Raw genomic sequence first — 288,358 nt, 5'->3', positions numbered from 1 at the left:
AATTTAGCCAACACTCCAAAGAGCTGAGAAAGTTGCCCTGATTACTGCTTTCATAGCCCTATAGCCTCATTATCCCACACCCTATTGGAAGAGCCCCATGGAAGAAACGTGAGCACAGACTCATCTCTGGCCAGTCCTGAGACCGCTCTGCTCTACGGGCCTGGAACAGGGCCTTCCCGGTGCAAAGCCCTGAAAAATAATTATTCCATAAACAGAGGCTCTGTGGCAGGCCTGAAGGCATTTCCTCCTCCCTCTACTCACTCAATCTCAGTTCATCTTCCTGGGAGTTTTGCATGTTACTTCTTTGTTTTTTGGCATAATATGTAGAGAAATTTGTTACATTTTAGAAGAGCAAGCTTGACATCAGCCACCTGTTGATCTGGGCTTATGGGCACCCCCCCCCCCCCCCCCGCCCCACACACACACACATCACTGCTCCTGGCCTGGCCCACAAACCCATAGGGAAGCTGCATGAACAGTCCATTCACAGCCCTCTGGAGGACTGAACACCCCCAAAGACGCTCCCAATGAAAATCACCAAAAGGCCAGGTTGAACATTCAACAGGTGTTTCCAAATGCATGTCTGAGAGGTCTGGCAAGATCACACTTGTGTGCCGGGTTTCTGGTGTGACAGGTGCACAGGGCTTGGGGACAGGCTCGGGACATGCTCAGGTAGAGTCTATCACAAGAACTGGCCCCTCCCCCTCCCCAGCTCAGGGCTCTCCAACCAAGGGCAGATCTCCAGAGTAAGAGGAAGGAGAGAGGAGCACAATACATATAAAATAAGGCAACAGAACTTGCTTATCTTGACCTTGGCCCCGTGTGGAGGGGGGTGGGGGGGAGCAGAATCTGTCTTTAGAAATTGTTACCAGAAACCAGACTTCAGTCACGGTTTGCATCGGAATCGCAAGTGACCTGTGACTTGAAATGGCTCATTTTGATATTTATATTTAAAGTGGTCAAGGTTGACAGCACTCCCAGACAACTGGCAGGAGCAGATAGTCTCTAGAGAAACGCACTTCAACCCAGGCCTCAAAAAACTCCCACAGCTAAAGTAACCCAGGAGAATCAGCCGCTCTCAATAAAAGGATGATGGAACACACAAAAAAAGCAAAGCGGCACGTAGAAGGAAGCAAAAACGACAAGCAGCAGAATCAGACGTGCCAGTATGTCCGAGATACGACAATTAACTGACACGGAATACTTTTTGCAATTATGTTTGCGATCCTTACATAAACCGACGGAAGCTTGAAAGGAAAATCAAGGAACAAGAGACAGTAGGGAATGGCCACGCATATTTGAGTGGACGCAGATTCCATCAATGTAAGAACGTGTAATACTGAACGCTAACATTTCTGAGCGGTGAGGGAGCACCTTAGATACCATCAGAATCTGACTGTTGCAATGTGTGAAGAGGGTGAGTGTCCCGGAACAGAGGCCTGAAGAAGTGACAGGGACTCAGCACAGAGGCGAGCTAACTACGGTAACACCTTGGCCCCAAATGCGTAATGACCCGGACTTAACACAGGTTTACTTCTGTTTGTGACACTGATCAAAGCAAGTGCTGTTTGTTCACAACTACTCCACGGGGCAATTCAGGGACCCAGGATCCTTTCGTCTTGTGTTTCTACGGGGCTCTGGACCCTCCTTCTCCCTCGAACGCGGCCAGCAGCAGAGCGAGATGCTGTGTGTCTTCCAAGGTTCACCCAGAAGTGAGCATTTCACTTCTGTCGCTGTTCCACTGGCTCGACCTCACTATAATCACTTATTTCTCATTTTCCAGGTTTTTATCTTGGAATCGAGAGTAAATAAATGCTATTTTGGTATATATTGAAGTCATGAGCTTAGTTTGTATTAGACCCACCTATGTGACATTTAAATTTATAAAACCTTTTCTATTAAAACATCAGTGCTTTCTTTTCATCGAACCCTCATTGTATGGTGGGATATTGCTATCTTATACCATTTACCTGTATTTTTACTAGACTTTCCACTTCTCTGGAAGGGAAACCAGTCTCTTTTTATTTTCCTTTTTCTTCTTTGTATTAGGTTTCTTCTAGTTTTGTAAATGATTGTATTGCCTACACAATATATAACATACTTATTACTCTCATAAGATTACAGTGGCCCACAAATGCTTAAAGACTTTAAGCTGGATTTTTAAAGGGAGAAGGAGTAAATAATGTTGAAAAACAAATTATTTGTGCTTTACAAGGCCTTTCATATGCTCGTTTCATCAGCGAGTGCCAGACCAGCTATTAGAGGACTGATCCTCGCCTCTGCCCTGTTCCACTGTCACCTGGGGCCTGTCACAATGCCACATCACCGGGAGCTTCATTTTTAGCCGTACAGAGGGTACTGGATAGATGTGATAGCCAAGATTTCTCCCAACAGCCCAAGGATTTTTTTCTGAATTCCACAGATGACTTCTTCAGAAGCTAAGAAAGATCACTTTAAAACCAATATTTTTTTTTTCTTTTTTTTGCTTTGGCCTCCTACCTAAAAGGAAGACAGCTGTGGAAAAATCACAAATATGTTATCTTTGTGTAAGTAATAAAATCAGCACATTTCTCCATCCCTGTCCCATGAGGACGTGGAAGAAGCAAAGTCACATTCCAGTCACTAAAAGTCTCCAGGAGGAACCTGTCAGGAATCAGTCACTAATCATTTACCAGAGCAGATAGCAGGTGCCACCCTCCACCCAGATTTCTGCATGGAGATATTGTGGGCTCCCCTTTCCTGGAAGTTACATAACAGAAGGAGTGAAATGCAGTGTGGCCTCCCTTGTCAGGATAGAGTGATGATGGTGCATTTGAACCCCATTTCCACTGTGGCTTGAGGCCATTAGCACAATTCTGACACAAGACCTTTGAACTGAGCTGCTATTTAAGGCAAACGTGTGCCACTAAGTCGACACTCAGGCTTATATCAACCAGTGCTTTTCAAAAAAGGGGTACGGGGAGCTCTCATTAATCTGTTATCGCATCAAGTATCCGGAAATCCAAATTAGCACAACTCTATTTCAACAAGAATTCCTGACTTTAAGAAATGACGTGCTTCCCTAGGATGTTTAGAACAATTCAATTCCAAGAGAAAACCTTTTGATCAGCACTCAATAGTTTTTAAGGATGTATCTCAAACGATCGGAAACTAGACGTTGACCATTACCTACAGTAAGGGTGAAGGAAAGTAATCTTGGTCAAGTCCCTTAAACATCCAGGAACTGCTAGACGTCTTACATATGTGCTAGGAATAAATCTTAGTCCTGCAATCTAGATATGCGTGAATCATCACGTTACTTTATGTCCTTAAATCAAAGTCAACTCCAAGTCACCGAAAGAGTGCGGAGTCCAATTGCGGCTGCTTCTTCCCATTCAACACCTTCTCCAAAGTTAAAAAGAGCAACACGGAGCAAAATATTCATTTCCTGTTCACACCTACATGGCCCACTGGGATCTGGAAGCCTGTGGCTTCCATGCCAAGTGTAGGCAGACGAATCTGCAGCAAGATTGTAGATTCGGTCGTAGGGCCCAGCCTCCATGGTGCACCACATGGCCATGCCTTTCAGGGTCTTCTCACCTTTCCTGACGTTGCCAAAGAGAGAAGAACAGGATCCCCCTATTCATGGGACCCACAGATCCCTGTCCCCTTCCCAGTCTGGGCACTACACTTCTCTTAAGGGCAATAGCTTCTCTGTACTACCTATGGCATAATCTCCCTCAAGAAGCCAGGTTTCCAGAACTTAAATCCAGGAGGAAATCACATCCCATTATACACAACTCCTGACTTCCTCTCTGCATCACAAGACTGACCTTGCTGAAGCATGGGCTCTGGGTAGCAGTTAATGATAAAACAGCAGGAAAGCGTGCTTTGGGGTGTGATACTTAGTTTCCTTTTCATTTCAGAGCTGTTCTGGCCCCAGGAGAGTACAGGTGAGTTGCCTTCGGGAAATGACAGGTCTGACGTTTCAGGTTAGCACATGCTGATAAGCATCTGATAGGTATTGAGAAAGAGTGCTGCCTGGCAAACCTGGGCAGCACTTGGCCGGTAAAGCTGATCTTGAAATGAGCTCACCATATCTCTAGAATCTACTACTTGGTCCGTAAGTACAAATATTCCTTGCATACCTATTACGTGCCGGGCACTATGTCAAATGATACAGGAAGTAAGGTGCATGAGACACGGTCTCACCTTTGAGGAGTTCAGTCTTGTGGACAAAGATGGAAAAATCCACCATGCAGTTTGTGCACACGAAAGGAGGCATCAAGGGATGCAAAAGAAGCATAAGAGATAGATGCTGCCCTAGAGCATCCTGCCTGAAGAGGTGAGAGAGAATGAGAGCCATTATCGCCAAACCATGAGGACTAACCCCAACTGCAACAGGAATTCTGGAAAGGGAGGACATCTTAACGGTGCTCTTACTGCAGCATTGGGAGGACTCAAATTAAATTTTACATCGCTCTCTCTTCCTAGAAAAGCTTGAGAGCCTATTGTGAACAGGCCCTGTGCTAGGCTCTGGGAATACAAGCGCGAAGATGTTAAAATCTATGCCTTAACATGCTCTGCGAAGAGTGAAGGAGGAGGCCAACGAAACGGAGTTACCAGACAATGTGATAATGTAAGCAGCAAGAGTGAGGGGCCCCCAGAAGAAGACAGACAGACATAGCTTTCTTAACATAAGGAAAGTCATTTTCGGCCCCTGGCCACTGTCAGGGCAGGACATAACCTAATCACCTGATTGCACACTCGAGTTATCTTCAGGGGTTCCTGGGAGGCTCAGTTGGTCGGACGTTTGACTCTTGATTTCAGTTCAGGTCACGATCTCATGCCCGAAGATGAAGGATGGACTGAACAAATAAGTGGACTATGACTTCTCTGTTCTCCCTCCTTTCTCCATCCAGCTTCCACGGGGATCACCCAAGGACATTCTGTAATGGTTGCCCTGGAAGGCGCAGCGCGGATCCCATGGAGCCAAAATATAGACACATAGATCTGGGTTTGGTGAGTCCCCAGGCTGGGTCACAGCATGCGCCCCACCTTTTCTTTTGGCTTTTATTCAGGCTGATTTGCAAGATAAATAGACTGCTAGCCAAGAAGGCTCTTTCTTTTCTTCTTCTTCTTTTTGTTTTGATAAGTTCCTTAACTAAATAGAACATAGGGACTTATGGTACCAGCCCAATTATTAAGAGCCACTTCAGTTTGAAAATGCAATTTATATGTTCGTTCATCCACATTCTTGACAGATGAACGGACTGAGGCCCCTAGAAATTTGTCAGCAGAGGGAAGAAAGCCTGGTCTTTCAGGACACCTGTGACTCAGGTGCTCAACAAAAATGAAGGTACAGGAGTTAGAGTCAGAAATACCCACACACGTGAAAGAGGACCCTACACCATCATCAAGGGAGTCCCCATCCACATAACAAGCCTCCTGCTCAAATGCGAAGGCCCTGAGCAAGTCCCCATGCGCAGAAACAGGTCTGCTCGGACTCCACCCTCCACACACCCCTCATGGCGGCATCTTGCCAGAGTTCCTACAGCAGAAAATATTTTGCTGCCTCCAATGGTCCCACCACACCCCACCCAAGGGCACCGCATCCACACGTCTTCAAACAACATGGATGACCCCTCGCTGACAACTCTATTCCTGATTCTGAGTTGTACTTTGCCACCTGGGCCCTAGAGCAGCCCTGCTCCTGTCCTCGATTCACACAAAGGCAGCCTTTATATCTTTTACCTACTCTCTTTAGGGTTCAGACATCATCCCCGTATCCTATCTTGGGAACAAGTGGTATATACCATTTTCTCCCCAGAAATCTGCACAAAATAATGTTTCCCATGAAAGGCTCTTCCTTCATGCATGTCAACCATTGCAAACGCATAGCAGGCAGGGGGACACTGGGCCGCTATTTTAGCACTCAGCCTAACTTCTACTCTCAGCGTATGCTCTAGCGGAACACAAAAGGATGTCCTCAGACACACCCCCCCCAAAATTCCCAGTTATAGCCAGGGAAGCCTGGTCAGGGAGAGGAGACCCAAGTTCCATCTCAAGATTGTGTTGCTGGTTCCCTACACCTTTGCCATGTAGATGTAAGGTCCAGTCCATCATCCCTTTGCCTCAGGTTCCTATAAACTAGGTCTGGGGAGTCCCTCTCATGAATTGAATAGTTGCCATGGAGTTTCAGACAATACTTGCAGCCGTCAGTCTACAGTGGGTGCAAATCTCAGTCCTCAAACTAAGATGTACTGAAAAAGGCTAACTTCTTGTTTCCGGTCTAACGTGTAAAGAAGTTAGAAATCATCGCTACCATGCTCACAACAAGAAAACAAAAGCTGAGCGAACTAAAGATCAACACGTCTTGTTAGATCCATCAGAAAATTGAAGTCACAAAGCAAACAGCTGTCCCCAGAACCGGAGGGACAGACAGGCAAATACAAAAACTCACACAGCTCATGCAGAGCAGAGGCCCAAAAGCAGAAGCCTGGGGCTGCAGCCAATATTTGTAGGAACACTTTAAGCTGTAATTGACTAGTTGCTAGAGGCTCAGTGTAGACAGGCTTGAGAATCAGACACAACTCTAATGGGACCCAGTCTTAGGAGTTTGCTCACACTTTTGTGAGTTTTACCTCCAAGAGTCCTGCCAGGTTCTCACTGTAGAGTTCAGAGCAAAATCTCCTATTGCTTCCAAAAGGAGGAAGGGAAAACATTCTATTCTCATTAATGAGGCCTGCCCTTCAAGAGCAATTATTTACCAAAGTCTTACCAGTTGAGGCTTTACCAAAGCCCAGAGGGAGAGAAACATCCAACCCAGGCTCACGGAAAGACTGAGGCCTCAACGAAGGACTACAGGATGCTTGCTATCCCTCATACCTCGCCACCACGTCAGTAGGGTTCTTGTATAATAACAGGAGAGTACAGCTTAAAAAAAAAAAAAGAAAAGCAAACTTCATGCCCTATTTAAATGTCTTTAGGAAAATCCAAGACAGCGGGGGACATTAAAACAGGAATCTTAGAGGAAGTTTTAGCCCCTGACACCACAGCTATAGTAAAGAGTAAACACAGCCAACTAGACCTAAAACTCACATCAAAGGCCTACCTGCCTCAGCTCCTCTCACCTGATACATCATATCTGACTTCCAATAAAAAATTACAAGGCATGATGTAAGGCAAAAAAACACAATCGGAAGAGACCAAGCAAGTATCATAACCAGACTCAGATATGGTAGCAATTTGGGGATTATGAGACTGAGAATTTTTTTTTTAATGTTTATTTATTTTTGAGACAGAGGGAGACCGAGCATGAGTTGGGGAGGGGCAGAGAGAGAGGGAGACACAGAATCTGAAACAGGCTCCAGGCTCCAAGCTGTCAGCACAGAGCCCGACGCGGGGCTCGAACTCACAGACCATGAGATCATGACCTGAGCCGAACTCGGATGCTTAACCGACTGAGCCACCCAGGCACCCCTAGAGAGACTGAGAATTTAAAAGAACTATGATTCATATGCTAAGGGTTCTAACCAGAGATCCTCAGAGAAACTCCAAGAACACCAAACAGATATACGTGGATACAGTGTTATTTGAAATCGGACTTGAATTTTTTGTAAATGCAGACTGCATACCTTAGGACAACCACTAAAAAAGGTTAAAAAAAAAAGTATAATTGATATGTTAAGAGAAGAGAAAAAAATCGTACAAAATGTTCAATTAAAACCAGAGAAGGCATTCAAAAAGATACATGCCTCCCGGGGCACCTGAGTGACTCAGTTGGTTAAGCATCTAACTTCAGCTCAGGTCATGATCTCACAGTTCGTTGGCTCAAGCCCTACGCCAGGCTCTGTGTTGACAGCTCAGAGCCTGGAGCCTGCTTCGGATTCTGTGTCTCCCTCTCTGCCCCTCCTCCGCTCATATTCTGTCTCTCTCTCAGAAAATAAATAAATATTCTTAAAAATGTTTTAAAGATATACGCATCCCTATGTTCATTGCACCATTATCTGCGAGAGCCGAGATATGGCAGCAATCTAAGTATCTACCAATAGATGCGTGTATAAATAAAATGTGATGTGCGTAATGGAATACTACTTACCCATAAAAAGGAATGAAATCTTGCCATTTGTGACAACACAGATGGACCTGGAGGATATTATGCTAAGTGAAATAAGGCAGACAGAGAAAGACAAATACCAATTGCACATATATGCAGAATCTAAAAAACAAAATAAATGAACAAAACAAAACAGAAACAGACCATTAATACAGAAAACAAATTGGCGCTTGCCAAAGGGGACAAGGGTAGAGGGATAGGTGAAACAGGTCAAAGGGATTAAGAGGTAAAAACTTCCAGTTATAAAAAATATGACTGGGGGATACAAAGTGCAGCATACAGAATATAGTCAATAATATTATAATAATGCTGTATGGTGACAGGTGGTAGCTATACTTGTGGTGATCAATTCATAATGTATATAAATGTTGAATCACTATTTTGTACACCTGAAATAATATAATATTGTATCTCAACTATACTTCAATTCAAAAAATAAAAAATAAAACAGACAAAACAGAAAAAGGGCAGAAGTGGGGAAAAAAGAAAAAAGAAAGAACCAAGGGTGATGAGGCATTGAATAGAAAACAGTTAAAAACATGGTCAATACTAAAGCAACTATAATAATAACTTTAAGTGTGAATGGTCTAAATATACCAATGAAAAGACAGAGAGTGACAGAGTGAATAAAAAAAAAAAAAAGACCCACCCAATTACATGCTGTCTACAAGAAACCCACTTGAAATACACCAATACAGATACATAAAAAGTAAATAGATGGAGAAGAAATTGGAACCCTTCTATACTTCTGGTATAAATACAAAATAACGCAGCTGCTATGGAAAACAGTTGCCAGTTCCTAAAAACTTGAGCATAAATTACCATATGATCCAGCAATCCCACCTCAAGGTTTATACCCAAAAGAATTGAAAGCAGGGACCCAAACAGATACCTGTATATCCATGTTCATAGCAGCATTTTTCCCAAGAGCCAAAAGGTAGAAACAACCCAGATGTTCATTAATGGATATATGGATAAACAAAATGTGGTATATTCATACAATGAAATATTATTCATCCTTAAAAGTGGAATGAAATTCTGATACATTACAACATGGATAAAACTTGAAAACGTTATAAGTAAAAAAAAAGAAGTCAGACAAAAGGACAAACATTGTACAATTCCATTTACATGTGGTACTCAGAATAGGCAAATTCATATAGACAGAAAGTAGGATAGAGGGCTACCAGCAGGGGGGGGAAGTTATCATTAAATGGTCAGAGTTTCTGTTCCCAGGTTCTGGACATGAATAGGAGCGATAGTTACACAATAATGCGAATGTACTTAATGCCATTGAATTATACATATAAAAACGGTTAAAATGGCAAAATTTGTGTTGTATATTTTTTACCACAGTAAAAAAAAATTAAGAAAAGGAATACAAAGACATATCATGCTACCACTTATCAAAAAGAAAACTGGAGTAGCTATTTTATTTTCAGAATTGAGAGCAAGAAAAATTATCAGGGATAAAGAGGAGAATTATGTAATGATAAAAGGGTCAATTCTCCAAGAAGACATAACAGTTCTTAATGTGTATGTGTATGTGCCTAACGCAAAGCATCAAAATACATGAAGCAAAAACTGATAGAACTACAAAGTGACAGAGAAAAATCCACTATTATAGATGGAGACTTTGACGCTCCTCTGTCAAGAAATGTTCAGATCCAACAGGCAGAAAATCAGTAAAGATACAGTTGACTGAAAATCACCATCAATCAACTTTATGTAATTGACATTCATAGAGTAACTTCATCCAACAACAGCAGGGTATGCATTCTTCTCAAGCTCACATGGAACATTCACCAAGAGACCATGTTCTGGGTGAAGAAAATGTCAAAATATGCTCTCAGACCACAGTGGAATTATACTAGAGATCAACAAAGATAACTGGAAAAACACAAAATACATGGAGATTAAACAACACAGTCCAGAATAACACAAGTCAAAGAAGAAGACAAAAGAAAAATTTTTTAATGTTTTGAAGAAAATGAAAATACAACCCACAAAATTTGTATGCACAGTGAGAGCAGTGCCTATAAGGAAATTTTTAGTATGAATGCATACATATATATACATATATATGTATGCATTTATATATATATAAGTGATCTAAGCTTCTACTTAAGAAAACTAGAAAAGGTAGAGCAAATCAAATCCAAAAGTAAGCAGAGGAACAGAAATAATAAAAATTAGGGGAGAAATCAGTGAAATTGGGAACAGAAAAACAAGAGATAAAATCATTCAGACCAAAAGGTAGTTCTTTGAAAAGATCAATAAAATTGGTAAACTCCTAGTCATGCTAATCAAGAAAAAAAGAGAGAAGACACAAATTACTAATATAAGAAATGAAAGAAAGAGTGGATATCATCACCAAAGATCCCATGGACATTAAAAAGATAATAAAGGAATATGAAACACTACCATATACCCACAAATTTGATAACTTAGATGAAATGGACCAATTCCCTAAAAGACACAGTCTACCACAACTCACACGAGAAGAAATAGACAATCTGAATAGGCTTCTATTAAAAAATGATTCAATAATTAATTATCTTCCAAAACAGAAAGCACCAGGCCCAGATAGTTTCACTGGTGAATTTTACTACACTTTCAAGGAGCAAATCATACTCACTATCTGCCATCTGTTCTAGAAAATAGGAGAAGGAACACTTCCTAACTATTCTATGAGATTCACCTAACACCAAAACCAGACAAAAACATTACAAGAAAATTACAGACCATTATCTCTCAAGAACATAGATGCAAAAATCTTCAACAAAATATTAGCAAATCGAATCCAACAGTGTGTGAAAAGAATTATATACCACAACATAACCCAAGTGAAATTTATTCCAGGTATGCAAGGCTGGATCAACATTCAAAAATCAATTAATATATTCTGTCTCATCAATAGGCTAAAGATATTACAGATAGATAGATAGATAGATATAGATATTATATATATATTATAAATAGCTTTTATGCTTAATTACATAAATATAATAAAGGACTGTCACCACAGAGGAAAAAACCAACTGATCCTGTCCAATAGAGTCAAGGAATGCATCATAGAGGAAGTGACAGTGTAACCAGGTCTTGAGAAATGAGTAGAATTTCTCCAGGGAAAGGTGGTTTAGGGAAAAGGGGCACTTGAGCAAAGATAGCATGGCAGGAAGGTAGTCAGGTATGGCTAGTGTGTGATGTGGACAGTGTGGAAAATCTCTGGAATCCTTTGTCTCTCATACCTAGCTACTCTGCCCACCTGCAAATCCCAGATTTCTCCAAGAGGTATTTCTTAACAACCTTTCCTACTCTGCATCCTGCCAGGGTCAAGCGCAATGACAAAATAATCTTTATAAACCCGACATTGCCTTGACATGTCAAAGCCAATTGACTCTAGCTCCATTTATGTAATGGTAAATATCACTGGTCTTTATCTGTCAAATAGCTGGAAATTTCAGTCACCTCCTCCTGCCCCTGTAGCTAGTTAATGGTTAGTTTCTAATTGCTGCCTTATGTTGTCTGGCAGGAGGTTCCGTATGACTCAGGGCTTTACTGAGCATGACATTCCAAGAGGTCACTGGAGAGACACTCCCCCTGAACGTGACCCCGGGCACACATGCTGTGAGCACAAGCAGACAAGAGGAGAGATCCTCTCCCTTCTAAGTATTCAGGCAGCAATGAAATTTCCGAAAAAGAAAAGATGGAACCAAGACACATGTTGCTTATATGTATGGAAAGGGAAAAATAAAATCTGTTCACCCACTTTTATATGAGCAGATGCCATTTTCGAAGGTGGCTAGAAACCCCTCCACAGCTGCACAGAGAAGAACATTCCCATCTTTACAAATGTCTAAAAATGTGCATAGGCGGTTTGGTATTTGGCCATTAATGTTCCTAAGATAATACTATACATGATAGGGTTAAGCAAGAGTTGTCATTTCAAAAAGAAGACACAAGAGGGGCACCTGGGTGGCTCAGTCAGTTAAGCATCTGACTGCGCCTCAGGTCATGATCTCACAGCTTGTGAGTTCAAGCCCCGCATCGGGCTCTGTGCTGACAGCTCGGAGACTGGAGCCTGCTTCGGAGTCTGTGTCTCCCTCTCTCTGCCCCTTCCCCACTCACACTCTATCTCTCTCTCTCTCAAAAAATAAACATTAAAAAAATTAAAAAAAAAAAGAAGATACAAGATATTTTGAATGTTCATGTATAGCTACACACAGAATTTAAATTTGTGTAAATATCATGTATATCATGGCACATCTTCAGTCAAATGGAAAAGCTTTACAGAATAAAAGCAGTAAAAAGATATGGCTTTTGCATTATTATGATCTTATGTAGGTCCATGACCAGCTTACGAATGATAGCAATAACAACCGAACTTGATTAAGCAATTAGTGAATAACAGACTGTGCTTAGAGTTTCATGCATTTCTTCACAACAGCCCTACGACAGTAGTCGTGCTATTATCCCATTTTACAGATGAGGAACAGAGGTCTGCATTCGATCAACCAGGAGGTGATAAAGTCAGGCCCCAAATTCTAGTCTGGATTTAAATCTTTATTTTAACCACCCCCCTACTGTCTCCTTGAAATGGCTCCTTTACATCTATTCAGTCACTAACCAAGCTTTATCAAGTATGCATACATGAACACTGTGCTAAACACAGTGGATAAAAATGTGTCTAAAACACCATCTGCCCTCAGCAAACTGTTGGTCTAGTACTCAGTATAATTTTTTACCTTGAACATTACTATGCAGAAAGCAGCTTTATTCATAAGAGGAAAAAAAAACAGGAAATAAATGTCCTTCAGTGTACAAATGGATAAAATAAACCGTGGTGCACCCGTATCATGGAATACCATCCAGCAATAAAAAGAATACCTAACATGCAACATCATGGACGGATCTCAAAGGAATGAGGCCAAGAGAAAAAAGTCAACCAAAAGCTTAAACACTGTGCAATTCCATTTACGTAACAATATTGAAATAACAAAATTACAGAGCTGGAGAACAGGCTAGTAGTTGCCTGGGGTTAGGAATGGGAGGTGGGGGAGGAGGGGCAGCATGAGGTGGCTATGTTGATGGAACTGATGGACATGAGTAAGTTATAAGAATCCACACACGTGATAATATTGCATAGAACGATTCACACACACACGAATACATATAAAACAGGGGGAGTCTGGATAAGCTCGGCAGACCTATGTCAACACCCTGGTGGTGATACTGTACTGTAGTCATGTAGGATGCTACCATTAGGGGAAGCTGGGTGAGGAACACAAGGACCCTCCCCTCACCACCACCACCCCCCCCCCCGCCCCCGGGTATTTTGTTCTGCAACTCCCTTGAATCTACAATGATTGCAAAATTTTTTTAAAAATTTAACTAACGTGCAAGTATTTCTCCCTTTTTAGAGACTATTTAACTCCAGCAGTAGCTGCAACATCTCTGCCCTTGCCTTGAAGCCATTGCCCTAAGAAAGCAAAGATTTTGTGGGTCCTTGGCAGAATTCAAATTGAGATCATTATAGTCAATGGTTAAATCAGCCATTAACATGCAATGAAACTGCCAGCAGGTACGTGGCAATCCCATAGACAGAGATTTTTGTTTGTTTGTTTGTTTGTTTGTTAAACAGATCCACAACCCCATTTTGGACTTTTATACATTTTCTAAAGTATGATCTAAAACACATCATGACTCATACATACAAATAAGTAACAAGTCCCTCTATTCCTCTGTCCTTCTTTTTGAAGAATTATCCTCTTTGCTATCTATATACAAAACATGCCCCCCGAATCTGATTCAAAGGACAAAAATCCCACAAAATTAAGGTAGCATTTGGCTGACTATCTACTCTGAGTGACCAAAGGCTTTTCTTGGGTGGGCAGAAGTCTTGGCCCTCTTTTTTATCAAAATCTTCTAGTTCCCTAATAGCCTGTATTTTTATGCACCCCATTTTGTCAAATACAAGATGCCAGGAATTTTAAGGGACACCCTGATTTTGGAAATATTCAAGCATAAACAAGGTGTGTTAGCATCAGTGGAACACTGTTAATAGTCCACCCAAAGGCCTCCAAAATTCCATCCGTAGATCTCCACATGTGACCTCTGTGTTTATTTCAAGAACAGGACCCTTCCTTATGCCATAAAGAAAATGTTTCTGTTTGTGGTGATGTAATCCCTCCATTCAAACTACAAGGTCCAAATAGAGGCTTCCTTTCTGGAAGATAAGAACCTGTAAGGGAAGGGGAGAGTGTGGTTATTTGCACGGATGAGATGAGCTCATGTGAAACTGCCCGGCGACACCAGTGCCTGGGATCAGCCGTGTGTGAGTGAAGACCAGCTGACTGGAGGCCCATGATTCATCCACCACTGTCTCCATCACAAGGGCAAGGATGCAGTTCCTGAGATAGATAATCAGCTACTTCCTGCCTATGTGGGTCCGCAGGAAGGCTCGGCTGAGTCACACAACAATGACTGGGGTAGCTCTGCTGAGTCACAGGCCAGCCATGCAGAGAAGTCTTCTGGAGTAAGCACTGTGGTGCTTACGACTGAGAGGGGACCACTTCCACGAACAACATGGGCCCTACCACCATGACAACGGAGAGGAGGAGGGTGTGGCATGACCACCAGTCCCTGACACCCAGTCCCCAAGGCCCACCTGGACGGTTAGTGGGAGCAGGCAAGAAGCCACAGACTTCAGCCTCCAAGAGGAATTAATCCAGAGTCACCCAATCACAGATCTCCAAAGGTCCCAGGCATTGGCCAGTCCGGGAATATGTACACTTGGATGAAAATAAAATCCTTGCTCCGCTAACAAGCAACGGATATCTAGCATCTTAACTATGAGTGTAGGCATCATGCCACATCACCAGCACCTGTGTCTGCCACCAATAAAAACCATAACCTGGTCACATCCCATTATGGTTGTTGCAAATATCTTGAAATAGCATTCACCCTCCATCTCTACTTAGAATTTATGATTCTTTTAGACTTGCTGTTCTCTCTTGGTATTGAATCCATTATTAAAGTAGCACCTACATTCCTCTTCGCAAATGTTTGGTATTTTGATAACTGTATTTCAGTAAACATTCTTATAGCTTGATGTATTATTTTTTACACGTAAGCATTATTGTGAGAAGGGATCCAGGGTTAACCTTAGACCACCGAAGAGGTCTATGGGAGGAAAAAGCATAAAGACATCATAGAAGCTTGCTGGGGTTGCTGTGGGAAAGGACCACAGACTGGTGGCTTACACAACAGAACTTTGTCCCATCACCTGGAGACTGAAAGTCCAAGATCAAGGTTTCGGCTGGGTTGGTTCCTTCTGAGGCCTCTCTTCTTGGCCTATGGACAATGCGTTTGTTCACATCACCTTCCTTCTATGTGGGTCCCTATGTCCAAATTTCTCCCCTCTCTCAGGACACCAGGCATGTTGAATTAGAGCCCACCCTAATCACCTCATTTTAACCTCATCACCTCTGCAGAGACCCTGTCTCCAACTAAGGTCATATGCTGGGGTCCTGGGGATTAGGACTCCAACACATGGTTTTGGGGGGGACACAATTCAACCCTTAAGAGACACATACTGTCATGCAATCTCCATGCTTTCTTCGTGAGGAGCCTCAGGCCAGAACAGTGGAGAAACTGACAAAATTGCCAGCAGAACACAGACTCCCCAGTGCCTCGTTCAGGACTTACAGTGCTCTGTAAACCAGAAAGGACTGCAGTTGTAGGTTCAACGGCGATCTCTCCCTGGCAGACACTCTCAGAAGCATGTGAGGTCCATCCAAATGCAAAACTTTTCATCTACTAGGCAGCCAGCTCTTTGGCCCCAGAGAAGGAACAGGGGCTGCTGGTGATACAATTTCATTACTTTCCGCTGGAAGCTGCTTCCAGTCTCATCTTTAATTTTTGTAGCAATTGGATCGCCTGTATCAGGCATATACAGTGGTGGGCAACGGGGCCCAGGGGGTCCACTTGCGGTCTCTAAGAAAATGCCTACAGCCTTGATGGCACTTACTTACTGCACAGAAGACATTTGAAGACTGTAGGAAAATGGGAAATTTCACCATTTCTTTCTAAGAGACTCTCTGATAAATCTTGACCTCAGACCTAGTAACCAAATCTGAAATCCCGTCCGCCCCGACATCTGACCCTGTTCTCAAGAGAGCTGAAATGGACTCGTTCCACCTAGCTGTGGATATGCACAAATCCAAGATATGGAACCAGTCCAATGGAAACCAGTCAAAGCAGAGAGCTGCTGGGGTCCACACAGACATATTTCAACACACCGGCTAGAATCCATAAATCTGATTGTCATTCAGGGTTTACTTAAGAAACCAGCAGGAGCACCTGGGTGGCTCAGTTGGTTGAGCATCTGACTTTGGCTCAGGTCATGATCTCATGGTTCATGGGTTTGAGTCCCAGGTCAGGCTGTGTGCTGACAGCTCAGACTCTGGAGACTGCTTCAGATTCTGTGTCTCCCTCTCTCTCTGCTCCTCCCCTGCACATGCACTCGCTCATGCTCTCTCTCTCTCTCTCTGTCAAAAATAAATGACATTTTAAAAGAAAGAAAGAAAGAATGAATGAAAGAAAGAAAGAAAAGAAGGAAGAAAGGAAGAAGAAAGGAAGAAAGAAAGAAAGAAACCAGCACACCCATGTCTCACTGAGGCATTCAGAACGATCATCTCCACTTGGCAGCTTGAAGTCAAGGCAGGGAACAGGGGATCTTATTGCCTGCAGGTCCTAAAGTGACATCTGGGACACTAACCATCTCTGAACAATGCCCCCATCAGCCGTTTACCAAAGCGTACCAGGCTGGTTACAGCCCCCACATTGCATGAACTTGGCACTTAGCATTTCTTCATCACATACTAAATACAAACACAGCAGTAATGAAGCATATAACAGCCGCGTCCCTCCCTGTCCTCCCTGCTAGAGGCCAGGGGCCACTGTGCGTCTTTCCCACCACCATATTCTCGGTGCTAAGCACGGATTCCCACACGTGGCCAACACCGATCAATATTTGTTCAGCAGACAAACAAATGCCTCTCCCACTTTCACACCCACCTCTCTGATAGCCTGTGCCCTTTTGTGGCACTCTCTGCCCTTCAGGGTGACCCAAGTTCATTTAAATTCAGCTTTAAAAATATGCCCAGAGTATGGGAGCAAAAAGGCCACTACAACCTGCCTCACAGACCCACCCATTGGACGGGGCCCTGTGGTGGTGTGGGGTGACCGGATCCCGACTGCTCTACTGAACACTCCCTGTCTGTCAAGGGTCGAATGTAGACTGCCTCATTCATTCTGCACAGTGACTTTATTTGAAGGACTCACAGGCTAAGGGTTGAACATCTTAGGTGAGGTCACACGGCTGGAGGGTATTTGTGGCATAATAAGAAATACATTTGGTCTCTGTCCCCTATTCCCGGGGCAGAACTCCTAAAACCCTTGGAATTTCCTGAGTAATAGGAATGTCCTTTGTTTCTCACAAGGAGCCCCTTTGGACCTCACCTGAGTTTATGCCAATGAGGTGACACATTAGCATAAACCCACACATAGGTGGGGCCCCTAGATGGCCTCAGGATGGGGCTTTCAGGGTGGGGAGATTCCAGCCCTACCCCCTGAGCCCTCCATAGGGCGCTGGGGGCTACAGAACAACAAGACCACCTTCTGGGTTGGTGATGGCGAAGAGGTGCGGGGAGAGGGGCACCGCCAGGGAGCAGGGGAGCTCCACACCCCGTCCCATAGGCCCTGCGCATCTCCTCCCTCTGACTCTTCCTGACCTGGCATCCTTTATGATGAGCCCGTAACAGCACCTGAGTTCTGTGAGCCACTTCAGCCAATTACCAAACCAGGGGAGGCCGACTCCCCCCACAGTATCGCCAGAGGGTCAGAAGTACAGGTAACAAGCTGGTAGCCTGCGACTGGTGTCTGAAGGAGGGCGACAGTCGTGTGGGACTGAGCCCTTACCCCGTGGGGTCTGCGCTAACCCCAGGCATATAGCGTCAGAAGTTAACTGAATCAGCAGACACCTAGGGGGTGTGAGACAAGAGGTTGTTGGCCGGGACAAAAGCCCACACGTGGGGTCAGATGTGTTCCGTTCAGTCGGTATCAAACCAGGACTGGAGCTCAGATATGGCTGATTCAAACACTGCGTTCATCGGTGAGGCGTGCACCCTACGTGGAGGTGGCTTTGTGATTTCCAAAGACCGATTGGCTTCCCAGCCCCTCTCTAAGCACCGCGACCATGCCCTTCACCCTGCCATCCCACAGCCATGTCTACATTTGACTTCTTGCCCCTTGGCTCCCAAGCTCCTAGCAGGCTGCCTTCAGAGTCCCTCGGTGACCAGAGGACTTCCCCAGACTATCACACAGGCACCAGGAAATCAACGAAAAGATGACACTTTTTTTTTGCAGTCTTCAGCCCTGTCTTATCTAGGTGCCACAGACAGTGCTGACATGTAGAGCCCCAAAACCAGACGCAGCAGCAATCACGACCAGACCCTCTGTTCCCTTGGCTGATCGGCAAGTGGCCAGAGAGGTCTCCCATTTCCTGAAAATCCCCGTGCCCCCTATCAACCACACAGCCTCCTTGGCTACCTTAGCAATTGCATCGCACGGGTGTTTCCAGGAGAATTTGTTTAAATTCTAAACACGTGCTCCCTTCGCACTGGAAACCAGGTTCCAGATGGTGGACGTGGCTGAATACTAATTACTTGTAGCCAAGGACACTCAAAGACCAATCTTTCCCTTTTTTCCTAATTTGAATTGTCTGTTCCTAATGCTTCTTGCCCAACCCACTTCTCAGAAAACAAGTTAATAAACAGGCAAAACCGACAGTTGGGATGAAATTAATGAAATTAACAAGCTTTCTCTCCTTCCTTCGTTTATGTGACAAATATTTATTGGGTGCTTCCTCTCCCCAGGCAGTGGGCTAAGAGTGATGAGCAAACACAGGCACCGTGCCTGCCCCGGGTGCTGACTTCTAGCAAGAGAGCAGACATGAAGGAAATAATCACACCAATAAATGTAGAACTGCAACTTTGGGAGCCCCATGGGAGAGAGAGGTGCGGTCTAATGAGGGCATGTCACAGGGATTTGAGCTGGTCCTCAGGCTGGGAAGATGGCCCTGAGGACATGACAGCAGATGCATCAGGAGTTGGCCAGCAGGGGGAAGAGGGACACTTATGAGGCAGATGGAAACAGCAAGTGCAAGGGAAGTTCCAAGGGAAAGGATCATGGCCAGGTCAAGGGAGCTTCAGAAAGTCAGTATGACCGGAGGAGTAAGTGGTCTAAGATGAGGCCAAGGAGGCGGCCAAGGGCCAGGCCACCTGATGAACAGTGAGCTGTGCTGAGCAAGGTTGTCACCAAGCCCAAGAGCCACAGGAACCATGGAAGGACTTTGATTACTGGGATGACACATTCAAACCGTCACTTCAAAAATGTTACTTTCGTGGTGGCATCATAAGTAATATCAGCTGTACTGTACTTTTATGAAATAGGAAAAAGTAGGAATTGTTATCTCCTCTGGAGATGACAGTCCTGACACACAGAGAAGGAAAGCAACTTGCCTGGTCATAGCGTATGAGGGGCTAAACCATGGGACCCTTGTCCCATGTTCCCAAATCTCTAAACATCCATTCTTTTTTAAAAGTAGGCCAGGAGCACTTGGGTGGCTCAGTTGGCTGAGCATCCTACTCTAGATTTTGGCTTAGGTCTTGATTCCAGCATCATGGACTTGAGCTCCATGTTGGGCTCTGCGATGAAGGTGCAGCCGGCTTGAGATTCTCTCTCTCCTTCTGCCCCTCCCCTATTCTCTCTCTCTCTCTTGCTCTCAAATAAAAAATAAAGTAGATTAAAAATCTGTCAATAGTCACATTCGGTGACCCTCTCAACTTATGCATCTGACATGCTGATTTCTGAAGTTGTGTGGGTGTAAAGGACTCAGCCAGTGGCCAGAAATACAAGCCACCTGATGTCGACTTCTAAGAGTGGTTAAGCTTTACTTCCTCTTCTCTCCACACACTGGATCTATTTCTCCACTCTAAGTCACCCCCAACTTCTTAAATGCAATGCCTCGCTCCTAGCACAGGCCATGTTCCCTGCACTGCCAGCATGGCCTTGTCACCACAGATAAAACAGACCTGGAGTCTTCGAAACGAAAAGGAAATGTCATGTGTTATTCCCTAAGACAAGTCTAAATCGTTCTGGACCATTGAGTAATAAACAGTGAGAGAAAGACCCAGGGGCTCCAGTGAACAAGCACGAACAGTTAAATGCTTCATATGCTCAAGGAGATAAAATACAAGACTGAACAATTCAGCAGAGAAATGGAAATTATTTCTTTTAAAAAGAACCAGCAAACGTGGCAGTTCTTTAGGGTCCACTGGGACCTTTGCCTGTGGAGAGGCCGTGTAGCCTCTACCAAATACCCTCCAAGCAGGGGAACTGCTTCTCCCCGTGTGGCCCACGGACCCCTCACACCTCACTGCCTGTTCCTGGGGATTTGCCCTTCCTCCCCACCAGAGCACCACCAGGTACTGGTCTCTGGAATTTCTGACTCTGCAGTCCACTGTTTATAGAATCCTAATGGTATTGAAACCCTCTCCTTTCTCCCCATTAATGGTTTTGGGGAACAGATTTCTTGTTCAGTCCCTTGTGTTTCCACTCTTTCTCTTTCTCTCCAGCTACTTTTGGGGGGAGTGCTTTGCCTGCACTCTCCCCCCTTTCTCTGTCCTCTCTCCATAAAAACAGCTGCTTACCCTCCATGGCCTCTCTCTCCCCCAGTTCACCTCTCCACGCCACTTACCTGCCAAGTTCTGTGGCCCAAGTTATGCACATTGTTGTGTCAATCCTCAGATCAGTTTCCTAGGTGTGTAAGATGGTTTGGTGCTGATCTAGCTGTATTTCAGGGACGGGAAAAGCCAAGGATTTCCATGCTGCTCCGCCATCTTGGCCCCCAAATTAAAAAGATCCAATGGAAGTTCTAGAACTGAAAATACGGTATCCAAAATTAAGAGTGCTATGGACAAGTTCAAGAGAAAATTAGAAAACTAAAATACAGGGGGAAGATAAAGCATAATAATAAGGCACCGAGCAGCAAAAACATGGAAAGCACAACAGAGCAGCTAACAGCAATAGAGTACACGCTGAGAATGTCTAGGGTATGTGCTTATGAGAGTCTAGAAGGATAGAAGAGAATGAGGGGAAAGGGATATGAAAGAAATAATGGCTGAGCAATTTCCAAAAATGGTGAAGATCAAATCGCAAAGTCAGAAAACCCTAAGAATTCCAGCAGGATAAACAAACAAAAGAAACCCACCCCCAGGCACATCATAATAAAACTATTGAAAGTCAAAGACAAAAGGGATATCTTGAACACAGCAAGAGGAAAAAAGGCGTATTATCTTAAAAAGACCTAAAATAAAATGTCCACAGACTTCTCAACAGAAGACAACAGAATGGTACCTTTAAAGTGCTTAGGGAAAGCACGTATATACAAAGTCAGGAATAAAAACGCAATAGCACTGCCAATCCTACATGTATTAAAAATATACTACAAATCGCTCCTTGGCCTTTTGGCTAAGATCAAGTGTAAAATACCCTATGAAGGTATTATAAACAACCCTATGAAAGGTTAGATGGATGGTCAGATTACCAGAGAAATAAAACTTAACTCAAACTGTCACAATAAAGTAGAAAATATAGTCATGTTACTATGAAAGCAATTGAATCCATAACTTAACCCCCCCCCCCCCCAAAAAAAAGAAAGTCCTGGTCCGGATGAATTCACTGGGCATTCCAATAAACACTCAAAACAGAAATAATATAACTCTTACACAAACTCTTTCCAAGAAGGAAAAAAAGCAATCTAAAATGTGTGGGGTCTTAAATTTTTTATTTATTTATTTATTTAGAGACAGAGACAGCATGAGTAGGGGAGGGGCAGAGAGAGAGGGAGAGAGAGAAAGAATCCCAAGCAGGCTCCACACTGTCAGCGCACAGCCCAACACGGGGCTCGAACTCACGAAACTGTGAGATCATGACCTTAGCCGAAACCGAGAGTCAGACACTTAACCGACTGAGCCACCAGGTGCCCCTCAAACTTGGTTTTTTGATGATGATCCCAAACCTCTTAAGAATATTACAAGAATGGAAACTTTCAGACCATTCTTACTCATGAACACAGACATAAAAGTGTAAACAAAAGAAGGGTAAACCAAATCGAACAATATAGAGAGAAATTAATACATTATAGCCAAGTTAGGCTCATCCCAGGAATGCTGGGTGTGTGTAACATTCAAAAACCAGTCAGTCAGAATCATGTGACATCTCAATAAACACAGAAAAGGCATGAAACTCAACATACATTCGTCAATTAAAAACCTAAGAATAGAAGCTAACTCTTTGTTTTTATGTTTAAAAAGCGACTACAAAAAAACAGTATTGGTTAAACAACAAAAAAAAGTACACACTTTCCTTCTGACCTGAGGAATGATGAAAATTCCCACTGTCATCACTTCTAGTCAATGCTGTACCGGAGGGCCTAACAGCAGTAAATCAAGAAAAATGGAGAAAGGATAAAATTGGAAAGAAAGAAGGAAAACGGTCATCATTCTCTGAGTACGTAATTGGTTTATGTAAAATGCCAAAACAAAACAAAATTGCAGATGAGTTATTAAGAGCTGGTAAGTGGATTTAAAAAGGTCTGGAGGTACATAGATAGGTTTTTAAAAAGCAATTATTATCTCTACATAACCACAGTAAATAATTAGAAAATCAAATTTTGAATATACCTTTTATATTTGATCTTTCTGAATGTGTCATCCAGTCCAAAAATAATAATAATAATGGTTTTGATTAAACAGTCCTTTGTCGTGGAAAGAGAAAATTTTCACAATAGCATCAAACACACACACATCCTAATCTGTACTATAAGAGCAGCCACTTGAGTTTAAAACTCTCCATACGACCTCCCCAAAACAAGATCATCAAGGAGTGAAAATAAACCACACATGCCTTCAGCATTACCAGAATCTGGAGGAACTCCAAGTTATGGAGAGAATTACGCACTTAATGGCAACAAAGATATCACTGGAGCTCTGCTGGGGCTTCAAGACCTTGGGGGTAAAGAGTGGGGAGGGGAGTCTTAAGGAAATCCTTGAAGAATAGGAGTCCTATAAACTGTGCGTCACCCAGGGCTCTGTGCTCAGAAGGACCTGCCCTTGGTTTAAAGCTCTGTTGTCGCCATCTTGAAATTCTCACAATTTTATCTTCCAACCGATGCCATCGCACATGGGAGTTCAGGGAGGCTCAGCGAGTGCACAGAATGTGTGTTATGCCTGCAGCTGGGTAAGTGAGAGAAGAGCCCCAGGAGACCATGCTGTGTTTGACCTTGAACTACTTTGACTGCACACAGAAGGCTGTGCATCCTAGAAAAGGGCAACGACCAAGGAGCTTGAACATCATCTTTCTTCCCTCCAGTTGCCACATATGCTAAAAATAATGACATAGAAGGAAGGGGAAAGACCAACAGCTCAGAGTGTCTTTTCTTCTCAGTCCTTCTTCCCTCATCAGTAACCCAAAGGGAGCAAGTGTTGGTAGAATGTGGGCATATCAAGAAGTAAAATAGGGGTGCCTGGCTGGCTCAGTTGGTTGGGTGTGGGACTCTTGATTTCAGCTCAGGTCATGATTTCAGAGTCCCACATCCTGCTCCATGCTGATAGCATACAGCCTGCTTGGGATTCTCTCTCCCTCTCTCTCTACCCCTCCCCCCCTCAAAAATATATAAACTTTATTTTTTTTAAGTTTATTTATTTTGAGAGAGAGACAGTGCAAGTGGGGGAGGGGAAGAGAGAGAGGGAGACAATGAATCCCAAGTGGGGCTCAAACCGATGAAACCATGAGATCATGACCTGAGCTGCAACCAAGAGTCAGACACTTAATCGACTGAGCCCACCAGGTGCCCCCCAAAATAAATAAATTTAAAAAAAAATTAAGTTGCCATTCTGCAATATAAAGATGGACAACAGAATTTGTGCTGATAACTTACATTTAATTTTTCTTTATTTGGAATGACAGGAAGTAGCAAATAAAAAACACCATGACAAATCAAGAGGCAGCAAAAAGAAGATGCTTCATGTTTTAGTACCTTTAATGACATTTTCCCCTTTTGAACAAAGGGTTTAGCATCTTCGTTTCACACATGGTTCCCAAATGCTATAGAAAGTCTTGAACAAATGTGTCAATACTGCCCGTGAGCATTCTCACTATGGAAAAAGGGAGACGATACAAATATGGAATGATGAAGACAGAGCCTGCTGTGTGTGCGTGAGATGCAGGCAGTCACAGAGGGCTTGGTTCAGTGCTCTTTGCTGCTGAAATTCTGGACAAATTTTGAACCAGAGGTCCCACATTTCATCTTGCACTGGACTCCACAGATTATGGAGACAGTCCTGGGTGATTTTCCAGGTTGGAACTGAAGCTACCAGTGGGAACTTATATGTCTAATAATATAAATACATATAATTTTAATATAAATTGAATATAATATATATTAATAATATATTAATATAAATATATTCAGATATATTCTACTTAATGTTAATTCTACTTAGTTTTATTTACACACACACACACGTATATTTATCCTAGCTCTGGCCACTGAAAGAGCACGACAGCCCTCCATCCAGATCCAGGAACAAGAGTTCAGGGGAGACATGGCTGGTTCCAGCGCTGAAACAGGGAAGGCAGGGATGAGCATGGGCTCTTGGGCCAGAAAGTAAGGACATGCTCAAAGAGGGTAGTCATGCCAAAGGACATAGGAGCCAGCTCGAAGATGTTCTCACTCCCAAATCTGGGACAATTTGAGAAGAAAAGAGAAGAAAGAAAGAAAGAAAGAAAGAAAGAAAGAAAGAGAGAGACACTAATGGATTATAATCCATTGACTATAATAGAAATCCATTCATCCATACAACAAAAAGCAGAGAAACAAAGAAAGAAATGAGGGAGAAAGGAGGGCTCTTGCTGATGTCAAGTCAAATGCTGAATGATAAATGTGGAAGAAGTGGCAAAACTGGAACATCACCTCTTTGCAATCATCCCAGCAAAGATGGGTTTGGGCAGGAACCATCAGCAGATGCTCACAGCAAGGGAGATGTTTCACAGAGAGCAGGATATCTCCTGGGCAGGGTTTCGGTGTTTTCCCCCAGACCTGCATGTTCACTTTGAGGGGAAAGAGGATATGTGTAGAGTGGAGAAACTGAACAATGCTTTGGGTGGATGATCACAACCGTTACCAACAAGAGGCAGGTGGGCACCTTGTGAGTCCAGATGGAACACCCTGAGAGACACGTGTTACTTCCAACATATTGCAGCCAAGGGGGCATAACCTGAATCTGACCGTGAGGCAACATGAGACAATCCAACTTGAGAAACATCCAATGAGATAACTGGCCTGTAGCCTTCCACACGGTCGGCCTCATGGAAGCCCATGAGGGCCCATGGATCTGTACCACATCAAAGTAGACAAACACAGAATGACCACGAAATGCAGTCTGTGCTCCTGAACTAAGTCCTATACTGGAAGGATGCTATGAGGGCAACCGACAAAATTGGAAGGTGAACTGCTTTAGATGAAAGAATTAAATCAAGGCTAAGTTTTCTGTTTGAGAACTTCACTGTAGTTCTATAGGAGACTCTCTTTGTTCTTAGAAAATGCACATGTTAATATTAAAGGGTAAAGGGGACTGATTATGCAATCTACTCTCAAATGATTTAGAAAATAAAAAATAAAAATACCTATAGACAGAATGAGAAAGAAAGAATAACAAATGAATGCGGCCAAGTTTCCAATGTCAAATCTGGATAGAGGGACTAAGGGATTTATTTCTCTGCACTCTCCTTGCAGGTCTTCTATAAGTTTAATATTATTTCAAATAAAAAGTTAGAAGAACAAATACCTAAAACTATATGTGATAAAATATGTATGAGAACAGAAGAGCACCAAGTATCATGATGAGAAAATATTAGAAACCTAAATAAGAGAAGGAATAAGCCATATTCATGGATTGAAAACCCCAATACTGTAAAGATGTCAATTTCCCAAAGTTATCTATAGAGTCAATGCAGTCTAAATAAAAATCCCAGCAAATGTTTATGGCAATTGAAAAGCTTATCCTAGAATCAAATGGAAATCCAATGGGCCAAGTCTAGCCAAGATATTCTTAAGAACAGAATGAGATGATCTACTTTATCAGATACCAAAATTTATTTTAAAGCTACATTAATTAAGGTGATATTGATGCAGGTTTAGACAAATCGGTAGAATATAATAGAGAATCTAGAAATGGGTCCTCTGGATTTATAACAAGATGGCCCTGGAGAGCAATGAGGAAAAGACAATCTTCCAGGAAGTGGTACTGAGTCAACTAGAGGTGGCAGGTCCAGGGGGGGAATGACGCCAGACTCCTAACTCTTACCATCCACAAAAATCAATTCCAGGAGCATCACAGGTAAATGTAAAAGGCCAAATAATAAAACTTATAGAAGATTACTGTGCCAGTTATTAGGTTCTTGTCTCTCAGCTCCAAATCCACTCTTCTGTTCTCTGCTTTATGATTCGGGCTGGGACTTTCTACATTTCTCCTTTGCCAGTTGGTTTCCTGCTAGATTCTGTGGTTGGGGCTGCAAGAGGGAGACTGAGAGGCGGGAGAAACTGAGAAAATCCTTCCTCCTTCTGGCTCTGTGAGCTGTCCTGTGTGCGTCTCTCCAGCTACAGCCCTTCACCCCGGCAGCACCTGGTTCCGGCCTTATTTGCAGTGTACCTGTTTTTATATACGTTCTATTTCACAATAAGAGGATTAAAATGTAGACAATACATACTTCTTAGGATCACTGTAAGGATTAAATGAGATAAAGTGTATAGAGAGCTTTGCAAAGTACCTGACAGGCAATAAGCATTCAGAACATGCTGGTTGTTATTATTATCTGGTGTAGTAACACTGAGAGACAAAAGTAACTATGAACCCAGGACTAGGAGAAAACAAACCCTAATAAGAAGCAGTCAGAGGGCCTGGAAATGGTTTCTAATATATGCTAAAGGCTGTAGGTAAAAGTTGGAGGTGAATTTCAAGTGTGTTTGCTACAGATAAATGCCAAAAGACCAGGAATAAATTGCCTGCCTCATGACACTCTCCCAGTAATTACTAGAAACATGGATGGATGGATGGATGGATGGATGGATGGATGGATGGATAGGTAGATGAGTAGGTGGACAAATGGGTGCATGGATGAGTGGGTAGATAGGTGGGTAGGTGAATGAATGGGTAAGTGAGTAGATTGGTGGGTGGGTGGATGGATGGACAGACAGACTGAAGGATGGGTGGATAAATTGAAACAAGAGTTGGTGTGATGCAAATCTTGCAGCTCCAAAGTGAAAAGACTTTCTCCATGCATTGCTCTTTGCCCAGAGCCTAACACAACCTCATATACAAGACCTTATTTCAGCCTTTGTGATTACAGGGATGTTGGTGACCACTTCTGCAGACCTTCTCATGGTCCTTCTTGGTTGTTTACTGGCCAGAGGAAGGGATTATATCAACCTGGATCTATAATACCTACCATCAAATCTTAATTTGATTTTACCTACAAATTAAGCGTCTGGCAGGGCTACCAATTCAGGCTGAAGGCCGAGTATTAGAGTAGGTTTTCCACCCAGACAGACCCCCCACAGGGAGCAGAGGCTAAACTGATGAACATCCAATGGATAGGGACTCAAGCATGACGAGGAGGCACCGGGCTAAAAGCATGTTTTCCTAAGACGGCCTAAAATGACAAACAGGCATCCGGAATGGAGACCACTAAAGCCACAATTTCTAGTCCGGTATTGTACGTAATTGTAGACTTCAAAGTTTTGTTCACTGCAGGGAAACATCACGATATGCACCAAGCAATCACTATGTCCCTTTCACTCAGGAAGCCTGTCTGGTTCTTAGAGCTGCACACAGAGTTACAGAGGCACGTACCATGGTCACATGGCAGAGGTCTTGGACGCTGCTTTATTTTTTCCTATTATAAAGCATAATAAATACGCTTGCCCGTAAATCTGAACATCTCCCCCTACTCTACCCCACCCCCTTCTCAGGCCCTCACGTAGTAACACAGTTAACTGTTGGATCTGTTTCCTTCCAGGCTTTTTTCTTTACATGCACACAGACACACATTTCTCTTTATAAAAATATGACATCAAAATATATATGGAGTATAAGAAGCGATCTATTTGGGCTTTGCCCCCAGTTCCTGAAACGGAGCTCCTAAAACCCTTGGGATTTCCTGAGTAACTGGAAGGCCTTGTTAGGCATAAGGTACGCCTCTTGATCACACCCAAGTTTCTGCCAGTGAGGTGACACAGGTAGGGCCCCCAGATAGCTTCAGGATGGGGCTGGACCCAAGTGATTAGAGAACTGGAACTTTCAGCTCCATCCACCAACCTCGGGGAAGGGGAGAGGGGCTGGAGGTCGAGCTCTAGAAAAACTCTTGCATGAGATTTGACGAGCTTCCAGGTTGGTGAGGGCGGTGCACCTCGCCCTGGGCCTCTCTTCCATTTGCCTGCTCCTGAGCTGTATCCTTTATAATAAACCAAGTACAAGTGTCTTCCTGAGCTCTGTGGGCCACTCTAACAAATTCTCAAATCTGAGGAGGGGATCCTGGGAACCCCAGGATATAGCCAGTCAGCCAGCAGTACAGGTGACAGCCTGAGACTTGTAGCTGTCATCTGCTGTGGGGGTGGTCTTGTGGGACTGACTCTCCAGGGAGCGGGTGTCAGAATTGAATTGAATCACCGGCTACCCAGCGGGGGATGGAGAGTCGTTTGGTGCTGGGAAACACCCTGGAATATGTTGCTTGTTAACTTGCCTTTTCACTCAGTGTTTATCACAAAGAACTTTCAACGGGAGGACTTCACACTGCACTCTTTTCAATAGTTGGGTAGTTAAGCAGAGTCGAGCCAAACCCTCCAATCCCTCCACCATTTCAGTGTGTGTCCATCCCCTGGCCTATGTGCGCTTCTCTTTAGCTGTGCGCACCTGCTAAGGCCTGCCTTTGACCTTCCGGAGCCATCTTGCCTGTAGACACCAAGAACTGGGAGCACCTGTAGGATTATGAGAGCCAGCTCCTTGCCTCCAGTTGGCACAATTCATTCTCCAGAGATCACCCAAAGGTGCTGGGGGTGGTCTGAAGTCACTCCCTGACTTGATTTCTTCCCCTTCCCTGCTCCCGCCTCCTTCTTTTTACATTCCTACCAACACTCCTGTAATAATAAATGATAGCAAATCACATGCAGACGAGTCCTCACTGCAGGGTGCATTCAGGGATGACTCATTATGTACAATATTCCACGGTATTGGATGTGCCTTCATCTTCCTAATTAATCTCCTGTTACTGGACTTCCATATTATTTCTGAATTTCTCTAGCCCAGACCATGCTGCACACACACTTGCACCCTGCTCCTACAACAGAGTCCTCCGTGGCCCCCCACTTGGCAACTCTGACCAGGTGCTTTGGTGGTCAACTCAGCTGTCTGGCCCCCTATGGTCACTGCTTAAAAATAAGAACGTAAACACCGCTGCAAGCAACCCACTACCTTTATTAGCAACCAGGAAGATAAATGAGTCAGTGTGCTTGTTTATCCCCCTCCTCCCCCCCACCGAGTTAAGATCAAAGACCTCGGCCCACGCAGCTTCTCAAACCACCCTCCTCTCAGATTCCTAAGTAATCAATGGTTATTATCACACACCCTCCCCAGAGGCTGGTGTAGACGTATTTTCAGATCAATGACTCAGAAAGAGCCCTTTGAGAAATTACGGGGTCTTACATCTCAGTGTCTAACCTTTTTTCAACTCCTTGGATGGTCCCCAGAAAAAAGATGAGCCCTGGGGCACCTGGGTGGCTCAGTCGGTTAAGCATCTGACTTCAGCTGAGGTCGTGATCTCACAGTTTGTAGGTTTGAGCCCTGCATCGGGTTCTGTGCTGACAGCTCAGAGCCTGGAACCTGCTTCGGATTCTGTGTCTCCCTCGCTTTCTGCCCCTCCCCCACTCACGCTCTGTCTCCCTCTCTCTCAAAAATAAATAAACATTAAAAAATTTTTTAAAAAAAAAGATGAGCCCTTGCTGATGGAGAGACTTCACGTAGTGACGCGACTGTGAAATTTTCTGGGAATTTCTGAAAGGAAAAGACTCCAAGTGAGTTGACTATTTCTTTTTGAAACGAACAGCTAAGACGTGGAAATCTGCTTGGAACTCTTGTTTTAGGAAACCTTTAAAAACAAGCCAAACTGTCTTACTGTCCAGGGAATCACCAGAGTAGAAACTTCCTCCACATCCGTCTCTCTTGGCACAGAACCTAACAGGGAGCAGTAATTTGGTTCCTTCCTTTTTCTCTCCTCGTGGGTGAATGTGATCTATCAATGTCTGAAAGGCCCCACTCATCTCTGACTACGGATTTCTACTCGCTGAATCGTTCCAATGGGGTTGCAGGATGACAAATCTCCATCATACTAAATATGCCTGCCCGTAGCCACCCCGCCCCCATTCTTGAAACTTTCCAGGGCGATTGAGGAAGTCAGTCCACTTACAACAACACAGCCATCATAGGGGAAAAGGAGATGTAGCAGGTGCGTCTCCCGCTTGCATGACAGCCTGGCCGAGAGATGGAACAGGAAAGAACGCTGCAGACACATTCCCATCACCCAACCCTGGGACCAGCTGGGGAGACACAGCATCTCCCTGGCGTGTTAGCGTTCGCATCCCAGCAAGGACAGGATCTCTCCTTTTTTTTTTTTTTTTTTTTTTTTTTCCATCGGGGATGACAGATTTAAGACAGTTTGATTTACCTGCACCTCTTAATCTCCTATTAACACATCCCTTCCTGTCCTGGAAAAAAAAAGTCTTCAATCCCAGGCAATCCACTTCCCGGGGTTCTCGGGACGCTGGGCCAAACCATCCGCGAAGGGGAGAGTGACGTCTTCAAAAAGTCATCTCAGTCCTGATGCCAACAGCAAAAGACAAAGCAAGGGCTGAGGCCACAGACCCTAGAAACTTCGAGGTAGAAGGGAACCCCGCGATCCCGACTGTGAAGGAGCGGGATGTGGAGTACAAATTTTCAGAGTTTAAGTGGTTTACCCCAAGCCAGGTCATTAGTGGCAAATCAGAGACTGCAGCCTGCTCTCCTAATTCCTGGCCTGCGGCTCTTTCCACCAAGATACGTTGCCAATGTTATTGGAAGCAGAAGGAACACGAGAAAGGAGAGTGAATGTCAGGGCCCCTCGGATCACCTGCCAGCACTTTCTGTTTATTATTATTACTATTACTAGTGTTATTGGTATACAATGCTGTTGTCACCTTTTTTTTTCCGCACTTGGCTAACTTCTTCCCCATGGCTTTAGCATCAGGCCCGCCCAAGCTGCCCCCCTGGGTCAAGAGCCGAGAGCCGAGAGAGCCGAGAGAGCCAAGAGCATCGCCAGAGTGATGTCATTCAAAACTCGGGACCTTCCCCCTGAAAAACGCACATCCAAACTGTCTCTGGCTCAGGGCAAAGCCTGCCGTCAGACCCAGTGACCTGGCCAAGTCCTGCAGACTAAAGGAAATGACAGGAAATATTCCTCTTAAGTGCTCTCCTGTTTACACCCTCTTAAAAGAAGACACCTGTTGAAAGAATCTTATCCATAAATATCATATGATTTCACACATATGTGGAATTTAAGAAACAAAACAGGTGAGCATGGGGGGAGGGAAGGAAAAATAAGATTAAAAGGAAAGAGGGAAACAAACCATAAGAGACTCTTAAATACAGAGAACAAACTGAGAGCTGCTGGAGGGGAGGTGGGTGGGGGATGGGCTACATGGGGGATGGGCATTCAGGAGGGCACCTGTTGGGATGAGCACTGGGTGTCCTATGTAAGGGATGAATCACTGGGTTCTACTCAGGAAACCAATACTATGCTGTATGTTAACTAACTTGGATTTATTTTATTTTATTTTATTTTTTCATGTTTATTTTTGAGAGAAAGGGAGACAGAACATGAGCGAGGGGCAGAGAGAGAGAGAGAGAGAGAGAGGGAGACACAGAATCCGAAGCAGCTCCAGGCTCCGAGCTGTCAGCACAGAGCCCGACGTGGGGCTAGAACTCACCAACTGTGAGATTGTGACCTGAGCCAAAGTCGGATGCTTAACCGACTGAGCCCCCCAGGTGCCCCAACTTAGATTTAAATAAAAATTTTAAAATGAAAAAAAAAAACTTACCCAGACAAAATATATCTTGCATTTTTGCATTAACTTGATTGACTTAAAAAAAAGAGGTTGATTTAAATTTTATTTCATTCCCATGGGGGTTAGAAAAAAATAGATGTAAACCCCTCCCCATGAGGCTGTAAGTGGGGCCCAAGAGAATGAACGGCCAAAAAAAAGCCAGGTTAACAGAAAACAGCCATTTTCAATGGGTCCGTACCAGCAAAACACAGAAGTAAAGACCCTAAACCTATTTCACTCAAGTGACACTGATCTGAGAGTGGCAAGTGGCCACAGAACGAGGAAACCCTCTCTCTGGGGCTCGTCTTGGTCTCCAGTTAATGTGGTTTCTTCCAGGGCGTCACCAGAAGCTGCTGTCAAGAGAGCCAGAGGAGTGACAAAGCCGCACGATGCCGGTCTGGGCTCCGGGCTGCTGGGGCGAGGGCCAGCTGGGCGTCCTGGTGCCCGGGGCCCCTCTCCCGGTGTCAGCCAGGGGCTGGACCGGGTGAGCCAGGGTCCCTTCCAGAAACTCCATTCTTCCACTCCTGCATAGGAAGAAGCACGCTGTGGATTGAGTGGCTTGAGTGGATCATCAGAAGCGGATACAGGGGAAAGTACACGAATTAACAGACCGTCTGTTCCTGGTCCCAGATGAAACCTGCTACTAAAGGCCGCCTGAAGACAGTGCCCTTTCCCTCGTCCTGGTGGTGCACTGCTCTCCCCTCCCCCAGCACCAGGCCACGGTGGCGTCTTTTCCTTCTCTACACCAGTGGCCAAGGTAGAAGGACGTGGGACTGAAGGACGGGGTGCTCTTTCTGAGCTCGCGTCTCAGAACACACCCCAGCCCTGGCTGTTGGGTGACGACACGCTGTCACCCTCACGTGGAGCACCTCTGTCTGCATTAGGCGACCACATCCTGCCACCCACGGACACCCGCGTCAGCACAGCTTGTCTGCAAACCTCACCAGGTCGCCGGTTCACCTCGAAGCTATTGCCCGATTGGTTGAGTTTTATGAAACCACTTTAGATTTCTAGAAGAGGAGGTAGCTTTTTTAAAAAATCTTGCAGTAAGCCGGCAAGCTTCAAGAGAAAGTACAGAGGCAGAAAACGAACACTCGAGACTTTTTACGATTTTACTGTGTTTTTTTAAAATTCAAGTTACTTAACATATAGCGTAATAACGGTGTCAGGAGTAGAATTCGGCGATTCATCACTTGCAAGTGACACCCAGTGCTCACCCCAACAAGTGCCCTCCTGAATGCCCATCCCCCAGGTAGCCCATCCCCCCACCCACCCCCCCCTCATCAACCCTCAGGTTGTTCTCTGGATTTTGAGTCTCTCATGATTTTCCAGATTTTACCATTTTTAATTGCATAGGTAATAGATATAATTGTTCTCCTTGTAAAAGATCCAAATGTAGAAGTTTATAGAGTAAAACGTAAAGGTCCTGCTTTACCATCTCCCCCCACTTTACCCCCAAAACCAACTTAGCTCTGTTAACAGTTTGGTACCTATCCTTCTAAACACATAGGATTTTTTTCTATGAATTAGCATATAGTATTTGTAAATAGCATAGGTATATGACATAAATGACACCATACTACACAATAATATGTGTTAGAGATCTTTTCAAATCTGTACATGTATGTTTATCTCATTACTTTTAATTGTTGCTGCTTTCCATCATATGACTATATTACAGTGCTTTTTAATTTTTTTATTTGCTTTTGAGAGAGAGAGAGACAGAGCGTGAGTGGGGGAAGGGCAGAGAGAGAAGGAGACACAGAATCCGAAGCAGGCTCCAGGCTCCGAGCTGTCAGCACAGAGCCCGACGCGGGGCTTGAACTCACAAACCGTGAGAAGTCAGACGCTTAACCAACTGAGCCACCCAGGCACCCCTAGATTATAGTTTTTTAACAATTCCATATTGATGTCCATTTCAGTTGTTTCAGATATTTTTATAATCACTTATACATGATTTTGCAGATATATATTATATATATCATCCCTTAATGTAAGAAATTTCAATCATTTCTAAATTTATCCTTATTATAAATAACTTTCTACACAAATCTTTGCCTGCATTTATGTCTTCGGACAGATTTCTAGAAGCTAAGTCACTAAATTAGAAGAAACGAACTTTTTAAAACAGAAGCCTTCCATGCTTACGTATCCAATTACCAATCAGAAAGTCTACACTACTGTCAATGACAAACAACACCAAAAAAAGTCACAGAGGAGACTTCTATAGGGGATGTTCTAGGTACCTGCTAACAATCTTACCATGAGTTTGGGCATACTTTTTCGTTTTTTATTTTTATGCTTATTTGACTTTTAGTTAACATACAGTACAATATTGGTTTCAGGAGTAGCATACATACAACACCCAGTGCTCATCCCAATAAGTTTGGCATAAGTTTTCTGAACCATCTCATTCATTCTCAGATACAACAAAGTTCAATGTAGGAGTCCCAGGAGCTAAAACCGTATTCTACAATTACAGCAGGATAACAGCTTAAGCCAAAGAGTATTATTTCTATCTTAGCCATTCAGCAGGGGCAGTAAGCTTCCTCTGGCCAATTACACAAAGGATACGGAAGAGTTCAGGCGTTGGAGTCAGACACAAATTTGAGTCTTTCCCTAGAACTTGAAGTCTATTCTCTCATAATATCCCTCTCATTCATCAACTTCCGTTCCATTCTTACAACATCCTCCCTCCTGCCCATATCCTGACTCTCCTAAATTTAACTCATCCTGCCTTTGCCCCCAGACAAATCTTCCCGCACAGCAATTTGCACGCCTCTCTTTGCAGAGCTTCCCAGTACCTAAGAGAGATCCACTTCCGACTGGAATACAGAAGAAACGATCACACCCACCACCACAACCCTTGGAGAAGAGGAAAAAGAAAAAGGAAACCGGATAAACTAGCAAGCACATATTTGTTAAAAAAGCTACTGGGATTCAAAGTGGTCTACAAACTAAATTCTAGAGGGAGAGCGTATCTCCCCCCTGTGAATGCAGGTGGCAGTTCATTCTGGAGGCAGTGATGGGGACGGTTGGGAGGATGGATGGGGCTGCCATAGACTGAGGGAAGGTGATATATAATCCCCGTGAAGATTAACTGAGATAAAATACTAATCCAGTGGTTTCCTCCCGCCCCAACCCTGCCCTCTGAACATCCTAGGTTTCCTCACATCAGTTTAGACTTATGCAATCTGAGAGCTGGAGAAGATAGTTTGGGTTACTGTAGTTCAATGGTTCTGAACCTTGGCTGCATGTTAGAATCACCTAAGAAACTTTAAAGAACAACCATGGGGGGAGGGGGCAGCGGGGCATCAGACCAATTAAAACAAGACCTCTGTGGGTAAGGTCTAGACCTCAGCACTTTCATAGAGTTTACAAGGCGATTCTGGTGTGTTGCCAAAATTAAGACACACAGGCTTAGTTCAACATGCTCGTATGATCCCTTACGGTCTAGGTTAGATTTTTACGTGTCAAACTGTTTTATCTCCTTCACCCTTCTGAGTGCTCAGGCAACATAGAGAGATCGTCTTTGTATCTTTCACAGCATTCCATAGAGTGCTTTACCCAAAGCCAGTAGAAGGAAGGAAATAATAAAAGAGCAGAAATAAATGAAATGGAGAGCAAAAAACCAAAACAAAACAAAAAACAAAAACAAAAACAAAGAACAAATCAATGAACCAGGAACTGGTTCTTTGAAAAGGAGCAACAAAATTCATGAATCTTCAGCCAAACTCATTTATAAAAAAGAAGAGAGAGGACTCAAATAAATAAAATGAGAAACGAAGGGCAAATAACTACCACAGGAACACAAGGAATTATAAGAGAATACTATGAAAAATTATATGCCAACAAATTGGACAACCTGGAAGAAATGGATAAATTCCTAGAAACATATAAACTTGCAAAGATGAATCAGAAAGAAATAGAAAAATTTGAACAGACCTATGGCTAGCAATGAAATTGGATCAGTAATCAAAAAGTCCCAAAAGTCTAGGACCAGGTGGCTTCACAGGCGAATTCTACCAAATATTTAAAGAAGAGTTAATACCTGTTCTTCTCAAACTATTCTCAAAAAAACAGAGAGGAAGGAAAACTTCCAAATTCATCCCGGGAGGTTTGCATTGCCCACTTATGAAAAACAGATAAAGACACTACAAAAAACAGAACTGCAGGCCAATATATCTGATGAACACAATGCAAAATTCCTCAACAGTATATTAGCAAACCGAATCCAACAAGACATTTAAAAAAATCATTCATCAGGGTGCCTGGGTGGCTCAGTCAGTTAAGTGTCCTACTTCAGCTCAGGTCATGATCTCATGGTTCATGGGTTCAACCCCCGTGTTGAGCTCTATGCTGACAGCTCAGAGCTGGAGCCTGCTTCAGATTCTGTGTCTCATCTCTCTCTTTCTGCCCCTGCCCCACTTGTGCTCTCTCTCTCTTTCTCAACAATAAATAAACATTAAAAAAATTTTTTTTAATCATTCACTACGATCAAGTGGATTTATTCCAGGAATGCAAGGGTTGTTCGATATTCACAAATCGATCAACAGATGTATCACAAGAGAAAGGATAAAAAAACCATATGATCATCTCAACAGATGCAAAAAAAAAAAAAAGCACTTGAGAAAGTGCAACATCCATTCATGATAAAAACTCTCAATAAAGTAGGTTTAGAAGGAACATATCTCAACATAATAAAGGCCACATATGAAAAACTCACAGGTGGGGCACCTGGGTGGCTCAGTCAGTTTAGCTTCCGACTTTGGCTCGGGTCATGATCTCATGGCTCGTGAGTTCAAGCCCCACATCTGGCTCTGTGCTGTGCTGACAGCTCAGAGCCTGGAGCCTGGTTTGGATTTCGTGTCTCCCTCTCTTTGCTTTCCCCACGCTCAGAAATAAATAAACATTAAACAAATTAAAAAAATATAAAAAACTCACAGGTAACATCATACCCAATCATGAAAAACTGAGTTTTTCCTCTAAAATTAACAACTAGGCAAGGATGCCCACTCTCACCACTGTTGTTCAACACAGTAATGAAAGTCCCAGCCACAAAAATCAGATAAGAAAAAGAAAGAAAAAGCATCCAAATTGAAAAAGAAATAAAAGGTATCCAAATTGGTAAGGAGGAAGTAAAACTGTCACTATTTGTAGATGACATGATACTATGTATAGAAAACCCTAAAAACTCAGGGCACCTGGGTGGCTCAGTCAGTTGAGCATCTAACTCTTGATTTTGGCTTAGGTCATGGTCCCAGGTTTATGGGATTGAGCCCCGTGTGGGGCTCCACACTGAGCGTGGAGCCTGCTTAAGATTCTCTCTCTCTCCCTCTGCCCACTCCCTGCCCACGCTCTTTCTCAAAAAGTAAAATAAATCTTAAAAAAAAGAAAAAAAGAAAAATCCTAAAGAACCCACCAAGAAAACTACTAAAACTGACAAATAAATTCAGGAAAGTCACAGGATACAAAATTTAATATATAAAGAAATCTGTTGCATTTCTATACACTAATAAGGAAGTAGTAGAAAGAAAAATAGAGAAAACAATCCCATTTACAATTGCACCAAAAATAATAAAATACCTAGGAATAAACTCAGCCAAGGAGGTGAAAGACTGTAAAAACTAGAAAACATTGATGAAAGAAACTGGAGAACACAAACAAATGGAAAGACATCCCATGCTCATGGATTCGAAGAAACAATATTGCTAAAATGTCTATACTACCCAAACAATCTACACATTTAATGCAATCCCAATCAAAATACCAACAGCATTTTTCACAGAACTAGAACAAATAATCCTAAAATTTGTATGGCACCACAAAAAAAACTCTGAATGGGGCGCCTGGGTGGCTCAGTTGGTTGAGCATCCGACTTCGGCTCGGGTCATGATCTCGCAGTTTGTGAGGGTCATGATCTCACAGTTTGTGAGTTCGAGCCCCACGTCAGGCTCTGTGCTGACAGCTCAGAGCCTGGAGCCTGCTTCAGATTCTGTGTCCGCCTCCCCCTCTCCTGCCCACCCCTGCTTGTGCTCTGTCTCTGTCTTTCAAAAATGAATAAAATTTTTTAAAAAATTAAAAAAAAAAAAAAAAAACCTGAATAGCCAAAGCCATCTTGAAAAGGAAAAACAAAACTGGAGGTATCAGAATCCCAGATTTCAAGATATACAACAAAACTATAGTAATCAAAACAGTATGGTACTGGCACAGAAACAAACCCGCAGATCAATGGAACATAATAGAGAGCAAGAAATAAACCTACAGTCATATGGCCAACTGATCTATGACAAAAGAGGCAAGAATATCAAATGGTAAAAAGACAGTGTCTTCAACAAATGGTGTTGGGAAAACTGGACAGCAACATGCAAAAGAATGAAACTGGACCATCTTCTTAGACCATCCACAAAAAAATAAACCCAAAATGGATTAAAGTCTTAAATGTGAGGAGCGCCTGGGTGGCTCAGTTGGTTAAGCGTCTGACTTCGGCTCAGGTCATGATCTCGCAGTTCGTGAGTTCAAGCCCCGCGTTGGGCTCTGTGCTGACAGGTCAAAGCCTGGAGCCTGTTTCCGATGCTATGCCTCCCTCTCTCTCTCTGACCCTCCCCTGTTCATGCTCTGTCTCTCTCTGTCTCAAAATTAAATAAAAGCGTTTAAAAAAAAATTTTTAAAAAAAGGCTTAAACTTGAGACCGGAAACCATAAAATTCCTAGAAGAAAACATAGGCAGTAATTTCTTTGGCATTGGCCATAGAAACATTTTTCTAGATAGTTCTCCTGAGGCAAGGGGAACAGATGCAAAATTAAACTATCAGGATGACACCAAAATGAAAAACTTCTGCACAGTGAAGGAAACCATAAAAAAAAAAAAAAAAAAAATCTTATGGAATGGGAGAATATATTTGCAAGTGATATATCAGATAAGGGGTTAATACTCATTTTATAAAGAGCTCATGTAACTCAACACCAGAAAAAAAAAAACCACCCACAAATAATCCAATAAAAAATAGGCAGAGGACCTGAATAGACACTTTTCCAAAGAAGACATACACGTGGCCAACAAACACATGAAAAGATGCTCAACATCACTTATTATCAGGGAAATGCAAATTCAAACCACAATGAAGTATCACTTTACACCCATCAAAATGGCTAAAATCAAAAACACAAGAAAAAACAAGTATTGGCAAGGATGTGGAGAAAAAGGAACCCTTGTGCACCGTTGGTAGGAATGCAAATGGGTGCAGCCATTGTGGTTCCTCAAAAAATTAAAAATAGAATTATCGTATGATCCAGTAATCCCACCGCTGGCTATTTACCCAAAGAAAATGAAAACACTAGATTGAAAAGACACATGTACCCCTATGTGTATTGCAGCATGATTTTCAATAGCCCAGATATGGAAGCAACTTAGATGCCCATTGATAGGTGAATGGATAAAGAAGACATGGTATGTATTATACAGTGGATTATTATTCATCCCTAGAAAAGAATGGAATCTTGCCATTTGCAATGACATGGACGAAGCTAGAAAGTATAATGCTAAGTGAAATAAGTCATTCAGAGAAAGACACATACCATATGATTTGACTCATATGTGGAATTTCAGCAACAAACAAGCAAAGAAAAGAAACAAACAAGACTGTTAACTAGAACCAACTGGTGGTTGCCAGAAGGAAGGCGGTGTGGGCGGTGGGGTGAAGTAGATACAGGGGACTAATGACGAACACTTGAGGAGCACTGCAGAATGTATAGAATTGTTGAATCGTTCTATTGTACACCTGAAACCAATAAAACACCGTGTGCTAATTATACTCAAATTTTAAAAAATCATTAAAGTGGTAAATAAATAAATAAAAGCATATTGCTTTACATGCAGTAGGGATTCAACAAATGTTCACAAGGTGATTGATTAAATACACTCCCATGACAGTTGATCTTTAAGAACTCAATATCGGGAATTAAATGCATTTCTTTACACATATAACACCTCAAATAAAGGAGAGAGAATGGCATTTCCAAGCCAGAAAAAATTCATACCTTACGCTACGGGCCCAGGAAAATGGAAGTGACGACATTTCCAGGGAAATCACAAAAATGAAAGAAAAGGTCCATTTTTTTCCCATCTCAAATGATTTCTCCCACAGGGTTTCTCCTCTTTCTGGAAACTCACTGACTTGTCTCTCATCACGTTGAATCCAGCAGAACAACAAAGACATTGGCTTTATGGCCACCTGGTAACCATGATCACCTGGTTTGTTTCCCGCCCCTCCCCCCCCCCCCACCACCACCAATGGCAATCTGTGCGATCTAGGGCAAATTATTCGACCTCTCAAATTATTTAACCTTTGAGCCAGACAGTTCTCATATATGTTGTTAAAAGATAAACTGAGGCCTCTTACAATTTCTGAAAGCTCGAGGAAAAATCCATCCAAATAGAACAAACATCCAATCTAGAAGATAGAGAGGAACTGTGAGTTGCTCTACACAAGGAAAGTCTTTTATAGGCAGAGTGGAGCCAGAACTAGGTTATACTAGGCAAGAAAGCATGTTGATGATTGCAAGGTCACTTTCCTTAGGAGATGGCAGGGGTCTGTGTGGCAGATGACCCAGCCAGTGCTGCTCAAGAGATACCTGATGGTCTAATTTAGGATTCCTTTTCTGGGAGAACCCACACTGTCATTAAGCCTCTGTTTGGTAACGGGGGCCTTAGCATAAGTGACTCCATTTGGAACCTGTTGTCCTGTTTTTTAACAATATAAAATGGAAAAAGAACATAGAATCAGGTCATAAAGCCATGGAGGAGGTTTAGTGCAATGTTCTAAGACTAAACATCTAGCCCATAACAGGCATTCAAACATTGCTTCTGTTTATTCTTTGGGACCATTTTCCATATATTCTCTAGTAAGAAAACCAAGTTCTTGCTTCTAGTGATTCCCAGAACCACCCGAGCACCCAAACTAAGCGCCGTAGAGATACAAGATGCCCACGTCAAAACTACGAAGGTTCAAGTAGGAAGGGTCTGGGAGAGAACACATCACAGCAGTGGAATGGGACTCGCGAGCTGGACTGGCCAGGAGAAGAGAGCTGGCTTTTTCTCTTAATGCAGGGAGAGCTGAACTCTTGAACCAACTAGATGTGTTTTCCTTTGTTTTGCCTTCCCCTGGACCAGCCCACAGCAGTGGGTGGATGGATGTCATTGCCCATTTCCTCCGGTTGTTTTTATAGACCTACATTTTGAGAGGGCTAATTGTTGAAGCCCTCTTCCTTCTTCCCCACAAAGAAGAGAGCTTTGTTCGGCAACGAAATCAGGCTGTCTGACATGTCTTCCGTTTTAGAGCAAGGTTTGGCCCCCAAAGTAAAAGAAATACTGCCTCTTTCTTATTCAGCTGACAATGTTTTCTCCCTCAGAGACCAAGGACTGGACTCTTCTGCCCAAGAGAAACACTGGCCTCACCATGACATATACCAGGAGGGGAGACCCCTGTGAGCCCAGCAGAGCATGAAGATAACTAGTCAGACATCTTGTTTCTGCTTCCAATGAACGAATACAAGCCAAGATTCCCTTTGGTTTGTCTACTAACAGCCTCAGGCCTCTCTCTTCCTTTCTATGGGACCTGTCGGATTTCAGACTCCTCACCAGCCACATGGATTACACGCACCAGCTCCTGCCATCTCAAGAGGTCTTCTTGGGCACCCGACTTGGCGAAACTGATGTATTTTTCTCTGATGTCCTAGAGCCCCTGAGAAAGTCTCAAGGTCACTCTAAAGTGATCGCCTGCTCTCCGATTAAAGGGTTGTGTTCTATGGTTTTAATCTGAGGGCAAACTCCTCCGGCCCTTTCTTTGGGAAACAGTGCCCAAGTTTCGTGGTGCGAGTCACATGGCAAGTTTACCCTTTAAACAGGAGACTCGGGAGCTTGGGTCTGGCGGGGCAGACGGCCAGCGCCACAAAGCGAGCCAGGAGAACACTGGGGCCAAGGGATGCCTGCAGGAGGCTGAGGGATCCCGAGCAGCAGAGTCTTTGAGAAGGGCTAGAAGGACCGGCTTTCAGTAGCTGTATCTGGCAGCACGGAGCTCTTCTCCTAGAGCCACGCAGAGCTCTGCCACGTCCCGTGGCACCGTTTTCTCTCCCTCTCTTGCGGGAGGTTATGGAAAAGAGAGCCAGATCGGGGGTCAAGCTGGTTTAGTCCCAGCTGCCATCGTGCCTGAAATTACTGTCCCTCCGTGAGCCTCAGTTTCCTCCTCTGTTAAGTGATGGGGTCAACGAGAGCACCTCGAAGTTCCCAGCCCTAGCAATCTAAGCTTCTAGAACTAAAAAGCTCATGTTACAATGTGTTTGCGCTTCCCTTTGATAGGGACTAATGTTTTCCTCATGTATCTTTTGTAAAAGTTCCTCCCAGCACGTAGTGTTGGACCATAAGAGGAACCCCTTGAATTCTGGGTGAATGAAGGAATGAATGAACGATCCTGATTTAACCCAGGTCTTCGAACTCCTGCTGTGACGAGGGCCCCACACAGTAGCACGATATGCCTTTGTCCTCAACTGCCCTTGGCGGCTTCTCGGGCCACCCTAATCCTTTGTGAGCTGTGGATTTAAAACACCAAGAACTGCTTCTCCACATATAATCTGCTTGCCATAGCACCTACTCATTCCCGTACAAGCCCAGACTCTTGACTGGGCTAAGGTGCACTTCAGGGTCGAAACACAGCACCTGCCGAGTGCTTTTCCTGGTACGATGCCCACACTCTCAGGCATGGTCTGAACTGGAATGTAGTTCGTGTGTTTCTAAAACAGAGCGAGCAAGCAGATCGCTCCAGGGAGACCGTGGTGTCTCCAGAAATTCCCTTCCAGTTTGACCGAACCCGTCTTCCTGCGGCCTGTGGTCGTCCGGCTAGCTTGGAGAGCTGAGTTTGGGGGTCGCCAAATGTGCCTCACTCCTTGGATATGGTGCTTTCTTAGTCCTGGTGAGGGATCTGGTGCCTTGCTCTTTGTGTGGTGCCTGAGGCCCAGAAAGGCCCAAACAGCTGAGCTGAGGTCACACTGCCCCTGCCCCCTGCCACCGTGAGCTGAGGAAACAGAGCCAACACTTTAACTCACAGGCCCAGAAGTCATCAAATGCCGAATGGCGATTTATGTCCCCCCTTCTTCCCCACTCCGTGTGAGGAGACGCAAAACCATTAGAAAAAGAGAAGAGGCCCCAGTAGGAAAATGTCTCAGCTTCTACGGCTCAGATGCAAAGGAGATCAGAATGACAGGGCCCAAAGGCCAGCCTGCTCACAGGGACCGTGTCTCCGGTCCCTTTCAGAGGGAGGGGCGGGCTTCTCTGACTCGGTCACAGTGGGTGTATTTCTCCCTTCATGTTGCTCTCTCTCTGTTGGCCATTCCTCAGTAAGTGCATCCGCCGAAGCCTTCTGGGGTTGAACCACAAAGTAAAGAAGTCTTGGACCAAGTTTCCCTTGAATCTTGGGGCTGCACAAGAGATGCTAAATTCGTTGTCCTGGGGACCTTCAGTGTCTCCATTTCCAAATGTGGTTTTTAAAGGAGTCAGTCTCTCTCTCTCTCTCTCTCTCTCCTTGTTTCCTTAACGAGACCTTCTGAAGCTCTTGCTCTCTTCTCTACCCAGCTCCCTTGGCTGTTCTGGAACTTTAAGGACCTGAGCATCCCTAGTGAACCCATCGGACTCCTAGGTCTGAAAGGAGCGGCCAAGGCCAAAAACATTCTCCAGCTCTGATGTGCAGAACGATCCCTCAGACTGCCACAGAAGAGGCATGTAACAGCCACCTGCAGCCTGCAGCGGGGTGACCCCCCCCAAGTCACACTGGAAGGCGTCACTGGAATAAGTAAAACCGAACCCCTCCAGGCTGGACAGTCACAGAAGGTGATATTGGAAAAACTGTTTTCAGCACCTTACAGGGAGGATATTTTCAACCGGCAGGCTTCGCCCAGACGGCCGAGTGAAATCTTCCCTAATAATTAAGGCCTCAGACGAAAATGTGAGCCAGGACGATGTCGACTTACAGGCCAGGCCACTGCCTCCCACGCAGTCAGGAATATTAGGTGCTTAACATTTCAGGCAGTGGAGGGCGTGTCTTCATGGAAATCAAACGATCAACGTTTAAGAAACACAAACTCTGGGGCGCCTGGGTGATTCAGTCGGTTGAGCGTCCGACTTCAGCTCAGGTCATGATCTCGCAGTTCGTGAGTTCGAGCCCCATGTCGGGCTCCGTGCTGACAGCTGGGAGCCTGGAGCCTGCTTCGGATTCTGTGTCTCCCTCTCTTTCTGCCCCTCCCCTGCTCGTGCTCTGTCTCTGTCTGAAAAATAAACTAAACATTAAAAAAAAATTAAGAAAAAGAAAGAAACACAGAAGCTCATCTATGAAGGAATATCCACAACTCCACAGTAATATAAATACATGGTTGGGTAAGCACTTAAATGGGGAGAAGGGGCACATTTTCCTTAGGGAAGAATCGCATGTAATAAATGTAAAAAGAATGAGGGGAAATAGACAGTTACCACTAGAACATCACAGCAATTGCTGCTAGGAAAATACACTCACGGGTGCTGACGTCAGGGGCTGCGGGGCGCCCGCGTGGCTCAGTCGGTTGAGCATCTGACTCTTGATTTTGGCTCAGGTCATGATCTCATGGTTCATGAGTTCGAGCCCCGCATCGGGCTCTGCACCGATAGTGTGCAGCCTCCTTGGGATTCTCTCTCTCCCTCTCTCTGCCTCTCCTCACTCTGCCCGCCCCATTCACATGCTCTCTCTCTCTCTGTCAAAATAAATAAAACGCGAAATAACTAAACAAATAAATAAATAAAATCAGAGGCTGGAACTTTAAGAAACAGATATTTGTATGTCCTCAAAGTATCTCTCTCGATATATGTATTAATTACAGTGGCATTTTAACAAAGGTCTGCAAATTCTTGGACACGCCTCCCTTCAGGAGGGGGATCCAATGGTCTTCCCCTGCATGGGAAGTGGACTCCGTGACTCATCGCCAAATAACTAAAAATGGGAAGGGAAAAATACTAACTCTGCAGTGGCAAAACCCAGCAGGTGCCACCTGCCAAATGATCCGTTAACGTGACCAGTGATGTCATGTCGTTGTCACAAGTCACCTCACCTCTGTGCTCTTCTTCCCCACCATGCAGAGCCTTAGTCCAACCGTGAGAAACCATGAGACAAACCCAAACCGAGGAGCGGTCTCCAAGACACCTGATGAGCACTCTTCACATCGAGGCCATGAAAGAATAGGAACGACGGATTGTCACGGATCCGAAGAGGTTAAGGGTATACAACCAAATGCAATGTTCCCTCCTGAAATGGGATCCTGGAACCGAAAACGGACATTGGTGGAAAAACACAGGAAATTTCAAATAAAGTCTGCAGTTTTGTTAAAATAGTGTTGAACTAATGTTACAGAGCCTGGTGTGAACTCACAAACCGTGAGATCATGACCTGAGCCGAAACCTAGAGTCAGACGCCCAACCGACTGAGGCACTCAGGCACCCCTAAGCTCTTCATTTTAAATGTAAGCAATCTATGGGGCGCCTGGGTGGCTCAGTCAGTTGAGTGTCCGACTTCGGCTCAGGTGATCTTGTGGTTCATGAGTTCAAGCCCCGTGTTGGGCTCTGTGCTGACTGCTCAGAGCCTGGAGCCTGCTTTGGATTCTGTGTCTCCCTCTCTCTCTGCCCCTCCCCTGCTTGCATTATGTCTGTCTCCCTCTCTCAAAAATAAATAAAAACATTTTTTAAAAAATTTTAAATAAAATTAAGTATATATAAGAAATCTAGGGATGCCAGCTTGCAAGTGTTCATCATCCTAGCAGCAAACACATGGTAAGTGTTTGATGAATGTTTCCTTCATTTCGTGGACTTTATTCTAATGACTAGGGGGTAAGCAATTGTCCCCAGAACCCAGGTGTCCTGGGCAAGTCCAAACAAACCCTGACTCTATAAAGGAAGGATAATAATTTTTTAAAGTTTTGTTTTTAAAAATAAAACAGAAATAAAATAAAAACAAGAAGTAGCTTCAATGCTTTCACTGACCATCAAGTTCAGATTTTCTCTACATACAGTTCACGAAACCAAAAGGCAGGCATGCCTATAATCTAATCTGCTGGGCAGTGGGCACAGAATTTAAATTTTTGTTAATAGGAGGTAGACATTACTACACATTTAGAAGATAAACCACGAGGACTGATGGTAACCAGAGTAAGTATTTCATGATATGATTTGAAAAAATAGGTTTTAATCTCGCATTAAACGGCACAGACTCTTAAAGAATTCCTGGAATTCTTTAAGAAACAATTATTTTACACATTTTACAGATCTACACGTTTACGATTTCACCCTTTGGACTTTGTCAGAAACACCAAACAGAGTTTTGTCTTTTCCAGTCCTTGGTAATCTACTGACTTAAAGCAAAGAAAAAAAAAAGCCAACTCTGAATACACCTTTGGAGTTTAGTTTTAGAATAAAAACTGTTTGAGTAATTAGACCTTTGCATTCCTGAAGATAAAACAAACATGCAGCCTTTTTACCCCATTTTGCTCAATAAAACTGTTCAGAAGATCAAAAGTGGTAAAGATGATGTAAACTCGAACATTTTTTCATACTGACATACGTCGTTTTACTTAACATTTGGGAGAGTAACTCCCTCTGACTTGAACTTGAGGAAACACTTTTTTGCTTGCAAGACTATTCTAAGAACATTGCAAAGTTGCAGGAGTAAGAAGAAAATAACAACAGACTATATACCTTTTACCTAGACCTACCTGTGGTCAACACTGTGTCCCAGTTGGTTTACTCTTTATTCCCTCTCTCTCTCTCTCTCTCTCTGTGAATTTTCACTCAACCATTTTAGAGTAAGTTGTAGGTCTGCAGACACCATGGTCTGGGAGCTTCAATACTGTAAGAAATAACACAGAAGTTTTATCTGTGGGGATTTTTTTTCAGTGTTTTCTGAAAATACTTTAAGTCCTAGAAAACACTTCCATCACGTTTTAACAAATCTGTATGGCTAACCTATATTGCTGCTTCAACCGTTTAAAGGTATTTTTCTTTCCAGCTGGAGAATATTGCTCATGTTTAATATTGCTCATGTTTAAATATGGTTTTAATTTTCAGCGCTCGGTATTTCTTACGGATGTTCTCTGCTTTGCTCTCAAGGCAACTCTTCATCAAGAGGGTAATGTCCTTTCATACTAGCAGACAACTGGAAGAGGACAAAACACTGAAACACCATGATTACTGTTTCTACCATTTCATTCTACCATATATCATTCAGAATAATGGAACAAAGTGATTCTCCCTATAAAGAAATATACACACAAGGCAGGGAAAGGCTGAAAGTCCCAGGGCTTATGCTACCTTGATTAAATAACTGAGGAGGTCTTACTTTTTGTGTTGTACCCTAGAATTTTTTTACATGCTGGGCAATGCAGCCAGGTGAGATCTGAGATGGGTAAGAGGCACATTCTCAGACAGATCGACTTTGCAAAAGAATACACGTGGGATTGAAGATCTGAGCTGGCCAGAAACCATTGCTGTTCCCCTTGCGTCTTAGAAAGTCTGCCCGAAAGCCCCAGGGGAAACCACGTACCGGTTTAAAGACCACTGTGCTAAATGAGTCGTGGTGGTCTGAGCAAAGAGAGGGCTCAACTGGGTAAGATCACCTGGACCCAGATTCTTGGAAAAGCAATTAGGGAGATGGCCCGCCCCCATCTGACTCATGGGATCACAGGGCAATGCAGAGTTGTATGAGTTCCATTTCGTCCATTGGTAGCCACCATAGCATCTAACAAATACTATATGATCAGAATGGCAGCCGAGAATATGATATGTGATCAATCAGGTGAAAACCAATTTGGTTGGCAAAGACAGAAAGGTATGAAGGAATCTGAACCACAGGATGAGGGCTCCCAAACGGTAGCCCTTCCTTCACTCATTTGCCATCATCTCATTCACTCTGAGGTTGGTTATTGAGTACTCACCATGTATATATAGACGTCTCACTTGTTCTGGTCCTCTGGAGAATAATCCTGACCCTTCAACATTCTGGACTCCCAGAGCACCCCACACTTAGCTTCGTGTTGTCATACGACTATGTAATGGTCTACTTATAAGCCTGTACACTTTATGTGTGTACATTTAAAGAGAGAGGGGAGGCTATAAATCCCAAGATCTGCAGGACGAGTCAGCACGCTGGAGACCCAAAAGAGCTGATGACGTAATTCCTATATGAAGGCCAGCAGACGTGACACCCAGGAGAAGCCAGTGTTTCAGTCTGAGTGCAAAGGCAGAAGAGGACCAATATCCCAAAGGCTGTCGGGCAGGAGGAATTCTCTCTTACCCAGGGAAGGTCAGCCTTTTGTTTCATTCAGGCCTTCAACGGATTGGGTGAAACCCACCTACATAAGGGAGGGCAACCTGCTTTGCGAAATCTACCCATTTAGATGTGACTCTCATCCAGAAACACCCTTGCAGAAACACCCACAGTAAAATGTTTGACTAAATATCTGGGCATCCTGTGGCCCAGTCAAGTTGATACACAAGTGAAGGGAGACAGACCCAAAGACTGAGATCTAAAATTCAATCTTTTTTTATTAAATAATTTTTTAATGTTTATTTTTGAGAGAGAGAGACAGATAGAGCATGAGCAGGGGAGGGGCAGAGAGAGAGGGAGGCACAGAATCCAAAGCAGGTTCTAGGCTCCGAGCTGTCAGCACAGAGCCCGGTGCAGGGCTCGAACCATGAACCGTGAGATCTTGACCTGAGCCAAAGTTGGACACGCAGCTGGCTGAGCCACCCAGGTGCCCCTAAAATTAAATCTTAAAGGACTAGTGGGATTTGGTGGAATTGGAGGGAAAGATTTCTGATCCAGGCAGATAGAGGAGAAAACGAAAGGGTTCAAGAATGGGATTGTAAGGACTGGAGGTCTTTAGTGAGGGATTACGAGGGAACTTTGTTGCCATGATAACATCCTGTCCTTTTTCTGTGGGAAATGAATGGGTGGTCCTTGAAAGGATTTATGCATGGGTATTATCAGATTTCCACTTTACAAAAAAAAAAGGGGGTGGGGGGGTTTAACTTATAAAAACAATACCTACAGTTTCTCAAAAACGCAGTGAGCTATCACTATGGAAAACAACTAACAGTATTTGTTGGAAATTTCAAGTTTTCAAATAAAAATTAAAACCGTAGAAAACTTATAGCTAACATTATCAGACCCATAGTTTTTCAATACTTTAAGAATTTTCTTCGGGGTGGGGACGGGCACCTAGGTGTCTCAGTCAGCTGAGTGTCCGACTTCGGCTCAGGTCATGATCTCACAGCTTGTGGGTTCGAGCCCCACATCGGGCTCTGGGCTGACAGCTCAGAGCCTGGAGCCTGCTTCGGATTCTGTGTCTCCCTCTCTCTCTGCCCCTCCCCCACGCACGTGCTGTCTTTTCTGAAAATAAATAAACATTAAAAAAATAATACGAAAATAATAAAAAAGAATTTTCTGGGGTGCCTGGGTGGCTCAGTCAGCTGAGTGTCCAACTCTTGATTTTGGCTCAGGTCATGATCTCACACTTTGCGAGATCAAGCCCCATATCGGGCTCTGTGCTGACAGTGTGGAGCCTGCTTGGGATTCTCTTTCTCTCTCTCTCTTTCTCTCTGCCCCTCCCCACTCTCTCTCCCTCTTTCTCTCAAAATAATCATTTAAAAAATAAAGTAAAATAAATTATTACGTACGTGTACTTTTTAAAAAGTTTGTAGTTTTCGTTTCAAGTACACTAAGCATGAGTAGAAGTAACCCACGTAACAAGGGCTCTTTGGAGCCTTTAATAATTTTTAAGAGCGAGAGGGAGTCTTGAGACCAGAAAGCTGGGAGCTGCTGCAGGAAGTTAGAGCGCTTCACCTGTTCTCAATTCGAAACCTTCCGAAAGCTGTGGAGTTGCCCCTTTCACAGAGCCCGGGTAGGAAGGAAACCCCTGGTTGTGTGCCGTTTCAGGGGTTAACCATTAAAGGAGGCTTCCCTCTGTTGGGGGCCCTGGAGGTGTCCCCACCTTGGGGCAGTGCACTGTAGTCACTGCCTCTGAGGTAGGTGAGGGGTTCCCCTTTTGTTTGCAAAGCAAAGAAACACCATTGCAATTGCCGAGTAAACAAACTTCTCTGGCTGTTTTAGGAAGAGTGAATATGGAGGTTGAGGATCTGGAAACCTACTCCCCTAAAACTATGCGTGTGTACCCCTGGGAAATTCTGTGTACCCCAGGAATAGGGTATCCCAAAAGATGCTGGCTTGGAAGACGGCGGCGGGGGGGGGGCGGGCAGGGGAAAACACAGAACCTTAGACACTGGATATCTGGTCTTCAGGGCTCTGCAGTCATCCTGAATCACAGCCCTTTGAAGAAAATCTATTCATTTAAATGCCCACAGACCTCTCCATAGCCCCAGGATACAAAAGCCTGCTTGCTAAAATTAACACGCGACTCAGTCCCCGTCTTGTGGTTGGTGATTCATCCAGCCGGGCCTGGCTCAGCTGTGTGGTTCTTAGGCTGCGTGATTTGGCAGTCTGACCAACGTAGGCTTACCCCCAGCTGTGGCTGGGCAAAACCAAGCAGGATCGTTAAGTTCTCCTGGCCTCAGTTCCACATCGGCGAAGTGGGTATAACAATATCCACGTTGCATTTAAAGCACCCGGTGCTATTAGACGAATAGCTACCATTTCGGTACTTACTCTGTGCCAGGAACTGTCAAGGTCTCTTCACTTCTAAGATTGAATCCTCACAAAAAGCCTGAAAAGTAATTATGGTATTTCTTCACTTCTAAGGAGAATTTTTGTCTTCATTTAACACATCCAGAAGCTGAACTGTGTCTCGCATCGGATGTACGTATGGTTTGTTCTATTTTGCGTGAAAACTTAACAAATCAGTGGTGAATCTTATAATAAAAAAAAAGTGGTATGAACATCCCCGCTTTACGAACAGGAAGCAAGTTAAAAAACATGACAAGTAACTTGTCCAAGGCCACGCATCTAGAACGTGGTGGGACAGTCGGACGGACCTGGGACCATCCGTCTCCAAAGCCTGGGGGTGCCCCATCAATTCGTGGCTGTCTGCCTCCCCTGGCCCCAACCCCTGGATTCTACCACACAGCCAGGACTTGGAAGTGAGCTGAGTCCCCCCCCCCCCCCCCAGGCCTTAAGAGCCGCCTCTGCCCCTTTCCTCACCAGATATAGTTGCCAGAACAAACAGGTGAGATGTCTTTAGATCAGTTCAACCGACATGTCCAAAGTAGTATGTCTCTGATGCCTGCGGCTTAGTTAAGGCCTCAGGGAACCGAAAACGGACAGCTTACCTGTACCCCCCACCCACCCACCCACCCCCAGCATCGAGGATTCATCGACGATGCCATGTTATGAAGTCTGTTTCTTTTTTAACATTTGTTTTGAGAGAGAGAGCAGGCGTGTGCAGGGGAGGGGCGGAGAGAGGGAGACAGAGAATCCCAAGCAGGCTCCACACTGTCAAGGTGGAGCTGGGGCTCCGTCTCACGAACCGTGAGATCATGAGCTGAACCAAAACTAAGAGTCAACTCTCAGCCAGCTGAGCCACCTAGGCACCTCCTTTTTTGGGAGCACGTTATACATGGGGGACACTTCCCCGCTGAGCCCACCCTGATCCCTACTACCATCCCGTATCTCCCCCAACCCAGCCTGCCCCAATCTGCAGTTCACCCCGTGCATTGAATCTTACGCGGCCAACGATCCCTGTGCGTGAAAGAGATGAGACCTGCCATTGGCAGCCAGGCAATTGAATATCTCCAAAGACGTCTCCCCAGGAATGTGCAAACGATCCTCTTTAGTCCTAAGTGGCAAAAGTACCATGTTTTGAGGTGCCTCTGTTGTCTCTATGGGGGTTCTCTTTTAGTACGGTCTTAGGAGTATGTCCGAACCTGCAGGCTGAGAAACCAGTGCCTTTATAAAGATTACCTGGGCCATCGATGCATTGACTGTAAAGCCTGCTCACATGCCGAGAAAATCTTGATTTAAACCCACTCATGCTGTGTTGAAAAAATGTGAGCTCAAAATGAAGTGTTTAAAACAACCTTCATAGCGTTAACTCCACCAGACTTCAGTTGCCCTGTCTTTAGTCTAAAAGATCGCAGGGGCACCTGGACGGCTCAGTCGGTTAAACATCTCTGACTCTTGGTATCGGCCCAGGTCACGAGCTCACAGTACGTGAGTTCAAGACCTGCATTTGGGCTCTGTGCTGACCGTGCAGAGCCTGCTTGGGATTCTCGCTCTCTCTGACCCTCCCCTGCACTCTCTCTTAAAATAAATAAACATAAAAAGAAAATAAGATTGCAAAGGTGTGGGGCAAAGATTAAATAAAAGCCTTTGGGAATCTAGGAGAGTCTGCACATTTTTCTGATCACTCTGGATGGGTCTCCAATTTGTATTTTAGGATAATTAGGATAACAGATTTGTTGCAAAATTTCTCAGCGTGTTGCTTCCCTTCTGCTCACAACGGTTGTTAATGACTTTGAAGTTAAAATAGTTACATTGTGGAATCTCAGTATTTCATTTGTGGTTTATTTTACTGCTTTTAAGCTGGACTTTTGTCCACCCAATATTTTCTTCTCCTTTTCAACAGTTTGATCCTTTTTGAACACTGAGGTCAAAATGGATAGTGCAATGCTATGATCTAATTAGCTTCTTCTCAAATAGCGGACTAATATTCCCAGTTCTGTTTATTAAAATATCCCGTTTATAAAAAATATCCCCAACGATGCTGGCGAGAAAAATGTTAAATGAGCCAAGGGCAGAGGGAGAGGAGAGTCGGGCTGCCTGGAGGCTCCCACCGGCAGGTCTGGACTGCAGGTGGGAGCCTCCAGCATAAAGAGTGCAGGTGCCAGGGCACTTGGGAGGCTCAGTCGGTTAAGATCCGACTTCGGCTCAGGTCACGATCTCACGGTTTGTGAGTTCGAGGCCCACATCAGGCTCTGTGCTGACGGCTCAGGGCCCGGAGCCTGCTTTGGATTCTGTGTCTCCCTCTCTCTCTGGCCTTCTCGGGCTTGCACTCTCTCAAAAATAAATAAAACGTTAAAAAGAATTTTTTTTAAAGAACGCAGGTACCGCCCTGCCTTGCTGAGAGCAAAGCCACCAGCTGCTTTCTCGCCATGAGCCCCTCCAAACGCCCTCATGCTCGCTCCCCACCCCTCGCTGGCCGCCCACCTTTCTGGCCCAGTGCTATCTATCTGCTGCCTCTTGGAAGTGCCAGTAAAATTCTTGGAGGAACTTCTGCCAAGACAGATTTGGGGCATGACCTGGGGATTTCAGAAATCTGGGCCTGACGTGCTGCTGCTGCTGACTCCTCTGGAGACCCTGACCACCTGAGCAGCAGCCGAGCACCGCAGGGAGCACGTGGGGAGGGCCAGCCCATCCTCCCGGCCCGACGGGCAAGCAGCTTTTAAAGCCCACCGGACGCCTCACCTGTTGCACTGCTAACTCCCGTTACCGTGGAAAGACCCCGGCCACGTGGAGGTGACATTTTACAGCGGTTAAAGCCACAAGCTTGAGAGTCCCAGAGACCTGGATCGGAACCACTAAAACCGGCCTGCCATGCTCAGGGCTAAGTTGCTTTCCTTCAGGGAGTCTCATGTTCTTTATCTGCAAAACGGGCCTGGCAACAGCAGGTTAACTCCCAGGGCGCCCCGAAGGATCACTGAAGATCATTAACTCGATATTTATTTAGTCTTGTAGCTGTTAGCACTTAGCACAATGACTTTATCTGCTACAGGGGAACTCCTGCTCTGGCTTTCAAGGTACAAAGAGCCACAGGGTGTCTGGCTCACGTCGGGGACCCAGTGAACGAATCCATTTCCTTCTGGCATCCACCGTCCTGCGGCTTCCTGCCCCTCTCCTCCCCCTGACTCACCCACCTGGTCACCCTTTCGTCAATATTTATCCAGTAATTATAGCTCTGGCCCAAGGTCACACACAGATGGATCTCAGAGTTTGCCCAAAAGGTCACGACACCTGCGGACTCTCATCACCCAGCAGACCCGGGTTTTGAAAACGTGCACACATCCTCCTTCAGGACGGCCTTCTAATCTCCTGGGGCCATAACCTGAGAGACTGGCCCGACCTAGGGGTGAAGACCCACATCTGCGAAGGCCACGTCTCCAAGCCCTGCACCCAACGCACAGCGAGCGCTGAAACGTGGGCTCAAAACTTGAGAGGCTGGCCTGAAGGGTGGGCTGAGCCCGGCCTGCACGGGGGTGTTCGCACCCCAGTCACCGGACAAGGCCCTTTACCCAAATGCTTCGCCCACCATGCCGGTTACAGAGAACCTCGGGAGTCGTTTCAAATGGAGGTGCCCAACTGCCGACTCCTGCTCTCTTCGCACCTGGGGCGGAGAACGCGTCAGGGACGCGCAAAGACGAATTTGGGAGAAGGGCTATTTCTGGAGTCTTTAACAGTGGGGCCCGTGGAGGAAAACTCGGACCCGGTGAGGGCACTGCCGGTCGCCAATCCTCTGCCTGAAGGAAATGCTCCGGGCTCTCGTTCAGCCCTCAGCCCGGTCTGCGAGCGTCCTCATCGGTAGGCATGAAGGTGCGGAAGGAGGGTAACTTGCTCGAGGTGTGGCAGACTGGTCCTAGACGTGGACCGAGTGTTTTCCCCCAGCAGAAACTGGAAAGGGGCTGGGGGGAGGGGGGGGGGAGGGATGGTGGAAGGAACCCAGAACCTGAAACACAATGGCTTCCTGTAATCCGCCCAGGGCCCGTCCCACTGGGCGATGCTTGTGTAAGAGACACTGCTGCCGTTCAAAGGGCTGAGGGGAAAAGGACACGGGGTGAAGGGGATGCGAATTGCTGGGGCGCTCTGCCTGCGGTAATGGGACATCCACACGGGGGTATGCACTGGCCAAAACCCGTGGAACCAGAGGGAGCCCTAGTGTTCACCACGGATTCTAGTCAACCGTAACGCATCGATGCTGGCAATCAGTACTGGCACGTCCTGTTTAAAGATGACAGGGCTGGCGGGTCAGTCAGGAGCCCAGCGAGAGCCACCCAGTGCGTGGACCACAAGTGTCAGCTGAAGACGTCTCTTCCCGCCTCCCCCCTCCCACCCCCCAGAAAGGACCAGGGGCGCACTTCATCAGCGTATTTCAATCAGGTATTTTATTGTTCTGGCAACTGCAAAATATACAAATTTCTGAAAAGCATCCCCTGTTTGAAAGCTGGCACAGCGTCATCCCAGGTCATTAATTCAGACAACTATACAGAACACAGAGAAGTCATGAGTCACACGTAAAAGGCCCCCCAAAACCAACCACGGAACTACACCCAATCTATACAGCTTTCTATTTTCAGGCTCCCTTATACATATTAAATAAATAAATAGCACATCTGCTATCAAAATAATAAAAAAATAAATTTCAAGTATTACAAACGAAAAACATCATTGGTGCGGCCGTTCCTCTGCTGCCCGCAAATGACGAGCTTCGCCCACGGTCTCCGGACAGAATGAGGAGAAGGGGAAACCCACCCACAAACAACTATGCCAAGTGAACAAAATTGGTCCCAGGTGGTTTTCGGGGGGCCGGGGGGGGGGGGGCGGGGAGAGGCCATAGTCAGAGTGGCAGGAGCCCGGTGAGTGCAGGTCAAACACGTCCCCCAGCTGGCGCCTCGAGTCCGATCACGACTTTCGGTTGGGCAGCCTTCTGCAACCTCTGAGGTCTCGCTCCTCGTCCGCTGGCACGTTCTGTCGCCTCCTCTAGGCCCCGACAAACGCGTGTGCAGGATGTTCGCTTCGGTGGGTACTGACCTCAGCAGCTGGAGGCGGGCGGGGCACCCACACCCACACCCAGCCCCGCGAGCATCATCGGCAGGAAGGGTCAAAGCTCAGCGTGGGCTCCGAAAACCGGTGGGAAAAGGAGGCCAGAGAGAGGGACGCGTGGAAGCCGTTTCGCGAGAGCTGGGCTGCCAGGGAGAAGACCAACCCACAAGCACACGCTTGTGCCCGTGCACACTCGCCACCCGACGAGACTCAGTTGGCAGGAAAGGGAAAATAGCCCTTCTTCGGTTACATAGGAACAGAGATGTTACATATCCTCGGGCACGGTGCCCGGCTGGGGAGGAGGTTGGGGGGAGGGGGCGGGTTTTGGTGTGAAACCCACGAACTTGACCGCAGGGCATCTACAGCACATCCCAGTTTCCCACTGAACCCCAACCAGAGAAACACACGTTGTCCGGTGCCCTCTCCGGATGTCCAAGCCCCCACAGCCGCGCTCCCAGAGCCTGTCCCATAAGACAAGAGGGGGCGAGACCGTCAGGCTCGAAAGCAGAGGGCAAGCAAGGGAAGCGACCTTTGCCTCCAGCTTTGAGAGGTCCTTCAAAGGGTCGCTTGGACAAATCCTACGCCGGAGTCTCCAAATCGTTCTGTCTGGGCCTCAAGACGCCTCCTTTTCCCCAGGACGTGGAGGCAACGAGGAGAAACCAGGAGGCAAAAACTACAGGTATCTAGAACCACACGTCTCCCTGCTGTGAGCCACCCCAAAAAGATGCCACAGGTGCCACGAACACCAGCGAGGACACCGTCTTCTTCGGACTTCGCAGCCACCGGGCACCCGCTGGGCGTAGGGCAGGTGCTCCACAAAAACAAGCAGGACTGAGCTCAGTCCTCAGTCCTGCCAGGAGACCACAGGCAGCCTCCTGGAGGAAGTGGCCGCAAGTGAGGTCTCGGCTGGGCCACCGTCCCCACCTGGGAAGCACAGGGAGGTGACGAACATCCTGGAGGAAGGAGGTGACCCTTGATCATCTCTGTGCCACCATCCGGGTCAGCCTGGCAATGATCCACATGACTTGCTCTCCGGCTGGTTTCCTGGGTCCCTCCGAGCTCCCCATGGCACGGGCGCACCCGACTCCCCACGTTCTTTCCGAGCTCCAGCCCCCAAGGGCACAAACCCCAAACATGTAAGTTCGTGGAGAGAAGGTACAACCTTCAGGTCCCGCCTTCTGCCGTTGAAAAAGTGCAAAAGCAAGCAGCTCCGGGGGGGGCCTGGGGCCCAGGCGGGAGGGCAGAGACGGCAGAGCTCCCTGGTGGGGGTGAGGCCCCGGGACTGTTCCGGCAGAACCTTTCCTTTTGCCTGCACGGCCACACTGTGCGTGAGTCACCCTCTTCCGAGGCAGGACGCAGACCCGGCAAGCCGTGGACGCATTGCACGGTGGCTCAGAGCCTTCACCCTCCTCCTCCGGGACCGGCCCCAACCCAGCACGCGCCCGAGTCCTGCCCTCACGAGGCAACGTCCGGGGCCACGACTCACAGAAGAGCCTTGTGACAGTTTTCAACATCCCTTCTTCTTCAGCAACTAGACCCCCTTCGATTTTAGGATTCTGGGGCCCGTGTCCTCTCCCCAGGCTGGGAACATACCAGATCAGGATCACAGAAACGAAACAAAACAGAAGAGCCTGGAGGCCACCGTCCCCTCCTCAGGGCCCTCTCTCACCTCTTCCACCGCTCATTGTCCTTTCCGAGCCTCGTGGGGGGTCAGCGAGGCTGGGGGCGGGGGGGGGGGGGGGGGCGCCAGCGCGGGGTGCGCACACGGGAGGGGCCTCCTGGGGTCTCAGCCGCCTTCGGGGGCACGGTTCTGTCTGAGCGGCGGGCCCCTCTTCTACACCACCCACCCTGTTCGGAAGACGTCCTGGGGATGGCTGGCCTCGGGCGGGTGGAAAAGCACTAAGGAAAAGCTGCAGGAACAGAACTGGCACGGAGCCGACGGGCCTGCCTCAGTGCATCCTGGTGTCGATGCCACTCTGGGTGCTCTTCATGTTCTGTTTCCAGAAGAGAGGGGCGAGGAAGGGGAGTTAGCATTTCCTGTCGACTAGGCTTCTCATGACCAAAGCCATGCATGTGAGACCGCCCACCTCCCCCAGACAGAAAAACACAACCCTGGATGGGCGTCCTCACCAACTGGGCAGAAGAAAGCCCAGGGAGGCTCCGGGAATGTGGCGGGGGGTTAAGCCCAGAGCTGCCCGGGGGGAAGGGCCTGGCAAGGCCGGGGGAGGCCAGGCATCTGCCTCTAGATGGGGAAGGAGGGTGGGGTGGCCCTGGCGGGTCAGAGCTCTGGGGAGCACTGAGCGCCAGCACCTAAGGAAGCCTCCAGGGCCTGGCCCTTTCGCGTCTCGAGATCGCCCCCGCCCACACCCAGGGCCCTCCTGCTGCCCGCGGCCGGGCAGGGGACGAGCCGGGACTCTTCTCCCAACGGGGTTCAGGTAGACCGTAAGCTCCAGCCCCCAGAACCCACATTCTAGGAACATGGGCTCAGCAGCTAGAACACAGGTGCCCTGGGCTGAGTGGACGTCACAGGGGAGGACCCAGGCAGAGAAGGCAGGTGTCACTCACTAAAGCTCTCTTCCTGTTCCAACAAAAGCAATCTTGGCCACAAGTCCCACCCCTGAGAAGCTGCCAGAATCAAAAACCCCTTAAAAATGTTCTTTGGGGTGGTGGCTGACTCTTGATTTTGGCTTAGGTCACGATCTCATGGTTCCTGAGTTCGAGCCCCACGTCGGGCTCTGTGCCTGGGATTCTCTCTCTCCCTGTCTCCCTGCCCCTCCCCTGCTCACACTCTCTCTCTCTCAACGTTAAAAAAAATAGTTTTTCAATCGGCTGGGAACAGATGACAGCTGCCACTGCACAGCAGCGGGCTCTCTGCCTGACTTGAATCCGCCGCAAAGAAAGGAAACACCACTTTTATAAGTGTTCTTTCCCTCCCTGTGTCCACCGAGACTGTCTTAAAGGGACAGGGTGAGGGGAGTGTGGACGCCGGGCACACACATATGCAGGATCATGGCAGCCCATTCCCCTCCAGGCAGAACCAAGGGCCCACCGTGGGGAAATCTCTAGGGACTCGCAGAACCCGCACTCAGACCTGAGCCCGCTCTCAGCCCGACTCCGCCCAGGCCACCCGACCCTCCAGTCACGAGCACATCAGACAGTGTCTGTGAGCGGGGGTCTCCCAGGAGGACCCTGTGGCCTTGCACCCAGTCTCCCCCGATGGGGTCAGAGCCCGGGATGCTGCCAGGTCCCACTGCACCTGCCGGCTTCAACCCACCCTCAGACATCTCGCGCCCAAGGCTCCGAGCACCCACGGATGATAGATGCAACAATGACACTGGGGACCACGTCACGTCACTCACTCATGGTGCCCTGGCTCAGGCCACACGGAGGGGAAGGAGGGAACGAGAGAGAGAGAGAGAGAGGACCTCGAGACAATGGTGCTGCTCTTGAAAGACACAAGTCGTCTGGCACGGGTGTATGAGTCACATACTGCACGATGGCCCGTCGTCACACAGACCAAGATGCCCTGACAGGCTGAGATGCCATGACTCGGGGAGATGCAGAGGGGACAGAGAGGGGCATGCACCGAGCCATTTACCTTTCCAAGGTTAGTAGGGAGAAAACTTTGAGAAAATGTGACAAACAGTTCGTCTTTCAAGCATAGTGGGGGGAAGGGAAGAAACATGTCGGAAAAGAAAAACAAAACAAAACATTTTTAGTACTATCTTCTTTTCAGTGCGCATTTGAAACTTAAAAATCAAGGATGGCCGGATGGTCTGGTGGCCGGGAGCACTAGTGTGGCCCCCCAGGGCGCTGCATCCATCCAGGCTGTCGTCACCAACCGTGACAGTTTCACCATGAAGCCACGATCGCTGGTGTCCTCAGGCCACGACCCGTAAGCCCCCAGGGGTGCCCCACACTCCCCAGGCTCCCGGTGCTCCTGCTACTCAGGAGAAGAAATCCTACTGGCCTGTGTGGAAGGGACGGCGGGGGGAGGGGGGGGGGCATCAAAATACAGAGCAAGTGCAAGCCCAGGGGCCTCGGGCATCCCCCCAAAGTTCAGGGCACTACCTCCCCCACGATAACGACTACACTCCGCCAGACCCTGAGTACGCACTGGGCACTCTGCTAAGTGCTACGTGTATCCTCTCCTGATCAAAAACACCTCAAAGTGTCACCGCCTCCACCTTACGGACAAGGAAGTAGATGTGCCAGAATTGCGTCACCTCGCCCAGAATTCTAAAGAGGGAGGGTAGTAAAACCGAGACCCAAGCCCGGCTCAGTTCGATTTTAGCGGTAAGGTGTGGGGCCTGCAATCCCAGACACGGGCCCACGCTCCCAGGCTGGGCTGGATGCTGGGACCCCAGAGTGGCGTGGCGGGTCCAGAGGAGACATTTCTGCTGAACTGGAGGCATTCTAGCCGGAAGCACTATTAGCCACAGAGACGGGCAAGGTCAACCTCGGAAGGTGGGGGGATGTGCCTGAGAGGACCCTCTCAGCAGGAAGAGCTCTTTCCTGGCAACATCAGGCCACGGCCCAAAAAGAACAGAATATGCACAGAGGCAAAAGCGGAAGGCTCCAAATCCAAAGGCCCGTTTTCACCAAGGGGAACTCTTGATCTAGACGCACTCCGTGTTCTACGCCTGGCTTCAAGGAGGTACCGGACATGGGGCGGTTCGTCTTTAAGACTGAGTTTAACGGACAGTTACACACCCAGCCGTGGAGGGCGGCTGCATGGGGACCCTGCAAGGGCTAGAAACGAAACCCAACAGCTCGGCCCGGTGCCTCACAGCTGCCCGGGACAGGGGTAGGTGAGCCGTCCCTTGACCGTTCCCAGAAACCAGCAGAGAGAAAGCAGTCAGCCTTCAGGACCAGGAGACCCGTTCAAGTCCTGGTTATGCTACTGGCCGGCCGTAGGCAGATGCCTCCCCCTCGGTCATCTGGTAAAAGGGACAGAACTGCCCTGCAGACCTCCTGGGCTTATTTTAAGGCCCAAAGGCACGGAACACACGTGAGCAAGCACTTTCGCCGTGAGCTGTCCAGTATCCCAAAATAGATTTCCCCGCAGGCGGTGCCACGGAATCGAAGCACCATGCTCCGCTACTATTTTCCAAGAACAAGCCCCGCTTTGAAGCTGACAGGCTGGACTCCTCAAGCCAGCTCAGTTTTTGCATCAAGTGGCGAAAAGAACTTAATCAGCAAAAGGGAGGACGGGCAGGTGTGACCTGAGGGGCTAGGGTGAGGCGCACTGGAACAGCGGAGACACTGAATTATCCAGCAGGCGCTCCGGCGGACCCTTAACCAGAAACTTCCTGCAGGGAGAGCTCCGGCCGAAGGAGAGGGGAAACCAAGGGTCTGACCGGAACACTGCGCCTGACCCTGAACGTGACCGTTAAGGCTAAGCACGTGCTGGTACAGGACAACCGGACCCAGAACTACGGTTTCCCAGGGTGTCAGGGTCCGGGAGCCTCTGCGAGGACAGAAGGGGGGGGGGGGGTGCTTCAGGGCTGCAGCCCCCACCACACTCCCACCAAGAGTCCGTCCTCCGTTTGTTTTGCAGATTTTCCCTTCTAACGCGCAAGGCCTCTCCAAGGGGAGGCACAGAACTTAAAAGACAATGCAAGGGGCAGAAGACCCAGCCTGGCATGGAAATCTGACTCTGAAGGAAAAAGCAGACTTCTGTCAAGCTCGGGCCACCGCGAGCACTGGTAACTGGGACCCCGAGGGGCGTGCGAGAAGCCAGCCGTGTGCAGCAAGTGCTGGCAGCCAGACGCGCTGAAGGCAGCTGGGCCGTGTGGCTTCTTGTCTCCTTTTCTAGAAGTTCATGAATCCTCCCTCCCTCCGCCCCCATGCCCATCCTTCTCTATCAGATATGACAAAACCCGTCACCACCCGCAGCATTTTCACAGGCAAAAGGCCAAACCCGCAAGCAAGGAGAAAGAGGGGCGAGTGGCAAAACGATTCAGAGAAAAATACTTACAAACAGGCTTTCCCTAGCAAAGGCTGCAGAGAGAAAAAGCGGAGAGAGAGAAGTCAGTAGAGGACAGGGTACAGGCCCCGAGTCATTCGAAACCAAGGCATCCTCTGTGGGGATACGAAGCCCTGTCCGGCCTCCCGGCCTGGCCCACCCAACGGCTTCCAGACGTCCCGGGGATTTGGCCTGGCCACCTCAAAGGACGGTCCCGTCCAAGTCGGGGGAGCCCCAGCCACGCGTCCTCTATGACCCTCCTCCGGGTCGGCCCCACATACCATCCGACCCCGGCCCGGGCCAGTGCCCCCCACGTGTCTGCGACAGCAGCCGCTGAACTTCCAACTATGACCCCACGGTCTCCGCCACAACTGGGCGTCACAGGGAGACCGCTTCGGATCTCAGCCTTCACAGAAAAACGCAGTAAAATCCTACAGCTACTGCCAGTGGGGACACCACGTGTCGGCCGCTCAGCACGAACTACCTCGCTGGCCCTGCCTCTTGCAGTAGGTGCCACGCCCCCATTCCACAGACGGGAAAACTGAGGCCTGAAGAGGTTCGGTGGCCTCCCCGAGCTGCACGGCCCTCTCCCCCCGATCCCGATTCCAGACACCACAGAATTCAAATGAGCTTGAGGAGAAATGCAGGATAAGTCTGTGGGCCTCAGCACGGAGCTCGTAAGTCTGACCCAAAATTCAGCCCGTGAGTTATCTGTTAAGAGCCCAGACGTGGTGGGTGGGGGTGGAGGTGGGGGGGAGGCCTCAAGGTGGCCCCCAAATATGTGCCCAGGAGTTTCTATGTCTCACGTGTTGGCAAAGATTCTTGGCTGTCACCGAGGAAAAGACTGCTCTTCTGAAAATAAATCTTCATGTCCAACAGCCAAGAGCCTTCAGCTTTTAATTTCCGTAGCACACGACACAAGTAAAATCTAACTAGATTTTTGCTTACTGGTGTTTTTACTACCTGCTAAAGTAACTACGTGATGAAAGAAAGTGGCTGTTCCCAGGCCATCCTGCGAGTCTGGCTGTCCAGGTTCTAACCCGGCTCTGGAGGGGGACACACTTTTCTCTAACTGGGGACCGGATGCAAGGGAGCACGCAAGGAAGGTCCTCAGCCACTGGCCTGGGACAGAAAAGACGTCCTCAGGCCACACGTGGCCAAGGGCCCAGAGCTGAATGGAAACTTCTAGGGTTTTGTCTTCAATCTTGTTTGACAAAACAAAGGGTTCGGGAATGTGAGCGGGACGCAGACTCGGCCATTTCTTCTGCTCTGCCCAGTTTTCTGTTCCTCAGGAAAGAGGTGTGTGCGCTCAGGTCGGCGAGGAAGGACCCCAGGGTGTCACGGACCTCGTGGGAGGGCGTGCCCACGTTCTCCCCGTCCACCGCCCACACGCGCTGCCCACGGCTGCTCTCCTCCCGACCCAGACTGACTGTGAGGAAGGAGAGGGGAGAACGCACTTGTCCAGGCAGCTGCGTGGGCACCTCCGGGGGCAGGCAGTTGGGCAGGGCAGCGGAGGGAGAAGCCACATGCTCCTCAAAGCTGTTGATGCGAGGCTTTTTGGTGGGCTCGGGGCTGGCTAGTGGGGTGACACTATTGCGTCTCATGAGCGGGTTAGGTCCCTTCTTTGCATCCTAAGCGAGACAAAGACAAAAGAGAGAAGGCGACAGTTACAAGGAGTGGGGAAGTATATAAGCCAAAAAAACCCCAAACCAAACCAAAAACGTTTCTCTGCTTCTGGATTTCCCAGATACGAGACTGACCGCGGCGACTGGCCCCGGGGACCAGCAGGGGTGCCATGCTGTCCTGCGTCCCCAGTCTGCAAGAACAAGGGATGACCTCCTGAGCCCCTGTGCCGGAACATTCCAAGACACCCACTCGGACAAGCGCAACATTCAAGGCAGGCGAAGGGAGAACACAAGACCAGCTCTGCAGACAGTCATTCAAAGGCGGCAGATGATGAGTCGGAGAAAAGAACCCAGCCGCCAGCCTCCAAGAGAGCCAAGGAAGGGGGAAGGAGGCCTGAGTGGGAGGCTCAGGTCAACCACTGAGGGCAGGGAGGAGAAGGTGTCGGTGCCAGACTCCCTGCGCTGACCGTGAGCCAGGATCTGCACAGCAGACAAGGAACAGCGCCCGCTCCCCATCACTGCCCCCCCCGGCTTGGGACGAGGAGTGCCGGCTTCAACCCCTGCCAGGGGACTAGAGGTGCAGAAACCCCGAGGTGGGCAGCAAGGCAAGCCAGGCCCAAACACGTGCCTTCCCGCCAAGTGACGACACAGTGGAGCGAGGACCTGTGTCCCCAGGCCTGTGGCTCTGCAGCCTCTAGCCCAGGGGCCTGCACAGAGCTCTGTCTCCCTTGACACTGCCCCAGTTAGGCACAGGCAAGTGTATGCAGGGGCCATCGGAGCCCCGTTCCGGCCCAGCCCCACCGGCGGAGTCAGGCCGGGAAGAAAGGTGGGACCCCACCACCCACGTTCAGAAGTGGGGGCCGTTACAGGGCCAAGGCTGGCCCACCCGCTTCCCCTATGGCCACCCGGCCGGACAAGCTGGCGGAAGCTGGGATTTTAAGGCCAAGACCTTCGGACCGAGCTCCTTGGGAAACAGAGAGGTGTCCTGCTCGGACGGGAACACCACACTCTGTGTGAGGGAAACGGCCAGCTGGCCAAACGCTGTAGTTTGACCCTCGGTACAAAGTCAACCCAACGTTCCTTCCCGACCACGTCCGGGGCAGCAATCTGCTCTACCGCCGGGGCCTCCTGCAGAAAGCCTCCACCCGCCGTGCCCCGAGTCCCACCTGCCCAAACCACCTGGTCTCTGCCCTCCCACCTCCTTTCCACGATTTCCATCTTCTTGGTAATTCTGCACCGAAGTGTACACAGACGACTGAGTGGTTTGCTAATCCCGTGTGAACCAGTGACTCTAGAACCCGGAAGGCATCTCAGCCGCCCCAAAGGAAAAGACGACGGTAACTGAGCTACGACTACTCTTGAAAGCGCAGGATGCGTCTCCCTCTTTAATACTCACGTCATGGGATAAGTCGAAATGGGGGGGAAAAGCGTGCAAAGTGAGAAAGAGAAAATGCCAAGCAGCCACATATAAACACGAGATAGGAACACACAGTAGCTGAGGAAGAGCAGGGGAGGAGGTCACAAAGGCCGGCCAATCTCAAACCAACTACTACTCCAGAGAGAACCCGCTAAAAGACACAGGTTCAATTGCAGGCAATTCAACACGGGGACCTCTCGAGTGCTCACACCCCCTGGCCCTGTCACTCGACAGGGACCCTCTAGGGATGGAGGCCAGGACGGGGATGCTGGGGAGCAGGAGGCAGGGGGTGTTTAGACTCACCTCTGACCTCTCCCGGTGTGTGCTCACAGATTCCACATTCAGATAGATGGACTCTACGCGGCAACCTGGGTGGGGTGGGGACAGGGGTTGGCTTCCGGTTAGAGGGGACAGGCCGCTGACAGCCCCAGAGCCACCAGGAGCCAGCGTGCCAGGGGACATCTTGGCCGGGGCTGTGTCCCCATACTCACCGTAAGCGACAGGTGTCAGTTTCAGGACGGTGTGAAGGGGGCATTTCAGGTAAGGCATCTCCTCTGAAAAGAAAAGGCCTCGCGATCAGCTAGGAGCCTTGAGGACAGATACACACAAGTCCCCAGTGAGAGCTTCTGCCTGTTGTATGTGCCCCTGGAGTCCAGGCCGAGCAGGAGACAGGGGTGTCTCCTCCTCCCCGCTACACACAGGCCCCCTGCTCCAGGCAGGCAGCCTAGAAAAACCACTAGCCAAAAGACGAGAATCAAAACAAACCCCAAGCCCACCCTTGCACGGTGCACTAGAGTTAAAAAAAAAAAATCAGGGGTGCCTGGCTGGCTCAGTCAGCTAAGCGTCCGACTGTTGGTTTCGGCTCAGGTCATGATCTCTGTGCTGACAGCTCGGAGCCAGCTTAGCATTCTCTATCTCCTGCTCTCTCTCTCAAAATAAATACATAAACTTAAAAAAAAAAAAAAAATCATTCCCTGAACAATTTAGGTGTGTCAGGATTCAAGTGAGCCTTGGGTAGACATAGGCTTAATTTTAAGAGTCTCATTAGAGTTTTCTGGGCTCTTTGTTCTTTAGAGGTGGGCTGCCCCCCCCCCCCCCCAGAGGTGAGCGGCTGGGGGCCTGCGGGAGGCTGTGCTCTGAAGGCTCCAGCAGGAGGCGCGGCCGAGGCCTTTCCTAACGCTCAGCAGCAGTGAACCGGCGCGGGGAGAGAGACCCCGCGTGGTCCCGTGGGGAAGGTGCTGGTCCACGGCGTCCCCCAACTCGAAGGCTGGCTTCCCTCCGCCCTTTCTCGGAACTCCACGGGCTCCCCGTCGCCCCCACCACCCAGAGCAGGCTTCGTGGGGGGGTCGGCGGCACCTGCGCTCTTATCTAGGAAGTAGGCGAGGAGGCAACGCAGGACGGCCTGATGGCAGATGACCAGCACGTTCTCCTGCCGCTCCAGCTCCATGATCACCGGCTCCAGGCGCTGCACCAGGTCCTGGTACGACTGCAAGACAGAGGGACGGGTCGGTGCTGCTGCAGAGGCGCACGCGGGCGGGGGCGGGGCTCTGCCGCCTCAGCCACGCCCCTTCCCCCGTTAGAAACCAGAGAACACGCCATCGATCGATAATCGATCCACAGCCGGCGGTGTTTCAGGGCTGCACCCCTCAGGGCCCCTGGGGACCCACATCGACTGGCTTCTTAGAAAAGGGAGGCCGTCCCCGTGTTGGTGAGGATGTGACACATCCCCTGCCAGAACATAAACCCGCCGTCCTCCCTCTAACGGCTGCCTCCTAATTCTCCACGCAGGGGGATGAGGGACTGACGACCGGACACACGCTGACAACGTGGGGGACCCTGAAAACGTCCCCTGAGTGAGAGAAGTCATACACAGTGTGACCACATGTTGTATGACCCCTTTCTGTCAAACGTACACAGTAAGCAATGCCACAGAGATGGGAAGTAGACCCCTGGTTTCCAAGGCTTGGGGGAGGGGAGAACAGGCTAGGGTTTCTTTTGGGAATGATGGAATGTTCTAGAATTTGTGGTAATGGTTGCCCGGTACTATGAATACACCTAAAAACCACTGAATCGTATACTTTAGTGAGTTTTATATTGTGTGAATTTTCGCTCAATTAAAAAAAAAATTGAAAAAAATGGGTGGGCATGTGACTTTTAAGGCTACCAAGGTTCCTGCTCACGCCCATCCCTCTGTGGTCTCCCTTGTTCTCTCACTAATCAGGTTCCGGGAACAAGGGCCACGGAGGAGGTGAGCGCCCTGAGCAGGAGGAAACTGAAACGTGACAGACAACCAAGACGGCCCGCAGACAGCAAGGACCTGCCAGGTGTCACCAGGCTGCCTGCAGCCGACACCAGAGCATCGCCCAGAGGCTGCGTCCAGGGCTCCCTCAGCGAATCAGTGATGCGCGGGACCTGAGATGACACAGTTGCCATCGCGTCTGCAGTCAAAGGGGAACCCGCGCACAGGGTGAGCCATCACCCCTGACTGCTGTTGCCTCCCACGTCACCATGGGCTCATCTGAGAGACACATCTCTCGCTGGTGCTCAAAGGAAAATACACCTGTGCCTCTCCTGGAGCCGTTTACAAGGTTCAGTTTAGGAAAACTGGATTCGGAAGGGAGAGTGCCGGGAACAGGCATCAGAAGGCGTAAGGGGCAGGCGGGATGCAAGAGCCCTTCCTGCCCCTTCCTCCCGGAGCACGTGGCTGCTGAGCACAGTTACCCGAATGGGGCCACCCGGGCCCCCCGCGGCCCTCTCTCAGCCTGGCCTGTCACCAGCTCCCGTGCGCACAGCACACGCCGGCTGCACCGAGTGACGCGGGCGAGAGCGGGCACACGTACCTCCCCGGTGGGGTAGCGGTAGTAGTATTTGTCCTGCTCACGCAGAGTGTACTCCTCAGGGTAGGTGTCCCTGATCTCCTCGTAGGTCATCTCCTCACAGACACCCTGGCGGGAACACCCAGACGTCACCTGAAGTCGCTCAACATGGCACGTGCGGGTCTGCGAGGGCTCTCGTTTCCCAGGGGAGAGACCTCCGTGCCCTCCCGCTCCCCACGGCCAAGGCCAGGCCCCGGCACTCACGGCGTCGATCTCGTTGAGCGCCTTCCACTGTTCGTAGGGGAGATGCAGGGCTTCCGCCGTCTGGATGGTGCTTTTCAGCTGGCTGGTCCACACCTTGAGGTCCTTCAGGTTCTGCTCCTCCACAAACTTGCTCAGGGCATTGGCAAACTGCGAGGGCGTGGGACAGAGGGACACGGCCTGACTCAGGCTCCTGCCCCTCCTGGAGAAGCAGAGCAAGACCTGTCTCATTCCGCGTCAGGGGCGTGACTACACTATCACACACACACACACACACACACACGCACGTTGCGCACACGGGATGCACCCAGCCCCTCGGCAGCCCGCCTTGCCCCCGGCTCCCCCTACCTTCCTGCCCCTGCTGGACAGACCCGAGTCCCCTCCGATCTTGCCCTGGAGGTTGTGCTCGCTCTCGCCGTGCCGACACAGGTAGATGGTGCGGGGCTGCACGTGGATGTTCATCAGGTAGTACACGATGCGGCTCTGAATGTGGTCCTGAACTCTGTTCACCAAGAACCTCCGGCCCACGTCGATCACCTTGATCAAGGACAGGTCCCTGCCGGGGAAGGCGACCAGCCGATCGGAACTCCGCTGATAACACAGCCCAGCCCAGCCGGCCCGGGTGTAAACCCCCATGGCCCCGGCCGATGGCGGAGACTCAGCCCCCACAGACCCACGAGGGGAGGGCGCAGACTGAATCTGTGTTCTCGGAGACAGACACGTGGGCGCTATCCGCAGCAGCGTGTGGTCAGAAGAGGGGAGAGGGAGGTGGGAGACCAGAGCAGAGAGAAAGGACACGCATGTCAAGGGGACAGGAGCAAGACGGGGCTCACATGTGCACTTCCCGTGCTGCTACAGTTAGTGCCGGAAACAGTCACCATGGAACACGCAATCAAGGATTTTTTTAAAGATGTTTTAAAAGACAGTTTATAAAAGGATCCAGGAGCAAGTGCTTCGTACGGACAGCACGAAAACACTAAAAAACAAACAAACTCTACCAAAGCAGAAGAGTCAGAGACAGTCACCTCTTCGTTATTACCTGTCACATTTATCAGGGTCGAGGGGCTGATAGCTGGCTTCGTAGCAACTAATTCTCTTCATGAAGTCGTCCATAGCTTCTGCTGAGTTGCAATCTTTGTAATCCGGGCTAGAGATTTTAACTTCCTGTAACACCACAAAGAGGCAGCTGATGAATCACGCTGGAAGGCTTTCTGCTTAGACGAAGCGGGATTTGGGGCTCGCAAACAGGGAAAGTACAGACCAGCTCAGAGTGACGATGATCCCACCCAGCGTTGAAAAGAAAAAAAGAAATACACCGGGGCTCGAGTTCTAACCCAGTGATGACACAGGCAGAGCACCCACAGTGGACAGGGGATCGCTCCCTGGAAGGACGTACACAGGAAAGCCACAGGCTTCTACTGAGCACATCCGAATGGGGCCACGATTCGGGGTCAACCCGGTAGCCAGGCCATCCCTGGACCGCCAAGCCTCAATTCGAGGTCTGGATGCACACCTGCAGCACTCCCCACACCAAGTGCAGGCTGTCGGTCAGCGAAGGCGCGCTCCCGAGTTGCGGGTGATGCCCTGCCCTGTGCGCCAGGCAGGATTCTTCCTGCCACCACCCACGGATGGGGCACCACATGCTTGTAACTGCTCCCCAACTAGTGCTTCTCCACCAGGCCCAGTCCTTTCTAAGGTTTGCTCTTATGGGAAGAGAAAGCAGAAGAAACAGCCCTCGGACTCACCCATCCCCTGTAAGTGAACAGTAGGTCTGAGAAACCTGGCAGGGTTTTTAGCGAAATTTTAGCGAAATTTGTTACTGCACGTGCTCTTTTCCTCTACAACCACCACCACTGCCAGGAGAGAGGCAGACACTCTTCAAACACCCGAGTTCAGGGGCGCCTGGGTGGCTCAGTCGGTTAAGTGTCTGACTTTGTTCAGGTCACGATCTCACAGTTGGTGAGTTTGAGCCCCGTGTCGGGCTCTGTGCTGACAGCTCGGAGACATTCTGTCTCTCTCACTCTCTGACCCTCTCCTGCTCACATACACTGTCTCTCTCTCACAAAAATAAATAGACATCAAAAATATATATATTCTTAAAAACAAAAAACCGAGTTCAGGGGCACCGAGGTGGCTGAGTCGATTAAGTGTCCGACTCTTGATTTCAGCTCAGGTCATGATCTCACGGTTCGTGAGACCGAGCCCTGCATCAGGCTCTGCACTGACTGCAGTGCCTGCTTGAGATTCTCTCTCTGCCCCTTCCCAGCTCACGTGATCGCTCTCTCACAATAAATACACAAACACTACAAAACAAAACCTGAGTTCGGTGGGGAGTCAGCGCTTCACGGGTGCAGAGTCTCAGTCTGGGAAGATAAAAAGGTTCTGCGCATCCGTGGTGGTGACCACGGTGCAGAGACCTGAGTGTGCTGAGAGCCACGGGATTGAACACTTGCGTGGTGAAGACAGTAAATTGTATATTTTACCACGATGAAAAACAATCTAAGTTCCCAAATCCCTTTCTCCCTAGCACAGCCGCCGCCAGAGAGCATGCTGGGAAGGCCTACCCTGCAAAGCTGCTCTGGGGCTTAATCGGAGACACAAGATTCCTGAACCCGGAGGGTCGGGGCGAACGACTGGATGTGTTAACACGGACAAGATCGGTGGTGAGCTCCTAGCCATGCATGGGCTAACTGCTCACTGCGGAAAATGCACTCTGCGTCCACGCTATGCTTTGCTACCAAGAAGAAGCTAGTAGAACGAAACTAAAGGAACATAGCAAAACCCTTTGTCCAGATTACAGCAACTTCTGTTCTACCTCCCCGTCCTTTGGGCCTCTTCCTCTGGACCCGATGAAACGCATCTGGGTTTTCCACAATGTGAACAGCCCTTTCTGAGCTATGAACTCCGTTCTTAGAAATGCTTGTACACATTCCCACTGCCTTGGAGAAAAGTTCCAACATCGGAAGCCAATGAATCCTCAGCAACCTTCCAAAGATGCGCGCTTGTAACGCAGCAAACCCCAGCATTCCCTGTAGAAGCATCAGACCTGCTTTTCATTACAGACGCGGCTTATTCTCATGTATTTAAGCTGCACAGAAAATTAGCTACATGAGGAGATGACCTGTGGTAAAGTCTTCATGGTAACGGCTTCCATTTATGGTATATTGCTTTCAAGCGGCAAAACTTAAGAATTAATCAAATTAAGCTGCCAATTACCCTCAGTTTATCTGGGCAACCTCCCCTTGGCACAGGGCGAGGAGAAGGGTATGCTACGGACATATCAGCAGGAAGATAGTTTTACTGCCCCCGTTTTTCCCACACTTGGGGATTCTGCCTTTCAGTCTGTTGTGTCCTATGAAGTTTTATCAACACACAGTCATTCTTTTCTACTGGGGACCTTCACAGCTAAAGAGAGTCCAGCCTGCTGCCTTCCTTCCCTTCTGGAAGGATGAGCTGCCCTTTGTCCCAAGCAGCCCTGTCCCCACCCAGCTGCCAAGCTACTGCCACTCGCAGAAACTGTTCCCAGACCCCTGCTTTTTATCTCTTAGGTCCCGCAAAGGCTGCTTTCTGCCAACCGCCTGCAAGGACCCCAGATAAAGCCAGGGCAGGTCACAGAACATGCTTCTAAATTAAACACCACTCCACACCTCCCACCTTCCCGGTCCCATGACTCAGACAAAACCAACAGGCTGGGACAGCCGGCTCGTTCTCAGCATCTAGTTACTGCTCTGGGCCCGAGCTGGTTCCCCACTTTTCTCAGACTGTCACCCTACAGTGGCGTCCTACGTTGTCTTACCATGATGTTGGAGGCCACAACCATAGGGTCATCGCACACAGACTCAATGAAAAACACCTGGAAGAAAGCAAAGAGGAAAGTTAGAAAACCACAAATGTGACACACACACAAAGCGCAGATGCTGGTGTCCCTGTGATGTCACCAACCTCATTTGAGGAGGAAGGACCCCATTTACGAACACCCAAACACATACAAAGAACTACCTGCTCAACCCTGCGTCCTTTGCCCATCCCAGACCCTAGTCTGGGTAACCGTCCCCCCCCCCCCCAGAGCCCCCACAGGAAAGGCCCAATGTGTCCGCAGCAGAACAAGAGCAGCGGGAGGTAGAGAACCAGGCCCGGAGCAGAGACACAGGCCTCAGCCCGTCCCCGAGCTGCCTTCCCTGCTCCCGCATGCTCCAGAGCAAGTTTCGCTCACCTTGAAATCATTTTCTTTGGCAAAATGAAGGATCATGTGTCTCCTCTCTCTGGTGGTATTGGTGGCATCGAACACCTGATGGGGAGACAGTAGGGCCGTGAAGAGAGGCCACGTTCGAGATGAACAGTAGGGTACTTAGAGCCAACAAACATCAGCTACACACAGGGGAGGGTGCACGTGGAAGGGACCCCTGGCTACCGTGGCGGCAGCCCCCACCCCAGGTCCACCCCTTACCCCCCCCAGCACACAGGGGACGGGTGGGCACAGAGCACAGCGCCAGCCGTGCCCCAGGTCCGCCCCCAGCTGACCACTCTCCTGGCCCCCCCAGCGCTGCTCTAGACCGTCGCTCCCCTCAACTCTCAGGCCACAGGCACTCGTCCCTTTTCGAGGAGTCCCTGCGGCGGCTCTCGGCACTGCCCGGGGCAGTGTCTACACTTCTGTCTCCCCAGGGCACCGTGTGCTATGGCCTCGGACACAGAGCTGGCACCCCGCCCCCGGACTTACTGCAATTTGGCCCCCTTCCTTCGTCAGGTAACTTTTGACGTCTCTCAGGGCAGCCAGAGCGCACTGCCTGCAACAGGCAGGAAGAGAAAGCACGCGTCACGCCAGCCCGTCCGGCGGGGGAAGGCCCAGCAACCCGCCGCTCATCCCAGCGAGCAGAGTGACGAAACCGCCAGGCCGGCCGGGGCTGCGGGGCCCAGTCCACTCGGGCCCACAGGCTCCCAGTCCAGCCCCGCAGACAGGCGGCTGCGGCTGCCCGTGGGAAATGGGGCTCATGCCCGGGCTGCGCCCTGAGATCTCACTGGGAGCTTTTACAGAGCTGACACCCAGGTCCGGCCCATGGATTCTCACGGCTCTGTCCAGGGCACGGCCCACATCCGGATCTCCTCAGGCTCCCAGGTGACCCTACGACACTTGTCAGGGTTGAGCGCCACGGCACTTGGGTTTCACGACCACCCTGGGCTTACAAGAAAAATCCTCTCCAAATGGAAGCGGAAGGTTTTCCGCAAAAATGGCCTTGTTCACTCCCAACGAGACACTGCTGTTGATTTGTATCAACCAGCGGCCGAGTTAGACCCTCCGGGAGCAGAGGAGGCAGTGAGTTTCACGGAGGCGGCGCCTCATCCTAACACACCCCGAGGTGGGGTCACATGTCATGGCCACAGCGGAGCCACGCTGCAGACCAGCTTCTTCTTTCTCCGACAGAACCCGGCTTCGGGAAGCCGAGCAAACCCAAGCCCAGGTCCCCACGGCAGCTCGGGCCTTACTTGCGGACTTTCATGGCCTCCTCGTTGTCGGGGCGAAAGAAGCTGTAGGAGCTGTACTGTTTGACGGCCTCCCGGCGGTACTCCCCGACGTTGAACACTGTGGGGACAAAGGCGGGAACCTTAGCTGACCCCCCAGGAAGAAGGAGCCACCAACATCTGGGAGCTCTCTCTAAAAAAGGAAACCGAGCCTACACAGCAACACCAACCTGAATGAGGTTCTGCTGAGACACGGAGGCGGGAGAGCGGACCTCCGCGCCCAGGGCTGCGAGCCCAGAAGGCAGCCCAGCTTCCCCCAGACCCGACGCTGCTTGGGGCCGCTCTACCTTCCCAGGGACCGGCTTCCACTGCCCCGTCTGCAGGTGCAGTGTCCTAAGGCTGCACGGAGGGGCGGCTGCCACGGGTCCCGCGGAAACAGGGGCAGTGATTCCTGCGCACGATCCCCCAGGACAGCGCAGGGTCTCACGCGTGCCGCGGGGCCCAGATCTGCCATTCACCTACTGAGCCAGCAGCCTGCGCCCCAGGGAAGCGTGGAGCATTTACGGGGCGTTCACCATACGACACAACGCACCGGGCACCGTGGGGGACAGCGGATGCAAAACCTAGTCCCCCACCTCACCACCTTTCCGGTGTAGTCGGGAAGACCAGGCCAAGAGTCATACAAAGGTAGCCGATGGTGTGGAGCATTTGACGACAGTCAGTAGAAGAATGTCACAACTGAGTGCTAGAGTACTTAAAAGGGCACAGGGGCACCCGGGTGGCTCAGTCGGTTGAGCATCCGACTTCAGCTCAGGTCATGACCTTGCGGTTCATGAGTTCAAGCCCCACATCAGGCTCACTGCCGTCGGCACAGAGCCTGCATCAGATCCTCGGGTCTCCCTCCGTCTCTCTGTACCTCCCCCGCAAACACTCTATCAAAAATAAATTTTATAAAAAAGGGGAGGGCCCAGATCTCCACAGACCATGCGGCCAGAGAAGGCTTTTTGAAGGTGGCGAGGGCTGAGCAGGTTGTGGGGCAGCAGGAACGACAGAGCAGGAAAAGAAAAGATCCCAACGCCAAGTGAGGATACGTATAGAGTGTACCAAGTGACAAGGCCCAAAAGGGTGCCCCATGCTTGTGGGCACAGGCCAGCCCAAGACTGGCCCTGCACGGCAGGTCCCAGCAGACGGAGGCGGCAGGGACGTGGTTTTGGTCGCAGGGGTTGGTGAGCAAGAGTGAAAGGCTCCAGGTAACCACCTTGGCCTTGACACACGGCCTCACCTTTCGTGGGGACGCCGATCCAGTTGAGGTATCGAGTCAGCTTCTTTGAGATGTACGTCTTACCCCGGGCTGGGAGCCCCACCATGACGATCACGGTGGGGGAGTTGGTCAGCTTCGGCCCACAGGCTGGGGAGAGGACAGAGCGAGGTGTCAGCCACGAAGCAGTATGTGCCCCACGGCGAACCTTCAAGAATTCCACAGAAATGCCTTTTTTGCTCCCACCTCAAAGCCCTGGGGGTTTTACAGTCCAGCAACGCCTCGGACCTCTACTGGCCAGAGCCCCGCCCCAGCCCAGTCACAAATCTCCATCTTGCTTTCAGGTCACGTGTGGCAGGGGGACTGCCCCAGCCCCAGATTCCCAACCTGATTCCTGAGGGCCCTAAACCCAGCCAGGAATCCCGCTACTAACCCCAAAGCAGAAAGCGTTATAAGGAAGGGATTCCCCAACACCAGTGGGGGTGAGGTTAACGGTAGGAGAAATGTTCCAATAATAAGACAAAACACCAGGGAGAGAGGTTTTCGCTGGATTTTAAGAAAGCAGCCCAAAGAACCCTGTTCTGGAGACTTAAGGTGCAGTGTTTCCTTGGCTGGTGTCTTATGCTTGAGACTCTAAGGAGACTCCAGCATCTGGTGACAAGAGTGGCAGGGGCTGCCCATTGAGAGCACGAGACTGGCCGCCTGCTCCCTCCCGGGCCAGCAACACTGCCCGGTGCTCGCTGGGCGCCACAGGCAACCTCGCTCTCCTGGCCAGCTACGTGCCATCGCTTCCGGGCACTGGTCACCCCGATGAGGCAAAGCTCCTGGGACCGCACCACAGATCTAGGCAGATGTCAGACATAGACAGGGGCTCTGTCTCTAAGCCAGCGAGTGCCAGATGGGGATAGGAGAGCCACCAGGCCACTGCCAGGCACAGGCTTCAAAGAGGACACCTTCCCTAAGCTGGACGCCCCAACACGGTCCCATACTCAGCCTATGACCAAACTGAGATCGCATGCCCAAACACCCACCACATTATTCCGGGATCTGACCCCCTGTGCCTGTGGGCTGGGGGCAGAGAGGAAGCAAATGGAACACAGAGGGGGCTGTTTCTTCATGTTCTAGACCATGCAGAGCGAGGAGGAAGAAGAAAGGCCATCAGGAGGCCAGGAGACATGTAGGAGCCACAGAAGCACTTGGCTGGGATTCTCCAGCTCCCAGTAGCTGGGAACAAACACGTTCCTAGAAGACAGGCATTTCCCTGCCCAGTATGAGCGCACAAGTGGAGCACAAAACCGCCAGTGGACTTTCTTGAGTCCCAAGAAAAGTGATGGGCTTCTCGAAAACCGGCGGGGACAGAAGACAACGCCCTCCCGTGTGCATCGGGGCAGCCGCAGGTGACACGTGAGAAGTCGTCTCACTTAGTCGCCTGGAAGCACCGACTCTACCAATCCTTCCCTCAAGCCACCGCCGGCTCCTGGTCTTATCTGATGTCCCCACCGTGCCCCTGCTCCCAAGAGCGTCCAAACATGCAGGGACGGACGGACGCGCGCTCCCTCTCCCTCCCTCCCCTCAGCTGGGCACGTGCATGGAATACTTTTGATGGACGCACGCCAAGTGAGCGGAGACAGAGGATGACTGATTTATCAAATCGGGGATTAGTCCTACTATCAAGGAACCACATGCGCAAATCTCTGGCAGGAGACGCTTTGAGAGGAAAATCCCATAAAGACATGGCAGAGTAAATATCGTAAGCCAAAAATTCAACTTGAATCTCAAACCCAAATAAGTCATCACTCTTTTATTTGGCAAAGCAGAGGCCATTCTCCCTATTCCTTTGGCTCCTTGCACAAGATTTGGAGGAGCTGCACGCGGGCTGTGGCTGTCATTCCAACCAGGCGCTCCTGGGTCTCAAACAGAGCAGGGAAACCTCCTGACTAAGCCCCCTGAATCCTAACATGTTCTTCTTTCAAATTCACAGGCCATCTCAGGTGTCTTCATCTTATAACCACCTGCCCCTGCTTCAGTTCCCCCCAGACCCTCAGTCTCTTCTTCTCTGCGGATCCTGTTAACCCACAGAAGAGCGCCTCCTTCCACCTCCCACACCGTCTTCCCCGGAGCTCTGCTTTTTCTTCTTTGCCCCCCAACAAGCACAGGGATTAGGGAAGATAAGCGTGGAGTTTAACACAAAATCTTCCAAAAAGTTCTTGTGTGCTTCATTTCATCGTATACAAACATTTAGTATTTTAGCCTTTTTCGGACCTCCCTCCCGCCCCCGGCAAAGAGTTTTTATCCTCAGATGTGTTTAGACGTGAAACCTGGATGTCAACCTAAGCATGTTTAAGGGGATACACGTATGCTCACTATGTTGAAGGGCTAAAGAAGCAATTGTTTAAAGACCGCGGGGTTAACAGACCATAAACATCTTGGCTGCAGTTTGGGGTGGGGCACGGGAGGGACGGAGCTCAAGCTAAAAGTGTCATCCAGAGTTAAGGCTGTCACTTGAGTAAGAGATCGCGGAAAACCACCACGTTCTGGGACGCCACCCTCAACTCTGTCATTCCGTTTACTCATTCACTCAACAGACACAGGTGCTAGGCGCCCCCTGAGCACAGAGCATTATGTGGACACCGCCCTGTGCTGGGAAGCATCTGGCCTGCGGTGGGGAAGAGACAATGTACGAGCTAACAGACGCACAAAGTCATTTCGGAGCGGGAAAAATGCTGTGATGAAAGCAGAGGGCTGACGCTGGGGCTAGGGGTCCACGGGGGTCTGTTTGAATCGGGGAGCCAGAGTCCGTGTCCTTGAGCAGCACCTGAGCTAAGGCCTGATCGTCCACAGCCAGCCCCACCGACTTACCAGTACATAACGCGCACTGGCCACGTGTGTGTTCCCCATGTGTAAGTGGATACAGGAAAGCAGATGATGACCAGGAGGCCGGCTGGTAAGGGGAGTGAGCCACAGCCTCCGGCGACAGGCCAGGGTCTGTCGTCCTGGACAGAGCAGGCTGCATTCTAGGGTTCCTATGCCAGCCCCACTCCCCAGACGAAATGACTCACCTCCCTGACAACGTGTAACGCGCGGACACAGGCAGGAACGCCACAGCTCGCCCACCACACTGACACCCACAACCCATGCTCAGGAAATAAACTGTTAGAAGACGCTGCTGGCTCTCTCACACCTCCTGCAAGCTTTCTTCTATCCAAAGGCACTCGAAAATGACAACTTCAAAAGATGCCACGTCACTGGCATTCTTTTTCGGCAAGCAGGTGATCACGCTTCAATGCTAAGTTCCAGGGAAACAAATGAAAGGGCTGTTTAGGACAGACGGATGGCCAGCTGCAGGTGCAGACAGGGTCGGTTCCCCGTTTGCAAGGCAAACCCAATGCTGCACAGAAAGACCTGTTGTGACCCCGCCATCACCCCGGGCCACCTCAGAAGGGCTCTCTGGGAAACAGACTTCATGGACTTGGCCCCGGGATAACAGAATGCAGGCCCAGAAAGTTCTGTCCCACACCATGCTCATTCACTACCTCCCATGCACACTTCAACTCCTGCCTAACTGACCTGTGTCCAACGAACAGCCCTCCTAACCTGACGCGGTCTCTGCCGGCAACAGGGAGGGGCTGGGCATTTTTGAGAAACATTTGACAGCCTTGAGCGGCAGGAGATAGCACAGATAGCCTAGCGGCTGAGAGAGCGGAGCCGGGAGTCAAATAAATAGTGTTGGAAGTGCCAGGGCCCCACCCCTTCCTCGGACCTTGGCGAAGTTACTTGATCTCTCAGCGTCTCAGTTTCCTTGCCTGTAAAACGGAGGGATGCTTCATAAAGGTTCTTGGGAGGATTCACGACCGGGCGACGCGCGTGAACTGCTTCCTAGAGCAGCCTCCATCGGTATCAGCCGTGACGGTTTCCATCATACCAGATGTGAGGAAGCTAAGAGCCACAAGCGAAGACAGGTCCCGCTGCACAAGTCGTGAGGCACGGAACTGAGGCTCACCTGGGTCTCTCTCACCTGAAATTCTTCACGTGCCCTTTCCCAAACTAAACTGATGGTTCTCAACCAGCGGCGGGACCGAAAAAGCTTTTAAACGATGCAGGATCCCCGGACCCCGCCTACAGGACTTCTAACCTGGCTTGGGCTACCAGTAGGGATTTTCCTTTTCTTTTTTTCCCCCACAAATACCCCCCCACCAAATGACTGTCAAGTGCAGCCAGGGCTGGCAATCACTGCTGTAAGCTGTAGTGGCCAGCCGAGGATAAGGCAGGGGTTTCTGGGGAACATCCCCCTTACCTTAAGTTGGATACCATCAGTGGCTTTAAGCCCCTATTGAGATAAAGTCTATCCGTAGACAGTATGTAACATATCAGACTGTAACAACAGGTTCCCGGCGGATAAGTAACTGGCCCAAATAAGTAAGGGCTTCCACCCAGGGGCCCCCCCGCTTTTAGTGATGGTAAACAAATAGCATAGCTAGCCAGTCAATAATCTACCTCCTTGTCGATGACTTCCTTGTCAGTAAGTCCTGTTACCGGTTTGCATTTGAAGGAAACGGCAGGTTTTGTAAGAAGCATTTGCCACCATGTGCACGTTGCAACAGGGCACCCAACTGATGTGCTTTAGCGCCAGAAAGACAGTCAAACTAACCAACCCAGAGCCTTCCATTGTCGCTCTCCTGTCCTCTGTACATGAATGGTAATGTTCACCAGGCCATCTTTTCATGGACAAACCTCAGAGGAACCTGCTGTCGGCTCTCATCTAAGACACCACTTAGAAAGACGGTAACAGGTTCAGAAGGAAGAAAATCCACCCAAGTTTCCAAATACCATTACAGAAGGGGAGGAGGCTGATGGGGGGAGGGGGAGGGTATCAGGAAAGACTCAACAAGAAGAGATACCCTCTCTTCCCCATTCTGATGAGACACAGATGTGACTATATAACCTGAGAAAGACAGCACAACTGGAAATAAGGTCATGTAATAAATACCCAGGGTGCAGGCACCCTTGTAAGGAAGAATGTGTCTGAGACTACACCCCAGAACCACACACGGGGATTCCAGCAGTGGGCGGGGACAAGGGACTAAAAGACTTAATCCATCAGCTTTAGCACCCACCCCCCTTGCACACACCAGGGATATTAGGCAAATCTCTTATGTGCGTGTGAGACGTGCAGACTGATGGAGGCTAATGGATGGGTCTCGGGAGCCTGGAAGAAGGAGGCATCATCGCACACTCTCATCTCTGCAACTGACACGACAGATCGAACGCCAGCCAACCTCAGTGCCGTCCACACCCAACCTCAAGCCCCCACCCTGAACCTCGGGGGACAGACAAATAAATGTGTGCACATGTGAGCACCCATAACTACAAACACCTGTACTTAGCTAGAGAGAACCAAACTAGATTTGTACGACCAACTACAGTTTACAAAGTGCTTCATAAATACTGGTCGTATTCAAAGTCAAAAAGGGCGGGGTCGTCTCTGTGTCTTGCCGTGGCCGCATCTCCCTCATGATTTACGGCACTGCGTTCCCCAGCACCAACAGGGGGTCGCCGTGGTCAGCCCATGTGCAGCAAGCTGTTTAAGAGTGTATCAGAGAGGGCTGGGAGCAAGAAACAGACTGCAAAGCCCCCCGCCCGGGGCCACCTTGCAAAGAAACCAGGTCTCCTTCAGGCTACTGTGGCCCCCAGAACCCTCAGGTCCGGCAGAGAGGGGGCAAAGTGGTGGAGGAGCGAGCGGCCCCCAGTGTCGGGAGCACCTTGCTTGGTCTCTGACACAGGATGACCTAGGAGCACCCCAGAGCCCGCTCTCCCCGGGTCCTGCCTGGGGGTGGGGGGAGGGTTGGTGATTCAGACCTGGGCAAAGCCTGAGGTGGCAAGCTGTCACCATGGCCTTGGTGACCATCCCCCGGAAAACGTGGCAGCAGCGAGGGCCAACAAGCTGCCTGGCACTCAGGAGCCACCGCTGCCTGGAAGCCACCTCGAGGACGTGTTCACGGGATCCCATGTTTACCAATCAGGCAACCTGACCCTGCCTGAAGCAAAACGCCCGCCACTCCACTGCCCCTGTCCACCTGGCAGGCGCCTGGCGGGGACGGGTGGGGGGTTACCTGGAGAGTGGGTGTCACCTTCTAACCGCAGGGACCACCCTTTCACTAGGTGGCTCTCTCCGTGGCTAGGGACGGGGCCCAAGGTAGAAGGCAAACCTTTCCAAAGCATTTATGGCCGATGACAGAGCAGGAAGGTGGACTGCCAGCAAATTCCAAGCACGGTGGATTGTGTGAGTGCGAGTGTGCGCGCGGGTAGGAAACGCTGCCAAGTGTGTGGTCACTGATCCCCGGACCCTCCCCAAACCCAGGAGCGCAGGCTTGGTGCCAGGCAGCTCTCTTGTCGCCCCTGGCGCGGGAGCTGGGGGGGGGGGGGGGGGGGAAGGAGAGAGAAAATATACTGAAGGAAAAGGAGAGAGCGAGGAGACAGAGGGGAAAGAGGGAGCAGATAGAAATATAAAGAGAGTGGGTATTAAAAATAGAGAGGCCGAAGACAGAAGCAGGAGATTTAAGTACAGAGAAGAGAAAGAAACATGGAAAGCGGGAGAGAGAGGCGACGGAGATCGAGGTGGAGAGGAGGGAGGAAGGCAGAGAGCAGGGGAGGGAGCGACCGGCAGAGGGGGTGGGGAGCGACCGCCGCGTCTCTCGGCCGGACTCGGCCCGGCAGAGCGGTTCCGGCCGCGGGACGCGCGGCCGTCCGTCGCCAAGCGTCCCCGAGGCCGAGGCTTCCCGCCGTGTCCCGCGCGTCCCGCCCCCCGGCGGAGGGAGCGGAGGCCGGGGCGCGCTCGGGGTGGCCGAGTTGCCTCTGCGCTCCGGGCGCCGGCCGAGCGGGGCACCGCGGGGCGGGCGGCCCGGGCCACAGCGCCCCCGACGCCGGCCGGGGGAGGCGCAGCGCCCGCGCCCCGGCCCGCGCCGTCCCCGCCCCGCGGCGAAGGCAAGGGGACCCGCCCGCCCGCGGGGAGGAGCGGGGAGCGCCCGGCCCCCGCCCGCGGGGCCCGCCGTGGAGGGCGGCGCCCGGCCCGGCACCAGCGCGCGGGAGCAGGGGAGCCGGCACCACGGCGGGCCCCGCCGGCGCCCGCCACACAATGGCCCGGCTCTCCGCGCGGCGCGCCGCTCCCCTGCAGCCCGGCCCCCGCGCGAATCTGCACTCACATCTGGGCAGCGAGGGGCGGTGGTCGACGGGGATCCAGATCTTCTGCACTCGGCTCTGAGTCAGCTCCAAGGGCATCTTCACAGCCTAGACTCGGCGGCCGTCCGCCCCCCACCCCCGCGAAGAATTCAGACTTGGGGAGGAGAGCAGCCGGTCGACCCCCGAAACAAAGGGGAAGAGGGGGTGCGTGCGCGGGAGCGCGGCGCGGGAGCTCTCCCGTGCGCTGCTTTTTGGAAACGTGCTTTGTGCTAAATCACGAACGATCGCTCGGGGCGTGAGGCTCCACGAGCGCGGCGAGGGAGGCAGGCGGCTAGGGCTGCACCCGCAGCCGCCGCAGGGCCGGGTTCGTCTACTCGGGAAGCCCTCGGGATGCTCGGAGCGCAGTGACAGCCGCGGTCTCCCTGCGCCAGCTCGAGTCGGACGCCCTCCCCACCCGCTCGCCTCGTCTCCAGCTCTGCAAGGATGCCTCGCGCAGCGCCGGGGCTTTTAAGTCGAGCCCACAGTGAGCCACACGTCAGCCTCGGGGCGGAGACGCATTCTCCGGGTTCCAGCCCTCTTTCACGTCGGGGGGGGGGTGGGGGGGGGGCGACGCGGGGCGGGGTGGGCAAGCCCGGAGGCGGCCTGCTGGCGCCCCCTGCAGGTAGGCACCAGCAGCGCGCCCTGCTCCTACAATCCCTCTGATGACGCCCTGAACTCAGCGGCGGCTAAAAAGTCGCACTCCCTAAGCCTCCTCCTACGTCCCCTAAAAACCAGGAGCACAGCTTCCCAGAATAACCACCTCAGCTGTGATGGGAGGAAAGGAGCGGCGCCGTCCAGTGTGGTCCGTGGACCCCCGTAGCCGAATCCCTTTGGATGCTGGTAAAAATGCGTTCTACTGGCCCGGCCTCTCTGGGAGTGGGACCCCAATACACTACATTCTTAACACGCACTGCAGGTTAGGCGTAGTCAAGATGATGACCCAGGCTTAGGGCCACAGGCTGGAGACAGGTTAGGGGCGTCGGGGGTGGGGGAATCTCTGCTACCTCGGGGGGGGGGGGGGGGGGGGCGGAAGGATGCCCTATGGGGCATAGGTCTCTGAGTCACGCCTTGCCAAAACTGCTCCCGGGTACCTGTGAGTCTCACCCACCTACGACCCCTGCCACCCGCGGGGAGGGGACTTCCCCTGGTCCTTCGTCCTCACCCCGTCCACTTTCTTAAATCCCTTAGAAACCCTGGCTTGTGCTGAACATTGCTCCCCCAACACCCAGCCCTGGGACCTGGAACCCCGGGTCCCCCCGGCCCCCCGCCCTCGCTGCTGAGAGGCCCGAAGGGGCTGGGCATCAGGAAGGGACACGAAAGCCCCAGAGGACCAGACGGAGCAGGACGGAGGCACCTTGGTTTCCACCGTCACCATTTATAACATTTTCAATATAATCTCTGAGCAGAAAAGTCAAGCTAGAGCCTATTCCGACCTGAATTCATTACCTGACCATAAGCCCCGGAATAACTATCGGGAGGTGGCACTTTGTGCAAACCCCTAAAATTCACGACATTTCTCTGGCCCAGCTTGCAACTCTTCCTCGCCATTTTTTTTTTTTTTATTTGTCTATGTGTGTTTTCTGCTTCCACGGTCTTCGGAGTTTTGCATCAGCTCGTGACGCGGGACAGTCGTGCAGTCAGGCCAGTGGCCACCCTGTGAAGATCCGGGGTGCTTTAGGGGGGACTTACGCCACCCACATGGTGGCATCACATGCATGTGAGTTTAGTGCACGACACATCAGCACAGAAGCGCTGCCTGCCTTGCAGAGTGCATACCTCACTGTGAGATCGTGCTGTGATTGGAAGGAGGAAGGCGGCGCTCCCTGAAATCCACACTGCAACAGAACAGTCTGCGCAGAGGCTGCCACACGTCGCTCACGTCCCGCATGGCTCGGCTGGACCGCGCCCGCTCCCTGGCGGCAGGCACAGTTGCTCCCGCCCCGCCCGCCAGCCCGCCCCGCCCCTCCCGGGCCTCCACCCCTCCCTTCCCAGCACCCCAGCCCGCGCAGGGGCCGGGAGCGCCGAGCGTCGCCCACCGCGCGGGTGTCCCAGACCCCCACTCCGGGCACCCCGCCAAGCCAGGGCCTCCCACCTTCTCCGCACCCCAGCCCGTCCAGGGGCCGCGAGTGCCAGACGCAGCGCGCCGCGCGTGCACACCCCCTTCCCCCGCGTCCCGACTGTGTTGCGGGCAACACCCCCCCACACCCCCTCCACCCCCCCGCCCCCCCGCCGCTGCCCCAACCCTCTCCGGAGTCCCTGCTCTCCCTCCCTCCGACAGCTTTGCTGACTGTCTGGTTTCGGCGCTTGGGCAGCTGTTCAGAAACCCGAGTGCATTGCATTGGACTTGTTTTTCTGCAGTGGGAGCAAATGCCAGAGATGACACCCTATAACGCCCCAGGGAGAGTCCCACTCCACTCCTGAAACAAGAGTGGGCTGATCCAAAGAGAAAAACAGCTGCAGGCTAGCGCCCGGGCCCTCAGGAAAGTTGCTGGCCGGGGGGCTCGCTGGGGTCAGGGAGGGGAGCCTGCCGTGTGTGCGTGTGAGAGTGGCTTGCACACTTGCACGCTTGCCTCTCCGGGAAGAATGAGTGTCCTTGCGTGCCTGCTACTTTCCCATCGGAGGTTTTGCACACACAGGCAGGCCAGGGGACAAGGTGGCATTCTGTCAACCTCTAAGCTGGCAAACAGCTGTGGGTTTCAGCTCAGGGAGAGTGGGGTCCTCGATAGCGGAGGCACATCCCTAATGACCTGACCTAGATAATGTGTCTGGCAGAGTCCGGTTCTGAGGGCACCAGGCAGACGAAGTTCCCTGGGGATCACTGGCCACCAGACTCCTCACTCTCCCTGCCTGTGTGTCCAGAATGCCGCGGGCTTGTGTGTCCCGTGGTGCAGACCAAAGACTTAAATTCTTCCTCATCACCTGCTGCACCTGATGAGGGGGCAGGCAAAGGGAAGTTCACTTAACCCGGCTAGGCTTCTGACATCTAAGTGCACACAAAGTGGGAAAACCTGGGGTTCAAGGAGGAATTCACACTTGAAAATAAAGCAAGGGCTAGGGTTCAGCTGGAACTGGTAAGAGCATTTGCAGCGTTGCTCAAGTGCATTAGGGTGGTATCCTTATGTGTTACCCTAATGTACTTGAGGACAAAAATGCTTCACTGCAAAACCGTTTATAAACAACCCCACCGCACCCGAATTCCAAGAAGGTACTAGTTCAGAGTTGAGACATCCTCCTAACTTTTCCCCTAGTTCTGCTAATGGCTCCAGCCTCAACCAGCTTCCCCTGTCACCAGTCTGGTGATCATGCACACACTCCTTCAGAAAAGGCTGTTGAGGATATAAAAATTTCTCTGTGTGTTACAAACAGGACAGCTCCAGGTACTAGGGGAGATTCCATGGTCCTAGACACAATTAAGGCAAGACGGCACCTTCCAGACTAGTCAGCCCCTTGTTTTGAGTAAAGGGAAGTTTAGAGATTAGAGGGCTTAAGGAACTCGCTCAAAGGTCCGAACCACCAGTTGGGAACTCTTCTCCCCCTCACTTGACGCAGGCATGGGACAGTTCCCCGGAGGGCTTGTGATGGGCACTTGTGATGATTTTCTCCGTGACATTCTCTTCCCTCTGTTGGCCAATGTCATCTACCCCTGATCCCCCACTCCCCGATGCTGCTAAACAGCCAGAAGCAACCCCACTTCGAAGATCTTGTGCCAGCTAGCCAGATTGAAACCTTTAAACCGTGCTATACGTATCCACCCCCTCCCCAGTGAGAGAATGAGAGAACAAGCTGTGGCAGGCTGGGAGCCATCAGAAGTTGTTAATTAGACACGAAGTGTCGTCATTTGCTCCTTTAACAATCCCATGTCTGAGAGAGTGAAGTGAGACACCAAATAAAACATTGGAATAAACCCTTACCTCACCATCCATCCAATAACAAGAGAGAGGGTGATTTTTTTTTTTTCATGTTTGTCACTCATACGTGAACATACATGAACGGGAACGGAGACATCAATGCCCACACGATGCCACATCGGTGGGGTGAAAACCCAATTCAGGGGCGCCTGGGTGGCTCAGTCGGTTGAACATCCGACTTCAGCTCAGGTCATGATGCCACAGTTTGTGGGTTCAAGCCCCATGTCGGGCTCTGTGCTGACAGCTCAGAGCCTAGAGCCTGCTTCAGATTCTGTGTCTCCCTCTCTCTCTGCCCCTCCCCCACTCATGCTCACGTGCTCTCTCTCTCTCTCTCTCTCACTCAAAAATAAAAAAAAAACACTCAAAAAAATTTTTTAAGTCTTACTTTATGACTTCAAAATAGTTGTGCTTTTTAAAAGCCAGATATTCTGCAATCTAGTTAACAGTATTGTACCAACGTTAATTTCCTGGTTTGGGTATTTCACTAGGTCATAGAAGATGTCACCAATAAAGGAAGCTGGGTGAAAGGTTTGTGGGACTCTGTGAACTATTTTGTAATTCCTCATATTTCAAAATAAAAAGTTAAAAAAAATGTAAAATCAGTGATAGTTCAGTTCCCTCAAATTCTGAAAAAAGCAAAAAATGCCCAGATTGTGTAGCTCCAGGCATCGAGGGAGAAGAGAACTGGCAGACAGGGAGTCAAGAACTCTGTGGCAGTTTGCACGGGGTCCTAACATCTTTGCTTCTTGCAAATGACACACATGTACACACAGAAATCTGCATGAATCCTGTACCCGTGGAAAAAATGGAATCAGGCTCAAGCTGTGTTTTAATTTAGGGGGAAATGATTCTATTTCTGGGCTTTGGAGAGATCCTTAGGAGAATATCCACGGGTTTGTAGTCTCTGTCTTTCTTAAAACAAAAGAAGGGAAGGACAGTCACGCAGAGGTCAGTTGAGGGCTCCAAGAGGTCCACCCTGACCCTGGCTTTCCCTGGGGGAAAAGTAGCACAAAAATAGGCGAGTACTTGAGAAGGTCACTGCCCGTCTTGGGGTGCCCAGCATTTATTAGACACTCACAGCAGTGACAGTGTGTCAGGTGCTCCAAGAGCAGGCTGCACTGGGATCTCAATGATGTTGGGTCCAGCCAGGCAAGAGAAGTGGGTGGGCACATAGCTGTCATCATGGTGTTCTGTGCCCAGCGTCACAATGAGTATTGCAGAGAAAAAGCTCCCACGCCCAAGAGCTTGTAACTTAAGACCAGAGCGGGGAATATACATGTAGTAGAATAAAAGCAGGGAGCTAAGAGAGAGGTGGTAGGTAAGAGCCGGCCATGGGGAGGTCCATCTGCGACAGTGAGAAAAGTCTGCACCTAATGGGGACACGTTAACTGGCAATTTCATGTTCATCTCAGGGTTCTTCAGTTTTTCTCCGAGTTCAAGAGGACACACGAACCAAAATCGACAGCTCTCATTTCTTCCTACACGCAACAAGTATTCACGGACAGCCACTGCCCCACGGAGTCTAAGGACAAGTAAGACACGGTCCTTGTCAGAACTACGATTTCACTTATGAACGTCGCAGGGCCCCCACAGCGTGCGCACACGCACACACACGCTCACTCATTCCTACCTTTTTTTCCTTACAGTTACTGAACCTGAGGTTCAGAAGTATTAAATTACTCGCCTGTGATCACACGGCTAATGAGCCGAGGAATAAAAAAACATGATCATCGACTAGCCTGGTACTCTTTCAACTTTCTCCCAACTCAATCACCTTCCAAGTGAGATTTCCTTCCCAGTAACGATGCCCACGGTGAAATCTTGAATCTGAGTGGCTTTGACGACGGTCTCAAAATTACTTAGTATTTGGCTATGATGTGGAAATAAGACGAAGAATCATCAAACAATGCCAGCCCGCCCCCCCACCCTGGCCAAGAGTCACACACCTTTGTATTTCCGCAGGCACCCCACCTTTCCATGTAGGATAGGCTCGTGGCCGCCAGCACAGGAGAGTACATTTAGAAAGAAATGACAGTTTTGTGAAATAAAACTGCATCGGCCTTAAAAAAAATAAAAAAGAGGCAAAGGAGACCTTGGGGTGCTTGTGTACTTCTCCAAGGTTTTAAGAGGTCCTCATTTAGTAAAGGGAAAGAAGAAATACTCCTACATCTACATTATTCAAATTATTAGAGAAATCCCAAATTTCTATTGTTAATAATACATTTTTTTAATGCTTATTTATTTTTGAGAGAGGGAGAGAGACAGAGTGGGAGTGGGGGAGGGACAGAGAGAGAGGGAGACACAGAATCCGAAGCAGGTTCCAGGCTCCGAGCTGTCAGTGCAGAGCCTGATGCTGGGCTCGAACCCACAGACCATGAGGATCATGACCTGAACCGAAGTTGGACACTTAACCGACAGAGCCACGCAGGCGCCCCAATAGTACATTTTTTAAATGTTTATTTATTTTTGAGAGAGAGAGAGAGAGACAGAGAGAGAGAGAGAGAGAGACAGCACAAGCAGAGGAGGGGCAGAGAGAGAGGGAAAGAGAGAATCCCAAGCAGGCTCTGCATTGTCAGCACAGAGCCCGATGCGGGGCTCGAACTCACGAACCGTGAGATCATGACCTGAGCCGAAGTCAGACACTCAGCCAACTGAGCCCCCCCAGGCACCCCATTAGTAGCATATTTTTATAGAATGTCTGCTTCATCCAGGTTGTCAATAGCATGACATCTCTATGAGGGCAGCGCTCCCCTAGGGCCTACAATCGTAGCTTACAACTTTCTAGCAGTAAAAAGAAACAGGTGACACTACTTCAGTTACATGTTTTAGTTAACTAAAATCATAGATCCCAAACATTGTCATTCCACCATGTTGTAACAAATTGAGGTGTTTTACATTCCGTGTTTTAGCCTACATCTGCGACCACCCTTCCAGATACCTAGAGTAAGAACCATCCCAGGAGAGGAAAGAGGAACAAAGGCTCTAGGAATAGGGAGCTTGATCTGGGGTAGTGCCGGGGCGAGTGGGGCGGAGGTGGGGGGGGGGGGGGGGGCCAGAACCAGGCGGCAGGATACGACCCGCTAGGGCAGGGAGGCCATATCCATGAACACATTCGTGTTCACGGATGTAGCCATCCTGGGTGTCTGGACCAGAGACACGTCCACGGTGAGCTCTCAGCAAACACGGGTTGACCAAATGGAAATGTGTTTGAAGACTGGCCTCTGGTTGCTGTGCTAAGAACAGGTTATAGCAGGCAGGCAATGATCTTGGGATCATTGGAATAATCATAAGTTTCAAAATCCCTGGTCTGGATTTATAAGGAAGAGGGGGTGAATGAGAGCTTAAGAGACAGGCCCCTGCATGGAGTTATGTTTCAAACAACTTGGCTCACAATTCCTCTTCCCTCCCTCCCCCAGATAGTGTTTATCCTTGCAAAACTGAAAGAGGAGGGCAGACCAGAAAGCTTTATTCTGGAAAATTCCTCTCAAAGGCTTGAAAACAAGAGGCGGGGGGCAGAAAAAGAGCTGGATGTTGGAACCCGTAACTGAGCTATATGAGGCGGGAAGGGGCACTCATATCACGAAGAAAGCTATCGTCTGCAGTGAGAATAACTTCATGGATAATTCACTGAGGAACCGATGTCCCGGGCTGTTGAGGCTCTGTAAGTGGCCATACCAGTCACCCCCACTTTCTCCTTCCTCTGTTCCACCGTGCACACTAGCCTTCTAATTATCACTCGCCTTCTCTCGCAGAGAGAACCACCACTTACCTTCTCTCACAGAGCATTTCCTGGCGAGCTGCCTTGAACGTTCTACCCCAAGCAGCAGTTGTCATCTAATCCTCTTGGAAACGTACCAAGCGGGCAATCTATATTTATATACCACTGTCTTGCCAGCTCGGTTTGTGACTCGGTCTCCCAAAGCTGGACTCTCTCTGGATGTGCTGCTAAAACTCAATTCTACAGAGAAGCATCTGAGGACCCGACACTCGGCCACACAGGCCCACGCAGGCAAAGCCAGCCACCCGAGAGGGCACGGCTGAGGGGCCGGCCCGTTCTCGCCCTCACACCTCCATCTGGCTTCTTTTCATTATAAGCATGGACATATGCCCTAGGACACTCGTGGCTTTGTTCCTTGCCAGAATAGTTTCCCAATGACAGCATTTTATAGACACAAAACAAAGAGAGGTTGAAGAAAACATCCAGAAGGGTAGTGAGACCCAGATAAACTGATGCGACATCTCTGGGTAGACCCATTGTGGGGCAGGGAGAAACCATGGCTGCTATGAACCCCTGATGTCTCCTGTCCAAGGGTCTTCTACGACCCTCATGACACTTTCTCCCACGTCGCAGGTGAAAACTCCCCTCTGCTAAGAAAAAGACCATGTGACTTCCCGAAGGTGAGAGATGTTGACAGTGTATCACTGGATAAATGAACACAGGTCTGTTTGAGGAGGACATGTTACACATCTCCTGGCACTGAGGTTGTTTTTGACAGTTCAGGCTGTTTCTTCATCGGTGAGAAAACCATTGCTCAGCCATCAGTCATGGTGGGTAAAGGGGGCAGGGATGCCAAGAATAGCGTGCAACCAGCTGGACGGTGACAAAGCCTGCGAAGGAGGCACTCGGCCTGGCAGCTTTCACCGGCCCGTGGCAAGCTCACGACAACACGGCTGTTCGCCAGATGCCCGTGTGCTTTACAGCTTCCAGGGGCACGGCGGTGCCGGCACCCCCCTGATACAGAAGGCTGGACGTGCACCCAGCCGCCCGTCACCCGTGTCTGGGACAGTATACATGGCCTACCTGGCCCCCGTCTCCCATCCATCCCCCAATGCCAGTCACCTCTTTACGTAAAAAGACAGCGGGCGTACCGGCAGTATTCGCAATAGCCAGAAGTCCAAGTGTCTGTCTGCAGACGACTGGATAAACAAAGCGCAGTCTATCCACAGGGTGGAATATTACTCGGCCATGAAAAGGAGCAGAGTGCTGAAGCACGCTGCAACACGGATGAGCCTTGAAACATCACCGTCACGGATCGAACTGTGTTCTCCCAAAACTCGTATGCTGAGCCCCAAGCCCCCAGTACCTCACCACGTGACTGGATTTGGACACAGGATCTTCAAAGAAGTTAAATGAGGTTAGGGTGGGCCCCAAGCCGACCTGACTAAGTCCTCTGTGAGAAGAGGCAGTTTGGACACGCACGGGGACTCCAGAGAAAAGACCATACGGGGACACAGCAAGGCAGCGGCCATCGACAAGCCAAGGAGAGAGGCCTCAGGAAAAACCAAACCTCAGCCTGGACTTCCAGCTTCCAGAACCGTGGGAAAATTAATTTCTGCCGGTTAAGAGTATTTTGTTACGGCCACCAGGGCAAACTAACACAATTACGCTAAAGGGAAGGAAACCAGACACAAAAAGTCATGTACCATATGACTCCACTGACATAGAATCTCCAGAATTGGCAAATCCATAAGCACAGAAGGCAGATTTGTGACTGTCGGGGCAGGGTGGAGGGGAGAAGGGGGAGGGACTGCTTAATGGGGACGGGGCTTCCTTGAGGAGTGATGAAAATATTCTGGAGCCAGACACAGGCGATGGTTGCACCACACTGCGAATGTGCTAAATGCCACTCAACCATGAGCCGTAAAACGGTTGGTTCTATATTATGTGACTTTAACTGCTGCCAACCCCATCTATACCGGGCTGCAGGACCTCCCTCTCTGCACCTCAGTGCCTTCATCTGATGGGCCATCTACATGGTCGCTCAGTCTCTCATTCTCCAATGATCCCAACTGTTCTCGATGAAATAGAAACTTGACAGTAATTACTAAACTAGAAACAGCTCAAAGCAGGGACAGTGGTTCATCCCTGTATCAGCAGAACCTACCAAAGCATCGGGCACTTACGAGGTGTTCGATATCTGTGTGCTTGTTGAAGGGTGGTCTGACTACAATGACCCAGTGTGGCTCACATCATGGACTGGAAGCGGTCCACTCCAGGAACCACAGGGCCCGGACGTGGGCGACGGCCACACGATGTGGCAATCCGTTGCTTCATCTGTAAAATGAGGGTAACACCTGCCTGACTACCTTGAGAGGTGCTAATGAGGATCGAATCAGATATGAATAAAAACGCTCTTGGAAAGACCGCAGTCCTCCACAGCCATCCAAAGACAGAGTTTCTGAGTTGTCCTGGCCCACCCCAACGTGGATGATTAAGATGTCTGAATAGACTTCCTCTAATCTTGACTGCTCTGGAATCCGGTCTCCATCCCTCAGTTTCCCCAGCAGAAAGACTACATCTCTCCCGCCCCCAACCCAGCACCCACACAAAATGGAGGCAAGAGCCCTAGTTGGAACAACTGAGGCTCCTGACCCAGGACTCTGGTGAGAATGGAAACGGACACGCAGACCATCTTCTGCTCAGAATGGAAGCTCGTCATGGTGATGCATGGAGGGAGCCTGCGGGGCGAAAGTCGGGGAATGGGTCCTATGTTGCAAGGCGAGCTCACATGGCACGGCACGTGCAACTCTGGGATTGCCACATCAGGGCTGGCATCCTGGCCTTTCTCTGTTCCCCTTACACTTCTTCCTTCTCCCAGTGGAAAGCATTCTAAAAATAGAGCTAAATCAAGGCCAACAATTTTTAATGCAGCTTTTGGAAAATAATGCCGGCTAAGTGTTGGAAACCCCCCACAGCTGGGCTATACTCGGGCACCGTGTTCAAATGAGAGCACAGGACGGTCTGTCGTCGCCGGTGGTAAGAACACACTGTGGCTCCATGTTCAGTTCTCGGTGATGCTTTTTCAAAGCATCCGAGCATGAACAGCAGGCGCAGCGGTTAGCGTACAAGATGAGTGTACTCCCGACATTCAGCTGGCTTCTCATAGATGGAACATCTCTGGCCACTGGGATGGGTTTGGTCATCATACAGCTTTAAATGGATTTAACTTCAATTATTTAGTATTTAACTTATGCCCATAACTGATCACCGGAAGCACAGGAAACGCTAATGTTGAAATAATGAGTTAATGAGAACATGATAAGCTTCCGTCCAAAAAGACATAAGAACCCACTTTAAGGGGTGTTCTACTGGCCAAATGTGGAACAATCTGAGCAACGAAATGAGTGATAACAGTAATAGATTATAATCCCGAGAAAAATGAGAACCCCCGAAATCCATTCAACTATTTATGGAATGAATGAAGGAAGGAAGGAATAAACGAGGGAATTCAGGAGCTGAGAGCCCTTTTCCTTTTGGCAGAATGCCAACTAACCAAGAGAGAAGGGAAGACAGAATTTGTGACTCATCACTTGGGAATCACCACAGTAATTATCATTCCAGACAAGAATCACCAAGTGACTGAAAATCTGAGAAGAAACAGGATATATGCAGAGTCTCAAAATCTCTCTCCACGAAACACGCATCTGTTACAAAGAAGGAATAGTCACGTGCAGCAGACAAACCTGGCAGACATCATCCTATGCAAGGACATCAAGGTTAATATCACCAGAAACGGGACAGAGCAGTATCGTGTGTCTCCCGATTTGATAAGCTGAAGACACCACAACTTCTCAGGTAAAATACAGAACCTGGATCTAATCATAAAGAAGCAACAAGCCCACCCTGAGCAATATTCTTAAAAACATAAAGGGCCTGGATCCTAAGGAGATACAGCAGGCCCGTGTTCACAATGGTGTTGACCACAGCAGCCAAGAGGTGGAGACAACGCAAATGTCCATCCACAGATGAATGGATAAACAAGACGGGGTCTACACGTGCAAGGGAGTATTAATATTATTCAGCCTTAATAAGGAAGGAAATCCTGCCATGTGCTGAAGCATGGATGAACCTGGAGGACATGATGATGAGTGAAATGTGCCAGTCACAGTAGGACAAATACGGTCCGATTCTACTTCTCGGAGGTACTTAGGGCAGGTGGGTCGGTGGGTTGGATTGGAGAGATGGACAGATGGACAGATGGGTGGGTGGATGGCTTAGATCGATAGAGAGATGGAAAGACGGACGGGTGGGTGGGTGGATGGATGGATGGGCAGAGAAGAAACGAGGGAAAGAGGGAAGGAAAAAGAGAGAGAGAAAGGATCAAGCAAATAGGGTAAAATGTTAAGAATTGCAAAATCTGGGTGAAGCCTATCCCGGAATGCTTTGCACTATTTTTGCAAATTTCCTGCAAGTCTGAAATTATTTCAAAATGAAAACTTACAACCCAAAAGATGTTTAAGTTCACGAGGTGCACAAAATGATAACGATTCTTTCGGATGTTCACTTCCCAAGGATCTTCCCCGGATTCAGAAGCTGTATACGTGGGATCCACGTTCTTCTACAACAAACCAAGACATCGCTAATATTTCAAAACCTCATGTTGAAAGATAACGTAGGGAAGGGCAGTCTTTTAGCGGGACTGACTGCCCAGGGCGCTGCCACTCAGGAAGAGGAGGGGACAGGCGCTAGGGAAACGCTAGCAGTCTCTACCACAGTATCCTGTTCTGAGAACACCATTTTCCAACACACATCTGTCAAGAGATATACAGTCATGTGTTATACGTTATTATATATTAACCAAGTGAGAAAGATATTATACGTTGCACTGGGTCAAGATCAGTGATGTTTCTGTACATTCACTCCCCAACCCTAACACGGACAAGGCCATTCTGGAATCTATCTGTTGAAAATTCACGTTGCCCTTGACCTACTGAAGGAAATCGAATAGCGTGCGTTAATTGTAAAATATAGGAAGCTAAAGCTTTAGTTCAATTTGCATAGAGACACCGCTCATTATGTGCCTACAGCCAACCCCACTTCTTCCCGGCTGACTGACCCTTGATTTGGCAGATGGGGGGGGAGATAGAGATCCAGGATTTCACGGAAAGCTGCTTTCCATGCTGACTTCTCCATGAGGATAAGCCATGATGGGGCTCATCCGCTCCCCCTCGCAGATGACAGTGTGAATGGGACCGTATGACCAGCTCTTTATAACAGACAATACCTGACATCCCTCTGGGAAAGCTGCTCTCGGTCAGGCTTTCTGTTAGCTGCAGCCGAAAGCATTCCGAACCGGCGAACACATTGTGGGTGTCATCAAAATTTTACTAATGCGAACTTTGTAGTGAAAATGTTAATCATATTATCAAGAGTAGTGTTACCTAAAAATCACTTCTGTACTGCACATCACCAAAAGCTTTGGATGTCGGCCTCACGGCATCCCTGAACGCAAAGTAGGCCGGCAACAGCCTTACTGGGGCCACCCCAGAACATGCAGCCGGAGGTCCTGCTCTTGAAGGATAGTCAGCAAGACGACGTCACCATGAAAGGGGTTCCGGAGGGAGAAGCTGTCGCTGCAGGGCATCCAGGCGAGGTCTGGCCCCAAGGAGTGGCTTGGCTGGGCCCTCAGACTGCGTACGAGTCCAGCCACACCAGAGGGAAGACACATGAGCCCAGAAGGGACAGCGTGGAGGCTCCAGTCTTCCTCCAAGGCCCTCCCCACCCCTTCAGTGGCTGGTTTGTACGGGCTGCCCTCTCCACCCTTAACAAACTTGCTTTCAGAAAAGAATCTGCACCCCCTCCCCGTCCAATTGTCTCTGACTGCTAAATGGCTCAGAGCATACCCTCTGCTGTGGTGCCCCACCCGTAGTTTTTATCCAGGCCTTACACACAAGGAGGAGGTTGAAGGAGGAAAGAGCAGGTCAGGCACCACTGTACGAGGCGGTGGGCACTTGCCTCTGGGTGGACTTGGGAATGGCCTCTCATGGCTTAGGTCTGTTTCAAGGGACTGGTCTCTTCCGGAGGGATCCGGGAGCCCCTCCACCGCCTGCCTTCCGGAGGGGTTCCCCCTTCCCTGAGGACTTGAGGGAAGTGGGCGGTGTCGCTCAGCGTCCTGGCCCGGGGATGCCCCAGATCACTGCCTGAGGAGATGGAAAGACACCCCAAAGATGGCAGGGGGCACGAGGCCGGGCTGGCAATGGCAAAGACGTGTGGGGAAAGCCGCGCTCACGCCAAGCAAGAGGGAACTCTCCGGGCATGGAGAGGCAGAGCCCTTCGCAAGGGCGTCCTTCGCTCTGCAGAAACCAAGCCCCCTCACAGAGAGAGGGAGAGGACCCTTTCGGTGACACGCTGCCACAGCGAGTCGTCAGAAACTCGTCACCAGGGAGGAAGAAAGAGAAAGATAAAAGCCAGAGCACGTGGATGTCAGAGGACACGGGCGGTGTCATTGTCAATGTAAGTGAGTTCTTTGAGAACCGCAATGCGCCATATGTAAGATGCGCTCCTAACAGCCAAGTGTGGTGACAAGGAAATTATACACAAAAGTAGTGCTAACGGGATCTTAATTTTCTAAAACTTATTAGGTATTTCTACACATCAGAAATGATACATCTTGGTGGTTGGATAATAGGTAGTTTTCCTTTTTTAAATGTTTGTTTATTTTGAGAGACAGAGAGAGAGAGAGAGAGAGAGAGAATGCACGCAAGCAGAGGAGGGGCAGAGAGAGAGAGAGAGGGAGAAGGAGGGGCAGAGAGAGAGAGAGGGAGAGAGAGAGAGAATCCCAAGCAGGCTCCATGCTGTCAGCACAGAGCCCGACTCGGGGCTTGATCTCACACCCATGATGAGATCATGACCGGAGCCGATATCAAGAGTCAGATGCTAGGAGCACCTGGGTGGCTCCGTGGGTTAAACCTCCAACTCTAGATTTCAGCTCAGGTCATGATCTCATGGTTCATGAGTTCGAGCTCCACATCAGGCTCTGCACTGTCAGTGTGGAGTCTGCTTGGGATTCTCCCTTTCCCTCTCTCTCAAAATAAATACATAAACTTAAAAAAAAAAAAAAAAAAAAAAGTCCCAACAACTCATTGGAAAGTAATAGTGTCACTACTTTCAGAGAAGGAAATCCAGGATTAGAGAGGTAAAACTCTTATAGCAGGGTCACACAACAGGGATTCCAATACAGATTAGATCTGTGCCCTGCTGGCCTCCAGAAACGAAGTCTTTTTTCTTTTTTTTTAAAGAATATATATATAAATCTGGCAAAGGAGGCAAGAAAGGAAGAAGGGCACAGGTCTGCAATGGAGAAGGTCTGCTGGAAACCTCAGGCAGGAGGGGCCACCGGGAACCCCATGTCACTCCAGAGGAGGCGCTGCCTGGGAGCACCCCCCCCCTCAACTAACCGAATAGCAGGTGACATGTATAAATGAGGGTTCCTTCCACCAGGTCCCACAACTGAGAGATCTCTGCGTGTCTCTCTGAGACACTGCGTGCACTCGTCTGAAGAGCCCGTGGGCCAGCTCAGCCCTTTCCATATGTAACAGAAGAGTGGACCGCTTGGTCCCAGGTCACGTTGTGACCTCTGGGACGCTGGAGACACTGTACAACTTGGATGGCTCTGCCTAAAACGATGAGCCTCTCAAGTGATTCGTAGTTCAAACTGGGCATCACCCGTGTCTTATGCAGGAAAGAGGGGCCAGAGGCTCCCGACAGTGACTGCACCCCCGGAAACGGAGCCGAGGTCAGAGACATCAGCTCTGGACGCTATGGCATCCGTGTAAAGTGGATGAGTTGAGCCCATCCTGGGATGCTTCGTAAATGGATTAAGGATGCTGTTTCTGCAGTCCGCCCCAAAGCAATGAGAACATCAAATGAGGAAGTACGGAAGGAGCTGGAAGGCGTTAGGGGCAGACAGGAAGTGTGACGCTTCACAGGGAAGCCCTCTAGGGCCCTCTGGTCACCGAAGTATTCCTTGCACTCGAGTCCACAGGAAAGCCAGACTTGGCCTCCTGGCTCTTTACATCAGCTTGTCTATCTCGGGTTTCAGGAAACTGAGATGCCAGGCTGCTATGCCGGGTAACCTGGGGGGCTGGGGGAGTGAACAACGCAAAGCCGATCGTTTAGTCTGAACCACAATATAGATTGCTGGCTTTCCACATCTGTGCTGTGTAAGAATCCTCCACGGAAATTTTTTAAAATACCGAGTCTGTGAGGCGCCTGGGTGACTCAGTCGGTTAAGCGACCGACTCTTGGCTTCGGCTCAGGTCACGATCTCACGGTTCGTGGGGTGGAGCCCCACATCGGGCTCTGAGCTGCCGACTGGAAGCTGCTTGGGATCCTCTCTTTCTCTGCCCCTCCCCCCCTCAAAAAAAGACTAATAAATAAATACCTAGTCTGTAAACCCACGCTAGACCTATTAGATCAGAACGGGTGGGTGGGTTTCGGGCTTTGCAATTTCCTAAAAGCTTCTCGAGTGAGTCCTGAGGCTAGCCCACGATTCCCATGGTCACCACACCTAGCCACGGCGCCAGCCACGCGCTGAGCTTCAGGCTGGCAGTTCAGGAATAGGGAAGCCGCACAGGACACCTGACTGCAAATACCTGCTACCTTGTTGAGGGATAGATGCATGGGAAGAACTTACCGAACAAAAGCATAGTGGGGTCCGGAGGTATCCTGGAGAGATTTCGGAGCAAAAACTCGAGGGTCTAGAACAAGTGAACCCTTTGGAGTTGATGCTCCTGCTCCGTCTGCCGCTGATTTTTCCGTGGCTTAGGACAAGCCATTTAGCTACCTTGAAACCTTTTTGTTTGTTTTGTTTCTGAGCATGGAGAACGGGGTTGGCCTTCTCAAAGAAGGCTGCATAAACTCTTAGGATTCTAAACTACTAGGTAGTTTCCAGAGAAAATTCCTTCCCGCCTGCTATCATGGGGATAAAAAAGTCCCCTGAGAGGTCACTTATCCCACCCAGGACTTCAGCCAACAGACAAAGAGAACACTGGAAGTCCCGGCGGGCGCGGCAGGTGTGGCCGGAAAGGGCTGAGTCCACTGGGATGGGAAGGGGTGTGTGTGCCCGTGTGGGCACACATCCGCACTCGGCCGGCTCCGCTTCCTAGGCCTCAGGTGAACGGGACGGGCTCATGGGGACAGACAACCACTCTGGCTGACCCCGCTGTGCAGCAAGCAGGGCCCCAGGGGCACCGGTGAGGTATTGCACTGTCTGGCAGAGACCCAGCCCTCTGCCCTCCTGGCCCTGGACCCAGACCGGACGTCGAACCTCACCCACATCTGGGCACAGTCCAGGGGTCTCCCCTCCCTCTCCCTCCTCCGCTGGCTGCACGGTCAAGGCTCCCTATTCCCAGCCTGCTACGGCGGAGGCCAAGCAGAGGACCAAGGCCTGGGGGTGCCGAGCAGGGGGCTTCTGCCCTGCCATTTCCAGCTTACTGGACAGAAGCCTCCTGCCCTGCCAATTCCGCTGCACCCTCAAGGGAGGTACAGGGTGGTGGTGTGGAGAGCTGGCCCAGGGCGAAGGTGGGGAAGGGGCCGCGCCTGTGATTCAGGAGCCCCTGCTTCTCCCGGAAGTGGCATTAGGATTCAAAGCTGCCCCTCGCACGCCGCACTCCTGCACAGTTACTTCTCCTTCCTCCTCCCCCCCTCTTGTTCCTGACACATGCACGCACTACCCAGCCTCCCTCTCACCAATCACACTCTGTTCCTGCATCAGAAACTTCCATGAATTCCAACTTATTGAACTCTATTATGTGTAGGAGGGGAAAAAAACATCTGATCAGGGAAATTCATACTAAGATGTGAATGGCTACATTTCAGTCGCCAAGTAGCTTCTGAATTTCTCCATCCTCTGGGAGGAAAACCAAACGAGTCCATCAACCCTGTCAGAGTTCACTGAAGAGCTAGGAAATCGATCACAAGGGGAGCCATCACAGAACAACGGAGGGTTGAAGTACCTCCGTGTAGGCTGAGTACCAGAGCCCCCCGAGTGGCCTCCCAAGTGCAGGAAACACAGCCCCTCGAGAGCATGCGGTCCGGGCGCTCCCGCCTGCCTCCTGGAGCCCTAGCCAGACGGCAGCCACAGCTCCTGGGCTGCCTTCATTCCCGACCTCATCCCAACCCGTGCGATCTGCTTCCTATGTTTAGATTCCAGGTTCTGCAGCTCTGATAGATTTGCAAACCACGATCTGCTCCAAGCGGTCGATTTTAAGGAAAGTGGATCCAGACTGAGGTTATTTGCTGGACATACTCACAGGTAGTAGGAACTAGGACCAGAACCCGGGCTTCCTGTCACCCCAGTCATCTGTTAAACATAAGTGTTACATGTAAAAATGCACAGTTTGGGGGCGCCTGGGTGGCTCAGTCGGTTAAGCATCCAACTTCGGCTCAGGTCATGATCTCGCGGTCCGTGAGTTCGAGCCCCGCATCGGGCTCTGTGCTGACAGCTCGGAGCCTGGAGCCTGTTTCGGATTCTGTGTCTCCCTCTCTCTCTGCCCTTCCCCTGCTCACGCTGTCTCTCAAAAATAAATGTAAAAAAAATAAAAAATAAAAGCACAGAGGACGGATGATATTTAAAAAAGAAAAAATACAGTCACGGGCCGCCTGGGTGGCTCAGTTGGTTAAGCGTCCAACTTCGGCTCAGATCATGATCTCATGGCTCATGGGTTCGAGCCCCACATGGGGCTCTGTGTTGACAGCTCAGAGCCTGGAGCCTGCTTCAGATTCTGTGTCTCCCTCTCTCTCTCTCTCTGCCCCTCCCCCTGTGCTCACTCTCTCTCAAAAATAAACATTAAAAAAATGTAATAAAAAAAGGCAGTTTGATAAATGCTCAAAACAAACACACCTCAGCAACCACTGCTCAGCTCGAGAACTAGGTCATTTACCAGAACCTCAGAAGCCTCCCATGCCCCTTGCCAGTGCACACCCCCAGGGTAACCAGAATCTTTACTTCTAACAACACGGATTAATTTGTATGGTTTGGACTTTGCATCGGTGGAACAGCACACTATGCATTCTGTTGGGCCTGGCTTTATTCACTCAATATTTTGCCCAGAAGGATCTTCCATGTTGTGTCTTGCAGCTCAGATTCCTTCATTACCATCGGTCTACACTATTGCATTGCATAAACACACTTCAGCTTATTTATGCACGTTGATGGTACCCTGACTTGTTTCTATTCGGGTTGCTCTGTTAAGTAATGCTGCTGGGAACATTCTCGTACATGTCTTAGTGCACACGTGAAGGTACTTTTGTAGGGTTTCTACCAATAAATGGAGTTGCTAGACCACAGTACGTGCATCCATTCCGTAAATACTGCCAAATGGTTTTCCAAAGTGATTATATCAATTTTCACTCCACATGAGAGTTCCTTTTCCTCCGTTCTGGTATGGAGTAGTGTAAAACAGGTTTAGAGTAAGATCTGACTATCGCTTGATTCGTATTCCTAGATGATTAAGGAGGTCGAGTGGCTTTTCATTGCTTCCTGGCTACTGGAGTATCTTCTTTTATGAACATCATAAAATATGTTAACTGTGGGGCGCCCGGGTGGCTCAGTCGGTTAAGTGTCCAACTTCGGCTCAGGTCATGATCTCGCGGTCCGTGAGTTCGAGCCCCGCGTCGGGCTCTGTGCTGACAGCTCGGAGCCTGGAGCCTGTTTCGGATTCTGTGTCTCCCTCTCTCTGATCATGCTCTGTTCATGCTCTGTCTCTCCCTGTTCATGCTCTGTTCATGCTCTGTCTCTCCTGTTCATGCTCTGTTCATGCTCTGTCTCTCCCTGTCTCAAAAATAAATAAAACGTTAAAAAAAAATTTTTTTTTAAATGTTAACTGTTTCCATGATAAGCTGTTTTTGGTCTGCTTGGTTTGTGTTTTTCCTTTCTCCCCGGTGACTTTTGTGGCTCTATACATGTGGGAACAAAACCCTTTCCTGAGTAAGGGCTCTGGAGCCAGACTACCTGGGTCACTTTCCAGCTCTAGCGGTAACTGGCTGTCATTCTGGGCTGGCTGAGTCCTCTCCAGACCCCCACGGCGCCATCTGTAAGATCGGATGAGGGGAACAGGACCTCAGAACGCGTCACTGAATGAATGCATGCCAGCACCCAGGACAATCTGGGCACATCAGAAGTGCTCAACACGTTGGGATTTTTACCGCTACACCTAGCATTCTGTCCCCAAAAGTGCCCAAAACCGCCAAGAAAGAGGAGGGCACATCGCAAGACTGAGACGAAATTTCACAATTTGTCAGTCACGTATCACCACCTGAACAGCGGCTTCATACTTCTCCCTGCTAAGAAGAGACCTTCGCCTCGTGTGTGGAAACCAAAGAAGAGGTGGCTCTGGCGTTGGGTAGGGAGGCTGGGGCCAATTCATCTCCACTGAAAAGAAACAAAACGGAAGCGGTCCGCGAGGACACAAGGACCGCGTGCCCGGGCACCACCCGCAAAGGCTGCGGAAGAGGAATGCCGTGTCCACGCAGCCGCGGACACCCCCTGGCTCCCCCAGGCCCGCCCCCACCCCCGCCAGCCCTCTGGCCTCAGGGGACACTCACAGCCCGGGGGGCCCCAAAACAAAGGGAAAGTGCTCGGTGGCTCACCCAGGCCTGCCCGGGCCTCAGTCCTTGCACTGTGGTCCGGTGTCAGCAAAGCCTGGCTCCAGGGACCAAACGGACCTGACGACTGGGCCTAAGACCTCAGGCCAGATGGCTGCCCCAGGCACTGCGGCCGTCCCCAGGGCCCCTTCGCTGTACTGACACAGTAGGCTGTGTGGCCAGACAGGAAGAGGTCAGGGAAGTCTCAGCTTTTCTGGGAAACAGGCCCGGGTCAGCGAAATGTGCTCTGAGACCAGGTCCACCGCGAGACCGGAGTGAGTCACAGGGACGGAATCCTCTTATCTTGCGCACAGGGAGACTGAGGCTCCGGGAGGTTTGCAGGCAAAGGACGGGCTTTGGCGTAAAGGCCCACCTGGTACCACCGATTCCTCCTTTCGTTCGACCTACGGGTTCAAGCATTGCCAGTCACCACGGCCAAGAAGTCCCCGATCCCATCTTCCGTGTGGTGCTCCCACTGGTCATCAGCGTTTGTCCCGCTGCCTTCTCCACCCGGATGAAACCACAGAGCCTCGCCCAGACCACGGGCCGCGCCCTTCCCACCCCTAGCCAGCGCCCACACCTGGGACACCCTGGGTTCCTGCAACAATGCTTCGTCTGTGCTTCCCCCACTCAGAAACCAACACCGGCTCCTGGCTTCCTCCAGGGCTCCCCCCAGGGAGGGGGGAGGAGTTCCTGAGCAACCTCTCTCCCCTTACCCCTACCTCCACTCAGCTCTGTTCACCTGACCTGCTTCTTCCCGCAAAATCCCTCCTCCTGTACGTTTCTGCCGTTCTCGAGCATTCCTCCAGAAACCCCTTCTCCTCCTAATTCCTACCCGTCCCGCACGTCCCTTAGCATCCCTCCCGGCCGAGGCCACCAGCTGCCATCTCCACGCTGCGGCAAACGCTGGCGTCTTGTTGGCTCCTGGGGCACACACGCATCTGCCATGTGTGTTCTCACCCGCAAGCTTGAACACCCTTCCCCGTGTCCAGCCGTCTGCAGTTCGGGTGGAAACACACACACACAACCAGCAACACCAGCGGCCTTCTCAGCGAGCTCTCCGTCCACCCGGCCCGGCCCCCGAGGACGGCAAGACCGCCACCTCTGCCTCTCCAGGGCCGCCGGCCCGCGGGGACACGGACCCAAGCGAGGACAGCGATGGCACGGCTTCTGTTCTCAGGTGCGGCAGGGCCAGGTGGACGCGCCCAGACAAGGCTCGATCCTGCCACAAGACGGGGGAGGGGTTCGTGAGCTCTGAAGCGGGCGAGGGGAGGGCTGCGGTGGGGATAGGGGGCGAGAGAGAAGGGGGCGTCCGGGGGCCGGGGGGAGGGGCAACCCGGGAGCGTCCAGGCCGTGAGTGAGGGGCTCTGGGAAGACCCGAATGGCGGTGGCACGTGACGGCCGATGGATAACAGCCCGAACGAGGCTTACCAGGTGAAGACACAGAATCGTGGGAGAGGCCCTGTGTCAGGAGGGACAGGGCACAGGGGCCCCCGCATGCCAGGCAGAGGTGCAGGCCCTACTTCTGTTCCTCCTTTTCTGTCGAGTTGTCTGGCCTCGGGCCAACCTGCACATCGCTCCAGTCCTCAGGGCCTCGATGGACATGTCTATCCTTTTCCCCACGTCCACCAGGGTGACCCTGAAGACTCCGACCGTGCCCTTGGAAAACCACCCCTAGCGAGGGGACCCATCACCCTCCCAGTGTCCCTGGTCCACAGACCCCCGGTCGTGAGCTCCAACTAAAGGTGCTGGAAATCACACCTCTTGTGGCTCCCTCCTAACCCAGAAGCCCGTGCCCACTGACCACTGGGTCTCTTTAGAGACCTGAGAACTTAGCGGCTGGACTGCAAGATGACTGAGCCCTGACAGGGTGCATCCACGGGGCGTCTGGATGTTTACCTGGAGGATGACCTTTCCTTTGCATGGTGTAGACACGGAGGCGGAGGTCCTTTCCCACACCCAGGGCCAATCCCTTTTGCTCCAGGATGTGTCACATCGCCCTGGCTGTCACATTGTAGGCTTGAGGTAAGGAGTCAGAAAACCTGTTTTCAAAGGGACTCTCCCCGGGCCGTGTCTGGGCTGCGCGCCACAGCCCAGAGCACCGTCAGATTTACACAGAGTTCGTGTGCCCTACATAAGTAACCCCCTTTTGCAAACCGATCAGCTCTTCGCCATTGTAAGATGTCATCATGAGGCCACTGAGCTTTTTCAGGCCAGAAGGGGATTCGAGGGGAAAAGCTGGATGCTTTCCAAGGCAGGATGTGGGCATGAGGGTAGGGAGCGTGGTTTCTAAACTGGCTGCATCTACCGGCCCCTCCTTTCTCAAACTAGCGCCCCCAAACCTGAGCTCTCACACCCAGAAGGCCGCTGACTCTGGGGTGTCCCACTGGGGAAACCTTTAGAGCAAGCAGGCCAAACCCACATCCAGCCTCTGGCTCAGAACAGGCTGGGAGAACCACCCTTCTCACCTCCCATCTGCTTCCTTTTGGCTCTTGGCTCAGAGGGTAAATGGTCTAAACGCTAATGCAAAGCCACAATCACGTTGGGTGAAAAGAAAAGGCAAGTCCAACTCTAAGAAATCCACTTGAAACATAAAGATGTAGCCAGTTAACAGTAAAACCCACCACACAAACACTGATCAACCGAAAAGGGAGTAAGCAAAGTCAATTTCAAAAGAAACAATATTTGTGGGGTTCAAGAGGGACACTTGACCGTGATGACACCAGCTGGTCTGGCAAGAAGACATGGCAACTAATGAGCACGTCGTGAGGATTATCTTTATTGAGTCTCAAACGTATTAATTACCATCATCTCTATTTGGGTCGGATCTAGGAAAACTTCCTGCTGTCAGCTTACTGATTTCCCTGCTGGCAGCTTCCTCCCTGTCTTTCTCTTGCTACTCTTGGTCACCCCTCAGAGACCCTTCGGCCAGTCAACCTTCCCTGCCGCCCCTTCCGTGGGCCAGCGGACCCTCCCACGGCGCAGTGACCTGACCCCGGGACGGCACCCAGCAGTCTGGTAAATGCATCTTTGCTTCTCCATCCCCCTCCTTCAGGCCACCGACTGTTTTGTTCATCTCCAAATCCTGAACGCTGAGTACCAGACACATGGCCTTGCGCGATGAACGCGCGAATGAGAACTTAGGTCCTCAAACACCCAGGCCTCTGGACTCTCACTGGCTCCCAGGACATGGGCAGATTTGGTTCAAGCAGAGAGAACACTGGGCACGCAGTCGGAGGAGGGTGCCCTGTCCTACTACTTACAAGCCCTGTGATCTCAGATTCGTGACTCGGCCACCCAGGGCCTCCGTTTCCTCACCTGCAAGCTGGTGACAGAAGAGTGGCCCCGCAGAACGGCCACGTTAAAGCAGCAGTGTTGAAATGTGCTCGCCAGATGTTGGCTAACATCAGAAGCAGCAGGTGCCGTATTACCCGTGTCACCAGTGCCATGAATGAGGGCAAGGAAAGCCAAGGAAGGCACTGACGTCCGCCAGGTACGGAACAGCGAGAGGGAACAGCCGCCTGTGTGGTGAGCGCACCTGTTCTCCACACTTCACAGACATCAGCTTTTCTCTGCTGCACCCAGCACCTTCCCTTTCTGTGAAGTGGGGTCCAGGTGGTGTCTGGAAGAAGCAAACTGACACCACGTGACAGGTGACAATGACACGTCCCTTACGGGAACGGATGCGGGCAAGTTGCTCCGCGGTGCACGGGACTTCCTCGCAGCGTCAAGAGCAAGGCCCTGGCGTTCCAGGAAAGGAAAAGCCAGAGCATCTGCTCCCGACCCCCTGGGGGCCTCCGGGTTTCCCTGCGCGTCTAAGACGCCAGGCGCGAAACTGCGGCAAAAAGAGGAAAAGCATCGATCTCATGCCTCCTGGGTCCGTTCCAACCACATAATGCAGGACTCCAGCCCAGAACCAGGGAATCCAAGTGTGCATGTTAGCAACATCGTCAACCATCCTGCGCGTCCATGTTTGAGAAGCACAGGCTGTTTTCCCGCCCGGTTTTCTTTGACCACAAACTATTAGCTCTCAAAAAGGCAGTTTTTAGTTGTAAATTATATACACGTGCTGCTGTGCTGTTATACTGTATAGATCATAAAAATGAAGCCAAAATTATATGTGTAAAAGGATGTGCTAAAATAAACAGAAAAGGGAGCTGTAAAAGTACTCTTTTGGGGGCCACAGAAGGACATGGGGTATGCTCTGTCTGTCCCGACTCCTGGATTAATGGAACTGGTACCAGTAACCTCTTTTCAGAAAGTTCTTACTCCTCGGTCCCCGCACCCACCCAGCTTCAAGGCCACCACCTCCTTACACTCCTTCTATCTCGTGATGCCCCCCACACCCCACTTTTGTTCTAATCTTCCCATGTGGCATCATCAACAGTCCCAGGAGTTTTTGTGGCTGTGAGTTTCTAGTCCCATTTAAATGGAGATCTCCTGCACTTCACTTTCGGGAAGACTAAGAAAACATAAAGGAGGGACCGAGGGGAGCAGGGCAGAATATGGAAGATTCTGGGGTTTCTTTTTTGATGTTAAAATACTTAGTGTTCTTTCTCATTTCTAGATCACCAAACCACCAAGAAGTTGCTCAAGATAAGGTGATAGTCAAGAGCTACAGTGGTTTTGAAATTGCTTCTAGGCATGCCACCACCACTGTCCTGGGATGAGCATCTATTTCTGGAGCTCTGGTAAATGCGACTCTTCTGCTTGAAACCAAAACCATGGCCTCCTCATTAGAGAACCAGAGGATGGGCCCCCAGGGCACACCCCCCCCAACCCCACCCTTCAAAACCACCACAAGTACAGGAAAATCGACGCCAAAAAAAAATTCCCCAAATGTGACTAATTTAAGGTTCCTACAAATAGGGAATAGGAAAAGTCTTTCCAGAGACCAAGCCACACATACTACCGATCGATAGTTCAACGTCCTTTCCCCAAGACGCTGGGAGAGGCTTGAGGAAATGCACATCCATGAAATAACTATAACCAACCCTCCCCTGAACCTCCCTGAGCCTTGTGACCAATTTCGTAGGCAAGAGCTCAGCAGCTGAGACATCACCCCGCAGCGTAACACGTAGAGGGTACCAAATTGTTCCCGAGTATTTTCAAAGGCTCTGCACACTAGCAAGCTTTTGTCTGGACTACAGCAAACTATCCCGTTTCTCCCGGCCCCTCGGGCGTCCCCACACCAGCAGACAGCAGGGGCAAGTTCACCTCCAAGACGGCCTAAGGCACAGATACGAAGGCCCAAGAGCGACAACATCAAAAGCCGCAGGGGAAGAGGGAAGACGGTTCTGCTCAGGGTCGGCTGACGCCCCCGCCCCGCCTCCTACCCCTTCTAACCAACAGCACTGACTCCGCCTACCTTGGAGCCGCCTTCTTCCTCCGTTCTCTAAAATTGAGACCCAGCTCTGCTTGTCGCCACCAGAGACCCCATCACAATCCCACGGGTAGAAGAATGAGAAAGGATGGAAAAAGTTCTGCTCCCCAGGCACGTGGCCACCCAACCAGCTACCTCGTGGCAAGAGTATGAGAGGGCGACCAGCCCGGTAGAGAAGTGTGGGGGCAGGAAGGAGAGGTGTCCTGCTAAGGACCACTTTGAGAGGGGCTGTCCTGGGTGGGAGTCAAGGCCATGCACACTGCCTGGTTTGAGGACCAGTTAGCACTTGGGGCAGGGGCACCTGCTGTGCCGACCACCCATCCTGGAGTCCTCCGGCCCATTTAAGCTCACACGGAAGCAGTGCTGACAGCAACCACGGGGCGGTCAGTGCAAGACTGAGGGCTCCTTCCGGTCAGGAACAAACAGCCGCGGCGCCTGGAGCACCAAGCATATGCCAGCATTAGGCATGGTTGGGGCCTAATCCTCACAACCACCCTGTGCCGTTGACAGGTGAGGACACTGAGGCACAGAGAGGTGAAGGAACTTCTCCAAGGTCACACAGCTCCTACCTGGCGGAGCTGGCGTCTGAGCCCGGGAAGTCTGACTTGCAGAGCCCAGGGACAACTTCTCATTCTTGCTATCCCTCCCTGCTTCAGCAAGAGCCTGAGGGGTTCCATGTCTGCCCCTTATTCATTAATACAAAGATGGCAGGGTCAGGGTGGTGGTGACCAGGGAGCTGTGCTGGGGCGGGGGGGGGGGGGGGGGGGATGTTGGGGTGGGGACAGCGAAAGGCCAGGGAAAGAACAATGCATCTGAACTTTTGCTCCTACCCTCTCCCTAAGTTTAAGCCGTAAAGCCCACCATTAGAATGCCATCCCTTGAGTTAAAGATCTTTGAAATCAGTTAAAACAAAAACTGAGCTACGATCCCTTAAAGAATCATCGTTAAGGAAGGATCTGAGAGAGGAGAGGAAACGAAGGAGAGTACTTGCAGGCAGACACAAATATTTCACCTTCTCTGCATCACCGCTTAGATCTTAATCTTACATGTAGGCACTGCTTAGCTGGGCTGGACTGGCTACCTGGGAGATCTCGGCGACCTTAATACCCCGGAAGCAGAGGACACACGTAAGACCCAGGGGATTAGGGAGGAATAACCAGAGACTTACTGAAAGGAAGGTACACACCTTCTAGATCTCTGAAAATTATGTCCAGGGCAGAGAGGAGACCACTCTGCTTCCAGCAAATTCCTCCAGGAGAAGGCGGCTCAGTTTGGTATTTTCTGGCTGGGTTTTGATAAGAAACTGTAACCTGGTCTGCTGGAGAGCCAAGAAAAACCAGATATTGCCTCTTTATACCCATTCCATACTCCTACCTTCCTTCCAGGTATGCTATTACGGGTTTTGTTTTGGACAATTCAATACATGCACATGAGGCAAAAGGAGATTCCTAAAGAGCTCTTGTGAAGCTATTAATTCACAAAATGACTCCCGAACTTCAGAGAAAGTTCCCTCCTGGATGCATCTGCCCTACATGCTCGAGGTCAGCAGTATCAGACCCCGAGGGCCACAGCTCGAATCCAAGCAGCCCAGGTCCTTCCCTCCTGACCTTTCCGGACACCATACCTGGCACTGCCTAGAGGGACGAAATGAGCCCAGGTTGCTCGCGCATCTACTCATCTACTCCTCGGCGCTTACTGCACTGGTCCCACTTTTAGTCTGGCCTAGGCAGAAGAGCTGGATAAGGGAAAGGGGTATCAGATTTGAAAAAAGGAAGGGCTAGGAGGCAGTAAAGACGTTGGATGACAGCTGGATACTGTGATCACATTTGTTAAAGTCAAGATTATTGCTTTAACCAGGCGGAGAGCACTCACAGGCACAATGGGTAAGAGATGTACCCTGCTGGAAATTTTCACTTGCTGGGAGATAGGTGGCCTCCTCCCTCTGGCATCCTCATCTGGCCCGGGGCAACTTCCCTCTTCAACCCAAGTAGAGAATCAGTGACACGGCTAAACACAGCTGAACGAATCCTCCAGTCCAATGGGTTCCAGCGATGCAGAAACTCTTTGGCACTACGCCCAAAGTAACCCATTCCATTAAAACAAATGCATCACGAAAGGCAGAGAGCAGCTTTGCAGTCCTAGCAGATCGAAATTCCAATCGTGGCTCTGCTATTTTCTTACTGATACATGCAAACACCTAGCTGTACCTAGTTCCCGGGGAGAACCCAACATTCGTTCCTGCCCAGTCTCTGTAATTGACCTGAAATTCACCTCCTATAAACAGCTCTGTTCTGTCCCCTAGGGCAGCACGAGACCAGTCAAATCTGATCACATGAGTCTTTCAAATACTTGCAGACAGGCTCACAGGCCCTCGGGGCCCGTCTGGTCTGAGCTAAACATCCCCAGTTCTTCAAGCACCTCTCCTAGGACTTGGTTTCCTGACCCTTCACCAGCTGAGTCACTCTGCAAGTTAACTCCAAGCCCTCCTAAGGAAGAGTCCGTTACAGCCAAGGTCCCAATTCATTCTAGGCCCTGGGGCCGGGACCAGTGGGGAGGGGAGCGTGCCGCCAGCTTGTGGTCAGAGCCTGGGCCCCAAACCAGGGGCTGAGACAGCTTGCACCCAGGAGGTGGCTGCTGTGTCCCAGGACCACTGTGGCCCTCAGTAAGGCGTCATCCCGCAGCACCTGTGCCGGCTGTTTACTGAGGTTGCACAGAACATCACGTCCACGATGCTGAGAGAGGGGAAAAGCAGCGTCGGGCACTTAGAATTATGTACTGCCCAAAGATAAAAACACTGCGTGCTCTTTAGCAACCTCCCGCGTTCTGACTTTCTTTTAACGTGTCCCCGTGTGCCCTTCCCCCTCCGCTGCGTGCACCGGCGTCCCAGCCCCGCCCGACCGGATCGGTCAACCACCTGCCGACCTATTTCCTCTGGCGCGCTGGCAGCGCGCCGCCGCTCCCAGACCTAATGGGGGGGGGGGGGGGGGGAATCCCGGCCAGCAGAACGAAAACAGGCCACGGGGCGGAGAGGGGGAAAGGGGACAGAGCGTCCACGAGGCGCGCAGCTGCGCCGGCTGCACGCCGCGCCCACGTGCCGGAGCAAGCGGCGCGGGGCAGGCTGGGGCGGCGCCACGTGAACGCGGCGTGCGGCGCGGGGGAGCGGGGGCGGGGCGCGCGCTGACCGGCCCGTGCGCCGCGCCTGCAGCCAATCGGCGCGCGCGCGCCCGCTGGCCCCGCCCCGCCCCGCCCCGCGCCGGGTGTCCCGGGCTGACCTCGCCCCCCGCCAGCCCGGCTCCGCTGGCCTCAGCGCCGGGCACCGGCGGTGGCAAGGGATGGGGCGTGTCGCCCGGCTCTGTGGCGCCCCCGGTCTGCCAGGCGGCTCCTGCCCCACAGAGCCGTCCCAACCGGAGACCCGAGAAACGGCACGGGTGGGGGCATCGCCCTAGAAACCGGGCTGCCAGGGGCGGGAGCGTGCAGAGCCCGGGCTCCTCCTCGACCTTCCTGCTGGAGAGAGGCCCCCGGAGCGCTGCCCTCTGCCTGCCATCCTCTTATCACTCGGTCCTTGACCATCTCTGTGCCCACGGTGTCTGGCTCTATGGCAGGGGACCAGAACATGCCACCCCAAGTATGCCTCTGGCATAAGGATTTTTGTGCTGATTGTTTTTGAGAAACTGCAGACACAGGAGGAGCCTGCAAACAGCATAAGTGACGCTTTTATAGGGGGAATTTACATAGAAAGGGGGGTTATGCCAGGAATGCAGCTATGCCCACACATCACTTCACCTGACTCCTATACATGGCAGGGCAGCCTTGTTTACCATGAATTTCTCTTCTGACCTTCCTGTGAGTATCCTTCCTTGCCTTTGAAACCCCTGACCCTTATCCCTTTCCTTAGCTCAGAATGGTCCATGAGCCTCAACTGCCTGGCGGTCTTTTGAGTCTCTTATCTTTGTGGGGCTCATGAATGGATGCACATACATAATTAAAAATTGGTGGTGGGGGGGGTTCCTCCTGTTTATTTTTTATGGGGGCGGGGAGAGTCTCAGCTAAGAATCTAAACGGGTAAAGGGAAAATGATCTTTCCTTTCCTACAATATGTAGGACCAAAGTATTGACATCCAGCCTATCTAGGTTTCTTTTGCCTTAAAATACTATTTTGTTATTTTAAGAGTAGCATACATTCATTGTGAAATGACTAGAAAATATGGAAAAAACATAACACATTCGTGCTTGTGTTTCCCTCCAGACTCTCCTATCTGTGCAGATATTTTTTAGAGCCCCAGGAGATGGGGCACGAGCCTTCACCTCTGCCCTGAATTTATGATCTACTGAATGTCCTCACTTACGGGGAAACAGACATCAATCACGAGGAATTTTATTTTCATAATAAGACCAGGAGTAAAGGAGATTCAAGCCTTTTTTTAAATTCCTAGGGAAAATATAAAAAGTGAATGAAAGATGCAAAACCCAGAATGGGGAGAAGAGAGGGAGGACTTTCTGGTATTGGACTGGGATAAGAGCAATATGAATTTGTGATCTTGAAAAACCTGTTTCCTAGCTCTGTCCATGGGAAAGGCCCTAGAAACGATGACACCCTCTAACAAGGAACACAGCAGAGCCCAGACCTTGGTTACCAACTCTCATTCTCCCCTAAACGTAACCAGGGCTCCTTGGCTGAGCTTGGGACCTCTGGTTGTGCCAGAATATAAGGAAGAACTCAGATGGTGTCGAAAGGACACAGCAACCAGCTGGAGAGGGCTCTCATCCCAATTTGGGATAATCTGAGCATCAAAATGAGTAAGTCAGGGATGGATTGCTTATAATACATGTGATGATAATTTTTAAAGTCCCTGAATCTATACCGATACCATTACTACTATTAATAATAATGAAATGAAAACTATTTTAAAGGGAAGGGTAGGCAGGAAAGCTCTTCTTTATAATAGAATGCCAACCAATAAATGTTGGCTATGGTGGCTAAATTTTTTAGCCACCATAAGTGTTCCAGTCAAGAATCATCAATCCATGCTAAAACCACTGCATTCAAGATTACTGGGGACAAGAGTACTTTTATTCACATTTTGTGAATGATCCCAAAGGATCCGCACAGATACATTTTTTAAATGTTTAATTTTTTGAGGGAGGGAGGGGCAGAGAGAATCTCAAGCAGGCTCCACCCTATGAACAAGGAGCTCAACTTGGGGCTTGATCCCACGCACCGTGAGACTGTGACCTAAGCCAAAATCAAAAGTTAGACACTTAACCAACTGGGCCACCCAAGGGGCCCCCACAAAGATGCATTTTTAATTGCAAAGGGGAAAAGTTATCTTTGTAAGTGAACCAAATGACCGAAGCTATTTAACATCACTGCTAAAGGGACAAGCGGATATCTTAGTCTGTTGATGTAACACCAGTAAGAAGGATGTATATCACGCATGCTGTGTTCTTGCCAAAAATGTTAAACTTCAATCTAAGAAGGAAACAATCAGGCAATTCCAGATCGAGGGGCCTCCTGCAAAAGAAGTGGCCAGGGTCTTCACAAATATCAGTATCATTAAAATAACTATAAATAAGATGCAGAACTCTTCTAGATAAAAAGAGACTTCTAGATAAATGTGTGACACGTGATGGGATCCTAGATACAAAAAGAAAAAAATCTGTAAGAGACACTACCGAGATGATCCAAATATGGACCAGCCGCTAGTAACAGTCTGGTGTCCGTGTGCAGTTTCCAACTAGGCTGATGAGTATATCGTGATAATTTAAGAGAATGTTCTCGTTCTTGGGAAGAACATGCTGACGCATTTGGGGATGGTGTCATGATGTCTGCAGCTGGTTATTTGACATCAACAAAATCAACTGAGGAACTAACAGGGTAAAATGCAACAGCGGGTGAATCTCGGTGATACAGGTCATTCTCTATGCCATTCTTGAAACTTTGCGGAAGGCTGGACATTTTTTAGAGCAGAAAGAGACAGAAATGAAAATTTCCCCAGGCCAACAGTCCCTTGCCTTCACACGCCTTGACTTTCCTAACACGCAATCAAGGCTCGGCGGGCCAGGAAACTGTATTTCTGAGTCATCAAACACCTACAAGTCGAAGTTGGTATGTTTGTGTAGAAACACAAATACAATACGTATGAAATTAACGGGACAAGTCTCTGGCAAGTGAGTCACTAAGTCCTAGGTGTTTTATGCAGTGTTTGACACAGAGGGATCCTTCCCGTCTGCTTACGAGCCATCTCTCCCGAGCAGGGCAGCCCTTCCCTCTTCCGGAGGCCAGTATACAAACACACACCGAGTGTCGGGGAGAGTCAAGTGACTCAGGGAGGGGGCGGATTCTGCAATTTCTGTTTCAAAACAAAGAACACCACGGACATGGGTTATTAGGAGGCCAAGTGGGTCAGAGAGGTCTCCTGACATCTCAGCCTCCTTTTGGCCAGTTCTGCCCTGATGCCTCTCTGGCTGTCGCTTAAGCAGCCAGCGTCTCCTCTGTTACGGGAGGCCGGCAAAGCCTGTGTGGTCCTCACGCCTTCTGGGGGAGACCCGCTACCGCTCATCTTTGTCGCCTTGCATAGCGCAGGGCCACCCTCTCCCGAGGCTCCATTCCCTTTTTAATGTCCACCTGACGCTCTAGGTCATTGGGACGGAGGAGGGTATTCCCAGCTAGGATAACAGGGCACGATCGAAGCAACGTACAGCAAGCAGCGTGGAACCCAACGCGGTCTCCCTCTGAAAAATAAGTATGTGGCTTGTTGGGGGCGGGCCCGGGGGGTGGGGGGATGAGGGAAAGGTGCGACAGAGAAGACGATGAAGTGAAACACCCCAAAATAAGTCACCTGAACGATTTTACAGGTTCAACTACACATAAAGACATAAAGGCTGGGAGTTCCATGAACCAGTCAGCCGCAAAGGACTTCGGGAAAGCTGCAGGCCTTCCGGGCTTCTATTCCTTCTATTCCTCCCTCACTCAGCACATCAGCCTCCCCTGACCACCCCCTTCACGCGATCCTTGTAAGGAAGCACAACAAGATTCTGATGCACTTTGAAATTTTAATCATGAATGGAGAATTAAAGAATCTCGAGTCAGAGAATGACATTCTTTGAGGAATCTTACGGGCACCGGAGTATTAGCGTTCCCATAAATGAATTCCCCCAACACACAGTTTTCGATCATCTGCCAGGCCCTCGGCTGGACAGGAGGAGCACTGCCCAGGGAGTTTACAGTCAAGTTGGGGAGACGGAATGAACACAAATTATAGCACAAGAACCATGATTACCTCCAGCTGTGAGACTGTGAGACTGTAAGGCAGAGGGTGGCTTCAAGAGTGAGGCCTTGCAAATGGGGAGCAAACACACCAAAGGAGGGAGCTATTGAGAAAAGGCAGAGCTGGGAGAGAGGGGGGTGTGCCCAAGGAAAGGCAGGCCATGAGGCTGTTAATGCGAAGAACAGGAGGAGCGCCTGGATGGCCCAGTCGGTTGCATCCGAGTCTTGGTTTTGGCTGAGGTCATGGTCTCACGGTCTGTGGGTTCGAGCTCACAGCACAGACCCTGCTTGGGATTCTCTCTCTCTCTCCCTCTGCCCCTCCCTCCTGCTCATTCACTCCCTCTCTTTCTCTCTCTCTCTCTCTCTTAAAATAAATAAATAAACATTAAAAAAAGAATGGGAAAACAATGTTTTCAGGGGCAAAGACACAGTAAGGAAGATGTAAGGGGAATAAAATCTTGAGAAGGTAAACTTTTCCTGAGGAAGATAGTACCTTTCCTCTAGATCAGATAGATAACCCAGTCTCGAATTTACAGAGGAGAAAATCATCCAGACCAAGGGATTTAGGAGCTAAACTTACACCTCCACTCTGACCCAGCAAGACCACGAAGTGGATGCTTTTATCAACCAAAAGACAGGTACAACAGAGTGTTCATGGTGGCTCTGAACATAACGACCCCAAACCAGAAACAACCCAAAGGTCCAACAACAACAACAGAAGGGACACGATGAGTCATGTATGAATTTGTTGAATCACTATCTCATACACCTGAAAATAATATAATGCCGTATGTTAACTATACCGGAATTAAAAATTTTTTAATAAAAAAAAAAAAACGGGGGGTGCTGGGTGGCTCAGTCGGTTAAACATCTGACTTTGGCTCGAGTCATGATCTGAAGTTTGTGGGTTCGAGCCCCACGTTGGGCTCTGTGCTGACAGCTGGAGCCTGGAGCCTGCTTCAGGTTCTGTGTCCCCCTTTCTCTCTGCTTCTTCCCCACTCACACTCTGTTCCTGTCTCTCTCAAAAATAAACATTAAGAGAATTTTTTAAATTAAATACAAATGAATGAATGAATGAATGAATACAATGGAAGGGGCAAACCGTAGTCTATACAATACTATATAGCAATGAAGATGAACTAAGGATTTCTACACACAACAACACAGAAAAATCCAGTTAGGATGTTGGGGGAAAAAAGCCACATTCAAAAGATATATAAGGTAGAATTCCTTCTATGTGAATTTCAAGAACAAGCAAACATACATAATGAGAGAAGTCAAAAGAACAGTGAGTGGTTTCTGCTGAGAAGCTTTCTCAATGGCAAGGGTGGGAAGGAGCCTTCTGGAGGTTACTGGAAATGTTCTACAGCTTGATCAGGTGTTGGTTGCACGGATGTACACGTATGTACATTTGCACACTTACCGTATACATGTTATACCTCAGCTTTAAAGAGAGGTAAAATGTAAGCGAATAGCAACAACAAAAAAGTGACGTAGGGCATGCTGTGAACCATTTTTCTGGACGTGCTAAGGACAAAAGATTTACTGACCCCAGAGTATGACAGGGATATGCCATTTTATGGTAGGGGACTGGCTCGTCCTGATGTGTTCAAGGTGGCTATGTATGTTCTTCCAGAGTCCAGTCTGACACACGTTTTGTGCAGGGGATGAAGAAGGGCTACTAATTAAACTTCATTTTTTAAAACCTTCCTGATAACACATTGAGATTAAAATATGACATGCGTCACAAGTTAAATACCATTACTATACCCATCTTGGGGCTAAAAACCAAATGTAGGTTGTAAAAACCAATAATTACACTATGACAGATGAAAGAGAATCTCCAGAATCGTAGCATATAAGAGCCGGAAGAGATAATCCGGGTAACCCTTTGACTTTATAGACGCGAGAAGGAAGGTCCAGAGGGGTGAGGTGGCCAATCAGAAGCCACATGACAAATAGAGCCATCACAGGACAAGAAAACAGGTCTCTGCCCAGTACCTCTCTATGTTCTCTGAGGTCTCCATGCTGTTATAGGGCAGAGCTCAGGTCAGGAACCACTGTCCTCACTGCCCCAAGGCTAGGCCCCCCGGGAAGAACAAGGACATGATGGTCCAGGCAGAAGATGAGGAAGCCTGGAACCCAGGACCCAGCCTCAGCCACTCCTCCTGGTCCTCCATTCACCTTGACAAAGTTTGTAAAATCTTGGTACCTTTCTGCTTATCCAGAAATGGGGATAAGAGTTGCTTCTCGAAGGGTGAGAAACCAGCTTCCGTGGAGGATGATGAAATCTGTCTGTTGGTTTGCTTTTTGGAACAGCTTTACTGAGATAGAAGTTGCCCATTTAAAACTGTGCAATCCATGGGCGCTTGGGTGGCTCAGTTGGTTGAGCGTCCAACTTCAGCTCAGGTCATGATCTCACAGTTTGAGTTTGAGCCCCACGTCAGGCTCTGTGCTGACAGCTCAGAGCCTGGAGCCTGGTTTGGATCTTCGGATTCTGTGTCTCCCTGTCTCTCTCTGCCCCCTCCCCAACTCACACTCTCAATCTCTCTTGAAAATAAATATTAAAAATAAATAAAGCTACACAATCCGGTGCATTTTCTATATTCACAAACTTGTGTGAACATCGCAATTTTGGGACCATTCTATTACCCCGAAAAAACCCGTGAGCTGTCACACCCCCATTTTCTCCTCCTTTAACCTGCAGGCAGCCATGATCCACTTTTTATATCTACGGATGGGCCTTTTTGGACATTAAATATGAATGAAATCACACAATCTTCTGTGAATACCTTTTTCACTTAGCATGTTTTTCAAGACCCCTCTGCTCTGTAGATACGCAATTCCTTTTTAGTGCTGGATTCCAGTGTATGGGTAGGTATACCTCGTGTGTTCATCAATCAGTTGGGGGACACTGGGTTGCTGGTACGTCGGGGGTATTATGACTAACTCTGCTCTGACAGTTCATGTATACCTTTCTGTGGGCAACTGTTTTCATTTCTCTTGGGTTTACACCTAGGAACGGGATTGCTGGGTCATACAGTCGGTGAATCTGTATAAAAAGTGCCCTTGCCTGTACCCTCAGAAATGAAAAGCCAAGAAATGAGTGATGGGAAGGGCGGGGGGCTCTTAGAGGGGTGGTCAGGGAAGGCCTCCATGAGGAGACGAGAATCAGTTGATGCTTTGCAGGGTTCACGCCAAGCTCCGAGGGAGGAATATTCCAGGCAGGGTGAACATGGCCCCAGGCCACACCGAAGGACGGAAGGATGGGGCAAAAGGTACGGGATTAGGCAATGTGGCTGGAGAAGTGACCGAGCATTTCTCATTCCTGTTTTAACTTCTCCTTTTGACATAATTTCGGCCTTACAGAAAAATGTCGAGTAGCACAGAGAATTTCCACGCATCCTTCACCCAGACTCACCAATTGTTAATACTTTGCCACATCTGCTTTATCATCCTCTATGTAATTACATTTTTTAAATATATATTTTATATAGACAAAATAGCACATTCGCAATATTTTTTAAATTAAAAAATTCATGCATATTTTTTTCTGAACCATGAAGACAAAACGTGCCCCATTTCTTCTTAATACTTCAGAGTGTATTACCTAAAGGCAGAGATGCTTTCCTACACGCATAACTACAATATAACCATTAAAAGCAGATTAACTCGAATACAATAAGGACTCCAAATGCATCTGGCCAAATGCCATGGTAATGCCCAGTCCCTAGTCCAGGCTCAGGTACTGTATTTATTGTATCATTCTTTCTCTCCCTCTCCCTCTCCCTCTCTCTCTCTCTCTCTCTCTCTCTCTCTCTCTCTCTCTCACACACACACACACACACACACACACACACACACACACACATCTGGGTCCCTATCTTTAAGGACCTAATACTTACAAGTACCTACTACTTGAAATGGACTCTCTAAATAATTCCGTTTCCCTGTTAAAACTTAAACATAGGGGCACCTGGATGCCTCAGTGGGTAAAGCGTCTGACTCTTGGTTTTGGCTCAGGTCATCTCATGGCTTCATGGGTTTGAGCCCCATGTCAGGCTCTGCATTGACAGTGCAGAGCCTGCTTGGAATTCTCTCTCTCTCTCTCTCCCTCTCTCTCTCTCTCTCTCTGCCCCTCCTCCACTTTCTCTATCTCTGTCTCTCCCAAAATAAACAAATAGACTTTTAAAAAAACTTAAATATAATTGGTAGTAACAGAAACAAGCAATTAAAATTTAAAAATACAATTTTATGTCCTGTTTTGATGAAGTACCACACTCAGTGTTTAGATTTACCACACTCTTCTTTTTAATTTTTTTTAACGTTTATTTATTTTTGAGAGAGACAGAGAGTGTGCGCAGGGGAAGGGCTGAGAGAGGGGAGACACAGAATCCGAAGCAGGCTGCAGGCCCTGAGCTGTCAGCACAGAGCCCAACGTGGGGCTTGAACTCACGGACCAAGAGATCATGACCTGAGCCGAAGTCAGACGCTCAACCGACTGAGCCACCCAGGCGCCCCATCGATTTACCACACTCTTCTTACACACTCTTTTTTCTTGTCCATTTGTCTAGAAAACAATCATGACTGTAGACACAAAGGGCACTCAACTTGCCTGACAATTATTTCATGAACCATGAAAACACAGCTTTGGAAACTGCTGATCTCCTTAACAAGTAGGAGGAAAAATTCTTCATTCTTTCTTGATTTGGGGGCCCCAGGCACAGAGGTTTGGGTTCATAATCCTTGGTTCATCTCATGCACTCCTCATTGATCTTTGAACGGCCCCCTTTTATACTGTTGAAGTGACATAACAGACCAGCAGAAACCCATCAGCCAATTGATAGCTGAGCTTTTCACTCTCTATACATGTTCCCCCATCCCTGCTCCTGTCTCCCTCCAGACGGAAGTAGCCATTATACTGAATTTTACAAAAGAAATATTGTTTTGGGGGCACCTGGGTGGCTCAGTTGATTAAGCGTCCGACTTCAGCTTAGGTCATGATCACGCGGTTCATGAGTTCGAGTCCCGCATCGGGCTCTGTGCTGACAGCTCGGAGCCTGGAGCCTGCTTCGGATTTGTCTCCCTCTCTCTCTCTGCCCCTCCCCTGCTTGCGCACTCTCTCTCTCCATAAATAAACATTAAAAAAAAATAACAATAATAAAAAGAAATATTGTTTTGTTATGTAAGTATTGCTTAAAAGCAATATTGTTTAGTTTCAGGTGTTTTATAAAAAAATATTTTACAGAGCCTCTGGGTGGCTCAGTTGGTTAAGACTCTTGACTTGAGCTCAGGTCACGATCTCACGGTTCGTGGGATAGAGCCCTGCGTTGGGTTCTCTCTCCCTCTCTCTCTGCCCCTTCTTCCCAGCTTGCTCTCGCCGTCTCTCAAAAATTAAACATTAAAAAAATTTTTTTAAGTATTTCACTGCACCTAACGTTTTGCAATTTTTTAAACAGTCATGACAATATCGAATACAACCGTCTATCAGAGCGCGTGGCTCACCCAGACCGCAGTGTAACATTGCATGGCGCGACTACCCCGAAAGGTCATTTATTCGTCTCCTGTACGTGTGCATCTAGCCGCTGAAAGCTGTTCCTTTTAGACTGAACATCACCGGTGCAGAAGCTTCTCTCCGTGACATGCCCACGAACGACATACCTGGTGACGGACAGGTGTTACGAACCGTTGGGTTCTTTCTCGCCGAAGCCAGGGGAAGGAACGTAGCCACAGGGGAAAAAGGCCCGTCTCACTGCTCGGTAGCACGGATCGTGATTTTACCGTCATGCCGTTTGTTACTTACTGGCGTGCATTACAAAATGAATTTTTCGAAGTCTTATACGCTTAAGAAATAATAAATTTCCTTAAAGCAGCAGCAGTGACAACAGGACCTTTTGCTTCATTCAAATGACTTCAAATGAAAAGCTTTTACATAATCCAGGATTTGCCCAAAACATGATTTGGCTTGAAGTGGGCTCCACTTTTTGTTCTCCACGTATATCTGGGAAATGATGTATCTGCAGCAGACATGATTCATGGTGAAGTGGATGCCAACCGACTCACTTTATCCTAAAAGCATGACATTCAAGTTGCAGAGTTTTCACACAGACACCAGCCAATCTGCAGATTCGGATTCCTTTACTGTGAGCAGGAGGCAGCGAGTGGCCGACAATTCTTGCTTTGATTTCCTTCCACGCCCCTTGGCAGAACCGCAAGGAAACACATCTTCCTGAGTCTTCAAGTCTGCGGGACAGTGAGGTTAGCTTGGATTCTTTCCTTTTGTTATTCAAATGTTAATGAGGTTTTAAAACCTATTCCTCTAAATGAGGCCATCAAGCCCGGGGGCCAGGGCTGGCTGGAGGCAAGTGGGGTGACCCAGCGTCCTGGTGTGCCCGGCACTCAGGAGGTGGCCTTGTCTCCTGGTTTCCCGAACTAAGGAGGGGGACATCCCGGGCAATCCTGGTCGAGCCGGTCATCCTGTTTGGAGGCCAACATGGTCAGCTGGTGGCTGGGCTGAGTTTGTTTGGGACGGCTCTCTGGCATGGAGCTTTCCCCTCTCCGACAATGGAGGCCTTCGTGGTCTAAGGAAACTGAAGGATGGACAGAAATTGTCTGGCAATCGGGTACTACGGACACAGAAACACTGGCAACGTGAAAACCCCAGCACACGCTTCTCTCCCGGCTGGGAAACTACCCACACTTGGCCATGTGTCCATTATGTAAAACACACCCGAACTTTAAGAATCCCTCATGTGTGGCAATAATAATCAATCCTGGTTTTGAAAGCCAGGTTTTTCTTAAAGGAGGTGTCTGTCTGACACTTGGCTCAGAGCATAATCGGTCTTTCTGGAAGGCTCCTTGCTGAGTCCCAACCCTCCCGAACCACGGATACAAGCCGAACCGCTGCTTGGGGAGGCCCGCTCCTCTTGGAGGTCAACAGCACAGTTACAGAGCGCCAACGAACTCCCCGGGATTGGTGGCGCCTCGGCTGGTGGCGCGGCCGCGACCATAACCACCAGGGTCCTCGGCATCCCTCCCACAAGGCAGCTAGGGAGTCACCCGTGACTCACCCTTCCTCTTCCCCTACATCCAATCCCTCACAAACCCTGCAGTCTTCGTCTCCTAAATATATTCAGAATCCAACCACTTTGGACCACCTGCCCCTCCCCCCAGCCTGACCTAAGCCAATGTCACTGCTCACCAACAGGCTCCCACCTGGTCTCCCTGATTCACCCTCGTCACCCTACAGCCTGTTCTCAGGAAGGCAGCCACATCCTGCACTCATGGCTTATAACAGCCAAGTTCATTTCTGCCATGCCTTGGCTGAAACCCTCCAAGGGCTTCCCATCCCACTCGGAGTCAGAGGCCCAGGCCCTAGAGTAGCCTTGATCTATAGCACCTGCCCTGCTACCTTTCTAAAGGTGGCCTCACTGGCTTGCATATTTCCTCCCAAACTCAGCCCACTGTGGCCACAGGACCTTTGCACTTGCACTTCCCCCTGTGAGAACACTCTCCTAACATACTGCACCGTCCACTCCTCACTCCCTTCAGTCTCTACCCAAATGTCACCCTGGGGTGACCATCCTACTTAAAACAGAGGCCTGCCCCCCATCCCTACTCTCCTTCCTCCTCTCCATAGCCATTAGGTCCATTGGGCACTCTCTATATTTACCTATCTGTTTATTGCCTGTCTACCCCCATTAGAAAGTCAGTCCCATGAAGGCAGGCAGTTTTGTCTACACTGGTCACTGCTGTATCCTCAGCTCTTTACCCCGCAGGTAAAGCAGGTGCTGTGGGGTTTGTTTGGCGCCGAACAGATAGATCTTTGCCAGATGATTGAAGAGCGTATGGAAATGACTGAAGTAACAGCACAGGAAGGTACTGTGGGCAGAGGCAGCCAGCTGGCATCCAGTTGTGTTTCTTGCTTTTCTTTTTTTTAGGTTTATTTATTTATTTTAAGGGAGAGAGAGAGAGAGAGTGCAAGTGGGAGCAGGAGCGGGGGGAGGGGTGGAGAGAAAGAGAGAGAGAATCTCAAGCAGGCTCCACACTCAGTGCAGAGGCTGACACGGGGCTCGATCCCACAAACCGTGAGATCATGACTTGAGCCGACACCGAGAGTCGAACCCTTAACCGACTGAGCCACCCAGGCGCCCCTCTTGCCCGTTCTATGTCAATGTCCTCAACTACTGAGTGAGTCTACGACCCTCCCTTTCTCAGTGTTCCCCAAATGGTTATTTTGTGCATGTCCCCAGAGAAATGGGGCCTTTGCGGATGGCTGACCGAACGGGGGGGGACTCTAACCTTTTATCCACGTTCCCCGCTTCTTGCCGAGGCTGCCTGGTTCAGAAAGCCCCCCGCTGAGAGGCTGGACGCCTCCACAGCTGTACCTGCCAGAATCCTTGAAGCAGGACCACTCGGACCTTGGTGAAAACCCTAAGTCACGCTCGGCACCCCAGCTGCAGGGGAGAGCTGGGAAATGCAGTTTTCAGCCCCCAGCCTCTGCAGCACGAGCTATCACGCCAGAACAGTGTTTTCAAGATTGTGGGCTCCTCCCCACTAGTGGCCTTGAAATCGATTTGCTGGAAGCACGCCAGAATCCTTTTCAATGAGACAGAAGAGACTGCAAAATATCACAGCTTGCCATACACTCTGGGATCGGTACTGGCTCACGAAACTTTCTGCCCGAGCATCGGCCCAAAACTATCCCATCAGAATTTCTAGTGCATCAGACTTTTTTAAAAGCTCCCCAGTTAATCCACATGTGTGGCCAGGAATAAGGCCCACAGGGTCTGGACATTTCCCTACAGAAGGGGACTTTCTGCACCCACTCTTCCCAGGCAGCATCTGGCCACACGAACAGTCATGCGGCCATGGTGCTGGGGGCCAGGCTTTCCAGGGTCTGTCTGCGTCAAAACGCATCTCTCTCCTGACAGGTTCGTTCTCTTTCTTTCTTCCTGCCCCGAAGCCCACACTTCTCTGGGGTACCTCTCTGAGCTCCTGTCTGCCCCCACTGACCGATGAAACTTTGCTCTGCCTGTGACTGGACCGAGCCAGGTCCCCAAGCCTCCTGATGACTTCCACAGCCTCGAGGGGAGGGCTTTCTGAATCCAATCCATTGCTGGGGTTCAATACGTCAAGGAAAAGGTAAAAACACCAAAGCAGTTTGGCCCTAAGGAAGAACACAGTAGTTTCCTCAAAAAGCATCAGCCCAGCTCAGCTCCCTGCACATCAAGAGAGGAAAGCCAGGTGAAGGGCCCACACTTCTGGAACACCCGCTTGTTTTCATCGGGCCACGGACGCAGGGAAGAGGGAGGCTCTCTTTCTGACAAATTGACTGTCAGCATGGTGTGGGCACAGTCACTCTTACCTATAAAGTTCCACACGGGAGGGCCTGCTACTTATGATTACTTTAGACTCTGGGAAGATGAGCAAAACGTTCTCAGCCCTGGAGCTACCTGATGGAACTGCCAGACCCATGAATATGATGGCCTGACATCAGGCACACAGACTTCCAGACTCCATAGGACAGGAAGGTATAACGCACATTCAGGAGACTGGACTCTGAGGGGCGTGTGGGTGGCTCAGCTGATGACGCGTCCAGCTTCAGCTCAGGTCACGACCTCACGGTTCGTGGGTTCGAGCCCCGCGTCGGGCTCTGTGCTGACAGCTCGGAGCCTGGAGCCGGCTTCAGATTCCGTGTCTCCCTCCCTCTCTCTGCCCCTTCCCCGCTTGTGCTCGCTCTCCTCAAAAATAAATAAATAAACATTAAAAAGAAAGAAAGAAAGAAATTGGACTCCGATACCAACTTCCTTGGGCATAAATTTCAGTCCTGAGGTCAAAGCTGAAGGATCACGGAGACCAGAGAACGCAGGGCCATGATTTTGTCATGTGCCACTTGCCTGAAACTTAGTTTCTCTCCTGAAGACACCGGGAGACAGCAGGCTAGCATGCCCAGGACAGTCTTTGGGGACAAAGGCACAGAGACGATCCCTTCCACCTCCTGCAGACAGCTTGCCCAAGACGCGTGGGAGACTCCGTGTGTGTGAGACAAATGATTAGAGGGCACGGAGTCAGATCTGGAGGGAATCTTAGCTCACGCTCCTTTCCCAGACTGGTAAACTGAGGCCAAGTGCTCTTAAGTGACTTGAGATAATCCAGCCAGTAACTGACCCCAGTCGCCCTGTCACTACCTGGTCTCCGAGCCCCCCGGCCAGACTGTTCCCCCCGACACCAGGACCTGTCCGTACACAGCACCGCTGGGTCTCCTTCCTTGGGGAGCACGCCGCAGGCACATCTGGGATACGGCTCTGAAATGGCCAGGGAGCCCCGGCCTCATCCAGGAAGCTGCTAGGCCCTGGGGGAGGAGAGCGCACCCCAGAACACAGCCCACCATCACAGACACCCAGAGTGCAGGGAGGCCCCCGGGACAGGAAGGAAGGAGAGCCCAGCCCCTCCTGGAGAAGGTCTTTTCAGGATCTGATCTTCGCACTTCCCCTGGGGAGAGAAAGGAAGGACAGGTCCTGGGTTTACAGTCCCAAAATGCTGACCCCAGTCAGCAAAATTGAAACAAATGTAACTGATTTCCTGTTGCAAGTGGCTGAGTTGCAGGAATTCCAACTGTGTCGCATCCCTTGTCATGGTATTTGTTTTTCCCTTAGTTCCCTCAGCATCCCCGGAAACTCTGTGCCCAGCAGGCACCGGTCAGCTCCCCAAGCAGCTGCGGCCTGTCATCAGCTCCGCGACACGGGGATCGGCACTTATGACGGCAGTGTCCTGGGGCCACCTGAAGAGAGGCAGAAGGCCGGTATTGTCCTGTGCGGGCCCACCCGCATCCGCCTGCATCCGTCTCTCAAAGACCCAGACGCGTCAGGCAACCCCGTCTGTCCCTCTGCGCCTTTCTGATGTGAAAGAAATTGCTGGTTCACACGGCAGACTTCTCAAACTGTACGGTTTCTCTGCCTGATGGCGATCATATCCTACGTCATCTCCTAACCTGGGCCATCACCGGCCGTGCCGGAAAGGAAGAATGCAGAGGCCTAAGTCCCAGCCCTGCGGAGCACACAACTTAGCGAGGGAATTCAGACAAGCTGCATTGTCCCTGTAAGCCGCGTGTCCTTTATCTTTACAGGGAAATGATGCCACTCACATCAGCAGGTGGGGAGAACCGGTGAGCACACAGAAGGCACTTGGAGAAGGCGTGTGGAGGATGCTCTGTGGAGCTAGTTGGGTTTCTTACTGTCATTCACTGTTCCCCTTGTCCCCCCCGAAAGGTGGGACTGTGCCAGAATCCTTGCGACCCCGTTCCCTAAGACAGTTTTACTTCTCAACCAGAAGGGGACCTGGAGAAGGTAGTGGAGACCCCAGGCTCGGACAGAGCCGCACCTAAATCTCAGGAACAGTCACCCCGTCTCCTATCTGTAAAGCCCTCTGAGAAGAGCCACCCCCTCCCTTCACAGCGGGGCTCCAGCCTTCACCCCCCACCACGGCCTCCCCCGCCCACCACCGCCTTCTCCTGGTGTTGGCCCAAGCTCTTCCTGCCCGCTTCGGAGAGTGCTGCCTCCTCCTGACCCAGACCAATCTCGAAGCCTACTTCTTCCAGCCACATGGCAGAGGACCCAGCTCTGTTCCCCACCGTGGCCACCGTCATCCCCACCTGCCCGTGGGGAAGGTCGCCGGCAGCTGCTGCCCGGGCCGATCTCGGCCAGCTTCGTTCATCCATCCACGCTCGGTGGTTTCTGCCTGGCCATACGGGAGCACCGTGGGCCGGACTGGAGGTGTCAGTCCAGGGAGGGAGCTGCCAAACCTCACTGGGCCAGCACGGTGCGTGACCCTGGTGCATAGCACGCACTCGATCCAGAGAATGAATGAATGAATGAATGAACGAGCGAACAAAACAAAGAATGACGTAGCATGCAGTCACGGAACTCTGCATTCGGGAGACATCAATCAGCTTGTTCATCCCACACTCAAGGCACAGGACCTAAGATCCTGGGCAGGTCACCTGTTTGTCTCAGCAGATCCGCCCTCCACCAAAGGTGAGCCCACCCGGCTCTGCGTCCCAGCGGGCCAGCCTGCGTGGAATCGAGGGGCTCCGGCCGGCAGGCTGCCCGGGCTTTGAGGTCAGAGGGAGGGAGGAGCGTGACCTTGCTGCTGACTCTCCCAGTCTGCTCTCCGCTCTCCTTGGGACTACGAGCTGCCTGGATCGTAAGCTGGCTCAGCCCCGATCAGGCTCCTCAGCCCTTTGGGCCTCTCTTTTGCGCTTTTCGCACACCCCACCCAGATGCTCTAACAGTCCCCTTATTGAACTTTGCTCAGCTTGCCCCCTATGAGCGAGCACACCTGGTGTTCTCACTGGGCCTCTGACCGAGCTGATCCCAAAGTCCTACCTGTCAAGCCCCAAAAACACAGCATGGGAAGGGAATTAGTAGTCAAGTAACTTTCAAGAGGTTAGCTAGGAGGAAGTCCTTCTCCATCGGGCTTCTTTTCATCTTGGGGGTGGGGGGGGGGGGGAGCAGGAAAGGCTTTTCATTTCCTAATTTTTAAATTATTTTTTTGAATTGTTAATATAGTCAGATGGCTCAAAATCCAAATATATATATAAGTAAAACATATGCACTTAAGTGTCCACCATCTGGACAGTTCCAGGGACACGGTGCTGAGCCCCACCCCACGGCCGACCTTTCTGCCTTGCGCAGCCCCAAATGACATCCTATCACGATACCGAACAAACCAGGTCTCCCTGCAATTTCCACTTGGGCTTACTTCTAGGTAGGAGATCTCGACTCAATCAAGTGGGGGAGTTCTGGCTCGGGCTCCAAGCCCTCCAGAGTCCCAGCCCTGGCTGGCTCACCACCAAAGCTTCCAAAACCCAGCAACTACTGTTCCTCCCATCCTAGGACCTTCACGAATTAGCATCCACAGAACAGACGAATGGTAGTGTCCCCTTCGTGCAGCAATGACAAAGCCTTAACCTTTAGCAGTTTGCAAACGTTTTGTCCTGTGTGAGCTATTAATACTGTCATCAAGGGAAATCGTCACACGTGCAAGATCATTTAGCTGCGCAGGTATTTCATCCTTGATGTGGATGCTCGCCACCCCCTCCCCGGCCCCCACCAACAAGTCCTGGGACAGGCCTTCTGGGAGCTCCCCCGCAGAGACCACAAGGAAATGAGCGAGCGCGGAGAAGTGGTAAAGTCAGCAGACATGTGACTGTTCACGCCGCAGTTAAATGAGGTCAGGTGAGAGCCTGAGGGACCGTCCAGGCAAGGCCGCCATATTGTAAGTGGAGTAATGGAGACACTGAGGACAGTGACCGAGGGGCGGGACGTCGTGAGCTGACAGAGGACCGAAGACAGCTTTCTCCCTGCTCCTAGAAGCAGAGGCCTTCCTTCTCACCACCCCCCCACACACCCCGCCTGCTCTTAGAAGCAGCCGCCTTCCTTCTCACCAGTCCCGTTCACAACCAGGAGCTCTATCCGGCAACCTTTGTAAAAAGGACAAAGGCCAACAGGGCTTCAAGTGCAACCAGAGCATTGGCCTAGAATCTGAGTTATAAGGGAAGGAAGAGCCGGCAAGAAGACAGGCAGAGGGCCACCAGGCTCAGTCCCAGCCGCACCCCGCCCCCCGCCCCGGGGGGCGGGGTGGAGGCTTCCTCTTAGTTACTCCTCACCCGGCCAGGGTACCCAGGTAGGGGTGGGTCACCAGAGCCCAAGCCCCTCCCCACACGAAGAGAAAAGGGGAAGGAGTCAGACAGCTCGGACTGGGAAGTAAAACTGAATCTCCGTCTCTATCCTGGGCTCCGAGCTGACCGGCAGCCCCCAGGATCCGAGCGGAGCTCTGCAGTGACCCGGCCTCCATCACCCGGCTAGCCAACTGAGGCCAAATACAGTGGGATCCCCCTTCCGGGGCAGGGGGCCACAGGAGGATCTGAGGCTCGCGGACAGGGCTTGTGCACCCCCCCCACACACACACCCCCCCCGCTGCAGAGGGGGCGGGCCCAGTGAACTAGCTTAAATGCCAGGCCTGCAGGTGGGCCAGGTGGGTGTCTCCGTGCCAGGCGCAGGGCGGGGGGGGGGTAGGTCTTGCCCGAGGGCACCTTCCTAGGCCAGGCCGACCTCACCTCCGGTCGGTATCTGCCTTTCGGTGCGTTGTCCCACCGGTCCCACACAGCCGTCCCCAGTCCCCCATTTTGCCGAAGAACTGAGGTTCCGGGTGGTTTACATGACGTCCCAGGAGTCGGAGGGTAGAGAAGGGCGGCGGCAGCACTCGCACACAGACCTGCCTCTCCCACCCGCGTGTCCCAGCGGTCCCTCCCCCCGGACTCAGCCTGCCACCGAGTGCGCAGCGGGGAATCCCACGCGGCCAAGCCCCCGCCACCGAGGGCCCCCAGCCCGCCGGTCGCGCGCGACCTCCAACTTAATGAGGCGCGACGGGGGGGTTCGTTCAAAGTCGCGCGAGTGGCGCAGGCCCTGGGCAGCCCGCGCGGCGCACCGGCCGGGACACGTGCGGCGGGGGCGGGGGCGGCCGCGGCAGCGCGGGGTCCGAGGGCGGCGCGGGACCGGGGGCGGGCAGGGCCGAGGGCAGAGCCGGCGCGGGGGGCGGTGCGGAGGGCCGGGCAGTGCCCGGCAGCGCGGGGGGTGGCGGGCGGCGCGGGGCCCGGGGTGGGTGGGGGTGGCGGGCACGGCAGGGCCGGGCGGGGGGGGACGACGGGGGGTCGCGCGGGGAGCGGCGCGCGCCCGGGGGGGGGGAGGGGGAGACCACGCGGGCTGGGCTCTCGGGGCTGCGTCCCCGGCGGCCGCGCGCTGGGAGGGCGCCTACCTTTCCTGAAGGGCATCGCGGAGGGGTGCGCCCCGCGGGGCCGGCCCGGGATACCGAAGCCGGGCGACGTCCGAGTGCCAGCCTCGCGGCTCGGGGGCGCCTGCGGGCGCCGGGCGAGGGAGGGGGGAAAGGGACATATTTGGACAGAGCGGGGCGCGTCACCGCCGGAGGGTGGGACCGCGGCGAGGCGGGCGGCGCGGCCTCCGGGGCGGGCCCGGCGGAAAGCGCTTAACCCCTGCGCGCCCGGCGCCGCTGCGCGCCCCTCCCCACGCCGCGGGCACACCTTCCGGGCGGGGCCTCGGAGGACCGCCTCCCGCGCTGATCTTCTGCCCTCGGGCGCTCGGTACCGGCACCGGCACCGGCACCGGCACGGGGGGGGGGGGGGGCGGCCCCAACGGCTGGCCGGCGTGGACGGAAATTAAATGAAGGCCGGAGGGAGTAATCCCCGCAAAGCGCATCTCTGGCCGCCCTCGTTGAAAATCCTTCCAGCTCCTGGGCTCCCGCCCCGCGCTCTTCCACCCCCCACCCCGACCCCACCCCGGCAGTGATCGCCTCCGGCAAACTGTGCGTCTCTCTCTCTCTCTCCCTTGTGCATCGCTGTTTCCCCGGGGACCTAGAACAGCACCTCACATCCTGATCAATACATATGTCAAAAATAATTTTAAAATGATAATAATAATGGGACTTTCAGGAACCGTAACCTCGAGAAATGGAGAAGGGAGACCATTCCTCACATCACTAAACATTTTGTGTGAAGGCCAGCACCCGAAAAATGCTTAACTACTTGGTGGGATCAAATTTCTCAAAGGCAGAGGTCATCTGTCCGTCCAGGTGAGAGTTAGTTCCTGTGAAAAAGTGCTATTTTATGTTACAGTTTGAAGAAATGGTGTTGGGAACAGTCTCCAGATCTAATATTTAAGGTATCTATGCAATTCCCCACTTTCTACATAGTGGAAAAAAAAAAAAATCCAGGTGACCTGAAAAGTCAGAGCCAGTGGGGTGTTCGTGGGTTTTTAATCATTTCGTGATGGGGGGGGGGGGTGCAGTTCCTTGGGCTGCTACCCTTTATGGGTGGTGGTCCAGACTCCACCCCCACATTCCAAGGGAGCCCATGTCTGGGAGAAGGCAGCCAGTGTTGGTTCAGACAAGGTATTGTCATTTGGGTTCCTGAGCTCTCCGACTTCAGCTCCTGAGTGTGGGTGTCAGTCTGTGTAAGAGGAACAGGAAGTGGGGGGGGGGGGGAGATCTGACACTGAGAGAGATCGCCAACGCCCTCTGCCCTTTCCGCTGCCACAACCATAACACCCAGCGGACCTGCACTTTACTCCATGGACTCACTTGCCGGAAGGCAAATTTTTTCTAAGGCCAGATAAATGCAAGCCTGCACATCTCGGATTTGTGCGGCTACGAGTCACAGTGAAGCCAGAGGACATGCACGCTGGGGGGGGGGGGGGGGGGGAACCTCTTCCTTGTAGCTGGTGCCTTTACTGCCTTGTGGACTCAGGCGGCTGATTGTGATAACAGTAAGACATGCGTATTTGGTCTTTGTTCCCAGTTCCTGGCACCTGGCGCTTAAAAACCTCGGAATCTCCAGAGCGAAAAGAGGGTTTTTGCGTGTTCATGAAATGACTGGTGCCTGGGACACTTAGGTAGCTTCAGGATAAGGGCTGGTGGCCAGAAAGACCACATCATGCTTAGAGGGTTGGAACTCTCAGCTCTATCCCCCCACCCCTACCCAGGGAGGGGAGAGGGGCTGCCAATTGGGTCGGATCACCAGTGGTCAGTCATGCGCACGTAGTGAAGCCTGGATAAAAACCCCTAAATGACGGGTTCGGAGAGTTTCCAGGCTGAAGGTGGCAGGTTCCGATAGGACGGGGAGGCTCCACGCGCCTCTACCCGCTCACCTCGTCCTACGCTCCTCTCCCGTTTGGCTGTTCCTGAGTTGTATAAACTGATACATGGCAATAAACTGATAACACCAAGTAAAAGCACTTCTCTGGGTTCCGTGAGCAGCGCTAGCAAATTATCAAACCTGAAAGCGAAAGTCGCGGAGACCCCAGACTTTGTGGCCACGTCAGACAGAAGAGCGGGTTCCTGGGCACCCAGTAGTTGCACTGGCATCTGAAGTGGGGGGCAGTGTTGTGGGGCTGAGCCCCTTGTTGCCCTGTGGGGTCCATGCCAAGCGCAGGGAGTTAGTGTGGGACTGGATCCAATTGCAGGACACTTGGGAGAAGGGCTCATAGGTGTGGAAAGTCCCCCCACGCGGAATCAGAAGTGATGCAGGAAAACCGGTTCCCCACGGGGGAACCGGAACCCCATCTCTCCACTCTTGAGCATAATCCCCTATAGGAACAACAGGGGGCTCGTGGCTGTCTTATTCCCATCATTTCCGAGAGCAGCCCTCTCTGATGTTGGGTCTTGTTGTTCATAATCCCTGGGGACGTCTGTTCTTTCGATCAGAACCTGCCAACAAGGGTTGCCGTGGACATTTCATAACCGCACGAGTGTCTCTGCTTGTCCTTTGCACAAGGGAGGCAACAGCCTAGGCAAGTTCACACAGGAGAGAAACGAGTGGCCTGAAAAATTGGATTTGCTCAAGAACTACTAACTCACTGTGGCCAGTACCCAGTATGGGCTGGGGTAGTGGTTCACAGCCCTCTGGTTTTCGGCGTGGAGGCAGGATTTGAAGAGATCTTAAGTGGAGAGTATATTCCGAGGCACTTCCCACAATATAGTGTGAGTCGCAGAGTGAAGGAATCGCATCATTATTCCCCAAACTCCCCGTTGTGTCCGCCGACGTTTCTCTTCTGGGTCTGATGACCTATGGACGGAACAGTACTCTTCTGAGGAGCTCTGAGCACAGCACACTGCCGTCTAGAGTAGAGCCTAGTGGCTGGAACCTTGCGGAAATTGCAAGAGTTGTCAGGCGGGTTCCGGTCTTCCTCCAGGGCCCCAGCTGTCATCGTGCTAGAATGGCCACCATCACTAGCACCAGCCGGTCATCGGAGGCTTGAGGACAGAGCTGCTCCAGCCCAAGGGCAGGGAGCAAGCTGCAGGACTGGATTTGTGACAGCTGGCTGGGCCCCAGGGGTGGTTTCTGATTTAGTAAGCCTGGGGCGGGGCCTGAAGCTTCCCAGGTGGTAAGGGTGCAGCCGGCCCTCCTTGTGTAGGGCTGTGCTCAGACACCCAAGAGGGGGAGTGGGACCGGGCTAGGAGGGGTCCTGCAGGATCTGGAGCAGAATCAGGGCTCCTCCCACCCAGGGCACCAGCCCCCCTTCTCCTCTGGTCCCGGTGCGGTGCTCCGCGGGGCGCCTCCCGGCCCAGGCTCTTGGGGCAGAAAGTGCCAGAGCCATGGCCTCTGGTTTTCTTACTGCAAGAAGAAAAGGGCCCCCCTTCCCAGATTTCTTTTCCAGTTTGTAGGCCAAACTGAAGGCTTTCATGCTCTCTCCAAAGTGAGGGTAACACTCAGAGATCTAACACGTTCCACCCCGGAAATTCATCTCTACCCACAAGCCTTTCCTCTCTAGCTGTAGGATGTGAGGTTTGGTCTCCAGTGAAGGAACTGAGGTCATAGGAAGAGGGAATATTTGATCGGGGTCAGGGAACACTGGTAAAGAAGAGTGTGTTGAAGGAAGGAAGGAAGGAAGGAAGGAAGGAAGGGAGGAAGGGGCGTGCCTGGGGACAGGGACCAGCAGGGCCCATAAAGTACTTGAGGGCCCCACCCCCACCTCCACCAGACTCCCCAGAGTAGAGAGTCCAGCGGCTGTCCCCACTGCGGGCCACCCCCCATTGATACGGTCCGGGTGGTTTAAAGCTGCTGCCGCCTCAAGCTTCTGGGCCCCTGGGTCCTGCCAAAAGGCAGACCTCCGGCCAGCCAGCCCTGGCGTGGGTGCGTGCAAGACGCAAGCAAGGGGTGAGGAGAAGACACTGGCTGAGAATCTCTGCCATGGCTTCCCAAGGCTGTATGATAGACCCTCTTCGAGCTTCAGTATTTTGCCTATAAAATGGGCATAATGCATTCTTTACAGGTTGCTGTAAGGATCGCGTGAAATCGTATTTGCCTGGAGCACACGTGCTCAGTGAAAGGCAGCTGCCATTATGAGTAACTTTAGCAGTAGTAGAGCTGGAAGCAGGGGCCCTGGGGTAGTGAGAGGGAAGGGTCCCAGAAGAAGAGAGAAGTGATGGGGAGCATGGGGGAGGGGAGGGCGTTGGGCAGGAGCACGTGGGCTGGCCCAGGAATGTTGGGGCTGAGCTTCCTTGGGGTCGAGGGGGCCGAGGGAAATCCAACTGCTGGGGGATAAACAACTCTCCATTACCAAAATGTGTGTGTGTGTGTGCATGTGCGTGTGCGTGCACGCATGCACATGTTCACCTGTGCACACCTAATTATGGAACTATGAAAGAATCAATGATTCACAGTATCAGAGAAAACTATAAATACTAAGGGTAGCTATAAGGACACATCTAACTCACGGCTGTTGGTTCCTAAACACCAGTCTCCGACTGAAGGAGCCAAGAGCCCCCGGAGGGTTTGAGCGGCTAAGCACAGGATGAGCCTGGAACATCTTGTTGTGCCAGAAAAATAAGTAATCATTTTGCAGACCTGCCGACAAACGACGGGGACGCGTCCAAAACACACAGCGTCCAACGTGAAAGGGCTCCTCCAAAACAGTCATGGCAGCAATGGATTGTGACCCAGAGAACAAAGTGAGAAGCCATGAGTCCACACTGGCATAAATAAATAGGAAAGTGAATAGATACATAGGGGAGGAGGGAGAGCTCTTCCTCACAAATCCTAGACCTCACAGAAATGACTAGAATCCTAGCTCATAGATGGAGAAGGAATCATGGCACTAGAAAAGTCACCATTTGGCAAATAGCACAGAAATAATTGTTTCACAGAAGAACCCTCCGGGGAGGCTAAAATTAGCAAGCAGCAATAATGCAGTGAGACACAGGATATTAACAGTCTCAAAGTACCTCCTACAAGGCAAGCATTAGTTGCAAAGGGGAAGGTGGTGGCTTTGCGGTAGAAAAAACTGGAAGCCACCTCCACCACCTAATCAAAGTCAACGTCACCAGTAATGGACCAAATCAGCATCAGGTGCCTCTTGATACAATGCACTGAGAAGGACACATCACATGGGCAGTATTCTTGCGCAAAAATGCATAACCTGAATCTGATCGTGAGGAGACATGAGACACCTAAAATAAAGGACATTACAAAAATAACTAGCAAACAGTTCTTCAAAAATGTCGAAATCGTGAAAGACAAAGATAGACTGAGGAAGTGTTCTTGCTTTACAGGCAGCTAATGAGCCATGAAGACTAAATGGAACACGGGATCCTGGATGGCTTCCTGAACCACGGAAGGGACATTAGTAGGACAGCTGGTGAAACAGGAATAGTACTGTACCAATATTAATTTCCGGATTTGGGTAACTGTACTGTGTTTATGCAACATCTGGAGAATTGGGGGAGGGGTGTTTGAGACTTCTTTAGACTGTTTGCAAAATGTTTGTAAGTTTAAAAATTCAGAATAAAAAGTTAAAAAAAAAGTAAAGGGTAATCATAGAGACTGCAGAACTCGCTAAATGAGACAACTCCCAAACTGATCTGGCTGTGTAATCAGCTACTAATTACCATTAATGATGGGAACTGCCTAATTTCCAGGCAGCACAGTGAGGAGGAGCTTTTACCACAAACTTAGTGGCTTAAAATACCACCCATGTATTCTCTCCCGATTCTGTAGGTCAGAAGTCACACGGCAAGACTGGGGTCTCTGCTCAGGGTCTCGGGAGGCCGAAATCACTGTGAGCGGGGGAGTTCCCAACCGGAGACTGGAGAAAAACCGCCTTGCAAGCTCATTCCCAGGGCAGAATTCAGTTCCTGTAGTTCAGGAGTAAAGTCCTCACTTCCTGCCGGCCGCCAGCTGCCAGCCGCCAGCACTCTGTTCCCAGGGGCTGCCCGCATCCTTGCCACGTGGCCGCCTCCTGTCTTCAGGTCAGCGGAGGCAGGTGGATGGCTTCTCGGGCTTTGAACTCTGACCCTTTCCTCTGGGACCAGCCGAGGAAACTCCCTACCTTAAGGAAGGACACAGGCCCTTGCAGATAGTTTCCGTATCGTAAGCCCAGCTGATTTGGGATCCTACTTTTGTCTGCAAATTCACGGCAATACTGGGTTAGTGTTTGAGTAACGGGAAGGTTTGTGTACACGAGGGCCAGGAATCCTGGGGCCACGTGGGAGTCCTGCCTGCCGCAAGGTAGTTTCTTAAACCAAATAAATGGATATAAACGGGCAACAGGTTTGTGGACGGTGGGGGGCACGGCCTACCTGCTCTGAGGATGTGGGCTCCCCGGTGCCCACCAGATCAGTCTGACCTGGCTCAGAGAGAGTCTCCTTCTTTCCTACTAATCCTCCCGTTTCAACCGGTTCCTAAGTACAGCCCTGACCGTGTTGGAATGAAATTAATTATCATCTCTTCTCTTTCCAGTCGCGGAGTTTCAGAAATCAGGATTCAGTCTCTAGGGGACAGACGCTATCCACACCCTCGCTGTCCCGGATGGAAGGAGAGTAGCATTGTGTTTAGTGCTCAGCAGCAGCTCCGGAGGCACCAGCAGCTGGGAGTGCACGCCCTGGGGCTGCCCGGTTCCCGGCCAGTCGGGGACAGTTGTCCCTTTCTTCACAAGGAAAGAGTGGCTGCAGCGAACGGGGTTTAAGTTGGGCCTTTGAAGCCCACCGAGCCCAGGGCCGGGCTTGCATTGAGGATGGAATCACTGAAAACATCAGAGCCCTAAAGGACTCCAGAATGTCACCAAGCTGCTCTTGTGAAGCTCGCTCCTGTGCCAGCAGATGACCAGGCTTTTTGTCGTCGTCGCAACGAGCGTGTCCTTTTTTCTCAGCACTCTGACAAACTCCTGCTTCAAGCAGGGGCGAGCATTCACCCCCACTCGCTACTGACAAAGCTGCGGCTAAGGGAAGCGGCCTGCCCTGGGCGCCTGGCCACAAAGACGGAGCAGAGACCTCCAGCTGGGCCTCTCAACCGATGCCACTGTCCTCACCGTGCCACACCCTCTCTCCGGGGAGCTGTGTTCTCTCCAGTCAGTCGTTGTCCTCCGGGCGGGGCATCACAGTCCTCAGAGGGCTTGGCTGAGCTGGGAACCCAGGCCCATCTGACCTCAGTGTATTTAGTCTTAATAACCTATTTACGGCTGAGAAGCCAGACTGCCTCTTTCCCAGAAGTCAGGCACAACTGCTCTGGCCAAGCGGTGGCTTTCCACTCCCATTATAGTCCTAGAAGATGATGCTGCCCTTCTGAAGAGGAAAATGAAGAGTCTTTGTGATTCAAATGAGTCACATTGTCACTTCCAGAGAAAAAGCAAGTCTTCGAAGGGGGCTCTCACTTAACCCGTGATCAGAACAACTTGGAGGCAAACTGGACGGCATCGTGGAAGCTACGTGGTGGAAGATGTGTGACCAGCTCCAGAACTGGCCCTCCCTTCCACGCCCCGGGCCATTTCTTCCCTCCTCTGCCTCTGTGTCCCCATCTGTAAAATGCAGAGAATATTAGTTGTTGGCCCGATGTGAGGACCGAATGACTGCTTAAAAGAGAAGCAGGATTTCTCTCTTTTTTTTTAATGTTTATTTTTGAGAGAGAGAGAGAGAGAGAGAGAGAGAGAGAGAGAGAGAGACACTGCAAGCAGGGGAGGGGCAGAGAGAGAGGGAGACAGAGGATCCAAAGTGGGCTCTACGCTGACAGCAAAAAACTGGGTGCAGGGCTCGAACCCACAAACTGCGAGATCGTGACCGGGGCCTAAGTCAGAAGATTAACTGACTGAGCCACCCAGGCGCCCCGAAAACGCAGAATTTCTAATGTTGGAGGAACATATATTTTTACTGCACTTGAGGGTGGCTTTTCTACATTATACGAAAGACTGCTTCGAGATATTTCTATTTTTCAATGTACATTTTATCCAAATTCAACATTTTAGGTTTTCCTTAAGTTCTTAGACTTAACTCAAAGCTGCATTATTCTACTTATAACCTTATCATATAAAATATAGTAAAACTTAACAGTCATTGTTCAGGGGAATTTGATGACTGGTCCCATGTAGAAATCCAGCTACTTAAACTGCCTTATCAATTAAAACCTGCATTTATGAAATACTTTATACTTCAGAACACTTTGGTTTGCTCACAGGCCTTGCCAAATAACCAACTAAATATGGCGAATCTTCAGTTCTTTTATTAAATGTTCCCATACTGCTGACAATCTTAATAAAATTGCATTGCACGTTTTAGCTTAAAGCTCAGGTCATGACCTCAGAGTCATGAGATTGAGCCCCGAGTTGGGCTCTGTGCTGAGTGTGGAACCTGCTTAAGATTGTCTCTCTGTCCCTCCTTGGCTCACACGTGTGCTCGCTCGTGCTCTCTCTCTCTCTCTTTCTCTCAAAAAAAAAAAAAAAAAAAAATTTTTTTTTAAACTGGGATCACAAGGCCTGTCCATTGGATACTCAAATTTGCCACATCCTCTTAAAATTACAAGTTCTCAAGGTGCCAAAGAGATACTGGTCACCTAAACTTAACCCCAAAATATCAAAAGTTTGGGTTTAATTTGCTTCATATTCCTCTGCTTAAATAGAAACTTTTCCACAGTTAAAAGAAAAAGACTCTGAAGAAACAGTTATGTCATATCAGCAAGTCAGGGCTCCTGTCCCAAGGCACTGACTAAGGTTACTTATTGACCAGAAAGACCCTGATTGGGACAGCAAAAAATATCCAACATAATAAAGATTTTCCAGACCTTCTGAACTGTGGGTTATTTTTGCAATAACATGTTTACAACTAAAAAGAAAGCTAAATTGTACATCTGCTGCTGGGGAGTTTCTAGATGGGACCTGAGAAGAGCTTTTCGGCTCTCAGAAGGCCTTTGCTGCTTCCAGAATTAGGGAATGAGTTTCTAATGGTGTCCTGCTCTGGGGTGCAGAGCGTCCTCAGGCCCAGGGCACTTAGCGACTACAGAGGAGGACAGCATGTGGACGGTCACAGGCAGGAGTGGAAAGCACAGTCCCGTGGAGTGAGGGAGCTTCACCAGTAGCTGTGGGGGTCACCAGAACGCTTGGTTCGAAAGCACAGACGTCACACTCAACGGAGCTTAGGCCAAAGCGCGTCATCTGGAAGAGTGCTGACATCACTCAGAACGAAAGGCGGGACCCCCAAGCCCTAGGGGCGGGTGGCCTCCTGAGGGGGAGCCGCAGGACCCTGCCTGGCTCTCATCTCTTCCTTCCACTGGTCATCTGGCCGTGTCATGGCCGACTGGCTTCCACCACGGGGGTTCCAGCGATGGGGGTGGGGGGCCCCTGGCCCCTGGCCCCCCACCCCGTCTCGCCTCCCCCAGCCCCGCTGGAACCGAGGGCTCTGAGCCGGCAAGAGTGGCTCCCAAGGGAGGGAGTGTTACTCGGGAAGCGAGTGGATCAGCCCGGGTCACAGGAGCAGCTCAGGCCACGGGGCTTTCCCAAGGCAGAACTTAGGGGGGGTTTACCAGAAGCGGCAGGGGGTCTCCGGACACCAGGACCACGTGATTCAAGGTTGAACGGTGTGGTGGGGTGCGGGAAAGGAGCACCATTACATCTTTTCCCTTTTACCAGTGAAGCAAAAGCTTGCCCTCAAAGACCCAGATATTTCTGCGGCCATCTCATTAGGCAGAATTAGAACTTGGGTGCTGGGAAGCAGCAAGGGTACGAAAAGAAGGGGTAGGGGGTGCCGGTTCCCACGGAGCTCCTGTGTGGACGGGAGGGGATGTGAAGGCCTTTCAGTCTTGCTCAGAATGACCCAGTGATGGTTGGGTGACGCGTTCTCCATGGGAGATGCGTTCTCTCTGTTTACACCCCAGTCCTTAAGACTGACAGCAAATGTTCTAGACAAGCACCAATCTTGGACTAAGGACTTTTAAAACATTTTACTAAAATGAACGTTTTTCAGATTTCCAGGATTAATCCAAAATTCACGACATGCTGTCTAGTAGGGGTGTCAGGCGTCACAACTCGGTCATCTGTCGGAGGGTGCTTAGGGCCCCTCTCTGGCTGGCTGGACTGACAACTGGAAACTGATGGGGGCTTGGAACCACAGGTCTCGCCCACCCCTGGCCGAGAAGAGGAGTCGAGGAAGACTGCACGAGCCAGGTGAACATCTGAGGGTTTGGGTGGTTGGGGGTGCTCAGTGGCTTCCGTAAGGGGTTCACGCTTTGGAAGTTTTTGTTTTAATACGGCTCTAAAAGCCAGAAAAAGGGGAAAAAAAAAATCTTTCCTCTAAAGCTCACAATGTGTTTTTCGGGCGAATTATACCTTCATCTGTTTGCTGGCACTATTGTTCACATATCTTAGAATCATACTTGTACCCGTATTTTCAACATGATTTTAAGGCATCTGGTACACTGTTAATCATATGACCTAACAGAATTTTAATAAGTACTTTTAATTTAATACATACCTCATCAACAGGTAACTGGTATAAAAATATATAATTTCCCTGAATATTTTTTCCAACCTGCTCCAGTCAACAAATTACAGTTGGGCTTAAATGGTTATTCTGTGCAGATAAACAGAGGGCATTTTCTAACACCGAAAAAAGCAAGCTGTACCCCATTCCCTCCCTACCTACTATTTCCAAATCGACTTCTTCATAAAGAAGTTCGACGTCTTACTTCGGCCGCTTCTTCCCCTTTACACCCCGGGAAGAGGAAATATTTCAACCCAGGAAAGCTCACTCAGGGCCATCAAACAGCACAGGGGGTCTGATGGCACCACCCAGGTGGCAATGTCTTCAGTCTTTGGAAACAACTTCTGGGTTTGCCCCAAAGTAGGAAGGGACTTGGTATTCAGAATGTGGGCTTGTGTGGGTGACCTGGTGGGAAACCTAAGAGCACATGTAGGAGAAAGGTTTATTTATGTCAGAAAATATGCATCTATCTGATCGCTTGGAGGGAAAGCATGGCCTTTATTCCTGTGTGGTTATTGTTACAAAAATACTACAGTTGGTGGGGGGGGTGCCTGGGTGGTTCAGTCAGTTAAGCATCTGACTCTTGATTTAGGCTCAGGTTGTGATCTCATGGTTTCAGATAAGCCCCGCGTCAGGCTCTACACTGACAGCGTGGAGCCTGCTTGGGACTCTCTCCCTCTCTCTCTGCCCCTCCCCTCCTCTCGCTCAAAACAAGTGAACACTAAAAAAAAATAATACAGTTGGTGAGACGTCACCGAGTGTGGAAATCATACACCGCCCTTACTGCCGAGGTGGATGCCTGATGACTTTTGTCAGCGACTGTCCATCATGAAGTCTGCAGAAGATCTGAGAAAATGATTCGTTTTCATTTCCTCAAGAAAAAGGGTGGCTTTGGTTTGAAGCTCTCAAGCAAAGCCCATGCCTTGCCATTCAGAATGTGCTCGGTCCAAGACAAGGAATGTATGAAACAGAGATGTCCACAAGTAAGCTCGGGCAGAGGAAGGGGACACTGGCGGGCACCCTACTCCCCTCTTGCTGCGTCTCCAGGCACCTGCCCGCCCCCAAGTCCCGGACTTGAGCTGAGAAGCCCTGCCCTTCCTTCCCAGAAGTCCCCCTGACAAGGTGCACATGAATCTTTAACGGGGTGGGGTGGGGGGCACTGACAACTGCTCGCACTACTGAGGCCCAGGGGAAGATGGGAGCGTGGCGAGAACCTGGAGAAGAACGCGGTCTCAGTCGTTGGAGGGTGGGGGCTCACCTCAGCCGGATCACGTCCAACAAGCGGGCAAATATGCCAAGCGGTTCAGAGACCAGGAGTCGAGGGAAGAGGATGCGTGGTGGGTGGGAGGTGAGAAAATCCTCCTGGCCTCTTGAAGACCTTCTAGGGGCCAGAGGTTTTATTATTAGCAAATGCCGTGTCTTCCCCAGAAAAGGTCTCCCCTTTTGTTTTCTCCGATAACGTCCGGACTTGGGTCGTTGCAGAAACCCTGCTTCCGTACCTTTGGAGGCTTCGCGAACCTGCACAGGAAGGGCAGGAAAGGGACTGCATTTGGATGACACGCTTGGAAGACACAAGAAGACTCTGTGGCCTGGGTGCAGGAAGGTTAAGGGGGGCTGACCGCTGCGGACTGGGGGGGATCTTGGGCAGGATATGGGGGGCCGGGACCGTTTTCGCCTCGCAAAAGGGTAGACACGAAGCATCAAAATTTCCCTTGAACTTCTAAAGTAATGCAGCAGCTCTGCATTCCATTAAAAAAAAAAAAAAAAAGTCAGGTGAGGAGTTCTTCACCCACCTCTGAGTCCCACATACATAGGTCACTTTTTAAGGGAACATACTATCAAGACATTGTGAGCGCCACTGAACAAGCACGGTAACTTCTGGAGATTCCTTTAAGAGGCCATTCCCTGTACACGTTGAGGGGAAGCCAAGCCGGCCTGGCTGCCCGCCTCCCCTCCATTCACCCTCTTGTCCTTGGAGAGAGAACGTGCCAGTGTCAGCGGGACGCGGGGCGGTCGTAAGAGAGGGCTACGGCCCAGCCTCCTCCGCAGCTGCCGGGCCTTTGTCAGAGTTCCGTCCGCCGCCGTGGAAGTCAAAGTACTGCACCGCGGTGTGCAGGGCCGCGGGCACGTGCCTCGTGGACCCCTCTTGTCCCCCACCCCCTTCTCGCAGGCGGAAGGCAGACACGATGGATGGAACTTAAGTGGCCTTCGCAGACCACGAAGAGGAGGGCACAAGCTGAGGATGACAGAGCCATCAGCCTCGGGGGTCCCTGGATGCAAAGCATGCTCTTATTTAAGCTACTGTACTGCGTTGAAGAGTGCCCCCCCCCCCCCCCCCAAATTTATGTCCTATTTGGAAAGTGTCCCTATTTGGAAAGTGTCTTTGCAGATGCCATTAGTCAAGATGAGGTCATACGAGAGTAAGGTGAGTCTTAAGTCCCATATGACTGGAGACGGCATGCTATGTGATGACGTTTGGAATTAAGTCTCTAAGTCAGAAAATGCCAGGGGTGGCCAGCAACCACCAGAAGCTCGGAAGAGGCAAGGATCCTCCCTTAGGGCCTCCGGAGAGAGCACCACCCTACTGACACCTTGATTTCAGAATTGTAGCTTCCAGGACTGAGAAAGAAAGAAGTTGTTTTAAGCCACCCGGTTGCGGTATTTGCTATGGCAGCCCCAGGAATCGGACACAGCTACTGTTCGATTTTGTTGTCTTTGCCGGCGAGGCCTAACCTTGCAGAACACACTGCTCTTCCATTTGGCTCTAATGTCACTGGCCACTGAGGAACTGCGAATTTTGCTGGCAAATGGCTGAGGATTCCCACTGATTTATAGGAAATGAAGGCAGTTTTATGACCAGCTCCACTCTCTGTCCAGAACCTTCCTTTCCACACCTCCCACTGAGCCTCAGCAGTGCTCTCTGTGACCGCTTTTCCCCACAACTTGATACAAAAATGCCAGATGAGGCAGAGTAGGAAAGCTGACTGGTCAACCAGGTTGCTCTGAGCTTACTTTCTAATACAGAAGTTCTCCTTCTGCCTTTTTCTATACTCCCCCTGCACCCTTCTCCCGTCTGTCCACCCCCTGACCCAACTGTTCTGTGCAAGGAACTTTTGGGCCATCCCAGAAACAGTCTCAGAATGCTCCCAGGGGTGGGAGGGAGGGAGGTTGGGGGTGTATTTTCAACGTGCCTAAATAGCTACGGGAAGGAGAACGTCTACTCCCAGATTTCAGCTCTGTAACCGCATTAACTCGGAAAAGAAGACAATAGCCAGAGTTGTAGTCGGATAATTGCCGTGTCAAGCTAACTAGGCAGGATCCTTGCCCTCTGCTTCTCCTCGTGATGTAAAGGCCGGTGCCAACCTCAAGGGTACACGCAGCCTCTGCTGACAGCCTGGTCTATCACTGCCTCCCTCTCGCAGCAACAATGAGCTGATGAGAACGTACGGGTCAACTTTCTCCCTTTCCAATACTGTCTGTGACTCCACTCATCTCTCAATTTTCAATTACATTAATGCCTGGCAGGGATGTATTCTATTAAAGCAAGAATGTAGAAGATAGAAGACTCTAAAAGTTAGGGCCCGACATGAGACACAGCCAAGGGAAGTCTCGAGATGGCAATGTCCAGCAGGCCTGGGAAGGGACCAGTCCAAATTGGGGCAAAGGCCAGAGAACTCTGGGGGAGAAGCCTCCAGGAAAAATACGAATCTGACAGACTGATACGCCTGACCCGGGGGGAAAAGTATTAAATGGCAGATAAACACCAATGGAGAAATTAGAAAAATCTTAAAATAGGTACATCCACTAAACAATTTTTTAAAACTAGGCAGTTATTATTAACTCCAGAAAACACAAAGGTTATATTAAAAAATAACCATAATATACCACCTGGATAATGCTTGAATCATATTTATGCACTAATTAGTTTGCAGTGACTGTTGCTTTAACACAGAATTTTGACGTAAATATTTAACGAGAGCTGGAGGGAGAAATGAGCTTTAAGACAGCTCTTAAACCCAATGAGTTGGGTTAAAAAAGCTAAATCCTCCTCTCTCATAATAGGAAATCACTAGAAAAATGTCTACAAATGATAAATCAAGAAATAGCTTATGAGCAAATGAGTTTGAGATAGATAAATGCCATAAAATGTCAGTTATAAGAGTTGAATGCATTTTCCTTTGGGTAACAAGACTGATGTGGCATAGGGCTGTTCTAATTTGTTATGAGCCTCTGAGCACTTAGTGCATTTTATAATTACGTGTATACATTATTTTGAAAAATTAAAATAAAAACTGAGACTAGGAACTTGCTTCTCAACCCAAATTTTGGGAAGAATTATGCAAAATTCAGGTCAGAATGACTCAGTACAGCCGGCCCCTCACGAAGTGCCCATGTCCATACTCGCCTGTTTGCTTCCAAATGATACAGTGTCCACGTGATTTTCTCAGTTCTCGACCTCAGCCCTAAGAACAGTGTTCCAAGTAACTGCAAAGTGTGTCTTGCTAGTTGGAGACTGTTTGCCAAATTATCAGACTTTGATTCTATTTGTTCCTTCTGTTCTTCGAAGACAAATCCGTAACAAAATTCTCTTAGCAACCCCATTCCCGTTGACCTATTTCCTTCCCTCACGTAGGCTCTGGCTTCAGCAAGCCACAGATCCGCCCACAGGCTCTGTCATAAACCCATCCACGGGGACAGTGGCTTCACTTACCAGAAACTTGAAAACATCGTGTGTTCACTGCATAGATGGGACACTTGAGCAATGGGAGAAAAGCGCCACAGGAAGAAGATAATACAAGGGCTTTAATAAGAGGTATTTTTAATATCGCCTGATAGTGCAGAGGAGGGAAAAAGGGTGGTTGCTAAAGAAAAAGACCCAGCTGTTTCCAAATTTAAAAGTCACTGGTACATTTAAAAATAATCTGCAAACCATAGAACTTTTAAAGGGACAATCATGTAATGACACTTTCTCTGTTATCACAGTTGTATGAACCCATGACATTTGACATGCAAAATATTTCCCTAATCTTTCCCTTTCTCATACTTTAAAAAAAACAGTTTTAGGTTATCTTTAAAAACTAAAATCTATTTTGTGAATGTCTAGCAGGTAAGTGAAAAAGGAAACTTACTAAATCACATTTCGCAGAATAAGGTCTATGTGTTTCTCTTGATTTAGCAAATAAAATCTCTATTTAAAAAATTTTTTTTAATGTTTTTATTTATTTTTAAGACAGAGAGAGACAGAGCATGAGCAGGGAGGGGCAGAGGGAGAGAGGGAGACACAGAATCCAAAGCAAGCTCCAGGCTCTAAGCTGTCAGCACAGAGCCCGATGCGGGGCCCGAACTCACACAGTGTGAGATCATGACCTGAGCTGAAGTCGGACGCTTCACTGACTGAGCCACCCAGGCGCCCCAAATAAAATCTCTATCGTAACAACCGAGTACTAAGAGGAATATACTTCTAGAAGGAAACTGCTAACTGTCCCACACTGTCGGTATATGTGCATTTATATAAAATGTCATTATTAAATTCATTCCTCTTCAAAAGTTGTAAATAGCTTTGTGATGTACGGCTTTAAAAACTAAAACAACACATGCAGCTCCATAATTCAGATACACCCAAACTCTTAAGGTTCTGGTCCAGGCCTCAACCACTTCTGTATCTTATTGCCTTAGATGAGAGGTCAGCAAATAAGTGAGAAAAGACAGAAAGACAAATTGTGGAACAAGTTGACTAATAAAAGCTGCAGAAGAGATACAATGAAGGAAGATGTCATGATGGAAGGGGAGGAAGTTATCAAATATTAGGTGAAAAATTTCCAGAATAGGAATTCAAAGGACATGAATTTCCAGATTGAACAAGTCCATCCCAAACGCCCAGCGTAACGAATGAAGACACATTCACAAAACCCTCCAGAGAGAAGAGACCCAGCTCATAAAGGATGACATTCATTTTCTCAATTGCACTGAAGAAAGAGGATAGTGTAGTGAGTGATACCTGCACATTTTTGAGGGAAAATGGGTTTTATGCAGGAATTCTGTATTTAGTCAAATTATCAAATACAATGACAGAATCAAGATATTTTCAGATTCAAGGCCTCAAAAAACGTATCTCCTAGGTCTGTCTTCTCAGGGAACCACAAAGGATAAGCTCCACCAGAGAAAGAGAGAAAACCCAGAAAACGAAGACAAAGAATCCAACGTAGGAGAGACAAAGAGATTTTAACAAGCCCTTGACTTCCTAGAAAACAGAAGAGTTAGCTTTTGAACACCCCTTCCCACCCGCTCCCCATCTGTCCTTTCAGGTGAGTCAGAAAGCAACATTAATAAACTAATCAGAAACGAGTATTTGTGCTGTTACAATATCTTGTACATCGCTCTGGGCTGAGCCAGCGGTACACCATGATTAGCGTTATTATACAACTTTTCCTGGAATTGGTGGAGCCCAGTTTCCCCTGGAACTGAGTCAGCACAGTCCACTTGCCCCTGGAGACGTCCCTCTGAGCGCCCTCATCTTCCCACTTCCCACATCCCGGAGTCTCCGGGCCTTCTGAGCACCTCCCGGACCAAGACTCCCTCTCTCCTGTGTCGTGTCTCCTGTTTTCCTGAGTCAATGTCATCTTTTTCTGGATTTACTCCTTAAGGTGCAGTGGGTGGAAAAGTGAAATTAAGAAGGTGGAGACTGAGCTCTATTCTTAGACACGTGCTTAGGACGAGAAAGGCCGACAATGGCAGCAGCGGAGGGCGGCTGGTGGAAGTAGCCTCACGAGGATGTATTTAGGAATAAGGAGGCAGCGACCGGAAGGGACCCAGCTAAAACAGATAGAAGCAGTTACTGCAGGGGAGATGCGGAGCAGAGGCTGTTGTTTTCTGCTGTAAGGCTCGTGCTGACAGTAAGCCCTGCGTGAGCAGCAGTTCCCTAGGTGCAAGCTAGTCGTTGGAGGAATACAGGCAAAGGGTCAATTCTCCAGGCACAGGCAAGAACGTGAGCCAAGAAAATCTTGCCAACCTTTCTACCTGCGGGACTATCCGCTGAAGGTGTGCTGGGGTGACAACGAGCACGAGGGTTGGGGAGAACTCCCCAGTTTACCAGTTTACAGAGCCGGAGCTTGGCTAGACCAAAATACTCTTGGACACGGGAAGTAAACCTGAACAGCAAAGGCATTACTCTGGCAGATTAGAAGAGTCAAGGTCAGATCAAGGAGACCACCATCTACTCCAGGCAAGAGATATGAGGCTCTGAAATCAAGGCCCTCCCCCTGGTTAACATGAAAGATGGGAAAGAAACAGACTCCCCAGGTCTCAATTACAGACGGGTTCGGGCTCTAAGGGAGAAGGAGCAATCAAGATTCCTAGGTTTCTGACTTAGGTGATGTTCTCCCCCCACCAAATTAGAGAGCTCAGCAGGAGGTTTGGAAGGGGGAAAGTGAGTGAAGCTCGAACATGTCTGAGGCGGGAGGGGGATGTCTAATAGGCAGCTGGATGCAGGTCTGAAGTTTTGTAATGACTGGCTCAGATAAAGACATGTGTTAGTCACAGCAGAAACCAAAGGCCAGGAGAGCAGATAAAATCTCCCAGGGACAGGGGTGAAGGGTGAGCGATAAGCAAACACCCACAGGAAGAGCGGTCACAGCCCTCAAGAAGGGAGTGGTTAACAGTGTCAAATGCCATAAAAGGTCAAGAAAGAGAACCGAATAGACCCCCATTAGAGGCGGCTCACAGGGATCTTTAACGGAGGGCTGGTGGCAGCAGAGGTGTGATCTGTAGTCCATTACAATCCCTGCTCCTTAAGTGTCAAAAGTCAGCAGGTGGCCACAGAGGGCTGGTGATTCTTTGCCAGGAATGTGAAAGAAGAGGCAGGGCACTGGGGAGGAGAGTGAGTTAAAATTCAAGGGTTTAACTTTTTTCCCCTAAAGAAGGGAGAAATTTGAGAATGTCGCTCTGCGTCAGAAGAGTAGCCAGTCCAGGGAGAGTTTGAAAATATGGAAGAGTCTTTGGCATACAGTCTTACCACACGATCCAGCAATCACACTTCTAGACAGTTACCCAACTAACATCCACACTTATGTCCACAAAGAACCTGCACACAAATGTCTATAGCACTGGATTCACAAATGCCAAAACCTCGAAGTGACCAAGATGTCCTGCAGTAGGGGAATAGATAAAACATCCAGACCTTAAGTCACCGATGAAAACCGACTTATTAAGCCACAAAAAGAGATGAATCAATGCTTGAATCTCAAACGCACAACGTTAAGGGAAGGACGCCAGTCCGAAAAGGCTACATACACACCGTACGACTCCAATTCTGTGACATTCTGGAAAGGCAATAAAAGACAGTAAAGAGTGTAGTTGCCAGGCATGGGAAAGGAGAGAGATTTGAGCAGATTCAGGGGTGCCTGGGTGGCTCAGACTCTTGATTTCGGCTCAGGTCATCATCTCAGTTTGTCAGTTTGAGCCCTGAGTTGGGCTCTGAGCTGACAGTGCCCGCTGTGCTTGGGATTCTCTCTCTCCTGCTCTCTCTCCCCATCCCCCTACTCGTGCCCTCTTTCAAAATAAATAATCATTAAAAAAAAATAGGTGCAGCACAGGGATGTTTTTTAGGACAATGAAATCATTTTGTATGACACAGTAATGGTGAACTGAGACAGTAAAGCAGTTGTCAAAGCCTGTTAAAACTTTAGAGCCCAAGTATATCTTAGTGTATATAAAATTTTTAAAAACTCGCTTGGAAGACTGGGAGATCCCAGGGTGAAATGCGTATTGTGACAGATAAATCTAAACATGTTACAAACCTAAAAACCACCATACTGAAGGTTAGGGTGGGGGGATAAAGTGTTGACCCAAGTAACCGGAAACGAGTGAAGTCTTTAAGACTGAAAGTGAGATAAACTGTACATAAGCACGGTACTCTAGTTGATAAAGTCGTTTCCCATGAGGCTTTGCATTAAAAATTCTGTAAGTTCTATAAATGTATACTGGAATTGAAACAATTAAGTTTAAGTGGATGGCAGAAGGCAGGAGTCATGCTTCTCACTGTTGGGAGGAGGAGATTACACATAAGCAAGGGGAGGAGGCTAGAATGATCCATGGGGCAAGGGATCAGATTTGGGAGGCATCAGTATAAATTCACGTTTACCTTAACGTACATACAGATGGCTACATGTACACGGGTAATTCCATAACATATATTTCCTTGCTCTGTTAGCTGAGGGGGCCTAGAAGCAATGACACCCCAACAGCCATGAGCACACCTATGCCCAGATCTTGGTTCCTAATACCATCCTCCAGTAAAAGGAACCAGAGCTCCTTGGAGAAGGGGCCAATTCTAGGACTCAGGCAGAAAATGGGCGAGCTGAAGCTGGGGCACCTTGTTGTCCCAGAAAGTAAAGGAAGTGTTATAAACACACAATAAAACACCCCGCAGTGATGGGGATATCAAAGGCCACTGGGGATATCAGTGACCACTGAGAAAGCTTCCAACAGCCAAAGCTGGAAGAATTTGAGTCAAAAAATGAATACTGGTTTAAAACCCCAAGTACAAAATAAATATCTGTAAGTTCATATTGACATAAATGGTAAAATAAGTATACAAATGGTGGAAAAGCAGCCAAATCTTCCATGCAGAATTCCAAATATTTATGTAGCTACTCCACCCTAAGGAAGTGGAACACGCCTCCCATTCCTTAAGAGCGGGTCGTGGGGTGACTTCCTGACTTCCAGAGTAGGGTGCGGGCGAGGGAGCAAAGAGTAGTTTCGGGTGGGAAACCTGACAGTAACCCGGTCAAGGTGACTGAGATACACATCAGTAGTGGTAAGTCGTGTTCATGGTATGTATCTTGATACGCAATGCAAAAGGCATCAACACTCTGTGGTCTTCCTCCCCACCCCCAATGACCCCAGTCTCACCAGAGAAAAACATCAGACAAACCTCAACTGATGACAGTTTTACGAAATACTTGACCGGTGGTCAATTGTCACGGTCATCAAAAACAAGGAAAGTCTGAGTAACTACCACAGCCAAGGGGAACCTAAGAGGATAAGACTAGGATCCTGAATGGGACCCTAACACAGAAAAAGGATTTTAGGCGGAAACTAAAGAAATCTGAATAAACTACGTAATATGCTAGTAACATATAATAACGTATATCCTATGAAGAATATAATAACGACCTGTCAATATGGGTTCATTAATTGTGACAATGTCCCATACTAATGTTAAGATAGGTAATAGGAGAGATTAGGAGTGTAAAGGGAACTCTGTACTACAGTCACAATAATTCTGTAAATCTAAAGTAAGAAGTCTGTCGAAAAACAAACAAAAAAGGGAGAGGACTAGCTAATAGAGCTGGGGATCAAATCATTACCAGCCCAAGGGGCAGAAGGCCGCAAGGCAGCCATGACAGGCAGGCGGGGGCGGTGCCACGACCTCCTTGTCCCTCCCTTGCAGCTCCATCTGGAAAGCCCTCCTCTGAACTTCGTTTCCAGCTGGCAAATCCCTACTCTTCCTTCAAGACCAACGGCACAAATCAGACGTTACCACTCCTAACACACCTGCTCAGTCATCTGTGATCTGTGACTTCAGAGTCAGCAAATTTACTGCCAATTTATTGTTTACCAGATACGTGCTAGATGCTGGGACTAGAGAGAACAATGTCACGAGCCCCGAAGAATTCAGTCGAGTGACAGATCTGATCTCGGCACGGTTCGCCTTGCCCTGTGTTCGCTTTTGTGTGTGTGCGTCTCTCCCTGAAATAAACTACGAGCTCTGTGAAAGCATGGACCACTGCCTTACTCAGTTCTTCATTCCCAGGGCTAAGTACGATGCCTGCACACGGCGATGGACAGAATGCTTGCTGAAAGAAAACGAAGAACTAAATTCTCCTTCGGTTTAGGTGGGGCTTGCTTCTAGGAAAAGCAAACTGAGAAGTCTGCAAGGCTTTACACTGGTAGGTGATTTTAATGATCTGCCAAAAAATCCACACCGCCCCCTCCCCCCGCCCCAGCTTTTAAACAAATCACGCTCATTGTGGGAACAGAATGTACCGGCAAGAGACGACTTCACCTTCAAGCAGAAGAGAAACCATACGGCAGCTCCGTTCTTCCCGCGCAGAAAAGCTGGAAAGCTGCCTATCACTGATGTGACCGGGCTTTTCCTCGCTCCCTGTCCTGGCGTGTGGGCTCATCACCTGGACTAGATGGCTAGCGGAAGGCATTTCTGAAACTACCTAAATGTGCACGACATTCCCATTTACAGCTCACTGGCCAGAAAGGTCCCATGGCCGTCCCTAGCTCCAGGTAAGAATTTAATTCATCCTTCCAGCCTCTGAAGAGACACAGAAGAAAGAAAGGGGTTCGGGAATCGATGCTGGCATATGCCGTGTCTGCCGGCTGACCTCCCCGGCTCCCCCCAGAACATCCATTGTTCTTCCCCTAGGTTCACCCTTGACCTAGAGACGAGTCCAGGTATCTTCCAGTTATTGATTCCAGCCCAGAATCTTGGGGGTGAAAGGTGTCCCTACTTGGCACACGTCTACAGCTGAAAGGCCGGGTCCCCTGCCCTGAGCATGGGACTGGGCGTACAAAGGCAGGACAGGACCGGGACAGCTGAGCATGCCAAGTCCGAGTGAACACGACGGTCTCACCTAAAGGGTCTTGCAGCTGAGCACTGTCTCGTGGCAGCTGGTGTCCAGGGTTCCGGCCAGTCGCCTCCCCCGTACTGAAGAAGTAAGGCTGTGGTCTCGGGCGGTTCAAAACCATCCTTTCCAGTGGGAAAGCCGCCCGGTAACTCCACTGGTGCAGTCTACAATCTCCGATCTGAACTCTGGCTAAGGCTGCGGGGGCCCTTGGCTGAGCTTCAGCGATGGCGGGTCCCTCACACCAGCGGGCTCGGACTCAGACTCCCCATCAACCGAGACGCAGGCCGCAGCACAGGCGGCTTCCCTTAGCGAGGCCGGGTCCTCTCCTGAGCTCGCCTTTCAAACCGGAGCCCCTCGGTCAGGCTTTCTCGTTCTTCTGCAGGACTTTGCAGCCTGCATGCACTCAACACTCCCGGGATCTGTTTTTCCCACGTATGATTTACTTCATCTTCCTAACAATCTCAAGTAGGTACGGTGATCATTTCCATTTTCAGCCAAGGCACCTGGTCACACAGCAGTTAAGCAGTACCAGGGTTTGAACCCATGCAGCCTGGCACCAAAGCCACAGCTGTCTAAAAAATGACCAGGACATGGGAACACTCTGTGGTTTCCCTCTTACTTCCCTTAAGACCAGTCTGGCCTCTAGGTCAAAGCACAGTAACAGTTGGGCAAAATGTTTTGCCACCAAATAACTAGGTTCACCAGTTTTTCACCAACTAACTGAGCATAGTGAGCCCTCCTCAATCCTGTCCCATCTTGTCCATCTTTTAAGATCTGTCATTTGCAATTCCAGATACCGACTTACCGGTCAGGTGTTCTTAGTTGCGAATGGGAGAACACACTCTGGCTTAAGAAAAGGAATTCACACAAAAACACAACCAGGCAGCAAACAAGAATCTCCAGACTGGCCCTAGTCACACTTGGGAGGTTCAAACGGAGCAGAGCACTGCCAGACCACACCTCGAAACTGCTCCGAAGCTTGCCTGCCACACAACTGGCCCCACAACACACGCCACTACAACATGACGTCTCTGCCCCCGCTGACCCACAGGCTGGCCAGCACCGTGCCTGCCCTCGCCAGTGCGAGCATGGCCTCCGAGTTGGCACCGGTCATGGGAAGACCAGGGCTGGGCCCCTGCCTTAGCTGCAAGACAGGCCAGGAAAGCAAGCGTCTTCACCTTAGGGAGGGAGGTGGATGGGCCTGAACACCCCAGGTGGGCCAGGAGTGACAAGCGTCTATTACACTGAACCCTCCTAGTTACGCTGTAGCTTCACGGATATAATTTATGTCAACATTTTTACGCTGAAGTTAATATTGGACATTAATTTAAATTTCTCAAGCCCTATCTTGCAGAATTAGAAGATCAGAAATTCATTTCCAATAACGTACTAAACGATTAATGCAGTCATGGATAATTTAACAAGTAATAATCGGAGAGAAGTACTTACTAAGATGTGCCCATGCTAATAAAAATCATAGTGTAAGGCACCTGCATTTCTCGCATCGTTGATCATGAGAACATTGGAAAAAGCCACCTCGATGCAAATAAACCATTCTGTTATAAAGCAGAACAACAGTGCAGGTATTAGAGGCATTCTGGAACTTCTACTTCAGAGATTATACAAATTTAGCTGTCATAATAAATACCGATAGTCTCAACTTAAAATTTTTTGACTTTGTAATAGTGCAAAAGTGATACACATTCAGCTGAAATTGTACTTGGCATTTTGAATGTGAACGTGGGTCTTGTCCCAGGTTAGTGACGTGCGGTCGGACGCCCTCTGGGATGCTGGGCGGTGAGCCACCGCCCCCAGGCAGCCAGCGTTCACAAGGGCAGACGGATCCACCGACAACCATTGTGCCCATCACTTTCAGGTCAGTCCTCAGTACGTGGCAGGAGACAGTCAACACCTTGTTATCAGATAGGCTTTGTGCGAGATCATTTTGCCCGCCTGGAGGCTGACGCGAGTGTCGTGGGCGCGTTTAGTAGGCCTGGCTAGGCTATGTAAATTCGGTGTATTAAATGGATCTTCAACTTATGGTGGGTTTCTTGGCATATAACCCATTACAAGCACATTTAGGTACTTATAGGCCCAAAGTTAGTATCCAGTCCAGGTGTTCAGGTCCACAGGTAGACCCGTTCAAGTCTCAGGGCTGCTGTTGATTTTTATTTCTACAAAATATTCAATATATAATTCCTTTATATTCTTTGACCCAACTTTATAGAATACGTATGCTTTTATCACAGAAACCAAGTCTCAATTCAGTTTTACTCAGTAAAATGATACCACAAAAGAGAATATGTTATTTTTTTATTTATGTTAAATAAAAACATGAGAAAATCCTTTTTTAAAAAGGGTTAGAATATTCCTTATGTCTCCAAACCATGGATGCAAAGAACTGTTGAGTGCTTTCTTCCCCCGAGAAGGGTCACAACACACTTCCACGTGGTAATCACCTGGAGACAGCACAGGTACACGCCCCCGCCAACTGCCGCTGCAGAAAGGTCACATGCAGTATTTGGGCAAGCAAGGAACAGAACACAGGCACAGTATATTCTGGAAACACTTCCTGCTCTGGCAATGAACCTCAGTACCAAGTATTATTAGCTGCTTTCTTTTTTGTGGTCCCGCTACATCTTTAACCCACTTAATACCACCACACTCCGATGGCACAACTTTTCACAATTCTAGAATTCCATCCATTGGCAGTACAGTTTAAGTGGCCTATGAGGCTGCATTTTGTAAATATAAAAATTACGTGAGAACTAATACTATTGCGAATTTTGCCAGTAGAAACGTGGCCCCTAAGGAGCCACCGTTTCCAAAATATAACTGGACACACATTTACAATGCACCTGTGAATTCTGGAATCAACATGTCGAGTCTGACCTGCATGGAGACTAGACAAGAGTCTCTGAAGAGCACTGCTGGATCCACGGTTTCTGCGCCCACCTACCCCCACACTCGCCGCAGATCCCACAGTATAACTTCACCGGAAACGGTTTGTCCAACGGTCACGGCAGCCTGGCAATGCTTCCACCTTGGCTCCCGTCACAGAGTTCTCCATGACTGGAGTCAGTAAGAACTTCTCTGTTAGAGAAAGCAAACGTTTCCACCTTTGGCAGACTGCCAAGATGACACTTTATTATAGAATTTATGAAGCTACAGTTTAGGAACTTGCAGGTTTTATTAAAATGAATCAAAAAAGAAAGAAAAGGATAACAATACAACCCCATATCCCAAAACGTTCTAGATATTTTTAGTGCAAGAAATGCTGTCTCACTGAAGCACTTGAGAATTATCATGAAATCCTAGCAAAAAAACGTAATCACCTTAGAAGTGGTAAAAAGAGAAACAACCAGAGAGGCACACAGATTGTGTTTTTTTTTAAAGGATTTTTATACTATATTTAAAAAACCACAAAATAAAAAAGGGATCAATCAACATATATCTCAGAAGTCCTTCCAAGAGTCTCTGTACCCAGCAGCCACACAGGCTGGCTGTCGCCTGTTTCTTCTCCGCTCAGCCGGCAGCTCATGTAAGGGCCATCGAAGATAACTCGTGCTGTAGTTCTTAAAATCAAACTTGTTCCGCCAAATCCAAGACCCTGAACTTATCCAAATTGTAGAAACATGCTTTTACCACCCGTCCACCAAAATACCTCCCATTCAGATCAACAACAGCTAAAAGACAAACAGAAAGACAGTCCGTTAATACAGGTATCCTGCGACACCACAAGAACATGTTTTCATTTGAAGGATTAAGATCACAAATTCGTTTTTGTTCTTTACAGTGGGCTATACAACTTACCTTTAATTGCTGATTCAACCCTCTCAAATTCTAAAAATATTCGTACTGCTTCATCATCAGGGGCACCAGGAATCTGGAAAAGAAATGAAAGTATGATAAGTAAAGTTATCAAGAGATACAGTTGTATATAAGCTTTCTTCCTTAACTGATCTTTGTCAGAGTAAGTGTTGCAATTACCATCTTAAATGGAGAAGTCAAGTACCAAGGAAATAAGTATGATTTGTTCATCACCAAAATCCGTCCAATGTCTCCTTATGAGAGGCACCTTGGCAAGTGCAGAAAACACACAGCTAACTAAGCCGGGCAGTCGTTGACCCTGAAGAGGTCCTATGACGGCTGACGCCTACACAAATCATCAAGCAGTCAACAAACACAACGACCCAGAAGACCCAACGCGACCCAGCAGTGAGAGCAGAAACAGACGAACAGATCCGTACTCTAAGTGCCTCTCACGTCGGCTAAATTCCTGTCGGACTCTCCGAGTCCCGCATAACATGGCCCCGCTCCACCCGGGGAAGCAGCACCCCCCCCCCACCACCCCCAACCCCCCCGTTAATTCCCAGCACCACCAACCAGCCGATCCACGCTGGAACCTTCTCAAGCTCAGCCCACACTGATGTCGTTCATAAAGCTTGCTCTTATGTTTTGTGATTGAATCCCTTTCTCGACTCCTGTGTTCACAGTGACTACTCCAGAGTCCAGCAACTGAATGTTCTCGATTTTTACACGGGCTTGTTTTGTTGTTTCTTCAACTGAACACATCACTGAGTGGGGAACATGTTTCCTGTCTCCCAAATGTATGTGGGAGGCACTAAATACACACTTGCCAAATGAATGAAACCAAAGGCATGTCCAACTAACTGAACTATGGAGCACACAGCAATCTATAATCACCAAACTAAACCTCAATCATAAAATGAAACATTTTATTTCTTCACCAAATAAAATTTGAAGCCCTTCTTATCTTTATGGTTAAAATGGTTATAACCAAGTAAAAGAAGTGTACCTAACCAACATCTGTCACCTTCGGGAGTAACAACACGTTATGTTTCTCACTGCACATCTGGTCTCTATTTAGAGGCAGAAAATATTTGATGATCTATCAGTTATAACTTGGGTTATAAACATCAAAAAACCCTCTTACTTCAAATATCACACATTTCCCAACTTTGCCATATTTTTCACACTCTTCCTTGGTTTCAGCTTCCAAGTCTTCATCTACCTCTCCCGCACCAACCATGTTCTATAAACAAAAACAAATAAATTCAGGCATCAAGTATAATTTATAAATATATAAATAAGATGAACAAGTAAGTTTCTTTCATGATGGCAAACGTTCTCAACCCCAAATGACACAATGAAAATGTTCACCCTTGTAGTACCCAAAGTTGGTACTTCTTAAAAAAATAAAAACATGTATTTATGGTTTTTTTAAACACATTGAATGAAAGCAAATTACGAGCTCATGGCACTTAACAGAGTACAGATGTACACTCTTCCTCTGTTTACTCATTTAACTGAAAAATAGTTCTTGGAGCTTATGTCCTACTTCGACTGTTAAGTTGAAAAAGAGTGCCCTACTTGGACAGATGCCCAAGTTAAACATGGCTTACCCACCAATGAGGCAAAAAGAAGTTTTTCAGGTGTGAGTAATGAGCATAAGTACATGAATACATTCATGTTGTAAGAATAACAGGAGAAATAAATACAGCTTTTGAGAAATACGAAATGGAAACACATACTCCCACACACATTAAGCTTCAGTCACAAGAGCACCTATACAAGCAGAATACATACATTAAGCTGAACTTCTAACAATTTCAAATATTTTAGAGCAATTGCTCACTGCAGTCGTAAACACTGTATCTAGCAATAAATAAATAAATAAATAAATAAATAAATAAATAATCATGAAAAAGGAATTTAAAACCTCAGTTTTAGACGGAGTCTATCCAGAAGGATCATTTGCAAAAAAATTATTTTCAGTTTTCTTAAACTGTCACTCTATCAGTAGGGTTGAAGGTGTGCAAAGATAGATCAGGGTGGATGACACACAAAAATCAAGTAGGAAAACAGGTTTCTTCAATGCTGCTTCTTACCCGTAGGAGGACCACTTTGGTAGGACACTTAAGTATTTCAGTTAATGGATTGGAATCTGACTTCTTGGATGCGTCTGTAGCAAAACATTTAAGATGTAAGCGTGTTAAAGCACTGAGTCCGAGTTACGATGACTAATTTCAAGAGTACTTCTCGCTATTTATGTCCTCGGAGTCATGTAGGAGCATTTATGCAATCAGTGTCTGAGCAAAAATGCAGCCTTATCTGTGAGGGGAATCTCTGTTTCGCTTTGGTCTAAGCTTTTACTGCAATTCCTACAAGGTTTTGGCTTCCTTAATTACCTGCAACTTTTGTTAGCTCACCTCCTCAGTTCAGGCAGCTGCACAGAGCACTCGGACCACAGCCCTCACAGGTGAGAGGACTGGCAAGGGCAGTGTGGCCAAAGGTCAGCGGCCCGATGGAACAAGCAGTCTGTCAGCCGGCTGACGAATGCCACACACCCCACCCATCAGGGCGACTGCGGGGTTGGGCACGGGCCTGTTAGGCTGACTGGCTGCCAGAAAAGGCATCTTCTTTCTTTAGGAAAGGGAGCTAAACTAAGATACTGAAAATAAACTCGATTCTGCTTAAAATGCAAAGATGTTTGGTTCATTCCAATGTGCCCTCAGCACAGAACAGACTGTAATAATCAAATGAAGATAAGACACTGACTAGACATCATCTACCAACAGACTGAAATGCCATTAGATCTCACAGAGCAATCAATCTGTAAGAACATTAGAAATCGCACTTACAATGAAAGAGCAGGAAAAAGAAAAAAACAGAGAACTCTTTCAGGATGGAAATACACCGATATAATCATCGACATACTGTATATGACTCAGTCTTTCATGCTCTAAAAACCTAACTATGATTTTAACCAATTTAACAAGGTCTTCGCCTGATAGAAATAGGCATGAAACCATTTCTTCGAGTGTTTATTTTCTGCCAGAATCTCTCTCACCTTTTCTCCCACGGACCTTCCTACCGCTAGTTTTGTTCTGAACAAATAAAGATGAGCCCCCAGGGTCTCCGTCTACACAACACCAAACTGGGATGCAGCACAATCAGAAAGTCTCCTTTCCGGCGAGGACCAGCCCTGTCACACAGGACCACACGCCCGCCGCTCCCACCCTGGAGGCCCCTCTCGTGGAGGAGACCCACCTTTCTCTGTGGCGTCGCCCACAATGATCTTGCCTCCTCGCTTGCTGGTCTTCTCCACCGACAGTGCGGTGCTCAGCCCTTGCTCGTGCTTGCCGAGACCCTGGCCTTCCCGGAAGCCGTACTTCTGCATGATTTTATGTGCTACCGTGCCACTGGGAGGAAGGAAAAGACAAGGATTTCTTGGACTGAGTCACCTGCTATAGCACAAACCGATTTTATATCACAGCCATCGCCTCCTAAAAAGAGAAAAGTGTACATTCCACATGGCTTCGACGTGGCCACCTGTAACTACCGACAGGCCATTCAGTGGAAGCTGTGAGATGTTCAGGCTGAAAGACACGGAAAAACTAGTGCTGAAATCCTGGACATCCTGAGATTATCTATGAGGTCAGGGAAACACCCGTTTCCTGCGATATTCTCCCAGCATCCCTATTAGAAAACACTAGATGTCTCATGTGCTTCAGACTCTGCACTGCTACACAGTTTATGGCCATGGTTTAGTTAAAAGTGTGCCTGTCAAAAAACAAGGATAAATTTCCCACGACGACGACGACCACGTTTTTCTAAATAGTACAACGGAGTTTCCAATGACAGTCCATAAACGAAAGACCTCTTAGAGATCGTCCACTCAGCAGATGAGAACATAAAGACTCTGAGGCTCGTACTGGCCGACCAGCTTAAGGCTGATGAGGAGCAAAGCAAGACACTGAGTCCAGAAATTCTTTCGTCGGTGTTAATGGTGAAGTCAAACTGGAACCTACAGTTCTCGAGTCCCGGGCCGGAGCTCGCTCTCTCTAGTACTCTGCTTTCACACTGCACTTGGAGGTACCTCGGGGGGTCTCGAGGAGGTCCCCCCAGCGACCTCTGCTATTCGGGGCTTGCATCACGACACCGTGTGCCAAGTAAGGGCGCACCTACATCGCCCCCCACAAATCCCATCTGAGCGAGCTGCTCGGAGCCGGAGGGAGGAAGGCTGCCGAGCCGTGCCACGCTCTCCCTCCCCCGGGCACATGGTGAACACCTCATCTGCGCTCAAGGGGGAATTCAGCGAAAAGTCCACTTCTCTCGCTAGCAGAATAAATCCCAGCTTCACGCGTGTCCCCCTCCAGCACACGCTCTGGGGCAGCCCGACAGAGCCTCCCACACGAGTGGAGACATGAACCATCTACACTGCCCTGTGCTCACTGAGCCCCGGAGAGGAGACCCCTGTGACCAAAGAGCTGCACTGTAAACTGTATCTGTCTCCAACTTCATAGCCATCGATTAGACCACAGAACACAGCACCAGTCAAGGAGATGGATCCCTCAGTCAGAAACTGAAAAGTCTCACGCGGGGCATGAACCGCGGCCTCTCCGCCACCTGCCAGTCACCTCTCCACAGGCTCAGAATCAAAGCGCACGCGTGCAGGTGAGGTCATACGGCGGGGGGGGGGGGGATGACCACCGTCACAGCTGCCGTCCCTTCCAAAACACACGACAAGGCCTTAGCGGAGGGCTGCCTCACGTGACCGTTCCTCACAGGAGACACCGGGCGAACAACATGCCTGCCAAGCCCAGGGTGGGTTAAAAAACAAATCCAGGGGCACCTGGGTGGCTTAGTCGGTTAAGCCTCCGACTTCGACTCAGGTCATGATCTCACAGTTCGTGGGTTTGACTCCTGCGTCGGGCTCTGTGCCGACAGCTGGGACCCTGGAGCCTGCTACGGATTCTGTGTCTCCCTCTCTCTCTGCCCCTCCCCTGCTCAGCCTCTCTCTCAGAAATAAACACTAAAAAAAAAAAAAATCCACGCCCTCCTGAAAGTCAACCTTAAAACTGAATTTTATATGCCAGTAGACAAATTTCTAATTATAGTTAGAATAAATGCTTTAAGCCAAAAGTATAGAACCACAACCTTCAAGCAAATGGTCGTTTTATCAAGAAAAAATTGCAATTCACCCTGTGGACACAGCAGAAGTCAACTCTAACGCACAGGAGCTATTCCATTTGCAAATGTTCTGAAAACCAATGCAAATTACTATCAGAAGTGTCCCCACCTAGAGAATATGGCGTCCAGTATGGCAATCATCCAAAACCCACATGAGAGGGATTCGTGTGTGGTGTGAGACCCAACGGTGTCGTGCTGGGACGCCCTCCGCAGGACTCCAGCACGGACTCTGAAGAAGGACGCTATGTGACGTCTTCCCCAAACACCCGAGAGCCCTCGTCTTCCACCAAGAGCTGCACCTACTGAAAGCGTTGACGCACTTCACCCTGAGTCTTGTCCTTCCCACACCTGCTGGGACAAGAGCACTTGGAACTGTTACCCCATGTTGGCAAGGAAGGAATTGCCAGGTCCGGTCGGAGATCTGGGTCTGTCTTGTTCCTCGTATACCGGGGGAGGGATAGCAGCTTTGGAAGACTGGGAGCGAGGTCTCGAGTCCTCTTCGTAAGGGAAATCTCGGGGTACTATTGAATAAAAATAAAGCAGGTTTACCAAAATGACACCAAAAAATTCTGAAGTGCACTTACATAGATCAGTTACCTATAAGAAGTAAGAGAAGCCAAATCACTCTCTAGTCGCCACATGACTCTTCAAAATCAGAGGCAGAAAACTAGTTTCCCGATCCCAGCTTTGCTCCTTTTGTTTTTACCTCCTCGAATGTCTTTTTTACATCCTACTGAAACATTATTCAGCCTTTAACGTGCTCTTAAATGACAATTTGTGTCTGAAACTTTAAGATTTTCTGTATGTTCCAGGTAGACCCACTTGAGCTTTCTCTAATTCCCATAGCGTTTTGTGTACCTGTCTTAAGACTCTAATCAGTATTACTACCTCGTTAACCTAGCAAATAATAAACGTCTTTGAGATTTGAGCCTATACATCAGACCAGTGATTTTTTGATCCTAGTTACACGTAAGAACCAACAAGGAAGCTTTGAAAAGATCTAGATGCTTGGGCCCCACTCCCGGAGACTAGTTTCAAGTAGGGCTTACGGTCTGTCAGGTATTTTCACATAAAAGATGTTCAACAATATTTTCTGAATTCTCTTCTTTAAAAAAATAACATAGTGTATTAAAAAGCACTAGGATGACTATATTTTCTTGGGATGTTTTAGGTCCGGTCCAACCCAGTGGGCAGGAACGTGATCTAGATGCCGTATCAAAGTCCAATTCCAACCCAAATATTCTAGAACAGAGCACCAGGAGCAAAAATAGTGAGTGGGCATGTTTTGGCAATCTAAGTAAATATGCACAACATGTGTAAGGAAACAGAAAATAATTGCAGAAAAATCTAATTAAGGAAGGCACTGCCACCTTGTGGAAGGTCACGAATTTACCGGCCTCTAAACCACAGAGTATGGAAACTATAGACTGAGCTACATGTATTTTAACCTAACCCCAAGTATGAAACGTGAAGAGAAAACATAACAAATTACTTAAAAGGAGAGCAAAGCATCTCGCTGCACAGAACGCAAGCCTTGGCCCGGCATGAAAGCCCGAGGCAGGAGCAGAAGGGCGGGCGGAGGAGCCAGAGGACAGGTTTTCAGGCCACTTCCCCTGACACTCCGAATACCCGGCCGACTCAGAAGCTAAGACTTCCCCTGATGGGGCCTGAGGCCGGGATCGGAATAAGAGAGGGCAAGAAACGGATACGTACACTCTTTGTCCTTCTCTACAAGAGAAGTGGGTGGTGCAATGGCCGCTCCGCCCATACCTGCAAGACACGAACCCACTGGTTAAACGAGGGGAGCACCGCAGACGCCCGGCTCGCGACATGCCACACGCTGTCCTGCGCTCCTTCTACAGGGGAGGGAAGAAGGACATCTGGGACCAAAAAATCACCTGGGCGAAACCAAGACAGACAAAATCATCTTTTTCACAGCAGGCAATCGAGAACCCTAAAATGCAGTTAACAAATGAATTTTAAGGTGAAGGACACGGCCCAGAGAACTAGCAGTTACTTACAAAACAGAAACACAGCTCTACCGAGTCTGGTGCCACGAGGCATTTTCACACGTTACCTCATTTAGGTTCAACCAACCGCGGAAGGAGGAATCACTGCTTCCACTTGGCAGATGAGAAAAGGGTCAGAGGAGTTAACGGGCAGAGACAGAACACCCAGCTCCCGCGGCGCCGACACTCCCCCACAACGCGGCCCCGTGCCCTCCAGGGTGCCAACCACTGGGGCCAGACACCTACTTGGAAATGTGGGCACTTGGCCATTCCCGCTCCTGTGTCCCGGACAATGACGGACACGACGAACCAAAAACAGACTCCGTATGCTCTCCAGCAACCAGAGACAGAACACGAACAGAAGACATAAGGAATTTTCATTCGCTATAAGCCCTAATAGATGTGTTACAATTTAATTGCCAATGAAATGATCAAAACAGTGAAACGAGAATTAAAAACTGATTACAAAACACGTTGCACCAGCATGTAATGTTTCACAAAAGAAATTCCTCTATGGCTACTGTACATGCATCACAATTAACATGTCTGGGCTACACAAAATACTCCTGGAGAAACACGAACCTGAATAAAACTTTGTCGTTTCTTCTGAAACACCCATTATCTTTTTTTTTTTTTTTTTTTTTAATCTCCTCACCAAGACCTAAGTGATTACTGAGTGATTCTGAAAAAACCAGCTGTGAGTTCAGTATGAAAAATTCAGGGTGATTACTGGAAATCTGTTACTAATCTGGTTAAAACATGAACGTCAATCTGTTAACAGGAGTGTGAAGAGTGGATATGACGCCAGCATTTTCCTAATACTAGATTGTATAGCTCTTGCTAATGTTCAAAAAATAGTGTCCTTAACACAGAAGTACAGCTCCTTATCTGACGGGCAGCCAACGTGTAAGCTGGAAAGATGAGACCGATAAATATTCAACCTATACGCTGACTCTAAACAAGTTTAACGAAAACCAAACATTTGTTACTGAGTCAGGTCATGGATACGGAACGTTTACCACAACGCCTGACGTATAGGGCACGCACAGATGTTAACTCTGCCCCCGCTAGAAACACAACGCGGTGCCTGACAGTGTTGGGCACACAGTTACTTGTTTTAAACTGAGGTGTAGCTGACACGGGACACCACGGGACTGCCCCGGCACCTGTGCGCTCTGTGAAGTGACCGCCACGGTGAGTCTACTTCACATCCGTCACACGGTTACACGTGCTTTCTCGTAAGGAGGATCTACTCTCAGCAACTCTACTCTCTCAGCATCTACTTCAGATCTACTCTCTCAGCAACTCTAAAATACGCAATATAACTTTACTAACTGCAGCTATGTGGCGCACGGCAGCCCCAGGACTTCTTTATAACTGGAAGTCCGTATCTTTTGACCCTTTCATCCATTTCGCTCCCCCCCCAACCACCCATCTGCTCTCTATGAACTTGGATTTTCGTTGTTGCCTAGTAAGCATCCCATAAATACATTTAATTCATATCTGCGTTGAAAGATTAAGAATTCTAAATTATTACAGACTTGTTCCTTTCCAACTCCATTAGTGTTTTAAAGTTTGAATTAAACCCTAAAGTAACCTTGGCTGTACACTGGGGAAGACCACACTTGCCAAACTTCTGGTCATAAAACTGAGTTCATGCCCAGGGAAAAATACTGCGGCTTTGTGATAACAGTATTCTCAGCTCTCATGTTAAAGATGACCATATCATAATGGAGGTTTCGGGCAAATGAAGATCTTGGATACGGTGAACAGTGGACCTGTGTTATATAAGGACTCATTCCCTCCGTGCCTCAGATTCCTCACCTTTAAAATGGGGATAATCGAGCTGCGTGATGTAAAGCAGATAACCTATGAAAGTGCTTACAAGAGTACCTAGTGTCTGGCAGACAAGTAGAAGATTTAAATTTCTCGCTTAAAAAAAAAAAAATCTCAACTTGTCAACCAAACTAATCAACCAAACCAAGGAAATGCCAGCAATCACAACATGACGAAGCACCCTATTCTCTCAAGAATGAACACTACTCATCGAGCGATCACTCAGAATGCAGCGGTAACTCTGCACATTAACACAAGTGCAAATCTGCTTGTGAAACCTCAGCCACGGAAGGGGCCTCACAAAGTACCTGGTTCGAATTCTTGTCTCCCTGCTCTCCATACGACACTGAAAGAAACCCATGTCCAGGGAAGCTATGGGACTTCCTCAAATTCATGCATGTTAGTTGCAAACGTTCTGGAAACCAGCGCCTGGACTCTGTCTGGTGCTTCGCAGACGTGCTGCAGGTGAGGACGCCGTGTGTACACTGGAGGTGTGGCCCAAGCACCCCATCAACAAATGTCGGGAGGCAACCGAGAAGCTCACAGGAGAACATATGTGAAAACAGGATGCAGGTTAAAACTGTTATGCAAACACGGTTGCTCGGATTCCAGAGAGAAACTTACCCAAATCAACGTCAATTCAACTATCAAACTGAACACGAAAAGCAAACAGAATTTCACCAAGTTTGAAACGGAACATTTCATGACTCACTTCTTTTCCTCCTCTCTCGCTCATAATCTTCGTCTTCATCAGAATCTGGATCTGGTCGCCTCGAAAACCCACTAGCTTCATGTCTGTCCTTACGCCTCCTGTGACAACAAAGGAACCAAATATTCATCACAGATAAACCAATGTATTTTTCAGTTTTTAAAAATATGCTTGTCTATTTTGAGAGGGCGCATGTGCATGCACAAGCGGGGTAGGGGCAGGAAGAGAGGGAGAGAGAATCCCAAGCAGCCTCCACGCTGTCAGCACAAAGCCCAGTGCGGGGCCCCATCTCATGAACTGTGAGAACACGACCTGAGCTGAAGTCAAGAAAGGATCCGAGCCACCCAGGCGCCCCCCAGACAAACCAATTTAGAGATATGGAGCCCAAGGAGGTCACCTTGACTTGCTCTTGTCTAGAAAATATTCAAATCCTCTCTTCCCCACTGAACTATTAGTTTGGGGGAGGGGAGCACATGTACAAATAACTGCTTCAAGACTAAAGTAGCAAAAGTGAAGTGAGAAAAATCAAAAGATAAATTAACAAATTTAACAGGCACACGAATACAATAAGCAGGAAGGAAAAAGTTTCCTTGATGTTTACCTCTTTCACTTTTAAAGCATTATCAACATAGATAATAGTTTAAGAATTTGGATTCTCTAGAACATGCTTTCACTTCATGAAATGATTCAATAAATACTGAGAAGAAGTATATTAATCATATATGACTATTGAATAATCAACATTGAGTATTTTCAAAACAAGAAATACAAATAGGGGTGCCTGGGTGGCTCAGTCAGTGAAGCATCCAACTTCAGCTCAGGTCACGATCTCACAGTTCATGAGTTCGAGCCCCACGTTGTCGTCTGTGCTGACAGCTCAGAGCCTGGAGCCTGCTTTGGATTCTGGGTCTCCCTCTCTCTGCCTCTCCCCTACTTGCGTGCACACACGTGCGTGCGCGCTCTCTCTCAAATATAAACATTTAAAAAAAAAAGAAACACAAATAAATCTTTTACCCATACCTTTACAAAATATAAATAAAAGATGTCATAATTCCACCTGGCTCAAAATTAAAGTTAAGAGTAACATTTTAAGTATTTTATTTTTTAAAGCAAGCTCTACCACCAAAGGTGGGGCTTCAACTCATGACCCCGAGATCAAGAGTCGCAAAATCTACTTACCAAGCCCAGTCACATGCCCCAAACATTTCAAGTATTTTAAATGGTTAAGATCCTAGTACCGTCTTAGCACAGGAAAAAAACTCTATTCTTCAACATCAGGCTTTTAAGTTACTTTTCTAACTCACACAAAATGCAGACTTCAAGTTTTCTGCATCTAGACAGGAAATTTTCTCTAGCGTTTGTTCATAACAACTACAGGCATACCTCGCAGATACTGTGGGTCTGGTTCCAGACCACCGCAAAAAAGCAAATATTGCAGCAAAGGGAACCAAAAGACGTTTTTGGTTTCCCAGTGCACAGAAAAAGTTACGTTCACGCTACATTGTGGCTATCAAGCATACAACAGCATTATGCCTAAAAAGAAAATGTACGTATCTTAATTAAAAATACCTTATCGCTAAAAAATGCTAACCAGTGAGCTTCCAGTGAGTCATAGTCACTGATCACAGATATAATAATGAAGAAGCCTGAAAGCCTGGGAGAATTACCAAGAACACAGAGACATGAGAGCAGATGCTGTGAGAAAAATGGTGTGATGGACTCGCTCGACACAGAGCTGCCACAAAAACCTCTAATCTGTAAAAAAAACAAAAAACACTGCATCTGCCACCGTATGCCTGGACAAATTCTGACAAACAAATGGATTCCTTCTGACGACTGCTCAGACCAACCATGAAAACTAGCACTAGGGTTCATTCATTAGAATCCCAATGAATATTTCAAATGTAAAATATCCTCGAATCCAAACAAAGCCTTACTTTTCTCTCTCTTCTATTTCTTTTTGTCTTTCCAGCTCCCGCTGTCTCTGCCGTTCTTCTCTTTGGCGCTTTACCACTTTCTCGTAATCATTAGGAAACATAGGATCATATTCATCAGCTAAAGGAATCAAAACTTCTCCTGCAGAAAATCCACTGGGAACAGGATCCTGAGGAAGGTAAAAATGCCAAACTATGCATCATCCTCTTGTTTTAGAATTTCACACGTAGAATTAAGGTCAAAAAACATGAGCATCAGAGGGGCTTTGCCGACCACCCATCTGCCTCGTTTGTTTTAGTGACGAGGAAACAGGTGCCTAAGGAGGGTTAGTGAGTTGGTGCAGCTGCAGGCCTAGCTGTGTAGCAGCAGAGAAGAGGCTCACCTCTCAGTTTACTACCAACTCCAGAACGACCTATGGTGTTTTCCTGGAATTCCGAAACAAGCTGCACCGCCTACGATTTCAAGCAATAGATTTGACTATTTATAATACACAATGAATACTCCTGTTTTAAAACGTCTCTACGAAAACCTGAAAAAAACGATCCGTGGATAACAATCATTCTTGTGGTCAGTTAATAAACTAACTTTAGATTCTGTACCATGGAAACATGCTATACTGAGACTTCACAAAAGAGGCAGAAAGCATCCTCTTGGGCTTTCTGAAACCCCTTGGAATACACAACCCTTCCCAGGTGGGCAGCGCGCCAGGAACCGGGTCTGGCACAGGTGGATGGCACGACCCACCACGTCATTAGTTCTTTTGAGGTCTGCTAAGACCAGGGTCCGATGGTTAACACTTTGCATTTCTCATCTGTACATTTAGAAACTGGGGCTACCCTTTGAGAGAAAAGAGGCAGCCTTAAAGAAATCCGAGAAACAAAAGGCGGCCAGCACACAGCTGACCTGGAGACACGTGAGGACAAACAGGGCTTCACCAGAGGCTGGCGGTCCTGATGTTCTGAGCGCTCTAGCCTCCCTGAGCACCGCACTGTCCTGTTAGCTGTCTGAGCTTAACTCTTCCTCAGTATCTGTAACAATCAGATGCCTTCACTGGTCTCCAGAGACCCCGAGCAAGCACAGGTGTCTCTGAGGCCCACTCCGCACCTCCTTCAGGAAGTACACTGCCCCACACTAGCAAAGGCAGGACGCTTGTTTGTGAAACATATTTTGTATCCGACCACAAAACTGATGTGATACAGAGACTGTGTGTTCACTATCAATGGATCTGAATCTGACAATTCCTGTATTACACCATTCAGTCTGATGTTCTGCATCATAAAAGAAACATTTCAGTGCTTCCCTACAACTAAGAATCAGGAAACATTATGATCCATTGGATATAAGAAGTCAGAAAAACAGGTATAATCAGCTCCCAGGCCTGATCACTGGAAAGTTTACACAAATCTATTTAAGGCAAGGTTCACAAAGGGTAGTTATGACTTGTATTCATATAAAAGACAGTTTAAAAACACAAAGGCATGTGCACAAGACTTTATCTCAGTTATTATTGAGACCTGAGAGAAACCAACAATCAGCTACTCAACTTATAGAACATTATAACCACAAAGTTTTGGACAGAACAAATTGTCAACAACAAGGTTAATTCTTTGTCATTTCAAAATCTGAAAGCAAACTTTTCCTGTATAAATCCTGCTAAGTTAAACAAGGAGCCATCATTCTCTAAGCGCTGTAAGAATAAAGCAGTCTGTTCCATTTTTAAAAATTAAAATGTTAATACCTTAATGCTGGGGAGGGTGGGAAAAACTAAAACACTCACATACTGTAGGTGACGCTGCAGACTCAATACACAGTAACAGAAGATAATGAACGACTTTATTAGATGTAGCGAGGAAAAATCAGGTGGATACTTTGTGAGCAAAAAATGTTAAATGACTAAGAATCTCCAGAAGCACCTCCATGGGGATACTTTTCCTCCTTGACAGACTATCAGCCCGCAGGACCAACATCAGTTCTTCTGGCCAAGAAATCTCAGAACAAAAGCAAATTAGGGGAGATTCCAACCCAAGACAGTTTTGACTGAAACTAAAGAAGAGAGGGGATGGGCAGCTGGGACGGTGTCAGCTTGATTTGGGTTCTAACAGGTGTGGGTGTGGGAGGTGGGCAGGAGCCTTGCTACGAAATAGCAAGAATCACGTATTCTGTTTATTAACCTCTTTTGGTCATTCTTCATCAAACACTTTGTGTGCATGGTGCTGTTTAAACTACTGCAGTCATACTACTTGACTGCCATCTGTAGGATAAGTGTTAAAGAGTAGTTGTAATTTCTTTTTAAGTTTATTGAGAGAGCGAGCGAGAGAGAGCAAGCAAACAGGGGAGAGGCAGAAAGAGAGGGAGACAGAGTCCTGAGCAGGCTCCACGCTTAGCATGGAGCCCAACATGGGGCTCGATCCTGTGACCATGAGATCATGACCTGAGCTGAAATCAAGAGACAGATACTCAACTGACTGAGCCACCCAGGCTCCCCAAGAGTGGGTGTAATTTTGACTATAGTTTACACTGAATTCATCTTTCGTTTTGCATAATTTGAACCGTGACTCTGAATGATCCTTTTTCAGATCTTCCTCATCCTCACTAACCCATTTGCAGAAGTGACCGTATCTGGTTTTTTTTTTTTGTTTCTAAGATTATATGAAATCACTGTGGTAATAAAAGGGGGTAGATTTAGTCCTTTTCTCTATTTTAAACCTCTAAGACAATAGGCACTAACATCCCTCATGACAGCAGAAGTTAGAAACAACGCACGTGTCCAGCATTACATAAGCTAAATAAACTACAGGACGCCCATCTGAGGAAATACGGGGAAGCCACAGAAATGATCATGTACTCCTACGCTTTCTAACACAGATGGACAGTCACAATATATAACATGAGAAAAGCACGTCAGGAGGCAGAGAATGGAAAGCTATTCTAAAACATAAAGTTTTTAACTTCTGGAGGCTAGGACTGAAGTCACTTGGTTTTTTTCCTGCCTATCTCCGGTTTCTGGTTCTTCTATAATGTACTATCTTTATTTCAGATCATGTTCACAGTTCAGTTGAAAACGACGCGGGCGAGCCTGGAAGGACCCCCAGAGGAGCCTGGGCTCTGAGGATGCGGACAGCAGGGGACAGGGGGGCGGCTCACCTTCAGGCCAGCCGCCACGTGCGGGGGGGTGTCCACGATCTGCCGGTCGTCTGAAGAGCCACCACGCTTTAGGTCAATCACCGGGGCGAGGACAGTACTCTGTTTTGTTCTCTGGCTCTAAAATCATCGAAAAACAAAAGTGCACGGAAGCTTCAAATTAAACTTCATACTATTTATAACAAAGCTTTTCGGTCTCTGGAACAAACCTTTCAGATAGGAGAAAAACGATCTTAAAACAACAGCCTTTTAATTCAATTATCACTATTACCATATACTTTCTGCAGTCTTTTTTTTAAAAAACACAAATTCCATTTTCATAAAAGGTTTACGGTAAACTTGGTCTCTTATCTAAATCTGCACGTGAATTAATAGATGCAAAAAGCTCCACTGACCACAGGAGGGCAAATATGTTACAGCATATCACACTCATGCCTCGTGTGACTCCCTCACAAGGAAAAGGTATGCTTTTATAGCCTGAGCAAAAAGAACTGTGGATTAGGGGTTTTTCCCTCCCAGTAGAACCTAAATCCTGCCTCTTTTATTATAAACCCATAGAAAAAAATTAAAAAATTTTTTAATGTTTATTTTCAGTAGACAGAACACAAGCAGGAGAGGAGAAGAGAGAGACGGAGACACAGTATCCAAGGCAGGCACCAGGCTCTGAGCTGTCAGCACAGAGCCTAATGTGGGGGTCGATCCCACAGGCCATGAGATCATGAGCTGAGCCGAAGTTGGACGCTCAACCAACTGAGTCTTGCTCAACCGAGTCACGCAGGCGCCCGGACAGAAAAAAAATTTTTAAAAGAGAACAATACTCACTCGTGTATCATCAACCACTGTTACTATGTTACCATATTTTCTTTACCGTACACCTGTCTTTTGTGCTCAACCATCTGAAAGGAAGTTGGAGCTCCGCGACATTTCCCCTTAATCTCCTAAAATTATGGACATTCTCTTACATAAGCACAGTAGTAACACCACACCGAAAAAAAATCAACAATCCCCTGTATCATTGCCTATCCAATTCATATCCAGATTTTCCAAGCTGTCCCCTAAAATAACTTTTCAATAGGTGATTTTAGGAGCGCGTGGGTGGCTTAGTCAGTTGAGCATCCAACTCATTTTTTTTAACGTTTATTTATTTTTGAGAGAGAGAGGGAGCGGGAGAGGGGCACAGAGGATCTGAAGCAGGCTCCGTGCCGACAGGAGAGAGCCTGAAGTGGGGCTCAAACTAACAAACAGGGAGATCATGACCTGAGCCAAAGTCGGACACTTAACCAACTGAACCACCCAGGCGCCCCAAGCATCCGAGTCTTGATTTCAATTCAGGTCATGATCCCAAGGTTGTGGTATCGAGCCCCAAGTAGGGCTCTGAGCTGAGCATGGAGCCTGCTTGAGATTCTCTCTCCCCCTCCTCCTCTGTCCCTCTCCCCTGCTTGCTCGCTTGCTCTCTAATAAATAAAGAGCTGATTTTATCCTGAATCAGGATCAGACCTGGTTCAGAATAAATTTTTAATCTCTCAATTTAGAACAGACTCCGTTCCCTGCTGTCGTCATCATCACAAGCAGCAGTGTCTTTGTCTCCTCCTCTTTTTCCCGACACTCTGGTAAAATGCTGCACATTCTGGATGCGTCTGAGAACTTCCTGGTGCTCTACACTTCTCTCTGCCCTGTAGCTCCTGACAGCAGAACACTTCACAGGTGACGTGATGTGCCTCCCTGGCACCCGCCCTGCAGGCTGTCAGTGGTGATAACATCACACGGCCATGGCGGTGACCATCTGGTCCTGTGGTCACAAAGGTTTAATGCCCCCTTCACAACTGAGAAGTGTTCTATGTTTTCAGTGTTATTACCACAAAAGGCTCAAAAGAAACCACCATCTCTCTTGAATTTAACGGTGCTTATCATCTTAAGCAAACAAATCTGATCGAATCATTAAATACACAATGCACTACGTGAATACCAAAGTTCAAAGGGCAACGGGGGAGATGATCAGAATCCTCTCTTTCCATTATTGTTTCCATTCAGTATGTATTTTTCAAGTGGATTTATTTCATCTGTGGAGACACAGATGAAACCCCAGCCCCATCTTTCAGTTGTAGGTACCACCCTTAAAGATTTGGTTAGGCCAACCTAGTGCTGAGGAATTAATTAGTGAATTAAACCTAAGAGAAGTGAGTGAAGTGGTATCTTCACTTTCCTTCAAGAGCAACATACTACTCACTGTACACAGCAATCTCAAAAGATACTAGAGAGTTAGCAGAAACGATTCCACAGGCTACCGTTTATTTTGACCTCTCTTTTGAAAATCTTTCTGAAATCTCAGATTTCCTAGCACCTGAAATTACTGTATTGGAGAAGTAAAAACCTGATAATCAGAAATTAAACAGACTGAGGCAGACAAGAGGATTTCCAAGAGTCTAGACTTCATCTCACTCTTTACTTTTAATGTGAGTAAAGTAAGGGTACAGAAAAATCAGTATGTGATGAATAAATTTCCTAATATATTTATTTTTTAATTTTTTAAATGTTTTTTATTTATTTTTGAGAGAGAGACGGAATGTGAGTGGGGGAAGGGCAGAGAGAGGGAGACAGACTCAAGCAGGCTCCAGGCTCCGAGCTGTCAGCACAGAGCCCGACGTGGGGCTTGAACTCACAAACCATGAGATCACGACCTGAGCTGAAATCGGACACCCAACCGACTGAGCCACCCAAGCGCCCTCCCCCACCCCCCTTTTTAATGTTGTGGTTTTTTTTTAATTTATTTTTGAGACAGAGAGAGACAGAGCATGAGCAGGGGAGGGGCCGAGAGACAGGGAGACACAGAATCCAGGCTTCGAGCTGACAGCACAGAGCCCGACGTGGGGCTCAAACTCATGAACTGTGAGATCATGACCTGAGCTGAAGTCGGTCGCTCAACTGACTGAGCCACCCGGGCACCCCTATGTATTTATTTTTTTAAAGGATCTATTTTCTCAATAGTATTTTATATAAGCCAATTTTTAACCTGTAGTGTATAAATATGCACTGACTGGAAACAGAAAGTGACCCTGAAGTTAGGGCAGGAAGAAACAAATTAGCTAGGATTTTTAAAATTTGGCTAAAAGTAATCCACAAAGCTGACACTATTACACTGGTAATTAAAGAATTAGCCCAGTTTTTAATCTGTATATTTTGACTTCTGCTCTTCTATTTTGTTACCTCTCACTGCCTAAGATTGTCCGCTAATTATGTCCATTTGAAGTCTAATTGAATTTATGTTTTGAAGTATGAGACCGCTCCTTAGAGCCAGAGCCATTGTACAAAAGGGACTATGAGGCCCTCAAGAATAATGCATGAAACAGTTGTAGCGCTGGAAAATAAAATCTTATTTCTAGATCTTATGTGCAAAGCAAAAGTCGTATGAAACTCAGAGAGATTTAAAAACTTAACCAATTTTAAAAAATTTAAAGGAAAAACAAGACTTGTTTTGCTAATCTTCCTTTCTTGTGGGATGAAAGCTTGTTTTAAAAAAACAAAATTCCGTCTCTCTAAAAATACTGGTATAAAGGGGCCCCTGGGTGGCTCACTCAGTTAAGCATCCGACTTCGGCTCAGGTCATGATCTCATGGTTCATGAGTTCGAGCCCCACGTTGGGCTCTGTGCTGACTGCTCAGAGCCTGGAGCCTGCTTCGGATTCTCTGTCTCCCTCTTTCTGCCCCTCATCCACTCTTGCTCTGTCTCTCTCTCTCTCTCAAAACTAAATAAACATTAAAGAAAATATATTGGCATAAAAATTTTAATCTGGTTATGATGAATCTGAAAAAGACAAAAACGCTGATCGATAGAACTGACAAAACAAATTAAGATTTTCAGACCATGTTGCTTTACCTGTGGGTATCCTAATCCTAAACACCTTTTTACAATGCTGAGCAATCAAATGTAAGCACTTCCAATATAACTACCTATTGAATAGGCAGTAAAAGAAAAATAATTCCAACTTTAAAATAACGTTTATTATGTAAAATTTCAAACACGAAATGAAAGAAAACAAACAGGAACGAGTCCCTAAATGTCTAGGACAAGTTTCAACGGCTATGAGCTCGTGGGCAATTGTTTCGTGTGTGTCCATACCTCCCCTTCCCCATAATGGATTATTTTAAAGCAAATTCCTTAAGCTCAAACATTTTATTGGTAAATATTTCAACAGATCTCTAAGGCAGGTTTTCTTAACTTCTTTTGTCATTACTGCTTCCCCCTCAAGGCACCTTTTAATACATTTTTTCTTGCCCATACAATTTTCACCCCACAGGTATACTGTGTTTCTGTACTTTATGTGTATCTGTGCTCTGCACATAAAAAGAGCAAACTTTTTGTGCATTACGGCCATATTCGCCCATTTGGGGGACAGAACTTTCACTGGGTGATACACTCTACAATGTAAGGCCCCTTAGAACAATAAGCAAACCATTATACCATTCTAATTGCTAAACAACATTTTAGATCAAATATTCAGTGGACAAGTATAGTCTTAATGTCTTATGTGTTGTTCAATTTCAGAGATGTTGCCAGTGCCCAACATGCACACGATGTGAACAAAACCAAGTGCGCCAAGACCACACATGCCTGACACATCCAGAACCAATGTGAGCCCTCAGGGGCGCCTGGGTGGCTCAGTCAGTTGAGTGTCCGACTTCGGCTCAGGTCATGATCTCATGGTTCGTGGGTTCGAGCCCCGAGTCGGGCTCAGTGCCGACAGCTCAGAGCCTGGAGCCCGCTTCGGATTCTGTCTCCCCCTCTCTCTGCCCCTCCCCCACTTGTGCTCTGTCTCTCTCTGTCTCTCAAAACTGAATAAACATTAAAAAAATTTTCACTAAATCAACGTGAGCCCTCACTAACGCACACAAATTATTAGTTCCTGCAGAGCTTTGTCCTCTAAGTGCTGCTTCCAAACCACCTACCACAAACAGCAGGAGAGCCACCTAAAAATGCAGACTCCCGGGCCCCTGCTCAGGAATATGGCTAACGAAGTCTGAAAAACCAGTGTCGTTGCTGGAAAGGGAGGCTCCTGCTTTTCTTCACTCCAATTTCCCGCGAGTCCGGGGAAGCACAATGACTCTGAACTCCTCTCTCTCTGCACCCAGGGCCTCTCCCCCTACAAACCTGATAAGAAGGTAGAAGAGCAAACTAAAACCAAATTGTGTCAATCCTAAGGAGCCCCTGCTTTGCAGACTTCTGCGCTCACACGAGGCTTATCTCACCTTGGCTTGTGTGAGGGCCGCCTTCTTCACCTGAAGCTGGGACTGCAGAAGTTTGAAGTTTTTGGACCAGCCTTCTGTTTTTGAATCACTGGTCTCTACTCCCAGGTCATCATACAGGGACATCTTTCCAGTTTAATGCTGAAAGGCAAGGGGTATGGGGTTGAAAGAATGCAAACTCCAGTAAAGATCTCACATCTTTTCATGTTAAAATAACTCAGTATCACAGAAGTTTAGAAGTAAAAGGTATTCGAGGAGACGGTCTAGTCCAGGAACCCCGAGCAAAAGAAGCCACGATGACCGATAACCACCAAGCAGCGTCCTGATACACAAAAGGATAGCCACGTATTATTTTACAAATAAATTTGCAGAATTAATTTTCCCACCTACAAGATCATGTGGTCAAGTAATTCTTGAGTGAAATCATTCTGTTCTATTGTACTTAATGATTATTATTAGTAATTACATATTGTCAATTATATATATCCGATTTTTAAAGATTCTTTGTCTCAACAACAAAAAGTACAAACTTTACAACAGTGCATTACCAGGTTGATTTAGCACTATTAGCTACCCTTGATGGAGAAGAAATCTAAACATATGCCTAGAAATAAGGAAAAAAAAGAACAGAAATGATCTCACAGAAGCTGTATTTTCACAAACTATGACTGAATGCTGAAGAGAGTCGAGTTAGTTTAAATTTGTAATCTCTAATAACACCAATCGCAAAGAGAAAATCAATAATCCACATGTAAATGATCAATACATAATATCCTTGCAGAATGGAGGAATACAAAATAACAACAAAAACAAGCAGCATTTCACACATATTAAGTCTTACCAAGCCAGGGTGGTATTAAATGCAGTTATTTGCTGTTCAAGCCTAACCTGGTACAGACCTGGGACTTTGGGAGATAAATCCGCCCAAGGTCAAGGTGAGAAGACCCACTCCAAACCTAGTCATGTGAACACAGCCCTTGCCACTAAATCCCTACGGCCACCTTTAAATTTAAATACAACCTCAACGTTCTGGGTGAAACCACAACACAGCCCACTTCTCAAAATAAGAAATCAATCTCTTTCTCACAAAGGGAAAGAGAAAAAAAAAAATTGACTGAAATCCCCAAATTGCAAATAAACAGCACAGGTATTTTGTGATTTATGGGCACATTCCAAAAATCTGTCAGTTCCCAGGTCCAGACAGCATTTTGCCATAGAAACCGTGTTAAACAAATCCCTGTTTCGCCTGTGTCTGTCTCTCAGGAAGGGAAGGCAATACAGACGAGAAGGAAAATATTTAATTTTCCCCCCGGTTATGTCTGACTCAGGGCAAAATCTCTCTGGTCTATGCTTACGTCTCCTCGCTTCTATGGCTGGGACTCTGAGACCCTGCCACCGCAAGCTGCTGGCTGTCCTCGGTTCCACTCTGCATGCGGTGGGGACCGACAGGATTCCCCCAGAGGAGCTGCTGGGCTGGGCAGAGCTGCTCTCAGCCTGGAAGTCAGTGCCCACTCAACTGATGCTGCTGTTCAGTTTCTTCTAGTCCTTAATATTCGAGCCCTCAGCTTCCATACAAGCTCTCAGGTTTGATTTCTGAATGAAAGGCCCCCAAGGTAGTACAGAAGCAGGGAGAATAAAAGCAGAGCCCAGGGTACTGGTGCCTGACTTGCTCTAATGAATCACCCAAAAATGGAGGAATGCTAGCACGTTCTCCTGGGTAAGGCTTCTGTGACAACTCACCAGCTCGGCTGATAGTGCGAACAAAGAATTTCCTAGACAGCATATCCAACAGGGAAACGAATGCCCACTGCCTGCAGTGCCAGACAAAGTGAACGTTTTATTCAGGAACTTGGCAGCCCATTGTCACGTTGAGCTTGAGTCACTGAGGCGATAAAGAAGAAGTAAGGAACCCACCCCGCCGCCCCCGGCGTCCACTTCAATCCACACTATCGGGAAACGCCGTGAAAACCCAGACCCAGCCTGCCGAGCTCACCACGCTAGCCGCACACTAAGCTCCCGCCTGACCCACAGCTGAACAGAAGTCAGGCCAACAGCACAGTGAGTACCGTTTGCAAACCGCACCCAAGCCTCCTTTCTGAAATCTCTGGCCAATGACGACGGCCCCAGAAGGAACACTGAGGCCCCCAGATCAGAGGCTTTTGTGCACTTCCCTCACAGCCTAGTGGTATTCAAAACAATCGTTCTTATCTAAATACATAAACTTTACAGCTAATCCGAAAAACTCAGAGCAACAGCAAAGAGAAACAACGCCGCATGTCCAGCTTAGTCCCGTGGTTCTCAAACTACTTCCAAACGACCAGGCATCTTTCATCGCACCTGGCTGAACTGTCTGGGCTCTCTTCATTCAACCAGACACCAGACGGAAGCCTCGTTAAACCAGGGTTCGTTTGTTTTACCTTTCTTTATTCTCATAAAGGCAAGGGAAGACTAACACATTCTGGGAAACAAACAGACACAATGAAGCTTTCTAGGAAATTGTAAACAAAGATCAACAAAATCTGCTTGCAACCCAAACTCCACTTCTCCCAGTAACTCCTCCTAAGAAACTTAACAACCTCATCAAAAATAGTATTTACGTGAGGGACCTGGGTGGCTCAGTTGATTAAGTGTCCGACTTCGGCTCAGGTCATGACCTCGCGGTTTGTGAGTTCGAGCCCCACGTCGGGCTCTGTGCTGACAGCTCAGAGCCTGGAGCTGCTTCGGATGCCGTGTCTCCCTCTCTCTCTGCCCCTCCCCCTTGCACTCTGTCTCTCTCTCTCTCTCTCAAAAATAAATAAAGATTAGAAAAAAGATAGTATTTACGAATATATTTGTGCCAATGGAAACAGGTTAACCAAATGCCCACTGAACTACAAGGGAAAAGATCAGCTTATCCATTTTTGCATCTCCAATTTCTGGCACAGGGTAGGAATTTAACAAATAAACACTTGCTGAGACATTCCTAATTAAAGAAAGTCTGCTTAGCCACATGCATCAACACTGAAACCGCACAATGCCACAGGTTCCACCAGGAAGCGAAAGGCAGGCCAAAGGTTCTGGAGACAGACACTCGTGACGGTTGTACGCGTGTGTACCTAGCGACACGGTACTGCGCCCTTAAAAACGGTCACAACCCTAAGCTCTGTGTTACGTACACTCACCACAATTGAAAACAAACAGAAGTCTAGGTAACAGGGCGGGAGGGAGCAGCCCTGGGAAAGTGAGGATGAGGTACCAGGCTGCTGTCTAATTAACTCTAGGACATCTCCCTACCAGGAAGAGTAAACTCTAACAGAAGTATTTCCCCAGATTTGGGGGTTAAAAAAAGTCAAACAGTATAGAAGATCTCTTCTTCCAACCGAGTGCTTCCATCCAAGAATCCAGTATTTAACAAAGATTCCGGGGCTGAATTAATGAGGTCCTGTGGGACCATGCTTCCTCTGATCCCTTTCCAAACTGAAGATGGCCTGTGGACCACTCCATCTGACGCGGCTCACTCTGTAAGCTTCAAAAATGACATTTAAACTTCCTCGTATCTGTTCTCAAAACCTTCGCAAACACACTTTAAAGACGAGAAGCTGATGTCATCTTGGCAGCACCTGCTAGTTTTCTGTAACACAGCGTACGGATCGCACCCAGAAGAGCTCCTTTGCTTTTCTCACTGGGACGGAACTTCAACTTCACAGAACTGGATTCATCGCAGCAACGACACACTCATTACCCATCCACACACCACACACGTATGGCCCGCTTGTCGTTACTGTGACGCTACAAGCAGCAGCGAGTTTACCCCGTAGAACGAGAGTCAGAATCTGGACGAGAAACCACATTCGACCCGGAAGGTCCCCCCATCCCATCCAAGTGATGTCCCCAGCCCAGGGGCGGGCAGGACCCTGAACCCCATTCCCATCAATCCCTCACCACCTCCTTTTATACAACACGATTTGCGTAAGTTCACGGCACTTACTCCTCAAAAGGTGTGCACGTCGTCATCTCAGCCGTCGTAAGCACTCCTACCGTAACATACCACAGCTGATTCCTTCACCCTCCCACTGCAGTCACTGAAAAGGTAAGCGGCATTGACCGGACTCCGCCAGGTCCTGAACTTCAGCTAACACGGCTGAGCTGTTCCTCGGACAGAACACATTTACCGCATGAAGCCTCCTGCCACGTCGTAAAAACTAGTGCTTTCTAACATCTGGGTACGCGTTAAGCCAGGGTCAAATACAAGCGCAAACACACCGCTTTTAGAACTTCTTTAAAATACCTGCTATCTCTTTTTTTACCGGAACACCACACTCTGATCGCCACGTCTTCCCTACACGCTCCGTTTTTCTTCCTTGAGAACAAACACAGTAAACGTGGTTCTGCCATAAGAACGGTGACTTTTTAAACTCCTACCCAAGCTGGCAAAGTATTTTTTACATGTACAACTAGTACAGAAAGAACGCGGAAGGAGGCTGCTCAGGAGCAGCCCGCCTAACTCCTCTCTCCAGTGCATCTCTGAAGCCTTTAGTGACAGCTACCCCCACACAAAACCACCCACCCCCAATTTGTTTCCCCGAAGACACGCACGTCGGAGCAACTTGTACATGTTACGCTGCCTCCTGGCTGACACTCCGGTCTCTTCCTCTTTTAACGCCCCTTAAAGGCGGAAGGTCTGTTTTCGTCTTCACCTTTGTATCTCCAGCTGAGCACCACGCTTTGAACGCTGTAAGCACTTCACAAATACCCTCTAAATGTCTTAAGCATGAAGCGAACGGGTGGAAAACGGCAGTGCCCCTACTTGAATCACATGGTGAGACAACATCTGCAGACCTGCCTTTTAAGGCCACGTCTTACAGTAAGTGGTGCTGGACAGAACTATGGTGAATTTTAAATCGTCGCCATCACAACGGGACGAACACTACCACCACCACACAACTAACCATGAGGCAAAGTCTGAGTTCTGAGCCCCTAAAGCAGCAGCATGGCAAGAGGCTTTCTTCTTTTCAATCATTAGATACACAGCTATCACACAGCAAAGCTGAAGCCTGAACAAGACAGGAAGTACATTCAGGCAGAAAGGAAAAAGAGGGGAACAGAGGAGGGGCCGGGCACGTTGACGTCCACCAAAATGACCGGAAATAAGTACTAAGAGGCATCTGCCTCGTATAAAATTAACAGAGCCTTTTTGAAGAATTAAAACACTTTCTTCAGACCCCCCGGTCACATCCAGTCTCAGGCTGGGGTGGACGGCAGCAGAGTCCACGAGCGTCATCTACAGTTCGCGTTGTCTGGCCCAACATCCTTCACTGTTTACTATTGCAAAACACTTGAGGGATCACTAGCCCCTGGACCATCTGTTCCCTGAGGGTTGGTTTAAACCAGGTAAAAAGAAACCTACTTTATACGGTTACATTTGGGAACACAGCGACAGTTCTCCCCAAACTCTTATTTCCCATGGAGGTGGCCCTTAGTCATCACAGACCTCCACAACCAGCATGGCTTTTCACCGATAACACTTCTGTTACGCCTCGTTCTTTCTCGTCCACCTCACAACCCACTTGCTCTAAGCCGCGCGGTATGCAGCACGTTTCTCAGCAAAATTCTAAAACACACCCTCTGCTTAAGTTACTAATTCACGACTCCCTATGCCCTAAATATCCCCAATACAGTCAAAACAGCTGTGGTCTTTATGACCTAGAAATGGGGAAACTGAGCTGCACTCTACAAACTCCACCTGTTGCCAGGAGACACAGTCCTCATCCGAGTACACGCAGAACTTTGCCCTTATCCAGAACACTCTATTTTCGATCCATATGCTTGCCTCTACAAGAAGTACCTTCCACGCCTCTCCGTTACCGACTTCTCAGAGAACGTTCTCCATCTCGCCTGACTCCCCACTCCTCCAAACTCTACCTTACCTGCAATTTCCAGAACGCACTATGCGGCTTCACCTGTGCTGCCTGGTACACTTACTTCCTCTGCAGGAACCTTTCCCCGACCTTGCGCATCTAACACAACACCCCCGAGGCTCCGTTATAAGCCTCGTTCCCTCTCGTCCCCACTCCAGTCCCCTGGATCAACCCAGGCTTGGGTTTTGAGGCTCGTTCCCCTGGAGACCAAACTCCCTGCGAGGAGGGACCGACTCTCATTTATCTGGCACCTGCTGTTCAGGACGCATGGTCTGGGCACGGAGAAACGCTCAAAGACAACGCTTGGTGACCGCACATCGGAGCTGAAACCCCGCTTCTCAAGCACGAGGACCGAGGGACCAGGTCTTCCATCGGCGGCTAGGTACACCGCGGCCTTTCAGAAGCGTCAGCATCCGGAGCTGCCCGTTCTGCGGCCGGGGAAGGAAGCGGCTTCCCTCCTCTCCGCTGCCCGAGGCCCTGGAGGGGCCAAGGGTGCTGGGCCACCGGTGACACAAGCCTGGCCACTAGGGTCTAGGGACCGAGCAACTTTTTCAAAACGCTGAAAAAACCCACCACGTCCGCGGGTCCCAGGGACGGAAGGGCACGGACGGGAAAGGGGAGAACAGGAAGACAGGAGGAGCTCGAGGGCCCGGTGCCCCGAGGCAAATAAAGGAAAGCGGCGGCGGGCGCGAGGGCAAAGTCGGCGGGTCGCCCGCCGCCGGGGCCGGGGGCCCGCCGGGCCGCCGGCCGCTCGGAGGGCCGCTCTGGGACCTCTCGTCCCCTCGCGGCGCGGCCTACAGCCGCGGCCTCGCGTGCAGCGCCGCCGGGGGAGGCGCTCCGGCCCCGGCTCCCCGCCAGGCCGCGCGCCCCGACGCCGCCTCGGGCGCCACTTACCCGGCCTGCCCGGCCGACTCTCCCCATGGGCCGCGGCGGCGCACGGGGGCCGGGGCGCCGCGGAGAGGGCGGGCAGGGCGCACTCGGCGTAAGCCCGCGACGGCCGGACCCGAACCGGCGCCAACCCCTACGCCGAGTCCGCAGGGCGCGCGGCGGCGCGGGGTCAAGGAGCGCGTGCGGCCGGGAGAGGGGCGCGCCGGCGCCTGCGCCTAGGGTCGCCTCGCCGCGGCGCCCTCTTCCGGCGGGAGGACCGCACTGCACCTCCCCTCCGCCGGCGTCCTTCTCCAGCGCCGAGAGGAGTCGCAGGAGCCCGACTTTGAGACATTTCAGACTCTCGGGAGAGCCTGGCAGTGCCCCCAGATGGTGAGGAGCAGAAATGGTCCGAGGCTGCAAAGATCTGTTCTTGGGAGTCAACTGCGTTCCAGTAGGACAGAGGAGCAGAATTCCTCCAAGCCCTTCGTTGTCATTCATTCAAAACCATCCATGTCCAAGCACAAAGCTGAAAATAGGTCACCACAGGCGAGGTGAGTGGGAAGGCTGTTCCAAAACGAATGCATTGAATTAAGTGTCCGACTAAGGAGACAATAAATAAAGGAGTTTAGGGTTACGCAAGAGAACGTAAATGCTGCAAAGCCTCACAATTTTATTTTATTTTATTTTATTTTATTTTATTATTTTTTTTCATATAATGCTTATTTATTTATTTATTCATTTTTTTAAAATATGAAATTTATTGTCAAATTGGTTTCCATACAACACCCAGTGCTCATCCCAAAAGGTGCCCTCCTCAATACCCATCACCCACCCTCCCCTCCCTCCCACCCCCCATCAACCCTCAGTTTGTTCTCAGTTTTTAACAGTCTCTTATGCTTTGGCTCTCTCCCACTCTAACCTCTTTTTTTTTTTTTTTTCCTTCCCCTCCCCCATGGGTTTCTGTTAAGTTTCTCAGGATCCACATAAGAGTGAAACCATATGGTATCTGTCTTTCTCTGTATGGCTTATTTCACTTAGCATCACACTCTCCAGTTCCATCCACGTTGCTACAAAAGGCCATATCTCATTCTTTCTCATTGCCACGTAGTATTCCATTGTGTATATAAACCACAATTTCTTTATCCATTCATCAGTTGATGGACATTTCGGCTCTTTCCATAATTTGGCTATTGTTGAGAGTGCTGCTATAAACATTGGGGTACAGGTGCCCCTATGCATCAGTACTCCTGTATCCCTTGGGTAAATTCCTAGCAGTGCTATTGCTGGGTCATAGGGTAGGTCTATTTTTAATTTTCTGAGGAACCTCCATACTGCTTTCCAGAGTGGCTGCACCAATTTGCATTCCCACCAACAGTGCAAGAGGGTTCCCGTTTCTCCACATCCTCTTCAGCATCTATAGTCTCCTGATTTGTTCATTTTGGCCACTCTGACTGGCATGAGGTGATATCTGAGTGTGGTTTTGATTTGTATTTCCCTGATAAGGAGCGACGTTGAACATCTTTTCATGTGCCTGTTGGCCATCCGGATGTCTTCTTTAGAGAAGTGTCTATTCATGTTTTCTGCCCATTTCTTCACTGGGTTATTTGTTTTTCGGAAGCCTCACAATTTTAAAAGGATATAACAAAAGGTGGGAGGAAAGGGAAAGTGGGATTTGGTGTAAAAATGATTTCCACCTCCATAATGATGGGGAAAAATATTTCGAGCTGATAAATTATAGAGATTGAAAATATGCATCTTCGTACAAAGGAACATAGTGACAAAAAAATATAATCAACTAAAATCTGGTGATTAAGAAAAGGGAGAAAAGAAAGAAATACCGTAGGGAGTCAACAGACAATCTAAAGAGATAGATGATTAAAGACATCAAGTAACATTATAATTACAATCACAGTAACAAACATGCAAACCTTTCAACTGATTAAAACATATGCACACAACTAGAAACAAAATCACAGAGTGAATTGTCTGGAAAGTTACAAAACAGAAAGCACAACAAAATAATATACTGGAACTGAGAGGGAACATCTTATGTGAATAAAAGTTAAATGTACTCAACGTGCTTATCTAAGAAACACAACTTCATATTCAAGCCCTAACCGTAACACAGCTTTATGTTACATATAAGAAAATGCATAAAATAGTCATTCAGAAAGCTTGAAAACACAAGAATGGAAGAGATATAACAGGAATACGCGAACAGAAAGATATTGGGGATCACAAACTTACTGATTTCAGGGCAAAAAGCATTAAATTAGATTAAGAAGAACATTCTAAAATGATAAGAGTTACAAGTCACAATGAAGAAAAAATAGGAGTATCTGCACGCTGAATAACATAATCTCATTGTGAATAGCAAACACTATAGGAGATATAAAAAGAATGAATAGTTAGAAATAATTGATGCAGTTCTTGCCAGACTCAGGGCACAAGAGGTAAGAGAGGACAGAGAAGATCTAAAAATAGAAATGATGTGGTAGATCTAATATATCAAAGTCTGTGTCCTGATCCTGAAACAGAGATTACATCTTTTCAAGTGTCCTTAGAACACTCGCAATTGGCCATATGTCAGGCCACAGGCAAAATCTTAAAATACCCCAGTAAGTAGAACCACATGGATGACATTATATGATCATAATTCTGTAAAACCAGAAATTAATGACAAAACAGAAAATAAAAGATTCCTATTACTTGAAAATGTAAATGCTTAGATAACATTCGGCTCAAAAAGGAAAACAAAAATGAAATAGAAAATGCCTGAAAAAAGTATGAAAGTGAAAATGACATATCAGAACCATGGGATTTAGCTAAATATTACACAGAGGAACACTCATGATTTTAAATGATCATATTAATTAAAGAGTTAGGATACACTAAATGAATTAAGCACCCATGGAAAGAAATTAGATCTAGAACAAAATATACCTTTGAGAAGAAGGATGTAATGGATAAAGATAAGAGCCTAAAATCACGGGATATAAAACAGAAAAATATAGAATTAAAAACTAAATCCAGGAGCTGATTGTTTGAAAGTAAATAGGTAAGCCATTAGCTAAACAAGAAAAAAAGAAGAAAGTACAAATGTACAAAATATGGAATAAAAGCAATTAGCTCCAGACACAGGAAAGTAAAGTTATATTAAGAGAAGACTTTGTTTGGCTTTATCAAATAAGTCAGAAAATCTGGATCAAGGAGTTAATTTGTAGGACAATATGGTTTCTTAAAATGGGCCTTAGACAAGTTATAAAATTTAAATAGACCAGGATGAGCCAGCACAGTAGCAATACCTAACAAACACACCCCAAAGAAAGCTATGGCCATTTTTGCTTAGGACTGTTAAAGTAAAAATCCTAAATAAAATATGGTATGGCATTAGGACAGAAATCCTCAGTCCTAGGGCGAGGCCCTGCCCAGTGCTGTGGGATCAGCCCTTGGCGAGAAGAGGAACATTCTGGCGGGAAGATAAACACGCTCAGGGCTGGAGTGCTCACTGAATTAGAATCCAAGCTTTGGAGGGTTTGTTTCCAGGGTTGGCTTGGGCACCTAGGTCTGTGGGGGTCAGCTCCATTTCAGAGGTGAGGATTTCCAAAGCTAGAGAGTCATTCCTACTCCAGATCGCTGGCTCAAATGGAATCAGGCTTGGATTCAAGGTCATACGTATGCACACAGCTGTGGAATCCCAAGGCTTCTCAAAGGGCCCTGTCGCTTCTAGGAGCCTGTGGCCAACCAGGTAGTATTTCAGCCTAGCAGAAGGAAAAGGGGTAGGAAAAAAGGACTAGACATATTGAAGAATTTGCTACAGGCAGGTAACATAACTAGGAAGAGGCAATGGTCATGGCATGAACCAAGGATGCGCACAACTCTAAGGAACATGCCCTTCACATGGGCAGGAGGGTGTGCAGTGATTGGGAAGTGGCGAGACGGAATTCTCAGTGGAAGGAACTTTGTTCCAGACATGCAGGCAATGGCTCAACCCAGCAGGAGATTAAGATCTCATTGGAGAGAGACAAGGTGGACCCGGGGCTTTCTCTCCATCCAGTCTGTGGCAGGAAGTGAGTAGACCAGACCGCAGGAGATAGCACTCATCCCTGAGGTTCACAGACATGGTGCACAGACGAAATAGACGTGAACAAATGTATTGATCCAGGGCCTGGGTGAATTTTTGAGAAGAAACCCCAAGAAGGGCCCATGATGGTCTGTGCACCTATTAATGCAGCCCACCAGCCAGCTAGCCATTCTCCCTGCATTTCTTTTCTTCTTCTTCTTTTCTTACTTGCCAGTCTGTTATTTACTTGAATGCAACTACAGGACCATGCAGGTTCCAGCTGACTGCACTGCCTCACGTATTAATCTTTCACCATGTCGGAAGAGGCAAGAACGTTCTCCGGGGTCTCTTGTAAGACCACCAATCCCATTCATGGGGGCTCCAACTTTCAAGGCCTAGCCACATCCCAAAGGCTCCACCTCCTAATACCATCACTGGGGATTAGGATTCAATGTATGAACTTGGGGAGGACACAAACACGCGGTCTGTAGCACCTGGTATTTTGCAGACTATGTTAGAAGCAACAAGGCCTGTAGAAATCATTTGGTATCATTGAAATAACTTTGAGGGCTCAAAGTGAAAACCAAGCCAGACCATTAGCAGAGAATGGGAGTGACCAGCAGCTCAGAGCCTGGAAATAAGAAGGCAAATCTTCCCATTCTGCATCTTACAAAACTGGCACCAAGCAAGGATCCACATAACCCAAGAGAGGTCCCAAGAGAGGTAGATTTCTACAAGGAAACAGATCGTTCTCTTGGCTGCTATGGTTAGCCAACTCTTTCGATTTTTTGGCAAGTACTAAATATGTGCGTGATCCAGAATCCTCCTTGTGTAGGACTTATTATTTACTTAAACAACTGGCATTCTACTTACATTACTGCACCTTGATCCTCAGGTGACATGGTGCAGAATTACATTCATCAGATATTCCCCATAAAGGTTGTTTGAGAAAAAAGCAATGAGAGTGTCTTAGCTCAGGCTGCTATCACAAAATATCACAGACGTGGTGGCTTAAACAACAGACATTGATTTTTTTGGTCATGATTCTGGAGGCTGGAAGTCTAAAATCAAAATGCTGGCAGATTCGGTTCTTGGTGAGAAGGCCCACTTCCTGGCTTGTAGGTGGCCGCCATCTTGCTGTATGATGGAGAGAGCGAGCCTTGGTTTCTTTCTCTTCATATAAGGATAATAATTCCTAAAACCAAAGCAAGAGATGTCACAATTCCGGATGTTAAGCTGCATTACAAACCTGTAATCATCAAGACAGTATGGTCCTGGCACAAAAACAGACACATAGATCAATGGAACAGAAGAGAGAACCCAGAAATGGATGCATAAATGTATGGCCAACTAATCTTTGACAAAGCAGGAAAGACAATCCAATATAAAAAAGACAGTCCCTTCAGCAAATGGTATTGGGACAACTAGGCAACGACATGCAGAAGAATGAACCTGGACCACTTTCTTACACCATACACAAAAATAAATTCAAAATGGATGAAAGACCTAAATGTAAGACAGGAAACTATAAAAATCCTAGAGGAGAAAACAGGCAGCAACCTCTTTGACCTCGGCCACAGCAATGTCTTACTAGACATATCTCTGGAGGCAAGGAAAACAAAAGCAAATATAAACTACTGGGACTTCATCAGGATAAAAAACTTCTGCACAGCAAAGGAAACAATCAACAAAAATGAAAGGCAACCAGCAGAATGGGAGAAGATATTTGCAAATAACATATCAGATAAAAGGTTAGTATCCGAAATCTATAAAGAACTTACCAAACTCAACACCCAAAAAACAAATAATCCAGTGAAGACATGGGCAGAAGACACGAATAGACACTTTTCCAAAGAATACATTCAGATGGCTAACAGACACATGAAAAAATGCTCAACATCACTCATCATCAGGGAAATACAAATCAAAACCACAATGAGATACCACCTTATTCCAGTCAGAATGGCTAAGATTAACAACTCATGTTGGCGAGGATGCAGAAAAAGGGGAACGCTTTGGCACTGTTGGTGGGAATGCAAACTGGTGTAGCCGCTCTGGAAAACAGTATGGAGGTTCCTCAAAAAGTTAAAAATAGAGGGGCGCCTGGGTGGCTTGATCGGTTAAGCGTCCGACTTCGGCTCAGGTCATGATCTCATGGTCCGTGAGCTCGAGCCCCGTGTCAGGCTTTGTGCTGACAGCTCAGAGCCTGGAGCCTGTTTCAGATTCTGTGTCTCCCTCTCTCTCTGCCCTCCCCTGTTCATGCTCTGTCTCTCTCTGTCTCAAAAATAAATAAACGTTAAAAAAAATTTTTTAAAAAGTTAAAAATAGAACTACCCTAAGACCCAGAAATTGCACTACTAAGTATTTATGCAAAGGATACAAAAATGCTGATTCGAAGGGGTACATTGACCCCAATGTTTATAGCAGTGCCATCAACAATAGCCAAATTATGGAAAGAGTCCAAATGTCCATCGACTGATGAATGGATTAAGAAGATGTGGTATATAGGGGCGCCTCAGTGGCTCAGTAGGTTGAGCATCTGACTTCAGCTCAGGTCGTGATCTCATGGCTCATGAGTTTGAGCCCCACGTCAGGCTCTGTGCTGACAGTTCAGAGCCTGGCACCTACTTCAGAATCTGTGTCCCCATCTCTCTTTGCCCCTCCCCTGCTCATGCTCTGTTTCTCTCTCTCAAAAATAAGTAGACATTAAAAAATTTTTAAAGAAGGTGATATATATATATATATATATCTCAAACCTAATTGCCTCCCAAAGACCCCACCTCCTGATACCATCCCATTGGGGGTTCGGGCTTCAACATGTGACTTGGAGACACACACACATGTAGTCATTAACAGAGCGTACAAGAAGAACCACACTTCTCGGGGGCTCTGAAAACTTCTGGATGCTGCCTTGTGAGGGGGTGAGGGAGAAGTAGGAAGCATGGGCTAGCTGGGCTGCTGTCTCCGTCCTGGAGTCTAGCGTGGGCCGGGTGTGGGGGTTGAGGTCCCATGGAGTTTTCCTGTAGGGAACAGGGCCACGAGCGGCATGATATTGAGAGAAGATCAGAGCCCGTTGTCTCTCGGGAAACACTGAGTGGGAGGGAGTGACATCCATAATGGAGCATGAGGAACTTTCCACCTGTAAAATGCTGTCTTATGCCCTTAAAAGGAAGATGTGCTGATGATCTACTTTTTGTTGTTGTTGTTCAAAGTGTCTAGAATAGGGTCCACTGGCTTTTCGTTACCTCACGCATACACTGGGTGGGGGAGAAGAAGGACTGGCTTTTTTGGGGGTGACACTTTTGACAATTCTGTGTGTTTGTAGTGCAGTGGACCCTGAACAATTTGAGGGGTAGGCGAGCCAACCGCACCCTCACCCCGCACACTTGGGAATCTGCATACAACTTTGGACTCCCAGAAAACCTAACTACCAAGAGACTCCAGTTGACTGGAAGCCTGACTGGTAACATAAACAATCGAGGAACACATACTTTGTGCGTTCTGTGTATTATATACTGTATTCTTACAGTAAAGTAAACTAGAGAAAGCAAAATGTTATGCAGAAAATCATAAAGGGGGTGCCTGACTGGCTCAGTCGGTAGAGGACGCGGCTCTTGGTCTCGGGGTCGTGAGTTCGAGCCCCACGCAGGACATAGAGATTACTTTTTAAAAAATTAAAGAAATAAACGAGGAAGAGAAAAGACATTCACAGTGTCGTACTTATCTTTTAAAAACCACGCAAGTGGACCCATGTAGTTCAAACCTATGTTGCAAGACCAGGTGTGTGATTCCTTTTCCACCTGACCCTCCACGAGGTGAACTTACTCTCCCAAGGGCATGGGTAGCAAGCGCAGTGAGGAGGTGCACACACACACACACACCTGATTGCATAGCCAGTGCTCTGTCTCAGCAGCGCCGAGGGAAAAAGGGGGCTCTGGCCAAGCTCTCAGGCCAAATTAAAATGTGGTTCATGAAAAAGGAGACGGGAAGTCATTGATGAACTAGGATAGGTTCACTGAACATTTAAGAAAGAAAGCAGCCTCACTGAGTGCCTCTGATAGTTTCTGGCTCTCTACCAAGCTCTGAGGGAAAGGGGCCCTGAGAACAAAGGCAGAGTCTAGACTGTGTCTCCCCACCCCCTGATCAAAGCACAGGTAGGTGTGCAAAAGCCCTGAGTCTGAAGTGCACAGCCCTCAGGACCCACCGAGTGGAATTGGCTGTGTACCAAGCCTCCCTGCTTGGCAGGAAGGGTCTGCTCAGCTGGTTATTTGCGACCACCCCCTCTTTTCTTCTGGTTGGACTTCTGTGCATTTCCAAATCATAACATCCCATGTTTATGGACAACTTTTTGGCTTACAGACCGCAGATGTAATCGCCTTCATTGTTTGCGAATCTTCTAGTTTAATTCTCAGGAGGACATCTTTTTTTCCCCCTCATTGCTATGCATATTAGAAATGTCATTCTAAGGGTGCCTGCGTGGCTCAGTCTTAAGCATCCAACTTCGGCTCAGGTTTGTGACTTCGAGCCCTGTGTCGGGCTCTGTGCTGTGTTGACAGCTCAGAGCCTGAATCGTGCTTCAAATTCTGTGTCTCCCTCTCTCTCTGTCCCTCCCCTGCTTGTACTTCTCTCTCTCTCTCTCTCTCTCTCTCTCTCTCTCAAAACTGCATAAACATTTAAAAAATTAAAAAAAAAAGAAACATCATTCTAGGGGTGCACGGGTGGCTTAGCCGGTTGAGCGTTCAACTTCAGCTCTGGTCATAATCTCACAATGGGTTCGAGCCCCGCGATGGGCTCTGTGCTGACAGCTCAGAGCCTAGAGCCTGTTTCGAATTCTGTGTCTCCTTTTCTCTCTCTCTGCCCTTCCCTGCTTGTACGTGCTCTCTCTCTCTCAAAAATAATTAATAAACATTAAAAAAAAAGAAACATCATTCTGTCTTCCACTTCCTGTCAAAGGTAACTAATACTACCTTTATTTTACAAACTGAGAATCGGAGGCTTAACACGATGGAGGAGTATAGCCCAGGCCATGCAATTAGCAGGCAAGATAAACAAATTGTGGAGATTCTGAAGAGGGATGAGACAAGAGGCTTGTCTTGGGGTTGGAGTGGAAGGACGGCGGGGAGGACAGTCCAGGCTGAAGGCAAACATACCTAGTGACACCTAGCAAAACAAGCTGGGAGGTTTTTCTCCAGCAGTGCTCAGCAGCCTGGAGCAAGGAGGGCAGAAAGTGGATGGCAGGATTAATGGAACACTGGAAAAGAGCAGGTCAGGTGTCCTAGAGACACAGGACGTGAGGGAGACGCTTGGGCCGGCAGGAAATGAAACAGCAGGTAGGACAACAGAGCTGGGGGAGGGTCCAGAGGTGAGGAAGCAGAGGCTGGGTGCACTGAAAGGAAACAAGCTGATAAAATGACAGTTTGATCAAAATTCTAATTTGGTCAAGAAGAGTCATTGCCAGGGACTGTGCACGTGTGTGTAGTAATCCTTTTGGTCTACCACGGACGAGGGTTTCTTTTTACATTTATAGATCTCTAAGTAGTTTTCTCCATTTCGTAGAAACATGTTTTGGTTTTCTCCTCACATTTTTTTCTCAAGTCGATCTCTACAGTTGTTTCTGCTCTGTGATGTTCATAATAGCAGAAGTCTAGAAACAAATGGCTTGGTCAATAATAAAGACTCAGTAAAATTTGGGGCACCTGGGTGGCTCAGTCACCCAGTTAAGCATCTGACTTCAGCCCAGGTCATGATCTCACGGTCTGTGAGTTCGAGCCCCGCAGCCTGGACCCTGCTTCAGATTCTGTGTCTCCCTCTCTCTCTGCCTCTCCCCAACTCATGCCCTCTTTCTCTCAAAAATAAATAAAACTTGAAAAAAAAGACTCCGTAAAATTCAATTACGTATAAATGACAATTTATATGGAAGGATCCCATTTTTGTTTCAAAAATAAGTATATATATACAGGGAAAGTATCTAAGTATTATTTGCCAATATAGGTTTCTCCAGACAGGTGGGATTACAGCAGCACTTTATTTATGTTTTTTGCTTATTTGTATATTTTCCCAGTAAAGTATTTTTCAAGTTTGCAGAATTTTCTGAATTAGAAAACAATTTTTGATTCATCTTCTACCAACTGATGTCTTGTTTGACCAGATTTTCCATGAGTTTTTAATTATTTTGATATATTGGAAACTACTCTTCTCAATAAGAAATTTACTTTTTTAAAAAAATGTTTATTTTTGAGAATGAGACAGAGCGCAAGCAGGGGAGGGGCAGAGAGAGAGGGAGACACAGAATCTGAAACAGGCTCCAGGCTCTGAGCTGTCGGCACAGAGCCCGATGCGGGGATCAAACCCACGAACCACGAGATCATGAACTGAGCCAAAGTCGGATGCTTAACCAACTGAACCACCCAGGCACCCCAGAAATTTACCTTTTAAGGGGTGCCTGGGTGGCTCAGTCAATTAAGTGTCCAATTCTGGGTTTCAGCTCAGGTCTTGATCTTTCGGTTTTATGGGTTTAAGCCCACTAGTTGGGCTCTGAACTGGCAGCGAGGAGCCTGCTTTGGATTCTCTCTCTCCCTCTGTCTGCTCCTCCCCTATTCATGCTGCCTCTATCTCTCTCAAAATAAATAAATAAACTTTTAAAAATTAAAAAAAGAAATTTATTTTTTAAAAGCCATAATTTCTGTGCACATTTTATGACTTTCATGTGGATATTTTTTTAGATGCTGAATTTACATATGCATTCACCTAAAGTGGTCAATAAAACTACGAACTGTCTTTATCAATTTCCATCACTGACTTTCCCGCTCTTCAAGCAACCAGACCCAGAGCTTGATCTGTGAGCAAGTGACTCCATGGAGGTCTGTTATCTTTTCTATCATGTCGTTTGGTACCATCCCCAGAGTGCTTGGGCAGAAGCAAGCCTTGCTCCACAGCTTTGATCATGAGTACAGCTTTGAGTGACAACCTTAATGTGGTCTTCAATGTGTGATCAGGTCTTCAAAACCAGATCAGTGGCTTACGTGGCAGGATCGGGAAATGAGTTTATCTGTGATCAGAGGGTTTCGAGGGATTAGTAACCCTTTCAAGTTATACTCTTCCTCCGTGGAGAGAAGCATTGCAGAGAGTAGTGGTGACAACCCAGCATGGAGGTAAGACATCCACAGAAACGTAGACAGCCAGTGATGACCTATGCTGGGGATTTTAACATAAATCACCTCTCTTTTATCTTGAAATACTCATTGAGACGGATGTTGTTACAAACAGGAAACTGAGGCTCAAGTAATGTGCTGAAGTTACACAGTTAGAAAGTAGCTGAACTGTGATGAAGGCCCAGGTCTGGTTTACTGTCTTTAAAGTCTGTATGCTTTTTTTTTGTAAGTTTATCTATTCATTTTTTGGGGGGAGGTGGCAGAGAAAGAGAGGGAGAGAGAGACTCCCAAGCAGACTCTACAGTGTCAGTGCCTGATGTGGGGCTTGAACCCACAAACTGTGAAATCATGACCTGAGCTGAAACCAAGAGTCTGGTGCTTAACCGACTGAGCCACCCAGGCACCTCAACATGCTTTTTATTATAATAAGCTGCCTCCTGACCAGAAGGTAATTTACCTAAGGGCAATGCTACACCAGATAAGCCTCTGGTGCTCTGTTACTCTGCAGTTTAGTCTCCACACTCCATTGGAGCCCTCCTGTTCTTCCCACTCTGACAGATGATGCCATTTTTCAAGCACTTTCTATATAGCAGGCTCTGAGCTGAATGATTTGCATACATTATCTAATTTATCCTTCATAAGAGCCCTAGAAGGTAGCTATCATCAGCCCCACTTATGATGAAGAAATGGCAGCTGAGAGAATTTGCCCAAGGTTTTAAATATATGAACCCAGAGCTCCTTGATTCCAAAACATGTTCTCTTAAACTCTATGCTTTACTCCACTAATCAAAGATGCACAGAGACCAGGCTCACTGTGACATCCATGTCTGTGTGGTGAAAAATACTTTTAAGTCTGACATAACACTTTATTTCTAACATTGCAGTAGGACTTAAAATTCTTGGATGGCTCCTTTGATTTTACTGAGTTCTATCTTGGAATTTCTGAGCCCAGTTTCTTAGAAACTTATCCAAGATCAATATGATGGTTAAGATATTTATATATATAATATTATATATATATAATATTATATATATAATATATATAATTTATATATATAATATATAACAATATATAATTTGTCGTCAAATTGGTTTCCATACAACACCCAGTGCTCATCCCAACCAGTGCCCTCCTCAATGCCCATCACCCACTTTCCCCTCTCCCCCACCCCCCATCAACCCTCAGTTTATTCTCGGTATTTAAGAGTCTCTTATGGTTTGCCTCCTTCCCTTTCTGTCATTTTTTTTCTTCCTTCCCCTCCCCGCTGGTCTTCTGTTAAGTTTCTCAGGATCCACATATGAGTGAAAACATATGGTATCTGTTTTTCTCTGCCTGACTTATTTCACTTAGCATAACACTCTCCAGTTCCATCCATGTTGCTACAAATGACCATATTTCATTCTTACTCATTGCCAAGTAGTATTCCATTGTATATATAAACCACATCTTCTTTATCCATTTGTCAGTTGATGGACATTTAGGCTCTTTCCATAATTTGGCTATTGTTGAAAGTGCTGCTATATGGGGCGCCTGGGTGGCTTGGTCGGTTAAGTGTCCGACTTCAGCTCGGGTCATGATCTCACGGCCCATGAGTTCGAGCCCCGCGTCGGGCTCTGTGCTGACAGCTCAGAGCCTGGAGCCTGTTTCGGATTCTGTGTCTCCCTTTCTCTCTGCTCCTCCCCTGTTCATGCTCTGTCTCTCTCTGTCTCAAAAATAAATAAACGTTAAAAAAAAATTAAAAAAGAAAGTGCTGCTATAAACATTGGGGTACAAGTGCCCCTGTGCATCAGCATTCCTGTATCCCTTGGGTAAATTCCTAGCAGTGCTATTGCTGGGTCATAGGGTAGATCTATTTTTAATTTTTTGAGGAACCTCCACAATGTTTTCCAGAGCAGCTGCACCAGTTTGCATACCCACCAACAGTGCAAGAGGGTTCCCGCCAGAAACTAAGAATTTTATTTAACTTTGAGTATCAAAGCCTAGGCTGAATGAGCCCTCCAGTTTTAAAAGGGCAAAGTAGAGTTGGCACTGATATTTATCTTCCCAGATGTTTACCTGAAGCTGCAGACAGGATCAGAAATGGAAGTGCAAACTCCATCTTTAAGTGGAATGCACCCTCCAGCTCTGGACACTGGGGAAGTGTTGTCAGAAGGCTGCAGGGAAAGAAAAACAGCACAGGATAAACCTCCTGGCACTCAACATCTCAGATGCCCCAAGAACACAGCTCTCTAGAGTAAGAGGCTTACCTTGATGAGCAACACCAACATTCCTTTCTTTGAACCAGTAGAAATGAAACTTAGCAGAAGCAGAGGAGGTGGGGTGGCTGAGGAAAAGCATTTTTGCAGGAAGCTGTGAGGGAAACTCTGAGGCAGAGTAGAGGGAAGAAACACCTTGCAGCTTCCAATAGAGAGAAATAAAGTTTAAAGAAAAGAACACAAAGAAGAAGTTAAACTTTCACTCTTCGCAGACAACATGAGACTCTATGTGGATAACCTGAAAGACTCCACCGAAAAACTGCAAGAAATGATACACAAATTCAACAAAGCTGCAGGATATAAAATCAATGTACAGAAATCTGTGGCATTTCTGTACACCAATAATGAAGCAGCAGAAGGAGAAACCAAGGAATCAATCTCATATACAATTGCACCAAAACCCATAAAATACCTAGGAATAAACCTAACTAAAGAAGTAAAAGATCTGTACTCTGAAAAGTATAGAAAGTTTATGAAAGATATTGAAGAAGACACAGAGAAATGGAAAAACATTTCATGTTCATGGATCGGAAGAACAAATATTGTCAAAATGTCGATACTACCCAAAGCAATCTACACATTCAGGGCAATCGCTATCAAAATAACACCAGCATTCTTCACAAAGCTAGAGCAAACAATCCCGAAATTTGTATGGAACCAGAAAAGGCCCCGAATAGCCAACGTAATGTTGAAAAAGAAAACCAAATCTGGAGGCATCACAATTCCAGACTTCTGCACAGTGAAGGAAATAATCAACAAAACTAAGAGGCCCAACAGAATGGGAGAAGATATTTGCAAATGACATATCAGATAAAGGGTTAGTGTCCAAAATAAATAACTTATCAAACTCAGCACCCAAAAAACAAATAATCCAGTGAAGACATGGGCAGAAGACACAAATAGACACTTTTCCAAAGAAGACACCCAGATGGCCACCAGAGACATGAAAAGATGTTCAACATCACTCATCATCAGGGAAATACAAATCAAAACCACAATGAGATAGCACCTCACAACTGTCAGAACGGCTAAAATGAACAATTCAGGAATCAACAGATGCTGGTGGGGATGTGGAGAAAGGGGAACACTTCTGCACTGTTGGTGGGAATGCAACTGGTGCAGCTGCTCTGGAAAACAGTATAGAGGTTCCTCAAAAAATTAAAAATAGAGCTACCCTATGACCCAGCAATGCACTACTAGGTATTTATCCAAAGGATACAAAAATGATGATTCGAAGGTACATATGCACCCCAATCTTTTTAGCAGTGTATCAACAACAGCCAAATTATGGAAAGAGCCCTGAATGTCCATCAACTGACAAATGGATAAAGAAGATGTGATACACACGCATGTGCGCGCGCGCGCGCGCACACACACACACACACACACACACACACACACACACACACACAATGGAATATTACTAGGTGATCAAAAAGAACAAAATCTTGGGGCACATGGGTAGCTCAGTCAGTTAAATATCCAACTTCAGCTCAGGTCATGATCTCTCGGTTCATAAGTTCGAGCCCTACATCGGGCTCTGTGTTGACAGCTCAGAGCCTGGAGCTGCTTCAGATTCTGTGTCTCCCTCTCTCTCTGCCCCTCCCCCGCTCAGGTTCTGTCTCTCAAAAATAAATAAACATTAAAAAAACAAATTAAAAAAAGAATGAAATCTTACCATTTGCAACAATGGAACTAGAGGGTATTGTGCTAAGTGAAATAAGTCAGTCATAGAAGGACAAATTTATGATTTCACTCATATGTGGAATTTAAGAAACACAACAGATGAACATAGGGGAAGGGAAGGAAAAATAAGATAAAAACAGAGAGGGAGGCAAACCATAAGAGACCCTTAACTACAGAGAACAAACTGAGGGTTGCCAAAGGTGTGTTGGGTGGGGGGACAGGCTAAATGGGGGATGAGCATTAAGAAGGGCCCATGTTGGGGTGAGCTCTGGGTGTTATATGTAAGTGATGAATCACTAAATTCTACTCCTGACACCATTATTACACTATATGTTAACTAATTTAGATTTAAATAAAATTTAAAAAAGAATTAAAAAAAGAAAAGAACAGACTCCAACCCATGCCTAAGAATTTCTGCTCTTCTGGCCCCTGGCCCCAGGATATTCCTGACCCAAGCCCCCTGTGAATGTCTTGCTTAAAAAAGACTTGACTCATTGAAGTTGTTACAAAAACAGAAAATGTCCCTAACACAGAACAATACAAAGTTATAACAAAAAAAAGGAAGAAAGTAAAATTAACTGAGAAATATATTGTGCTATATAACTGATGAGTCTGGACCTAATGTATTGCCATGAATTTTTAAAATGTGATAAAATATTGGCCTCTGTAAATAAGAACCCAAAGCAGAGATTTAAAGGAAGATATGATGGGGGAAAAGACATGAAACCTAGGCAGCTTTTGCTCAGGAAATTAGCACAAAGGTTTCAGTGGAAATGGCATGTCTGATAACAGACCAGCTGAAAACACAAAGACTGAGAAAAGTTAGCAAAACTAAACGGATGGGAACGGTTATAATTTTGGAGCACTGTCTCGGTGGGTTGCAATGGTATGCCAGGGGAAGGGAATGTACCAGCTGCCATGAGGTGGAAGGTATTTGAGAAGTTCAAGGAAGGGCGCCTTGGGTGGGTCATCAGTTGAGAGTCTGACTGTTGATTTTGACTCAGGTCATGATCTCCCAGTTCATGGGTTCAGGCCCCACATCCAGCTCTGTGCTTGTAACATGGACCTGCTTGGGATTCTCTCTCTCTTTCTCTCTCTTCCCCTCCCCAGCTCTCTTTCTCTCTCACTCTCTTTCTCCCTCCCTCAAAAATAAATAAACGTTTAAAAAATTTCGGGGAAATAGGATCTATAAGGACAATGAGATTAGATGTGTCTAAGTCCATTTGAGCTAGTATAACAAAATACCATAGACTGTGGCCACCTTATAAAGAACAGAAATTTATTTCTCACAGTTCTGGAGGTTTGTAAGTCCAAGATCAAGGTGCTGGTGATTCTGTGTCTGGTGAGGGCCAACTCCTTGGTTCATAGATGGCCATCTTCTTGCTGAGTCCTCAGATGGCAGAAGGTGTTAGGAGACTCTCTGGAGTCTTCTTTATAAGGACACTAATCCCATTCATGAGGGCTCTACCCTCATGACCCAATCACCTCCCTCTGCTAATATCATCACCTTTGGGGTTATGGAGCATACAAACATTCAGACCATAGCAAATGGCTATTGCTAGATTTCATCAGTATTTTTACAAGGAACAAATAACAGCATGTGGGCATTTAACAAGCAACTGAAAGACATGTTTGAGAGCCAGAGAAATTTCCCAGTAGCTTACAAAGGGGCTCTTATCTCCTAAGTGGAAGGGTAGAGAACACCGGAAACTATGCCCAGCCAGCATTCCCCCTTGTTTTAAGACAATGCAAAGACCTTTTCTCCACATGACAGAATCATCTCTCTATGTCCCCCTAGCCCTTAGACTCTATCTAGGGTTGAGGAGCAGCATAAACCAGTCGGGGATTTTGTCCCCCCTGGAATGCCATATTCCAACAGCAATCTCCATAACTCTGCAGCTCAGGCTTGCATGGCTGCCTGTCCACCCCACCCCATCTACTCATTGTGATAACTGCACCTCCTCATCCCAGACTCCCCTGACCCCTTGTCTTCTGGTGCTTAAGAGCTGGCACCTGACTTCTATTACAAGGGCCCCCATGGCTGTAAGTGAGCCTAGCTGGGCAGCCAGCACAGGTGCTACTCAGTTTGTACCATCAGAAGAAACAAAGGATGGTTGACCAGCTGTCTGAGGGAAGACATCCTCACAAAAATTCATCATGCTTTGCCCAATCTCCAGATCTGAGCCAGGTATCAGACCCCAGAACCCATTAACAGAGGAGGCTCATTCCCCAGGAAGAAGAGCACACCATCACCAGCACACAGAGTAATAATGCCCCAGCCCTCCACCCAAGGAAACTGTGGTCCCTTACTTAGGCGGCTGTGCTAGGGAAAGAGAACAAAAAATGTTGAGGATTCTTGTTGACATTGACACCTGGAGACTTGAAGGGTTATCATGGCTCCCTTGTGTAAGTTGGGGTATAAGAGAACATCACATGGAGTCCTGACCAAGGTCCACCTACATGGACCCACTCAGTGGTCCATTTTCCCAGTTTCTGAATGTGTGATTTACACTAATGTACATGAGAGCTGGCAAGCTCCCCACTTTGGTTCCTTGGCCTGAGTTGAGGGCTAGTAGAGTGGGAAAGGTTGAAAGATGATTCTGAAGCTCCCTCTTCCCAGGCCAAGATAGAAAGCAATACTGTACCCCAGGGAATAGGAAGGGTGGCAAAGGTCAGTGCCATGCATAAGGATCTAAAGCAGGAGTTGGGAAATATTTTAGGATTTACAGGTCATACAGTTTCTGGTACAAGCATTTGTCTTTGCTATAACGGCAAAAAGCAGCTATGGAAAATATGTGAATGAAATAATGTTTCTGAGTTTGAATAAAACCGTACTTACGAGCACTGAAATTTGAGCTTCGTGTAACTTCTGTGTGTCACAAAATATTATTTTCTTTTTTTATTTAAAAAAAAATTTTAATGTGTATTTATTTTTGAGAGAGAGAGTGAGACAGAGCATGATTGGGGGAGGGCCAGAGAGAGGGAGACAAAATCGGAAGCAGGTTCCAGGCTCTGAGCTGTCAGCACAGAGCCTGATGCAGGGCTCGAACCACAAACCGTGAGAACATGACCTGAGCTGAAGCCGGACGCCCAACAGACTGAGCCACCCAGGGTCCCCAAAATATTATTCTTCTTTTGATTTTTTTTCTCAGCCGTTTAAAATAGTAAAAACCATTCTTAGCTTGCAGGTTGTACAAAACAGGCAGTAGGTCAGATTTGGCCCACGGGCCATAGTTTGTGAACCCCTGATCTAAATGATGCAAGGTGGTAGTCTCATATTTCTATTAAATTCGCCAGTCTGACCTCAGAAAACATCATACAGATCCTGAATAACAATGGTAGACTACTCATGAAGTGCCGAGAATGGGAGATAAACCCCGAAAATATTCTGGAGAATTCTGTGGATTCGCACAAATGTGTAAGGACATGAGTCTACAACTATAGTGTCATACAGAGTAGTTTCGCTGCTCTAGAAGTCCTCCTTGCTCTGCCTGTTGGTTCCCCACCCCCAACCCCTGGCAACCACTGATGCTTCTATTGTCTCAGTTCTGCCTTTTCCAGAATGTCATACAGCTGGAATCATACAGTATGGAGCCTTTTCGGATTGGCTTCTTACGCTTAGCAATCCGCATTGAAAGGTTCTTCTATGTCTTTTCATGGCTCGATAGCTCATCTCTTCTCAGTGCTGAATAACATTCCATTGTCTGGATGGACCACAGTTTGTTTATCCCTCTACTTACTGGAGAACATCATGGTTGCTTCTAAGTTTTGGCAATTATGAATAAAGCTGCTATAAATATATGTGTGCAGGTTTTTGTGTGGGCATAGCTTTTCTACCCTTGTGGGTAAATACCGAAGAGTGTGATTGCTGTTTTTTTATGGCAAGAGTGTATTTACTTTTGGAAGTGTGAGTTTTGGCAGGTTATGTCTTTCAAGGATGTGGTCCATTTTATCTAGTCTATAAAATTTGTGCGCATAGAGTTGTTCAGAGGATTCCTTCATTATCCTTTTAATGTTCCTGTTGGTTATGATGTCCCCTTTCATTTCTAATATTAATATTAAAAAATTTAACATTAATTCATTTTTGAGAGACATTGAGAGAGAGACAGAGACAGAGTGCGATTGGGAGAAGGGCAGAGAGAGAGGGAGACACAGAATCTGAAGCAGGCTCCAGGCTCTGAGCTGTCAGCACAGAGCCCGACGTGGGGCCCGAAATCACTGACCTCGAGACCATGATGTGAGCTGAAGTGGGATGTTCAACCAACTGAGCCACCCAGGCGCCCCTCTGATATTAATACTTTTTGTCTTCCCTCTTTTTTTCTTAGCCTGGTTAGAAGCTCATTGATTTTATTGATCTTTTCAAAGAACCAGCTTTTGGTTTCATTGATTTCCTGTTTTCAACTTCATTGATATCTACTCTAATTCTTATCATTTTTTTCCCTTCTGTTTCCATTAGCCTTAAATTGCTCTCCGTTCTCTAGGTTTCTAAGGCAGAAACTTACACAATTGATTTTAGACCTTTCTTCTTTTCTAATATATTCACTCAATGCTATCAATTTCCCTCAAAGCACTCCTTTCTTTGCATCCCACAAATTTGGTAAGTTGTGTTTTAATTTTAACTTGGTTCAAAATATTTTAAAATTTCTCTTGAGATTTCTTCTTGCAACTACGTGCTACTTAGGTATGTGTGTGGTTTAATCTCCACATATTTGGGGGGGGGGAGGATTTCCAGTTATCTTTCTGTTACTGATTTCTAACTTAATTCCATTGTATGGTTTCTACTTTTTAAAAAATTTGTTAACATGTGTTTTATGGCCCAGAACGTGTGTTTGATGTGACCTTGAGAAAAATGTGTATTTCGCTGTTGTTGAATGAAGTGGTCTTCAAATCCTTACATCCAGTTGATGGAAGGTATTGTTAAGTTCAGCTAGGTCCTTACTGATTTTCTGCTTGCTGAATCCATTTCTGAGAGAGGAAATCTCTCTATCCATAACTGTGATAGGGGTTTCATCTATAAGCCTTGTGATTCTATCAGCTTTTGACTCACATGGTTTAATGCTGCTGTTAGGTGCAAACACGTTAAGAACTGTTACATTTTCTTGGAGAATTGACCCCTTTTATCATTATGTAATGCCCTCCTTTATTCTGACAACTTTCCTTGCTTTGGAGTCTACTCTGTCTGTAATTAATACAGCTACTCCTGATTTCTTGGATTAGTGTTAGCAGGGTGTATTTTTCTCCATCCATTTACTTCTAACCTATATGTATCTTTATATTTAAAGTGGGTTTCTTACAGACAATATAAAGTTGGAAGGCTTTTGATCTAGTTTCGAAAACTTCGAAGACAGAGGTGTTGAAAATATTTAGCTGTTGGAAATATTTAGGAAGTAACAGAGAGTTGAGGACTCTCATTTTGAGTGCTCCTGGTGAACAGGCAGGGAGTCTTTGAACTGCATCTGGTGTTATTAAAATGGCCCGTGCTATGGCTCTTTCATGATAATGTGCACAAAGTTCCACTACCCAGGATTTCATCATCACTGTGTGCCACTGTATATGTGATTCACCTCTGGTTTGAATACAGAGAGGGAACTTGCAAGTGGGTCTGATGGACACAACGGGGACGATGGGACGGAGACAGCCTGGGTGCATCCCATGGGTCACTGAAGTGGCTATGTACCAACACACATGCAATACGCCAAAATATCCCCCAGACAGATTCCCGGAATGGGTACCAGCCCAAATTCCATTTACTTTTCTTTCAAAAGGATAGCCGTACAGAGGTTAGTCAAAATGAAGTTCTAAGGATGACTGTAATCTCGTTTGCGAAACTGGTGAGTGCTAGGATCTTTGTAACAGATTACTTGCCACATTCCTTCACTTGGGTAGATGCCCACCAGTGTGTCAAGACATCACCAGTTCAGATCACCAACTAGGTAACCTTAATACCTCTTCTACTTCTGAGGGTCTACTTCTCATTTCCTTTTAAGGGGCAGGAAATGAGAGAAGGGTCTAGAAGAGAGACATGTGGAACCTAAGAGGATAAAGGCAAGACTGACCAGTGGCCAAATTGCCTCCAGATGACTCCTACAGTAGCGTCTGTATCCATCCTCAAAGGAAGTACAGGTGCTGGGTGCCTAAAACACCCTCCCTTTGGAAAACAAAGTCTTGTCCCAGGGGGCTCCCTTTAGGGAGCTCTGGAGACAGTCTTCCTTTTGTTAGCACATTCTTTCAACAGGCAACAAAAAAAATTATCACATTTAAGTTTTGGTTTTTTTTTTTTTTAAATTACATTCATGTTCCAGCTCTGATTACTTCTTACACACACATTATCTTCATTGGATGTGTGTTCCTGGATTTTCCCAGAGATTCATGGCAATAATTGATGATTTTATTTCTAGGGGGGGCCTGCATTCCTTTCTTAATTTCCATTTCAAAAGGGATTTGTGTACTGGTTACAGGCATACTATTCAGTATCTTATATAAAAATGTCTTTTGCTGAGGTGCCTGGGTATCTCATTTTGTTAAGTGTCCAACTTTGGCTCAGGTCATGATATCTCAGTTCGTTGAGTTTGAGCCCCGTGTGGGGCTCTGTGCTGACAGCTCAGAGCCTGGAGCCTGCTTCGGATTCTGTCTCTCTCTCTCCCCTGCTTGTGCTCTGTCTCTCTCTCTCAAAAATAAATAAACATCAAAAAAAATTATTTAAAAAGTCTTTTGCCATAAAGATTTCAAGAAATCATCTCCTAGCATTTCTTACATATTTAACTACAAACTCAATGATAGGTTATTGATTTTTTTTTTTCCCAGTGGTTCATCTATGATCCTATTTGAATACAGGATGCATTTCAAGTTCTTTTTCTAGTCTGGTAACTCCTAATAGTGATTCCCCCCTGTACATTCTCATTTTCTAAAACACACATTCTTAAACCAGAGGATTGTTTCCTACATACACATACATGTGTGGTTACAAAAATGATGAAGATTGGCCTTCGGAGAAAATGAAAAACCTCTTCTGTTTCCCCAGCCTCCTACCTTCTACTCCAATTCAAGGTAAGGTGTTGGCTCTGACTAATCAGTGCCAACTGTATCTCCCCATCGTGTGAAAAGACCAGAAGCATTAAAGAGGATGTCTTTATCAAAATATCTGCAATTGTGACCTTCAGAGAAACAGAACAAGAAGTGCTAGTGAATTTCTTGTTGTTTTTTTTTTTTCATCGGTATCCCTCCTCCCTTCCTTTCATTTCCTTTATAGCTAAGACTTCTTCCTGAAGTAAAAACATAGTTTCTATTACAAAAAAAAAAAGGTGAAAAACAGCATTTAATTCATGTCCATCCTCTGGTTTCCCTCTTCTGTGATAGTTGGTTTTCCCTGCTCTAAGAAGAGCCATTTTGCTTACTGGACCTGAATACCATCCTAGGGGGAAATAAAAGCAAATCTGAAACATGTTTTCAAACCCGATTTGGGCCATCCTCCTGCCGAAGGTCCTAAAGCGACTCTCCTGCACGCCTCCATGCTTCCTTGTGCGAGAGAAGGGGATAGAATTGAGCAGTCAAGTCACTAAGAGTCATACAATCTTAGGGTTGAAATGAAAGATAAGCCCCATCAACTGTATTCAATGCTTAATCTTTTCTATTGTGCCCCCAATGTTGAGATTTCAGGCTGTTAATTAATTTAATCTCTCTGCCCTCTGAGCTCTGAACCTGTAGAGAAATAAAAGGAGTGTGATTTTGTGACTTAGCATAAGAAATACATATTTAGTTTTCATCCCTGTTTCTGGCTTTAGAACTCTTAAAACCCTTGGAATTTCCTCTGTGATGAGAGTGATCTGTGTATTTTGTTATGTTAATGACGTGGCTTTTGGCAAGCCCCGAAGGATGGAGACTGGTAACCTGGGGAACCAGCCAAGTAACTTGAAGTTTGGAACTTTCAGTCCCACCCCTCCCCCTGACCTCTGGAGAGAGGAGAGGGGCAGCAGCTGGAACTCAATCATCAAAGGCCACTGATTTAATCAACCATGCCTATGTTGTGAAACCTTCATAAAACCCCAGAAGGATGGGGTTAAGAGAGCTGCCAAGTTGTGAACAGGTGAAAGAGTCAGGGGTGATGAGGGAGCATGAGGCTCTTTTACTGAGGTAAAGCTAGGTTGCAGAGGGTGGTAGGCCCAGACCTAGGCCTTGTGGTGTACATGGGTAGGGGTGGGTGTGTCAGACAGACACTTGCCCAGCCCTCTGTGGAAGAGGTTGAAGACAATCCTTGATATGTTACCTACACGGAAACATAGACCATAAACAACATCTACTAACTTTAGACATTTTGCCAGTCAGGGAACCATGCTTCTCTCTTGGGCAAAAGGCAGTGACGTGAGGGAGGGAAGATAGCAATTTCCACTTATTACTTCCAGTAGCCAAAAACTGTCCATATCTGGACAGGAGTGACTTCTAGAAAAATCTTATGTGGAACTAAAATCCATATTGCTGCAGCTTCTGCCCTACAGCACCTATTTGATTTGGGGGTCTTTTTAGAATAAGACTAATTCCTCTTCCACATAATGGCCCTTAAGAACCTTGGAGACATACTTTTTAGACAGTAATGTAGCTCATCACCTCTTCAGTTGAGTAGGTGTTCAAATGAACAACTTTTGGTCAACTCATCATCTGGTCTGCGCATTAGATAACTTTATGGTAGCTATGTTTAAAAATCACGTTCACTTATGACAGACAAAAAATATACCAAATGGGAAAAAAACAACTATGTAAAGAAAACTAACAAATGTAGTTATTGACATTAAATGATGAAATACACTCTCTCACCGAAATTAGGAATTGGAAAGGCATGCCCACTCTTATCACTGTTGTGAAGTATTGTTTTGGAAAACACTAAGCAGTAAGGTGAGAAAATAGAATAAATGGCCTAAATTTATAGACCCATTTATAAATGGGACACAATCCTTTTGATCTACAGATGACATCATTCTATTGCTAGAGAAACGGCAAAGACTTATTAAAGATTTGTGATACTGTTTTGAAATTTTATTTATTAGTTCTTGCTGGAATCCAGGAAATTTTATCCCGTTAAGAGATGTTAGGTGCTATCTAATGATCTCTTCCTCTTAAAAATACAAAAACCTATTTTCGTGGACAAAAACAACAACAATAAAATGAAAGCAAGAAGGGAATTAGGCTCATTGTAGTCTCTGTACTATTAACTGTTCATTGCAAAGCTGTTTTGGCTACATTTTTCTTTTCTTTCAGACTTCAGCTCCATTTGGATTTTAGCTTTACTACACTATTGTACGGATCTATGGCTCGTCTTAGAACCACCCTTGGTTTTACTTTTTCTATCATGCGCTTTGGAAAGCCTAGTTTTTCAGAATTCCATTTAGTCATTCAATTTCCTCTCTTATTGGCATCATAATTTGCAACTACACTATCAAAAATGAAATGACCTGGCTTTCCAACTTTCTCAGGCCATCTTTCCTCTCCAAGTCTCATGCCACCCAATCTTGCCTGCCTTTTTATGAACTCCTGCAACATTCCTTTCTAAAGGAATGTGTCTGATGGCCTCCAGGCTTTTCCTTTATGGTTAGTTATCACAAATTCTAGGAGAATAGATAGAAACATGGCTATGTCCCCCCACTATTACTACTGTTACCATTATTCATTTTTTCCCTTCTCTATAAGAATAATGTAAAGATTCTCTTAGGGTAGGTCCGAGGCCAATGCAAATTCTCCAATCCAAAAAATGCCACACTTAGAGAACTAGGGTCTCTGGGAATGGGGCCATCAGTCTGTGCTATAACAAGCCTTCCAGGTGATTCTGATGCATTCTAAAGTTTGCGAACTGCTGGTCTAGACAAACTTGATCTCATTGAACATTTTTTTGAGTTTGAAAGCTTGAAAAGATATTCCTTTATCAGAATGTATGAAACCTCTATGTTCTGCAGTTTATGTTAGGAATGTGGTTTTCTCAAGTCTTCTTTTGAATATTTCCTGGCTGCTTCTGTTTTCAGGGTGATAAATGTTCATACAGATATCTATCTTCCTGACATGCTGTAACAGTCCTTCTTGTCTCCTAAGAAGCCTGCTTTTTGATTTGGGCATGTTCTTTCAATATGATATTCTCATCTGAAGCACGTATCAGTTGATCTTCAACAGCTGCTTCTTCAGGCTTCATCAAGCTTCATCATGCTTCACCAACCACGCTAGATTTTCAAACAGTCCTATTGGGCCCAGGGTTCTGTGATGGCATCTTGGGCCCAACGTGGGGCAGCTAAGGAAAAGCCCAGCGGGAGCCCTTGGGTTTCTCTACCCCTACTTCAACTGGACTGACTCTTCTTCCGTCAGTTTTAACATTGGATTTACACATTTAATAAATCTGTTTTAAAAAGAGAAGAAAGTTGGGCTCCTGGATGTCTCAGTGGGTGAAGCGACCGACTTCGGCTTAGGTCATGATCTCACCATTGTGGGTTCAAGCCCTGTGTCAGGCTCCATGCTGACAGCTCAGAGCCTGGACGCTTGCTTGGGATGCTGTGTCTCCCTCTCTCTTAGCCCCTCCCCTGCTCATGCTCTCTCTCTCTCTCTCTCTCTCTCTCTCTCTCTCTCTCAAAATAATAAAAAAAACATTAAAAAGAGAAAAAAGTTTTCACGCTTTAAAAAATGGTTGACTGTCACTGGGTTGACTTTTGTCTGTCTAGAAAGGTGTAGGCAGGGCCCAAAGATGGGACAGATACCAAATGTCTGAAGCAACACCTGTCTAGTCATTACATCGTTATCAATCAGAAGGCACTCTCATTGCTATTCTTGACCTATGGCCACACATAGATAACTACAGAGCAAATGTTAGCCTCATTCTTGGCTCTCTACTCCCTACTCATCAGTCCAAGGAGTTAATTATCCAATAAACATTTATTCCAATAAGCATTTACTGAACAGTGACCCCCTTCCTCCAAGTTAATCCAGTCCCTGAGACTGGAGAAAGTGGCTGCAGACTTGACTTTGCCTTTCATAACGTGGATACAGTAGTGTCCATTCTCTTCTTTTGAATTTCCCTGTGTGACAGTGTCAGAGCTCTGAGGCAGGTCGCATGTCTGGTTGCCTCTTTTATTCAGCACAAGTATAAGGTCTTATATTTCATACTGATGGGCTGGAGTGAGGAAGAAGTGTGCATAAACGAACAGAGGAACAAGTACTACAAAACAGGAAACAACCAAATCATCGCAGTGGGTTTTTGATGTACGTATAAATACATTATTTTGCAGCAGTTTGAATTCTCATCTATGTTTTTATCATGCTTATTCAGTTAAAGTGTTCTCAGCTCAAAACAATCGCCTGCAGGGGAGACAGTCTTAGAGAAGTATGCCTTCAGACAGAAGGAAAGCCAAGGTGAGATTGTAAAAATGCGGTAAAAATTCATCAAATGGAGACTCAAGACTTGTTGATACTACCAGTTAGAAATATTCTAACTATTTCATTCTTTCCAACCAAATTCTTCCTTTTATATATCTGGGTTGTCCTTTATTCTCTTTTGCATGCCTACTCAGTACAGACTCATTGTCTTTGAGAACTGTGCCCCCAATAGACACACACACACACACACACACACACACACACACACAGAACGGGTTCCTGTAGCCATAACCGTAATATGTGATCATGGCCCTGTGGCACAGTTGCTTGGATGAGGAATGGACCTCTGCCTTCAGGAGCCAATTCATTGGCTGTGTGTGGCTAGTCAGATGCTCTCTTGAGGATGTGAATTGCTGGACAAGAAGACTGAGTGGACAGTTATCTAGCTCTGGTCCATTAGACTGACAGCCCATACTTTCCTACGAAGCCACCAAAGCTACCTTGGCCAATGAGTTCCTGGGGCTTAGTTCAGCTTTCCTTGGATTCTGTGATATACCCTATATCCTTCCATAAATACCCACTCTCCTTTGTTCTCTCTCTCTCCTCTTTCTGTTTACTTTGAGTGGATTTCTGTTTAATGCAACTAAATATTCCTTAAGACACTCTATCTTTGGAAAGGTTTATTTATTAGCCCCTACTGTTACTCTAAAACATCAAATCAGATGCCTCTCCTACTCCCAAACTCTTAATCTCAAATCTTAGTAACCATTTAAACCACGCTTCTCAATGCAGGAGGCTACAATGGAAAATTACTTGGAAATTTTATAAAACCTGCCAGTGCCCTAGCCACATCCCACACTGATTGAGTCTGAAACTCCAGGTGCAAGGTCTTGATGTTAAAAATGATTATAAGGTTCCCCAGATAATTCTAAGAACCAGCCAAAACTGCAAACCACTGGAATATGACAATAACCACCCATCCTGCCAATGTATCTAGCCTGTGGCCAAGTTCATACTCACCATAAACTTTGTCTGGCCATGATGTCTACTTTAAGAAAATCAGACATAAAAACATTATTAAAAAAACAGATGAATTCTTCTCTTTAAAAAGATACTTATTTATCTTTCCAAAATGATATTTTTTTGCTGTTTTCTTAAATAACCATTCCCTGCTGATTAAAAATATGTTTCAATTTATTCAGCAACCATTAAGAAAGTGAAAAGTCAAGGCTCAGACTGGGAAAAATATTTGCAATATATGTATCTGACAAAGGATTCATTAATATATAAAGGGTGCAGAAAATATGAAGAATTCCTAATAATGTTTTTTTTCAGAAAAGACAAAACACCCAACTTTAAAAAATGGGTGAAGGATGACTTTAACAGGCACCTGACAAAAGATGATATCAAAATAGCCAATAAATATATGAAAATATCCTCAATACTATTATTTCATTAGGAAAATGCACATGAAAGTCCCAATGCCATATGAAGTATAAAATGATATAGGAAAGAATGAAATAATTAGAATATGTGTTATTATCAACAATTATTAAATGCGAATTAAATCCAGCAGAATATCTACAAAGAAAAAGACAGACAGTAGTGGGTGTTGGTGAGGCTGTGGTACAGGTGCAACTACAATCTACACATTCAGTGCTGGTAGGAGTACAACAAAGGACCCTGCTTTGGAAAAGTGTTCAGCAGCATCGTGCAAAGGAACACACACCTACCACGTGACTCACTTATTCTACTCGAACACACATACCCAAGAGAGTTTGTGTGTGTGTCCACAAAAAGCCATGGACCAAGAATTTCTTAGGAGTTTTATTCATCCTTCCTCCCAATGATGAATTCTTTGGCAGTTTCATACCGTCAACATATATCAACCAATGACCCAGGAATTCCCTCCTATGTATGCCTCGGAGAATTGAGTGTCTGTGTCTGCAGAAGAAACAAACAAACTGTACGAAAGTGTTCATAGGAAATTTACACATAATAATCAAGAACTGGAAATAACCTAAATGTCCATCAATAGAAGAGTGCATAAACATTTTGGCGTATTTATATGATGGAGTGCTACGCAGTAATAGAAGAGAAGAACGAGTTGATATCTAGGATGACATGAATGAATTTCAAAACCATTATGCTGAGTGAAAGAAGCCAGATCTCCTCCCTGATAAAATAAATACACACCGTATGGTTCCAGTTACATGAAGGGAAATAACAAGTGAATCTGGTCTATGGTGAAAGAAACCAGAAAAGTGGTTATCTCTGGAAGAAAGGAGATACTGATTGGGAAGAATCATAAGGACACTTTCTAGAGGGACAGAAATGTTCTAGAACTTGTTTGGGACAGTGGTTACAAGCGGGTGGTGTGTGCTGAAATTCATCAGGCTGCACATTTAAGATTTGTGCCTTTTCGCATTACATGCACTAAAATGACACTCCAGTAAAACTGTATTTAGTAAATATTTGTCAAGTTTCTGTTGTGTGCCTGGACCTGTGTGAGGTATTGAGAATTCAAAGATGAACGATATATGAAGGAAACGTCTGCCCAGAAGGGATTTTGGAGTTTTAGGCAACCTATAGATTCCTGGGTTCACAATTAATTGAAAAGAAGAAAGAAAGAAAGAAAGAAAGAAAGAAAGAAAGAAAGAAAGAAAGAAAAAAAGAAAAGCACAGGGACCTCCAGGTATCAAGATGTCAGGTATCAAGATTATTGACATAAGGATTGGAGAAAATGGCTTTAGATTTATCACCCAGATCTAGACAAGATTTGACAGTCCTTGAACTCCCAAGTGTCCACCCAAGGAGAGCTGCAGGTTTGCAGATCAGACCTACTTCCCAAGATGACCGGCTTCACATCCTGACATTCATGACAACATGGATGGACCTTGAGGGCATTATGCTAAGGGAAGTAAGACAGAGAAAGACAAATACTGTATGATCTCACTTATGTGTGGAATCTAAGAAAACTGAACTCATAGAAACAGAGAGCAGAGAAGTGGTTACCAGGGGCTTGGGAACAGGGGAAAGGGGGAGTTTGTGGTCAAGGGTACAAACTTCCAGTCATAAGATGAGTACATTCTGGGGATCCAATGAACAGCATGGTGATTATAGTTAATAACACTGCTTATATATTTGAAAGTTGCTACGTGAGTACATCTTAAATGTTCTCACCACACAAAAGAGAGAGAGAGAGAGAGAGAGAGAGAGAGAGAGAGAGTAATTATGTGACATGATGAGGTGTTAGCTAACCCTGTAGTGATAATCATTTTGCAATAGATAAGGGTATCAAATTAACACTTTGCGCACCTTAAACTTACACAGCGTATATGTCAATTACATCTCAATAAAGCTGGGGGTGAAAAAAAAAGATTCTTGGCTTTTCAAGATTGCTGCAGAGTAGACCCACTTCCCAAGATTTCTGGCTCTGAGAATGGTAATAGAACAGATGCAACTCTTGAGTGTTTTTGAACTTTCAGTAGATGAGCTCCACCCAGTTGAGAACGAGAGGCCAGTGGATGCCACCCACCAGCCAGGTAGGTCAGTCCTCCTCCACAGAGAGGACTAAGTCAGAAGTAGGAAGAGTGGCTGAGTGCATGCTCCAGCAGAAGACCCCCCAAGTGAAAACATGAGGCCAGAGAAGGGTGGGACCATCCAACAACCCCCAAACAGGGAGGCAGACGTATAAACAAACAAGTGCAAAACATTTTGTAGATGACAACAACAAATTTACAACAGGCGCAGAAGAGAATTGTCTGCTCTATCGGTAGTGAAAGTCCTAAAAACTTCAAAAAGGAGAAGGGTGAGCTGACTTTGAAAGACGAGGAGCAGAGGGATTTCCCAGGCAGAGTTTTCCCAGAGCATAAGAAAAGCCATGAGGATATGAAGTGGCCTCACACACTTAAAGAACTTCGGGGACAAGGTAGGTGGCAAGACAAGAGGAGAATGTGGCAAGACAAGAGGCTATATTACAAATGTCCTTGTAGGCTGCGCTAAGGATTTGGGGATTTATTCCCATGTAACATAGATTATCATATAATCAGATTCCTATTTTAGGAAGGTAAGTCTGAAGCTCAGGGTAATAGTCAAGGAGAGAGATACCGAGGATCTGCTATCTTTGAAGGAGATGGAGAATCCAGAAGAACGACTGAGGGAAAAGATAGTGAGTTCAGTTTGGGAAATGTTGAGTTTGAGAGATTTAGGGGACCTGGGCAAATCTCTCAGAGGCAGCCTGATATATCACTCTGTAGCTAAGGGTGAACATTGGGGCCGAATGTATAGATTTATAAGTGATCCAAATAATTAAATCTGTGGTAGACAGAGTGAAAATAGAAAAGCACTCCACTTTCTTGGTGGAGGATTCTGTATTTCTACCTGCCCTCTTTCTTATGAATGGCAATGCCTTCTGTGGGGAGGGTTTGCCTTTCCATCCCTCTGGTGTCATGGTGGGCCATGGGACTGGCTTTAGCCAATGGAATGGGGAGCATCCTGCACTGAAAAAGCTCTAAGAACTATTCTATGTTTCTGTAAGCTCTCTTGTTTGATTCCTTGCGTCACAAGACTGGCACACGCCAAACGGGCTGATTTTCTAATAGAGATCTACAAATGAAGAAGACCAAGACTGAGAAGAGTTTTAGTCTACTCGCTGTCTGGAGCAGAGCCACAGCCCATGGCAGAGCTTTAGGTGACCCTCGGCTGACATGCAGCATGGGTGAGAATTAAACTTTTTTTTTGTTGTAAGTCACTGACACTTTGGGTCATTCATTTCTGCAGTGAAACTAATACCCATTCTCACCTTTCATACCTTCTCAAATCTACTAGAATGTAAATTCCATGAAAACACAGACATGATTTTGTTCACTGTTGTTTCCCTGGGCCCCAATATGGTGACTGGCACATAGAAGTCGCTCAATAAAACTTGTTGAGTGAGCCATCTCCTCTAACACATCTTGGCTTCTCCATTTTCTTAGGTGACAACCTTGCTTCTCTCATTTCACCGAGGAAATAAAGCGATCAGAATACTTATCTTGCCTCTCACCACCCCATTCATCAGCAGACCTACCTGTGACCCATTATTTACTATCTTCCACCTGTTATAATTGAAGGACTGTCTATGCTGGTATCTCAGGCTGATTCTTTTGTTTACACATCAAATTCTCTGACCTTTCTTTTACTCAAAAATTTTGTGCCTGCAATTCTCTCTCTTTCCCTTCCAAGCATTTTCATCAGCATACCACTATCCTATAATAATTCCCTTCTTAGAAAACACACAAAATAATTTTTTAAAACTCACTAATTGCCAGGGACTAGGTGGGGAGGAAGGAAGGAGTAGGTAGAGCACAGAGGATTTTTAGGGCAGTGACACTATTTTGCATGATATTCTAATGGTAAATACATATCATTATATTTTTGTCCAAATCCACAGAATTCACAACGCTAACAGTGAACCCTAATGTCAACTACGGACTCTGGGTGATGATGATATGGCAATGTAAGTTCATCAGTTGTAACAAATGTACCACTCTGGTGGGGGATACTGATAGTGGAGCAGGCTGTGGGAGGCCCAGGGGGCAAGGGGCAAATGAGAAATCTCTGTACCTACCACTCAAGTTTTCTGTGAACCTAAAACCACTCTAAGAAATAAAGTCCATAAAAAACCAACTCACTAGCCCCCGAAATGCCTTCCAGCTACTGCTTTATATTCTTTGTTTTCCTCTAGAACATAATTTTTCAAATGAGTTATCACTTAATCTTTGACAAAGGAGGCCAGAATGTACAATGGGGAAAAGATAGTCTTTTCAATAGATAACTATTGGGAAAACTGGACAGTTACATGCAAAAAAATGAAACTGGACCACTTTCTTACGCCATACACAAAAATAAAATGAATTAAAGACCTAAAAGTAAGACATGAAACCTTAAATCTCCTGAAAGAAAACATGTGGTCATCAGCCTCTGCAATATTTTTTCTGGATCTGTCTCCTCAGACAAGGAAACAAAAGCAAAACTAAAACAAGTGGGACTTCATTAACTAAAAGTTTTTGCATCACAAAGAAGACCATCCATAAAACAAAAAGGCAACCTACGGAGAAAATGTTTGGAAATGATCTATTCAATACGGGGTTGATGTCCAAAATATATAAAGGACTCATACATCTCAACACCAAAACAAAACAAAGAACAAATAATCAGATTTAAAAATGGAAAAAAGACCTCAAGGGACAGTTTTCAAGGAAGACATCCAGATGGCCAACAGACACATGAAAAGATGCTCAACATCACTGATTATCAGGGAAATGTAAATCAAAACCACAATGAGATATTACCTCACACCAGTCAGAATGGCTAGTATCAAAAGGACAAGAAATAACAAGTGTTGGTGAGGATGCGAAGAAAGGGAAATCCTTGTGCATTGTTGGCGGGAATGTAAATTGGTGCAGCCACTTTGGAAAACAGGACTGAGATCCCTGAGAAAATTAAAAATAGAAATACCATACAATCCAGTAATTCTACTTCTGGAGAGTTACTCAAAGAAAACCAAAACACGAATTCAAAAAGATACATGAACCTTTATGTTTATTGCAGTATTATTTGCAAAAGGAAGATACGGAAACAACCTAAGTGTCCATCAATAGATGAATGGGTAAAGAAAATGTATATATAAAAACAGAGCTACCCTATGACCTAGCAATTGCACTACTAGGTATTTATCCAAGGGATACAGGTATGCTGTTTCGAAGGGACACAAGCACCCCCATGTTTATAGCAGCACTATCCACAATAGCCAAAGTATGGAAAGAGCCCAAATTGTCCATTGATGGATGAATTGATAAAGAAGATGTGGTATATATATACAATGGAGTATTGCTCGGCAATCAAAAAGAATGAAATCTTGCCATTTGTAACTACATGGTTGGAACTGGAGGGTATTACGCTAAATGAAATTAGTCAGCCAGAGAAAGACAAATATCACATGACTTCACTCATGTGAAGACTTTGACATACAAAACAGATGAACATAAGGGAAGGGAAGCAAAAATAATATAAAAACAGGGAGGGGGACAAAACATAAGAGACTCTTAAATATAGAGAACAAACAGAGGGTTGCTGGAGGGTTTGGGGGGGAGGGGCTAAATGGGTAAGGGGCATTAAGGAATCTACTCCTGAAACCATTGTTGCACTATGTGTTAACTAACTTGGATGTAAATTATAAAAAATAAATAAGTTATAGAAAAATTTAAAAAATTAAAAAAGAAAAAGAAAGAAAGAAAGAAGATGTGATATATACACATATCTATGTGTCTCTCTATATACGTATATCTGTATATGTATGTATATGCAATGGAATATTAGTCAGCCACTAAAAAGAATGATGTCTTGCCATTCACAATAATATAGATGGACCTAGAGGGTATAAAGTGAAATAAGTCATACTGGAAAGACAAGAACCATATGATATCACTTATATGTAGAATATAAAAAACAAAACAAATGAACAAACAAACAATTAGGGAACAAAACCCAGAAACAGACTCACAAATATAGAGAACAAACTGGTGGTTGACCAAGGTGGGGCAGTGGCTAGGTGAAATCGGTGATGGGGATTAAGAGGTACAAACTTCCAGTTACTAAATAAATAAGTCATGGGGATGAAAACTACAGCACAGGGAATACAGTCAGTAATATTGTACTAACATTGTATGGTGACTACACTTAGAGTAGTGAGTATTTTGTAATGTATAAAATTGTCAGATCACTATGTTGTACACCTCAAACTAATATAATATTGTACGTCAACTACAGTTAAAATTTTCTTTTAAAAGTTGTTTATTGCCCGCCTCCACAGTATTCACTTAGATGCCAATGACCATGGCCAGAACAGAACTCTTGGTTCCACCTGTCCCTTATAGCCCAGAGCCACCTTCCACCCACCTTCTCTCTCAGGAAATGGTCACACCTTTCCTGAGTACTGAAGCCAAAGATCTGAGTCATACTTGATTCTTCTATTTTCCTTACGTCCCTCATCCAATCTATCAAGCAAATTCTTGACCTCTACTTTGCAAATAGATCCCCCAAATGGACACTTCTCACAAGCTTCACTGTTAGCATGGCAGACCAAGCCACCATTGTCTATCTCACTTGGACAACTGCAATAATCTGATGACTTTACTCCTCTCGGCTTCCATCTACTTGGAATACTATCCCAAACTCCTGACATGGTCTACAAATCTTTCCATGATTCAGCCCCTCCCCACTTTTCCAACCTGCATCTCTTACCTCTGTCCTCTGGCTTGCTCACTTGCATCAGCCTGATTGCTGACCCCAGGACATCGAGCTCATTGCTCTTCCAAATAGCTATATGGCTGTTCCTTCACTTTATCCAGGACCTCCTCGACAGTTTTTCTTGACTTCGCCACCTAAAATAGCATCCTCTCCACAGCCCCCCCCCCCCACCCCGTCATCCTGGCACTTTTTACTTGCATGCATTATTTTTCTTTGTAACACTTATCACCACGGAACATTACACTATCTACTCACGTTTGTTTGCTTATTGTCTGTGTGCCTCACCAGAACTCAAGCACCACAATAATGGCAAGGATTGTGTCTGTTTTGTTCTCGCTATAATGCCAGTGCAAAGTGGCTGGCACATAGTAGGTACTCAACAAATAGTAGTGGTAACAGAGCACCAAAAATGAGCTCAGCAGAAGATAAAGAATTCCCTTCTTTGTATAAAACAGGCAGACAAGTCACCAATGTGGGGAAGTATGGGTAATAACAGGACAGACATGCAGTTGTTTTGTTTAGTTTTGTTTTGTTTTCAGAAAAAGACAGAGAAGTGAGAAAATTAGAACTCAGTCCTTGTCTCCAGCATGGATGAAATCAACCTAATCTCAACAGATCTTGATCTCTTCCTTTATCAAACGAGAAACAGAATATTTCATAATAGATTGGGGAGGGAAAAAAGGAGGAAACCCAAACAAAAAGTTCTGAGCTTTTCAGAAAGAATAAATTTCATCAATTCGAGGTATTGTTAATATCCCATCCTGTCTTGACTGATGGAACCGATATTTGGATTTCATACATTTAACAACTTGCTAATATCACTTTGATGTTCTTCTTTTGTTCTGTTTTAATCCTCCAGGTTCATGTAAAAAACAAAATTTGCCTGGTATGAAATAATCCTCTTGCTCCATGACCCAAAAGGTTCCTGTTTTGTTTCTGCCTATTATTTTTATTTATTTTTGTTTTGTTTCATTTCCTTTTCCCAAGCTCTGAAACTAGAAGTTGCTGGAAAGAATTGCAAGGAAAGCTGTGAGCTTTCACAAAAGGCAAAGTTTCTCAGAACTTAAGTAAGCAAAATATTACACTCCTCCATTCCTACCCTCCCTCAGGCCCAGCTCAGTTCCTGGAGACCCATCAGCTCTTAAGGAGAGGCAAGTCTAAAGCCAAAAAAAAACCACACACTCTTCTCCTAAATAAGGAAACTTACATCAACTGGCTAATTGCCTCCAATTCTCTGAACTCATGATTGAGAATGTTGACCATCCTTCTTATTAAAACTGAAGATGTGAGTACAATCAAACCCTTTGTAACCTATTACATAATTGTGGACTCAGAGATAACACAATTGAATGATTTCTCCTCAAACCCAAATCCATAAAGTAAAACCCCTAATGAAAACTGGTTTAGGCTAATACCGTATTGATCTTGTCTCCCAAAAGCAGAGCTTTAAAAGGGCTCTCCAAGCCCAAATCTCCATAGACTGATGAATGGATAAAAAAAGACGTGGTATAGCGGCACCTGGGTGGCTCAATCGGTTGAATATCCAACTCTTGATTTTGGCTCAGGTCCTGATCCCAGGGTTGTGGGATTGAGCCCTGCACTGGGTTTTGCACTGAGTGTGGAGCCTGCTTAAGATTCTCTCTCTCTCCCTCTGCATCTTCCCCTAGCTAGTGCACTCTCTCTCTCAAATTAAAAAAAATTTAAATATGTGGTGTATATATATACAATGGAGTATTACTCAGCCATCAAAAAGAATGAAATCCTGCCATTTGCAATGGCATGGATGGAGCTAGAATGTATTATGTTAAGTGAAATAAGTCAATCAGAGAAAGAAAATTATTATATGATTTCACTCATATGTGGAATTCAAGAAACAAAGCAGAGAACATATGGGAAGGGAGAAAAAAAGAGGAGAAAGAGAAACTAACCACAAGGGACTCTTAATGATAGAGAACAAACTAAGGGTTGATGGAAGGAGGTGGGGGGAAGAGGGACTAGATGGGTGATAGGTATTAAGGAGGGCACTTATTGTGATGAGCACTGGGTGTTATATGTAAGTGATGAATCACTGAATTCTACTACTGAACCAATATTGCACTGTATGTTAGCTAACTAAAATTTAAATAAAAACTAAAATAAAAAAAAGTCTCTCCATGTAACCATGCATTCAACGGATACTTACACTGAGTATCTATTGTGTGCAAGGTATTGCACTAGGCACTAGAAATAAAAGGTGACTGAGAGGCATTTCGTGCCCTTAAAAATACATAATCTGGTTGGAATGATCAGTTATATCTCCAGATACCTGTAACACAATTATAAATTTGAGAATGCCCCGAGAGTAATGGAATAGTGTCCTTGTTTAAGCAGTAGATAGACCGAGGTATCTAGACATGACATCAACCCTAATAAATTGTTGTGAGTGTGGGAGTTTCACAACCACAATGAGACTCAATGTCTTCATGTGTAAAATGGAAATCGTGATGGTGCACTGGCCTCATCCAGTTGCTGTGAGAAGGCAATGAGGTCAAACATATGAAATGCTTAGCACAGTGTTTGCCATGTGGTGTGTTCTTAATTAATGCTGGTGTTTGTTGTTGTCACTGAGATGCAGAGGAGAGACAGCATCTCCAGACAGAGGGACAAAGTGAGATTTCCATTAGGTGGTAGCATTTGAGCTGGACCTTAAAGAGTCCATTAGATCTGGACTTAGTCATTTAGCAGAGAGAACCAGGAAAAGAGGAGGTCATGTTGGGGGATTAGTGAGCAGTTGATTTTTGTTTTGCTTTATTGTTTGTCTGTAGGAAAACCAGCATGAAGGAGAAGAGTGGAGAATTCCTGTTGAAGAGCTAGGCTGGGACAGATTATGAAGGATCTCGAATGCCAGGCTGATGAATCTGGGCTTAATTTCAAAGACATTATGGACATTCCTAAGACTCTAGGTTTGGGATAAGGGAAGGAAAATCTTCAAGAAGATTAAACTGGAAGCAATGGAGAAGAAAGATGGAGAGGCCGACATGACCCCTCCAAATAAATTCCTACAGCTCCCTGAGTCTGATGGAGCCCCAGGACCTGCTCCAAGCAGCCATTAGTAATTAGTGTTGGTGTGAAAGATGAGATGTATTATTCTGCATCCCTAAACTAGACCCACGATGGAAGCAGCGAGGGGGTTTTTGCTGATACCCATCTAGCGAACACATCTTGCTCTCAAATGGAAAGGGAGAAAAGAAATCTAACTTTCTGACCATCTCTGTGAGATCCAACACAAATGGTCATCATAAGCTGCAAAATGATGACAGGGTCAATTTTCAACTGTCAGAGATGGAGGGCTTAGATTTTGATTCATACGAACCAAATATTCTCTCCCCGCATCCTACAGGCAGGGCGATTCACAATCGGCCAAATCGCTCCTTGGAAACGAGCCATGTGAAGAGGGGATTTGCTTGATTCACAGTGGATTAGGTATTCCACAGTAGCCCTGTGCCCCATCTAGAAAAATCTGGTGGAAATTACAAACTGTAGACATTCGGCTCTGTGTCACAATAACAGGATGCACCTGTAGATTTCATAGAATTAGTAGCAGTATTCTCTCAACGCCAGCTTGAGAGAAATAAGTCTGTTTGTACAGCACCAACTGGGGCAAAACCTGAGATGGTACGACATACCTCTCAACAACGAGAGGTGTCACTCACAGCAGACGCCAACGACCCCTCCACCACCCACTTAACAAGCATGTGCTGAAGACCTCCACACCCCAGCTTCTCTTGTATTGGTGCGTTTGTTATTTGGGGGCCTGCCAATCTAACAGATGTATCTGCAGTTAGTTGGGGGGCTTTTCTGCTCCCAATCCCCATAATTACACCGTGGGCTCTTTGAGAGCAGGAACCCTATTTTTCTTTGTCTTTGAGTCTTCCAGACCTCGGACTGAATGCCTTGTGCCTGGGTTCCCAATCTGTATTCCTTGAATTGAATTATACTAGAGGGTGCACTCCAAGAGCACATGGGCTGTAGGACAAACAGTAAATGGTGGGACCTTCAGTGGAGATTTCAGACCCATCTCTAGGAGATAAAGGTCAGAAAGGCCTGGGACACCAAACAACCTCTTACTGAACTGAATAAGAACATCAACTATGCAAACAAGAGTCTCCCAGCAGCATTCTGGTCATTCTATGCCAGGAGTCCTCTCCTGTTTGGATTCTGACTCTGAACCACAGTTCAGCACAGCACTCTACTAGCAAATGGAGTGTGAGATGAGAGGGCAAGGCTGCTTTCATGTGGTGCAGCTGGGAAAGGCAGGGCACGTCTGTGCGTGTAAAGGATCCCTGCAGAACCCACCAGTCATTTCCCTTGTCAACAGCCCATTTCTTTTTCTCTTTGAGTGGGCTGTGAGTATCCTCACAGTCGGTCTGAATTTCTTAGATCTGTCCCAGACCCTAGCACAGTGCTTTAATTGTAGGGATGCAGTCAACATTTGTTGAGGGATGACTTCACAGAAGTGAAATTCTTTTATCCAGGTTTCACCTTCTCCCTTCTTGGGACTCCCCTGTTGAAGACATTAGTACACATGACATGACAAAGAAGATAGCAGGAAAGAAGAGGGAGACCTTGTGGGCTTCCTGAGTTCTCTAGCCTTCCTTCTTGCCTCTATGTCACAGAGAAAGCTGTGTTCAGCATTTTAACACACCCTCAAAGTGAATTCAACTCCAAAAGGCATGAGTGAGAAATGGATTTTTTTTTAAGTTTACTTATTATTTTGTGAGGGCGGGGGCGGGGAAGGAATAGTGTGAGTGGAAAAGGAGCAGAGAGAGAGAGAGAGAGTGAGAGAGAATCCCAAGCGGGCTCCTCAGTGTCAGGACAGAGCCTGATGTGGGGCTCCAACTCATGGACCATGAGATCATGACCTGAGCCAAAATCAAGAGTCTGACTCTTAACCCACCAGCCATCTGGGCACCAAAATGGGATTTGTACTCAATCCCATTTGTGGAAACTTTGAGGAAAGGGGCTAGCAAAGCAAATTGCAAACTATTATTTGCCAATGACTTTTATAATCTCTTTAAACAGCAGATGCCAACTACCCCTATTATTTCCCCAAAGTTTATTTTTTACTTTCTCCTAACCCCTTCTCTGCCACCTTCTGTCATCTCTACTTTGTTGGTCAACCATTTCTTTTTTTTTTCTGTAAGGCAATTTTTCTCACCCTTGGCATCTCTGATGTGCATATCATGCCTACCTTATCAACTATGCCTTGGAGAACTGATGACCCCATCCTCAATGATTAGGAGCCAACAAGCTATCACGCTTCACCACCAATGGGACTCACCATCCCTCACTGCAATCACTTCTTTCTCATCTCTTTCTTTCTCATCTCATCCTTTCTCCTTACTTTTAATTTCTGCTTTCAGTCATTCATGACCCATCTCTCTTATCTTCCTTTCCAAGGAGAATCTGTATCACTTAGGACTGGGCGCATTGTTGAAACGACCATCAAAATGACAATCCATAACGATAAATGAGGGGGAAGTGAAAGAGGGTGGTAGATTTCTGACCACATCTTCTCCTTTCTCCTGCTCCTCCCTTACCCCCTTCTCCCCTCTCTAGACTCTTAGAAATAGTTTCTGCTGCAGGCCAGCGATTCATTAGTGGGGTGAGGGAAGAGATTGGGAAACCAAGGTATAGGATAGTCTGGATAATAAATGCCCCAAACAGAGCTCCTGTCTTCAAGGACCGTCCAGTATAGAGAGAATGAGAGCACAACCAAAAGAGAACAATGAACTCTTGTCCATTAATGGTGCCACCTTCCTGCCCCCACCTAACCTCAGCCTCCAGCACCTGATTTAACCTTCTGTTGTCTCTGTCCATCTCCCTTTGCTGACCTATTTGTTTATGAGCATCTTCGAGGAAAGGAAAAGATGAGACTCACATCAGTGAATTTCTCTTCTGCCAAAGTTCATAACTTCCATTCTCTACCCCTCACCTTCAGATGCGGGGTAATAAGATTGCATTTTTCCTTTGCAAGATATCCTGACATCACTCCTCCTTGCCATGTCAATTCATATCACTTCATTCAGGTCTTCATTATGTCATGCCTGGGGAATATCTTAGTATCTCTGTGAGTCCAATCTCCCCTGCATCTTTACTGTCTCCTGTCCACCTTCAGCCCCTCCGCAAGCTCATCCATCACTTGGATTCTGTCCCACCCCTGCTTAGGCATTTTCAGTGGCTAAAGTCCAAACATCCTATTGTCCATCACGGTCCACCTCAGTCTGAATCCAACTGACATTTCTACCCATAGCTTCCACTGCCCGTCCACACGGCTCTATTTCAGGTCAACTGCAGACCATGCCCTGTTAGAACTCAGTATTTACTTACCAAGACAGCACTTACCTCTCAAGTACAATTCTTAGGCCTTTCTCGACCCTATCAACCCACTAAATTTTTCCTTCCTGACTTTCTGATGTTCTTGTAATCATGATCATTTGTATTTGTCACTTTTTACTATTAGAAAATTGTCTCTCAAACCTAAAATAAGGCAGTCTGGGTCAGAAATTTGCTGTCTGATGTGAGGAACAGTTTCTTCTGGGAAGTACCAAGCTTTTCTGGTAACAGGACTGAGCAATTTCCTGATAAACTGAGATTCAACTTGCACAGTTGACCGTCTGTCCTGTGAGGAACTTGGTTACTTTTAACCAAATGTTCCTCCCTTGAGCCTAATCTATCAATGTTATCTAGCTACTCTTTCCAAAAAAAAAAAAAAAAAAAAAAGTCTACTAGAAAAGAGGTCTTTGAACTGGACTAATTGGAAATCACCTCCTTGCAACAGGCTTGAAAAAAACTTTGACATGTGCTCACAAAGCCTTTGTCTGTAATTGCTTTATCATGTGCTAGTTATATTTTTGTGTATATGTGTCCTCACAAATAGTGGTATAATAGCGTTTAAATAGTGGATGATGGTATAGCATGGCAAGTGCTATGACAGTGGGAAGATAGAATTAGAAAAGACCTCCTGGGGGCGCCTGGGTGGCTCAGTCGGTTGGGCTTCCGGCACTTGGTTTCAGCTCAGGTCATGATCTCACGGTTTGTGGGTTTGGGTCCCACGTCAGGCTCTGTGCTGTGTCTGTGTGGAACCTGCTTGGAATTCTCTCTCCCTGTCTCTCTGCTCCTACCCCACTTGTGCTCTCTTTCTCTCAAAATAAATGAAGACAAACCTTAAAAAATTAAAAAAAAAAAAAAGACCTCCTGGAGGAAGTGATACTCATGAGTCTTTCCACGAGTCTTTCCGCCTCGATTGTAAATTCATTGAGCACAGCAGCTATGGTATATAGAGCCTCAGCGTAAGATTGTATATAATTCATGACAACATGGTTCTGCCATCTTCTCCTCTCCCTAGGTCTTCCGTCTCTGCACAGCACAGTGTGCCATCAACGAGAAAGCTCGTGGTCAGTAAACAAGGAAGGACTAAAAGTTCACTGAATGCAAATTGTAAAAGTCAACTAAGTTATTTGTTTTATGTTAATCCATCTTAGTACCAAGAATCGGCTCTCTTTATTTTGTCAGGAAAATTGTGGGGGCTTTGTGATATGGTATTTTGGGGGAAACTTTTCATTAATAGGAATTTAAATATTTTATAAACACAATCAGTTAAATACTTAGAGGTATTTTTTTGTGCTGTTCTACCAGCAGACCTAGGTATTGCTTCACTACTTGATGTTCAGCAACATTTTGTTTTAAATGTCAAGATACGTTTATGTGAAACCCTAATATTAGGAAGAAACTTCAAATAACAACATGTCAGACAATGGAATCATTTAGCTAAGTTGACTGTTTAAAGCAAAATGGCAGAGCTCCCATATTTGGGAAAGATAAGCTAAATATTTTTGCTTAGTGGCTCATAAATGGCTGGGGTTTTCCCATTTATGATGAGTTATGGTTGTTCTTATGTGATTTGAAAATTGTTGAACCATTTCTAAGCAAGTCTGGGGTTCCGTGGGAAATCGCTAATACAGGAACATTTGGTGTTTGCTCTGTCCCTTGAGACCAGTCATATTACTCAGGGTAAGCTAAGAGGTCGTAACAGAAGATCCCACAATAATGTGGCTTAACGTACAAAAAAATTTCACTTATATAGCAATTTGAGGTACATATTCCTGGTCATAGGCAGCTATATCCAGAAACTCAGGCAGAGCCCAATGCTGGCATTTTCAACACCCAGCTTCCAAGATGACTCTGGTCACAGCATTCTAGGCTGCAGGAAAGAAGAAACACTAGGATTTCCAGTAAAACAAATGAGGTGGAAGTCCTAAACATTCCACTAAGTGCCTAAACTTCTACTGACGTTTCCTGGCAAGAACATCGTAGAACCGCACTTAGCCGTGGGAGGCTAGGGGATGTATCTTGTTCATTTGCCCAAGAAGAAAGCAGAGAATGATTCTGGTGAACTGTTGATAGTCTCCATCACACTGTCATGTTGTGGTTGTCAATTTATTAGTCTCTGGTCTGTCATGTAAATTGGGTTTTAATTGCATCATGTGTTTATGATATCACTCAACTGAGTGAGCAACCAACTTTTCTATCACACTATCATGTTGACTCGGTTCTGTGACTAAGAGAGTTTCGCGTGGTTCTCCAACTGGGACTGACTTGAACAAGCAACAGGTCCTAACGTTTCCAAGAGAAAATGAAGAAATTCAACCTGAAATTTCTTGAAAATGGAGAAGTGAGCTTTTAAAGGCAAACTGATAATTTTTTGGAGGAGTGTGCAATTTCTATCATTGTCTCTTTCCCCAAAATTCCAGTGCAAGATAGGGTGTAAGGATTGTCAAATGTGGCCTCTGACATGAGGATCTAAGCCAACACTCCCCCTAAAAACTATAATTATTTGGGGGCACCTGGGTGGCTTAGTCAGTTGAGCATCCAACTATGGCTCAGGTCATGATCTCAGGGTTCGTGAGTCTGTGCCCCACATTGGCTCTCTGCTGTCAGCACAGAGCCCACTTCAGATCATCTGTCCCCTTCTCTGTGCCCCTCCCCCACTTGTGTTCTCTCAAAATTAAATAAAGCATTAAAAAAATTGCAATTATCTGGGGTGCCTGAGTGGTTCAGTTGGTTGAGCATCCGACTTCGGCTCAGGTCACGATCTCGCAGTTTGTGAATTCGAGCCCGTGTGGGGCACTCTGTGCTAACCGCTCAGAGCCTGGAGCCTGCTTTGGATTCTGTGTGTGTCTCCCTCTCTGCTTCTCCCCTGCTCACACTCTTGTCTCTCTCTCAAAAATAAATAAACATTAAAAAAATTTTTTTTTAATTACAGTTCTTTGGTTTAAAACATCCCCCAAGTTGCTATTTTCCTTTTAATAATATAATTTCTATAACAAAAATGAAAAGCAAAGGATTATTAATCTGTTTTATTAATATTTTATTACTTTGTTACTAATAAAATATAATAGATTTAGCTCTTCTAATTATTATGAGGAGGTGCTGAGGGAGGTTCTGCTGTAAAAAAAATCATATCTCAAGTTTTGATTATTTTATAAAGAAATTAATTAATTTGTGAGATTAATTTTTGCTGTCCTCTTTAACCCAAACGTACTTTGTGAGTGCTGGTTAATATTTCTTTGATCCTCAGTTTGTAAATAAATACCATTAAGTTTAATTTTACTTTAACTTCATAAAAGAAAAAAGAAACTGATATCTAATTGAAGGAGAAGTGAACTTTAGGTAATTGTCATTTTCTTTTTTTTTAACGTTTCTTTATTTTTGAGAGGGAGAGAGAGAGAGACAAAGAGACAGAGCCTGAGTGGGGGAGGGGCAGAGAGAGGGAAGGAGACACAGAATCTGAAGCAGGCTCCAGGCTCCAAGTTGTCAGCACAGAGCCCGACGCAGGGCTCGAACTCATGAACCGTGAGATCATGACCTGAGCCAATGTCAGATCCTCAACTGACTGAGCCACCCTGGTGCCCCTATAATTGTCACTTTCTATCAAAAAAATTAATTCCCAAGACCTTCTAGAGTTTAAGAAAAACATGAAACACACTAAACATCTTGGAGGTAATCGTGGTTTTATTTGCTTCTTCATTACATCTGTGCTCGTTCTCTGAGCTTGTCTGGTTTCCACATTTTGGCCTTATTTTCTTTCTTACTTTACTCTTGATGGTAGCCACTAGTCTTCCTCTTTAATCCTTCCTTCTTTGAACAATTCATTCCTAAACCTTTCAGGCAGGGCAAAGCAAGGGAGACAATGTGGTTTCTAGTGGAAGATGACACAGTGACCCAGCAGAATGGTGGGGTCCTGGCCCAAAGGTAGTGAGGAAGGTGTCTCTATGCGGAGACTGTCTGGTATGAGGAGTCAGGGTCCACGCAGAGTGCAGCAGGGGTCCCCAACAGGGAGCAGCCCAGTGGGGGAAGTCAGAACCTGATCAGAGTGAGAGGAGTCCACAAAGACAGGCAGACTGACAAGGGCTATCTGAGCCCAATAGGAATGGAAAGGAGGTTCACACATGGGGCTGGTATCAAAACTCAAGCAAGGGGAGGAGGTCATCCCCAAAAGGAATGGCCCAGCATAGGACTGTAGCACCCAAACAGGGTTAGAAGGACATCCATGGGGACTTGGGGGGCTAGCTTGGTAAGGGGCATCAGAGCTTGATCAGGGGGAGGTCATTCCTTCAGTGTTTGGGGGTTGTATCAGAAGAGGCATTCAGAGCCTGAGCAGGGAAAGGAGGAGATCCATGTGGGGCAGGGCATGGTGGGAGAGATGAGAGATGGATAACATACAGGGGGACTGATCGAAAAGTAAAGAGACTAGAGATAATGGAAACCAAATTTCCGCCATCAGGGAAGGGAGTTACAAATATAGGAAAGGAAAAAAATCAGACTTCAGCCCTATGGTGGTAGATTGGAATTGTGATGTTGGGATGTATCGGTGTGAACTCATGATTTTCAGTATGTGTAGATGGATATAGAAATACATATAGATGTAAAGATGAGTGAGCCAATGTGTGTGTGTGTGTGTGTGTGTGTGTGTGTGTGTGTACATGCAGATATTTTACATGCATATATCCCCTAGCTTAGTCTTTTGGGACAGCCTGGGAGTAGCTGTACTCCAATAGCAATGAGCACATCTTGGCTTCTCAAGACTATTGTCCTCTAAAGGACCCAGAGCTTTCTGGATAAATGGCAGATTCCAGGGCTGGGACAGAGAAAGTCAAAGACCAGCCCAGAAGATCTTTTTATGCCCCCAAAGCAAGGAGGTACTTGAGGAATGATGGGACACGTCAAAAGGTCACAGAAACCAGCTTGAATGGGCTCCCAATTGACAAACAGGAGACAATTTGAGCATTGAAATGACAATAATAGATTATACCCCACTGAATAAAATGAAAAATCATGAGTCCACATAGGTACAACTAAGTAAGTGAATAAATAATGGATATTTATGTCATATCACACAATATTTATTACAAAGAGGAAAACAGTGACTTTAAAACGGGGGGCACCCAGGTAACACCACTTTATTCAATCAAAGGACCAAAGTAAACGGCATCAGTAATGGGATCGAAGGGTGTGATGGTAAGAACACAGCACCACTTCTGTGTTATTCTTGCCAAAGATGCAAAACCTGATCTAATAGTGAGGAAATGGTAAATAAATCCAAACTGAGGGATAATCTACAAAATAACTCATTTGTAATCCTCAAATACGTCAGGTCATGAAAGCCAAGACAAAGGACCTGCTAAAGACACATGGCAACTAGATGCAACAGATGATTCTGAACTGGATCCCTTGATGTGAGGGACATTACTGAGACAACTAGAGAAACTTGGGTCTAAGGATTGCCTGGTAGTAACGCATCAATATGGTTTCCTGATTGATGGTCGTAGTGATGTTGGAAAATTTCCTTGTTCATAGGAAATACACACTCAACTACTTGGGGGCAATAGAACATCGCACTGACAACTACTCTTAGTTTATTGGAGGGAGATGTTCATATTATATTTTTTCTGTAAGTTTGTTTAAAAACTATACAATGATAACTATGGCTAGCAAAAACCTCCAGTTCAGTCACTGGGACAGACTCCGGGGATAACAGAATTGCTGCATTCATCCACACAGTTGAAAATGTTTCTAGCCATGAGGTGAAGCCTGCTCTGGAATCTTAAAAAAATAATCTTGTCATGCTTTGATAAGTATCCCACTCCCAGAAAGAGATCAGTTGACGAGTTTTCTCTGCAAACTCTGGTACTTAGTTAGGAAACTACTCTTAGTTCATTTGCAGAATTCCAAGGTTCTTTTCAGAGGTAGTTGCTTTTCTGAGAGAATGTCAGGGGTAGAGATAATACATATTGGAACCATGAACTGCTCTGGTTGAAAAGATGGTCTTCCTTTTGTCAATATATTTACTTGCTTTCAAATATTTTAAAAATTGTATTTTAGTGTGCCTGGGTGGCTCAGTGGGTTGAGTGTCCAATCCTTGATTTTGGCTCAAGTCACGATCTCACGGTTCGTGAGTTCGAGTCCTGTGTTGCACTCTGCACTCACAGCATGGAGCCTACTTGGGATTCTCTCTTCCTCTCTCTCTGCCCCTCCTCCATTCACGCTCTCTTTCTCTCAAAATAAATAAGTAAACTTGTTAAAAAGATCATATTATACTGTGATCATTAGATGATTGCTAATGGATGTGAATTTCCAGATAGCAAACACAGTCAACCATTTCATGAAAATCAGAAGATAACTCTGATAATTAAACAATGAAGAATGATTTAATTTTGCAAAAAAAAAAAAATCTAAAGTTTAAAATCAAAGCCGACTTTTAGTATGATCCTTTAAGAGAAAGACAAATCTGGAGGCAAAATATCTTGTAAAATCACAATTCACATTCAGGAACCTGGACATCATGGTGAAACAATTGTGGCCACTACACTACTGATTATAGATCTTGGTAGACAATTCATGAATTTTGAATATGGGTCAGCCTTCTGCTTCCTTTTTAATTACCTGAATACTGAAGACCCCACTAGGCTCCCCTTATCCTGCGTGGCACCTGTTGACTCCTCAGGGAGCCACAAGTCTGGGGGAGGACCTCAATTTCAAGGCGATGTCAATTTATGAAACACTAAATGAGACCACTGCCACGAAGTGCTTGCTCACTCTCTTTCAGCAGCAGGGGAATCTCCCTTTCCTTTTCTGGGTGAAGCTGAAGAAAGGATTCATAAACGAAGTCCAATCCTTCTCACTACCCCAGCCCACACCTCCCAGCAATTGAACTTGAAAAAAAACCTGGTTAAAACCACTTCCTATATTTGAAACTAGAGAGGGCTAGGCACAATTTCCTGGCTCACCAAAGCAGCCTAATACTTATAGAGAGCAACTTCGGACTGTCATAGAGACCAGAGGGACCACAGCATGATGACACCCTGAGTGGATTGATCCTTTCATCCCTCGTCCTCCCAGCATGATACAAATAAGAGGCTGACTGGAAACTTGGCCTTCTGCAGAGAAACACCTTCTCTTCACTGCCCTCAAGATGGAGCCAAGCCTGCTGCTGTGGGGAATCCTCACATTCGTCGTGGTACATGGCCACGTGACAGGTAAGGGTCACAGGTGCCCTCTGAATCTTGGGAAGGCTCATGGATGTTAGCTCTTCTCAGCCCAGAATCAGGAGGTTCCTAAGTAGAAAGTGCAGACACATGGGTTGAATCTTAGGGTCTATTCTTCGTCCATGACCCCCTAGGGTCCCATGTCAAGCTTCAATCGTCCCTGATCTATACACAGAGCCTGGGATGGTGGGATCTCCTGTTGCTCAGAGTCTTTGTTAATTCTGGGGTGAATAGAGTGGCAGGATATTTGAATATTAACAGAATACGAATGAGCAGATTCCTCAAGACATGTTCTCTTATTTTCCAATGGATACAGTTTTTCGCCACACCTAACAATCTAAAAATCTACTAGGAATCTAAGACCAGGTTAATGTCCTGAGATGTCAGTAACTAATATAGGAAACATCAGGATAATTTAAGATCTCAAAAAATCTTGGCTTCAAAAATGTATATGCTGTTTTTCTATATACTGCCTCAGGAAATAATACCTAGGACGCTCTTTACACGTGCAATGTTATAGAAATTTTAGAAAAAATAAGCATACTTGCTTTCAGAACTCTACTTTTTCTTATAGTCTTATATGGATATATGCATGTATACATATGTGTTTGTATGTATACACACACATGTGCAAATTTTGGATTTCATTCATCCTTTTAAATGGGTTTTGTCAAAGAAATTTTTTTTAACAAATAAGAAACCACCAACTTCTACCTCAAACCACCTTTCCTAATTGAGTGTGAATTTTCTAATAACTTCTTCCCTTGCTTACCCAGGAAGACAGATAAGGTATCAAAGTCTACAATTTCATTGCCTTAACTTCTAGATGTATAATAATGCTAACTGGCCACAGAAAGATGTGTTAAGAAGTGAAACCTGATGATGCATCTAAGGAGTCTTTTTGCTTATTTGGTGAAGTAGCCAGATTATGTTGGGCTGTGAACTGACCCAGGGATAGGAATTTCTTCATTGTGGAGTTGAAGAGGGCATGATTTTTGAAAGGCTTATAACATGACTTCTGTTTCAGCATGGTCTTTGCAAAGTGGGAGGACAGTTCAAGTTAGAACAGAAAAGTCTTTACAGTAAGTCATGACCTATCTCTGGGAAACACATTTCAAGTAAACTTGTGCTATTGTCAGTCGCTGGTGATCTGAAGATATGAATGGTCTTGGTGGGAGTGAGGCAAGTGGAAGTAATACGAGGACTCTTTCATTCACTCGGGTCTCCAAAAATCTATTCGAAAACCTCTTAATCCCCTTCTCAACACTGTAGAAAATATGAAAATGAATAAGACATAGTCTCGGTCCTTAACAGACTTATAACCTAGCAAGGGAGATAAAGGCACAGGTATCACAACAGCACTTCAGATTAGAATGCGATGAGATCCATGTGGGCCAGATGTAAATGATGGCAGCATGCAAAAAGAGCCCTGGGATATGAACAAATTTCCCTAGGTAAATAAATTTTCCTAAGGCTTTAACTTTCTCAGAGAGAAAGGTCCCTGTGACAAAGACACAGCAGAGCACAAGGGAACAGCAAGTGGTCCACTGTGCCCCCTGACACTGGATGGGCATATGGGAGATCAAGGCTGAAAAGATAGGATGGGGTCAAATGAATGATCCAAGGCCTTGGATAGCAAGTTATAAATTTTAACTTCATTTGGTAGTCAATGGAAAATTAAAATAAATATATTTTATTTAAGAGACAGAGACAGAGACAGTGACAGAGTTGGGGTTCAAACCCAAGGCTCCCTGATTTACACTCTTTCTGTTCACTGCAGACACTTCTGTGGAGGTGACTCTGGCACAGAGTGGAGAGAGATCAGGTGCACAGAGACATGTTGGGAGGCCCCTTCCATAGTCCAGTCAAGAGGCACATGAGAACCTGGTGACCAAAGAGGATGAAATAAGTTGAGTTTATGGGATGAATATCTGGTTTAGGAACAACCCCAGGGTAAGAAATAATCTCATCTCAGACTTTCTTCTCCAAGAGGAAGAGCCCAGTCTTAAAATAAACAAGACTTTTTACTCCTCAGAGGGGAGAGGTCTCTAACAAAATCAAACAGACCATCAACAGATGCAATTTCTAGCTGATTCATAAGGCAGATTTTCATTCTGAAAATTTCCAAAGCCACCAATTAAAATGGTGATGAGTCGCAGAGGATGTATTAGTCAACCTGGGTGTTTTTTAATCTCTGTATTACTGGGTCCTGGGATGTGGTTAAAAAGAGAATTCTCCTGATGTTACCAACATGGCACGTTAGCGAAGGCACCTTTCTCAGAATTGTGGAAATTCTGAGAGTTTATCTATGCTTTGATCGTCTTTCATTCTAGGAATTCTGTGATCAAATCTTCATCCCCTAGACTCAAAAAAAAAAAAAAAACAAAAAAAAAAAAACAACAAAAAACCACCAAAGTGTGGAAACCCATAAAGATGATATTTTTGTCTAATTATCCCTTCTTCTAAAGACAACTGCCCACACTGGAATTTCCCATCTGCACATCTGTCATTAAAACACAAAGTGTTTAATCCTCTATGTTTAATCATTCAATTTCTCTAGACCCCAAGTGTTATTACCATGGTTAACCTTGCTCATCTTCAGGATATACCTTGGGGAGACAGGACTTTGGTAAGCTTAGGGACTACCTCATAGAAGAGCTGCTACTTTCTCTAAAACAGCATGTTAAATAGGCAGTGCTCTTTGTCACCTGTACATACGTTCCATTTAATTTTACTTTATTTTATTTTGCAGTTTTAAAACATTTTATTGAACTCAAGAAATCCAATGCTATCGCTTGGATTATAATCCACACCAAAGCAATGAGTAAGATATGTTATAACTTGTCTTCATTCAGAGCTTTGAAATCCAGTATTCAATTACAGCATATTTGATTCTGAAGTTCAATCTGATTGGATACACTTGACCTGGATCTCCATTTTAGATTTGAGAAAACTGAGGCACACACACAAAAAGTGACTTTGCTCATGGTGGGTTAGAGGTGCTAGCAAAGAACTCTTCTTGGCCACTACAACTCCACCCCTTGACCCCACTCATCTCAAAGAGAAGTATTCTTAGATTTCTTTGGCTAAGTCTTGAGTTTTCTGGAAGCGATGTCTTTTGTGCAATGTCTTGTTGAAGTCATTTCTGTAAGAGCTAGAGTCACACTTGAGTCAGGCTATCCCTCAACATGGTGGACATTCAAGTGAATTTCCCCGTCCCCTTCACTGCCCAGGGGCCAGTTAGAAACTTCAAAAATTAGGAGTTCTCTTAGAAAGTGGGGCGTGTCTTCTGAGGTCAGTGGAGAGAAGATTAAGGGGAAATTAAACTTTGCAGGAAGCTGAAAGTGAGCCAAGATGCCTCCTAACATTGTTGGAGGAGCATGGCTTTGGATGAATTGCTCTACCTCCCTGGGCCTCAGTTTCTCTCTGTAAGATGAGAAGGTTGACAGAGTTGACTTGGAGACTCCTGTGGCTCTGTCAAAAATTCTGAAAAGGAAATAAATGAAGCTCTGCTTAAAAGGCATGTTCAAGCTGGGGTATTTTTGGATGAAAAAGTTTCCAGACTGAAGACATACACACACGGTCTAGGTTAAAGAGGCACTTGGGTGGCAAGGTACCAACGCCTGACATCTCATTGCAGGTTATTTCCAACTCTTGAAAGTTGCTGCACTGCGCTCAGGCGCGACCCGCTGCTTCCGTGAAGGCTGCAATTGTGAGCACGAAGGCAAAAACATTGCAGAGGGCCGCGGAGGGCCTTCTGCTGCTTGCTCACTTCTTTAGGGACTCTTCCCCCTCAACGATTTCCTTGTCTTTCATGGGAGACGTCTCACACGGGTGGGGACCTGTCTCTCTTCTCTTTATCGCAGGCCATTCCCTGTGAGAAAAGGAAAGGTCTTCATTCAACTAATGGCTTCAAAAGTTAGAAGCCCTCCGTCCTTGAAAATGCTCAGAGAGAGGGGCTGGCTGGCCACTTCTGGGGGATGCCATCGAGGGGTGCACAGGCTGGCTGGGTAGATGGACAGGGCAACATTGTGGCCTCCCTCCAGCAAACTTCCAGGCTGGTTCTCCTCTGCCGCCTTCCAACCTCTGTTTTACTTCCCCTCCTAGAAAATGAAATTAAGGATATGTGATTTTCACATTTTTCCAACCCAAGAGCTGACAGCCCACACAAGCGCAGATTCTTGGCTTTAGGAGAGAAGGCACAATCCAGTCCACTGTCTGCTCCCTGCCCCGAACTCTGCGCAGCCGTGAGAGGCAGAAGAGGGAGAACTTGAGCCATAGGTTTATTTGTGTACAGTGAGCTTCGAGCAGCCGAGCATTCAGAGTAAAAAGTTCCTCCACCCCTTTCCTCTCCACAAAGTTCAGGGCCCCCTTTCTCTGGAAGACGTTAGGCAGAGTCTAAACGAGCAGGTGTCAAATATGGTGCAGAGATTTCCCAAACCAGGCAGGAGGCTGAAGTGAGAGCCTCTGATCCCTTTGGATGTAGAGTCTGTGACTGCTTCTCTCCAGGCTGACAATGTGCGCCATGATGGCATCGCTCTATGCCCACCTGGGGGCCCCCAGGAGCTCCTGGGTGTCTCTAAACTTCCTGAGATCTTGAGATTACTCTCATCTCTTGTTCAGCTATTTGTTTAGGTAGGTGTCAGGTGAGAAAAGCTCAGAGATCCTTAGAGACCTTACTCCTCTCCTGTCTTCCTAATATCTTCTTCAGGAAACTTCTGCTTAGGTGGAGTCATCCAGTGGCCCAGGTAGCACCAAGGGGGACACACACACACACACACACACACACACACACACAGGCCCAGAGAACCTCACTGCATCTTTATCAACTCATTTGTCACTCCTACACACAGAGCCTGAACTTCTCAGCTGGGAGAACAATGTGATAGCAAGAACCCACCTACCTTTTTTTTTTTTTTAATTTTTAAAAAAATTTTAAAATTACGTTTCCTTATTTTTGAGAGACAGAGAGAGACGGAGTGTGAGCGGGGGAGAGGCAGAGAGAGAGGGAGACACAGAATTCGAAGCAGGCTCCAGGCTCTGAGCTGTCAGCACAGAGCCTCACGCGGGGCTTGAACTCACGAACCATGAGATCATGACCTGAGCCGAAGTCAGACGCTTAACTGACTGAGCCACCCAGGCACCCCTACCCATCTACCTTTTTGATTCTTAATCTTTTTTGAGTGGTGAGACCTTGAGAAAATTTGACGAGATCTATTAACTATCTCCTTAGAAAAATGTACAGACAGACAAAATTTGGAGTGTAATTCTCTGGTTTGGAGTATAATAGTCTGTGAGTCAGGGTCACCAGGTAAGTAAGACCTCTGAATGTGTTCTTTACTATCTTAACACTCATAGTCATGAACAGAGAGGATGAGACACAGAAAGTTACCCTCCCTGGTTTAAGGGAGCGGTGGTTGGCTTGGCAAAGGCAACTTAAGAGGCATGGGTAGTACCTAGGGAAGACAGCAAGAAAAGAGTGCCAAGGGCAAAGCAAAAACACTAGGCAAGCAAGAAAAGTGGAGAGCCAGGACTAGAATCCATCCTCTTAAAATTCCAGTCCAATATTCACTCACATCTTTACACGGACGCTCAGCGACATGCATCCATCCATCCGTTCACGCGTTGGGATTGCAAAGATGACAGAGGGTGCAGTCCTTGCCCTCAAGCTGCTCATGGCTTAACAATGGAGATGAAACATGTGCTGAGCAGTTCCTTCTAGAAGACTGCTAAAGGAGAGCCAACAGTGAATCCCCAACACTGAATCCCCACCAGGCTTTCAGATAAGTCACCCATTTGGGGGCAAACAATAATATCATCTCTTGGTATTTTAGGTATTTTCCACTCAGATTACTCAGATGGTTTTTTGACTATTTGACTTACTCTCTGGTTACTCTTGGATTTGCATCCATCAGTGAGAGAATGCAAGGCTCACTGGGAAATGGGTTTGCAGGGGTGGTTCCCAGTGTGTATTTTGGGGTGCATTAACGAATGATATCCAAGCCCCACCCAAGAACAACTCAGACCGATTAGGGTAGACTCTCTGGGGCTGAGAACTGGACAGAACGATAACTTGTTTTGTTTTGTTTTGTAAGTTCCTCAAATGATTTAAGATGCAGTTAGGATTGAAATCCACAGAATGACGGTTCCCATGGTTGGGCTGATTCCGTTATTTCCTTTCTGTTCACTAAGAACAGGTGCCTTCATGCAGTACTTCTCAAATTTTAACGTATTTACAATCACCCAGGAATACTGTTAGGGAGCAGATTCTGACTCAGGACGTCTAGGGTGGGGTTTGAGATTCTGGTTCAAACACGCTAACGGGGGAAAACCAAGCTGCGAGAGACCTAAGATCAACTATCGCAAAGTCGTGCGTGGCGAAGTAGGCATGTGCCTCAGTGGTCAGAACAGAGAGGGTAACATGCTTCCTGCAGAGTCTGGAAAGGCTTCTCAGAGAAGGCGGCCCTGGGACATAATGACTGAATTTGTGCTTGTGAGTATCAGGACATGGGTTGGAGGCTGGTGTTGCCTAATGATTTTGCTGAAGTTGTGTTACATGGACCATGCTCCACGAGGAGCAGACTGAAAACCCAGGGGTTTCCTGGGGCAGTGAAACAAATGACCCATACCGCATGCAGACATAAAGGCATTTGTGTGTGCGCTGACCAAAACGAGGCTCAAATGGCTGGCGGTTCTCTGATAGAAATCAGTACTTCTGCTCAGACGAGAAGCTCCTGAGCCCTACTCTCACTATAATCCTGCGGTGTCTACACATGTCAACGGTGTCTGGTAGATTGCTTTCACGCGGTGAATCGTTGGATCGGGGTCACCAGTACCATACGATGTCCCCGGGTAACAGGCAGGAAGGCCGGGATGTAATTTCCCTACATGCAAATTTCACCCCTGACTGAGCTGCACTAACAGGGGACCATGAGGCTAGAGTCTCGGTGCTTGCAGCCTGACAAGCCATCCCGATGTCCCCATCCTGCAAACGGGAGAATGTCAGACAGTAGAAGACTCCAAGGTACCAAAGTGTGGGTGGCATGGGTGGGGGGTGACCAGAAGGTCGCCTCACTGGGGAGATGGAAGGAGCCAGGTGCCGATCAGAACTCTGGGCCTCTATGCAGGCCTGCCCGGGGTGCAAGGCGTGAGGCAGGTTGGTGAGATGTGCCTTCTGCGTTGCTCTCTCCCCGAGCTCCCCACCTGCTTCTTGCCACAGGCAGTGGGAAGGTGGGCCAGTGCCGGGAATGCTTTTTCCCAAAAGAGGAGGAGGAGCAGCCTGTTTGTAAAGAATAAAGAGGAAGTTCTAAAGAGGCAGCCGGTTCCTCTCCCCCTGAAGAACGTGGAGAATCGCCCAGTCTCCAGCCAGGCCACCCGCATGGGGAGAGAAACAGGAGTGGAGGGGTGAAGCTGAAGGCTGGAAAGGGCCGGTGAAGGCAAGCCGGGGCCGTGACCCTGGATGCCAACGCCTCCTGCCTCCTTTCAGGCGTGTTTGCTTTCAGGCTTGTTCCAAGAAACATTTTAAATGCGAATCATAATAACAAGGGCCGATATTCACGGCCTGTGTGCCCTCTTGCAGGTATCATGTGAAGGCATAGGGTCACTTCAGTTAATCCTCAAACTAAGGTAGGCCTTATTATCATCCCCATTTTACTCCTGGTAAACTGAGGCTCACTGAGGTTCACTGAGTTGCCTAGTGTAATACGACTAGGAGAAGCTCGGATTCGAGCCAGGCCATCTTGTTCCAGAGCCTGCATTCTTTACTGTTCTTCTAAGCGGCCGCTAAGGTCATAAATTCATGTGCCATAAAGAAGTTTACCCTCCCTTTTTAAAAAATTGAAGAAAGTACCAATGAGGAAGGTCACAGCTCCTGAGGCTGTACATGAATTACCGTGTCTGTGCTCACAAAATCCAAACCTGGCTGCCCTGTAGCTGCCCCTTCCTCTTCTCAAGCGACTAACTTGACCTCTTGAGTCCCACTGAGTCCTTGGAATCTCAAATTCTCCGAATCCTGCTGTTCCCCTCCAGGGCTCTTTCCACCCCGCGGCCCCGGCCCCCAAGAGCAGCCTGGACTGCCTTTCTCGCTTTTGACTGCTCTTCAAAGAAAGCACTTTAGTCGAACCACGTCTGCCCCAGCCACCCACAAAACAGAGGAAATTCTGAGCACCTCCAGGCATGAGTCAAACCCACCGTGTTCAGGAATCTCTGCCCACAGAATCACCCACTCTTTTCTGTTTGGGACAGAAATAGATACCTTCTGTAGAAGCCTCGCTGCTTTTCGTATTCTCAGCAATAAAAAAAAAAAAAAAAAAAAAAAAGGCAAGGATAGGTGTATGCCCCTGGGGCAGGATCGTGGGAGTTTTCTCTGCTGTGGAGTTTTTCGGAGTTTAGAAAACATTGCCGCCACGGCACAGTGGATGGCCAGGTGGCGGAGGGAAGCAGTGAGGCGGCTGGGGGACCATCTCGGCTGTGGTGGGACTTTCAGTTACGTGTTCATTCCTTCGTTTATTAATCATTCAGCAAATGCCAACTACTGTGTGGCAGATACAGAGTGAGAGACGAATGTAGGCCCCGTCCTTGGCCTCCGGGAAGTCCTCGTCCAGCAGGAGAGAAATTGGTTGCACAGATAATTACAACACACGGGGACATCCAAGATCTACGCGCAGAGAAAGGGGATGGAACACACAGATGCTTGTGCTTAGTGCAAACCCGGTGCGTCTGAGGTCCGTAACTGCCTCGTGTTGACGCAGACAGCCGGGACAGACAGGGAGGCTAGGAGCACTGTTTGGTCGTTAATTACTAAAATTACCAAAATCAAACACCACCAATTTCGAATTACAATTATATTCCAGTAATATAGACAGAGGATTAGCAGAAGCTTTCTTTGGCTCAAGAAATTCCTTTCTGGGGGCACCTGGGTGGCTCAGTCGGCTGAGCGTCCGACTTCGGCTCAGGTCATGATCGCACGGCTGGTGAGTTCAAGCCCCGTGTCAGGCTCTATGCTGACAGCTCGGAGCCTGGAGCCTGCTTCGGATTCTGTGTCTCCTTCTCTCTCTGCCCCTCCTCTGCTTGCACTCTGTCTCTGTCTCTCTCTCTCTCTCAAAAATTAACATTAAAAAACATTAAAAAAAATTCCTTTCTGGAGAAAATGGGAACATCGCAGGTGGAGAACAAACTGATTGCTCCCACAGTCCCCGAGTCTCTGAGAAGCACGTTTATAGACAGTGCTGGCCAACCGCGACATCCCCAACCGTGTGTGAACAGTTCTCCGGTCCTAGACGTCCAGAAGGCACGCTCCTCTCTCAGGAAGAGGTGGAAGGCACCTAAGCACTCCTTCAAAACACATCAAAGGGGGTTTTTCCTTCCAAAATGGAACGAGCCCCATGGAGAAAACTTGGGCCCGTCTCCCCTGAGAAAGATCGGTTTATCACGACACCAAGTAAAGGGCACAGGAATCATTGCTAAGAGTTCTGCTCAAACCCCTGAAACTCAGGTTGACGTCAGCCTCTTCCTGTCTCGGAGCTCTGTGAGTTTCCCGGGAGTTTTGGGGGCGCTGACTTTGCAGGAGGCGACACCGCTGACAGCTGTCCCGGCCGCGGTGGCTTCCCCTCTCCCGAAGAAGAAGAAGAAGGGCAGAGAGCCTTGAACCCAGCTGAGCGGCCGTGCGGTATCTGCTTCCGGCGCCTGTGGTAGTGACACCTCTGTTCAGAGACTGATTTAGAAAAAAAAGCACCTTTGTAAAGAGAAAACTCCTTATTTTAAGTGGAAAGCAAAACAAACTACAAAAAAAAAAAAAAAAAAAAAAAAAAACCCTTTGTGAAATGAAAGGGCAGTTTCCTCAGACATCCTGCTAACACCCGGGGGAGCACAGAGACCGCAAAGGGTAAGCAGCTCAGCTCGCCTCGATCATGTTGCCATTTATTTCACTTTTCGGCTTTCACTGCCTGTCGCTACCTTTCACTCGGCAGGCTGTCGGTTTCGTTTCCCTCTGCCAGGGTCCCGGGCCCGGGCTTGCGACGGGCTGGTGCGACCCAGCCACACCCAGCTGTGCACTCCGTGCCCACCAGCCCGAGGAACCCTCGCCACAGCCCTGCGACACGGGGGTCGTGATGACTCCCATCGGACCGGTGAGGAAAGCCAAGTGGTGAGGCGATAAGCGATGCACCCCAGACGGGCTATCAGCTCCGTCCCTCCGCAAAGGCAGGAAGCTGTCCACAGGCGTCCTTGGGGCCACGGGCTTCTAGGCAAGCCTTGAGTCTCGCATTTGAAGCACTCTTTCGTCCATCCCCAGACTGACTCCCTTGAAAGCCACTTTCATGCTGCCTTTGCCCCGACCAAAGAGCTCAAATCCTCCCCTGCCGCGTCGGGGACACGATCCATTTCCTCTGCCTGGCGGCCAACAGTCTGATGGGACCGTCCGCATGTCCTCAGCTCACAGGACACTCTGGTCAGCAGTTCCCCTGCCACTTCCTCACCTGGGGTCTCGAAGGCCGGCTCCTGGGGGCGCCCTCTCCTCTTACTGGAGTAAACTTCTGCGTCTCATCTGTTTGCTTGGCATTCTTCCCACGTGGACGGCATCGTGGGAGCGTGGAAGGGGCTCATGACTTACGGAGTCTACAGGCCTGAATTCAAACCCTAGCTCGGACACGTGTGACTCAACTTCCCTTCAAGACAAGCGGCGAGTGCCATTCCCTGCAGGCACTAGCGAGGGGGGCGCGCAGGGGACTGGCACAGTGTGGGAAGCACTGGGAAAAGTAACTGCAGGTGGTCTGGGAGTGTAGAGGGATAAGCCACAAAAGCAGACAGTAGGGTCCAAAAGTTTCCCCAGAGAACAGCGATGAGGCAGGCCTGCGGGAGAAGCAGGAGTCACGAAGGCGGGAAGTGAGCACATTGTGAGCAGGACGAGGACAAAAGACACGGTTGGTGCTGAGAGACGCACAGAGCTCTACTGGGCTGGAGGGACGGGGCAGGCAGCGGGCATGAACATTTCTAAGGCGGGGCGAGAGCTAAGATGTGGAGCCTCGCCAGGCACAGGGGTTTGGATTCTAAACTGCAAGGGACAGGAGAACACAGAGTGGCCTTGGGCAAGGGAAAAACACGATGTGTGCTTTAGACACTCTAGGTAAGAGCTGACGGCAGGCGGCTCGTTTAAAGCTCCTTGGGTCTCAGTTGCTGTGGGTACAAAATAGGAGTAACAGGGGTGCCTGGCTGACTCGGTCGGTGGCGCATGTGACTCTTGATCTCTGGGTTATGAGTTCTAGCCCCACGCTGGGTGTAGAGATTACTTTTAAAAAATAAGATCTTGGGGCACCTCGGTGGCTCAGTCGGTTAAGCATCTGACTTCGACTCAGGTCATGATCTCACGGTCCGTGAGTTCAAGCCCCACATCGGGCTCTGTGCTGGCAGCTCAGAGCCTGGAGCCTGCTTCGGATTCTGTGTCTCCCTCTCTCTCTCTGCCCCTCTCCCGCTCGCGCTCTGTCTCCTTCTCTCAAAAATAAATAAGCACTAAAAAATTAAAAAATATATAAAAAAGAAAATCTTTAATAAAATGAAATGAAATGGGAATAACACATGCCCACACTGGGGGGGGGGGGGCTGTAAGGCTTACAAGATGGCCTGCCTAAAGCAACCAGGATACAGTAGGTGCTCAATAAGTGTGACTTGCTGGACTTCTAATCTGCACGGTCGAAGGCCTAGCAGACCCTCCACATGGAGGTCTCACAGGCTTCTCAAACTCGATACACGTAGAATCGTCCCACCCTCTCTCCTCTTATTTCCTGTTCCACCGAAAGGCACCACCATCCACCTGACTGCCCAGGAAACCTGGGCAAAATCCTACACCCCCAATCGAGCCCCCTCTTGACTCTGGCCCTCGCCACGTCTCAACGTGAGCAACAGCTCTGTGCTCTCTCTCATCACCCCCCACCAAGACCCCTACCATAGCCTTCCCGCTACGTGGGTCAGAGGCAGGTTGAGGGCGGCGGGAGGCCACAGACTATGGTGGCCACGGGAACGGGGTGCCGCCAGGACACAGAGGGAGGAGATACAGAATCAGCCACGGGTACCCTCTCCTCTCGGGCTGCAGGATCCAGACCCTGGCTTCACCACGGACTGGCTGTGTGACTCTGGGAAGGTCGCGGGACCTCCGGGTGCCTTGCTCCCATGGTCTACAAAGGGGAGACCATGAGAACTACTTATCTAATACCTAGCTAGTTATTAAATGACTTTTATTTATACTCATATTAATTATACTATAGTATTTTATATATAAATTAGTATATATTTATATATTTGATCATATTTTCATTATAATAATATAATAATTATATTAATTATCACTAATATTCCTAATAGCCTACTTCATAGGAGATTAGGGAAGTCCATACATATAAAGTAGCTAGAATAGCATCTGGCATGCAGTAACTCTTTTTTTTTAAACATTTTTATTGATTTTTAAAAGAGAGAGAGTGTGTGTGTGAGCGGTGGAGGGGCAGAGAGAGAGGGAGACACAGAATTCGAAGCGGGCTCCAGGTTCTGAGCTGTCAGCACAGAGCCTGACGTGGGGCTCAAACCCACAAACATGAGATCATGACCTGAGCCGGAGTCGGATGCTTAACCGACTGAGCCACCCAGGCGCCCCTGGCATGCAGTAACTCTTGAGATGAAGTACGAACTGTGTATGCATGCGAGCACATTGATAGAGAGGCTCTGAAAGCCCCCTTTCAGCCCTGACATTCTAGAGCTTACTAAATATTTTAAATACTTGCCCTACAGCAGAGTGAAAAGTCCATTTCTTCAACGCTGTGCTAAGCCACGTCACCTTGTCACTCTGAGGTCTCTGTTGAAAAGAATGGCATCTATCTGCTAACTGAAATGATCAGAGACCGTTGGTTTTGTGCGTTAACTGAGAATTTATATGAGGTGGGAATGATGTAGAGCGGAGACCTGATGGAGCCCGGGGGACAGGGAAGGCTGTGTTTCCTCCAGCGCTGGCTGAGGGAAGAGGGGCCCCCTCTGAGTCCATAGACTGAACTCAACAGAAGCCCTTCAGTGGAGTTTGCTTTTCTGAGGCCAGTTCCTGAAGTACAGGCGAGGGCTGTTGGTATAGTTTAATCGGCATCCTTAGCCTCCTCCCTGTGCTGTGTGGTCCACGCCGTCATTCCATCCCCACTGAAATGTCCTATTCTTCTGTCTATGGGGTAGCACCTGTCAGCATGTGGATCTGGGGAATACTCTCGGGCTGCTGTTTGCTCCTACTAAACCCGACGTAAGGAAGTCACTGCAGACGAGAGCAGGGCTGTTGGCCAAGCACCAAGAACCCCAGACTCTAAGGCAGCTCTTCCCCCTCCGGTTAGTTTGTGATCTACATTTCCATGTTTGGGTAGTCCTTCTCCGTGAAAGGGCTTGAGCCCTGTCACCAACGCGTAGCACTCGTCTTAGTCCCTTCAGGCCGCTATGACGAATACCGTAGACTGGGGGGCTTGTTAACAACAGAACCTCACTTCTTGCAGTTGTGGAGGCTGGAAATCCGAGATCAGGGGCCCGCATGGCGGGAGTCAGATGAGGACCCGCCACGGGGCTGCAGATGATGACTTAAAGGCCCCCACCTCGTGACACCATCACACTGGGCAGTGGGGGGCTCCACATGTGAATCTGGGGAGGGGCGCAAACATCCAGTCCAAACGGTATACGCTGTGTCTTGTTTAAACTTGGAGTGATTCTTGAGAGCAGGGAGGCAGAGTGCCCTCCGGGTGAGGAGGGGACTCCTGGGGAGACCCGGGGGGCTGCTGGCAACCTTCGATCCAGGGCCACCCTGGCATCTGAGCATGTGGATTCAGTGTGTTTGACAGTCAGGCTGGGCTGTGGTTCTGAGAAGGAGCACATTGTTCCTGAAGGTTCCTTCGTTTCCAGTGACCTTTTCTGATTCCTTCTCGTCTATGTTTCCCTTCTGATCCTAAGCTTCTACCAGCATCATACTGACTTACCTACCTGGTATTTTTTGAAATCTCAGTGGAAAATCTGCTGCTCTCCAGTTGAAAATCTCCTCAACTCCACGGTCTGTTTCACAGAAGAGTCCCTGTAGAAGGTTCTGGGTGGGATTCACCGAGGTACCATATTTCTACTAAAAATATTCCGTCCCAAGAAAAATGTTTCAAACGTTTGAAGAAAAACTGTTTTTAGGTTTCAAAGAACAAGAGTATATTTCTACCCCCTTGTTTTTCTTATCTGATAAGGCTTTAATTTTCATCAGGTTGACATTCTGTGGTAAGTGTGTGGTTAACTCTTTCATGTACAGAAGCTTGTTGTCAACAGAGAAGGCTCCCGGGGCAGAAAATCACCATCTCTGCCCATTTCATTTGCACAGGCATTTGAGATCCCCAAACATGACCATTTGATGTAGAGACAGCAGCTGGGAAAACTATTTTTGGTTCCCTGCCTCCTTTCTCCCTTCCAAGGTAAACAGAAAATAACCGGCTTCCCACCCAACCCCTGATTTTTTTTTTCTTGGTAGCAATTTTCGATGAAACACAAATTGTCCTGCAAAGGGTCTTACCCTGTGAGTCACTCATTGTTGGGTTATGGGAACTGACTATTTGGCCCGCCAGGTCCAGCCAGACCTCAGAAATTGTGGGTCTGATAACAACACACATAAGTCAGAGATGCTCGGGGCTAATTCCTGCAGAATGTGACCATCCACACTGAGATTTTCTCCCTCAAAACAGACAGCCTCCCCTCTTGTTTCCCCCGGGGACCACATACATTTTCTTTGATGGCACTAACTTCCTTTAACCCTGTCCCCCCCTCCCCCGAGTTCCCAGCCCTGTGACACCGAACATTTGCCCCAGCCACATTCTCCTCAAGCATTTCCGCTTGCTGAACGAAAATGGATATTTGTCTGAATGAATGAATGAATGAATGTACAATGTAGCCAATGCCAACGTACCCAAGCACTTATTGAGCGCCTACAGCTGCCCATATTGATGCAATCGTTTAAATAAATAATGGATGATGTGGACAGCCAACCACAACCAGAAATGACTGGAAGTGTTTAAGCTAAACTGTGGTGATCCCGTTGGCAGGGAACCGGAAACTGACCATGTTTTAATATATTTCAAATCCATTATAACCTATTCATGTGAACATAGGTGAGAAGCAGGAAAGTAACAGAACGATCACAAACAGTTCTTAGAAGATGAATTCAAAGAAACTCCATTTCCTTGTTCTGACACAATCGAGGCTTAAAGTAATTAACATTTTCAATATTTTTTTCCAGTTCACAAAGTAACCTTACATATTTTATCATTTGGTCCTAAAAACAACCCTGCTGGAGGCTCAATAAGAGAAACAATTAGGATTCGTGGGGCATTTTACAGATTATAAGGTCCTTCGCTCACATTATTTCCACGGACACATTTCTGTTATTCATACCTTTGCAATTCACACGCCAGCACAACATGCTTCTCCTAGTCCCCTGAACACAATATTCCCTCTGCCCGGGTGACGTAGTCTGCTGAACCTGCCTGGTGAACCCGACTCACCCTTCCAACATGGTACAGCAAAGAGCAGCCTTCCTCCTTACCTGGCTCGCAGGGAACAACCCCCCATCGGGGGGTACCAGGCCCTGAAGATCAATCAACACCGCGAAAGGCAAAGACTTGGAGTAACTCAGAAGCTTCTACGGTCACGTTTAGTTAATGACTCTGAGGAATCTGCCACCTGCTGATTGATCAGCGGACCCCATCTCCAAACTAAAGCAATGAAATAGTCAGTACCACCCCACAACAAAAACTTAGTCCGTGTTTAACAAACCCACTTCCCGGATCAAAACAAAAAGAAGGGAGGTTTGTTGTTGCAACCAGAGGTCAATCACAGGGATGGAGAATGTATGAGACCTCTCCTCCAGGCCATTGACTATGCTCCTAGGGCAATTGGTTCTGTGATGTAGGAAGCTTGACTGGGCAACATTTTAAGGACGTAATGGAGGGCTGGAGAGCTGGGAGGTAGGGAGGAATAATAAGACGCTATTGCTATGGCAGCTGAGCAGTTGGGGGCTTAGGAGAGGGTGAAGGTAGTGGATGAGAAGGAGGCGTGTGCAGGAGGATTGCAGAGGCAGCAGTAATGACTCCTGGGAAGTGATTCCATATGAGGGCAAAGAAGCAGCGGAATGTAAAAAGGATGCTTTGGTGTCCAGCTGAGGTGACACAGACGATGGGAATGTAAGGGTCATGAAGAGAAACAAGAACAAGAAGGGGAACAGCTTTAACTTTTAATTCTGAGATAACTGTAGATTCACAGGCAGTCGTGAATAATAATGTTGACAGATCCAATATAGTCTTCGTTCACTTTCCCCCTTAACTACAGCACAGTATCACAACCAGGAAATTGACATGGGTGCAATCCATCAATCTTATTCAGATTTTGCCAATTTGATATGAATAGCGTATGTGTGTATTTAGTTACGTCATCAGTGTAGTACGTGTATTTTTGGTTCTATGCAACTTGAATGTATGTGTAGATTCATATGACCACCACCACAGTTAAGATACACAACACTTCTAGGGCACTTGGGCGGCTCAGTCATTTGGGCGACCGACTTCAGCTCAGGTCATGATCTTGTGGTTCGTGATTTCGAGCCCCTGCATCAGGCTCTGTGCTGACAGCTCAGAGCCTGGAGCCCGTTTCAGATTCTGTGTCTCCCTCTCTCTCAGCCCCTTCCCCACTCATGCTCTATCTCTCTCTCTCCCTCAAAAATAAATAAACATTAAAAAAAAAAAAAGATATACAACACTTCCGGAGTGCCTGGGTGGCTCAGTGCATTAAGTGTCAGACTCTTAATTTTGGCTCAGGTCATGATCTCAGGGTCGTGAGTTCGAGTCCCACGTCTGCCTCTGTGCTGACAGTGTGGGGCATACTTGGGATTCTCTTCCTTCCTCTCTCTTCTGCCCCTCCCCCTGCTTGCATGCATGCACTCTCTCTTTCTCAAAAATACATAAACATTAAAAAAATTCTTTAATAAAAAAAAAAAGATAACACAACAGTTCCTGTCACAAGGATCTCTCCACCTTTCGTAGCCACAACTACCTGCCTTCTTGCTTCCTAATCCCTGGCAACCACACTGTTTCCATCTCTATATTTTTGTCATTTTAAGAATGCTATGGAATGGAATTTTACAAAATGTAACTTTTGAATTTAGATTTTTTTCACTCAACATAATTCCCTTGAGATCCACCTTTCTGCATTTCCTAGCTGGTATTGTCCTGTAAAAGAGAGCTTTCTCCCTCCCCAACCCCACCCTATACTGTTTTGGTATCACTATGGGTTGCTATCTTTTAAAATAATTTCATGATTTTATTATTTTCACCGTTGACTCTCTTGGGTTTACTGGATGTACTATCACATAATCACAAGTAGAGATAGTTTTCTTTTCCTTTATTTCCAGTTTTTATGCTTCTACATTCTTTTATCTGATTGTCTTGGTTAAAACCTCAATGGCAATATTAGGCAGAAGAAGAAACAAAGCTTTGAACAGAGTTGAAGCATGGAAAGGCTAAAAGGCACAGTGCTATGTCTCCACTCAAGTTCAGAGCTGGTGATATGAATCTGGAAGAGGCAGCATGGTATTTTTGTTAAGAACACAGGCTCTGAAGCTTGGGTGAGACTCCCAGCACTTGGGCCGTCCAGCTGTGTGACCTAACTGGGTGCCTCAGGCAATTTATCAAAACTTGCTGTATCTCACTTGGAAAATGGCAGTAATAATTGTAATATTTATTTCATGGTATTATTGTAGAACTGAATTAGTTAATGTGTGTAAAGACCTTAGAACAGCTTTTTGAACTTGGTAGGAATTCAGTGTTAGACTTCTTTTATGAAGCCCTCAGCATAGAGGTAAAGACTGAAGTAATGAGACTCCTAGGAATAGAATGACAAGAGCCAAGGTCAAATCATTGGGAAAGTCCTGCCCTGAACTCTTCCGAACACTTTTTGGGTCACGGATTCCTTGAAGAATCCTATGAAAGCTGTCATCCTCCTAACCCCAGTCTGATCATGCAAAAAACATCAGACAAATTCCAATAGTGGGGCATCCTCCCAAATACCCCACCAGTATTCCTCAAAACAGTCAAGGTCATGAAAAACAAGGGAAGTGAGACACGATCGTGTCATTTGGAACCCTGGGTAGGACTCTGGAACAGGAAGAGAACATTAAGAGAAAACTGAGTAAATCCGAATAAGGGATAAACTTTAGTGAATAATAAAGTATCCATACTGGTTCATTAGTGGTGACGAATGTCACCGTACTAAGATATCCATAACAGGAAACGGTCGGGTCGGAGGACTTATAAAGCCAGAGTAAAGTGAGCATTCAGAGAAAGAAGGCCAAGCAGATGAGGAACCAGGAGGTCATGGTGTCTTACGATACCATGAGTGAAGTTTTAAGAAGGAAGAGCTAAAAGAACCAGATGCTAAACACACTTTGAGGAGACCAAGAGTTGCCATTGGACTTGGTGACTCATAGCTCCTTGGTGTGCTCTGAAAAAAAAAGTCATTCCAGTGAAAGCAGAAGGCACACTGAACGATAATGGGCAGAGCGGGTAGGGAGGGTAGAGGAATGATGAGGTACGGACTCTTGTGAGATACTGAATTACGAGGGAGAGAAATAGAGATTGATTGCTGGGGCAAGTACTGGGATGCTTCCAGGCTAAGGAGGCTCTGGAGAGCCCGGGGTGGGGGTGGGGGGTGGTGCCAGAGAGGGACACCAGCAGGGCACAGCTCCAGAGGCAGCAGAGAGGAAGACATCTGAGGCACACCATGTCAGCCTTAGCGAGACCAGGAACATGTCTTACATGGAAAGGCAGAAGAAAAAGCATATGATGAGTAAAAATGGGGAAATTGTGAGATACGGAAAGTTGAGGAAGTTCAGAAACAAGGGAGCAAGTAGAGGGTGAGTGGGAAAGGGCAACCAAATGCTTCATGTGGACGAACTCTCAGCATCACTAAGGTTGGGGGACGGGGTACTAGGAATGCGGAAGTCACACCTCATCTTCAGATTTCTGGGTCACTTTGCACATGCCATCCACTCTTCACCTACGTTTCCTCTCCTAGGAGTGAGGTGTGATTTCTTCCAAAGGGATGTCGTGAAAAATCTTGGGTAAACTTAAAAAATCTGTGTATAATTTTCTACTTTGCATTAAAGTCATATAACTGTCCTGGGGCTCCTGGGTGGCTCAGTTGGTTAAGCATCCAACTTTTGATTTCAGCTCGGGTCATGGTGTCTTGGTTCATGGGTTCAAGACCCGAATCGGGCTCTGCGCTGACAGAGATTGCTTGGGATTCTCTCTCTCCCTCTCCTTCTCTCTCTCTCTCAACATAAGTAAACTTAAAAAATTTTTTTTTAAATCATATATCTGTCCTATCTTCTTTGTTAAATTATAAAAACCTCAGAGGCAGGGACCCCAGCTTATTATTTTTAGTTATCCTCCAGGGTCAATAAATAGAAAATTTTCATTGAACAAATAGTCCATAAGCGACCAAAGATAATTCATGTTATTAATCGTAAACAGAATGTCATTATCAAATAAAACAAAAGGGAAAAGAGCCAAATATAAATATGCTCTAATAGTAACTTATACTATATCTTTGTCATATTTTATATCTTTAAAACTACTTATTTGTGGGGCGCCTGGGTGGCTCAGTCGGTTAAGTGGCTGACTTCGGCTCAGGTCACGATCTCGCGGTCAGTGAGTTCAAGCCCCGCGTCGGGCTCTGTGCTGACAGCTCAGAGCCTGGAGCCTGTTTCAGATTCTGTGTCTCCCTCTCTCTGACTCTCCCCTGTTCATGCTCTGTCTCTCTCTGTCTCAAAAATAAATAAACGTTAAAAAAATTTTTTTTAAAAACTACTTATTTGTAATATTTATTTAATATCTGTTTTAATATAATATATGCCTAAAATATAAGTTCCATGAGAGCAGGGACCTGTCTTCACTGTCACTCTAATCCTCAGGCCTTAGCAAGGGCTCAACACATAGTAGGTGTTGTATGTGGTCTGCTATACCACATTACCCATTACCAGTTGTAGAGCAGACAAGTCATATCAGTAATGTCCTTTGAAGTTAAAAATAGAACTATCCTATGATCCAGCAATTGCACTACTAGGTATTTACCCAAAGAATACAAAAGTACCAGCTCAAAGGGATACATGCACCCTGATGTTCACAGCAGCATTATTTATAATAGCCAAACTATGGAAGTAGCCCAAGTGTCCATCGTTAGATGAATGTATAAAAAAGAGGTGGTGTATATACACAATGGAATCTTACTTGAGAATAAAAAATAATGAAATCTTGCCATTTGCAACGACATGGATGGACCTAGAGAGGATAATGCTAAGCGAAATAAGTCAGAGAAAGACAAATATCATATGATATCACTCATATGTGGAATTTAAGAAACAAATGAGCAAAGGGAAAAAAGAGAGAGAGGGGGGCAAACCAAGAAACAAACTCTTAACTCTTAGAGAAAACTGATGGCAAACCAAGAAACAAACTCAAACTCTTAGAGAAAAACTGATGATTACCAGAGGGGATGGGGGAAATAGGTGATGGGGATTAAGGAGGGCACTTATCGTGATGAACACTGGGTGATGTATGGAAGTCCTGAATCACTATATTGTACACCTACAACCAATATTAAATTGTATGTTCACTGACTGGAATTTATGTAAAAACTTTAAAAAATAATAATGTCTGGGGCACCTGGGTGGCTCAGTCAGTTAAGCATCTGACTCTTGATTTCCGCTCAGGTCATGATCTCAGAGTTTGTGGGATCCAGCCCGGAGATGGGCTTCATTCTGGATGTGGAGCCTGCTTGGGATTCTCTCTCTCTCCTTCTCTCTCTGCTCTTCCCCGAGTCTCTCTCAAATAATAATAATAATAATAATAATAATAATAATAATAATAATAAATAATACCCTTTGAAGAGTGATACTGTCATGAATCTATCAGAAATTTAATGCTGTTATTAATCACCTCTTTTCTGGGTTTCAAAGAAACTTGTGTTTCTTTTTAAAAAAACCAGAAGCAATTCAGTGCCAGGAGGAAATTTTTTTCCTTCTTTTCCCATTTTTCTATCACAATATCTTGGTATGTCTTTCTTCCAAAAAAAAGATCCCTTAAACAGGTCTCTCTTACACAGAGCTGTAGCAAATCATTAGAGACAACCATCCTTTGATGCTAGAATAGAAAAATCTCTTCTTGTTTTTCAAGCTACTCTTAGCATGCTCTGGAGACCAGCTGATATTATATATACCTTTGTTTTGGTTTTCATTTTATTTATTTACTTATTCATTCATTTTTCATTTGGATAAAGAGTTCAGTTAATCGTTAAAATCTATGGTGCACTGTCCTCATGGGTCTATGCAACATATCTCTTTTATTGTTATCTTCCTTCTCTTTATTCTTTATCTAGACTTCCATTTTCCCCATAAACACCATCTCTTATGTCCCTTTGTTGCCTTCAACTCCTCTACTACCACAAATGTACAATGTGTGCTTGAAAAAAAAGGTGGATTCTGCTGTTGTTGGAGTTTTTTCTATACTTGTCCATTACATTAACTTTGTTAATCATGTTTGTAAATTTCTGCATATTCTTACTGGGTTTTTTTTTGTCTGCATGATCTATCCATCACAAAGGAAGGCTTTGATAAATCTCTCATTATGATGGTAGATTGGTAAATTCATCCTTCTATTAGTATTTGCCTTATACACTTTAAAGCTATGCTATTTAGTTACCTGTAAGTAAAGAATTTTTTGTTTTGTTTTGTATATTTTGAAGCTGTGTTATTGGGTGCATACAAGTATGAATTGTGGAATTGAACTTATCCCAAGATTCTGGATTCCTACCAGTGCTTTTGCCTCAAAGTCTGATATTAATTAATACAACATTATTTTGTATTGTAATTGTCCATTCTTTTAGTTTCAGAGCCCTTATGCTTGAAGCAGGTCTCTTAGGAACAAACATCAAATAAGTTTATTTTTTAAAAATTCTTTTTTGTTTAACTGCAGAGTTAGTCCATTTATGTCGGTTCTCATTGCTGATATATTTGGATCGGTTCCCACTATCTTATTTTTTTTTATTTTGCTTTTATTTATCTTTCTATGCATTTCCCTCCCTTCTTTCGACTTAAATGAATTTTTATTCAATTCCATTCTTTTTTCTTTACTAGTTTGCAATGTATTCACTTGACTCTGTCACTTTAGATGTCATTTTCAAAATTTTGACATGAACTGAGATATTACAAAGTCCAAATTTAATCAGTATCATAACCCTCCTCCCAAATAATAAATAACCTTTGAATGCTTTAACTCTCTCAGCTTCCTGACTTCCAAGATTTCAATTCTGTCTTGATATCTTTTCACATGTTTATTTCATGCAGTCAATACTGATTTAGATTCACTCACAAGTTTACCTTCACCTTTATTCAGCATCTCTTCTTACAACTCATACTTTCCTTCTGGGCTCATTATCTTTCTTTTGAAATACATCATGAGAGCAAAATGAACTGGTGGCGATCAATCCAAATGCATTAGCCGTTGTCATCGATGTAAATGGGCCAAACTCTGCAGTTAAAAACATGTGCTAGAAATCCAAAGGTTGGTTAGTAGTGATAAAAGTCCAACGCACCAGGAAGATGTACACTTAGATGGACCCAATAACATGGCTTCAAAATATACAAAACAAAAATTGACAAAATTGTCAACTTTTTGAAAATTTCTCAGTCTGGGTCTGCCAAATATGTAATTCATGTTTCTGCCATATTCATATTCAATGCATCTGGTGAGACCTTTATTTCAGTTATTTTAATTAATCTCTAGATGTTCTTATTACTGCCTCGTGGTTTCCAAATTCTCCTTCATCCCTTTTAGGACATTAAAAGCTTATAAAAAAAATTTTTTTTTTTTTTTTGGTCTATTGATTCTGTTCTGGCAGGTGTAAGCTTCTCAGTTTGTTGTTCTTTCTTTCTTAATGGTGGCATTCCTCACGTGTTTTGTTATTCCCCCCTTCGAGATCATTCCTCCCGAGGATATCAACCCAAATGTCCTAGGAGAAGGGGCAGAGGCTGGGCCCCCCAGATGTGACCAGCTGGTGAGTTTGGGACTGGAAGGGGGCCAACCTTCCTCAGGCCAGAGAGGTCCATTGCCTCCCTCTCCCCTGTTGGCCACACCACTACCCTCACCTTCCCACAACCTCTCTGAAGACAAGGGCATTGCTCTTCTCCAAGAGCTTTCTTTCTCCATGGCACTCACCTAGCCTTGGAGGCAAAGAGGAGAATAGCAGGAAGAGAGAGTGCCCAGGGACCAGCCAGTCCCTGTGACACCTGTAGGTGTCACTACCCCTCTTTCCACTCAGCCATGCTTAAAGTTGCCCTGGGGTAAGCCCACTCCCCTCTGCTAGTGGTGGGCTGGATGCTGATTTTCTGCTTTACAGAGGTGATGGAGAAGGAAGCACATGGGAGAGAAAAGGACAATTAAAACCTCTGCCCCCCAAAGGTGGCTTCCTAGCCCCTCGATCTTGGCTGCCTCATATCTCCTAATGCACAGCAAGAAAGACCCAGCCACTCTTCATCGTGTTTGTGCTAGTTTCTTAGATCTCTAAACAGCCCTTTTGCCTTTGTGACCCTCCAGGTTGGATTTGCAAGAGTGAACTAGGATCCCATGCCACTTTGCAACCATGTCCGGGATCATAGATGTCTTTAAGAGGGCAGAGTTGTATTTATATATAATCCACATATATTATAGACAAGTCGGTTTAACCAAACACATAATAAATCATAAGAGTTTTGGGTTTGTTTTTTTTTTGAGAGAGAGAGGGAGACAGAGAGGCAGAGGGAGAGGGAGAGAGAATCTTAAGCAGACTCCACGCCCAGGGTGGAGCCCGATATGGGTTTTGATCTCACAACTGTGAGATCAGGACCTGAGCTGAAATCAAGCAGACGCTTAACCTACTGAGCCACCCAGGTGTCCCAAGAGATTTAAAAAAAATAACTAAGTAAATAAATAAATAATCTGCCATACCTGAATCTTGGAACAAGTTCTAATCCTATGCCATTTCAAATGCAGAGGATGTGATGTTCTAGAAGCTGAGAAACGTAACTAATATTCAGTACATAATAACCTAGCACAGAGGTTCTCAAAGTATACAGTCCACAGGCATTTCTTGAAATTGAACGGTAAGTCTGTCACTTCAAGGAAAACAACTCATAGTACTTATTGTGATAAATTTTGAGATTTGATAGTGACATATGATAAATTTTGATAAAACAAATTTGAGCAAAATTAGAATTTTATAAAACTTATATCACCACTGTGACCTTGACCACTTTCCAAAACTCAAAGATTTTTCTAATGAGATCAGAGGTGAGATTAACAAATCTAATTTGTTATTGCATAATGAATGTTTCGATATTTACAAGATCTGTATAACTTCGTGACCCATTTTTTCCCAAATGACATGCATGGTATTACAAAATCAGGTAGGGACACAAAATCCATTCAAAGTTTAAGACAGACCCATGGATTTTAATCTAACAGATCACTGATCTGCAACTAACAAAGAAGAAACTATGGCCCTATTGAGTTAATAACAAAGAATATCCACAATTATCTGAAAAGGCTATTAAAATGCTTTTCTGTTTTCTAACAGTAAGAGGCTGGGCTTTTCTTCATATACTTCAATTAAACAACATATTACAGTAGCTTGAATGCAGAAACAAGTGTGAGAATCCACCTTGCATTAAGCCAGACATTTAAAAAGTTTGCAAAAGTGGGGCGCCTGGGTGGCTCAGTCTATTAAGCGTCTAACTTCAGCTCAGGTCATGATCTTGCAGTTCATGGGTTCAACCCCGCTTCGGCTCTGTGCTGACAGCTCAGAGCCTGGAGCCTGCTTCGGATTCTGTGTCTCCCTCTCTCTCTGCCCCTCCCCCGTTTGTGCTCTTTCTCTCTCAAAAATAAATAAATAAACTTAAAAAAAAGTTTGCAAAAATGTAAAACAATACCACTGTTCTCACTGCTTTTTGATGTTGTTTTGGAAAATGTTGTCATTTTTCATAAAAAATTATTTGTTGGTGTAATATTGTTATTTTAAAATGAATTAATAGATATGCGTTTTTAAACTAGTGCAGTTTTAATTTCTAACATGGTAAATAACGATTGATACAATCCACAAAAACAAAAGATTCTGGGAGTCCTCCATAATTAAAAAAAAATTTTTTTTAATGTTTATTTATTTTTGAGCTAGAGAGACAGAACGTGGGGGGGGGGGGGGGGGGGCGGGGAGTGCAGAGAGAGAGGGAGACACAGAATCCAAAGCAGGCTCCAGGCTCTGAGCTGTCAGCACACAGCCCGACATGCGGCTCGAACTCACGATCTATGAGATCGTGACCTGAGCCACCCAGGCACCCCCCGTCAATAAATTTTAAAAGTGAAAGGGGTCCCAATACAAAACGGTGTGAGGATCTCTGCCCTGGTCATACTGGATGCTTGAACATCAAAATACTCCCAAGCTCATTGGGAAGCATCTGCGGACTCAAACCTCTCAAACGACCTCTCCAAATTCATTACCCCAGCCCCTCCCGAACATCAGCAACTAGAGCACGCCTCGCTTTATCATGCTTCACTTTATTCTGCTTCCCAGATACTCTTTGCACAAACTGAAGGTCTGCAGTGACCCTGAGCTGATAGAGTCTGTGGGTGCCATTTTCCAACAACAGCATTTGCTCACTTTGTGTCTATAGGTCATCGTTTGGTAATTCTCACAAAATTTCAAAGTTTTTCGTTATGGGTGTTATGGTGATCTGTGGTGGTTACAAGTTGCTGAAAGCTCAGATGATGGTTAACGTTTCTTAGCAATAAAGTATTTTTAATTAAGGTATGTATGTTTTAATTTATTTCTTTAGGTTTTTATTGAAATTCCAGTTAGTTAACACACCGTGTTGCATAGTTTCGTGATATAGTGATTCAACACTTCGATACATCAGCCGGTGCTCATCACGACAGAGCATCCTTAATGCCCATCATCTATCTTACCCATCCCCCATCCCCTCCCCTCTGGCAACCATCAGTCTGGTCTTTATAGTTAAGAGTTTTTTCTTGGTCAGTCTCTCTCTTTTTCTCCCTTTGATCATTTGTTTTCTTAAATTCCACATGTGAGTGAGCTCATGTGGTATTTGTCTTTCTCTGACTGACTTGTTTCACTTAATATTATACTCTGTAGCTCCATCCATATCATTGCAAATGGCAAGATTTCATTCTTCTTTATAGCTGAGTAATATTCTGTGTGTGTGTGTGTGTGTGTGTGTGTGTGTGTGCACATCTTTATCCATTCATTAATTGATGGACAGTCGGCTGTGTCCATATCATGGCTATTGTAGATAATGCTGCTATAAACACAGGGGTTGTAGATTATTTTTTATATTTATTTATTTATTTATTTATTTATTTATTTATTTATTTATGTTTATTATTTTTGAAAGAGAGAGAGACAGAGAGCAAGCAGGGAAGGGGCAGAGAGAGAGACACACACACAGAATCGGAAGCAGGCTCCAGGCTCTGAGCTGTCAGCACAGAGCCCGATGCCGGGCTCGAACTCACAGACTGCAAGATCATGACCTGAGCTGTAGTCGGCCACCCAACCGACTGAGCCACCCAGGCGCCCCTATTTTTTTAGACATAATGCTATCTCACACTTAATAGACTAAGGAATAGTGTAAACAACTTTTTTGGAGATCAAAAGTCTCATTGGACTTGCTTTATTGCCAAATTTATTGCACCGCTTTATTGCAGTGGCCTGGAACCGAACCTGTAGTATCTTCTGCTTATGCCTGTAAAGCGTTAGTACCTGGAAGGCAGGGACTCCAGACCCCTCCGGGATCCTACACTGGCATCTCTTCACATTGGTCCCTGACCTGCTATCCTGCTTCTTCAGTATTTTGGGTCTCACTCCTGCACAGAAACCAACTGCATTGCCCTCTGAGCTTTCATGGCCATCTCATGACCCCGAAGACCTTCTCTCTACACATTCCTGTCCTCTTCATCCTTGCTTCTTCCTGACACCTTTAAGCGTGCTATTTGATAGCATTTTCTGAAAGTAAAAGTGAGATATATTTTTTTTTTTTTGACGACAGAAATGAGGGCAGCAATACTAGGCTTTCTTGTGATTCCTGTCCCACCACCTTGAGCTGGGTGGTTTGGACAATTTACTGAAGCCCTTGGACCCTCAGTCTCCTGCTGTGTAAAGTGGGGATGACAGTATCTACCGTTCAGGGTTGTAGTGAGCTTTAAAGGTAGTCTATACAAAGAAGCAGCACACAGGCAGGGCTCAGATATCCTAGTTAGTAGTATATAAATAGCCCAAAATGGAGGACCTGAGCTCTCTGACTTCTTCAAAGATAATGATCTGAATTAAACCACAACATTTTGCAAACACTTCCCAGTGACCCAGATAGTTTAGATGTAGGTCTACCACTCAGCAAGAGAGAACCTTCCACCACTGGGTAGAAAGCACACGCGCTCCTTGAAGATTATGATTTTATGTGTTGGGAAAGCACTGGCCTAGGAATCGGGGGTCCCGCTCTATTCCCAGGCTTGCCAAAACTTGAGGAATGACACACGGCCTCCGTTTCCTTATCTACAAAATGTGCGGATGGACCTAAATAATCTTTAGGGTCTCTCTCAGCTCTCAGACCCTAGGATCTTATTAAGAGGAATATCCAACATGCCCTATGATATTTTATTTTGCACCAAAACACTTGCTTTTTTTTTTTTAAGTTTATTTACTTATTTATTTTGAGAGAGAGAGAGTTGGGGGAGGGGCAGGGGTGGGGTATAGGCTCTGCACCGACAGCAGAAAGCCCAACACGGGGCTCGAACTCAGGAAATGTGAGATCATGACCTGAGCTGAAGTCGGATGCTCAACCAACGAAGCCACCCAGGTGCCCCAACACTTGCTTTCTGGAAGGGCCAAACTGCTGGTTCGGTCTGCCAAGGAAGTTGGAGACTATCTTTGACGTTAGACATAACTTTGGGGTTTCTCTTAGATGTGACGTAGAAGATGAACAGCTTTAGGTCAAGAACCGGATTATTTCTTCATCAGGTGCCCCAAGCTCTTGATGCCCTCCTGTATCCTTTATGTGAGCTTAATAAATCACCTAGAAGTTTCTGTACTTAATCATCTCCATTGTTCTGGAGATTGTTCTGCCATTCATCTCCAATGTCTACTATATAGAGGGAGAAAAGGAAGGCACAGAGATGAAGCCATCTACTCAGTGCTGGCTGGGTTGTGGGTAAACGTAACTTGACCTTGATTCGCCCACGGAGCAAAGAACCTTATTTCAGCCTCTGTCCACATCCTTTTGAGTCCTCTTTATTTTCCTTTGTCTTTCATGTTGTTCACAGGGGCCGCAAAGGCCAGAAGGGTTCTCTTTCATTTTGAACAACATCAGAGAAGAAAAACAAATCACCTAGCCCACAACCGTTTTTCACTCACCCACCTTCCCTCCCGCTGAGTAAGTTTTTACTGCACCGTCTTAGATACTGAGTAAGGCGCCTGGAAACAAAGTGCTTTGTAAACAGGTTCACGTTCACTGGCCCCCGAGCCTGCTCCCTGTCCACCTGGGCGGGGGTGGGGCGGATAGAGAGGGAGATGTGGCAGCCCCTGCCTCTCCCAGTGTGATTGTGACACCAGCAGCATCCGGCAGCTTGTCAGAAACCAGAAATTGTCTTAGCCTCCACATTTGTCCTATTGAATCCAAATGTACATTAAAAATTTTTTTTTTAATGTTTTTATTTATTTTTGAGACAGAGAGAGACAGAGCATGAGCAGGGGAGGGGCAGAGAGAGAGGGAAGACACAGAATCCAAAGCAGGCTCCAGGCTCTGAGCTGTCAGCACAGAGCCTGACGTGGGGCTCAAACTCACAGACTGCGAGATCATGACCTGAGCTGAAGGCGGACACTTAACCAACTCAGCCACCCAGGCTCCCCCAAATGTACATTTTAATAAGACCCCCAGGTGACTTTTATGCTCATTCATCGTGGGGAACCACACCCACGGAGAACACAAGCACAGTCCCACTCTTTGTAGAGAATCCACCTTAGACATCACTCTGTTGGATCCAATGACTGACTGCCCTCCAACTATTAGTATTTCTGGTTCACTCACGGACACAAAAATATCAGTGGGGAACTCAGTTTAGTTCTATTCTCCTTTCAAAAACAAAAGGGTAAAAGATAAAAGAGCAGCTTCATATTGGGGGAGTGGAGTTGAGGGCATGTGGAGAAACAAGAAAAAGGGGCCTGAGCCACCCAGGACCCTTTCCCATCTTTTATTTGGGACCCAAGCAAGTGGAGGCTGCACATAGGTCCTCCTAAGTACAGTGGTGGGTAGTTGATGGTACAGACATAGTATTTGAGAGAACAGATGCCTGGGACACAGAAAAGCTGGTCTGAACTCCCAAATCATCACTGGGTGTCCTTGGTTGTCATTCTTGCTCTCCATGACTCGAGAACGACCAATGCCTAATCTTTCCCTACGTAGCAGGGACATGGTTGCAATGGGGAAGCTGAGCCTCCAGCATTCATTGGAAAGAAAACAAGAACCAGACAAAACCACAGTGAAAAGAGAAGAGGGTCCTAGGGCTCCTCATCCTTACCCACCCTTCTCCCCAGAACTGTCTGGTGATATGGTCCAGAGGGAGGTGGCTCTCAGTCACTGTCACTCAAGAAGAAGAAGCCAAAAGCACCCAATGGGTGTTGTACTTCAGCTGAGTAGGGAATTCCTGGAGGCAACAAATTGTACAAACATCCCAAGGGAAGACACCCCCTGATACCATTTCAGGGACAGTGATGGAGTCAAAGTGTGAGAAGTGAGCCGATCACGTGGGATCCCTTCTGTGTCTTTCAAATTAGCATTCTAGCGAAACTCCAAAACCAGACTTGAAACCCTTGCAGTGTCACAAGAGCTCAGTTTAACTCTCTCTCAGTGCACGCCAAAGCCCTTGGGATTTTCTGGATTAATAATAGGCGCTGTCTGTCTCCTTTCCCCTCTCTTACATCAAAAGTACAAAAGCTACAAGACAAGGCCACACAAATGCCCCTCTGAGCCTACTACAGTGGGTCACCCATCCTGGGAGCCCCATCTTCCAAGCTCGGAGCATTTACCCCCATCCCCCAACACCAAGTTCCTCCCCTTCACAGAAAGCGGACACTTTACTCTCTGAAGAGAAAATGACATCTAAATCCAGAATTGTACCCATACTGAAAAAATTACAGAGAGGAAAGTATTTCCCTCCCTGCCTTCTAAAGAAAATTCTCTTTGCCTCCTGAGCTTCCAGACCCATGGGTAGAACTGAGAGCATAGAACAATTTCTGTTAGAAAGTCACGGCCCTTGGCAGAAGCAAGAAATGGATCTGAAAAGAAGTACAAGACTTGAAATAGAGAAAAGCCCCTGTAGGCCGAATTCCAAGAAAGAATATTCAGAATTTTTAAGGTGTAAAACTAGGGAATGAATGGGGCTGTTAGGCTATGTGGGAAGAAATTTTGTAAGTGATAATATAGGGGGAAAGTATTGAAAGACATTTTGCTGAGCCATATAAAGTGGAATTCTCCTTGGGAATGCAAACTGGTACAGCCACTCTGGAGAACAGTATGGAGGTTTTTCAAAAAATTAAAAATAGAACTACCTTACGACCCAGCAATTGCACTACTAGGCATTAATCCAACGGATACAGGTGTGCTGTTTCAAAGGGGCACATGCACCCCAATGTTTATAGCAGCACTATCAATAGTAGCCAAAGTATGGAAAGAGCCCAAATGTCTATCGATGGATGAATGGATAAAGAAGATGTGGCATATATATACAATGGAGTATTACTCGGCAATCGCAAAGAATGATTCTTGCCGTTTGCAACTACGTGGATGGAACTAGAGGGTATTATGCTAAGTGAAATTAGTCAGAGAAAGACATATATATGACTTCACTCCTATGAGGACTTTAAGACACAAAACAGATGAACACAAGGGAAGGGAAGAAAAAATAATATAAAAACAGGGAGGGGGACAAAACAGAAGAGACTCTTAAATATGGAGAATAAACAGAGGGTTACTGGAGGGCTAACGGGAGGGGGGATGGGCTAAATGGGGAAGGGGCGTTAAGGAATCTGCTCCTGAAATCATCGTTGCACTATATGCTAACTAACTTGGATGTAAATTTAAAAAATAAATTAAACAAAAGTTAAAAAAAAATAAAGTGGAATTCTCCTTCCTTACTCCGGTGCAAAACTTGAGAATAGACAAAGTGTTTTTGATTCTTCTTTTTGTTAGATGTTATACTGCTGGGTTTTTAAAATTTTTATATATATGTATATTTTTTATGATACCTAGGGAGGCTAAAAATATCACAGATTTACTCCGGTTACCTTAAAAGGAAGGGATCTTTGAGGGTTACATCCCCCACACTCTCCTACCTCGCACTTTCTTCAGATGATATTTGGAACAGCCTTGGCAAGACATTCCAGGGAAAAGGATCCTAGCCAGGCTCTTTACTGGTTCTTGGCTACAGTTCAGAGAAGTTTCAGTGTTTCTAAATTCCAGGAAAGATGCTTTTATGAAAATGAAGTCTGTGGGAGAAAGAAGTTGTGGAACTCCCCTTGTCCCCACATGATAGATGTCCTCAGATGTTCAGGCTAAGCTGTGATGACTCTGGGAATTTCCATGGTCTTATCTAGAAAAGCATATTGTCATGCAATTAAACAGTTTTCAAGGACACAATGTTGCTTCAAAGGTAATTTGTTTGCCTTGAAAAAAAATTGAAGTGTTTAGAGATGTTCTTGGTTCATGATTGAGTCATTAGATTCCAAACGCATCTGAGGTCAGTCCTTGATTATTTGTGCTTATGAATAATTATGAGAGTTGCTAAGTTTATTTTTTTCTTTTTCTTTCTTTCTTCCTTTCTTTCTTTCTTTCTTTCTTTCTTTCTTTCGTTCTTTCTTTTTCTGATAAAACATTGAAAGCTAAGTTTATTTCTCAACTGATTTTCTTGAGGCAAAATTATAGTGAAATGCACAGTTCTTAAGTGTACCATTTAATGAGTTTTCAAATGTGTACCCCCCATATAATCAACACTTCCATCACCTGCCTGCCTTCTTTGAGCCAACCCCATGCACCACAGGCAGCCATTCCTCTGATCGCTTTCCACACGCTAGTTCTGTCTTTTCTCGAACTTTGTACAAATGGAATCCAACAGTAGGTACTATCTCGTGTCTGTCTTCTTTTGTTCAACACGATATGTTTGAGATTATTGAAAGCCTCTATAAATATTTTGTGGAAGTCTTGTGAACATACGTTTTCACTCCTCTCAGATAAATAACGTAGGAGTGGAATAGGCTGGCTCATAGGGTAGGTAACTTCGCTAAAAACAACAATAACAACAACAACAAGAACCCATCGGCTTCCCAAGGAATGGTATCGTTTTGCACTCGCTTCAGTACTGTGAGAGAGTTCCAGTAGCTCTACCTTCTCTCCAACTTCTGCTGTCATCAGTCTTATCTATATCGCCCGTTCTAATGGAATACTTCGAGGTGGTTTTCAATTTGCGTTTTCCTGATGCCTAATGATGTTGAGTATGCTGATGGACAGTCATCCGTCTTCTTTGGAGAATGACTGTTCCAGTCTTTGCCCATATTTTATTGCGTTGTTTGCCTTTTAGTATTGATTCGTCGTTCTTTATATAATGTGGACACAAGTGTTTTTGTCTGATGTATGTGTTGCAAACATTTGCTCCCAGTCTATTGCTTATTTTTAAAATTTCTTAATGTCTTGGGGATGAGAATAAATTTTTAATTTATTTTTCTTGAATGGCTGGTGCGCTTGGGTTCCTCTCTAGGAAATCTTGGCCTATCCCTAACTTGCAAAGCTATTTGCCTTCATTTTCTCTTAGAAGCTTAAGAGTTTTGGAGGCACCTGCATGGCTCAGTCAGTTAAGCGACCGACTGGCTAGGTCATGATCTCGCAGCTCTTGGGTTTGAGCCCTGCGTCAGGCTCTGTGCTGATGGCTTGGAGCCTAGATCCTGTTTCCGATTCTCTGTCTCCCTCTCTGCCCTTCCCCTGCTCGTGCTCTGTCTCTCTCTGTTTCAAAAATAAACACTAAAAATTTTTTTCTTAAAAAAGCTTACAAGTTTTGACTTTTATATGTACACCTATTATGGACAAATTGAGGGTATGGATCTCCTATGTTTAGATGCATAATAAAATTAATTTTTATATGTGGAGTAAGGTTCTTTTCCCCCCCATAAATTTATCCATTTGTTCCAGGACATTTGTTGAGAAAATTTTCATGCCCTCATTGAACTACCACGGCATATCCATAAAACAATCGACTGAATGTACATGTGTGAGTCTATCGTTGGACTTTCTTTCTGTTCTATTACTCTACTTGTCTATCCTTTTTGTAAAAAAATTTTAATGTTTATTAGTTGAGAGAGAGAGAGAACAAGCAGGGAGGGGCAGAGAGAGGGAGACACAGAATCCCAAGCAGGCTCCAGCTTCCGAGCTCTCAGCACAGAGCCTGACTCCGGGCTCCAACTCACGAGCTGTGAGATCATGACCTGAGCTGAAGTCAGACGCTTAGCCCACTGAGCCACCCAGGCTTCCTAACTACTTGTCTATCCTTTTACCAATATGTACTGTCTTGGTTCCTGCAGCCCTATAGAAAACCTTGGTATCAGATGATGTGAATTCTCCAAGTTTGTACATTCTTTTTAAGATTGTCTTAGAAATTCTAGGTCTGTTGTGTTTCCAAAGAGGTTTTAGAATCAACTTGCCCAATTTCTACCAAAAAGCATGTTGGATTTTTTTTTTCAATTGTAACTACATTGAATGTGTTGCAAAATTTAAGGTAAAATGACATCGTTTTTTAAAAAATAAATCTTCCAATTCACAAACATTGTACATTTCTCTTTTACATAGTTCTTTAATTTATATTGGTGATGTTTCAGAGTTTCCAGGCCAAAAGCCTTGCAAGTTGTTGGTAAATTTATTCATGAGTGTTTTACGAGTTTTGATACTATCATAAATGAAATTGTTTTTAAATTTTTTAATTTTGTAATTGGTTGCTTCTGGCATACAGAACTAACCACAAGTGATTTTTGTATATTGAGACTGCTAAATTTACTAAGTTCTAGTAGTTATTTTGCAGATTTCTTAGTACTTTTATGTAAGCAATCAAGTAATCTGTGAATATCGGTTCTTATTTTGAAATCTACCTTCTGATGTTAATGTAGCCACCCCAGCTTTCTTATGCATACTCTGCATAATATCTTTTTATATTTTTTAATTTCAACCTATCATTGTCTTTGTATTTAAAGTATGTTCTCTTGTAGACGGCACAGAGTTGGGGTCCTGCTGTTTTATCCAGTCTCAAAGTTTCCATCTTTTAATTTTATGTGTTTGATGTATGTTTCGTATAATTACTCATGTGGTTGGCTTTAAGTCTGCCCTCTTGTCTGTTTCCCAGGTGTTTCATTTGGTTTTGTATTCCTGTTCTCCCTTTTCTCTCTTAATTTTGGCTAACAAAATAAGTATTTTAATACTCTATGTCTCTTATTGCCATTTTTAGCTATGCTCTTTGTATTATTACTTGGCAGTTTCTCTAAGCTTTCTAGCATGCATCCTTAACTTATCACGATCCCCTTAGACTTTAATATTGTATCATTCCATATTATAAGAACTTTATGATAGAAACATTCCACTTTTCTATCCCAACCTTTATACTGTAGTTGTTATATATTTTACATTTATATCTATAATAAAACTCACCATACATGATTTTTTTTTATTTTAAACAGTTTTCTTTCAAAGAAATTAAAAGCTGATCCTTCCACTTATGTAAATATTTACCAGCACTCTTCATTATTTCCTGTAGATCTGTATTTCGTTATAGCCTGAAGAACTTCCTTCAGCATTATCTTTCATAACGCAGGTGTGCTGGTAACAAATTCTCTAGGCTTTCTTTTATCTGAAAATATATTAATTTCATCCTCATTTTTGAAAGATATGTTTTCTAGGTAGAATTCCAGACTTACAGGCTTTTTTTCTTTTTACAACCTTAAACCTATTCTACCCTTATTTTCTGACTTGCATTGTTTCTGCTGAAAAGTCCGTCGTTACTCACTATTGTTCCCTGTATGTCACATGTCCTTTTTCTCTGACTATTTTTCTGATTTTCTCATTATTTTTGGTTTTCAGCAGTGTCGCTATGATGTACCTAGGTGTGGTTTTCTTTATATTTATGCTGCTTGGAGTTAACTGCTTACATTTCTAACTGCATCTTAGAAATGTAAGTCAATGTTTGTCATCAAATTTCAGACCTTTTTTGGCCATTATTTCTTCAAATACTTTTTCAGCTCCATTCTTGTTCTCCTATTGCTTTTGGGTCTTCAGTTAAATATGATAGACTGGGGTGCCTGGGTGGCTCAGTCAGTTAAGTGTCCCACTCTTAATTTCGGGTCAGGTCATGATCTCACGGTTTGTGAGCTCAAGCCATGCATCAGACCCTGTGCTGACAGTGCAGAGTCTGCTTGGGATTCTCTGTCTTTCCCTCTCTCTCTCTGCCCCTCTCCTGCTTCTCTCTTTTTCTCAAAGAAAAAAAAAGCATTAAAAAATATGATAAGCTATCTGATATTTTCCCATAGATCACTGAAGGTCTATTCAAATTTTTGTTTGAAATTTTTTCTCTGTGCTCATCAGTTTGGATAATTTCTATTTGATTTGTCTTCAAGGTGTGGCTAAGCTCATTTCAGATATTGTAATTTTTAGTTCTAGAATTTTTATTTGGTTCTTTTTTTTTATAGTTTTGTTTTACCTTCTGAGATATCCTATTGATTCACTCATTATTATCATGTTTCCTTAGAATTAGTAGCTGACAATTTTTTTCTTAAAGGGCCAGAGAGTGAATATTTTCAGCTAGTAGGCCATGTAGTCTCTGTTGCAACCACTCAACTCTGCCATTATAGCACAAAAGCAGCCACAGACAAAATGTAAATGAACGAGTGTGGCTTTGTTCCTCTAAAACTTTCCTTATAAAAATAAATGACAGTCAATTGTCTGCTAATTCCCAAATCTGGGTCATTTTAGACTCTGTTTCAATTTACTCCTTTTTTAAAAAAATTTTTTAAAGTTTATTTATTTGGGAGAGAGCGGGGGAGAGAGTGGGGGAGGGGTAGAGAGAGAGGGAGAAAGAGGATCCCAAGCAGGCTCCACACTGTCACTGTAGAGTCTGACGTGGGGCTTGATCTCATGAACCATGAGATTATGACCTAAGCCGAAATCAAGAGTTGGATGCTTAACAGACTGAGCCACCCAGATGCTCCATCAATTGACTCCTTTTTTTTTTCCAAATGGGTCACTTTTTCCTATTTCTTCACATGTCCAGATACATTTTGAGTTAATTTCTGGAAAGGACATAAGGTCTGTGTCTAGTTCCATTTCTTTGCATATGGATGTCCTGTTGTCCCACCACCATGTATTGACAAGACTTCTGGTTCCATGGTATTGCTTTGGCTCTTCTGTCAAAGATCGGGTGACATCAAATGTGGGTCTATTTCTGGACTCTCTATTCTGTTACATCGGTCTATTTATTTATTCTTTCACCAATACCACCTTGTTCTGATTACTGTAGCTTGATAGTAAATCTTGAAGTCAGGTAGTTTCAGTCGTCCCTTTTTGTTCTTCTCCTTCAATATTGTGTCGGCTATTCTGGGTTGTTTTGTCACTCTATATAAACTTTAGAATCAGCACTGATGTCCACAAAATAAGTTGCTGGGGGGCATGGTTTGGGGATTGCCTTAGATAAATAAAAGCAATGAAGCTGTATAGCTAGTAAGCTGGTGGAGCTGGGATCTAGAAGCCCACTTTTCCCCCTGTTCCACCATGCTACCTTTCTCACCTTATTATCGATTATGACTACCAGTATGTATCGAGTGCATATGTTACGTGTTCCTTTTCAATTGCTCGCCCTCCGAGCCATTCAAATTGCTTCAATTTAGTCCCTTTTTGGTCAGAAGTGGGGCACGCTGCCCGCACTCTCCCACTTCCTGTTATTCAGGAGATCAGGATCATCCTGGGTTTGGGATGATGAGGGTGGCCTTCAGCATGGCAAGATGCTGGGCAAAGAGTGAGAGCACAGAGAAGCTTCACTCCAACTGAGCAATTACTAAGCAGTCAGTAGAGTGTCCTTGCCAGTGCGGCAACCAGACTGGATTTGGTGCCTGTACTGGTGGACGGAGAGGCTGTCCTTTCTCACCTTCTGTTTGCTATAAGTCTTCCTATCCACTTTCTTTATCCAGCCTGTGGCTTTTTCCCTAAAAATCGAACCTCTTGAAGCAGAACTTGTTGTAAGATATGCAATAGAATCCTTTACCTGATTCGAGCAGTGCTTTTTTTTCCTCCCTTAATACTTGGACATTTGGCCACTATTTCAAGTGTCCTTGGTGGGAAGCCAGTGCCGATTATTGAGGGAGCTGAGAAAGGGTCAGGTCTTTGTGGTGTGAGAAGGAATCTGGTAAACTCACAGATGGGCAGATGGATAAAAATATATATATTTCCTACTTGCCAGACTTTGAGTACAGCACTTTACACATATCTCTTAGAAAAGAAAAGAAAAGAAAAGAAAAGAAAAGAAAAGAAAAGAAAAGAAAAAGAAAAGGAAAAGAAAAGGAAAAGAAAAAATGGCAAGGAGTCATTATTTATAGAAATTCTGACAATCCTTATTTCCTGAAAAGTATTTCTCACAGATACATGTTGTGCCTCAATTAAATTTACATGGCTTCCCTTCCTTCCTTTCCTCTTATAATCTGTACTCTCCTCTCTTTCTATATTTGCCCAGCACGAGGCATATTCAGAATAAAAGCTCATTCATTTCTACTCATTTAGTTCGAAACATATTGTAATTGGGAGAGGAAGTTGGTTGAAGTTACATTCTGAGCCATCTCGGATACAAAAGTTTCTACGGGACGATGGCAACGGTCTCAGTTTGTTTCTAGGAAAATGTGGGGTACCCATAAATCCTTTATTAAATAAAGTGCAGGGATGTGTGATGAAATCATGGCAAGGCTAAGTGTGTGAGCACGTGACCGGAAGGTCCTGACCTCCCAACATGCTTCCTTTTCTTTGCAGAACTGTGCGATGAAAACCCGCCAGATATCCAACACGCCACATTCAAAGCCCTCACATACAAGACGGGCACCATGTTAAATTGTGAATGTAAGAAGGGCTTCCGCAGAATAAGCAACGGGTCAGCCTTCACGCTGTGTGCAGGAAACGCGAGCCGCTCCTCCTGGGAAAACAAATGCCGGTGCATAAGTACCTGTAAGTGTGCCCTTTTGTGACGCCACAGGAAACAGACGGACTACAGCTCAGAGGGGGCCAGAGCTCCAGCTTTTTGTTCACGCAGCCCTACAGATGAAAAGTGGGCAGCCCAGACTATCCAGCAACTCATTTCAGTGGTTCCTGGAAAACAGTTCACTGAACAAATATTTAAGGAGTGCCTCCCAGCTCCAAGGACTGATCTAGGCACTCGGGATCCCCAACACTCAGAGAACTTACATTTTGCGGGGAGAGAGGGAACAGACGTTATACTAATAATTACTGAACAATTTGAAAATAAATCTAGGTTGCAACGCTGTAAATGCACTTAATGCCCCTGAGCTGTACGTTAAAAATGATGAATATGGTAAGTTTTACGCTATGTATAACTTATCACAATTTTTTAAAAAGTTTTTTAAAGCTTATTTATTTATGTTGAGAAACCAAGCGTGACAGTGGGGGAGGGGCAGAGAGAAAGAGAGAGAGAGAACCCCAGGCAGGCTCCATACTGTCAGCCCAGAGCCTGATGTGGGGCTCGAACTCATGGACCGTGAGATCATGACCTGAGCTGAAGTCAGATGCTTAACTGACTGAGCCACCCAGGCGCTCCTTGTCACAATTTTTTTAAAGCTAAAAATGAAAAAAGAAGAGTCAGAATGAGCCCATGCAAAGAATAAGAAAAATAATAACAATTTCAGTGGGCTGAATCTACCTGCCAGGCTGCATTTACTGTTTTGCATTTTGCCCCCGAAGCTCACGCCTGGTGCCGCCCACACCCTGCCTGGTGACACACGCCTATCCTGGCTCTACCTGCAGCGACACGGCCACGTGAGCACCTAACTAGTCCCCGCGATGCCTCTGCCCCTCTCCTTCAGTGCCCTTCCCTGCAGCCCTAAGGAAGAGGCTCTGGGTAGAAAAGCAGAGGCAGTGGGCGAGGCCTTTCCTCCCCCGATGAGAGTAAAAAGGGAAGAGAAGCCCATGTCACTGTCTTATCTATTACCCACATATTCACTGTGGCCACCACGGGGTCTTCCGGGCATGTCTTCCGAGGTCAAATATACGGTCAGGCAGAAAGCATCACCGGTCCCGGGCCTTCCAGCCCAGCGTCAGGGCATTCCAAAACACGAAGAGTATTCCCCCCAAAGACCCCACTACCCCCAAAAGGTTGCTGCCTCTTGTTCAGTCTCACAAGCCCCTTGCTGGGCTGGGGGAGCAGGATTAACAACCCGCAGGCGGGTCAGGCTGGTGTGTGAGCAAGGCCCCAAATCTGCACTAGGAAAGCAGAGAGGAGGAGGAAGTTGCTCTCCTCGAATGTCTTTATCTCTGGACTTCAAAACCTGGCTTGAGAGCCTCGTGGCCCTCAATGCCCGCAGTGACTGGAACCAGCTGTGCACTAAGGGTCCCAAACCTCATCGTTGCTGTTGAGGGTGAACAGAGAAGGCAGGGCCACTCGCTGGGAGATGGTGGCCGGTCACCTCCCCAGAGTGGAGTTCGGAGGGAATGACCCCCAAGGGGCTTTCTAAGCCTGAGTTGGTCTAATACCATAGTTTTGCTACTGAACATTTGTTCTCAACTGAATCCTGAAAGCTCTCACGAGACCAATTTCTCTACGAGGTCTTTTATGCACTCTGTGATAACAGAACATGGTGAAAACTGGTGGGTCTGTTTGTCCTTTAAAATTTTTTTTTAAGTTTATTTATTTATTTTGAGAGAGAGAGAGAGAGAGAGAGAGAGAGAGAATCCCAAGCAGGCTCTACACCCAGAGCGGAGCAGGACTTGGGGCTCGATCTTACAACCCTGGAATCATGACCCGAGCGAAAACCAAGAATCAGACACTCAGCCACCTGAGCCACCCAGGCACCCTCTGTCCTTTTGTTTCTTACCCCTGGAGATGGTGTCCGTGAGCCACAGTGCATTCTGTTTCAGCTATACCACGCGTGGACTGCACAGTCTGAGAGCACTGCTCTGCTGTTCCCAGCACACCCTCCACAGACCTCCGGCTAGAACCGTGACCCCCCACCCCCTTCACAGCAGTGCCTATGCTCAACTCCTTTGCCAAAACCTTCACGATGGAGACAAGTGTGGTAGGAGGCTCCTCTCCTCCTTGCTTTAAGATTGTATCCCTTTAACTTCAAAAAAAATTTTTTTTTAATGTTTATTTACTTTTGAGAGAGAGACAGAGTACAAGTGGGGGAGAGCAGAGACAGAGACACAGAATCCGAAGCAGGCTCCAGGCTCCAAGACATCAGCACAGAGCCCCATGTGGGGCTCAAACTCATGAACCGTGAGGTCACGACCTAAGCCGAAGTTGGAGGCTTAACCTACTGAGCCACCCAGGAGCCCCGCCCCCCCCTCCCGCTTTTTTTTTTTTTTTTTTTAAAGTTTTTCATCCCTTTAACTTTTAAATGAGCTGCTTTAGGGAGACAAGGGAGTCAGCCCACAGGTTGGCAGATGGATGGCAGAATGGACTCCCCTTTGGGGAGACACACAAACCCCAGAAAATCTACCAGTTCTTTCAGAAACATGTTGTAGGGCACTGCCGTCATGCATGGGGATACTGACAGGCCAATGCTGAAAGCACCCCAAGGGCAGGGCAGGGTGTGGCTTCTCTTTGTAACCCCCACACCCCAATACTGCTGGGCATGTTGCAGGCAGTGGAAAGGCACTCTTCTTGAGTAAATGAACACACAAGAATGTTTTCTATTTTAAGCATTTGTGAAGTGATTTGCTTCATTCTATCCATGTTCTCTAGCCCCAAGGGCCGCAGATGGACAAGTTATCCCTAAACCTGAAGAACAGAAGGGAAAAAGCCCCATGGGAATGCAGAGCCAAATGCAGCCCACTGACCAAGTTAACCTTCCAGGTAAGAAGTGCATCTGAGTGGCTGTCCGGCTGACTCCCAGGAGCCAACTCTTCTCTTATTGTGTGTTCCCCAAAGGAGGGAAGTCTGTCCCACTACCCTCTTCTTTAAGGATATCAGGTAAACAAGAACTGTTGTATCGTGTTTGCAGGTGGTAGTGCTGCTCAGCATTTCAAGCCAACTTGGGCTCTGGGCTTCCTCCTGGTTTGGGAGCTGGCTGAATAGAGTTCAACTCAATTCAGTTCAATTCAATTCAATTCAATTCAACCCAATTCAGTTCAGTTCAATTCAATTCAATTCAGTTCAATTCAATTCAACTCAATTCAGTTCAGTTCAACTCAATTCAGTTCAGTTCAATTCAATTCAGTTCAGTTCAGTTCAATTCAATTCAACTCAATTCAGTTCAGTTCAATTCAATTCAATTCAGTTCAATTCAACTCAATTCAATTCAACCCAATTCAGTTCAGTTCAATTCAATTCAATTCAGTTCAATTCAATTCAACTCAGTTCAGTTCAATTCAATTCAATTCAGTTCAATTCAATTCAATTCAATTGAACTCAATTCAAAAAGCATGTGTTGGAACTAACTGTGCCCAGCGCTGCCAACAGAAGATACCAATGTGAGTACACAACCCTCTGTGCCCTCAAGGAAACGCTCTGCATTTTCCCTTTAAGACAATGAACCACACTGGTGAGTACTGAAGCTGCAGGCACCTCCTGGCTAACGGGCCAGGTCTGAGTGGGCACCATGACTAACTACCCAGTTGCTCCTGCAACTCTAAAATGAATCATGTTGCACTCCGGTTGTTATGTCAGGAAGAAATAGAGCCCGTTAGGAAAGCCTGACTTGTGGAGGACCCACTGACCTTACAAGATCCTATTGTCCTGTGTTAATTTTATAACCTTACAAAAAAGTTTATCATCTTGTATATAATTTCATTTGAACCTCATAACCCACTGAGTCAAGGAGCAGGACTATTACTTCGATTGACTGAAGAAATTAAGATAGAGAGAGGTTAAAATACTCGGCTAAACCCACATCACTTAGGAGTAAGACCTCAGGTCTCCTGACTTAGACTGGAGAATCTTTCAACTGATTCCTTATTTTAAATTAATTTGAATTTATTTGCATCTTCTCTTATAAAAAAAAAAAAAAGACAAATCCAGGGGCGTTGTGGCAACGTGATGTTTTTATGTTGTGCGTCCAACATTGTACTGAATGGCATTTCAAAACACATTTAATTGTTTTTCTCTCTTTTTCCCATCTTCCCCTGCACAGTTATTGAAAGGTTTCTCAGGAGGTCAATGTTTGTTGTCCTTACTCAAGAGATAATCATTGGTTCTGGCCAAGGGCCCTTTCAAAGATCATCTTAATGGGGATGTTTCCACTTGAAAGAAGTAAATGTAATTTAAACAGGTTCGGACCATTATGGATTTTATCGGCTGTAAAAGAAATTTTATTCTGAGACTAAATCACAGGTGCGGTCATGATTTGCAAGGTACTACACTAGAGCAGACCATGCAGGACAGGACCGCTCGGCTCCCCCTGGGACTTCCCTCTGGAGCAGAGGGGTTATATAGAAGATACTTTAAAAGAAATCAGACTGTGGAAGGCCTGTAAGGTCAAGGCATATGTATAGCTCCACATGTCTAGGGAGAGAGGGTACATGTGGCTCCATATATGCAGATTTGGGGTGGGGTTGGGAAACCTGAGAAGAAATCAGAGCAGGACATGATCACCGGGGTTGTAGACCAGTCAGGCTTGGGTTTTAGTTGGGCGAGTGGAAGGTTAGAGGGCATGAGGAATTTTCAGAGGCTTTGGCATGACTCACATAGAGCAAGCGTTAGGTATGGCTTGATCAGGTTCCATTTCTCTGAGATTCTCTCAGCCCTTCCTTCCTTCCGGCTTTGGCTTTATCTTCAGTCCTCCAGCCATGGCCCCAAGATGACCACAAGCCACAACCTGAGGATGTACCTCCTCACTTAGCAGTGGAGATCCAGGGTGGTCTGCACATTTCATTGGCCCAAATGGGCTTGAGCTTCCCCTTGTCCCTCAGCCGAGACGGCCCTTCCCACTCCTGTCCACTTACGGAAACTCTCGCCATCACCAGAAGTAATTTCTCTTTCCTCTGTGTTCCCACAGCAAGTGTCTGCTCAGCTATAATACTCAGTACATTCTACCGTCATTGCTTTCTCACTCAACCGATCGTCCGCTCTTGCAGGAGTGACTGGGTCTGTGTGCCTTCCTGCAATGAGCTTGGCAAAGTTCCTGACACAGAGACATTCTCAATACGTATTGGTTGAATAAAAGAATGAATGAATGAACGCATGAATGAACAAAATAAAAAGAACCAAGGTCCAGTCTCTAGGAAGGGGCAACTGGGATTCACTCACCATGCCGTCGCCAACTTGCCTTGAGAATTTCCTTTTCCTCTTCCAGGTCACTGCAGGGAGCCTCCGCCCTGGGAACATGAAGATTCGAGGAGAATTTACCATTTTGTGGTGGGGCAGGCAGTTCACTACCAGTGCATGCAGGGATTCAGGGCCCTGCACAGGGGTCCTGCCAAGAGTGTCTGCAAAATGATCTGTGGGAAGGCAACGTGGACACAGCCCCCGCTCCAGTGCATAAGCGAAAGGAGTGACGGCTGGTTTCCAGGTACGGTGGCCCCTTCGTGGGTCCACCACCCTGCTTTCCCATCAGGCTGGCCAGGATGGGATTCCTGACCTACCAGCCGTGTAATCTTGGGCACAGCACTTCACCTCCCTGGGCCTCTGTTTCTGCTCATTCTAGAAAGTAGACTAGATAAAGTAAGGTCTCTGTCACCTAAGGTCTCCTGTACCCTGAGCAAGGATAAATGGCAGAAATGGAAGAGGAGGGAGGACCTTGCCAGTGTCCCAGAGCACCCCAGATGCCACCGCACTGATGATAACGCAGCCCCTTCCTAGCTGACCCTGAACTTTGACTTCTTCTTCTAAGCTGCCAACGCTTCCTCCCGTTCAAAAGGGCAGGTCCAGCCTGCCACCCATGCGTGTCTCATTTACTAGTGTATAATGTAAACTCGTTATTCGCACAGCACTCGCTGTTAGCAGGCCCCTCTCCTTCTGTAATTCCCACCTGTGCTTTGATAAAAGTGCAAACGTGCAGGGAAGGGGCCTATTCAAGCACACACATGTGCACGCACACACATGCACATGCACACTCATTCACACAGGTGTACCACCCACCTAGGTTGAGGTCTGTAGTTTCATTCCGAAACCGTATTACTATTTTTACATGTAACCAGCCGTACATGGTTACTTACGTGTAACCAACTGTAAGTGTCACAGGTTTCTTAGCTCACCACCTGTCGGTTGGTAACCCTCCCCAGGAGTTTCCCTGGGTGAAATCTGAAACTGCCCCCCATAAATGGAGCACAGGAGGGAGAGACCAAAGGAAGAGGCAGGCAAAGGCCACTGTTGGTAGGTGGCAGTTGTCACAAGCAAAGGGAACCTACGCAGGAGGCTTTTCCTGGGCGGCAGCGAGATGAAGGGATCTCCACACTCACTCGCCAGATGTTAAAAGTTTTTGAACAGGCCTTCACTGGGTTCAGTCGCGTATACCGTGCAGGTGGTCTCAACCACATCACCGTCTCAAGGCTTGCCCTTGGAGTAGCCTCTGGGAGCAGGAAAGGCAAGCGGAACCCACATCCCACTCACAGCGGAGGGGGTGAGGAGCCTCTGGGTGCCCAGGTCCAGCCCACGGGTCAGTTGGCGGTCACATCTCTTTGACGACGTCCCCGAACACCACCACTTGCCATACCCTGTGTCTTCCTCTTGGACTCTTTGGGGATGCTGTGCTTTCTTCCCGCAGTGTGAGCCACACACTGGCCAGGGTGTCTGTCACTTCCCGTGTAAAAGGACGACAAGGCAGGGCAGCGTCCTGGATAACTGGAACCACCCACAGGGAATGGGGACCCTGTTACAGAGAAAAGTTGTCCTTTTGTGCATTTCTATTTCATTTGGTGTTTCAGGGGTACTTGTAGCATGATGACCGGTTTCCAAGCCACAGATGGAACCCAGGGCTCAGTACGGAGTGTGAGAACGAGGAACTGCTCAGGGCTGCACGGAGCCAGGATCAGGGCCAAATTCCCTGTTACCCAGCTTTGCCGGGACTGCTTACCCCCTTGCCTGTAACCCTGACAGAGAGCCACGCGGCACTGTGGCCCCAGACAACCTGCCGAGAACGGCACTCTGATCTGATCTGGGGATCGGCTGATAGGGGCGGGGCAGGGTGTACGTGAGACCCCCCCACCCCGCTCTCCACCTCCATCACCTCCTCTCTCCTCCAGATGACGAAGAGCCTCAAGCCAGCACTGATGCTGCTCTTGGGAGTGACACTTCCTGTCCCTCAATAACGGCAAGTACTACAGGTACGTCTAGAATTTCTGGGAGGGTAAAAGCTGGGCCCTGAAACTGTCATGCCAGAGAGGGGGAAGGCGGTTTTCCCAGAGCAACCCCTCCGGTCCACGGCTCAGGGATCCACACCCGCATCCCGCCCCTCAAACGTGTCAAAAGCAAGTGTCAGGACGAGGACAGGACAGGCTGAGGGTGGTATCTCGGGGCAGAAGGGTGAAACCCTTGTCTTTCACACCCCTTCCACCAGCCTCTGGGGTTCCCGCTCACTGAGAGATCCTGACACTCCCCAGCTTGTGCCGTCTGATCGTCAGCACAAACTGAACACTTCCTCCTCTCCCTTCTGCACAGATTTCCAGAAACATACGGAAGCAGCTATGACCACGGAGTCATTCGTATTCACAACCGAGTATCAGATAGCAGGTGGGTAGGGGGTCCCTTCTGCTGTTGACAAAACACACCCCAAACAGAGACTGTGGGATATGTTGCTTGGTTGGTCTGGTGGGTTTGGTTGGTTAGTTTAAAATGACCCCCTCCTTACGCTGTATAGTAGTTATACGGGGAAAAGACTAATCCAGATACTAACAGCATAAACTCGCGGTAATCAGTTAGAGTAAGCTGGGTGTGAAGTCCCAACCAGCCCCCAGAAGTTCCTCCTGAACAGATCCTAAATGATAAAATATACTGTGGCCTGGGGGGGGGGGGGGGGGAAGGACAGGGGGGAGGTGAGGGAGGTGAGGGGAAGAGATGCAGTATAAGCATGCAAAGAGACAAAAAAAAAAAAACCCCAAACCTTCCATAAACAGTACAATTGTTTCCTGGTAGGAGAGAAAAACAGGCTTTGAAGGAGGAAAAAACACCCAAGCTCATAGAAACAGAGAGCTGAGTGGTGGTTGCAGGGACTGGGGCAACGGTAGGGGTGAGGGAAACGGGGAGATGTTGGTCAAGGAGCACAAATTTTCCATTAGAAGATGAATAAGTTCTGGGGATCTAACATACAGCATGGTGATTATGGTTAACAATACTGTGTTGTATACTCGAATTTGCTAAAAGAGTAAATCTTAAGTGTTCTCACCACAAAAAAGAAACAGTAGTTATGAGGCATGGTGCAGGTGGTAGTTACTACTATGGTGGTAATCATTTTGTAATATGGACTCACATCAGATCCATACTTTGTACACCTTAAATGTACACGGGGTTACATGTCTGGTATATACCAATAGAGCTTGGAGGAGAAAAAGAAAACTAGACTGTGTCAGGCACATCTAAGACTGATGGTTTGATGGGTAGGCAGATAGATAGGTAGGTAGGTAGGTAGATAGATAGATAAACAAGCAGGTAGGTAGGTAGATAGATAGATAGATGGATGGATAGATAGATAAGCAAGTAGATAGATAGATAGATAGATAGATAGATAGATAGATAGATAAAGTAGGTAAGTAGATAGATAGGTAGGTAGGTATGTAGATAGATAGATAGATAGATAGATAGATAGATAGATAGATACGTAGGTAGATAGGTAGGTAGGTAGGTAGGTGGATAGGTAGGTGGATAGATAGATAGATAGATAGATAGATAGATAGATAGATAAGCAAGTAGGTAGACAGGTAAACAGGTAGGTAGGTAGGTAGGTAGGTAGGTAGGTAGGTAGATAGATAAACAAGAAGATAGATAGATAGATAGATAGATAGATAGATAGATAGATAGATAGATAAGCAAGTAGGTAGACAGGTAGACAGGTAGGTAGGTAGGTAGGTAGATAGATAGATAGATAGATAGATAGATAGATAGATAGATAGATGGATAGATAAGCAAGTAGATAGATAGATAGATAGATAGATAGATAGATAGATAGATAGATAGATGGATAGATAGATAAGCAAGTAGATAGATAGATAGATAGATAGATAGATAGATAGATAGATAGATAAAGTAGGTAAGTAGATAGGTAGATAGGTAGGTAGGTAGGTAGATAGATAGATAGATACGTAGGTAGATAGGTAGGTAGGTAGGTGGATAGGTAGGTGGATAGATAGATAGATAGATAGATAGATAGATAGATAGATAAGCAAGTAGGTAGACAGGTAGACAGGTAGGTAGGTAGGTAGGTAGATGATAGATAGATAGATAGATAGATAGATAGCAAGTAGATAGATAGATAGATAGATAGATAGATAGATAAAGTAGGTAAGTAGATAGGTAGATAGGTAGGTAGGTAGGTAGGTAGATAGATAGATAAGCAGATAGATAGATAGATAGATAGATAGATAGATAGATAGATAAAGTAGGTAAGTAGATAGGTAGATAGGTAGGTAGGTAGGTAGGTAGATAGATAGATAGATAGATAGATAGATACGTAGGTAGATAAGTAGGTAGGTAGGTGGATAGGTAGGTGGATAGATAGATAGATAGATAGATAGATAGATAGATAGATAGATAAGCAAGTAGGTAGACAGGTAAACAGGTAGGTAGGTAGGTAGATAGATAGATAGATAGATAGATAGATAGATAGATAGATAGATACGTAGGTAGATAGGTAGGTAGGTAGGTGGATAGGTAGGTGGATAGATAGATAGATAGATAGATAGATAGATAGATAGATAAGCAAGTAGGTAGACAGGTAAACAGGTAGGTAGGTAGGTAGGTAGGTAGGTAGGTAGGTAGATAGATAGATAGATAGATAGATAGATAGATAGATAGATAAACAAGAAGATAGATAGATAGATAGATAGATAGATAGATAGATAGATAGATAGATAGATAAGCAAGTAGGTAGACAGGTAAACAGGTAGGTAGGTAGGTAGATAGATAGATAGATAGATAGATAGATAGATAGATAGATAGATAAACAAGAAGGTAGGTAGGTAGATAGATAGATAGATAGATAGATAGATAGATAGATAGATAAGCAAGTAGGTAGACAGGTAGGTAGGTAGGTAGGTAGGTAGATAGATAGATAGATAGATAGATAGATAGATAAGCAAGTAGGTAGGTAGGTACATAGGTAGGTAGGTAGGTAGGTAGGTAGATAAGCAAGTAGATAGATAGATAAGCAAGCAGGTAGGAAGGAAGGAAGGAAGGAAGGAAGGAAGGAAGGAAGGAAGGAAGGAAGAAAAGCAGCATTTGGGAAATATGAATACTTTCAAGAGATGCTTATGTGTTTATCATTTATCCTTGTATTTTGACGTTTCTTTCACTCATGGCAGCCCTCACTCATGGCCTCCTTAACTGAGGCCTCTGAAGCTTTCTGAAGAGAGTGCCTGTCCCTTCACTCCCCCCAGAAAGAACCAAGCCCCTGGAAGCAAGGCTCCATGCCCTTTCCCAGCTCCCCACTGCCCCCCTCCCAGTCCCTGAGCCTCCCAGGATCCCATGTCCCGCGGGAGCTACCGGGGAAGGCTCTCCTCCTCGGGAAACCCTCGCTCGTTGTGGGGGGGGGGGGAGGGGGGGCGCCTCAGAATGCTCTGCGCCCTCGCCCAGCGCCTTTGCTGAACTGCTTCTCTGTTGACAGTGGCCGGCTGCGTCCTCCTGCTGATCAGTATCGTCCTTCTGAGCGGGCTCACCTGGCAGCGGAGATGGTGAGTCCCGCACTGTCACGAAGCCCCTGTCCCGGCTAGCGGGTGAAGCCGGTGTGGGCAGCGTGCGTGGGCAGAGATCCCCTCGCCCCCCAGCCCACCCCATTCTCCTACTAGCCAGCAGCAGCCCGGGGAGGGGGCAGTAGAGAGAGACCCCGCCAGCACACATCCCCACAGAATCGATCACCAAGAACGAAAGCGAGGACACGGGAAAGGAAAGGGCGCTGGCACGGGCTGAGCGCCTACCGTGTGCCGGGCTTCCCGCTTCTCTTATGAATGTCCCCACGACCCACCCCTCAGAACCTTCCATACAGCTACAGGCCAACCCATCAGGGCACGCGAGCAGGGTTGCGCGGCAAAGGCCAAAACCGCAACCTGAGCGTAGAGCCCCAGACACTTCTGCCCCCATCACTGGGCTACAAGGAGACCAGTGGGCACATCCACCTGAGCTCTCCTCTCTGCGCGCCCCCTCTGCCTGGGGCAGATGCTCACACCGCAGCCCCCTCCACTGGGATGGCACCATGTGTGGCCTTAATTTTCAACCGTGGCTGCAGGTTAGAACAACCAGGAGAGATGTTTTTCGGACACCAATGCTTGGTCTCCACCCAGAAGCTCTAAGAGGGGGGCCAAGATATTAGTACTTTTTTTTTTTTCCAGTTGAGATAAAACACATCATTGTAACCATTTTAAAGTGCACAATTCAGCGGTTTTTAGCAATGCTGTGTATATACCACTATCTCATTACACATTAGACATTTCCGTCACCCCAAAGAGAAACCCTGTACCGCACAATTCCCCATTTCCCCGGTGCCCTGGAAACCACAAACCTACTTTCCAGCTCTGTAGATTTGCCTGAGATACTGCTTCTGTTTTAAAGCTCCTCAGAGCCAATGAATACCTATGCAGCCAGTTTCTTTTAATGTTTATTTATTTATTTTGAGAGAGAGAGAGAGAGAGAGGGAGAGAGCACAAGCTGGGAAGGGGCAAAGGGAGAGAGAATCTCCAGCAGGCTCCACACTGTCAGTGCAGAGTCTGATGCAGGGCTCGATCCCACAACCTTGGGGTCATGACCTGAGCCGAAATCAAGATACGGACGCTTAACGAGCTGAGCCACCCCGGCACCCCTGATCCCGTTTTGACCACTCTGTGCTAGGCCAGTGGTTCTCAAACTTGGGTGGACTTGTTAATCAGAATCTCCTGGAGGGTGGGGCACCTGGGTGGCTCAGTCGGTTAGGGGTCCGACTTCAGATCAGGTCTCGATCTCACGGTTCGTGAGCCCCGTGTCGGTCTCTGTGCTGACAGCTCGGAGCCCGGAACCTGCTTCGGATCCTGTGTCCCTCTCTCTCTGCCCCTCCCCCACTCACGCTCTGTCTCTCAAAAATAAGTAAACATAAAAAAAAAAAACATTAGAAAAAAACAAGAATCTCCTGGAGGGCTTATTAAAACATGGGCTAGCAGGCCCCACCCCCCAGAGTTTCTGATTCAGCAGGTCTGAAGTGGGGCCTGAAAACTGACATTTCTAAAAAAATTCCCAGGCAAGATTGACGCTTCTCTTCCAGGCACCAAACTTGGAGAACCACTGCGTAGACAGACACTATCAAGCATCAAGAGAGTGAATTCATTCCACACACAAACAAAAAGGCCCGTTTCTCCCTCGCTTTCGACAGTGGAGTGTTAGACCTACTATGTTACTCTCCTGACTATTTAGGGCATCCCTAAAGCACCACCCCCCAAGGGTGCACTCTAACCAACCTTGATATAAATTCCCCAGCAAGACCCTGAGAAGACACAGATTCACCCCCCCAAAACCCAGAGCTCTTAGATCCCATAGAGGCCCAGGCAGAGAAAGGCCAGCAGATTTCGTTTGCTGTCATATTGGTCATCAGGCCCACAATATACTCCCGATGGTCCTCGCGTGAATTAAAAAGGTGCAAATTACTGGGATGCAGAGGGCAAGCCCCCTCGGGTTATTATATTGGGAGTTGCTCATATACCTGGCTGTCGACCAGCTTCTCTATGGTGTTAGCTGATTCCTAAGGCGTTCTTTTAGGATCGTGTGGCATGAAGCATGTCAAGTACCCAGTACACTATAGGAGCTCGACATGTGGTAGATCCTTGCCTCCCCTTGCTGACAAGACTTGAAACCCAGCAAGGACCTTTCATTTAGGAGCTTAGGTATTAAAAGCCTTCAGACACAAAGTGATGACGCTATTTGGGAATGGTAAAGGTTTGGAATTTACGTTGTAAAGTAACGAACAGCCTGAATCTAGATGAATTTCCACAAGCTCTCCCAGAATTAGTCTTCCAGGAGACTCAAACTCATTCCTCAAACTGAGCCTTCTGCCAGAGAGCTAGTGCAAAAAAAAAAAAAAAAAAAAAAAAAAAAAAAAAAAAAAAAAAAATCCCTCCTAGACTCTAATTTCATCTGATGGTGCCCTCTTGTGGCCACAAGAAATCCTACATTTGACTATTTTTACTTTTTTGGATTAATTACTAGGAGCCAGTGATAAGATCTGGCTTACACTGGCTCCTGACAGCCAGAAGCTACATTTTCAGGAATTCTGTGAACTGTCTTTAAACAGAGCCATTATAAAAAAGTAAGTACATAGACATAACTGAATAAGTTATATTAAAAACGAAGTTAATAAGCACTCTAAATTAACCACTTTCTAATTATTCTACGAGTTGGTTTGTTCTCAGAGTTATTTACACCTATCGTGTCTGTATCGAGGAATTATGCAACAAGACGGTGTGTTACCGCACCTCTCTTCCCAACTCCGTATTCAGTTATGTCGCGTTGGTAGCTCGAAACAGGGCGTGGTGGGACTATTTACACCATGGAAATAGGCCAACTTTTCCAGAGTGCTGCTTGTTAATCATTCACCAGCACCCCATGCCCACATCCTTGCTCCATGGGAGCTGTGAGCGAGGTAGGCACTAGTCAGATGTTCCTGTGGACTAAGTAAGGGCTGGTGAAAGTCTAGGACTGTACTGTCCTATACAGTAGCCACCGGCCATACGTGGATATTTAAGTTTAGACTCAAATAGATTAAATATAATTAAAATTCAGTTCATCAGTTACACTAGCCACATGTCAAGTGTTTAATAGTGTTTACTGTGGCTACTCTATTGCATAACACAGATGCAAAACATAGAAACTAGGAGTTTTCAATTCATGAGACTCAGCACAGTTAGTTACTATTATTATCCCTTTTCTGCACCTACTGTCCTCCATATAGCTCAAAAAATAATTATAGAATATCTCGTATATAGATGCTGGTGAAAGGGCATAAACTTGCAATTAGAAGAGGAGTAAGTTCTGGGGATCAAGCGCACAGCATAGAGATTACAGTCAACAATACTGTATTATATACTTCAAAGCTGCTAAGAGACTAGATCTTAGATGTTCTCACTGCAGAAAAGGAATGATAATTATGTGACACGATGGAGGCGTCTGCTAACTATGGTGGTAATCATGTTGCAATATATAAATACGACATATTAAAATATACAAACATGTTCTACACTCTAAACTTACACAATGTTACATGTCAATCCTATCTCAATTAGAAAAAAAACTATTACAAGAATATCCGCTCTGTGCCAAGCACTTCCTCGGGGCCCAAAGGTGAATACAAATGGCCCCCACTCTAAGGAGCTTACAGACTAGTAGAGGAGAAGAGGGGGGCAAATACAGATTTCAAATACAATTTCTTTTTTTTTTAATTTTTTAATGTTTATTTATTTTTGACAGAGAGAGAGACACAGACAGACAGACAGAGAGAGAGAGCGTGAGTGCGGTAGGGGCAGAGAGAGAGAGGGAAACACAGAATCTGAAGCATGCTCCAGGCTCTGAGCTGTCAGCACAGAGCCTTACTCGGGGCTTCGAATTCACGGACTGTGAGATCATGAACTGAGCCGAAGTCAGATGCTCAACAGACTGAGCCACCCAGGCGCCCCTCAAATACATTTTCTTAAAGCCCAAGAGTGAGATGTTATAGGAACAAAGAGAAAGGACACTTGACCCTACATGGGGGTGCCAGCAAGGTTTTTAGAGTTGATGGTGCCTATGGCCAGATGAAGAAAGGCAGGAGATGGATACCAGGCAGGGGGAGCGTGGGGACAGGTAAGGCGAGGTGAAAGGGCATGACAACGTCCAGGAGAAGTTGAGCAGTTCTGAACACCAGGATGCGAGGCGTGTGGTGCTGTTACAGATGGACAGTGACCACGTCGTGGAAGATCGGGTCAGACTGAAGGGCTCGGACCCTATCCTGGGGCCAACAGAGAGCCACAGCAGCTTTACCTATGGGGAAAATGGTAGCACTGGCCCTTTGAACAGTCTGTCTACAAGATAGGCTAGATTTAAGGGAGCAAGTAATCATGGTGGCAGCTTGATTATGGTATGATGGAATAAATCCACACGAGAGACAATGTGAACATGAGCTAGGTCAGTGGGCACCTGTTAAAAAGGAGGAAAAGAATCAAGAAATATATAAGGGGATCGAATTACCAGGATTTTCCAGGTGGCTGGAAATGAGGGTTAAGGAAGACAGATGGCCCAGGGATGACCCCAGGTTTTTGAGTGTGACAATGGGACCCTTAGCCACTATACACCAGGATGAAATACAAAGAGCAGGACACCCCTTGGGGGTCCGCAGCAAAGCAGACCCCATCCTGGAGTCCATTCTCTGAGACCCACTCAGCCTCAGCACCTGTAACTGCCCAGCTCTGGCTGACAAGGGAATGGAAGTGTTCCCCTGGGCTGTTTCTCAGATCTGCTCACCAAACAATGATGGAACTACCATGCTGTAAGGACCATGGGGCAGCCGGTCTGGGCTTCCAGAGGCATGGAGAGGCCTTGAGGTCGGATTTCAGGATCTGAAATGTGGGAAGGTAACAGGATCTGGGGGTGGAACTTTAAGTTAGCAGGTCAACGGGGACTTATGTTGAATGCTCTACCCATGTCGGCTTAGGGTGGGGATCACATTTTTCTTGGTGCAGTATTACACCTATGACTGTGACATAGCTATATCACCACAGGAGGAAGAGTAGAAGAACAATCTAGAAAACCAGGAGTGCTAAGAAGCCAAGAACACCTCAGAAATCACGGAGCACAAGCAAAATCAAAGAAGTTGAACACTCACCCAAGACGCATCTCCTGTGAGATCTCCTGGGCTTTGGAAAACTCGGAAGCCACATGCCAGAGCCCCAGGCACCTGCAACCTCATTACAAAGCCAGCTCTCTAGTGCCAATGAGTGAACTCGACCTGCTTCTGGGCAGCAATTCTAAGGTCATTGGAGGAACAGGGAGGGACAACCAGAACTCTAGGTCTTATTTTCACGTCTACATGTTCATTGAAGCTTGAGCACCAGGGGACTCTCTCCATACCATATACAGGTTAAAGAAAAGTAGCTTCATGTTCATTTCATCCATACTTCCCAGTTTAGAAATCCCAAGGAAAACCCTAGCATAGAATATAAATAGACACACACACACACACACACACACACACACACACATGCACACATGCACACACACACACAGACACACACACACACACACACTCTCCTTACCCCATGTAATTGGACTCTCCATTGATTGATGCAGATCCCTGTCCCAGCTTCTGGGTGATTAGCCCATTCTCCTGGCCACATTCCATAATGAACACCTTCCAAGAACTCTGAACCGGTAACTCTGAATCTTTTTGTCCTTAGCTCTGTTCTCTAAGCTAGCCTCCTTCCACTGAACCTTCTTCAATTGTGAATTTCTAAACAGAAGCCATGGCATAGTAATCTTTGGGTAACACCAACAGAGGGCAACCGAGCCCTTGGGATCACGGAGCTTCTGTATTTAAAAGGATTTTACTGGAGGTGTGCTGGAAAAGAAGGGTAATCTAAGTCCCAGGTGATGAACTGTATCCATGGCAAAGCTCTACCTGAATATTACTAACACGCCCCTTTAAGATTTAGTTTCTGTGGGATTGTTATAAATGATTCTCTGAATTTGGTCTGCATGAATGTGATGTTTAGAGACAGATGCATAATGTGTGAATGTCTACATTTCCAAATCAGTGTCATAAAAACACTGACAAGGGATTAAAACATCCAATGTTTATGGGCGGAAGGAAAGAAGAAGGAAGTGCAAAGCAGGGAGGGAGATCATGCTGACAGAGTGTAACGTGGGAAAGGTCACCCCAGTTGTCCTCAAACTGTTAGCAAATCAGTTAGCAAATCAGAACCACCTGGAGGCCCTGTTGGACCACAGAAGGCCCATGTCGGGTTTCTGAGGAGCAGGTCTGGGGCGGGGCCCAAAGCTGTCCTCTTCTGACAAGTTCCAGGTGCTGCTGCTGGTCTGGGGACCTCACTTTGAGAACCACCGGGTTATAAATCTCTATGCCCACCCACTCTCAAAAATCACATGATCAAGGAGATTAATGAAAGGTTAATAAAGCATCCAGTTTTCATTTACGAAAGGCCAAAAAAGTGTTATTTAAAAATGTGGGCAGGCATCAGCAAATCCATAGCCAGATTACAGAACCATTTTCTGCCCTTTCTATGACTAACAAAAATGATCCAGATTTCAGTGTCTACATCCTCCCTTCCCCCAAGTACATGTTTTCTGAGTTGAGAGAAATCCCAGGCCAGAAAAAAACAAAACTTTTTTTTAGTGTTATTTATCTTGAGTAAAATTGAATTATCATTACTCATTTTGGGGAGGGAGATCTAGGAGATCAATTTTTTTATAATAATTAACATGTTATTTACCTTTTTCATGCTCATTCTCTTCTAAGTGTATGGTGGAGTTTTCCAGAAACTACATGATACGTGATGATGTCATTGCTCTGATGTTGACATATAATGAACTTATTACTATTGTTTATAAGAGAACCAATAAATAATATCTTTTAAATTTAATTGTTTTAGTGTCTAAATGTGGTATCACTAGCTATAACGACATGGGTTAAAGCTCTTTGGGCCTCAATGTTTTTTAATAACGTACAAAGGTCCTGACAAATAGTTAGCAAGTGCATCATCATTGGTCATTCCATTAAGGCAAATGAAAATCACACTGAGATACCACGTCATGCCCACTAAGATGACTTTAGGCAAAAAGAATAACAAATGTCGACAAGGATGTGGAGAAACAGGAATCCTCATACTTGGCTGGCAGAAATGTAAAATAGTGCAGCCACTGTGGAAAGCAGATTGGTAGCTCCTCAAAACTTTTTATTTTATTTTATTTTTTACTTTTGAAAATTCACTTCCAAATTAGTTAGGTAGTTCAAAACTTTTAACATACGGTTACCACATGACCCGGCAATTCTACTCCTGGGCAGATACCCACAAGAGATGGAAACCTATGTCCACGCAGAAATTTGTACGTGACTATTTATAACAGCATGATAACCAAATAGCCAAGAGGTGGAAACAACCCGGGTGCCCACCAATAATAAATGGATAAGCAAACTGTGGTCTATCCATACACTGTGATGTTCCTCAGCCATAAAAAGGAATAAAGTATTGATACATGGTACAGTGTGGGTGAGCTTCAGAAACATTATGATAAGGGGCGCCTAGGTGGCTGAGTCAGTTGAGCGTCCGACTCTTGATTTCGGCTCAGGTCATGATCTCATGGTTCGTGGGATCAAGTCCTGCACTGGGCTTTGCGCTGACAGTGTGGAGCCTACTTGAGATTCTCTCCCTCCCTCCCTCTCTCTCGGCCCCTCCCCCGCTCACGCTGTCTCTTTGTCTCTCAAAATAAATAAAATGAACTTTAACAACAAAAAAAGAAACATTATGTTAAGTGAAAGAAGCCTGATACAAAAGGTCACATGTTGTATAATTCCTTTTATATAATATATCCAGACCAAGTAGGCAGATCCAGGGAGACAAAAAGTAAGTTAGTAGTTAACTGTGGCTGGGGAGAGTGATTATCTAATGCTTTACTCAACAATCTGTGAATACGCTAAATGCCACT

General features: G+C 47.0%; 3 protein-coding genes and 2 long non-coding RNA genes across 12 annotated transcripts; 3 read left to right on the top strand and 2 right to left on the bottom strand.

Annotated features, from left to right (window-relative positions):
- Nucleotides 1–55,566: 55,566 nt before the first annotated feature.
- Nucleotides 55,567–130,138, bottom strand: PFKFB3 (6-phosphofructo-2-kinase/fructose-2,6-biphosphatase 3). Of its 4 annotated transcripts, none has more exons than XM_078450491.2 (17): nucleotides 130,006–130,138; nucleotides 75,074–75,199; nucleotides 73,816–73,912; nucleotides 73,052–73,118; nucleotides 72,548–72,622; nucleotides 72,131–72,187; nucleotides 69,374–69,498; nucleotides 68,683–68,890; nucleotides 68,338–68,484; nucleotides 68,098–68,202; nucleotides 66,614–66,743; nucleotides 65,749–65,811; nucleotides 65,561–65,625; nucleotides 63,673–63,846; nucleotides 62,228–62,250; nucleotides 59,846–59,898; nucleotides 55,567–58,241 (listed from the first exon to the last, which is right to left on the bottom strand). In XM_078450491.2, exons 1-16 carry the CDS (start codon nucleotides 130,019–130,021, stop codon nucleotides 59,856–59,858), a joined length of 1,521 nt encoding a protein of 506 aa, XP_078306617.1. In that variant the 5' UTR covers nucleotides 130,022–130,138; the 3' UTR covers nucleotides 55,567–58,241; nucleotides 59,846–59,855. The 4 variants fall into 4 exon arrangements, with proteins under 4 accessions (XP_078306617.1, XP_078306614.1, XP_078306616.1 ...); XM_078450488.2 differs by lacking the exon at nucleotides 130,006–130,138 and adding an exon at nucleotides 82,249–82,715; XM_078450490.2 differs by lacking the exons at nucleotides 59,846–59,898; nucleotides 130,006–130,138 and adding an exon at nucleotides 82,249–82,715.
- LOC132695123 (uncharacterized) lies at nucleotides 128,961–137,428 on the top strand. 2 transcript variants are annotated; one of them, XR_013556987.2, is made up of 5 exons: nucleotides 128,961–129,225; nucleotides 130,697–130,836; nucleotides 135,313–135,412; nucleotides 135,758–136,008; nucleotides 136,499–137,428. It is a non-coding gene; the product is annotated as an uncharacterized LOC132695123 (long non-coding RNA). The 2 variants fall into 2 exon arrangements; XR_009617739.3 differs by lacking the exon at nucleotides 128,961–129,225 and having other exon boundaries at nucleotides 130,415–130,836.
- Nucleotides 137,429–155,312: 17,884 nt separating this feature from the next.
- On the bottom strand, nucleotides 155,313–182,929 carry RBM17 (RNA binding motif protein 17). 4 transcript variants are annotated; one of them, XM_078450475.2, is made up of 13 exons: nucleotides 182,800–182,926; nucleotides 177,749–177,819; nucleotides 176,012–176,149; nucleotides 170,772–170,888; nucleotides 167,630–167,796; nucleotides 165,696–165,793; nucleotides 162,852–162,908; nucleotides 161,518–161,659; nucleotides 159,216–159,367; nucleotides 158,054–158,127; nucleotides 157,099–157,197; nucleotides 155,955–156,027; nucleotides 155,313–155,827 (listed from the first exon to the last, which is right to left on the bottom strand). In XM_078450475.2, the coding sequence occupies exons 3-13, from the start codon at nucleotides 176,132–176,134 to the stop codon at nucleotides 155,724–155,726; spliced, it is 1,206 nt and encodes a 401-aa protein (XP_078306601.1). In that variant the 5' UTR covers nucleotides 176,135–176,149; nucleotides 177,749–177,819; nucleotides 182,800–182,926; the 3' UTR covers nucleotides 155,313–155,723. The 4 variants fall into 4 exon arrangements, with proteins under 4 accessions (XP_078306601.1, XP_060515348.1, XP_060515349.1 ...); XM_060659365.3 differs by lacking the exon at nucleotides 177,749–177,819 and having other exon boundaries at nucleotides 182,800–182,928; XM_060659366.2 differs by lacking the exon at nucleotides 182,800–182,926 and having other exon boundaries at nucleotides 177,749–177,831.
- A 109-nt stretch (nucleotides 182,930–183,038) lies between these two features.
- LOC132695125 (uncharacterized) lies at nucleotides 183,039–220,615 on the top strand. The gene is made up of 6 exons (XR_009617742.3): nucleotides 183,039–183,323; nucleotides 213,019–213,202; nucleotides 213,876–213,991; nucleotides 214,706–214,771; nucleotides 218,673–218,848; nucleotides 220,368–220,615. It is a non-coding gene; the product is annotated as an uncharacterized LOC132695125 (long non-coding RNA).
- Nucleotides 220,616–229,019: 8,404 nt separating this feature from the next.
- On the top strand, nucleotides 229,020–287,263 carry IL2RA (interleukin 2 receptor subunit alpha). Its single transcript, XM_060659371.3, has 8 exons — nucleotides 229,020–231,140; nucleotides 269,368–269,559; nucleotides 272,309–272,419; nucleotides 274,857–275,072; nucleotides 276,745–276,825; nucleotides 277,160–277,231; nucleotides 280,317–280,383; nucleotides 285,421–287,263. The coding sequence occupies exons 1-8, from the start codon at nucleotides 231,077–231,079 to the stop codon at nucleotides 285,443–285,445; spliced, it is 828 nt and encodes a 275-aa protein (XP_060515354.2). The 5' UTR covers nucleotides 229,020–231,076; the 3' UTR covers nucleotides 285,446–287,263.
- Nucleotides 287,264–288,358: the final 1,095 nt, after the last annotated feature.

The sequence above is a fragment of the Panthera onca genome, chromosome B4, assembly GCF_046562875.1.
Source record: "Panthera onca isolate mPanOnc1 chromosome B4, mPanOnc1 haplotype 2, whole genome shotgun sequence".
Lineage (NCBI taxonomy): Eukaryota > Metazoa > Chordata > Mammalia > Carnivora > Felidae > Panthera > Panthera onca.
The sequence above is the reverse complement of the archived record's forward strand: the minus strand, read 5'-3'. Positions and strand labels throughout refer to the sequence as shown.

Excerpts from the sequence above, each read along its gene's own strand:
- RBM17 (XM_060659365.3), bottom strand. The coding sequence starts at position 176,134 with ATGTCCCTGTATGATGACCTGGGAGTAGAGACCAGTGATTCAAAAACA. Across the intron at positions 165,794-167,629 it reads GAAATAGAAGAGAGAGAAAA|GAGGCGTAAGGACAGACATG; the intron begins GTAAGGCTTTGT and ends TTGTTGTCACAG. Across the intron at positions 159,368-161,517 it reads TCCTTCCTTGCCAACATGGG|TGGCACGGTAGCACATAAAA; the intron begins GTAACAGTTCCA and ends CCTTCCTCCCAG.
- PFKFB3 (XM_078450488.2), bottom strand. The coding sequence starts at position 82,324 with ATGCCCTTGGAGCTGACTCAGAGCCGAGTGCAGAAGATCTGGATCCCC. Across the intron at positions 68,891-69,373 it reads GACCCTGATAAATGTGACAG|GGACCTGTCCTTGATCAAGG; the intron begins GTAATAACGAAG and ends CTTCCCCGGCAG. Across the intron at positions 66,744-68,097 it reads ACCGCTACCCCACCGGGGAG|TCGTACCAGGACCTGGTGCA; the intron begins GTACGTGTGCCC and ends TCTGTCTTGCAG.
- IL2RA (XM_060659371.3), top strand. The coding sequence starts at position 231,077 with ATGGAGCCAAGCCTGCTGCTGTGGGGAATCCTCACATTCGTCGTGGTA. Across the intron at positions 272,420-274,856 it reads TGACCAAGTTAACCTTCCAG|GTCACTGCAGGGAGCCTCCG; the intron begins GTAAGAAGTGCA and ends TTCCTCTTCCAG. Across the intron at positions 280,384-285,420 it reads CTCACCTGGCAGCGGAGATG|GAGGAAGAGTAGAAGAACAA; the intron begins GTGAGTCCCGCA and ends ATATCACCACAG.